Source organism: Perognathus longimembris, chromosome 16 (assembly GCF_023159225.1).
Source record: "Perognathus longimembris pacificus isolate PPM17 chromosome 16, ASM2315922v1, whole genome shotgun sequence".
NCBI classification, from domain to species: domain Eukaryota; kingdom Metazoa; phylum Chordata; class Mammalia; order Rodentia; family Heteromyidae; genus Perognathus; species Perognathus longimembris.
This window is the reverse complement of record NC_063176.1, coordinates 12,439,105-12,711,668: the sequence shown is the minus strand read 5'-3', so window position 1 is coordinate 12,711,668 and position 272,564 is coordinate 12,439,105. Positions and strand designations below refer to the sequence as shown.

At 39.9% G+C, this 272,564-nt stretch overlaps 1 protein-coding gene across 13 annotated transcripts; it reads left to right on the top strand.

The window, feature by feature from the left end:
• Window positions 1-52,907: 52,907 nt before the first annotated feature.
• Rapgef2 (Rap guanine nucleotide exchange factor 2) lies at window positions 52,908-260,067 on the top strand. 13 transcript variants are annotated; one of them, XM_048364249.1, is made up of 31 exons: window positions 52,908-53,126; window positions 109,370-109,440; window positions 114,234-114,290; window positions 120,855-120,938; window positions 146,792-146,867; window positions 148,753-148,920; window positions 150,877-150,894; window positions 207,504-207,635; window positions 214,055-214,232; window positions 218,381-218,517; window positions 220,682-220,840; window positions 228,634-228,786; window positions 229,085-229,249; window positions 229,991-230,098; window positions 230,188-230,391; window positions 230,479-230,587; window positions 232,919-233,165; window positions 236,870-237,027; window positions 237,530-237,770; window positions 239,641-240,024; window positions 241,751-241,962; window positions 242,051-242,174; window positions 243,031-243,054; window positions 243,960-244,183; window positions 245,336-245,542; window positions 249,683-249,835; window positions 250,734-250,808; window positions 252,462-252,687; window positions 253,214-253,773; window positions 255,325-255,630; window positions 258,076-260,067. In XM_048364249.1, the coding sequence occupies exons 1-31, from the start codon at window positions 53,058-53,060 to the stop codon at window positions 258,099-258,101; spliced, it is 5,055 nt and encodes a 1,684-aa protein (XP_048220206.1). In that variant the 5' UTR covers window positions 52,908-53,057; the 3' UTR covers window positions 258,102-260,067. The 13 variants fall into 13 exon arrangements, with proteins under 13 accessions (XP_048220206.1, XP_048220203.1, XP_048220200.1 ...); XM_048364246.1 differs by having other exon boundaries at window positions 250,734-250,856; XM_048364243.1 differs by lacking the exon at window positions 258,076-260,067 and adding an exon at window positions 255,722-256,198 and having other exon boundaries at window positions 250,734-250,856; window positions 255,325-255,666.
• Window positions 260,068-272,564: the final 12,497 nt, after the last annotated feature.

Sequence of the window (272,564 nt, the reverse complement as noted above, 5' to 3'; positions counted from 1 at the left end):
ACATATGGAGTGCTTTACTGGAAATATGATTAATACCCTTTTTGTTGAGAATTAAAATTAAAATCCTAAAGTTGGCCATAATAGCTTATACCTCTAATCCAGCTTTTCAGGAGGTGGAAATCAAGAAGACTGACATTTGAGGCCATTCTCAGCAAAAAGTTGAGACTTGTGTCCCAACCAACAGGTGTGGTGGTGTTGTGTTCATCTGTAATTTGGGCTACTAGGAGGTGGAAGTAAGCAGATGGCTGGCTGAGGTCCACCTGGACAAAGCATAAGACCATATCTGAAAACCTGACCCCACAGCAGCCAGGGACTGGTGGCTCATGCCTCTCATCCTACTTCCCAAAAGGCTGAGATTGGGACAATCGAGGGAAACTAGAGGATCAGGCTGGCCTGGGAGCAAAGGTCGTTGAGACTCTGTCTTAATGAAAGAAGCGGCTGTGGTGGTGCATGCCTGTCATCCCAACTGCGATGAGAAACAAACAAACGAAAAAATGGGATCACAGTCCAGGCATTTGCCCGGACAAACAGTGAGGCCCTGTCTAAAAAATAACCAGTGCAGACTAGTGCTGGAAGTGTGGCCGGTGGGAGAACACTTGCCTTGTAAGTGCAAGGCTCTGATTTGTAAGCTCAGCCGTATAGTTTACCAGGATGGCACACAGAAGCTCACTATTGACATCCTCTTCAAAGGAAGGGGCCATAGCTCAGCTGTTCCTTCAGATCACTTGTGGAACGCAGCCTCTATCACATACATCCTAGGCAGGCCACCGGTGACATGAGACAGCTTGCCCTGAGACTTTCTTACCCCATAGGCTGAGGTTCTGTTGAGACCCCATCAAGTAACCCACCCTATTCCTGTGCTCCATCCTGCTTCCTCTCCTTTCCCATCAGCCTCTGCTTTGGTTGCTAGTACAAGGTGGGAAATTCCCCCTTGTTGTTATGGCTGTTTTGATTCTGTTAATCCTCCCCCAGCCTCCCTGGTGACAGGATTGGCCATGCACCAACGCACCCAGCTCCTCTGTGGTTTCAGGGATGCTGGAAAGAGAAAGAAAAGGGATACCCAAATCGCGGAAGGTCATTTGGTAATTGAAGCAGAAGAAAACGAGCCAACAAACAAGTCTCTACAGATCTTGACTTTTGCCAAGGGAAATGAAGATTGTTGTGTTGTCTTGAGAGGTTGCAACCTTCACCATGGAACAGGTTTAGTGTCAGCCACTGTGATGGCAAGATGTTAGGACAGGAAAGCTGAGGAGAGAAACCAGAGCTAGATCATCCCTATGGATTAGTTCACCAGCCCAACACCTATCCAAGTACATTTTTTGTTTCTTTTTTTTTTTTTTAGAAATTGAAAATACAATCTTATAATAAAGGAAAATATTTACATGATTCATGTAAATATCCTCAAAATAAAAACATTCAAAGATGTTTGTCTTTTATCCTTGTTAATTCCATTTTGTTCTCTCCTTTTCTTTACATGAAAGTCTAAGTTTTCTAAAATTGTAACTATACATGTCATCATAATCATAGTCCTGACTTTCTTAAAGAAACAGTAGCATACTAAACTTAACTTTTTCTCTTAGCTATACATCTAGAGATCACCCGATAGCATTATATATTCATAGTGCTCTCTCCCCACCCTTTCTTAACAACTGCAAAATATTCAATTGTTAACATTTAGCATAACTTATTCCATCAGTTCAATAAAAATAGAATCATATTCATGAGATCATTTGAGCTATTTCTATTATTTTGCTGTTATAAACAGGGCTACAAAACAGTTTTCTGCCTGTAACTATTTATTTTAAAAATTTGCAGGCATCTTTGGGACAGAGTCATAGCAGTGATCTTGTTGAGTCAAAGGGGAAAGGCATACATAATTTCACTGAATGGCTATGCCATTTTGGATTCCTACCCATAGTACCTGAGAATGCATGTTTTCTTATTTGCACACAATTTTACCCATTGGATGTACTGTCCTTGTGACAGGCAAGGAATATTTGTCATAGTAATTTACATTTTGCTTGTTATTTATATGGTTAAACATTTTTTTCATAGGTTTAAGGACAACATGTATTCTTTTCCTTTTTCATTTTCTCAGTGTTGAGAATGGAACCCAGAGCCTTGCACATGTTAGGCAAGTACCCTACCACCAAGCTACACCCTCAGCCCATTATTTCCTATAAACCATCGAATAGACCTCTCTTTCTCTCTCTCACACTCTATCCATCCACCCATCTATCTTTCTATCTGTGACTACAAATTGATTTTGTTATATCCTACCAAAGTAAAGCAGAGAGACTTACCATAAAATGTAATGAGAGTAAGTGATGGTTATGGGAATCTATCAGTAAATACATAATCTGTTCCCTGGGTCCTGGGAACAGAAAGATCACTTGCCTCAGTCTAGTATGGAGGAGAGGCCTTCCATGTACTAAGCTGTAGCTTTCTTGAGGAGGTGATATCTGAAATGTTTTCAGGATGTAGGGAAGTGACAAAGCAAGAGTGTGTGCTTGTGGCAGAGCATTTGAGGTAAAGCAGACAGAGCAAAAGGTTAGGAGGAAGAAATAGCCAACAGGACTGTGCATGGCAGAACAATTTCAGCACTGCTGGTGCCATGATCCAAAGGCTGTGTCTGTCGGCTTTCTGTACTGTGACAAATACCTGAGATACATTAACTTATAAGGAGGAAAAGTTTATTCTGGCTCACAATTTCAGAGGTTACTTTCACAGTTTTTGACCTATGGCGATGCAGTACATTGTGACAGGGAGCACATCATGGCGAAAAGCTGCTCACTTTGTGGCTGAGAGGAAGCCAAAGGAGAAAGAGGAGAGACCAAGGTACCAATACCCCTTCCAAAGATGCACTCCCAGTAGTCAAATTGTCTCCTATTTGGCCCCATCTCCTAAAGTTTCTAGCCCCTGCCAATAACCTGCAGGCTAGCAACTGGGCCTCAGGAGAGAGCGAGGTAGGCAGTGGGCTAGTGAGACTCATTAAGCAATGTGAGGAGCTTGGGCTTTTTTCTGTAGGTAATGAATACCCTTGAAAGGTGTTATCAGAACACTAGCCAGTCTTAGGTTTCTATTAAAAACACTCTGTGTGGAGGTAAAGTTTGCGGAGGAACTCCTGGAATTCCAGTGCCCTGACAGGAGATGTTGACATGCTCCAAGGTCCAGGAGGAGTACCTGGAAAAAATCAGACAGGAAGCAGAGAGACATATGTATGTACGTATGTATGTATGTATGCATGTATGTATGCACGTGTCTATGTATCTATCTATCTGTGTATCTATGTATATGTCTGTCTGTCTGTCTTTCTGTCTATTTTTTTTTTTTTTTTTTTTGGCCATTCCTGGGCCTTGGACTCAGGGCCTGAGCACTGTCCCTGGCTTCTCTTTGCTCAAGGCTAGCGCTCTGCCACCTGAGCCACAGCGCCCCTTCTGGCCGTTTTCCATATATGTGGTGCTGGGGAATCGAACCGAGAGCTTCATGTGTAGGAGGCAAGCGCTCTTGTCACTAGGCCATATTGCCCTCTGTCTATTTTTGTGCCAGTTCTAGGCCTTAAACTCAGAGCCTCAAGCTCTCAATTAACTTTATTACCCAAGGCTGGCTTTCTACCATTTGAGTTACATTTCCACTTCTAGCTGTTGGCTGCTTTAGTTGGAGATAAGTGCCTCTCAGATTTGTCTGTTCAGGCTGGCTTCAAATCTTGATCCTCAGATCTCAGCCTCCTGAGTAGCTGCAATTATTGGCGGGAGCTACTTGCACCCAGCCCAAAAGACAGAGTAAATAGGGGTCATATAAATGTCCCCATCTTTCTAGCTTAGTCTACTGGCAGACATTAGTACCTCAAAGTAAGATACAGAAAACAAAAGAAAGGAAGAAAGCTGAGGTCATTAACTAGGTGTGGGGTTGTATATGCTTCACTCACAAGCTCAGTTAAAATTCACCCCCAAATTGTCATAAAATATGGTGACAGCTACTGAACTTATTTATTATATTATAGGAATAAAAGTCCCCTTGGCCACCAGATGCATTGCTCTTAGAAAAAGTTGCTATCATACAAGAATCAATAATGGATTCTTCTGATGAATTCCAGAGCTTACTGATCAACATGATTGAAATTTTGCTGTTAACTGGCTTGGATAATTGAATAGATACTTCAGAGGTGCTAATTGATTTCAATCATGCCATCTATGAAAGCTAAGGCTCTTCCCTGCTAGCCAATCAACATCTTAACCTAGTTTTACGTCTTGTCTACCCTTTGTAAAATGGCAAATCAACCTTTTCCAAATTGTTTCTTCCCCATCCATCAACACAAATCTCTAGAAGTCTCAAATGCCATTCTTCCTTCTCTGCTCTCTCTTTAGCTTTTAGTGCTGGGGATGGAGCACAGGGCCCTATATACAGTAAGCCCTGCTCAAAGTGGCAAAACACCTCTCCACGCTGACCATTAGCCAAGGTAAAATTCAGATCACCTCTAGTCCCAGCTCACTTAACTCCAGCTGAGCTCCTACATACCATACTAGTCTGCACACCACATTCTCGGGCTCTTCAGCTCAACAGGGAAGCAAGTTATCTCTTCTTTGAGAGAGTTTCTTGTAGGCAGGTTTGCTTGGGCAACCCAATTTTGGGTGATAGCTTTTTGAGATATTTAAAAAAGAATACTGCTGATTAGATGGGGAATATGGCTTTGGAAACCTCTACATAGTATTGGCAAGTGTTTTGTGAAATTAACTGCATCCTGTCATGCTTATTTTTCATTTCTATCTCATCTTTCTGCTTGTGGACCTTTCTTTCTCCCTCACAGGCTCCTCTTTATCAGTTCACCAGACATAGTTCAAATTATTTTCCTTGGAAGCAATAGATGCCGTCAAGAGGGAATGTTTCTCAAGTGAAAACGCAAAAATCACTCCTTTTAACCTTAAATCAAGTGTCCTCTAGAATTTACATATATTCTTTCAAAAGCTCTTCTGACGTGCTTCCTTAGAGCTGAAGTCTGAAGTTGAGGGTCTAATCTTCATTCAGATTCCAGAGAGTAAGCGTGTTGTGCTGCAATCTGTACTTATGTCAGAGTCAGACCTATGGTGTTGAAAGAGAAGATACAACTTTCCAGAATTTGTAAGGCTGTGACATGATAATTGAGGTATGTGGAAACTTAGTTCCAAAGACAGTCTAATCATTACAAGCAATTACAAAAGTAGCTGTTACTTTTTACTTGAAAAATATGATTAATTTGTTTATAATATGGGTGTTTGGTCTGATCTTAAGAAAACACTCCGCTTTGGGCTGTGTCTAATCCCAGCACTTGAGAAGATGGAGTTTGAAACCATCTTGGGCAACATATTAAGACCCTGTTTGGATATAATTTGTTAAAGCAAATTTAGGGGCATTTAAATAGGAAAGTAAGGTTTTTTCTCCTACCTTTTATTGGGATTTTTAAAGGATTTTTTAGCCTTTTTATTTAAACTGTAATTTGACCTGCTATTGTCAAGTGGTTGAGAACAATTTGTGTAGAGGAGCCTGGTGGAATCTGGGAAGAAAGCATGACGAGTTTATGACTCCTTAAAGGCAGAAGCTGGGACTCTTTCCCTCCCTCTTCAGCATACAAGCTAGATGGCAGGAGTTTAAATAAAACCAAGTCTAAATGTCCTGTTTGAAGGAAAAATAAGTTTGTGGTAGGGAATGGATTGGAGGGATCTGGTTCTAGAAGACAAAGCAAACTAGAAGAGAAAGGATTGGCAGAACAAGGGATGGGCAGAAGAAAAGAAACTAGACACCTATCACATATTGTGAGACTATCCCCAGAAACTGGAGAGAAAGCCTAACTTTAGGAACTGCTGATTTCTAATTTTTTTTTTTTTTTTTTTTGGCCAGTCCTGGGCCTTGGACTCAGGGCCTGAGCACTGTCCCTGGCTTCTTCCTGCTCAAGGCTAGCACTCTGCCACCTGAGCCACAGCGCCCCTTCTGGCCGCTTTCCATATATGTGGTGCTGGGGAATCAAACCGAGAGCTTCATGTGTAGGAGGCAAGCACTCTTGCCACTAGGCCATATTCCCAGCCCCGATTTCTAATTTTAAATTATTGGTTATCTAGATATTTTTTATTATCTCCTCATCAATTGGTTTACTGATTGATTTAATCATATCATGGCACTGGGGATAGAACCCAGAGCCTTAATGCATGTTAGGTACTACCTTACCATTGAGCTACCTCTTCAGTTCTAAGGTAACACTTTTAATATAATAAATAGGGTTGAGAGAGCAGAAGGTCTTTGATTTAGGGTATTAAAACAGTACTTGAATCCAGAAGTCTGGATCAATGTTTCTCAATTATTTAAAAAAATTACTATTATATTACTATAACAAGTTCAAGTTCTCAGAGAACTGATTATTTAATCACCCAGATTTTTTATTCCAACTTTGCCAAGTGTACTAGTGCTGAAGTATTTTTAAGTTGGTGAAATCATAGATTTATTATTTATTTTGGATGACTCACATTCCTAATATAAGTTGAAAAACTGTTCTTATAACAGCTGGCACTGAAGATTCTCCTAGGCTAAAAGATTTCTTATCATTTTTAGGCCATTTAAGATGAAGAAGGAGAGGCCCTTAGGGCCTGGCCTGGAGCAGGGTTACAGAACCTGAACCAGGTTTGAATCAGGTCTGAACCAGGGTTACAGAAAGGAAGTAGAAAGCTTATGTGGGGGTGGGGAAAGTGCCAGAGGGAGGAAAGGTAAAGCAGGCCAGCACTGAGAGGAAATGGGGAAGTTATTATGTATTGCTGCCATGAAATTACTCCAAATTGTAAGGGCCGGAGACAATGGTGCATTCAGAACATAGCCTCACTGGCTGCCTCTCGTCCAAGTCCCTCATGAGGTTACAGCCAAGCTATTAACTGGGGCTCAGCTGGGTGCTTGTTGACAGGATTCCATTCTTTGGGGGATATTGGACTGTCTTACATGTCTGTACACAAAACAGCTCAAGAAAAAGATGGCTGGCTTCCGTCGGTGGCACAAATCGAAAGAGAATGCAAGATTAAAGCCACTAATCGGATAGGTGATATGACATCACCCCTGCTTACTCTATTTGCTGCAAAGTGTCACAAAACCCCAACACCCCACACTGGAGGGAAGGAAGTTATACAATACAAGAATAATATTGGTTCATGAATCACACAAGGGCATGAATACTAGAAGGGACTCATTGGGCCTCATGGATTTCTGGCCATCCATGGAGCGTGTGCTTCAGGAGCAGAGACGTTGCGTATTTACATTTCAGTTCTGAATAGAGCTGCTTCATCCTCGGAAACAGCAAAATTGGCTTTTAACCACCCATCAAGTTCTAGCAGAATGCCTGCTAGGAGTTGGTTGTTAGAGGGTTGGAAATTATCAAGCTGCATCTTTGGCATATGGGAGCCTCATTCCTGCAGTCTCTGAGGTCTTTCTAGAGTATTCCACATTCAACGATGCTGAGTCCTATTAAGTTGCTTATGCTTTGCAACCTAGCATTAGCAAATGTTAAAAATAAGCTTTTCAAACCAAACATCTTACCTTCTACATTATGAAGTTGTTTTACAGAACTATAAGAAAAGTAGGTAATTGGTGAACCCATAAAGTTAGTCTACAAGTTCCTTGATGCTAAGAGAAGAAAAAGAACCCACATGCACATACACACAGTTGTTTATTTATGTCTGTACTCATGGAGTTAAGTGATAAGTGTGAGTATGTGTGTGTGTTGCTACAGAGAGACCCAGGGCCTCACACATGCTAGCTGAGCACGCTACCATTGAGTTCTATACCTATAGTACTTTCCTTACGCAATTTTGTATTTTTAAGAGTGTCTTTTAATGATATTTCCCATTGTCTCTGATTTTGTTCAACTTTAACATTGGGCATTTAACACGAGGCATTCTGCTCCTTCGGCCCGGTTCCAGTACTTGGTTGATTACGTGTTTTAATCTACTAATGTTTATCATCCATACTCGGGACAACAGTCGGGCGTGAGCAAGCCATCCTGCTCTTATCTACTGGGTCACAAGTCCCATGACAGCAGATCCTTGGCGATCTGAAAACCATCAAGCTGCTCTTAGATAACGACCACCCCCTGCGAGCAGAATGGTCAGCCAAAGAAGGCTGCAGGGACCCCGCCGCGAGGCTGTCGGGAACCCCAGTTCTTTGGGGGCGCACTGGGTGAATACAGAGATGAAGGCCAGCCTGCGGGGGGGGGGGGGAAGAGGGGGGAATCTTGGTGTTCCCAAGTTCTGTCCTCAGTCACCCGAGGCCCTTGAGATCAGAAATAAACGGCAGCAAATAGGAAGAGGAGGTTTCAGCCGCGAGAAACAGCAGATTGCGCGCCCGGAACGCGCTGCTTTCCGTCGGGGGAAATCCTCGCGCCTCCTGCGCCTGGCCAGGCCAGCCCTGGGGGAGGAGGGCTTCGGGAGCTACTGACATCCATCCCCGAGCCGCCGCCCCGTGGGGTCCCCCCGTCCCCCGTCCCCAGGGGCTCAGCTCCCTGGAAACCGTTCCAAAGCGATTTCCTTGTGTTTGGCTTTGTCTTCTCGGCCTGCACTGAGCCAGCGGCCCTGCGCTCACAGGGGTCCCCATTCCTGCCCGGAGCCCCGAGAACCAGGGGGACCCACCGAGGCGGGCTGGGGGCGAGCTTTGCCCGGAGCAAGGGGAAGGGACCCCCCCCCCACACACACAGTCAGAGGGATGGGGAGCAGGGAGGGGGTCCCCCCTCTCCACGGTCAGATCCCGAACTAAAAAGGACCCAAGTTGCAGAAATGCTGACAGATGAAGGTGTTTACAGTGCTGACTACTAACCTCTCTTGAAAGCCTGAGGTCACTTACTGAATGATAAAATTATTTAAAAATCAGGCAGGGCACCAGCGATTCAAACCTGCAATCCTAGCTACTCACGAGACTGAGATATGCGGATGGGGGTTTGAAGCCAGCCCAATCAAGAAAGGGATTCTTATCTTCAGAAAAGAAAAAAACTAGAAATGGAAGTGTAACTCAACCGGGCGAGTGTCAGTCAGCCTTTAGAACACGAGGCCCTGTTTCCAAGCCCCAGTACCAGCTCGCGCTCTCTCTCTCTCTCTCTCTCTCTCTCTCTCTCTCTCTCTCTCTCTCTCTCTCTCTCTCTCTCTCTCATCAGAAAGGGAGGAGGATGACTTGCCCAGTGTGCTTGTGTCTGAGTTCCATCTCCATCCTTTTGAAAATAAGTACATACACACACATATACACACAATATGCATGCACAGTACTTAGATACACAAATATATACAGTCACACACAATAGATATATATAAGATTGTTAAGGTTTATCAGATCTGTTTATTATATTGATTTTAAAAGTTACCATCCACTGATTACCACAGAAAAATTTTTTTTAAGGATTTCCTGGTTATTGTAAGTTTATTCCTCCTAGAGACTGAGATTTCAGAGAAATCACTGTTGAGAAAAAGACAAAATAACATCCATTTGTCACATTTAAGTGAATTTTACATTTAGCACAGATGAGGTTTTTAAAAATCTAAATAAATAAGAAAGCCAGCTGAACCAATTAAGGTTTTTCCATTTTCCTTTTTTTTTTTTTTAACTTAAAGGTTATCTACAGAGGAGTTATAGTGGTATAAGTCAGGGAAAGAGTGCATTTCTTGTTGGACAATGTCACCCCTTCCCCCACTTTCTTTTCTTCTCACTTTGTTTCTCTCTTTCTCTCTCTCTCTTCCTTTTCAAATACGTTTTTATTGATTACCTAATGGTGGCATAACAGCTTGAGAAATGGTTGAGACTATGCAGTAATGGCAAGGTTCACAGACACTGGGGGAGGACAGGATGCCAATCACCCATTGTGGTTTGGAGCTTGGGTGGTGCTGAGGATCCAACCCAGGGCCTCACACGGGTTAAACATGCTCAGCTTCCCCGCCATCCTAACCAGGGGACTTTAAACACTGCCGCTTGTTCCATCTCCACTTGGGAGTTTCAACCAACTGTTTCTGAAAGTATTCTCGAAATTCATGCTCTGAATTTTAATAATTCTTTAAGAACACTGGCCACCTGTTCTCAATTTTTTTTAATATACATACTCGGTTAGAATCTACTTGAGAAGAAGTAAAAACATAAGAATTTTGATCTGTCTGGAAGACATGTTCCAACCACCACAAAAGTCTCACAGTCCAAATACACACTGCATCACGTTGATGACATTGTGACTATCACAGGAGGGTGAATTTGATATTGAAGTTTTGGTAGAAAATGGCTTCACATGACTCTAGAGCTACAAGGCAATCCTTTGATAATACAACAAAAAGTTACACATTACTGATTAAATTAAATTTCCAAATGCATTGCTAAAAAGACACTCCTCCATGCCAACAGATCATTCTGGTCTTGTGCTGCTTTTTGACCCTGATGGGGAAGCAGTGAACGACATTCATCAAACTTGTATTATTAATTCATGTCTTGTTGTGTCAGTCCTGGGGCTTGAACTTAGGGCCTCATGATCTTATTTGGCTTTTTGCTCAAGGATGGTGGGCTACCCCTTGACCACACCTTTACTTCCAGTTTTTTTTTTGCTGGTTAATTGGAGATAAGAGGCTCACGGACTTTTCTGCCTGGGCTGTCTTGGGAGAGTAATCCTCAGATCTCAGCCTCCTGGGGAGTGAGGGTTACAAGCATGAGCCACCAATAAGAGGCAAGCTTGCTTCATTTTGACAGCATTTGGAATTCATTCTTCTCCCTGGGGAGTACCACCACGGGTCTGTTTAATTTTTTGCCCCTCTGTGCTTATCAATAACACCAATCAGCCTTGAAAAGTAAAAAGTTAAACACTACCCTTACATTTAATACTGAACGGGGAGAGGTGAGAAGAGAGGTGTGACAGCATTTTTAACAATTCTGTATGAAATTTCTGATGGTATGAATAGATGACTCAAAAAAGAGAGAGAAAAAGATCAGATAAAAAGAGGTTGGGACAGGAGAAAAGATGATTGTATATAATAATTGCAACCTCTATCCTACTACATTCAGATAGGTGAAGATTAAATATTAACACCACTCTATGGCTTAGAGACTTCCAAGTGTTCCGAAGATACTTTGCCTTTTCTTATGGAAACATAAAAACAAAGTGGCTCAACAGTGCAGCCCAATTATAGTAAATGTGGTTTGAATGATGTTTGGATGAATGCAGAGTGGTATGTTTTCTGGGAGAGGTGTCTAGCACATCGCTTTTTATTGCCTGAAACTGTTTAAGATTTGACATGGTCTTTTGTAGGGAGCTTCATCCTTTTTTGAAAATCTAACACTACCGGACTGGGAAGAAAGGATTACATCCATGAGGATTACATCCTCTTTCCACAGTGCTGAGAGATCGAGTATCAGAATCGCCAAAGCACTGCCTTTAAAACTTACCAAATGTGGGGGGGGGGGGTGTAATTTATCCTACAGTTATTTCCAAAAATCACTTACTGCTGCTGAATGCAATCTTACCTGCCTTGAGACAAAACATCTATTTAGAACTATAAAAATGACTTCCTTTTGTTTATTCTTTCATCGTCATCCTATCGTTTATTTGTTTAACAGGAGAAAATGCGCTTTATTCACTACTCATATGTTTGCTCCTTAAGTCAGCAAGACCATCTGCCATGTAAGTCAGAAGGAATGTGTTAGCTCTGGTACCCAGCTGGGGGCCAAAAGACAGTAAAGGGCTGGCGGCACATTTATTTTCTTTGTATCCAATTACTCTCTCGTTCATCACTAGTTCATATTTCCTAAGAGTGCTGTCACCTCCCATCCTTTTGCTTCCTCTTCTTCACAGGCAGCTCCTGGGTATAGTATCTCCATTTTTACTTCTCTTAACCTTAGCTCCATTCCCTTGCACCTTCTACCTAGCTCACCCCAATGCTGGGTGCAAAAAAATAAAAGCAAAGTCAAAGATTCCCTTACCCAAATTACATGTCCAACCCCGACCCTATCACTGAAGAGGGAAATTGACAAAAGAGATGAGGACTTCAGAGACTGCACTTGTCAGTTGGAGAGACCCTGTGAGCAATGGCACATGACATTCCTGCACAGTAAAAGATTTGTCTAGGCAGGTGCCAGTTGCTCAAGTCTGTATTAGCTACTCAGGAAGCCGAGATCTAAGAATCATGCTTTAAATCCAGCCTGTGCAGAAAAGTCCCTGAAACTCTGAACTCCAATTAATCAGCAAAAAGCCAAAAGTAGAGTTGTGTCTTCAGTGCCAGCCTTGACTAAAAAGCTCAGGGACGAGGCCCTCACCCTGTGAATGGTTCGGTTCCATAGGAAGTTCCTCACAGCCTCGGTCCCAGTCTGTGGTGCTGGTAAGAGGCAGTAGAACCTTTAGGAGGTGAGGCCTAGTGAGAAGAAGTAAGGTCACTGGAAGTGTGTGTGTGTGTGTGTGTGTGTGGTGTGTGTGGTGTGTGTGGTGTGTGTATGTGTCAGGTGGTGTATGCGTGTCAGGATTTGCCCCTGACGGGGATGGGGTGGGATATCGGTTTCTTCCAGGTCCACTCTTTTGCTTCCTGCACAGGAAGTGAGTGTTTTCCCTCCACCTTGCGCTCCCATCAAGATGTGCTGCCTAACCACAGGCCCCAAACAGCTATATCTGCACCTGAAATGGGGATATTAAAAGGGGAGGAAGGGTAAGAACCAATTATCCACTTATCTAACTCAGAAATTTACAATAATAATAAACAAATCCTACAGGAAGGAGGAAGTAGATAAATACATGAAATAGGATATATGATAAGCAGTAAAGCCAGAAGTTGGTATATTCCATTGGCCACTAAACTTAACAAACTGTTGATGATACCAATTAAGGAAAATAACCAAATAATAAGAGAAAGAAGACACAAGTACAGATTCGAAAAAATATTTTCTCAATTTAAAGTTTAGATAAAATAAACCATCTTTTTTTGGGGGGGGGTATTGGGGGTTTGAACTCAGGGCCTCAAGCTTCCTAAGATTGCTTGCATTCTGTGGTTGGCACTCTCCACTAGAGCACAACCTCTACCCTGGCTTTTTGCTGCTTATTTTAGATATAAGAGCCCATGGACTTTGCTGCCTGGGCTGTCTTCAAACCTCTATTTGCTGTATCTGCTGTAGCTAGGATTATAGGCATGAGCTACCAGTATCCAGCTAAAATAGAACATCTTTAAAACACAAAATGTAAAGAAAATCTGGTTTCAAAGCTATTAAAATTCCTAATTTCAAAATCTCCCCAATGAAAAAGAACCTAGGCCTAGGTAACTTCAATGGGAGATTCTAGGAAACCTTTTTTCATGGGTTTCTCATTAGCATAATACAATCCTGCAAAGGATTTCAATGATATTTACAACAGGCACATAATGTAGCTCAAGCAAATACATCTGTATTATTCCTCCCTAAGCTCCCTCTCTCTCCAGCCCACCTCTGTAACAGTTTTTAATGGGTTTTATTACCTAATTTTCAAACAAATATATAATGTAACTTCTATTGTATTTACCCCACTACCCATTCCTTTCTTCTTTCTCACAGTAAGCCTGTAAGGAAGAAAGAGCCCTGATTATTACACAGATTATCACCGAGGATTTCTGACTCTTAATCTGGAAAAAGCACATCCCTAAACCCTGGAGGGCCGTATGAGGGACGCACCCCTAACACTGAGCTCTGCAGTGGTCACAGATACCAACTCCCCAACTTAGTGACAAACCAAGCGCAGCACTGCACACAAAGGACAGGGCTAGGCCTCCTGGGCTTATTTATGCCTGGAATGCAAGTTTAGTCTGTCATTTTAAAAATTACTAATTTAATTCCCATTAACAGGATAAATAAAACCATATGATTACCTCCATATTTGCAGGAAAAAATCCATTTGATTAAAATTCATTATGTATTCATGATGAAAATAATACCACAAAAAATCCTCTTAGCAAATGAAGACTAGAGCGCTATCAATCTGATAACTTTCCTATGGACACCATGACCTCTCCTATATTTTTGATATTTATATTTATGTGTATTATTTTATATTTATATGTGTTGTTTTATATACATATATATAACAAAATAATCTATACTTCAACAGAATTTATCATCTCAGTTCCACCCTTCTTTTTAGATTCAAACTATAATGGCCATTGCTCTTACTCCCACTCTTTCCTGTCTTACTTGGATGCAAGAAATGCAGTCTGTCCCTAATGCTGCTGAGAATCCTAGGTCCTATCTACACAATGTGGCTAGCACTATCCTACCTCTCTGTGGACCACACTGCTCAGAGCCTCTGACTGGTCATCTTTGAGCTAACGTTTATCCTGCTCTGTGTCCCTTCAGGCTTCTCTTGCATCCTTCCTGGCCTGCGTTTGTTTACCTTTTTTCTATGCAGTCTGGACTTCCCTCAAACTCTCAGTCCTCCTGCCTCGGCTATCTGGGCACTGACATTACAGGGATGTAGTACTGTAGCCTACTTGTGTTTCACATTCTTTAACGAAAAAGTAGGCAGTTAAAGAAACACCCACAATGGAAAACAACATGAGACTTAAGTTTTATAAGTGCTGTTGCTACATGAGGGTGGCCATCTTCTGTCTCTGCCTTTCCCTAGGGGGTTACTGACTCCCCGTGACCTCCTCATTGCACGAGCTGGGCTCTCTCTTGGTCTTATCCCTAGCCTTTCCGTGACCCACGCTCACTGTGCTTACAGAAAAGGCTTCATGCCTTAGGAACCTCTGCTCTGCTTTGCTCCCACCGTATCATCTTTAAAGACTGGATTGCACATCCCAGGTTGAAACTGCTGTATTTAATTCTCTCCAGATTGATCTAAGGCTTCTACAAGGAAATGTGCATGATCAAAGCCCGTCCCACGTGCTCTCTAGAAAAGAAGAGTTCACTCAAAGATCATCTTTAGCAGGATGTGGTTTGAATAAGTCGAGTATCCGTCTCGCAAGCACAAAATCCTGAGCTCGAACCCCAGATCAGCATTCAAGCCACCAGACATTTTGTAGTGTCCTTTCAAATGTGGATGCTTTTTGTGTTTAAAAGCAACCTGAGGCTCTGGAGGCAGAGTGTGGGCTGCACCCCAGATGCAAGTGTGCGCTGAGCCCCCAAGTTCTTGTTGGGTGCACATGTAGACACAGGTGTTCTTCAGCACCCAGCGTGGGCCTAGGGGGCTTCAAGATGACACCACCAGGCTCTTCCCCTTTGCCCTGAGTAATGTGAACAAAACACAGACTCACCACGTACTGGTGGCTCCTGTCTGTAATCCTAGCTACTCAGGAGGCTGAGATTTCAGGATCAAATACAGCCTGGACAGGAAAGTCTTTGAAACTCTTATTTCCAGTTAACCAGCACAAAAGCCAAAACTAGAAATGTGGCTCAAATGGTGGCATGGCAGCTTTGAGAGGAAAAAAAAAGTCCAAGGGGCGGGGCTGGGGATATAGCCTAGTGGCAAGAGTGCCTGCCTCGGATACACGAGGCCCTAGGTTCCATTCCCCAGCACCACATGTACAGAAAACGGCCAGAAGCAGCGCTGTGGCTCAAGTGGCAGAGTGCTAGCCTTGAGCGGGAAGAAGCCAGGGACAGTGCTCAGGCCCTGAGTCCAAGGCCCAGGACTGGCAAAAAAAAAAAAAAAAGTCCAAGGGGCAGCACCCAGGCCCTGAGTTCAAGCCCAGCACAAAACAAATAAACTAAACCCCTCAGATTCTTCAAGCTTTATTTCATATTTATTTGCCTTCTATTAGTTCTCTTAGTTACCCAGAAACAGAAAACAACATATATCTGCACACACACACACACGCACACTCACACATGCACACACTCACAACTTGAAGGATGAGGTTTACATGGTAATCTTTGACATCAGTTATGTTCTGGTCAGGTTGTGAATTTCAGGTGGAAATGAAAGACAAGAAGTCTGTGACCCCAAGGCTGCATATTTCCAACAAAGGAGGAGAAGAAAGCTTATGGGGAGGCTGGGCTTCCAGCTCTCGGTGTAAATGTCTGCCACTGATAGAGTACAATACATTATTCACCCCGCCATGAGACAGGGGAGGAGCCCCTGGCTGAGACTCAGCCCTTACCAGCTCCCAAGATCATCAGTGTTCCCAAAGCCACCTCCCCTCCTCCCTCTCATTTCCTTCTTCCTTTCCAAAGGTATGTTATATGTTGTATTTCATTGGAAAGTGCTCAGAGGCTGCAGCAATATGTACTATATAAATAATAAATGGAATGCAATAGTCTTGGAATCTTGATTTTGGCCTACATCCCAAAAGAGACAGATTTAAACATGCAAAGGCTGCTGCAGTCACAAGCTGGTTTTCCCTTTCTCTTTCTTTAAAACCTGTTTCATTTACTTGCTGGGATTTTTGTGCATCTGTTTGGAGGTTAGAGGAGGGCCACAGACTTCCATCTCTAGTGTTCAATGTGGAAGGTCACTCCATATGAAGCAGAAAGAGTAAAGGCAGCCATGCTCCAGTGGCTCACAGTTGTTATCCTAGCTACTCAGAAGGCTGAGATCTGAGAATCAAAGTTTGGAGCTAGTTGAGACAGAAAAGTCTACTAGATTCCATCTTTAATTCATCAAGAAAAAGCTAGACTAGGAGTGTATCTCAAGTGGTAGAGCACCAGTGGAGAAAGAAAGCTAAGCAAAGACAAGGAAGGCCCTGAGTTCAAGCCCTGGTACCATCAAAAAATAAAACTAGAATAGTGAGCTACAGAAGCAGAAAGAGAATGAGTGCATCTGAGACCCATGGCTGGTGGGGTAGCAAGGCTAACCAAAATACAAGAAAACAGGCAAGAATTCGCACTAACAAGGCCTCTAGGTCTGGACCTGGCCCTTTCGAATAAATCTTTAGCTAATCTTTGAAACTGCCTTGAAAAGAAACTCTCATGCATAAATGGATAAGGAAGTTGCAAGGTGAGTATTAACACAAGGAGAGATTTAAATATGGTGTGTGTGTGTGTGTGTGTGTGTATACACATGTTTGTGTCTTGTATCCCTTCTCAGGTGCTGTTGTCCCATGCATCTTCTCTATTGTTTGGGACCCAGGACTTAAGATTTGGCATTTATGTATGTACCTACAGACAAATCAAATCAGAAGAGAGAGAATCATGGAAATGGGCATCTTTTACTTCAATTAGAGTGCTTCTGATAAGGATGGGCTGGGGTCTTTAGCAAGCTAAGGACAATAGCTCTCGTTTCCTGACTGTCCTTTTAATATATCTCTAACTGGCCATCTGATAAAGGATCTTACACGTTCTCTAATAATCTGAAAGCAATCTGAGTATTTTGCAGTCTAATGTAAGCAGCAGGTAAGATAGTATTTCCCCTTTGATTTCTAAACAATTATTTTATGAAAGACAACTCTCCTGTTTTGACTGCAAATTAAAATCACTCCAGCTGGGGATGTAGCTTAGTGCTAGCTTAGTGCTTACCAAGTACTAGGCTCTACGTTCAAACCCTGGCACACACAAAAATTAACCCCCTGAAACTTCAGAGTTCAAGCCTCATGCATACTTGATGATAGAAAATTAGGAGAACTAGAAGAATAATTTGATTTTTTGACATTGATTAGAACACTACTTGTTCTCATTATCTAACAATAACAAATGAACCATAATAGGACTTCCATTTAATGATGTTGCTAATTCATAAAAATCAATGGTATCAACCCAATGACAGAATATGAGAATATTTATGATGTAATGATAAAAGAACTCCATGTATATGATTATAATTTAAAATAACTGTATGTATTGGTAACTATAGGAGAAAATAGTGGAAATTGACATTTACATGGCTTAGGCTTTTAAATTTTAATTATTAAGCTGATGTATAACAATACAGAAATTATACAAACTATTGGGGTAATTTCATGTTTTGACACATGTATACATTGTGCAATGTTTATACCAGGGTAAACATTTCTTTCCTCAAATATTTATTATTTCCTTATGATGAAAATTTTTATAACCCTTTCTTCTAAGTTTTTGAAATACACCATACATTATTGTACCTAAACTTACTTTATTGTGCAGTGGACTACAGAACTTCTTGATATTATCTGACAACAACACTTTTTTCTTTCTTTTCTTGGGCACATGTGTGTATGTGTGTGTGTGTGCGCGCACAAGTACAGGAGTGCTAGTACTAGGACTTGAAGTCAGGGCCTGGACAGTGCCCCTTAGCTTTTCACTCAGGATTGGTGTTATACTCCTTGAGCCACATTTTCACTTCAAGCTTTTTGCTAGTTAATTGGAGATAAGAGTTTCAATCACTTTTCTGCCCAGGCTGGTTTCAAACCACAATCCTCAGGTCTCAGCCTCCTAATTGCTGAGATTGTAGGTGTGAGACACTAGCATCAGCCCATTTGGGCTTAAAAACCATTTTTTTGTTCATTTTCTTTGAACATTTCTAACAGTGAGATTGCAAGCAGGAGCAAGGAGGGGACAGAAACTAATCACAAAGAAAGAACACTCAGTCCACTTCAATCCACTCGTGTGTGTGTGTGTGTGTGTGTGTGTGTGTGTGCCAGTCCTGGAGTTTGGACTCAAGGTCTGGCCGCTGTCCCTGTGCTTTTTTGCCCAAGGCTAGCACTGAAAAACTTGAGCCACAGTTCCACTTTGGGGTTTTTTTGATAGTTAATTGGAGATAGGAGTCTTACATGCTTTCCTGACCAAGCTGGCTTTGCACTAAGAGGCTCAAATCTCAGCCTCCTGAGTAGCTAAGGTTCTAGGTGTGAGCGTGGCTCCAATCTGCTCTTTTTATGCTAAGTACTACAAAAGAACACAGCTTTTGTGTGTTGCTTTGTTTTGCCCTTGATCACTGAGTTTTGATTGTTGAACCAGATGCACTTGATATCAAATGAAGAGAGGATGTGGGATTCTTTAAAAAAATCTATAAGTGACATTTACAATCAGAAAACATTTGCTTTATATTTTTTCAGTTATGTATGACTTCATCCATCTAAATACATTTAAGAGCAGCTCTACCTAAACACAAAGTAAAGGGTCAGAGCTACAAGTTCTGGTATAGAATCTGTGACAATTGCTCCAGAAATGAATGGCTACTACAGGAGAAAGAAAATAACAGCTTCAGAGGACATAATGGAAGCATGGTTTAGAGGGGCTTATTTCTACTTAAGAGCATAATTATAGTACAGCGAACAATATGCCTTTCTTATTTTGACTGGCACATTTATAAAAATGCAATAATACACAAATGACTGAAAGAATAACTTGGATCATATTTTACAAAGCACTTTCATAGCCATTATCTTTACAGATTTATCCACAGGAAAATACTTGTCTACAGGTGGTTACTAATACCTTTAATTTGCCTTTTCATTTTAATTTTGGGTAGTAATTACCGCAAAAATACAATTTTTGTTTGAAAAAAATGAAGTCGAAAACATTTTTACATGAAAAAAAAATGAAGTCAAATGTCACTGGGACAGGTACTTCAAGGAATAATGACTATATACCCGGTCTGTGTTTATGGTCTGAAATGGCTGGTGTGAATGTTGATACATATCGCAGAGCAGATCGGTCAGTAGGGTGAGAGGTGAGGGAAGAGCAAAGCATGGACTGATTCTTCCCCCTGCAATGAAATCCTACAAAGGCTGGGGATTGAAGCCTACTCTTTACCACAAATTCCCCAAAGCAAGTTTCCTGAGATACCATATCTTAAAACACAAATGTAGACCTAGGAGTGCTAAAACATTGGTGTAGGTGTGGCTAGAAGTCAGCGTTTCCTGTATGAGTACCACTACTGGGGTTTGAACTTAGGGCTTCTTGCTCTGGCTTGGTTTTTTCACTCAAGGCTGGCATTCTACCGCTTGAGTCATACCTCTACTTCTGCTTTTTGGTAGTTAATTGATTACTTTTCTGCCCAGGCTGGCTTTGAACTGTTATCCTTAGATGTCAGTCTTCTGAGCAGCTAGGATTATAGGTATGAGCCACCGGCACCTGTATTAGGAATCCATTTTAAACTGCAGGTGAGTTTTGAGAAGCTATTTGTGAGGTACTAGAAAGAAAGTTAAGATCATGGGGACAAATTGATGAGACATAGTAGTCTGGCTCCCCAAAGATGAAATGGGGATTGGGTAGCTTCTTTTCTCCCTGCCAGAAGTAGAGAGGTGCTAAGGGGCTGTAGTTGGATGTAGAACCAATTCTTTGGGGTGAAAGAAGGCATCAGCCCACGTGTGAGAGTGAGGCTCAGGGCTCCTACCAGGTACCCAGGGCAAGACATAGTGAGTCCTGGCTAGGCAGACCATCCAGACTTCTGGCAGGCTTTGCTGTGGGGAGCTCAGAGCTACAGCCTTAGGGGGTGATGGTGGATTAATATCTACCCCCTAAGAATGTAGCTACTATATTCTGCGGTTTCCAGAACATGGACAGAGACAGATCTCCAGTGTTTATCAGCCAGGTCAAATCAGAAAATGGATTCAAGAGTTGAGGATCACAAGCACTGGGACACAGACAGGAGAAAAGAACCGCTCCCTGACCCATCCAATGAGGAGAGTTCGCACCGAGTGCCAAATGGGAATCCTTTTGTACTTGCTGCCAGTGTTGGAAAGTAAAGCGCAGCTAAGCTAAGAGGGCACCTGTGGACTAACTGCTGTAGCCAAGGCCCCTGTCAGGGGCTGGAACAGGAGGCCTGAAGTTAGAACTTGGAGCAAGTGGCTGCAGGTTATGGCTCAGTAGCAGAATGCCTCATCAGCATGTGTGAGGGCCTCAGAACACTAAGCAAGAGCAAAGAACTTGGGAGCATTGGAAAGAAGCCAGGGCCTCTCCCTCCTAGAGTTTGAGGGACTGGGGTGTCCCTCAAAGGTCCATGGGTTAAAGCTCTATTCCGCAGCGTGGCTTTAGTGGAAGGTCTCAGGTCATTGACGGTGATTGTGGGACGCTGCTCTCTTTTGCTCTTTCTTTCACTTCCTGGTCACAGTTTGCTTTACTAGATGCTCCCACTGTGATGTGCTACTTCATCGCAGGCCAGAATCAACAAAGCCAATTAATCATGGGCCTCCAGAACTATGAGCGATATAAACCCTTTCTCTTTTTAGGATGATTATTTCAGGTATGGTATACTAAAACATAAGCCAGAAATATAGTTATTTATGATCGCTACCAAGTTTTATATAACTCTTCCTACTGGTTTGTGCTTTATTTATTTATTCGGGCATTAGTGTGGTTTGAACTTAGACCCTTGATCTTGTTAGGATGACACTGTGTTATTTGATTATTTTGGAAATGGAATCTATCCGCCTTTCCTTCTTATGCTAGTCTTCAGCTGAGATCTTCCATATCTCTGCCTCCCAAGTGGCTAGGATTATGGACTTGAGCCATCAGCACCAGGCTTGGGCATGCTCTATTTTTACATGAGTGATAGTTTGGTCAATGTGTATATAACCAGACTCAGCACAAACATGTGAGTAATGCATTATTCTAAGACAATTATGACAGACCTATCATGTCGCTAGGGGCAAGAATTTTCCAGCCTATTAGGTTATGTGGTCCACCATTGATGCAAATGTTATGCAGCACATAACTAGTTATCCCTCCTTCTGTCTCCCGCTCAAGCTTACTTCGGTGGCACTGGGGGGGGGGGGGATGCTGGGGATTGAACCCAAGGCCTTACATATGATACGCATGTGCACTACCACTGAGCGACTCCTCAGCCCTGTGGTTGTCTCTTGCTTGTTCCCTGGCAGGTAGTTTCAGCCTAGAAAGCAAGATTTACATGGATTTCAGAGATACTTGGCTTTAGTTTTCATATTGATTTAGTATTTTTCCTGTGTGACTAATTAAAACATGTATCATGTTGTAGGCCTCATGATAAGTTGGGACATTTATATATATATATATAAATGAAAATGTAACCACTTCCCTTTCCAAAGTAATGGATTTGACACAAACATAGGCCTGATACCTCGTTCGAAAACCCAGGCTTCCCTGATGGTCCACCCTCTTTCTTTCCACTGTTACCAAGAAAATAAAAGGCCGTCTCTGAACTCTTGTCACTTACCTGACTATCTTCATTTTGTCTTTCTGGCTGCTTGGTCACTAAATTCCAAATGGCAATCTCTTTGTACTTGCTGCCAACATCAGAAACTAAATACTTGTTATTTAGATACTAGATACTTGCTATCTAGATTGTTGTTCCATTTGTCCTTAGTTCATTCAGGCTAATTGCATTTCTAAGAGATTTATCCCTCCTGAAAGTTGATCAAATGTACCAAGATATTAGTATCTGGTTTAAGCTTAGCTCTGTGACTCAACCCCACACAGATAATTATAGAATAAGATGTTAGGGTGGCTTTTCAGTTCAAAGTTTCAATACTTTCATTTGGGAGAGAAACAAAAGAGAGGATACAGAGCAAAAATAAGAGGCATATAAGGGGCTGGGGATATAGCCTAGTGGCAAGAGTGCCTGCCTCGGATACACGAGGCCCTAGGTTCGATTCCCCAGCACCACATATACAGAAACCGGCCAGAAGCGGCGCTGTGGCTCAAGTGGCAGAGTGCTAGCCTTGAGCGGGAAGAAGCCAGGGACAGTGCTCAGGCCCTGAGTCCAAGGCCCAGGACTGGCCAAAAAAAAAAAAAAAAACCAAAAGAGGCATATAAGACATAATGAAAGCTTTACTGTTTCATAGTGTTCTAAAAATAAATAAACTATCTTGGAGTGAGTGGTATTTTCCATGTCTTTTTTCCATTTAAGTTTATTCCATAAGCCTTAGTTTTCATTTATTTATTTAGGTATTACAGGGATAATATCAAAAGACAGACATAAGAAGGTTAACTTCAATAGGCATAATTTATCCATATGTTTTATTAATAAGTTGATGAATAAGTAATGAATAGCAAGATGAACAATGGATATTTTTGAATCAATAAAATTGGTTTGAGTGATGGTTAAATGCAATGATTAACACTCAGTGGCCACAGATTTGAATTCTCCATGTCTTATGGGGTAAAAGGAAGACGTACAACCAGGAACATTTAAAATATTTCAAATGAATTTTCCATGAGATATTTCTAAAAAAGTAAGCCCTGGTGTGCGTGCCTGTATCCCAGTACTTCGGAGGCGAGGCTGGAAGATCACAGGTTGTATGTCAGCCTGGGGTACATAACCAGACCTGGTATCAAATATACTAAGGAAACAATAAAAATAAAGAGGATGGGCTGGGAATATGGCTCAGTGATAGAGTGCTTGCCTTGCATACATGAAGTCCGGGGTTCAATTCCCCAGCACGACATATATAGAAAAAGCTAGAAGTGGCATTGTGGTTTAAGATCTAGAGTACTGGCCTTGAGCAAAAAGAAGCCAGGGACAGTGCTTAGGCCCTGAGTCCCAAGACCCAGGACTGGCAAAGAAAAATAATTAATTAATTAATTAATTAATAAAGAGGAAAGACAAGAAGAAAAGGAATGAACTTGAAAGGAAATAAAGGCAATGTATTAGTAGCGTCACTGCAGTTCTCTCTCATGATGCATCTTAGTGTTTAAAAGAAGTCTCCCAGGCCGGCCCGGGTGGCTCAAGCCTGCAAACCTAGCTCCTCAATAGGCTGCAATCTGCGGATGGCAGTTCAAAGCCAGCTCCGAGACTCTTATCTTCAACTAACCACTCAAAAACAGAAGTGGCACTGTGGCTCAAAGTGGTAGAGCACTAGCCTTGAACAAAAGAGCTCAGGGACAGCACCTAGGCCCTAAGTTCAAGCCCCATGATTGGGGGGGGGGGGGAAGGAATTTTACAAAGGAAAAGTACACTAAGGTGTCAGTGATTTTTTAAACTACTCTTCATGGTTTCTGTCCAAGCAAAAACTACAGATGAATATTATCTGTATTGTCTTACTCAAAAATGGTGATTATAATGGAGGCCAATGACTCATACTGGTAATCCCAGCTCTTCAGGATCCGGAGGTGTGAGCATCCTGAGTCAAAGCCAGCCTGTGCAGACATATCTGAAAAAATCTTCTCTCCAACTAACTAGCAAAGAGTGGAAGTGGAGGTGTTATTTCAGCTGTGAAAAAAGCAGAGCCAGAGCTCAAGGTTCAGATACACACACACTGACTCATAAGAGAGTTTAAAATGAGAATCATCTGGGTATTGGAACTAGTATGAGGGTGGAAAGTAAAAGGAGAGGGTAAAGGGCAGTGAATATGAACTAAATACTTTATGCTTTATATTATATGAAAATAGAATCATGAACCTGATTTATGGAATTGTAACTCCTTTGTACAGCTCCTTAATTATAACAATAAATGAAAAGAAAATAGAATCATGAAAACTGCTTAAAGATAAAAAGTACCACTGACTTTTCACTTAAATATTTTCCTTCATATAAAAATGTTTAGGGTTTCTTCTCATACAATATTTAAAAATACTAAATGTCCCCAAATGTATGAAACTGCATTAATCATTTATATATAGCATTGTACATGTGTATGTGTGAAAAGGGTTTTAAAGACTATGTTGTAGGTAAATACACATACATAGGTTATCTTTGTACTAAAATGTCTTGCTTAGTCTAATTCTAGTGTAGCAACACTAACTACTCTCTTCCATGAGACTACTCCCTTCCGCCTGTTCATTTGTGTAGCTTTTTGAGTCAAGTTTCACAGGTGGTAAGGACATGCATGTGTATTGAGCCGAGAAAAGGAGAGCATTGGTCAGCTCTCAAATCATATGAACGTGACACAGCCGTGAGTTCTATTTGATTGCTCACAGCTGCATACAGCTGGTTGTAAAATGAATTTCACATTCCTGGGCAGAGCAGCTCTCAGGCAAGAAGATGCCTTTGGTCTGGGAACCTTTGAGAGGGTTTCATATTATACCTAGTCACCGAAATGTACATACATTTGTGCCTTTATTCTAGAATGTCCCTGAGAAAAATTGCATTGTTCGATTCTCACTAAGCAGATTTCCTTGTGTAATTCACAGCTGCTTTTGAGTAGTTTGACAATGAAAAGGAACCAATGACAGCTCTTATTTTGGACATCTCTAGCAAAAATCTTCATGACTCAAGTCTCAGAAAAAGTGTCTCCTCATCAGTCTTGTAGATAAAGTTGAGATTTTTGCATGTTTGTGTGTATGTGTGCGTGTGTGTGCACACACCAGTATTAAACTCAGGGCCTTGTGCTCTTGCTTGGCTTTTTTGTTTTTTGCTCAAGGTTGACGCTCTACCCCTTGAGCCACACCTCCACTTCTGGATTTTTGCTGGTTAGTTGAAGATAAGAGTCTGCAATCTTCAGATCTCAGCCTCTTGAGAAGCTAGAATTACAAGTCTGAAAGTTGGGGCTGGGAATATGGCCTAGTGGTAGAATGCTCGCCTTGTATACATGAAGCCCTGGGTTCGATTCCTCAGGACCACATATATAGAAAAAAGCCAGAAGTGGCGCTGTGGCTCAAGAGATAGAGTGCTAGCCTTGAGCAAAAAGAAGCCAGGGACAGTGCTTAGGCCCTGAGTTCAAGCCCCAGGACTGGCAAAAAAAAAAAAAAAAAAAAAAAAAAAAAGGGGCTGGGAATATGGCCTAGTGGCAAGAGTGCTTGCCTCCTACACATGAAGCTATCGGTTCGATTCCCCAGCACCACATATACAGAAAATGGCCAGAAGGGGCGCTGTGGCTCAGGTGGCAGAGTGCTAGCCTTGAGTGGGAAGAAGCCAGGGACAGTGCTCAGGCCCTGAGTCCAAGCCCCAGGACTGGCCAAAAACAAACAAACAAAAACAAAAAACAAAAAACAAAAAAGTCTGAAAGTTGAGATTTTTGACATATTTATTCATTTATTCAATTCTTTCCAAAACAATTACTTCTCTCTATAAAACACAGGCTTCATAATTATCAAGAGTATTTTAATTTTAGAAACTAAGGCCATCCAAACACTATATTGCTTTCCTTTCTCCTTTCATTCTTGTTGGAAGCTAAAAGTAAGACATGTGGACATGGTGTTTAGAAATAATGTGAAAGTCTTAACCAAAGAGGATTAATATTCTTACATTCATTATAATTACTAAACAACAGAACGACCGGCTATTTAAAGCATATGAAACAGAAAACTCACTGGGGAAACTGGTTTGTATTATCTTCTGTGAATTCCATCAGATGGAGAAAATTCCTATCAGCTTGGTAGAGTACCTAGCATGTATGCTACCCCAAAGGGGAGGGCTACAGGGAAGAGACGAGGAGGAGGAAACAAAGAAGATAATGGATTTGAAAACTAAGTTGATCTTAAATTTTGTTGAAGAAATGAGTCTTCTCTTTAGTGGGAGAAGAGGCAGGAAGAATTGTTATATGCTAACTAAATAAAATGCAAACAATCACGACAACTATGATCTGCATTTTCCCCACAGTTCCAGGCTGTACCATGTCTCATTCCCACAATCCGAAGCAGCATCCTGCCTACTTTTCCTTTCATACCATGTTTCTGTCCTCTGGCTAAATTTCTGGGCAGATTTTTCTCTTCATAATGTCCACCTAATTAGCAGTCTCAGACAAACTCCTTATATCAGCCTGCTCGTCCCAGGCTTCTAGAAGAGTTACTGCAGGCCTGGTTGAAAGACCAGATTATTAAACAATGAAAAATTACTCAATAAGGAATTCCTTGATAAACACTCTAGGTTTTTTAGGCCACATGTTTGGGATAATTCCTTCCCTTGTAACCCATGCAGATTATCTCAAACAAGTGACCATAAATCTTTTATAGCATTTTTGTGTATTCTGTCCCTCAGAACAAGGTGTTTCCATGGAAACAATGACAATGGCTATATTTGCCTAGATTTAGTTGCTGTTATATGTACCACATGTTAAATACAGTTCTTTCCTTCTTTCAAAGTAGTAGCGGTAATCTGAAGAGTAACATTCTTGTGTTTGTGCATCTGTGTGTTAATTGTTTGCTAGTTTTGTAACCCATGCTGGCTCAAAGAGACAATCCTCCGACCTCTGCCTCCTGAATTGGTAGGGTTACAGACATTCACCATTATGCTTGATTTCATTCCTAAGATTGTATTTTACACTCACATTAGTTGCAAGTCTTATACTGAATTTTTGCTATATAATGAAAACATTGTTATCTCCTCTTTACAGATAAGGAAACTAAGATTTTGAGAAGTAAAGTAACTTTTTGAAGGGCCACTTGGTTTGGTTGTGGTTTGAATAGATCCCGTAGGGTTCAAGTAGCTAGGATAGCAGGTTTGAGCCTCCAGTGCATGGCAAGTTTCACATGCACAAAAAAAAAAACCCACCTAATCTTTGTAGTTCTCCAAGATTCCAGTTATATTTTATGTGATTTCCAGTTCCCAGAAATTTAACATGTGCCATTACCTGAGAAACATTTTGCTATAATGTATCTACAAATACTGGAATGATAAGTACTGTAGAACAGCAGATTTATCAAAGATGTCTACAGGAGGCAAATGTACCAAGTGATGGGTAGGCATTGTGGGGTGTCGCCTTGTGGAGGAGGAGCTGGTACAGAAGAGATGCTCTTTCCTAGACCTAAGGGTGTGAATCTAAATGTTCCCAGGATGGAAGATCTTCAGTGCTGGCCTCAGTCCTCTGCTGGAATTGAGAAGTTTCAAAATACAATGGCCTTCAGATGGAAGCTGGTGGCTCATGCCCGTAATCCTAGCTACTGAGGAGGATGAGCTCTGCGGATCACAGTTCAAAGCCATCTTGAGAAGGAAAGTCTGAGAGACTCTTACCTCCAGTGAACAACAAAAAGCCAGAAGCGGAGCCAGAAGTGGCAGAGCACTAGCCTTGAGTAAAAGTGCTCAGGGACAGTGCTCAGCCCTTGGGTCAAGCCTGGCACATACACACACATACATGCACACACACACACACACACACACACGCAGCACATTGTTACTTAGAGTAGACCCCCTGAGTGACCTTTCAGCATCATAGGTCACTATGCCTGAGAGCCAAGCCATGGAGGGTATTAGCTTTCCCAAAGCCTTAAGATATACAACTTTTAAGTAAAAACTATAAAATAAGTGTCAATGTGTAAAACAAAGACCCTAAAATGGAATATAGAATGCATCTAGGAAGCGGGACACTGGTGAGTGGCTCATTCCTGGAAGCTATACAAGAACTGAGGCCTGGAAAGTCACAGCACAGTCAACTCAGCAAGAAAAGTCTGTGAGGCTGCTGAGAGTTGAATCAACTTTATCAGTCTCATAGTTTTCCATTTCCCTTACCTACATTCCTCAGCTTACTCTAGATATCTTACTCCTCTTGCCCACCTGTACTGTTTCATGTCTTGTCACTCACTATTGTAGAACTTTGTTTTGCATTGTAATAAAACTGAGAGATAATGTTTGCTGACTTATGAGCCCTCTTCGAAACCAAGAGCTCCCTAGAAACTGCTGAGCGTGCATGTTCCCTTTACCTTAATACAAAAAGTGGCCACAAAGGTTGGCTCTAATCAGAAAGGTTTCAGAGTAGACTAAGGGAAGGAATAGAGAAAATGGAGTCTTTGTAGCCCCTCAAATCATAACAGCAGAGGCTGCCTGTAGTTATTCCTTTCTTGTCCTGAGTTTGCGGCTGACTTTCCTAACTAGATGAAATGTCCCCAATGATAAAATAATCTCCCACTTTTACATCCTCTTACCCTTCTCTTAATGCCATTACAGGCACATAGAAGGTCATCGCTATGTGCTGGTTGGTTGAATAATTAAGTGGGCAGCCCTTTCATTATGGTGGTTCATCCCTAATCAGCCCTTTCCTCTCCTTTGTCTTCTCCCACACTTGTTCCTTCTGCATTAAAACTAAAACCCTAGCCTGGTATTGATGGCTCACACCTATAACCCTAGCTACTCAAGAAGTAGACAGCTAAGAATCACAGTTCAAAGACAGCCTGGACAGGAAAGTCTATGAGATTCTTCATCTCCAATTAACCACCAAAAAGCCAGAAGTAGAGCTGTGGCTCAAGTGGTAGAGCACTAGCCTTGAACACTAAAGCTCAGAGACAGTACCCAGGCCCCAGGGCAGGCACAGGAAAGAAAGAAAGGAAGAAAGGAAGAAAGAAAGAAAGGAAGGAAGGAAGGAAGGAAGGAAGGGAGGGAGGGAGGGAGGGAGGGAGGGAGGGAGGGAGGGAGGGAGGGAGGGAGGGAGGGAGGGAGGGAGGGAGGGAAAAGAAAAGATTAAAATCCTGCCAGGTGCCAGTCTCTCAATCCTGTAATTCCTGACTATCCAAGAGGCTGGAATCTGAGGATCAAGGTTCTAAACCAGCCTAGGCAAAGAAATATGAGATACTCTTTTCTCTAATTAACTGACAAAATGCCAGGAGCAGAGATTTGGCTCAAGTCATAGAGCCAGCCTTGAATAAAAAAGCAAGCAAGAACACAAAGTCTTGAATTCAAGTCCCAATATTGGCACCAAAAACAAACAAGCAAGCAAACAAACAAATGAATAGAAATCCCACCTTGGTCTTTGAGTTTCTCTTGAAATCCTTTTCACATTAGCATTGACAGAGGTATCTTTCTTTTTTTAATTTTTATTGTCAAACTGATGTACAGAGAGGTTACAGTTTCATACGTTAGGCCTTGGCTACATTTCTTTTACTGTTTGTTACCTCCTCTCTCATTCCCCCTCTGCCCTCCCCCTTTCCCTCTCCCCCCATGAGTTGTTCAGTTCATTTACACCAAACGGTTTTGCAAGTATTGCTTTTGTAGCCGTTTGTCTTTTTACCCTGTGTCTTTTGATTTTGGTATTCCCTTTCAGTTTCATAGTTCTAATACCAGTATACACGGTTTCCAATGCACTCAGATAAGATACAGAGATAGAGATAGTGCAGGTACAACCACAGGAAGGGGATACAAGAAGATCATCAATAATAGAAGCTACGGTTACACATGGCACGTTGAAAGTAGTTACAACAGTGATATAACAATCGTTTCCATAACATGGAGTTTATTTCACTTAGCATCATCTTATGTGTTGATAAGGGCATAACTATTGGGCTCTTGTGATCCTCTGCTGTGACTAGCCTAAACCTATGCTAATTATTCCCTATGAGGGAGACCATAGAGTCCATGTTTCTTTGGGTCTGGCTCACTTTACTTAGTATAATTTTTTCCAAGTCCTTCCATTTCCTTAAGAAAGGGGCAATGCTATTCTTTCTGATAGAGGCATAAAATTCTATGTATATGTACCACATTTTCCTGATCCATTTGTCTACTGCGGGGCATCTGGGTTGGTTCCATATCTTGAAAATGTGAATCTATGCTTCTAATTTGTTTTCTATCCAACATGAATAATACACCCTAATAAAATGTCTACTTTTTCTCAGACCCTTTAGATGCTCAGTTCTTTTTGTGTAAACACTATATGTATATTTTGTTTGTTATTCTTTAATATGCAGATATCTGAGATACTTAGTATCAACCATAGTGTTCTTAACTAGACATTTAGATGTGGTGTCCATCTCATTAGGCATAGATATGAACAGAATGGCCTTACCTGTGTCTCTAAGGCTTTGCATCTTTGTCAGCTTAGGCTAAATATTCGCAGCCACAGAGAGCTGACTGAGCATGTCATGTTTTGCACCTGCTATTCTAAGAGAAGGCATTGACTGGTAGCAAAGAATCATCCAGGTGTATACCGTGTGTGTGCCTGACAAGCACGCCAGAAGGACTCGGATGGGGAAGGGACAGATGGTTCTTGTCACACTATGCCCCTTACTTAGAACTGCCATTCCCTACCATAAATAGAATGTGATACCAAAATGTGTGTGTGAGAGAGAAAATCAGGAGTTAAAAATCCACATATGTTATGTTATCAAATTGTTTAAATCCACACTGTTAACGATGAGATATTTGGAAAGGAGTATATATAGTGGGCTACAATGGTGACTTAGATGGTGACAGTATGTGAATCAGAGGCAATCCAGACACTAACAAGTGGCTGTATGTATAATTGTATATCATTATTTAAGGTTATTTTTTTAATGTATATACTAATATTATCCCTTATTTCTGGCTATAATCTTGATGATTCTACTCCAAGATGTTGTTGCTGTCATAGCTCATGAATCTGACCTACAGAGTTTTCTAAATGATGATTAAGCTTTTTTTTGTATTTTATTCATCTATTATTCTTAGTGGTTGACTTTTTTGTTTATATTTGTTCTATGGGGACAGGGATTTCATGGTTACACCTCTACATATATATATATATATATATATATGCTATATTCCAATCAATTTCACCTCTATCACACTTCTGTCCTTCCCCTAAGAATTAACATCCCCAACACATTTTCTTGTTCTGTTTTCATAGTTGCAAATATTCAACCTCCTTTATCCTCCCCACCAAGGATTAAGCTTTAATGGCACATGACCCTAGATGTTTACAAGTGTAGAAACAGAAGTATGATTTGGAAAAATGATACATTATTAATGTTGATGAGGAGGCAGGAAGATAAGGTGAATAGTTTCCTAATTCTAATTCCTAATTTCTTTCTTTTTAAATATACTAGTCCTTATAAATTTTTATTGTTTTTTTTTTTCAAATGACACAAAAGATTGTAGACATGGTAAGGGGAGAACATCACATTTTGTTCACAGGGGTTTAAAGTGGCTGCTTGCTCTGCATCACTGAGCTATGCACTTCATCCTGCTTTGCTCGTGTTGTTTTTCAGGGAGTGTCTCACGCTTTTTGCTTGAGAATAGCCTTGGATGTAGGTCTTCCTATTTATATTTTACCCCCCCCCCTTTTTTTAAAGTCTGAGACTGGGACTTGAACTCAGTACTTGATGCTTTCACTCATGGGCTAGTGCTCTACCAACTGAGCCATGCCTGCAGCCCACCCTCGCCTCCATCTGTTTTATGGGTAGACTTGAGCCACCACAACTAACTTGTTTGTTGAGATGGGATCTCAATAAGTTTGAGCTTCAAACTGTGTTCCTCACAATATCCTCTTCCAGGATAGCTAGGATTGCAGGCAGGCGCCACCAGGCCTTAGCTTACCATGTGAACTTTGATATATGAGCATACTATATTACGCATATACTTTTCATGCATTTATTGTTTCTCTGTGTCAAATCTTAAAATGTTTTTTCTCCTAGCTTTTACAAACGTACTGTGAACAGCGGCTATCTACAGTCACGCTGCTGTACAATCACATCCAAATCTTCTTGCTCCTATCTACCTGCAGCTACAGAATTTTATTAGATTATATTTTATGGGCTCTATGCAATGAAATATAGTATATAAGCTAGGAAAAATGGAAACAGGTCTTTATCACTTAAATGTGTGCATACTTGTATACTCAAAGTGCTAAAGGTAAGAACAGCACTTGTGTGGAAGAGAACATAGATGTATGTGACAATTGTTTTCTTAATTTTTATTGTTTTTCTGGTACTAGGGCATGCTCCATTGGTGCTCTACTAATTGAGCCACATCTCCAACTCAGCTTTTTTGCTAGTTATTTTGGAGATGGAGTATAGTAAAGTCTTCTGTCTGGAGTTAGCTTTAAGCCCCAGTCTATCGGATCTCATTGAATAGTTGGGGTTACAGGTGTGAGCTACCAGTGCAGAGCGTGATTATTTGTTTTTATGAATGTTTCTTGGAAGGAAAATTACCAAGAAAGGAATAATCTTCTAAGAAGGGCATGATAAAGCTGGGTTGGTAGCTCATGTCTCAAATCCTAGCTACTCAGGAGACTGAGATATGAGGATTGTGGTTTGAAACCAGCCCAGGTAGGAAAGTCCATGAGACTCTTATCTCTAATAAGCTACTCAGAAAAAAGCCCCAAAATGGCACTGTAGCTCAAGTAGAAGACCACTAGCCTTGAGCAAAAGAAGCTCAGGGACAGGCCCCCCACTTCTGGCCCTGAGTTCAAGCCCTGGCACAAAAAATAAGATAAGGAAGGAAGGAAGGGAGAGAGGGAGGGAGGGAGGGAGGGAGGGGGAAAAGGAAAGTAGAAGAAGGCATGGTAACATGTGGAATCATTCATTCTGTGCCCATGCTGGACCTCTATCACAGAGGTCAGCAACCATGATGAGCTGTTCACTGGCACCATGGTTTTCAGAAAGAACAATCAAAACAGACTCCATTTGTGGCCCTATGAATTGTTTCCAAGGAACATTTTTTGTCTTTGGATGATCAAAGCATAGTCTGATAGGCTAAGAATGCAATGATTGTTGTAATTAGCCAATAATTTTGAAGATAAAAAGCTATTTTCATTTGCTAATGCTTTTGCATGCTAATAGAGTTTTTAGAGAGGACCTTTGAAGTTGAACCTCTTTGTGGTGTGTGTGTGTGTGTGTGTGTGTGTGTGTGTGTGTGTGTGTGTGTGTGTGTGTGTGTGTCCCCTACTAGTAAGAGGGTTGGAACTGTCATATTTTGGAAAGATGAATGGGGAATAGATGCAAAAGCTGGGAACAGGACATTAGATGTTGGGAAAGACATCTGATGACGAGTTGGGAGTATTGTAATATCATCTTCACATAAGTTTGGGGAAGTTTTGTTTTCGTTTTTGTTTGCTTGTTTTAGAGACGGAATCTCACTTTGTTGTCTCAGCTGGCCTTCGTCTTGTGATCCTGCTGCCTTAGCTTCCTAAGTGCTGGGGTTACAGGTATCTGCCAAAACACTTACCTGATTTTTAGAAAAAAAGATGTTATGTCACATTAATCACATGGTCAGAGATGTAATGAATCAGACTATAAGTACAAGTCTGACTATACATTGGTAGCTAAACAATGGATTTGGTTCAATATCTAAAACAATTACTGTGTGTGAGATTCAACTTTTGTATCACTTACTCCTTTAGTATGTCTTACTTCCTGACAGCATGATTGGAGTCTTAATTTCTTGATTGCTAGCATTTTAGGTTAGATTTATGTTTAAATGTGTTTTTGATGTTTACTAATAATTTGGGACATAGTATCACAATAGTGCAATTTTCTCCTTTAAATTGGGTGCTTAACTCTTGTCACAGTTAACATATCTTATTTGTACTTCAAAGTAAGATGAACAATAGGCCATGGTTTGGGAGATGAAGTGCTACAGATTTCTAACTCCTAGAGATGGCCTCTTTTCTTTCATATTTCATTCGTGCAGCTGAGTTCCATATGTAGCCTAAGTATAAATTATTATGTAATTTTGAGGCAAAATCATCTTTTCTGAAGAATCATTAGACTCTGTTTAAAGGGATAGCAGCAGCACAGCCAGTCATATTTTGAAAAAAATATGTCAATTTTGCCATCATTATCATGTATCTCAATTCTGTGAAAACTAGGACATGTCTCTTTTAATTAATATTCTTGTAATTCTCTCCAGGGTACATTGTAATTTTCATTAGTTTAAAAGTGTTTCTGGAATCACAGGGGACAACATTCCCCAGTAACTACAAGTTACAAGAAGTACAATGAATATTAGTATGATATTGTAATTTAAGGATATTGGTATAGCTGGGTGCCAATATTTGTAGCTCATGCCTGTAATCCTAGCTACTCAGGAGGCTGAGATCTGAGGATCATGGTTTGAAGTCAGTCCCAGCAAGAAAGTCTGTGAGGGGCTGGGGATGTGGCCTAGTGGCAAGAGCGCTTGCCTCGTATACTTGAAGCCCTGGGTTCGATTCCCCAGCACCACATATACAGAAAATGGCCAGAAGTGGCGCTGTGACTCAAGTGGCAGAGTGCTAGCCTTGAGCAAGAAGAAGCCAGGGACAGTGCTCAGGGCCTGAGTCCAAGGCCCAGGACTGGCAAAAAAAAAAAAAAAAAAAGAAAGTCTGTGAGACTCTTATCTCCAATAAACTACTCAGAAAAGGATGCAAGTGGCACTGTGGCTCAAGTGGTAGAGTGCTAGCCTTGAGCCAAAAAAGCTCAGGGATTGAGCCCAAACCCAGAGGTCAAGTCCCAGGACCAGCAAAAGAAAAAACAAACAAAAAAAAAAACAGGCTAGAAGTGCGGCTCATGTAGTAGAACACCATAAATGAGCAAAAAAAGTAGAGCAAGAGCAGAAAGCCTTGAGTTCAAGTACTAGTTCTCTCTCTCTCTTTCTCTCTCTCTCTCTCTCTCTCACACACACACACACACACACACACACAATATTGGTACAACCAATCAAAGATACTTGGTCGGAAAAACTCACAGTTTGGTTCTTTTGGTTCTTTTTATATGTTAGGTTTTAGTTATCTACAAATTTAAGAATACAATTAGGATGATGTACGCTTTTCTACAGAGTAAGGAAGTGCATGTTCTCCTTGAGTTACCCTTGATGGCCGGAGTCCCTCATCGCCATTGCCCTGGGCCAACGGATGAGGAGAGTCCAGGGCTAGGGGTTGTAGGGACAGATGTGTGAGTGAGCTGCAGCTGAGGAGACAGAGGGAAGGAGAAAGGAAGGGGAAGGACTGGGTCCCCCCACCCCCTCTGAGGCCACACCCCCAATGACCTAACTTCCTTCCACTAGGCCCCACCCCTATGTTCCCCCCCTTTTCAGTAATACTGTGAGATTAGGAACCCAGCCTTCAACATGAGGGCTTTTGAGGGTCACTCCACATCCCATGGAAGGACCCAGCTAGGAGAAGGGTCATGGGAAAGAACCATCTCTGGAGAAGGGAAGCTGCCAGGTGGCAGGGCCCTGGGGCAGGTGAAAGGATTTTCATGTTTATGGACAGAGAAATAACCACCAAAGGCATCTTCAGGCTGTTATTCAAGAGTTGAGTTTAGGACATGCCCATAATCCCAGCTATCAGGAGGCTGAACTCAGGGCCTTACATTCTTGCTTAGCTTTTTCACTCAAGGCTGGTACTCTACCTCTTTTTTTTTTAATTTAATTTATTTATTAATTGAACACAAATTTTTTGACAAGGTGTTATGCAAAAAGGGTATAGTTACATAGTGGGGCAGTGTGTACATTTCTTGTGATATCTTACGCCCTGTTTTCCTATCCCTTCTCTAGGTCAGGTAGACATATATACAATATACAATGTATCAAGAACATATACAGTATCCACGTGGCCACGCCCAAGAAAGTTCACCTAGGGCTTTAAATGTAATGTCGATATATATGTCGACCATATGTCGACAGTAGACTTATATGAACGTACATATATAGCTTTTGAGCTATTGTATTCCCCTGAGAGGTCAATTTTTGACCTTTATATGTTGAGTAATTGTTTGGTTTTAGTTACATACTGTTGGGTCGCTGCCCCAATCCTGTGGGGAATACTATTTGACAAGCAGTTTTTGGTTTCACAGACTTGGTCTCTACTGTCTGCCGGGCTCGGGTCACCTCCCCTGGCACGGGGATCAAGGCTCTGCAATGCTTCTAACCACTCCCTTTCTCACCCTCTCCCCTGGTCACCCGACCTGCAGGTAAGGCCAGGGTGGAGTGGGAGGCTCAGGAAAGACCTCAGGTGCACGGGGCCGTACGAGATCGCATTACCTCCCTCCTTACCCGTGAAGAAAGCCAGGCGTGCGCAGATCTCGGAGACGCTTTGTGAGCAATCTGATTTATTAGGGCGGGGCAAAGACTAATATGGTAGGAGGGGACAAGAGAAGGTGATCGGCCAGGACGCTGATGATAGGCTACGAGCTTGCCATATGACCCCCTCATGAGCTAACGTCACTTGGAAAGCGCCACGCCAGGGGTGAAAACCCACGAGACTGGGGGGCACATGGGCTGGCGAGAAAGTTTGGGGGCTGTTCGCAAAGCTGGTTCTTCTGGTTCCGGACCCAGAGAATTGTGGCCTGCTTCCGCATTCCCCAGGGCTGGGGGAAGGGCGGCATCTCGGGCGCGCTCTCCATTGCCCTTCCCCCTCCAGGCCAAGGGTGAATGAACCCCAACAACTGTCTCTCCGTCTCCCTTTGTTAACAGTCATATATCAGGGAGATCATGCCCCTTTGTTTTCTGTGTTCTAGGCTTGTCTCGCTCAACATTATTTGTTCGAGTTCTGACCATTTCCCTGTGAATAACAATATTTGATCATTCCTAATCGCTATGTAGTATTCCATTGTGTATAGGTACCATATTTTTTGGATCCATTCGTCTGTGGAGGGGCATCTGGGTTGTTTCCATATTTTGGCTATTGTGAATTGTGCCGCGATACACATGGAAGTACAAATGTCTTTTTGATATCTTGGGTTTTGCTGTTTAGGATAGATGCCTAGGAGTGGTATGGCTGGGTCACAGGGTAGGTCTATATTGAGCTTTTTGAGAAACCTCCATACTGTTCTCCATAGTGGTTGTACTAATTTGCACTCCCACCAACAATGGAGAAGGGTTCCTCTTTCCCCGCACCCCCTCCAGCATTTGTTGTTGCCTGAGTTCAGAGTATAGGCCATTCTAACTGGGGTGAGGTGGTATCTCAGGGTTGTTTTTATTTGCATTTCCTTTACTAGCAGGGATGTTGAGCATTTCCTCATATGTTTCTTTGCCATTTTTATATCTTCTCTTGTGAAGTCTCTCTTTAGCTCTTTTGCCCATTTCCTAATAGGTTTATTGGGCTTGGAGGGGCTTAGTTTTTTGAGTTCTCTGTAGATGACCGATATCAGGCCTTTGTCTGTTGCTGTGCTGGTGAATATCCTTTCCCATATCGTTGGCTGTCTTTCTATTTTGGTGGCTATGTCCTTAGCTGTGCAGAAACTTTTTAATTTGTAGTAGTCCCATTTGTTGAGTCTTTCCCCTATTTGTTGTGCCCCTGGGACTATATTCAGGAATTTCCTTCCTGTGCCTATAAGTTCTAGCGTCTTTCCTACTCTGTCCTTCAGTAGTTTCAAGGATTCGGGTCTGATATTGAGGTCCTTGATCCATTTTGAGTTGATCTTGGTGCATGGTGATAGGCTTGGGTCTACTTTGAGTTTTCTGCATATGGCTGCCCAGTTCTCCCAGCACCAGTAGTTGAAGAGGCTATGTTTATCCCATTGTATGTCTTTAGCTCCTTTGTCGAATATCAGCTCCTAACTATTTTCTTATAGGAAACTCCCAGCCATCACAGAACGAGAGCCATGCATGGTGTTGGGTTGTTAAGTAGCTTGCAATCACCCTAAATGCACTATAGACAATCTACACCCACTGTGTTATGGAAGGAATCGTTGTTGGCTTTCTCCTTAGCTAAAACACACATGTAAACACTGTTTTGGCTGGTAACACTTCCCATGTTGTCTTTTGAGGAGAAGTGTACCTCCTATGGCAGTTACAGAGAAGAGCTCATCCAGCTTCATAGGTTGGTCCTGATTGGATCAGCCGGCTTGCTGGGTGTTTTCCTCAAGGTTTCTGTCACAGACTCGAGACTTGGATGCAGACAGAAATCTTAAACACTGGAAAACTGGGGTTCCCTTACCATTTAATTCACAGTAACAATATTAACTTCTAAGGAGAGCCCAACAACTTCTGATTTTTTATTTAATAAGTCCTTTGATGATGTTTTTGTCTTTCTTTACTCTGCTCCTTTCCTCTCTCTCTCTTTATATTTTTTTTTGTTTCTTTTTCTTCCCTACCTTCCTGTGGAATCCTTTCAAAAATCAGGGCTTGAACTCAAGACCTTGTGTTCCTTGGCTTGCTTACTCAGCCGGTGTGCTATCACTTAAGCCACACCTCCAGCCCAGGATTTTGCTGGTTTTTTTTCTTTTTGGAAGAGAGTTACCAGACATTCTGCCCAGGCTCACTGGGAATCTTGATCCTCTGAATCACAGGTTCCTAAAATGCTAGGATTACAGACATGAGCTACTGGCACTAGGCCTTTCAAAAATCTTAAAACAACCCCCCCCACACACAAACAAATAAACCCCAAGAAAACAAAAATCCTAAATACCTGTTTAGTCCATTCTGAGAGCTACAGCTAATATTAGTCCTGATAAAATTGTCTAAGGCTTGTTTGTGTGCTTAATTCAGGAAGATAATTCCCCTTCCTTTAAAAAGAAAAATATGAAATGCTTAAACCCTGGGTAGAATCATTGATAGCAATTAAAATAGACAATTGAGTGACCCTGACTAAACCTTAGATATTGCTTAATTGGTTAAATTTCATAGGAATTCTACTAATACTGAGAATACAGGAAATGGTCTCCTCAAGAGGAGGTATACACTGAAATGTGTAGAAGTTTAGTGTCACAATATTTGTAATAATTGTATGCATATATAGTATTGTCATGCACTGTGTTTTAAAGTATATATTGTGCTTGTACATATGTACTGTATAATCATATACTGTGTACATATGTATGGTTTAAGTATTCATTGTGTTTATACACAAAAATGTGTTTGTGCTACAGAGTTTGTACATATACCCTGTGTAATCAGATACTGTGTTTGTACAGATGCACTGTGTTGTATGTATACATCGTGTAAGCATACATTGTGTTTGTACATATGAGAAGCAGGTACAGAGAGAAGTTCCAGAACCCAAGTAATCACAAATGTTACCATTACTGAAGATAAGGATGGATGACAAAAATATAGAATATATAGTACTTTATCAGCTTTCTGCAGGGGAGTAAAATCTCACTAAAGCTAGAATGTGAAATATCAGGAGAAATATAGTTGATACATTAATGTAACTCTTTTTCAAAATCTGTAAGATATTTGGAAAACTATAGCTTAACTTTTTAGATCTATCAAAGAAACTTTATGTTTTTGAATAATTTTAATGGTGGAATTAGGGTTTGAACTCCTAGCCTCACACATGCTAAACAGGCCCTCTACCACTGAGCCACTCACACATTCTTCTTGTGTTGGTCATTTTTAAGATAGGATCCGCTTTAATGCCAGGGTGTGCTTAGATCTCCATTCTCACATCACTGGGATGGTAAGTGTGTGTTACCATGCCTAGCCTTCATTTCCGTTGTTTGGCAGGAATGTGCCACTGCATCCAGCTATTGTCAAGATGGAGTCTTTTGAGCTCTTTGTTTTTCCCAGGCTTGCCTGGAATCAACTTATCTGCCTCTCAAGTAGCTAGGATTACATGCTTGGACCACTATGTTGGGTTTGTTGTTGTTGTTGTTTTTGGTCGGTTGTGGGGCTTGACCTCGGGACCTGGGTGCTGTCCCTGGGCTCTTCAGCTCAAGGCTAGAGCTCTAGCACTTTGACCCACAGTGCCACTTCTGGGTTTCTGGTGGTTAATTGCAGATAAGATTCTAGTAGACTTTCCTGCCCAAGTTGGCTTTGAACCATGATCCTCAGATCTCAGTCTCCTGAGTAGCTAGGAATACAGGCATGAGCCACCTGCACTTGGCTTGGACTGTACACGTTTTAATGAGTTTTACTACATGATTTACGTTCCCTTTTTTTTTCTTTTTTCTTTCTATTTCCCTCCCTCCCTCCCTCCCTCCCTCCCTCTCTCCCTCCCTCCCTCCCTCCCTCCCTCCTTTCCACACTCCCTTTCTCTCTTCCTTCCTTCCTTTGAAAAACACTTTTGGCTGGGTACTGGTAGCTCACACCTGTAAGTCTAGCTATTCAGGAGGCAGAGGTCTGAGGACCACAGTTTGAAGCCAGCCCGGGCAGAAAAGTCTCCATGAGATTTTTTTTTTTTTTTTTTTTTTTGGCCAGTCCTGGGGCTTGGACTCAGGGCCTGAGCACTGTCCCTGGCTTCTTTTTGCTCAAGGCTAGCACTCTGCCACTTGAGCCACAGCGCCACCTCTGGCCATTTTCTATATATGCGGTGCTGGGGAATCGAACCCAGGGCCTCATGTATACGAGGCAAGCACTCTTGCCACTAGGCCATATCCCCAGCCCCCTCCATGAGGGTTTTTATCTACAATTAACCACTCAAAAACTGGAAATAGTGCTATGGCTCAAAGTAGTAAAGCACTATCCTTGAGCAAAAGTACTGGAACCCCAGTACTGACAAAATAATAATAATAAATAACTAAAAACATTGTTTGGTACTCCTAAGATTTGAACCTTATGTTGGGTAGGCAGGTGGTCTACTACTTGAGCCAGTCCTCCAACCCATTTTGCTTTAGCTGTTTTTTCAGATAGAATCTTTTGCTTTTGTTTGGGGCTGGCCTTAGATGTAATCCTCATTCTTATACCTCCCATATAGCTAGGATTACAGGCACACGCTCCAAGCTTGGCCTCTCATTTTGCTAGATGCATATTATATATGTATCATACATGCATATAATGTACTTCAATCACCACTTCCTTTTCAATTTTCCCTCCTGCTGCTATCCCCCTAAACAGTTTTTCTTTTGTGCACACATGCACACAAATAGATTCTGCATATGAGAGAAAATGTGATATGTCTTTATGAGTCTGGCTTATTTCATTTACCATGACAGTTTCAAGTTCTAGTTATTTTCCTACCAAAAAAAACCCAAGCCCCCAAACCTATTATTTTGTTTTTCATTATGAATATTATTCCATTATGTTTCTGGGTACCTAGGCTGATTCCACAGCCTGGTTATTGAGAATAATGCTGCAATAAACATGGGTATGCCAATATCTGTGTTGTGTGCTGACTTTGATTCTGTTAAATATATGGCCAAGAGAGGAATAGTGGAATCATTTGGTGGTTTTGCTATTAGTTTGTTAAAGTGACTTCATAGTAACTTTCAAAGTGGCTTTACTAGTTTACATTCCCACCAAGAGTATATGAGTTACCCCCTCCCCCACCTTGTGATATTGAGGGAGGGGTTTGAATTCAGAACCTTGTGCCTGATAGGCAGCCAATCTGCCACTTGAGCCACGCTCCCAGGCCTGAATGCCATTTTGATTTGCATTTACTTTATCAATTGCTTTCTAAGCAAACCCAGCCTGGTAAGAGCAACTAATTTCTTTCATTGATAGAATTTTTCTTCCACAATATTAGCTTTTTCAAGTCAGAATTTGTTAAAAAAACAATATAAACCACATTTCTTCTAATCTCTGAACCAAAGAATATATTTTCTCCCCTTATTTATCCAATTGGTACAAATTTAGTAATTATCTGTTCTATTCAGGACCTGGGTTAAGTTCTCAACAAATCACAGTCCAAAAACGTACGTATTTGCCACCTGATAGTTGCTATAGAAGGTTATAATATAAGCTACCTTGGGGAACTCTGATAAGGTGGAGGAAAGAGGTGAGGAATGAGGTAATAACGATTCAATAATGTGTTAATGACAACAACAGTGACAGTGGGCATGCATCAGTGAACCTTTCATGGAAGTTATGCTTCCAGGGAAGGTTGGTGGAAGCCAATACAATTTACCAGGAAGGGAGGAGACTCAGGATATGACTAAAGAATAGAGCAAGTCTGCACAGTCTGCCTATAACCCTACCTTCTCAGGAGGCTGAATGCTGAGGATCTCAGTTCAAATCTAGCCTAGGCAGGAAAGTCTGTGAAACTCTTTTCTCCAATTAAACACTGAAAAGCTGGAAGTTGTGGCTCATGTGGTAAAGAGTTAGCCTTGCACAAGAAAGCTCAGGAACACTACCTAGGATCTGAGTTCAAAGCCCAGTACTGGTACAAATGAAAAAGTAAAAACAAAAGTGAAAAACCCAGGCCATTGAAAAGAAGCTGGCGGGGCTGGGGATATGGCCTAGTGGCAAGAGTGCTTGTCTCGTGTACATGAAGCCCTTGGTTCAATTCCCCAGCACCACATATACAGAAAATGGCCAGAAGTGGCGCTGTGGCTCAAGTGGCAGAGTGCTAGCCTTGAGCAAAAAGAAGCCAGGGACAGTGCTCAGACCCTGAGTCCAAGGCCTAGGACTGCCTCCCACCCACACACACACCAAAAAAAAAAAAAAAAAAAAAAAAGAAAAAAGAAAGAAAGAAAACAAGCTGGAGAACCACAGAAAATATGTGATTTTTGTCTCTGGTCAAGCAGCCAGTATCTGACAACAACAATACCAATACCAAAACAATAACAATAACAACTAGATTAGAACTTCAGTGTCTCAGAGTCTTGCTTTATCTAGCACATACCTATCCACCTACAGTACCTATCCACAGACCTTTTCTTAGGAGTATAGAATACTCGGAATTTTACAGTTGAACCAGGGAGAAAAGAGATTTGCAGGCCAATGTTGTGTATGAAAAGCATTTAGGACTCAGAGCCTGGCATATTCTCAGAGGCCCAATTATTTGCAATAATTGGAGTAGAAATTGTGTGGGTGGAAAATGCCAAGAGAGAAAACTAGCTAGGGCTCCCTGGGTCAGAGCACATCAGGTCTTGAATATTGTGCAAAGGGGCTTGGGTTTTAATGAGTCAGTGGTATGAGGCCATTGAAGGACTTTAAACTTTAGAAGTATGGGATCAGATTTGCTCTTTTAGGAAGATAGCCCTATGCAAAGAGAGGTTCTAAGAAGATTGTGCTCAGCCAGAGTGTAACAAGAGTGTAGCCAGCTAAGGGTGAAGGCCAATCAGAGGTGGAGTCTATTCTTTGGCTGCAGGAACGTGACAGAATAGAAAGGTCTTACCTTTTGCGTGTATGCTATACACAATTTATGGATAAAATGTAACATCGTTTCATCATAATTAGAAGACCACCATGTCAGTGTTCTTTTTTTGGAGGGGGGAGGAACTGAGGTTTGACGTCAAGACCTTGGACTTATCTAGGCAGGTGCTCTACCACTTGAAGCAACACCTCCCCCTACCCACACCCCAGCTAGGGCCATGGCCATGGCCTTCTAAAGAAGGTTAGAAAGGTACCACTTTTGTAAATGGTGCTCTGTCAAGCAGCAGTCCCTCTGATAATTTCAGCCATGCTTCTCCTCAGGAAGTGTTTTGAGTGGATGGGAGACCGGAAAGAAAGGACCAGAGGGAGAATACTGAACTAGGTCAATGGCCACAGGCGTGGTGGTGGGAAGCATTGGCTCTGCTAGTCAACATCATATAACTGATTGATCTCAGGGACTGAAAGTGAGAAAGTGAGTCAGAGATGACTTCTGGTTTTACATCAGCAAATGAGTGGATGATGGTGTCATTCTCCAGGACATAGCAATTTTTAGAGATAAGACGGTAGAGCAGAGTCATGTAATTTAAATTGGAGCATGTTGTCAAAATAGTTCCAACACCATTTGTTGGAAAGATTATCCTTATTGCATGGCAACTTCGCCACAAATTAGTTCACTATATTTTTGTGAGTTTGCCATATCTTTTACTTGCCTTTCTATTCTGTTCCATTAGACCTTTACCTCTTTGCCAATCTCCACTGTCTTGATGAAGATAGCCTGACAGACAGTCTTGAGATAGGAAAATGTGTGTGTGTGTGTGCGTGCGTGTGTGCCAGTACTGGGGCTTAAACTGAGGGTCTGGGCATTGTCCCCAGCTTTTACACTCAAAGCTGGTGCTCTTCACTTGAGCTATAGCTTTTTGCTGGTTGAGAGTTTCATACACTTTCCTGCTTGAGCTGCCTTTAAATCAGGATCCTCAGATCTCAGCCTGGCGAATAGTTAGGATGACAGGCATGAGTCACCAGCCAGTGGCCATAGGAGGCTTTTACATTCAGGTCTGTGTTAGGTCACATTCCAAGGGTTTTCACTATCTGACCTTCACATCAGCGGTGTCCGTGCAAGGCTGAATGCGTGGGCTACAGTGGTAATGCGCTTCTCTCCCAGTACCAGTGGAATTAAATTCTGTTACTCCAGTACTTCATTGTTATTCTTATGTGCCAGTAGAGCTGTCTGTGGTATCTAGCCAAGTTGGGGTGGAGTGCTATGAGCTTTTATTGTTCTGTAACTGGGTTTAATTATCTCTGGATTCTTATAGACAAGCTATGATGACACAGACTCATTGCTTATAGGTGAGATAAGCATTAGGTGAAACTGAGCAGGTTGCCAGTGCTTATCACCACTGATATTTATTTTAAATGGTAAGTGGCATGTTAGTAAATGAAAAATATTGAAGGCAGCCAGGACCAATCTTTTTTTTTACTGCTAGAGTTGGAGCCTTGGACACTGTCTCTCAAGGCTAGTGCTCTATCACTTGAGCTACAGCTCTACTTCCAGCTTTTTACGTTGGTTTATTGAATGTAAGAGTCACATAGACTTTTCTGTAAGGCTTCAAACTGAAATTCTCCTATCTCAGCCCCCTCAGCTAGGATTACAGGTGGGAGCTACTGGCACCCTGCCCAGGACCAATCTTGATGGCCTAGCTAAGCTCCAACTTACATATTAGCCTTAACTAGACCCTGTTCTGCATATTGTCCTATGTTCTGAGTTTCTACTTTTGCTTTTTGCTCACACGTTCTTCCTTTCAGCGTCTAACTTGACACATTTTGTCATGCCACCTATAAGGCTTCCTATTTCAACTTCCCAAAAGGCAACTTGAGGCTTTTTCTCCTTTGACTACTCTCCTTTACATTTTTGTGTTCTGACATAATGGACCTTCTGATAGTCAAAGCTAAAATAACAATACAAATAAGCTTCATTTTCTAAGCAGGCTCAGTGCTCATTTCCCACGCCCTTGTTTGCCCTTGACTTCCTTTGCCTAATTTAGATTTGTAAACTCCATGCATAGGCACTCTTTGTTTATGTACATAGAGTGTCTCACACCAGTCTTGGGTTATACAAATATTAAATATTAAATCATGACTTCAAAATGAATATTAGCACTGGCATCTATAAAAAGTTGGCCAAGAGTACTGTCTTTTTTTTTTTTTTTTACATTGCAGTTGTTCAAATGACCTTGTCTGGTTTTGCATCTACCTTTGAACACCATCTGGAGACCAGAGATGGCAATTCAGCTGATCTTCTTTGGAATGCTTACACATTTTGCCCTGCATATCAGGTTTTGGTGAGGTAGTTTCAGTTGTATATAATCACCTTCTATGAAGGCTCCATTATGATCGAATTATCTCACAGAGTTAACTTTGCATGTTTGAAATGGTGAGTTACTAAGTTCAAGTTATCCACTGTGGGCTTAAAAAAAAAAATTGTGCAGCCAAGCACTGGTGGCTCATGTCTGTAATCCTAGCTACTCAGGAGGCTGAGATCTGAGGACTGTGGTTCAAAGCCAAGGCTGGCTTGTCCAAGGCTGGCAGGAAAGTCCATTAAACTCTTATCTCTGATTAATCACCAAAAAGCTGAAAGGAGCTTGTGGCTCAAGTGAGCACAAAAACTCAGGGATCTCTGACTTCAAGCCCCAGGACTTGCACACAGACACACACACACACAGACACACACACACACACACACACACACACACAATCTACATAGAGTGCTCTTATAGATCATGTAATAATATTTATATTATTAGAATTTACCATCATGAAGCCCTTAAATTTACATATTTTCTGGATCAATAAGAAGCCAGGTGATAGTGACTTATACTTAAAATCCTAGCTACTCAGGAGATTGAGATCTGAGGATCTCTGTTCAAAGCCAGAAAGTTGTCATACTCTTACCTCCAATTAACCAGCAAAAAGCTGGAAGTGGAGCTGTGGCTCAGTGGTAGAGCACCAGCCTTGAATGGAAAAAATGAAGGGATAAATCCTAGGACTCTAGTTCAAGCTTCTATACAGGCGTGCGTGCGCGCACGCGCGCACACACACACACACAAACTATATTTAAATATCTTAGCTAAACCAATTGACAAGTTCCCTTGAAATTGGCAGACTGATTTGGGACCTCAGCTCCACAGGGCAGTTTAGAAAAAGAAATGGTAAACATTTAGGCAACAGTAGAAGGAACTGAAGTGGTTAAAAAAATTTAACAATGCATTTCCTTTCAGAAATGTCCGTTCTGGCTTTCTCACAGAAAAATCAAGATAGTTATTTTTCCCAAGGCCCTATTATTTCCAATGCAAACTGGTTAATGGAAGAAAGTACTTATGTTGGTGCGAGGTATATGCATACTATTATAACTGAGTCGAATGGTTTTTATTAGTTTCTATAGTCTGGTTTAATTTTATTGATAGAAGTTTGATTTTACTAATATTTGATTTACATTTTTATTTAACTTTATGTTCAGGATGGAACCAAGGTAATAGTACTGATAAATCAGAAGGAAAACTTTTTCTTTTTCCTAGAATCAGTTCCGAAATACTTAAGCATCTATTTGATATCAGCAGCAATCTAAACTCCGAATCAATTATATCTATAAATTCAAGTCTAACATTCTATTCTGATTTTTGCTTTTGAAACACTTTATTTCTTGTTTCCTGAGCTCTAGCTTATGACCACATCGTGCCTTTCCATGGCTATCTGTAATTGTACTCTCCACTCTGGACTTTCTGGAATGTTGTTTGCAGGTAAACGCAATATTTCCTAGTGGAGTATGCTCAACTGAGAATGGCAAAGATTCCTACCCTCCTGAGATCTTTACTGCCTGTAGTACAAGGGCAAGAGAAACTAAAAAACAATGTTGAAACTTGTTTTTTTGAGGAGGAGAAATATGGGAGGAATGAATGTCCTTAGTAGAATTCAACCTCTCAGCAGGAAATCATGCTTTGAGAGGTTATACAGCTGAAAAAAGTGGTAACCCGAGGACGCCCTCGTCCTAGCAGGACGTCCTGGATCCTCTCTCTCACCCTTCTAGGAGAGGTGAGTAATTTGAAACAGTGCTTGGCATGCGACAAGCTCCCATTCAGCTAGGGAAAGGACTACATTTGTCTCCTGGTATTCTGTGCAGTGAGATCAGTGTCTAGCCTATCATAAGTATACAATAATTATTTATTGACTGAATAGTGAGTACTCAAGTGTTTTCAAAATAGCATCTCTGTTCCTGATCCTGTGTTGTAACTGCACTCACAGAATTTGCTTAGAAAAAAATGATGCTGAACACCTAACCTACATGATATATTTAGGCTTTTTTTTTAACTGTATTTTTTGTGTGTGTGTTTTCTTCTTTGGTACTGAGGATTGAACCCAGGATGTTGCACTTGCTAGGCAAGCGCTTTGCCACTGAGCTACATCCCAGCCCTACATGATATATTTAGGACTGTGTTAGATTTTCCAGGTAGAAAGGTCAAGTCCTTTAAAACTACAACTAGAATGTTATTAAGGTCAGAACTTGAAATTAATTTAAACTCAGTGATTTGTTTCTTCATCTATCCTCTAATAACCTCCCTCCCTTCCTTCCTTCCTTCCTTCCTTCCTTCCTTCCTTCCTTCCTTCCTTCCTTCCTTCCTTCCTTCCTTCTTTCCTTCCTTCCTTCCTCTCACCAGCTAGGATTACAGGCATCAGCCACGGGTGCCTGGCTATCCTCTAATAATATTACCTGCCTTTGAGGGCAGCATAGTACATGGCTATATCAACAAAACATAAAGTTTGGCTTAGACTAGCTGGCAGATCTGTATCTAACTCTATCACCCATGTTGTACTTGGTACACTGTCATGAAATGCTAATAAAACAACAATGCAAACCAAGTGTCAGTGTCCTAGATTCTGAGTGGCAATAGCATTTGTTGACATATGTAAATAAGACTATAAATAGTGAGAAAATTAGCTTTAATTGACGTTAAATGATAACTTAGAAGTTAGTCATTTTGTTGGTGGGTAAGATATATTATTAGGCTTCACCCAAGGTTACTGGGGTAATTCAGTATCTTACTAAGAGTACTCACAGGGAAAAGAGTGGAATTTGCACTACAATTCACAATTTTCTCCCTGCACTTGATTCTTGTCCAGTTCCCAAGTTTGGAAGCCCTCCTACAGCTTCACCCCTTTCCATGAAGCAAGGATTTCCAGATCTGAGCACCAGAACTCTGGACTTGACTGCGTGCCACTTTTAAATCTCACTAAACCGAGGCTTCCACTGGCAGACGAATGGCCTAATAAGGGGTCTAGTTTGTATAGTTTAGATATGCAGGTCAGTTGTCCTCCTATACATGAGTCTTTTGGTGGGATAAGACAAGAAGATGGGTGCAACTGGTTGGCCTGAAGTAAATATTGCCTGTAGCAGTACTTGCCCAGATAAAGTGTGGCCTTTAGTATTGATCATAGGGCATCGTATATGAGTCTCCATTGGCTGGCATGTTCCACATCTTTCCAAAGTTAAAGGTAGAGTGGAATTAGTACAAGTCACATGAATTTATTTTATTGTTGGTTTGCCCGCTTGTAAACAAGAATAATAACTGTCCCACTAACCTGAAAGGTGGGGATGGTGAGGATGATCTTAAAAATTACCACTGTCTATTGAGTACATACTATGGTTCAAGCACTATCTTTGCAATACATTTTACATGCACTATATTTGATGCTCACAGATCTTCCGGATATGAATGTTTATTCTCCTCATGGAACTGGAAACAAAGAGGCTAAGTTTCTTTTTCCAGCATGTTCTCCATCACACAAGATAAGTATGTAACAATCTCCCACAAATGCACAGAAACACAAGTTATTTATTTATTTATTGAAAACACAGCAGTGAATGAAAGGAACAAAAATGATGGGTTTGGCCAAGCCCCTGTGGCTATTCTGGAGGGAAAAATCTGAGAACTGAAGTTTGAAGCCAGCCCAGGAAGAAAAGTCCATTAGATTCTCCCTTCCCATTAACCAGCAGGAAGCTGGAAGTGGAGGTGTGCCTCAAGAGGTAAACCAGCCTTGAGTGACAAAGCCAAGCAAGAGCACAAGGCCCTAAGTTCAAGGCCCAGTACTAATACACACACATACATATACACACACACACACACACACACACACAATCATAGACTACCTTACAGTGGAGGGAGATAAACAATAAAACAAGTAAAGGCTGGGCACCTACAACCCTAGCTACTCAGGAAGCTGAGATCTGAGGATCACGGTTTGAAGCTAGTCCAGGCCGGAAAGTCCACTAGCCTCATCTCCAATTAACCAAAAAGCCAGAAGTGGAACTGTGGCTCAAGTGGTAGCTTGCTAGCCTTGAGTAATACTAAGGGATAATGCCAAGGTCCCGAGTTCAAGCCCTAAGGCAGACACATATACACAAAAGTAAAATATATAGGATGGTAGCTATCGAAAAGAACTGGAGTGCACAGTTACAACAACTATGACATTTGAATAGAGGTGAGAAACGTTCTATATTTTGGCTACTGTTGTGTGAGTTTTTCTTTTTCTTTTGGTGGATGTGAGAAAGTGGAGAAAGGCAGAGGGAGAAACTGGCAGTAGAAGGAACAGAAGAAGGAAAGGCAGTGAGACTAGAATCTGTTTACCATTCCAGAAGCATCAAGGAGATTGATGTGCCCAGAGAAATGGCTGAGAATAGAGAAGAGGTAGACGAGGTTAGAGAACAGTGTATGTCTATAAGGGACACAGGACAGGACAGGACCATGTCCAAATGTCATTCAGGCTCTGGGTGGATTTTGCAGAGTGACATGGGTAGCAAAGGAGAATAGAAGTGTGGATGAGGGTGAAGAGGGTAACCCTGGCTGCTGGGTTAAAAATGAAGTGTTAGAGGTAAGGGAAGAAAAAGGAGGACCAGGAGGTAGTTATTGCAGAGAAGAAGAAAAGATGATGAACCAAAGACAGGGAGGTACAGGAGGTAGCTAGACATTGGAAGGTTGAGCTGGTACTTTCTTTTCTTTGTCTCTTCTTTTTACTCTCCTCTCTTCTCCCCTCCATTTTTTTTTTCTGGTGTTGGGTATCAAACCCAAGGCTTTGTGAATGAATGCCAGGCAAGCACTCTACTACTGAGTCACAAACCCTTGGGCTAAGCAGGCAGGTTTTACTGAACCTTGTTGGGCATATGGGAAAGAACAAAATGAAAACTCCAAGTATTAAAAAAAATTAAATTTAGATAATGATCATAATGTAGGTTGTATTAGTGGGATAGTGAAGGCATGGAATGGAGACACTGAATCTGGCTCTAACATGTTAAATCTGAGATGTCTCTAAGACACCAGATGGAGTTGTCAGGGTGTATTTCATTAGGTTTGCATTCTCTCTCTCTCTCTCTCTCTCTCTCTCACACACACACACACACTGAGCTGGTGTCTCATGTATGGCTATTTAGGAGGAGGCTGAGATCTGGAGGATTGTAGCTCTAGGCCAGCTCAGACAGAAAAGTCTGAGACTCTATCTCCAACTAATTAGCAAAAAGAAGGGGTGGGATGCGGATCAGGCGTGGTAGAGCACAAGCCTGGGCAAGAAAATCGAGAGAGCGAGGCCCTTGACTTCAAGAAACCTAATGGTAACCATTCATTACTTGGACTAAGTTTTCCAAGGTGGGACAGGGCCAATCCCTTCTCTGAGAAGTCATGCCAGGGCCACATAGGTTGTTTACCTACGCCACGCTGATACCTGACCAAGTTTACAAGCAAACGAGGTGCTGAAAAAGCCTGTTTAAAAAAAACACGAAGATTTTAGCTCACAAGTAAACACAGCAATCATCCTTTTACTGTCCATCCAGTCACCAAAAAGGCACGAGGTAAGCTCGTCCCGAAGTGTAAGAGTGAGCCAGTGGAAGTTGCACGTCCAGGCTGGCTGTGGAGGGAGATGAATCTTGGACGGCTGGTCCCCGTCTCCTCCGTGGAGAAGGCGCTTTGCTCTGCCCTGGGCAAAGCCGGATCCACGGGTACCTGTTTCTGAGGCCACACGACTGGCCACGCCGGGCTCTCGCTAGTGACCGAGGACTCTGACACCCGTGTGCGTGTCTGCGGACGGTGCAGGGTCTGGGTTGACCTTGGCGATGTCTTCTCCTCGGCGCACTTTCGCGGTGACTTTAATGATCCGGAGGTGCCCGGGCGGGCTGGAGAGGCCGGGGGACGCTTTCCCCGCAGTCAATTACAAGCAGCAGCATTTGCATTCTGGGTTTGGTCGTCGCGCTCACCGCCAGAGCCGTTGCCCGGGGTTCGGAAGGACGCCCGGTGCGGCCCAAGCCCGCAGGCCGGGTTTCAGGTCTGGGCAGCGCTCGGCCCCGGGCGCCGCGCCGGTCGGCGAGACGCGGGACCCGGCGCCGAGGGCGGGGAGGGGGCTCACCGGGAGCCAGGGGGTTGGGACAGCAGGTAGTGCTCGCACGTGAGCACCGCCGGGACGAGGTAGTGCCGGGAGCCGTGGGCTCCGCTCAGGCCACAGCGCCGCCCCGTTGGCGGAGTGCGGGTGTCACCTGGCCGGCGCCAAAGGTGCCGCTCGGCGGGGGAGGGCGCGGCCGCCGGGAGGGCGGGGGAGCGCGAGGGGGCGGGGCCGGCGCCCCGCGATGCCCCGCCCCCCGATGATGCGGCCTCCGCCCATTGGCTCCCGGCCTGTCACTCACTGCTCACCATGGTTGCAGCACAAAGCAACAAGCCCGGGAGGCCGCTTCCTCCCTGAGGAGCGGCTCGGCGGCCGGAGCCGGCGCTGGCGGAGGAAGAGGCGGGGGAAGAGGAGGGGAATCGCCGCTTCCCAAACACTCCTCTGGGGCTGGGCGCCGCGCTCGGCCCTCGGACGCTCGCCCGCCCGCCCACCGCCGGGAGTCGGGACTGGGCTGCTCGCAGCTCCTCTTCTCCTCCCGCCGCGCGCACCGAGGAACAAAGTTGCCGGGAGCGGCTGGGCCGAGGCGGCGGCGGCGCTCCGGGCGCGCGGATGGGCGGCGGCGGCGGCGGAGCCCGCGGCGGCGGCCGGAGCGGCGGCGGCGGCGGCGGCGGGGCGGCCCGCGGGGATGCAGCAGCAGTCCGGAGGGACGGCCGAGCCCTGTAGACGGAGAGCGGGCGCAGCGGCGTCGGCGGCCGAGGCCGGCGGGTTCCACAGCGTCGGCGTCTGAGCCAGACCCGGCCGGTCCGTCGTCCTCCACGGCGGAGTCGGGGCGCGGGAGTCCCGAGCGCCTCCCGGAGACCCCCCGGGCGTCGGCGCGAGCTCCGAGAGGCGGGGACGATCCTCCGCGCGGGGAGAGGCTCCGCCCGCCCGCCCGCGGCCTCCCCGCCCGCCGCCACTCGCACCTCCCTAAAAATAACTCGGCCCGCCGGGGCCCGGAGCAGCCGTCGCGGTCCCCGGAGCCGGGCTCCGGAGGAGGAGGAGGAGGACTTGGCCGGCCGAGCGGCGCGGGAGCGGAGGCAGAGGAAGAGCGAGGCGAGCGGCCGATCGCGGCGCGCTGCGGGCGTCGGGAGCCGGGCTCCGGGAGCTGCCGGTCCCTCCCGCGCCCCGGGCCGCAGGGCCCGGCCGGCCGGCGCCCGGACCCCCGTCGCCGCCGTGCTCTGGCTCCTTGGCCTCGGGCGGGCCGCGCCGGGCGGCGGCGGCGGCGGCACTGGGCCGGGAGGAGGCCGGCGGGATTACCGAGCGGCTCCGGCCCGGCCCGAGGGGGGAGATGGCGTCCTACGTGGATAACAGCTTCCGCCAAGCGGTGATGAAGAACCCGGCGGAGAGGACCCCCCAGGTGAGACGCGTCCCGCCGCCCGCCCTCGGTCGACTGGGTGCCGGGGAGGCTGCGCCCTTCCCCGCCCCGCCACTCCTGCCCTCCACCACCCCGGCCTGCTCCGGCGCGGTTCTCCCCGGATCGCGGCTTCAGAGGGCATTCATTCACCTCCAGGTCCTCCTCCAGGCGGTCCTGGGCTTGTTTTTCCCTCCCTTGAGCTGTTTTTGCCTCCTCTCGGCTCGAGGCCGATCGCACCCCAGGCGTTGCCCGCGGAGGCTGCGCTGCGAGCCCCGGGCGCTTCTCACTCCGGGTCCCACGGGAAGGGGCTCACCCCTGCCACGCAGACTGCAGACTCGGGGCCTCCCCCTCGCGTGTGGCACCTCTCCCACCCGAGTTCACTGGCGTGTGATGAGGTAGAGGAGGGAACTTCTAGGGTTCTTTGCTAAAGACGGATCTGTCGGGCGTTGCATAGTAAGACGTTGAGATGTTTGCATATTTATTTACTACTTTTACGTTCTTGAAAAAGCGGGGGGCTTGCTTTCCATTGTAGGGGGGGAAAGTTGAGTAGGCAGAATAGTGTTATTAGTTTCAGTCGCAGACATCACTGCAGAGCAGGCGAATTCTCCACACTCCCGGGAAAGGCGCCCTGCGGGTTCTTTTGGTGTTGCACAACCTTGTCAGAATTAGATAAGTTTGTTAACGTTTATCCAGGCTTCTTTTGCTTTAAGTGGAGGTATTGCTGCTGGTGGTTGGGTTTGATTCACCTCAGGTTTAGATGGGGAAATTTTAGGGAAGAGTGATGGTAGTTGGATTTTCTTTGCTTTTAGTTGCTGAATAGATAATATATGCCCAAGCATTGGGGGAAGCTTCTGCTTGCCCACACTCTTTAAGTCCTTCAGATCACACACCTTGAGCTGAATCTTGAAAGAGTTGCTTCTCTTGTTAGGTGTTGAATTCCATGTGCCAAATCTAAATGCTGTTGGACTCTAGTGTTGATAGTTGAGGTGAGGTGAATGGAATTGGCTGCCTTTGGATAAGCCCCCCAAATGGAACCTGGTATCATTTCTTTATTTTTTTGGTTTTTCATTTTGCCCAATAGAACCATCACAACTGGGGGATCCTGGATAGAAAAGATTGCACATAGTCATCTAACTCGTGGAAGATGGACAGTAATTTTACAAGAATATGTATTTCAGCAGCTCCAGGATGTCTGTTTTTATTAGAGTATTCTGCTTTTTGTGTTGTGACCCCTCCCCCACTTCTGTGTCTTCCCTCATCTAGCATTTGTTTTTAAACTGTCAGATGGATCAGTTTTCTGCATCTGCAAGTGGACTTTTCCAGTCTCAGTGTGAAGGAAAAACAAATTCCAGTGACATCTTTCAGTTCAAGAATGGTGTGTGAGGGTTTGGAGGCATGGCGCAATTGATAGAGGGCTAGCTAATGAGTGAAAGTGGCAGGTACTAAGTTTGAGTCCTAGTCTCTGATCTTAAAAAAAAAAATGGTGCTTGAAGTGCTAAATGAAATCACTCAAGCTGTGACTATTTGAACCTATCTAGGTTGGTCAGAAAATGATGTCAGAAGCCATAGCAGAAGTTAGAGGGGGAAGTGGTACCTGAGTTGGTTAGAAGAATAACCATGACTGAAGCCTACTATGGGAGGGGGGATTCCCCAAGCAAGACTGGAAGAGACAAAACCTTCACTGTGACAATCTATGGATTCTGCCAGCTAAATGAATTGCTAAGCTTTGCTGTCCCCCTTGGGTGGAATAGAGTAAAAATTGACCCAGCACAGAAGTTGGCTTGATTCAAGAGAAAATGGGCAGGTTTTTACCCATACAGGATGCAAGCTCCATTGATTATCTGGAAGCTCCGCTCCCCCTCCCCAAGTTAACCTAGAGCAACCCATTGAACATTTTGAGCATTCTCAATATAAGCCTTCATGTTTACTATTGTTTTAAAGAGAAAGTAGTTGGAAATGTGAATGTCTTCCATCTTTACCTGATTTATCAAAAGTAATTCATCTACTAAAACTTCGCACTTTTCTTGAGTTAAAAAAAAAAGTGCTGTTTCATTAATGCAGCCCTGGAAGTTTTTCTGTATGGAATGTCCATTCTCAGGAATGCTTGAGAGGGTTAGGGCTGTATAGTGTGTTAAATAAGCTAGATAAAAGGAAAAGGAGCAGAAGAACATTAGGGAACTTTGGCTGTGGTGCTTTTTTCTTCTCCTTCTGATAAGAGACTCAGTAGTCTGTGATATTCTCATTACAGGCAAAAGAAGGATTCTTTAAAAGAGAAGAGTAGATCTTTATTAACTTCACTTTTATAAAGGGGACAGCTTTGTTTCTCTTCCAGACCCTGAAGACATAGCTCTGTACTTAGGCCAATCAATTACCTATGTCACTACCTATCTTGATGTCACTAAAGTAACCTAAGAAGTGGGCAAGAGGAGACTCTATGGTGGGGGAGTTTTAGGGCGTTGGAGTGGTAAAGTGATGCTATATCCACCTAGAAAGCGAGACTCAACTCTAAGCATGTCATTGGAAAGGGCAAATAATGAGGAAAAGTGAAAAAATATTGCCATCTGTGTTCAGATTGAACTGTTACGTCACCTGGGTATAGTATTCTAAGAGGAGCAAAACACTGTCTCTACTTCACTGTTTGTCCCATATTATGTGTCTGGAAACCTGGCCCTAGTCTACTCAATGGGACATTATATTCTAAAATAACATACTCTCTTGGAATAATGGGCACTGTATATTTTTATTGATGTATTTATAAATGTACCTCTGTTGAAAAAGAGGACTTTAAAATAATTGCTTTATTCAACTATTTGGATTTGTGTTTGTAATCACTTAGTTGAGAGTTGTGGTTACCAGAGCAGTTTAATGATGTAAATTATGTAAATAGATTACAAACAGCTTTATCACCCCCCCTCCAGGCTTTATACAGTCAAATGAGTCTTCTAAACTATACTTTATTAACTTGTTGGGGTTTGGCTCTTTGAAATTGCTTCTATGGAGTGCTTAAATGTCTTATGTTTTTAATTTTCTAGGTGAAAATCAATTGCAAAATTGTTTACTTAAGACCTAATTCAGTGTGTTTTTGGCTAGCCGTAAAAGTTACTTTTTAAAATGCTGTGTGTGAAATAACTTCATTATCTCCTTCTGGTTAATCTTTATCTTTTATTACTGAAATGTTTTGAGGCTATTACACCTTTTAATTTAGTTACTAATGCCCAGATTTGTCAGTTGAGCATTCCTAGCAGAGTACAGGACACAATTATTTGCAAATTCATTCGGTAAAATTTATCTTCAGTTATAATGAGAGCCGGTAGGGGTGACCTTTAGCCCACAGAACTTCAAATGATGGGAATTTACAGAGTATCTCTGACAAATATTTAACTTTCAAATCTAGAGCAAGAAATATATCAGTTCCAGACATTTCCACTTTTTTGCTATCTTTGTGAGTAGACTTTTCTTCCTCCCTTCCTCCCTTCCTCCCCTCCCCTCCCCTCCCCTCCCCTCCCCTCCCCTCCCCTCCCCTCCCCTCCCCTCCCCTCCCTTCCCCTCCCCTCCCCTCCCCTCCTCCTTCCTTCCTTCCTTCCTTCCTTCCTTCCTTCCTTCCTTCCTTCCTTCCTTCCTTCCCTCCTTCCTTCCTTCCCTCTGTCTGTCTGGTCATGAGGCTTGAACTCGGGACCTGGGCACTATCTCTGAACTCTTTTGCTCAAGGCTAGTGCTCTGCCACTTTGAGCCACAGCTCCACTACTGGTTTTTTGGTGGTTAATTGGAGATAAGAGTCTCATGGACTTTCCTGCCCAGGCTGGTTTTTGGACCTCGATTCTCAGGTCTCAGCCTCCTGAGTAGCCTGGATTACAGGCGTGAGCCACCAGTGCCTGGCCCTAGACTTATAGTTTCACCTGACAGTTTATACTTTGTATATTAGGTCATTTTTGGGCTAGCAATACTTGTCTCTTAAATAGTTTTTGGTTATAAAACACAGCTAAACTCTGCAGTGTGAAAAGTATATCTTGCAAGAAATGATTGACCATATGCACTAAATTTCATAGCAACACAATGTTGATTAAAATACATTTGGACTAAGATTCATTTTAAACAGTATAAGCACATGACTGAACAAGTGAGAACTTAAATTTATGGCAGAAATTATTGACATTCTTTTGCAGTATTGGTGGAAGCTTTGAAGCCTTCATATAACCTGTTGAACATTTAGTAATTAACAGTTTCCTAATTAGCGTTGCATATCTTGGCTGGTGATCACAGTGAGCGCAAGTGCGCTGCTGCATGTAGGGACTGGGTTAACTGTAGTTAGCTCTGAACCCTAGCATTTCATGGAGCAGGGAAAGAGGAAGAAGGGCTGTCTACTGCCAGTTGTTTTGGTTTCCCTGCACCTCCTTCCCCTTCTAAGAAGGGACATAAAATAAAAATGAAATCATTACCTCCTCTCACTCTCATTTTACTAATGAATGCAGTGTAATAAGAAAAAGAATCCATTGTCAAGTCAAGTTCTTGAAATAGCCTTTGTTTCATAAGAGAAAACACACTGTATCAATGACATTTGTCTTAAACTGTGAAGCTACAAAAGACTTCATTTGGGTAGATTTGGCGGAATCACAGCAAGGTCTTCCTTTTGGTGATATCTGAAATTTGCGTCTCATTAAATAACCATGAGATATGTCCCAGGTACCTTGTAGAAACCTAGAATGACTATTCCCACTTGACACATACCAGTATTTTACAAAAGTGTTGCTACTTATTTTGTAAATTTTATATCCAAGAAACTTTGGAAATGTGCCAGGTAATGGGACCTTCATACCTGCACTGCATAAGAAATTTCTTCTCTTCACTTTGGTTTTGGTGACAGTTTTCTCATCGGTGTAATGATCATTGCATCCTAAGGTGAAAGTACATGAACTATTCATTGCCTAGTGATAGCTATTATTTTACTGTAGCCCATTTTAATGAAATGCTATTATTTTATAAGGTCTAGGGAATGTAAAGATGAAGTAAGAAATGTGTGTCCCTCAAGTAGCTCATCAATCTTCGATATTCTATGAGTGGGCTGTGGTTCATCAGTGGACTTAGTAGTGTGCATTGAGCGTTAGCACTTCACCCCCAAGCGCCGTGAAGGATGTCTTATGTGCTATATGAACACATGGGTAGACCTTTGCTGTGTGTGCTGGGATGTAAGGGAGTAAGTAGGGGTTTGAGGAGTATAGACATTTTGCAGGGACTGAGAAAAGAGGCCAAGAATTCTTTCAAAGACTGATGTCCAGTGTAAAGGCTGAGAACAAGGTCAGGAGCTGGGATTGTGCAGTGGAGATGGATTAGGCATTGTTAGAGTCTGCTTGACCAGCCAACTGAATGTGCACTTGTCTCATTGTCTTAAACTATGCTTGCATTATGCTATTAGAGCCTAAGCGTAGCAGCTTATAATGATAGACATTTCATAGGGAAAAAAATTCATGCTGTTGAATATAACTTCACTGGTTTGGCTCTTTAAACCACATTGTCTTCTACATGCACAATCTGGGAATCTAAATGTGAAATACAGGTGTCTTTGATTTAGGATAAGGTTATATGCTTGATAAACACGCTGTATGGTAATAGATTGTAAGTTGAAAATGCACTGAACACACCTAACCTAATGAATACCCTCTGTTTGGAAACACACAGTAAGTGCATTGTAGACTATGCCTTGTGTATACGCACTATTGTGATGATGACACAGTGATCTGAGAGTAATACCACATATTGCTAGCCCAGGAAAAGATCACAATTCAAAATTTGTCAGATGGTATCCACTTAGCACTTTTGCACCAACATAAAATGAAAAAAAAAAAAAAGGTCAAAACCTAAGTGGGGAACGATCTGCATCTAATTGATCTATGGTTTTCCCCAAGACAAGTTTAACTCTATAATAAAAATATGATATCTAAACATTCTTTCCTTTGAAAAACTAGTTACTAGATTTCACAGTATGATCGCTCAAGGTAATGATTGGAGTCAGTATTTGAGACTATTTCTTTACTCCCTGGGCCAGTCATCTTTTTGAACAAATACCTGAAATACTTACTAAAAGGTTCATTGTGTCTTAAAGGTTCTAGTCCAAGCCTTGCCAGGCTTGCGTCACTTTTAGGGATGGTGGGGATAGGTGGGGGGGTACTCAGGGGAGTGGGGGAGGGAGGTCCCTTATGGCAGTGTCTGGAGTTTGTGTCCAAACAAAGCCACTCACCTTTTGGCCAGAGAAAGAGAGTTGGGACTGGAATCCCACAGGCCCTTCAATGGTGCACCCCCAGTGACTAGACCCCATCTCCTAGTTTCTAGCACCTTCCAATAATTCCACTAAGGGAATCAAGCCGTTATTTGCGTCTTGGTGTCAATTATCCAGACCAGTGTTCCCTTTTGTGTGTTGCTTGGATTAAGAATGGCAAATTAGGCAGGCAGAGTAGAAATTTGTAGTACATATAACTGATCTTTTGTAGCTTTGTCAGAGCTAGAACATATATAGTAAAAATTATGTTCATTAGGGTTATATCTTTTTGTAAGGAAAAACATTGCTACTTTTCACTGTTAAGATTTTCTATTTCTTCATGACCCTCCCCCCACATGCTAGTCAACCACCACCTCTTACTGAATAATATGAAGTTTTTTTTTTTTTTTTATGCAGTTAGGTTTTTTTTTTCCCCTCCAGTCTCAAAGGAACTAACTTTGACGCAGTGTTGGTAAGGTTAGGTTATATAGAGAAGAGTTTGGTCTTTGTGTTAAGTTGTCTGGGCTCCTCCATTTCTGCCCTTTCATATCTGTTGTGCATAAGTCATGGTATGGAGGAGCTAGTATTGGGAACTTGAAGAGGAGGAGCCTTTTTTTGTCATTGTAAATAAGCTCTGCTCTTGCTGAACTGTCTCATTACTTCTCATAAATTGAAAATTATAGATTTGGAGCTTCAGAATTTTTTTGGTATTTAATATAAGTGAAAGTAAAATAATAATCAATCTGTTTGCTCCTGTCGACTGCTTAGTTGATAAACAGATTCATCATAATATCTGGCTCCTGGTACCTTTTCTTTTTTTCTAACCATGGAATTGATTCTGATTCAACATAAAGGTAGAAAAGACACCTTAGATAAGAATTTGTCATTAGCTGGTCACTGGGGAAGCCTCATTGTAACTTTCTAGAAGACTAACAATAATTAATGTACCTAAAGGTTAGGGCATTGTGGTGATTATCATATTTCCTCTGAGAGTTCATAATAGAGTGAACTTAATAGTAATAATAATAATAATAATGATGATGCTGGTCATAGAGTCTTACTATATACCCAAGGCTAAGTCTGTCACTCTTGTTTTTTCTGCCTCAGCCTCTCAAATGCTGGAATTACAGGTGTGCATGTACCAGCACCACACCTAGAAGATTCATTCTTTTGCATTGACTGTATTCCTTTGAGATGATTGTAGATTAATCTTCCATATAAGAAGCAATGAGTGGATTCTTGTCCCCTTTTAGTTTCTTTGATCGGTAGTCACCACTAGAATATGCAGAACAGTTCCTCCATCAAGGATCCTCCTTTGGCTCTTTCTAGTCACAGTTTCTTCCCCTGCCTCTGGCAACCATTAATCATTTCTCTGTTTCTATAATTTTGTCATTTAGCTGTCACATAAATGGAATCATGAAGTATGTGACCTTTGGGAGATTGGCTTTTCTTTTTCCTGTGCTCTAAAACAAGTTTCTACTATTACCACAGAGTGGTTTGGCTCCAGGTTCCTAAAATAAGTACCAGGGGATTGAAAGGGCAAGATGAGATGTATTTAAACAGTGGTGCTGAAGAGAGAATTCTAAAATAAGGCATATAAGATACAGACTAAAGGTCATAGGTTTTGGATGAATAAGAATCACAATGGGACAAACATTTGGGATAGAACTAGATGCAGTAAAACTAGCTATATTTGTCATAATCTCAAATAAATCACTCTAATGGAAATGTTTAATTTTTATTTATTTTAACCAGAAAGAAGTCTAATGGATGTACAAATAGCCTTATTTGTGTTGGGGAGATGTTCCAGGACCTCCATTGTATGCTGGGAATTGGGATAATAATGGAATCTATATGTGTTTTTCTTATACATTCACACTTGTGATACAGTTTACATTATAAGCTAGTAAGAGATTAGCAATGATAAGCAATATGCTATAATAAAATTGCCAGCGTGCCTTCTTTGGGTTCAAGGATTTGGTGAATACATTCAACTCCCAGGCCCGCACCTACAGAATTTGTAGCCTACATAAGGTAGACAAAGTGAGCAAAAGTGTGATTCACATGGCCACTTTTGGTGATCAAAGACAACGTCAATAATCAGACATCATTTGTCTCTGGAAAAGCTGCATGGAAAATAATTGTGCTATTCTTTTTGTTTGGTGGTGCTGGGAATTGAACCCAGAGTCTCAGTTGTGCTCGTCCTAGTGCTTTACCACTAAGCAATAACCCCAGCTTAGTAGTCTTATCCTTGCTACTACTTAAATCAATTTAAGTAGTGGCAAAATAACTGGCTAGTATTCTCCAGAAAGATTGAAGGTGGAGGGTGGAGCAATGTGGATGAACTGTTGTGAGTTGGAAGGAATGTAATTAAATCCTATTACCAAGTGCCACAGTTCTGGGATGGACTCTAGACCTGAAAAATATTTAGCATAATGGGTGAAATTGAAATACTCAGATAATTTTATATGCTTATTTTAGTTGTTAAAAGAGACATGGGATGTTTGAACTATTTTTGAAACTTTAAAAAATGAATTTATTTCAAAATTAAACCTTTCTAAAAAAAAGAGGGCTGGAGGTATAGCTCAAGTAGAGCTATGCACGTGGCATAGAGACACTAAAACAAAACAAAACTTGGAAGCATAACTTTGGAGCTATTTTGTGACCCTGGAAAGAAGTTACTGAATGATTATTTTTAAAAATGATTTAATTTCATGATCAATAATTTCATCTTAATAAGCTAGTCTAGCTATGTAACCAGGACTTATCCTAAAACTCAAATCCTTCTGTCTCATCCTCTCAAGTACTGGGATTTCAGCAGGCCAGGTTAAAACCATTTGCTTCCTTTATTTTGGAAGATTTTTTTGTTTGTTTGATAGTTTGGGTGATAAAATTGTATTTGAGGTCATACACACACAAATTTGGTTAGATACTTAAAATCTTATGAGAAAATAGATTGAAAATGATGTGCATTTTTATGTAGACCTAATATTTAACTTTCCTCAATTTTTTTACATAATTAACTGTTTGAATTCTGCATGGCAAAAGATTTCTTTTTTTTTTTTTTTTTTTCCCAGTCCTGGGGCTTGGACTCAGGGCCTGAGCACTGTCCCTGGCTTCTTTTTGCTCAAGGCTAGCACTCTGCCACTTGAGTCACAGCGCCACTTCTGGCCATTTTCTATATATGTGGTGCTGGGGAATTGAACCCAGGGCCTCATGTATACGGGGCAAGTACTCTTGCCACTAGGCCATATCCCCAGCCCATGGCAAAAGATTTCTGACCTTTTTTTTCCCCTGTAAGCTACTTTATATAATCCTGCAAATTCTGTTTTGTTTGTTTGCTTGTTTTGCCCTGAGACAGGGTCTCGCTGTGTAGCCTAGACTGGCCTTTAAGTCCAGAATGCTGGATCTCAAGCATATACCACCACAAATAGCTCTAATTTATTTTTTAACCACCTTTATTAGAAAATGTTTGGTCGTAATGTGAAAAAGTATTTCTCCACCGATCTGAAGTTAAATCTTTTAGTTTATATTGAGAAAATGCTTTATTAAGTTTATACCAGACATGTAGAAATGAACATTAAAAACTGCGGAGTTAAAAAATTGAAATACGTATGCTATTGTAGACTGCAAAGAATTGAGGTAAGGAAGAATTTACAGTAATCTCAGTTCCTTTTTAATCTTCCACTAATATCTGCTTCCTCCTAGGCCCCTCTTCGTGGAGCTGAAAGCAATGGAAGGGAAAGCCTTTTGTTGCGTGCTCCCTTCTGGGACTTGGGATACCACAATCAGCTTTTAGACATAGATTCCAGAACTCTTTTTTCCCAGATGTGAACCTCCAGACCTAGTCCTCCTCTGAGACTTAAGTTGGAATGGGTGGGAATTCCTGCCTTGATTCCATCTTCTCTGGTATGCTTTACATCTGCATCGCACTTACAGAAAACTCTTGGCAAAGCCTTTTCACTTTAAAAGTCCTTCCTTCCACTTTCTCTGATCAGCCTGTTTTCCTTTGTAATTACAAGTTTCTATCTTTAGTTTTGTTTGTGTTCACCGAATTTTGAGTGTATGTAGTATATTTCCTTCATGTAACTGATTTATTTCATGTAACTGAATCCTGTACTTTGGAGTCAAGCAGCACAACTGGGTAGACACCTAACCTAGCAGTCTTAGGCTTTTGAGTTTATGTTTTAGGTGGTAGAAACCTGTTTTGCCAGGTAAGCATGTTAAAAATAATTAAACTTGATATCTTCTTTTCTCGCTTAAGACAGGCTATATTACTATCACAAGAACTGGAAGGTGATAATCTCACAATAAATAATGTTAGCTTTGTTTACCCCTTTATTCTGATTTTGTCAAAGTTTGATGAAAATTTTACCACAGTTAGACATGACAGTATTGATAGACACATTGTTGTGAAGAATAAGTACATTATTTTACAATGTATTAAATATACAAATGTAACATTAAAGACTTTAATGTACTGCTTTTTAGTATTTGCTATTTTGTACTCTCATCTTTACATATGTCTCAGTACATCATGATAACCTCAGTGAAGTGAGTTATAATGTAAGTTGATTCAGGTAGACTCAATTGTGTTAGTCTGCAGTTATACTTTAAACTACACATTGTGTGGCCAAGTTAGAAACTTCAGTCAGTAGTGTTCTGAGGTTAGCCTTTTCCTTAGCAAGGGATGTTAGCTTTTGAAGTTGTAAGATGTGGTTGTCATCAAGCTGGGAAGAAGGAGGAAGTTTGAAAATCTTTTCTTTTCTGGGGCCTCTTGAGTGCTAGACAAGTGCCCACCTCTGAACTACATCCTCAGCCCTCCCTCCCAGTCTCCCTCTTTCTTTCCTTTCTTCCCTCCCTCATTCCCCCCATTTCTTCCTTTCTCATTCTCTCTTCTCCCCTCCCCCTTTTGTATCAGTACTGGGGCTTGAACTCAGGGCCTCAATCTCTTACTTGAATTTTTCCACTCAAGGTTGGTGGCTTTACTATGCCTCTAACCCTGCCTTTTTATTTGAAAAGAAAGCCCTTGTCTAGGTATCATTGGCCAGAGCTTTGTCACATGCTATTCTTGGCTGTAGTGGAGGTTGGAAATTTGAGTATTTTACTTTTATGCCTCAGTCAGTAGCATATATAGAAAGACAGGAAAGGAAGAGATTAAGATTAATGGGTGCTATGGGCTGATAACATCTTTGTCCACTTTACTTGCTTAGGAAATAGATGATTAATAAGTTTATGCAGTAATTTTCAAGAGACTACTTTGAAAGTCTTATTTGCTCAGTTATGGAATCTTACAGATACTCAGCTTTTTGGCTCACTTCTGTGTTTGATTATTAATTATCAGAACCTCAGTCACTCATAAAAATAGGGATAAAATACCAGTGGATGTACAAATATCACAAGTACAATTTTTATGGTAACTGGGTTCTAAACACCTTATCTATTGATTCAAAAACTTAAAACAGAAGTTGATAACCTTAGAAATCAGCCTTTTGTTTCAAGTTTATTTTTAAAATTCAAAACTTTGTACTCAGTTTTTGGCTTTTTAAGCTAGCCTCGGATGCCCATAAACTCTTGCTTCCACATCTGAAGTGCTGGGATTACAGGTATGTGCCAGTATACCTGGCTCATTTGACATTTTTGTGTTACTTGATATTTCTGCTTGTAGCCACACTTGTTTCATTTTTATGGGATATTAAGATTTCTGTTTATCATTCCTCTGGGAGGTGAACCAATACTGTTTTGGTTTATTTTTATTTATTTATTTTGGTGGCAGTGGGATTTGAATTCAAGGTTAGGTGATCAATGAATTGAGCCACACACCTGGGCAGTTTTGGTTTTAGTATTTGTCTGATTTTAGCCAGGGCAAGCCCTTAGACTAGGATCCCCCCTCTCCTGATCTTTGCTTCTTCAGTACTTACATGGGTTTCACCAACTTTTTATCCAGGCCATCCTCTAATCTTGATCCTTGGGCTCTCTGTCTTCCAAGAAGCTAGGATTACAAGTGTAGTTTTTATAAATTTATTTTTTGATAGGACTGGGGTTTGAACTCAGCTTGTTAGACTGGTTTGTTACCACGGAGCCACAACTCCAGTCCTTATTTGCCTTTTAAAAATACTTTGTTTTCAAAAATAATTTGTTTTGGTGGGGTTATGGCAAGTTGAAATTTAGAGTCTATGTAAGGATTTAAAAAAAAAATAGCATATGTTAGTTCTGGGAACAGGATTTTATTGTGACATTTCCACTCCTATATACAGTTATTCCAATCAGTCTCAACCATATGTCATTCCCCCTCTCCCTCTTTTCTAATATAACAGGTTTCATCACTCTGTTTTCATACATGCACAAACCACCTACTTGTACTAAATTCATAAAACTTGTTTTTAGGTACATATTAAACTCCCAAGGAAACAGTTTATGAAAACAGCATATTTAAAGATGACAAGTGGCCTCTATGCTTACCAGTAACAAAATGGTTAGCTAAAATTCAATCTTGTTTTCATTTAAAATGGATTAACTTGAACTATGTCAATTAGCCCCACCAGACTGAGAATTTATTGGGCAAGGACTTACTATTCATCTTGAAATCTCAGTGTTTGGCATTTCTCTTATTAGAGAATAGTAGCTGATAATAAATGTTTAATGACTTGATCTTGCTTTCTTGAGAGTTGATGGATACAAGGAAAAAAGTAATTACGTACTTGTGGATTGGTAGGAAATTGAATAAAAGCTAGTACTTCCTTATAGAAATAAGTAACTGTGACATGAAGTTATTTTTATTTGATAGGCAGTTGTTGCCTTCTAAGTTTAATCACTTAGGGGCTGATATTTTGAATGGATCTTCCTGTGGTATTTCCCTTGGCATTTAATGATGTAAGTTCTTTCTCTTGCTCTTATGATATGGTTGTTCTGTAATACAGGTTTTAAAAATTATTATTTTGAGATTTTTGTCAAAGTAATGTAAATTAATGACAAACCTACATTATAAAATTCAGATCTTATATTTAGGCATGATTTGCTCATTGTTAGCTTTTGTAGAGAGCAGAGCCTTGATGCATTTTTTAAAAACGACTTTTTATTTAGTAGTTGTACAAAGGGGTTTTAATTCCAGCACCCAGGTTATGAGTGCAATGCATCTCGATCAGTGTTACTCCTCCTCCTCTGTTTTTCCTCATCCCATCCCTGCCTTCAAGTTGCTGAGTTCAGTTTTTACATAATGTACATTCATTATGAAGATTGTATTTGCTCACTTTCCTCCCTTAATGTCACTCCTTTCCCATGGGTTGGGGCATGTGTTTCAGCTTCCTAGTATTCATTTTGTTAGACGGTTCTTAGTCCTCTAGATGAGTTACACCATTGGATTTCTCTCCTAAGTATACCATCCTGTAGTAGTAACTTTGTTAATATGTGTGTGTGTGTGTGTATGTGTGTGTATATGCATATAACCCTGTATATGTTTCCATGTATGTTTGTATTTTAGATTTAACTTCCACCATTCGAGAACGTGTCATTTGTCTCACTGAGCCTGACTTACTTGACTTGTCATAATTTTTTCTAGGTCCATCCATTTTTCTGCATTCTTTCTGATAATATTCTTTCATTAGATATCTCATATTTTTTTTTGATCCACTCATCCCTTGTAGGACATCCAGGCTGTTTGCATAGTTGGGCTGATGTGAATAGTGCAACAATGAATGAGCATGGATGTTCAAGTGTCTTTACTGTATCCTGACTTAGAACATTCTGGATAGATGCCCAAGAGTGCTGTTGCTGAATCATAGGGTAGTTCTACGTTTAATTTTTGAGGAATCTCCAAACTGCCTTTCAGAGTGGTTATACTAGTTTACATAGTGTTTCTTCCCATGTCCCTGGCAGCATTTGTTTTTGTTGTTTGTATACTTGATGATAGCCAGTCTTACAAGAAATCTCAGTGTTGTTTTGATTTGTATTTCCCTTATGGCCAGGGATGTTGGGCATCTTCTCATGTGTTTATTGGCCTTTCTTTATCAAGAGGTATTTCCAAAACTAACTTTTAGTGAGAGACAACTTGGAATAACATTTAACTTGTACCCTTACTTGTGTTTTAAATTGTGACCTGTGCTCTTCCTCATAGAAGGAGATACAGGCAGGGTATGCCTTTCCAAAAGTGTTAAGACCAAATGTACTTGGATTTCCTTTTTTTGCCCCCTTCCTGGATTTGGGAACATTTGTATATACAAAATGAGATATCCTGGGGATAGGACCCAAGTCTAAGCATGAAATTCCTTTTTATGTCTTATATATCCTTCTGGCCATAAGCTACTGATAATTTTTAAATGATATTTTAAATAATTTAGTGCATAAAACAAAAGGTTTCATTCATAGTGTGGGATTCACAAAGGTTTGGGTTTTGGAGCATTTCTGATTTTAGATGTTCAGATTAGGGCTTGCCAGGTGCTGGTCATTTATGCTTGTAATCCCTAGCTATTTAGGAAGTTAATATCTGAGATCATGATTTGAAGCCGGTTTTGCAGACAAATTCGAGATTCCTATCTCCAGTTAACCAGCAAAATAGGCCAGAAGTGGAGCTATGGCTCAAGTGGTAGAGCACCAGCCTTTAGCAAAAAAAAAGCAAGAGTGCAAATCCCTGCGTTCACATTCCCCATGTAAGCGCGCACACACACACACACACACACACACACACACACACACACACACACACACACACGATGCTTCCTTCTGTAATACTTCTGGCATATATGAAAGGCCTGAAATCTATGGAATACTTCCCAATCCTGTGAGCAAGCCTGATATAGCACCAAAGTAGACCTGGTTGTCTCTGTTATTGCTTGGTATTAAACACCTTTCAATATGTCTTACATACTTGCTGATGATCTGGAGGGCTCTTCAGTGACTTTAGGGAAGGAAGACTGAGAAATCTGATGTGTTAGTGACCATATTTTAACTTTTATTAGAAAAAAAGGAGATTGGCCATTCAAAATGTTAGAAAATTTCTCGTCTAACTGGGGCTTATGGGGAAAGGAAATACCAAGGGGAGATGAGCTCACTGAGGCACAGGGACAGAACTAATAGACTTGAAGATTTAACTCCTCCATTGTGGTGAGCAAATTATGGCTCCTCAGCTGAACTCAGCAGCCTGCTTTGTATGTGGTTTTATTAGAAGAGTTTAGCCTTGTTTTTTTTTTTTTTTTTTTTTTTTTTTTTTTTTTTGCTGTTTTCACACTGCAGAGGTCTACTGTGGAGTAGCAGAGCCTAAACCTGTTACAGAGGTTGTTGCCTCTGAGATGTTTCTTGCTTTTATAACACAATGTTTGGGGGAGCTTGGGTTGGAGGGCAGAAAGGGAGGGAAGCCCCAAGTGCTGATATTTGATGGGAGAGCACATGTTGTTCTGAAAGCCAATTTCATAAATTTGGCTGGCTGATACTGTTAATGTCTCAGTATCATGAGCAATTATCTTTACCTTGATTTTTGATTACAGTCTTGAAATTTAAGTGGTCGTTCCCCCCCACCCCGCATAGTGGGGCTTGAACACTGGGCCTACGTGCTGTCCTGGCTCTTTTGCTCAATCCTGACCATTTTGAGGGGATGGGTGAGGTTCGGACAGATCAGGGAGAAGGATGGAAAGGGGTGACATTGATCAAGGTGAATTCCACTCATAAATGGACATATTGAGTTGAAACCCCTTTGTACAACTACTTAAAGGTAGTAAAAATAAATAAAAAACGAAAGCTTTAGGAAATATTTAAATTGATTATGTAGGAAGTTACCTAGTTGGTAACTACTTACTGGGTTTTATCAAGATTGTTGTTACCTTTTGTGATAAACATTTAGGTCTGCTCTTGGGTTTGTTATGCTGAAAATGTGAATTTCAGCATATAGTCTATAAAAAGTACTTCCTGCCTTGGTTATTATAGAGATTTGTTTCTCTGCTTCCTGTTTGGCTAGTAGACTTGAAAGCTTTATCGCACCTCATTAAAGTATTTCTGGGCCTGTCTGGTGTGCAGTGTCCATGTATGTAGTGGAAGTCCAGGGAGTGCTGGGTGGCAAGTAGTTAGGCGTAAGAGGATGAGGAAGAAAGTCATGCTGTACAGCCAGCCATGGCCCCTGTCACGCCCTCCAGCTAGACCAGGCGTGCGGGACTGGAAACCACATAGAACTGAAACAGACAAGTTTGGGAGAAGCAGGGCCAGCAGTGGCTCAGGATGATACCTTGAAATTAATGACTTTGGATTATAATTTTTTTTTTGTTATTCTGAATGAACCTGTGTGATGGGAGGGCAGGATGTATAACCACTATTTTTTTCCATTTTTGTTGCAAGTGTTACAATACCTTGAAAATCAGTTATTGATTGTGGAAGCTGATAAAAGGACATTTCCTTTTTCAGGAAGATCAAATGGAAGGGGATTTGAAGTGTGTGTTTGTGTGTTTTGGGGTGGGGATGGGGAAGAATACAGATTTGTGCTATTTTAATTTTGCCTCTTTTCTTTTTGGCCAGTTTCATTAAGTCTCCCTCCCTTGGGATTTTTTTTGAGCCCCAGATGAGAAATTGGACTGATTTCAGGGCTCAAGGATAGATCTAATAGGTCTTCTATAATTACAAACTTGTAATTTATGCTGAAGAACTGTCTTAATCCAAAGAAGAACGAATAAGAAGGGACTCCAGATGAATATCATGGTTATTTAAAATCAGTAAAAACAAAACTTACTCATCTCTGTTACTATTGCTTCTTAAATATAGCCAAGGAAGGACCAGGACTTTAGTAACTGATAAATATTTCTTAGTGATGTTGGCAAATACATTCAGAGGGAAGGAAAGATATATATATATATATACACACACACACACACATATACATATATATTTGCCACAAATAGCATTATTAAGACAACTATAAAATGTCTTAATGATACTAGTTATAATGTGTTTCGTTTCTTGTTCACTTACTTATCTTCATCCAAGGAAGTATTCCCCCAAACTGCAACTTGGTTCGCATAGTTTTTTTCTAGATTGTCTTTAGTTTTCTATTCTGACTTTCTTAAAACTTTGTCTAGGTTTTCCAGAAGTCAAATGATAGGTGAGTCGTTTCTGTAAAATGATTTCCTGAATTAGGTTTTTCCATTATTAAAAAGCAAGCACACAATCAAGAATTCTTTTCCTTTTTTTTTTGGCCAGTCCTGGGGCTTGAAATCAGGGCCTGAGCACTGTCCCTGGCTTCTTTTTGCTCAAGGCTCACATTCTACTACTTAAGCCACAGCACCACTTCCAGCTTTTTCTGTAAATGTGGTGATGAGGAATTGAACCCAGGGCTTCATGTATGCTAGGCAAGCACTCTACTATTAAGCTACATTCCCAGCCCCAATTAAAAATTCTTTAAGCCCAACATCTGAAAAATGTGAGGTGCATGGCTTGATAAACCAACATTGTGTGAGAGAGTCTCCAATTTTCATTTAGTGTGCAGTTCATATTTTACCTTTGTTGTTGTTGTTTTTTTTTTTTTTTTTGGCCTGTCCTGGGCCTTGGACTCAGGGACTGAGCACTGTCCCTGGCTTCTTCCCGCTCAAGGCTAGCACTCTGCCACTTGAGCCACAGTGCCGCTTCTGGCCGTTTTCTGTATATGTGGTGCTGGGGAATCGAACCTAGGGCCTCGTGTATCCGAGGCAGGCACTCTTGCCACTAGGCTATATCCCCAGCCCCATATTTTACCTTTGAAATGACTGCAAATGTTTTATCTAAACCTTGAAATTGGATTGAGAGGTAAAGTTGTTTACTTTTTATTAAATTGTTTATGTTTCTCTACCTTGTATTTTAGTATGCTATGGAGCTGGTGCTTCTGACCACCACAGAGATAATTTTAAAATACTTACCATTATAATTTGTTCATCTGTGGTAGTTCTATCAGTGGATGTCAGGGAAATAGGTCCAATGGGACTTGGGGTAGAAGTGAAGTTGCATAGCTGAGAAACTGCTTTGGTCATGGCTGTGGAGAGATGCTGACGGATTTTGACAGTAGCTTCTTGAGCCATGGTGACAAAGGAGAAATTTGCTATGGTGTGTGTAATATCCTAGCAGCATTTACAAAGAGAAGTGTTTTAGCGTTTACTTTTTCCAGCTACTTGTTTTACCTTGGGCTAATGAATTTCTTATTTGTATTACTCCAGTTATTTATGAAAGCACAGTTGATAAGCATAGTCATATGGAAAGGATTGAAACCTGTTTCCATTTTAAATCTTGCTTCAAGCATGTTGTATCATATTTTGTGCAGTTTTGTTTGTTAATTTTTTTTAAGGAAGGGAGTAAATGTTAAACATATGAATCAATTTCCAGGTAACAATGATGTTCAAATTGGCTAAAAGTACAAAATAGCATGAGGGAGAGAAAAACAACAACAACAGACGTTAGAATGTTCTATACATTTTTGAAAGTGTTCTATAAAACAATCTATCATTCTTACTAAGCTGGGCGAAAATTTTCCACAGAAAATACCTTGCTTCGGCATTTTATTTTATTTTTGCAATTCTGGGGATCAAATTCCAGGCCTCAGTTATGCTAGGCAAGCACTCTACCTCTGAGCTATATCCCTAGCCCCAAATCTGTCCCTTAAAAACAAACAAAAAGTTCTTTTAGTTTCCTTTAAATGTGAACTCAGCTTTTATCTTCTGTCCAGGGTTAGAGGAGAGGGGAATGATCCCTTCCTATCATCTGATTCTAAACATTGCAAGACGTTCTGAGTTTTCATTTTAACTCATTGGATGGATATTCCTGTATGTTGGTTGTGAAAATGTTCATCTCCTCTGCTTTTAGGCTAGGTTCTAATTTCCTTCCCTCTTCTGCTTTTCTCAGTTGATTATAAGATCATAGCTTCCAGAAGGGGAAGAAAATGTTTTTGTGGACCTGTTTAGAATGGTTTCTTAGAGACAAACCCCCAAAGCCTCATTTTTCATTGTCAAGCAAACCCATTCATGTGGATGGTAATTGTCAAGAATCTTACTGGCAACCACAGAGAATAATCTTCCTTCTTCCATACTAAGTGCCACCGCATCCAGGGCTTCTAATCTTGTGTAACATCTTACGATTGTCTTCCTTTTTTTTTTTTTTTTTGGCCAGAGCAAGGCCTGAACGTTGTCCCCTTTTTGCTCAAGGCTAGCACTCTACCACTTGAGCCACTTCTGGCTTTTTCTGTTTGTGTGGTGCTGAGGAGTCAAAGGCAGGGCTTCCTGCATGCTAAGCAAGCATTCTATCACTAAGCCACATTCCCAGCCCCCGTTTTAACTTTTTGTAAAATGCAGTTCTCCTTACTTCAGCCTGTGTAAATCAGTTTTTTTAAGACGAGCTTAATGTTTCTACGTAAAGTTTTTTTTTTTTCTGGTTATTTGGCCTGGAGGCTGAATTTTATTTATGAGAGTCTTACTGTTTTAGCTTTTGTGTAAATCCTGGGGCTTCAACTCAGGGCCTGGGCTTTTTTACTCAAGACTAGTGTTCTACCACTTGAGCCAAAACTCCACTTGTGGCAGTTTGATGATTAATCAGAGAGTCTGAACATTTTGTTTTATATATTTATTTGTGTAAAAAATTATCCTTAGATTGTACAAAGAGGTTTCAATTCCATTCATTATGTCTGTTTATAAGTACAATGCATCTTGATCAATGTCACCCTTCCATTGCTGAATTTTCTGTTTTATATATCTACTTAATAACCTTTACATTAGATATAAAGTTTGGAGATACAAAATTTCATGTTCACTCTCTTATAAGATCCTGGGGAGAAGTGTTGAAATTAGTAATGCTTTTATTTTGCATTAGCTTTAATAGTTAAATTTGAAGGCTGTGGTAGTGAAGAAGAGGAGCTGAGAGAGAGAGGAGAGAGGAGAGAGAGAGAGCCGTGACCGTGTCCTATTTGGTGTTCTGAATGAGTGATAATTTTCATTGTATCTCAGTTTTCTTATCTGCAAAATGGGACGCACTTCTTGCTGTACCCGTTTTTTTAGGGTAGTTGTGAGGGTCAAATAAATCTAATGTACGAGGAAGTACTTGGCAAATGAAAAAGTTTTTATCACCACAAAGCTTTACTGTTACTGATGTAATAAAAGCATTAGTGCCAGTAGGAATTGTGCGAGATTTATTAAAATGATAGCTTAAGATTGTTCTGATATTTGGCTGGTAGCATTTAGAGAAGAATTCTTCTTTGGGACATATACAAAGCAGCAAGGCCATGTTTTAAAATTATCTCTTAATTTCGTTGTCCAGGTTAATAGTTCTCTGGATCATTTTAGAAGCACAGTCATGCTCTTTACTTCTGTAAAGAACTTTTCTTGGGAAAGCATTTTTAAACTTCAAAGAACTGTTTCATAAAAAGTCATCTTTACCAGGGTATCTCAAATAGTTTTGATTGGTTTACTTAAGAAGTTCTGAACTTTCTAAAGAAGAAAAGTCTTTCCATATGTGTACATGTCTATTTGTGTTCTGTTCCAAGTGGGCTTATTGGAATGCATGTTTTTAAGAGTAAAAAGATGTGTAATTTTATCATAGGAAAGCATACAAGTGTAATAGGAGTAAGCTTGTGGGATAGGGATCTCATGGCTCTGTTCAGAAGAGTTATTTTGTATTTTTATATTCTTTGAGGTACTGATGATGGAACCAGAGCCTCATGCATGCTAGGCAAATATGCTATCTCTTTGCTACACCTCCAGTCATTATTATTATTATTGTAGTAAAAAAACCCTACATCATATTGAATTTATAGTTTTTGAGCCTTTTTGAACTTATGTACAGTTGTAATAATATACATGACATTATTGTCTAACATCACTGCCTAGTTCTTGTTCATTGTGAAGGCTGAACTTCTGTGGTGACTGTTGACTTGAAATCATAGCATGGATGGTGGGAGGGGCAGGACAGTGGCATATAACCAGGTTTTACTCTCATTCACACCTCAGTTCAAGCAGTAAAAATAATTGGTAAAAATTTGTAGATTGACATACTAAGTGAAGTGAGCCAGACCCAAAGAAACATAGACTCTATTGTTTCCCTCATTGGGAATAATTAGTACACATCTAAGATAGAAGATCACAATAGCTCAATAGCTATGTGCATATGAACACACAAGATGATGCTAAGCAAACTAAAGTGCCAAGTTTTGGAAACAAGTGCTTTATCATTAGTGTTGTTATTTTCAACATACCATGTGAAATTATGCCTTTTTCTTTTGTCTTTATTTCCCGTGGTTTTACCCCTGATATCACTGTAACTGATTTTTGTACCTTGGATTTTGTTTATATGTGTATTGGAACTAGTGGCGGCAAGAGGAATATCAAAATGGAGAGACAAAAGATAAAAGACAAACCAGTGCAACAGCAATACTTACATAACTGTGTACTGTAAATCAACTGTATAACTCATGGAGGGAAATGGGGAGGGGGAACGTGGGGGAAAATGAGGGAGGAGGTAACAAGTTGGATAAGAAATGTACTCACTGCCTTACAAATGAAGCTGTACTTCACTTTGACAATAAACAAAAAAAATTAAAAAAAATTGTAGATTGAGTCTGTTCTAGGCAAATGGTACAGTGCTTTAATATAGCACTTGATTTACTAATCCCATCAGCAGCCTATGATGGCTGATTTTTTTTTTTTTTTTTTTTGTGGGTGGTAGGGATTTAACTCAACCTAAGTCCTTTACCACTCTAAAAGAGTCCTTTTTGAAAGTGCTATATTAGCTGCCTCAGGTCACCTGCGAGTGATACTTGGGAGTTGTGTTGTTTCTCTGTAATTTTATATTTAGGGAGTACATAGTTAAGAAAGAAAAGCCCAGGAATGATATGGAGAGTCAGATGATATTTTAATGTCATGGCTTCACCGTTGCTTATGTGTTTTTACATAGGTTTTTTTTTTTTAAAACATGTTTTATGTAGTTCTTCAGCTCAGTAAAATAGGGGATGCTATTTTTTGCAAATGACCAATTGCTTAGGGATACATAAATGTCTGATTTCAAAGTCCTTCCTCTTCCTTCTTAGTAAGGACTTTTACAAAGTAAAGGTTGTTTTTCTTTATTTAGAATATTAACTGTCCTTGGTTACTTATACTTTGGAAATGAATTTCAAGTCTATAAAGTGTTAATATGATTAAAAATATTTTTAAGGCTGGGGATATGGCCTAGTGGCAAGAGTGTTTGCCTTGTATACATGAGGCCCTGGGTTCAATTCCCCAGCATCACATATACAGAAAACGGCCAGAAGTGGCGCTGTGGCTCAGGTGGCAGAGTGCTAGCCTTGAGCAAAAAGAAGCCAGGGACAGTGCTCAGGCTCTGAGTCCAACACCCAGGACTGGCCAAAAAGAAACAATTAGAGTTATATGTATAGTAGGGCTGGAAGTTCTGTTTTAAAATTAGATTCAGGCCTAAATAGATTACTATCACTGTGTATTACTAGTTAATATTTTATTTATTTTTTGGAGACAGGTTCTTGCTGTGTGGCCCAAACTGGCCTTGAACTCACAAACCTCCTCCCTCTGTCTCCTGAATTCAGAGATTATAGGAGTGTACTACCACAACTGGCTTTACTATTTTAATTTAGTTTACTCTTACAGTATTTTGAATTTGAAAAATTTATAAAACAAGTTATTTCTGTTACTAAGGTATGTGTCATTGATACCTAGCAGGTTTCATTATTTTTAACTATACCTGTTTAAGTAACCTGTTTTACTTTAGGTTATCTGAAAGTAATACGGAGTTTCATATGGTAGTTTTAATAACATCTAAGTTTATTGATGGCTTATTTTGTCACCAGACACCATATTAAGGACTTTAATTTGCTATCTTGATAGCTTCTGATTAGTTGCTATTTGTATTTTGTCTTATTCTCCCCCCCTCCCCAACCCCCCTTGTTATCACAAAGGGTCAGTCTTTGTGGAGCTTTAGGAATTTTGGCAAGTTGAGAAATTGAAGTGCTAAGTTCATTTGAGTTCTTTGGGTACCTTGGGCTAGAGAACCTTGGACTACATTGATGTCTTTCTACTTTGCTTTCTTGAAAGAGTGACCGCTGTTTCTCAGCACAGCTAGGCATCTGCTGGCTTGTCAGGAATATAGTATTGGTATATCTCTTATTTCAATGGAATTACTTGGTTAATGTCAGCTTTTCTGTGTGGGGATGTAGGTTTGATTCTAGGTTTTTAGTGTTGACTGAAAAAGTCAGAGGAAAAGTTTGGTAGATCGTAATCTCTCATCAAAAGGATCCAGATTATGTGGATTGTAGCAGCAGAATTCTTGTGATTTCAGTAGGTGTAGTTTAGCAAGTTAGAGAGCTGGAGATTCAAGCATTGTAGTGTTTTCTCTAATTGTCGCCGTGGGGGTGGTGGTTTAGCTTGCAAGTGAACTTTGGTGTCTGGCTATACTGTTCATCCAGAGAGGGGAATTAGTTGAACTGGCATTTGACCAGAATTGAGAAACATTTATTCAAATATACTGAGTTAATTGACAAGCTTGTATCTTATATAGAAATACACTTGAGGTTGTCTGAAATTGGGTAGCTTTGATACCACACAGTCTTCAGTACATAATGAAAGGCAGGATGAACTTGCTGGATTTTGGCATTTAAGATGCCAGGGAGTCCTAAGTGATTTGGAGGCTTGGGGCGTGCTGGGTATGTGGATGTGTGCGTAAGTGATGGTGGAGATGCTTGGCAGGGCAGGAAGGTGTTTGTAGCCAAAGGTCTTGCTTGTATGTCTGGCAAGTACAAGATGAGCAGTGCTGTTCTTCAAGGACAGAAGGACATGGCACTGTAGGACAGAAAGCTTCTTGAAGGTAAAACAGGTTCTCATTTTTAAAAAATTGTATCTGAGTTTCTTAAGATGTGCCACTTTTTTTGTAATTATCATTTTTCCTTCCAAACCATTCCTTGTTCTCTTATTTTATACTCCTCTATTCTCTCTCTCTCTATATATATATACACACACACACATATATATGCAAATATATTTTGGTGGGATGCTGGGTTCCAGAAGTCAGGGTTAATTAAATACAGAGTCCTCTTGATGGATAGCTCATTTGCTTCTGGCAGTGAAAATTAACTTGATTATAAATGTATATGGTAAATGTTTTCTGTTCCTGTAGTGTTTTCAGTGTTTCAAAAAATGGATATAACCTGTCCTTCAACTATATGTTTTAAAAATCAATGTTTAAAAAATTTTAAATGTGCTTGTATGTGTATGTTACATGGTTCACAAAAATATAAAAAAGTGTATTATAGGGGCTGGGATATGGCCTAGTGGGAAGAGTGCTTGCCTCATATACATGAAGCCCTGGTTTGATTCCTAAGCACCACATATATAGAAAGTGGCCAGAAGTGGTGCTGTAGCTCAAGCAGAGTGCTAGCCTTGAGCAAAAAGAAGCCAGGGACAGTGCTCAGGCTCTGAGTTCAAGCCCCAGGCCTGGCCAAAAAGAAAAATATTATATTTTAGCTGTCAGTACAGGGTGACTTTGTGAGAAATTAGCAGAAAAACCTACAAGAATTTAAACTTACTAGGAAGGACAGCTTAAATTCCAGACATACCCTACATTGTAGAGTACTAGAAAAATTCATTACCTGTCAGTACAAAGAGTAACTGTAATTCTTTATCCTGATAAAACTGATTCAGTGAATTAAGAAATTGTTTTTGTAATTAGCATTTGTGTTATGAATTTTTTCTAAAGTAGAGCAAATGTGCCCATAAACATTTAATTGCATTATTAATTTGCTTAGCATTTTCATGTATTATTGGAGACTAAATTACTAATTAGTATAATGTTAATGAGTGTGGTAATCACGTGTTAACCTGATAGAGAACAAGTTTCTTTTTCCTCCCTAGAAAGGAAAAAGATGAAGAAGAGGAGGATGCTTTTTTCTTGTTGTTAGTCATGGGGGTTGAACTCTGTGCCTGGGCACTATCCCTGAGCTCTTCAGCTCAAGGCTAGCGCTATACCACTTGAGCCACAGAGGTCACTCCCGGTTTTCTGGTGGTTAATTGCCTGGGCTGGCTTTCAACCGTGATCCTCAGATCTCAGCCTCCTTAGCAGCTAGGATTACAGGCACAAGCCACTGGTGCCCAGCCCTCTAAAGCTTTTGTTCATTTGTCTTCTGTCCCTTTCCCTGTTGTTGAAAAGAACTGGGACCTGGTCTGGATGGAGACAACACACACACACACACACACACACACACACACACACACACACACACACACTGCATCAGAAGAAGCACTGAGACACTGTAATCCCTTTTTGATAGAAACTAGAAAGGCAGACTTCATATATTAGTGTCTGCATGGTCAAGCTAAAAACTTCAAGTTAGAAGTGCTGCTACAGTTTGGTTATAGTTTTCACTGCCATACTGAATACAGGTTTATTTTTCACCTTTAGAAATTTGGGCAGGTATGAGGAGGGAAATTATTTCATACTTTAATATGTAGGCTAAACCTCAAAAATCCATGCTGTTCAATCTATTTGATGTAAGTATATAAATTCCACTGGCGATATCAGTAAGAATGAAGTGTTTTCTGGTGGTAAGTTAATTGGCTTAAATAGAAAGCTTAATGTGTAGGAGTTTATCTATATTGATAAAATTCTGAAGATAGAATTTTGAATATTATAGCTTTATATTTTGCATTCCTATCTTGACTTTGGATGATTAAAAGGACTGAAAAAAAACAGTGTAATACCTTATATCCTGTTTTTGTACTATTTGTTATACCTTACTAGCGCATAAAGCCTTTCTGAGACCATTTGAACCAAAAACAATAGGACCAGTCATATTGTCCTATATTCAAGTTAGCTCATATTTATTGAAAGGACACACCATTTACTTAACACATGAAGAATTCTCTGATAATAACAAATTCAAATAGGTTGGGCTGGACAATATTATAAATTCCCCATGAAGTAGAATCTCAAGCAATTGTTGCAGCTGGATTGTGGTATTTGTGGTCTGGGTAAATCACCCATGTCATGCTGTGAGTTTCTAGGAAGGGCAACCCTGAACACCTGAGACCCTCTGTGTCCTGGCAGATATATGGGGCCCTGTGCTGTGAGGAGTATTGGAGTACCAGATGAGAAGTCATAGTGCTGGGAACTCAGCCCTCTGAGGGTGGCGTACACAGAAGAAAAGAATGCATGGGACATTGTGGGTGCAGTGAGAGGCTGTGCCCAGGAAGAGAGAATTTGAGAAAGCAATGTCAAATGATAGATTCGTTCTTCTTTACTACACTTCCCCCCCCCAAAAAAAAAGTTGCTTTCCCAGAAGGCTCTTCTGCAGTCTCATTCCAGAGTATAATTCTTTAACATTTAGTGTTTGGAGAAGGGCATCCTCTAAAGTGGGGACATAATTTTGACAGCAAAGGAAAATACTGCTCAAAATGTTCACGTAGGTTGTGAACATTTTGAGCAGTATTTTCCTTTGCTGTCAAAATTATATGAAACCTTTCTTTTGGTGGTGGTTGAGAAACAAACTGAATCAAGGTGTGTGCTGTGTGAATCTGAACTAAACATTTATTTTTCTTAAAGGTTATTCTTATAATTCTAAATCCTGAAAATGACTGTTGGACTCAAAATTATTTGGTAAATAAGAGTTAAGAGGTTTCTCTTATTCACTATTAGTAAGTGGACAGTGAACAAAAGCAGGCAGGTTTTTGCCAGGCATATACAACTTTGCATCCTGTTTATTAAATAGAAAATGGCTCAGTGAATGTTTGTGCTAAAAATAGATTCCTCCAGGTTTTTTTTTTTTTTTTTTTTTTTTTTGTCTGAATCCGGTGGAGTTGTGGAACAGGAAGAAAGAGATTTGGTAAACAGGAATTGTATGCTGAGAGATTTTGAAAGGGAAATGGCCTATGCTTATAATTTAGACCTTAATAAGAATGCTAGATCTAGTGCCACTGGGTCTTACCTTCGAATAGCAGTCATGAGTAAGAATTATATTTACTACGATTTTCTCTGACAAAACCAATAAATAAGGACTAGGAATGTGGCTTAGTGGTAGAGTCCTTGCCTAGTATGCGTGAAGCTTTAGGTTAAATTCCTGAGTACCACATATAAAGCCGGGCTGTGGCTCAAGTGGTAGAGTGCTAGCCTTGAGCACAGAGAGGCTTGGGGTCAGATCCTAGGCGTCAGGACTGGCAAAAAAAAAATCCCCCAAACAAAACAAAAAAAACCCCCAAATCAATAAGTAATTTATTTGGAGTATTTGAAAACAAATTATGGGATGGAAAAATCCCACTGATATGTAGGCAACTGGATGGAACCAGATGATCCAATATTTCAGTTCTCCATCTGCATTTCATGAGTCAGTTTCACAGGACATCTGCTGTGGGGGAAGGGCTGGCTTACCAGAAGAATATTTCTGACTTATTAAAAACAAAAAAGAAATGTCTTTGGGCATGAAGAGGTAAAGTTTATTTTAATAAATGAAAAAGATAATTTAGAACATAATTCCATAAAAACCTTTGTTTTAGGGTTCAGTGTTCCGTGTTATAGAAAGCACTGATTTATTTAGAACAACCTTCCAGCTTGTAAGTAGCAGTAGTTAGCAGCAAAAAGCAGATTCCTACCTCGTACCAGGCCTCTCTTAGGCACCCTACCTGACTGCGTGGAAGTGCAAGGCTTCTCAGGCTGGAACACATGGCTAGTGGGCCATCCAGGGACAAGCTCTAGATCTGGCTCAGGAGCCCCTCTTTTTGGGTGCTGTATGAGAATGATTCCAAGTCATACATAGTAAATGTAATTTAGGATTGAACCTATGTCATTAAAATAAATGCCTGTCTGCTGGTGTGACTCTAGTGGAAGAGATTCTGAGTTTAAACTCTAGTACTATTAAAAAAAACCCTATTTATTGAAAAATATTAAAATGCCGTAATTACTTCTCAAAGATTAAGGAGTTTGCTTATTTCTCCTATAAATAACCATTTTCTCTAATTTTGTTGATGAAAAAGTCTGCCTTTGATTCAGCTCTTTCTTTGTGTTTTGGTTTTGAGACTGGAACCTAGCACCTGTATCGGCTAGGCCAGCAGCTACAGCTAAGCTACTGCCTAACCCTTTGGGTTGAGCCATAATCTGTAATTGACTGTCAAAGATTCCTGAGACTCGTATATATACTAGATGGAAACCTACAAAAGTTAGAAGCACATAAAAACATTTGTTTGTCTGTTTTCTTAGTCTTTAAGGTATATTTTCAGAGGTGTGTTTTTTGACACAGATTATTCTGGATCCATAATCATTAATAAAAATAAAATTTGGGGGACTTGACATGGGGATACCTGTAATTCCAGCTACTTAAGAGTTAAGAGGATGGGTCCTAGGCTGGCTTGGGCTATCTCAAAAAACAAATGGAAAGCAAAGGGATTGAGAATATAGCTCAAATGATAGACTGTTAGGCAATCTGTACTAGACCTCTGAATTCAGTTCTTTGTACTTGCAAGTGTGGTTGGGAATGATTTAACTATATGATACAGTTTTGACCAAAAGTTTGTACCCAGTTACTAAGTTCTAGGTAATAGCTAGATAAAGCTTACATGGTGGCTTTAAACTTGGTATTTGATATGGAGTGAGTTGGATGAAATGAGTGTTTTGATTACTTTTTTGAAGACAGGGTGCTGGTGGGGGGAGGGTGAAGGGGCGGGAGGAACATTTTCAGCAAGTCTGAACAAACATCTGTTTTGACAGACCATGTTACCATGGTGATCTGTATAGTCCCTAAAGGGTTATTTATTTATTTATTTGAGACAGAGTCTTACTATCCCAGGCTGTCCTCCAATTTCCTACAGGTTTGCCCTACCACACTGGCTTTTGATAGTATTTTGATTTGGCTAAAGCAGGTCACAAAATACTAAGCTAACCTTTCTGTTCCCCAAGTTCTTTCAGATTGTTACCTTTTAACAGGTTATTAAAAAAATGTTTTAGTTGCCTGCCTGACAGTATTTTCTTTACATACTTAACCCACTGAAAAAGTGATTCAAGTAACTAGTAATGCGTTTGTAACCTAATGAGGTTACAAACCCCAGGATATTCTTGATTATCAGTTCAGGTCAATTGTGTTAGAAGACAGTAAGAGCATTATTCTTGCAAGAGTCTCTTGTACCATTTTTTGGAGGATCAGTCTAGGAATTACAGAGAACACACAGATAAAACCTTCCAGATTCTTTGGTCAAGATCTGTTGATGGCTTTGCTTAGTAATTAAACAGTTTTCTTATTTAGGTTCTATTTCTATATTGCCTTAATGCCATTCAGGAAGGACTGTGAAGGATACTGTCTAGTACCAAAATAACAGGTTGTGTTAATGCTGTTTGACAGCGCTGCCTGATGGATATATAAGGAATAGAAGTCACACATGGAAGCTTATGTTGTTATGTGGTAAATTATCTGAGAAGCCACGAAGTGAAGGATTGAATCTTTGGAGTCTTTATTAGAGCATTAGCAGTCTGCAGGCAGCCAATTGTTAGAAAGGCCTGCAGCCCACAAATATTCTTAAAACTGTCAGGAAACAGGCCAGAGAAGAAAGAAAGAACAAAAACAATACCAACAAACCAATTAATTCAGCTCCAATAGAGAGCTGAATAGGGATGCCATGGTGATTGGAGACAGGAGACAGGATGCAGGACAAGAATAGGGAGACATGTGGTTTGGTGTAATGGTGCCTGAGCTGGTCTGACCCTAAATAGGGCCAGGTCAGGGGGCAGAGTCACAGAAAGCTCCCAGGCACTTGACTGACAGGTTCAGTAACCTATAGGCTAAGTGCCCACCCCTGTCTCCAGGGATTCAGGAGCACCCATTACCTGGGGATTGGACTTCCCTTTTTCTCTAGGAATTCAGACACACCCATCAAACAAAACAAGATGCCAGATAGTACAACTCACCAGTGATGAGGCTGGCTGGAACTGACCTCCTTACTACAATGTTTCCTAATAGCTACACACCCAAAAAAGTAAAAAGAAAAACCAGTAAAAGTTAAAATGTGTTTAAAAATATTGTCCTTTGAACATGTAATTATGTAAAAAACCAATTGAAATGTCTTATATTCTTCATTTCATATCAAGTCTCCATAATCTAGGGTGTGTTTTATAGTACAACATTTCAAGCCAGACCAGTTTCATTTCAAGCATTCCATAGTCACATGTGGCTGTTGGATTGCACAGGTAGAGAAAGAATATGTTGGTGAGGTAATTGTTTCCTAAAGGCTAGGAACATTGAGGCCTGGTGTCTGGGAACTCGAAATACTAAGTAGGTGGGAGGCATTGGAAGTCATGTGGTATGGTCAGGAGTGACCTGTAATGGGCATGGGCAGCAGAGGTGTAGTAATGGAAGTTTCTTGCTCATCTCAGCAGCAGTAAGTAGAAGGCCTGCCATGGCACCTCACATCTAGAGGAGCAGGGAAGAGGAAATGATGGGAGATAAACTGTCACCTGCACTGTTGGCAGTCTATCTCTGTCTCTTATGGGCAAAAGATAAGGAAAAAAGATTGTCAAGATTATGAAACTATTCTGTATCTTTCCCCATAATTCTATACTTCACGATTGTCTTAGCAGTATGAATTATGGTTCTGATATGAGGTGCTAGTATATAATTCCAGCATGTGTGTTATCTCACTGTAAGAATGACTGTGAGGGATGAAATGAGTTTACAATGTTGTTAGGTACATTTTGAGTGGTAGAATCTTGTGTCTTTATTAGAGCATTAGCAGTCTGCAGGCAGCCACTTGTTACAAAGGCCTACAGCCCACAAATACACTTAACACTGTCAGGAAACTGACCAGAGCGGAAAGATAGAACAAAAACAATACCAACAAATCAAGTCAGCTCCAATAGAGAGCTGACTTGGGATGTCATGGTGACCAGAGACAAGACAGAGGACAGGACACGAGGACAGGACACAGGACTTGAACACGGAGACGTGGTGTGGCGTAATGGCTCCTGAGCTGGTCTGCGTTTAAATAGGGTTAGGTCAGGTTCACAGGAAGTTCCCTGTCCCAGGCACTGGACTGACAGGTTCAGTAGCCTATAGGTTACTGCCCACCCCGGTCTCCAAGGATTCAGGCACACCTGGGGGTGGGACTTCCCTTTAGGAATTTGAATTAGGCACATCCATGAAGACAAGATGCCAGATCCTACAATTCACCTGTGGCCAAGATGGTGCCAGCCAGAACTGAGATGGAATTTTAGTTGTATTGTGTCCCTTTAACACTACAGGTCTAATAAACTACGGGACTGAAAAATTGAAATTTTCACTTTGACTACGTTCAGAATAAGGTTTTATTTAGATTTTTCCCCAAGTGTAGGGTTTATTAGGGTAGTTTTGGTAGGTTGTAAAATGTAAAGGTTTGAAGTACTCAGTAGCTATGGAGGGAACAAAAATCATGTAATGATTACTGGCAGTGTGCCTGTATTTTTAACCATATGCTGTGCTTTAACCCCTGGACCATCGTGAGGCATTCACCAGTCAAGTTGTATGTAGACTCTCTCTAGTCATGTATCTGATACTTGAGCTATACATAAACCTTGTTTTGTGTGTCCTTCTGTTCATTGATGCCTTATTGAGTCTTAAGTTGGTTCATCAACATTGAAATCGTGGCCAGCCTCATTATAGCTCATATTTGAAGGAAACTTGCTTATCCATTATACTTAGTGACACCAGACACAAAACTGTGATTGCAGGTCATTTTAAACAATGAAATCAGTAAAGAAGCACAAACACAGGAAAAATGGGTACCAAATATACCTTGAAAAGATACCAAATATACCTCGAAAATATACTTTGAAAAGAATACTGCTTTACACACAAAAGTAAGGAGGCAGAGTATGTCTTTTCAGTGTTCGCCCATTCACGTGCATGTCAGATGACTTTGATTTTTTTCTTCTTTGGGTATGGCCTTGAATGCCTGTGGAAATGCCAGGGTTTTGAATGTTGGAGTTACAAATAAATTGTAACAAGTAGGTGAATTCCCAACATGGAATCCATGAATAGTGATAATGGACTATAAGGATTATTTCTGGTAGGCAGTGTTGTCCTCACAGTGCAGGTTTCAGGTAACTCAGGCTCCTTCCTATTTAGCTAAATCTGTCCACCACTTTTTCCTTCTTCTGATCTTGCCTGCTATTCTTGGTCCAGCTTCAGTGTGACATGTGTAGGATGCTGTTGATCTAGGTATTGAGAAAATAGGACGCAATCAGATAATACAGTCTGAATGCTGAGTGGAGCTAGATCTCAGTTATAGGAACTGAAACTGAAAAGATGATGTCAATGCATTTGACCAGTTTTGATTACTCACATCTGTAAGTAATACTAGCTACTCAGGAAACTGAGATTTGATAATTGTGGTTTAAAGCCAGCCTGGGCAGCAAAAGTCCATGAGACTCTATTCTCCAAAAAAAAACCCGAAATGGAGCTATGGTTCAAGTGATAGAACACACTAGTCGAGCAGGAAAAGCTTAGGGACAGTTCTCAGGCCCAACCCCCCCTCTCCCCCCCAAAAAAGAAAAAGAAATAATATGTAAGCTTAATTTTAGAATTAAGCGCACATATTAATTTTGTTAGAATTGACATTAAATTACATTTATATTTTCTTGGAGGTATTAATTAAAAGTTGGCTCTTCTATGCCTAGTGTCTGACAGGTGATGCTGTCATTTTAATGTTGTTGTTTTTGTCATTGTTCAGAAAACATTAATGCATTAGTACAGAAAATTCTGTATTTCCTTTGACCTATTACTTCAGAGTCAGTGATAATGCCTATGAACCATATCATGATTTATTGCTTTTTAAAAAGAAATTGCTGTTGTTTATCTAGGGTGGGGAGGAAACTACAGAGCAACATGAACTAACAGTGAAAGTACACTAGAAAGGTGTTCTACATTCCCACATGGCTTTCATGCTTCTAAAAGGCATAGCATAAAGGCTTTTGAAGGCCTTGGGTTCTAGTATCTATCAGATAGGAGAGATTGTTTAGAGAAAAGTGAGAGTATTGACTAGAAAAAGATAAAGAAATTACCATGTGAATTCATGTATTAGAATTTATTTTGTAAGGGCTGTATATCTTAGGTGTGTTCTTGGCTCAAATTATTTTCTGTTTTTGGTTTTCTGATTTTATGTTTCATTGTCTTGTTCTTAATAAATATTCACACATTTGCTATGTGCCTTGGATTGTTCACATGTTTATATTGGCCAACTACTACATTTTTTAATTCTTTTTGTTTTTTTTTTATTAGCATTCATAAATTGTACATTATGACATTTTCATGTTATTTAAAACAGTAACTTTCAGGTGTGAATCAGTAATATATATATAATGGCCAGTCCTGGGCCTTGAACTCAGGGCCTGAGCACTGTCCCTGGCTTCCTTTTGCTCAAGGCTAGCACTCTGCCACTTGAGCCACAGTGCCACTTCTGGCCGTTTTCTGTATATGTGGTGCTGGGGAATTGAACCCAGGGCCTCATGTATACGAGGCAAGCTCTCTTGCCACTAGGCCATGTCCCCAGCCCATCAGTAATATTTTTTAAGAACTGAAATTTAGAGCATGTAACTTCCATGATGTAAGCTGTGGGATAAACAATATGACATTTAACTGGTATGGAGGGTTACTGTCATTCTCAAATTGGAAATAGGGACAGTCTTAAATTATAATGAGAACACAATAGGATTTGAAGTTTACTGACAGTGCCTATAGGAAAGAAAGTTAAGAAACTTAGCATTTAAAGCCAATATATAATTCTATTTAGCAGTGGGAATTTCCACTTTGATTGGTAATTGTAGATTTCTTTTTCCTTATTTTGACAAGCTCTAAGAGGATTAGAGAACTGAATGTTTTGGCTTCTTCTCTTGGCCTTAAACAAAGAAATTAATTACAATTGGGTCTTGAGAAGAAATTGGGTTGTTAATACAATTGAGTCTTGAGAAGAAATACAGTTAATGGAAAGGAGATAATGGGAACGTGAGTGGTTATGTTTCTCCAGTAAGACCACTTCTCGCACTGTTTTACTGTTCCCTACCTGAATCAGCTATCTGCTAGGGTTACGAGAAATTCCTGGAATTACTTTGGCATTAATGCAGGAGATCTGACAGTTATGTAGTGAGTCTTTTGATTCCTTCCCAGGAAAGGAACTGCTCTGCTTTGTCTCTTGGCAGACTTTTGCCACATTTAATGAGCATCCTTATGCTTCATGGTGGTCGCATTTACATTTTTAAATTTAAATTTTATTGTAAAGGTCATATGCAGAGGAGTTAGGGTTACATAAGTCAAAATGAGTACATATCTTTTTGTTTTGTTTTGTTTTTTGCCAGTCCTGAGGCTTGAACTCAGGGCCCAGCACTGTCCCTGGCTTCCTTTTGCTAGCACTCTACCACTTGAACCATAGCACCACTTCTGGCTTTTTCTATATATGTGGTGCTGAGGAATCGAACCCAGGACTTCATGTGTGTGTACGAGGCAAGCACTCTTGCCACTAGGCCATATTCCCAGCCCCCAGTACATTTCTTTTTGAACATTGTTACCCTTTTCTCATTTTCTCCCAGTTTTTCCACTCCTGGTCCCCTTCCCCTTAAGTTATACAGTTCATTCCCAACATAGTGTCTAGTGATTATCAGTGCTGAATTGGTAGAAAAATGTGTGATCATGAAAAACAGTACATTTTATTTGTCATATATCAAGCAGTTCCTTATTGCTTTCAAAATGATCCTTTTAAAACCTTCCTTTCTTTGAAAACTTTGAAAAAAAATCCTTTGTTAAAAGTCAAGGATTCATATTTCTTAGGCTATCAGTAATTTATGCCATCGTTATTATTTTTTTTTTACATAATTTCTTCCTTACCTTCTGTTTCTAACCTAAAATATAGCCATCATCACAATTCAGTTACTGGATTCAGTAGTGTCAAATTTATAAGATTTACATGAATTTCTGCCTTTTAAAGGACCATGAAGGATTCAGGGGTGGGAGGGGTTGGGGTAGATGGTGGGGATTGTGGCTCTTATTGAATACTTGTGTGAGAGGCTCTCAGTTGAATCTCTAGAACTTCAGAAGTGGAGCAGGGAGGAGAAAACCAAACAAAAGACCATCAAAATAAAAAGGCACTAAATCCAGCTTAAGTAATAGATACTAAGTTCAAACAGTAATTGTATTTAATGTAAATGTAAATTACAATTACTTTGAAAATTGGGCTTGTAAAAACATACCTTGACAAGATAGACCAGGGCGTCCTTGAAGGATCAGATAGGGTAGATGAGTGGTTTAGAGAGACTTCTCCCATCTACAGCAAGACCCGAGGCAAAACAAACCTCACGGTTTTACCACCTAGGATACTGAATCCTAAGCATTCAGGAGCAAAGAACTAACATGTATTCTGGATTGTGTGGTTAAAAATTCTAGATTATAGCCAGTCACTGGTGGCTTATGCCTGTAATCCTAGCTACTCAGGAAGCTGAGATTGAAGGATCATGGTTCAAAGCCAACCCATACAGGAACAGTATGTGAGAGTCTTAGGTCCAAATTACCTACATCCCCCCCCCCCCAAAAAAAAAAACACACCCCAAAACAGAAAACAAAACGGTGTGATTCTGTAGCTCAAGTAAAGCTCTAGCCTTGACCAAAAAAGCTCAGGGACTGAGCTCAAGCTTCAGGATCCCCCCCCCCCATTCCTAGATTACCTCCTCTTATTTGCAAGCCATGTTGCCGTGCATCGTAAGGAACAATGTGTCTGACCTCACTTTTCCATCTACAAAAAAGAGAAGGCAGTGAAAAAAATCTCCCCCATAAGATTCCTGCAAGGATCTTTTTCAGGTAGGTGACATTTTTAAAAATTTGACACCGATGATTGAATTTAGTTTGAGTCTGAATTTATTAAACACGCTGACATTTAGATTAGAATCATAGGAAGAGCTCAAGGGAAGTAGAGAAATTAGAAACAAAAAGTAAAAGAAAAATTTTTGATAAAAAGGAAAGTATTAAGGGCTGGGGATATAGCCTAGTGGCAAGAGTGCCTGCCTCGGATACACGAGGCCCTAGGTTCGATTCCCCAGCACCACATATACAGAAAACGGCCAGAAGCGGCGCTGTGGCTCAAGTGGCAGAGTGCTAGCCTTGAGCGGGAAGAAGCCAGGGACAGTGCTCAGGCCCTGAGTCCAAGGCCCAGGACTGGCAAAAAAAAAAAAAAAAAAAAAAAAAAAAAGGAAAGTATTAAAATGTGTAACTTTTTTTTGCTACACCCTTTATGTGTGTGTATGTGGTAGTGCGAGGGATAGAACCTAGGGCTTTGTACGCTAGTCAAAAGTGTTATGCCACTGTGCTACACCCCCAGCCTATTTGTCCTTTTAACTGTAATGAGGAAACCATGAAATCATTAAGTTCTCGGGTTTTTTTTTTCTTTTTAGTAAGTGAGGTCTAAGGGTATTTTGTAAGAAAGCTGAGATTTACATTCAAGTTTTCAGATTCCCAAAACAGACTACTACTACATGCCCTGTGTAACTTTTATCTGGCTCCCTAAAGTGAATAACAAATATTTTTGTGCATTTATTCTGAAAATTCAATTAGGAGCTTGCTGTAATCATTGAGATGCCCTAACACTTTCCCTTTGACTGACCTGGGAGTTCTCTGAAAGTAACTTTGTAATAAAATTATGATTTTTATTCCTGGTCTGAGAAATAAAAATTCTGGTATTCCAATGCCACTTAACATCCTATTAGCAAAGTACAGTGGAGGTGAACTAAGAATCCCGATTACATATAATAGGAATTCAGTGGTTCTTTCACTATATTCAGTGTTCTCTTATTTATTTATTTATTTATTTTTTCAGCTTAGGACCATGTGGTGTGTAGTTTGGCTCATTGGCTGTCTATTTAGCTGATTGAGTCGTGTATGTTCATGCAGAGTGAAGAAAGATAATGCTCAACTGTAACTTATTCACAAGGCATCTAATGGTCTATAAGTGACAATAAAATTGCAGATGCCACTAGCCATGAGTTAGGACTGAGTTTTGCCTTTTCTTGTAAGGATCCAGCTGATTACAGACAAGTGAACTTGAGTGAAACTATTCTGTGGTAGAGTGAAACAGCTGGCCTGGAGGTGTGTTTCTCATTGGCAGTTTAAAAAAAAAAGCTGAAAAGCAAACTGACTGGGCTGTTACTAAACAAATGGGAAAAGAAGTATAATATTTTCATCTGTCATTGTGCATCTTCCTTAATCATTTTTTCATTGGGGTCATGATTTCCTAGTTTAGGAATCATAGATCTATGATTGTTTTCAGTGGTTTCTAGAGTTTCAGAGTTATGCGTTTGACTTGACTGTGTCTTCTAGCCAAGGCAAATTAGTGGTGTTTTAAAAAGGTATTTTTATGCCACATGGAGGTTTGTTTTTGTGAAAAGGAATATTTTGCTAGTCTATTCTCCAGGATGGAGAGGAAACTTACAAGATAAGCACTTGAAATTTTCTGTGGCCATGATTTCCCTTGTCCATCAAAATGCCAACTTTCTTAGAATTTCATCATATCTCTGCACCTATTGTTTCTTGTTAAATTCTGTGACAGTCTTTTGGGCAAATGAAGTGGTTTTGTCTCTCTCACTTTTCTCTCAAGACAGTGGCAACAGCAGGCAGATTGGGACAGGTGACAGTGGCGACTGTCCATGTGTTTCTGTAGCAAATGGTCTTGGGTGGCAAGCCCCTCTTAGTTCGTTCTTTCAGTCTTGTATTTGCTAGTTCTGAGAGTAAACATTTGTTATTTTTAAAGAAGACATTCTAACTGGAATGTTTTTAATAATTTCTAATCTAATCTTTTAATAATTTCTAATCACTTGAGCACCTGAGTCTGGAGCAATGTGGCTCAAGTGAGTTCAGTGCTCAGTACTGCTTTTACCCCTCACCCCTTCCCCAAATTTACATTGCATTTTTTGTCAGAAGTGGGAAGAGAGAACATTCCTGCTTATTTTCCTCCAGCTCTGGAGCAATAAATTCCAGGAATTGCAGTTCCGTGGTTCTTCATTTTCCATTGTTCTCCTTATGTGGGAAAACATTATTTGGGTATAATTTTAGATGCTGGATATATTGGAACAAAAATCAAAGGCAGGTAGATCTGTTTCTTTCCTTTGTGTCCTGGACTGGAAGGACTTCAAGATAAGTCCGTGAATCTCCCATCTTGTATGGGACACCACCTAACCCAGACTGGTGAGAGTACTTTAGGGGTTATCACAAAACATTCAACGTTTTCCTATCTATATTTCTTTTCAGTGACTGATACCATTTACAAGGGTTTTTTTTTTTTTTTTTTTTTTGGCCAGTCCTGGGCCTTGGACTCAGGGCCTGAGCACTGTCCCTAGCTTCTTCCCGCCCAAGGCTAGCTACTCTGCCACTTGAGCCACACAGCGCCACTTCTGGCCGTTTTCTGTATATGTGGTGCTGGGGAATCGAACCCAGGGCCTCATGTATATGAGGCAAGCTCTCTTGCCACTAGGCCATATCCCCACCCGCAAGGTTCATTTTTTAAATGTTTTCTTTGAGGGGAGCAAGAGCTACGTGATTGCTAATAACAATCCCTGGTAGATAACAGACAGATCAAAACAAAAAATCCAGAGACAGTTAACTAATAGTCGCTTATTTTGGAGAACAAAGTATCTTAAAAAGCAGAGCTGAGGCCTGGCTTAAGCCTTTTCTATTTTCTTTTTACAAACTGTGGCTCAGGGTTCCAACCCAGGGTCTCCTGCATTCTACATAAGCGCAGTACAACTGAGATTCACCCCTATGTCTTTTAATTTGCTCAATTTGAGAGGCATGACAATTTTAGCAGTGTCTGCTGAATTAGACCATGGAACTTGAAGGAACAAAAAATTACTATTTTTTTAGGGATTAGGTCTTTTTGCCTAAATTCAAAAAAGCGCTAGTGCCTACTAAAGTGTTTAAGTGCTCTCAATACTTTATTTTATTGTGTCTTCACAGAGACACTGTGTACATATGTACATATGGTGAAATCTAAGTTTGGAAATGTGAAGTAATTATCCTGGTGTCTTACTGTCATGATGATGATTTTACTTTGTTTCTCATGCTAATCCTGCTACTACCACCCTTGGTCATTTTTGCTATGTTGCTGTTGAAAATCAAGGCCTTGAGCTATATATACTTGTAGCCCACTCCAAGAGTTCTATTAAAGAAAGATACTTCTTGCTGCCTGTTGAGCTGATGGCTCCTGCCTGTAATTCTAGTTACCCAAGAGGCTGAGATCTGAAGATCACACACTTCGAAGCCAGCTGGCCCAGGAAAGTCCTTGAGACTCTCATCTCCAGTTAACCACCAAAAAGCCAGAAGTGGAGCTATGGCATAAGTAGTAGGGTGCTAGTCTTGAGTAGCAAAGCTCAGGGACAGCACCCAGACCTTGAGTTCAAGCCCCAGGACTAGCACAAAAAGAAAAAAAAAAGATACTTCTTAATCAAGTTTGACCCCTGAAAAATTATTCATGCAAGTATCACGACATGTTAAATTTCTATTCTGCTATGTTTTCCAGCCTTCAGAATTACAATGACCTGTGACTTCAGAAGGATTATATACATAATCCTTGGAATCAATTCTTTATCAACCCATTCATTCTTCACTTTCTGTATTTTTTCTTTCTTTCTTTTTTTTTTTTGCTAGTCCTGGGCCTTAGACTCAGGGCCTGAGCACTGTCTCTTGGCTTCTTTTTGCTCAAGGCTAGCTAGCACTCTGCCACTTGAGCCACAGCGCCACTTCTGGCCATTTTCTGTATATGTGGTGCTGGGGAATCGAACCCAGGGTTTCAAGTATACGAGGCAAGCGCTCTTGCCACTAGGCCATATCCCCAGCCCCCACTTTCTGTATTTTATTTTGCCCTCTGTCCAGTTTTTTTTTCTAGTTTAGAGAACAAATATTATGTAACTTCATTGAAAGTGAAGTAATTTTAATTGATGGTATGAATGAATAGCCTCATTTTCTCAACTGGCAGCATTCTATTAATAGATGGAAGCAGCTGCTTCTTTTTTTTTTGCTTAGGAGAAACACTATTGTTCAGAGCTACCAGGTGAATGTTCCTGTGGGAAAGGATGAGACTTTTGTAGTGCTATGTTTATCTTTCTCCAACCAAGCTGTTTTCTTATGTTAGGAAGGACCCTTCCTTTTACCTTTAATACCTAAATATGAAATGTGATAACTTATTAATTGATCAATGAACAAACAACACAGTTAATAAATGGGCAAATGAACACAGTTTTTAGAGAAGTATAAATGGCTAATAAATAAATGAATTTGGCAAGGATGAGAAGGTAGAAGAAGGGGAAGGACCATTATATACTGTTGGTGGAAATGGGAAGGTAAACTGATTCAACTACTATGAAAATCAGTGTGGAGATTCATAAAAAAAAACTAAAAATAAACCTACAGAACCTTGTGATCCTGTTAGCCAGTTTTCCCAAGTAAATCAATAGACAGTAGAGGTACTTAAAGTCCATGTTTATTGCAAAACTATTCTAAATATTCTAAATAGCTAAGCTGTAGAATCAGCTTATGCACCAATAAGTGACATATGGATAAAGAAAAAACACACACATACCCATACACAGAACAGAGCATGATAACAACAATTATTACAATGGGACATACATGTAAAAGGGAGCATGTTCAAGAAGGAATTAATGGGAAGGAGGAGGGGAAAGGAGAGAATGGGTAGAAGATAGAATAATAATTATCAAATACTGCTTGAAAAGGGAAAGGAGACTAGGGGAGGGGGTGAACTTGTTCCACATTGCACACATCGATGGAGTTTTCATGATGAAACTCCCTTGTACTATTAAGGTATGCTAATACAAAAAGGAGGGGAAAAACTTTATTGTATGTAATATGTAGTTCCCTTGTTTTTCTTTCTGTGAAACTGTCATTTGAATCTGGGAAATAATTTTAGTCTGTGATGGCAATTTTGATAATTTAATTGTAGGCATGCAAAATTGCTTATCTTCCTGTGCATTAAATTTGACCTCTGATGAGTTTAGCCCTTGATGAATGAATCAAGAATGGTGATACTGGGGCTGGGAATATGGCCTAGTGGCAAGAGTACTTGCCTTGTATACATGAAGCCCGGGGTTCGATTCCCCAGCACCACATATATAGAAAATGGCCAGAAGTGGCACTGAAACTGTCTTTTAAAACTAGTGTTTTAGTTAGTATAGCCTGATGCTGGTGGCTCATGCCTGCGATCCTATCTACTCAGGAAGTTGAGATCAGACTATCAAGGTTGGAAAGACTGAAAGAGAGAAAAAAGACTATAAGTGATTTTGAATGAATGAGAAGTAAATATGAGGCTCATTTGAAAATTGTACTGTAGCAGATGTACAACAGCTTTGCTTATTCTAGTTTTTTATGTGTGTAATAATTTTTAAAAGTTTGATATTTTTCCCTGTGGTGTTATTAGATATAAATTATGTACATGTTATTAAATATAAATTATGTACACTAGAGATAATGGATGGAGAACAGATAGCACAGTGCTTGGCAATTAATATGTAACTGTTGCTGTGTATAAATAATTACCTTATATAAAATTTGAACATGGCCACACTGTAAAATGTTTCTCTAATAATTTGAAGTGATAGTTTTGAAACCACTATTTCAGTTTGATAGGTTACTAAACTTGTGAGGCATGATGTCTGTCTACAAGAATAACAAATTAAGCCCAATATTGGAATAGTAAACAGTGCTAGAATCATAAAAATATGGATGTCCAGTGTATTTTGTCAGGACAGTTAGCATTGTTAATATTAAAAAGCAAGCTCTCACATGCTGTGAACACATACAATGCTAAACAATAAACTCTAAACAAAATATTCCTGTTGAAAATCTTTATGTAATTCTCTAAATTATTAATATTATAATATATTTGGCAAACTTTAAAAAAACACAGGAAGAGCGTCTTTCTTTGAGGAGTCTGTTTTCACCCACTTGTGGAGGAAAGGGCAAGGGTCACTGGGATAAGCTTGTTTAGTGTGACATCAGTTGAATAAACCAGCTGTGAATAATTGTCTCATTTTATTTCCAGCTGTTTTGTTGAGCTGTTATTTGCTCTCAAGGTATTTGGGTATTAATTAAGTGGTGACTCATTACAAAGGAGTTCTATGTAAATAAAGTTACCCAAAATAAGACATTAAAATGGGTGGTGTGGTACATACTTTTTTTTTCTAGTATAACTGTTAAAGTTAGAACATTCTTTAACTTAGAGGAAAACACAAAAGTGTGTGCTCATGATTTTCTGTTTTATACATAAATAGAAATAAGTACATCCTTTTTTGGCCTAAATATTGTTCATTTTTAATTTTTTAATTGCCGTTATAATATAAGACCTTTTTGTTTATGTTTCTGGTGGTACTGGGTTTTGAACTCAGGGCCTCACACTTGCTAGACGGGTACTTTACTACATATTTATTAGTCTTTAGTCCTGTCACAGAATAATTTTAATATTTATGGTTATGCCTAAAGGCATTTGAAGTGAGGTTACTATTCATGAGTATTTAATAGCAGATTGACTATAGCAGGTGTTTTATTTTAGTTTGGTAGTATTTGTGAGTTTTTTAAGGAGTGAATACTTTGGAAAATTTGAAAAAAATTATAAAAGATAAATAAAAAAGGGAGGGAAGAATGAAGGTAGCAGCAGGAAGTGTTAAGTGTGGACCAGTGTTCTTAAGATATGAAAGAGGCAGAGGCTCAACCAAACAAAATCCTGCGAGTCTCTGGCAGTAGCAGGGAGGTAGTAGCTGCTGGGTGGACCATAGAGCACTTCTGGATGGAAAATGCATTTGTTTTATAACAAACACTGGCCCCAAGTGCATCTTTCCCTCTTCCTTGGGATTGCAGTGTCATCTTTTTTCTAGACCTTAGGATCACTCTAGCTAGGTAAGTTAGTCAACCTAGTAGTTTGCTATAGAGCTTTGGTGCCACTGAAGTTCTACAATTCAGTAATCAGGCATTTCCTAGTGGTTACGGGGAATAGAGACCCCACATATGTTTCTTTTTTGGGAGCATATGACTTTTACTCAATAATGTCTGTATTGTGTTGTTCCACAGATACTAGTAGATACATTAAAAAAAATGCCAGGGAAAACTTGAACGAATGATAAAGTCCTTATGAATGGCACTTGAATACATGCTATGAAGATGGAGAAGGAACTCATGACTGAGTGAGCTGCAGGGCTTCTCAGTTTGTTAAGATACCCATCAGGACAGAGTGGGTGAGGATGCCACAAGGCAGTGGCAGCTGCTTCACCAGGGTGGTGGGGAGGTGGAAGAGCAGAGCTACCCTGGGAAAGCCTGGAGAAGCCTGGCTGTCACAGTTGAGGTTGGTGATCAGTGGGAGTATTTCCGTGGGGGGTGAGGGGAGCAGCCAGAATGCTGCTTCAGGTCACTTGATATTACTTACACAAGACGAAAAGGAGGAATGTGCTGGGACTGTTCACACCACTGAAAACAGAATGGAAAGGATAGCAAGGGACAACAGGACTGAAACTAATTAAATTGAGGAAAAACATTTAAAGAGCAACTTGGAAAAGATAACTTCTAGGGAGGTTACATTGGAGTAGCTAGGATTGGGGCCAGCAGCAGGAGAGAAGTCTGGAGGGTATGGCTATGCTTGGAAAGACTTGGAGGAGGAAATAGCTGGACCCTGTACTTACTGGCTGTCTTCTAAAGTAGCCCTTTCCTTTTAAACATTCCCAGTAGACTGTCTCATCCACAAGGAACCATTTTTGTCTGCATGCTAGTATATTCTTAGCATGTAGAATAGTGCTATAATTCTTGACACAGGGAGGAAAAGAAAATAATTTTTTTCTGAAGAGACTATTAGTGATGTTGAAGGGACTTTCAGTAAATTTAAGGGCAGAAATTAGATTCCCAAAGGTTACACAGTAACTGGGTAGTGGAAAAAGTGATCAAAGAATGCTGACAGAAAAGCAGAACTGCAACTCCAGGGCGGGGGGGGGGGGGGGGGGGGGGGATGGGGGGGATGGGAGTGTCCTCTGGTAGCTTTCCAAGGTGGGAAACCTGTGCATTTGTGAGAACTGAACAGAGAACGCAGTGTTAATAGATTAAAATTGAGCTATGTGCTGCTATTTCATGTTCAATTCTACATGCTTGAGTGACAAGTTTCAGGAAAAACACACAAAAAAAAGTGATATAGGGAAAAGTACTCATACCAGAATTAAAAAAAATTATTTGTAAGAAAATATTTTTTGATCAGGGCAATAACAGTGAGGACAGAATCAACCTGAGTATTTTGAGGGGAGGAGTAAAGAAAGAGGAGAGTACTGGTTATTCAGACAGATACTTTGCAGTTAGGCCTTTTTCACTGAATCTTTACAAGGTTAGTCTGTCTTCTTGGTCAGTATCTGTATATTTGGTGATATCTCCCCTGGCATGATAAAGCAAGGGTTGTAAAGGTTGTAAAAATGTATGACATTTTAATATGTGTATTATTTTCTTCCATAAAAGATAGACAAGGGCTGAGGGTTTGGCTCCTGTGTGAGGCTTTGAGTTTAAATCCCAATACTGCCTAAAACAAACCAACAGCCAGATAAATAAACCAATAAATAAACTAATACCATATAAATATCCTCATTCTAGAGGATTGAGAACTGTAATAGTTATTAGTCTCATTTGTTGAATTTAGGCAGATAGGAAATGATACATTAGCACAGGTAGTTTAATGTGCTGTATTTTTGTAATAATTGATTACTAGGTTTAATTTACTAACATTAAAAAAATAAAGATTAGGTATAATGGAATGAAGTCTAAAATAAGGTATGTTAGTGTTCCTTAAAATTGGCCATGTTGACAGGTAATTTTGTGACATGAGGGTGCCAGTGCCTCAAAATATTTTTAGAATTGAATTTAGGGTTTCTATCAGAATTGCTTGGTGAGTTCCACCAAGAAGTGACTGACTTCTTTATACTATTACATGCTGTTTTTGACCCTGATCATGTTTCAGTAACCTAACTCTTTCTCCAAGCCTAGTTCTGGGGAGCACCGAATGTTTTCTGAAGCTAAAAAAAAGTAAAATAATGGTTAATTGTAATATCCAAAGACTGTGCTTTGTATTACTCATCCCTCTGCATACTTCAACACCAGGGCACTACTGTGAATGGCCAGCAAGCCCAGAACACTTTGAGTTTATACTCAGCCTGGCCTTTTCCTTCTCTGTTTGCCCCAGTTGACCATATGGTTAGTGGTGGGCTCTGGAGGCAGGGCGGGAGGCCAGGCCTTCACACACAGTCTTAAGTACAGAGTGATTCTGCTAATCTGGGTTTTGTATCCAGGGATTTAGCGTACTTATTAGTACTTTTTTTGCAGAAGGCATCATGATAATATATTACTATTGAGCTGTAGTAATTATAATAATTCAATAAAATATGTTTTGGAAATGACAACACTTTATTCTTAAAAGACCTGGCTCAGACAGATAGGATCTAATGCCATTTCATGATGTGTAGTAGGTACATTTTGTCAAGTGAAAGAGTGCGGGGCTATAGACGGTCGATTTTTTTTTTTAATATAGTAATTTATTTGGTAGGCAGCTTGAGTATGCAAGGCTAGAAGAGAAGAATACATAGACAGGACATAGACATTTGGAATTTCGGTGGTTAGAAAGCATTTGCTGGGTTTGGGAGTAAGTAAACTAATAATGCTGTGATTCATAATTAGATCTCTGTCTTGCATTTGTGAAGATCTCTTATTCTAATAGATTCTGATTCTGCTAATCTGGGTTTTGTATCCAGGGATTTAGCGTACTTATTAGTACTTTTTTTGCAGAAGGCATCATGATAATATATTACTATTGAGCTGTAGTAATTATAATAATTCAATAAAATATGTTTTGGAAATGACAACACTTTATTCTTAAAAGACCTGGCTCAGACAGATAGGATCTAATGCCATTTCATGATGTGTAGTAGGTACATTTTGTCAAGTGAAAGAGTGCGGGGCTATAGACGTTCGATTTTTTTTTTAATATAGTAATTTATTTGGTAGGCAGCTTGAGTATGCAAGGCTAGAAGAGAAGAATACATAGACAGGACATAGACATTTGGAATTTCGGTGGTTAGAAAGCATTTGCTGGGTTTGGGAGTAAGTAAACTAATAATGCTGTGATTCATAATTAGATCTCTGTCTTGCATTTGTGAAGATCTCTTATTCTAATAGATTCTTTTCTCGTCTTTTCTTTCTTTCTCCTTTTCTATTTTTCTTTCTCTCTCTCCCTATCTCTTTCCTTTTCTCTATTTTTTTTTTAGTTTTTAGTTAATTTGTTTCTTTGAGAGGCAAATGTCATGTTCTAATTTATTTATTTATTTATTTATTTATTTATTTATTTATTTATTTATTTATTTATTTTTGCCAGTCCTGGGCCTTGGACTCAGGGCCTGAGCACTGTCCCTGGCTTCTTCCCGCTCAAGGCTAGCACTCTGCCTCTTGAGCCACAGCGCCGCTTCTGGCCGTTTTCTGTATATGTGGTGCTGGGGAATCGAACCTAGGGCCTCGTGTATCCGAGGCAGGCACTCTTGCCACTAGGCTATATCCCCAGCCCAAAATGTTCTAATTTTTGTAATGCCAATTAGCACTGGGCTTTTCACAGTGAGGAATCAGTAATTTTGAGTCTAGCAGTGAGCTGTGAATTAAGACAAGAGAAAAAAAATCTGAACAGATTTTGAATGTTCCCAACTTACAGTCTCTTGAAATTTTAAACTAGAAGTTATTTGTAATAGTAAAAAATGCATATTGTGCTTAAGTTTTTCTTTTAATTTCAAATTTAGTTTTCTACTTAAACTTATAAATTGCCTAGCAAAACTTGGCTATGAAAAAAAACCAACTTGGCTATGGAATAGCTCAGTGAAAACACTAGTGCTTACTCTCAGCAATATTAACTGTATGTCACCATGTTTTGTACAATAGATGTATTGAATATTCTTCCTATCTAACTGAAATCTGGTATCTTCTGACTAACATCTCTTCATTACTTGTCCCCTTAAACCACCCTTTCCTTCTGTTTTCGTGAGTTTAGACTCTCCATATCAATGAGATCACTCAGCTTTTGGCTTAATACTCTCCAAGTTTATCTTGCTGTTTTGTGTGCTTACCACTTCTTCGATATCTATTCATTCACATTCAAGTTGCCTCCATCTCTCTTCCATTGTGAATAGTGCCGCCGTGAACATGGGAGTGTAGTTTTCAGGATACTTATTCACTTCCTTTGGAATACTCTGGTGAGATTGTTGGGTCATATGGTAATTATGGGTTTTGTTTTTTTCAAGAACCTCCATAAGTTTTCTCTCTAATGGCCGCACTAATTTTAATTTACACTTCCAATACTTCCTCCATCAGTACAAGTGCCTTTTTTTCCCCTTTATATCTTTGTCATTGCCAACTTTTTAATGCATCTTGACTGGTTTGAGCTAGTATCTACTACGGTGAAGTTGAATTTCCCTACTGATTACTGATGGGAACACACATTAGTTATATCTTAGCTGTGGTGTCTTGAGGAATATCTGTTCAGATTTTTTATACTTTTTTTTTTAGTATTGAAATTTGAACTCAGGAACTTGTGCTTGATTTCTCCAGCCTCTTTTTATGACATTTTTTGGGTGTGTGTGTTACTGTACCTGAGGCTTGAAATCAGGGTCTGAGTACTGTTCCTGAAGCTTGAAATCAGGGCCTGAGTACTGTTCCTGAGCTTTTTCATTCAGTGCTAGTACTCTACCATTTGAGTCATAGCTGTATTTCTGGATTTTTTTTTTTTTTGAGATAAAAGTCTCATGGACTTTGTTGCCCCCACTGGCTTCGAACCAGGACCTGCAGATCTCAGTCTTCTGAGTAGCTAGGATTACAGGCATGAGCCACCTGAACTCAGTTATATGTTGATTATTTTAAAAGTAGGGTCTTTTTTTTTTAAACTTTTTTTTTAATCTTTTCTTTTTTGGTACTGGGGATCGAACCCAGGACGTTGCACTTGCTAGACAAGTGCTTGCCACTGAGCTACATCCCAGCCTGTTAAAAGTAGGGTCTTGCTTTATTTCTCCTGGCCCTGCTTGGCAGCAGTCCTACTGTGCTTTCCTTATCAAATACATGATTAGCAAATATTTTCTCCCTCCTCTCTATATTGCCTGTTCACTCTTTTCTTTGGTATAAAGAAGCATTTTGGTATACTATAATTCCTTCTGTCTACTCTTGCTTCTGTTACCTGTATTTTAGGAGTCCTATCCAAACCATCTTTGATGAGACCAGTATCATGAAGCTTTTTTCCAATGTTTTTTCTTCTAGGAATTTTTACAGTTTCAGATCTTATTTGGCAGTCATTTACGCATTTGGGGACTTCCCCCCCACCCTTCTATATGTTGTAAGATAAAGGTTTCTCTGCATGTGAATGTGTAATTTTTCTAGTACCATTTATCAAAGATCTTGTCCACTATTGTGTGTTCTTGGTATGTTTGTCATAAATCAATTCACCATAGACATACAAAGTGAATTCTAGGCTCTTTTCTCTTTATCTCTTCTTAAGCTGTTACAGTGTTGCAGCAAGTGTATTTGACTTTAAAGAAACAGAAGTTTATCTAACAATAATAAAAACTAAAATCCTTCGCCAAGTATGTTGTAGAGGTTCTCTGCAGCCTGACACATTTTATCCAGTGGATTTTGTCCTGGAGTTAATTCCTCTTCCACTCTGTGGTGCCCCCTTGCTTTTCCTAAGTACTTAAAAAAATTGCAGCAGTAAGAACTGTAGCCAAGCTCAGGAAAAGACAGTGCTACTGTGCTCCAAGGTTCTGTTGTGAAACACTTTGCAAATCCTAAACCTTGGTCTTGCCCCCACATGCAGAGACTGAAAGGAGCTGGTTGAAGGCTGGCAGGTAAAGGACTTGATTGCCTACTTTCTGTGATTTGTGTGCTCTTCCTTCAGCTACTGGCAGCACACAGAGCCGGGATTGCCTGTCCCCGCCTGAATATTTTCCCACGTTTTCTGCAGATTTTCCATTCTGTTCCAAACCTAAGGTTCAGCTGTTAGGCTTAATTGATTCATGCTTTACAAACTTACAAGGAAGGGGCATTTTATCACTACATTAAACACCTAGAATGCCTTTTCTTTGGAGAGTTTTGATATAAAATGAGCTGGAAGTAAGTAGTAGGACCGTGTAGGCCAGTGTCAGTGGCACCAGTGCCCCAAGGATTAGGATTTTATTGAACAAGAGGTAACATTACCCACCCTCACCTACCATTAAAGAATTAAGATACCAACAAAAGGTTGACAATAACAAATTTAAAGAAAACTCAAGAACTTGTTTCTTTGAGTAGTAAGTGAAGCAATGACGTACTGACCAGGGCATTATAAGCAAAGAACAGAAAAAGGGGACGGTTATGATTCCCCAATAAAGGTGAGCTCTTTCAGGTGAATATGGGATCATCAAGGATGTGACCAGTGTCCTTACTTACTTATCTTCCCACTGTGTTGGAGATTTGCAGATGGACTTCAGTTGAAACTTGTGCTCTAGCCTTCTCTGAAATTTGTACTTTGCTAGGAAGACTTTGCGGCTTCCTCTTCCTTCTTCCTGTATGGATCTGCGGTTCCAGGACCTAGCAGCAGATGTTCAGAGCCAGCCACCTTTCTACCACAGCTCTGAAGCCACACAAGTCTTCGCCATGGGATGAGAAGGGAGGACTAGCAGACTTCTCCTTTCCCTCTCAGTTCTGATGATCACGGCCTGTGATTACATCAGGGACTCTTGTTTTCTTTTGACTCCTGGAGAATCTAGGTAATGGTTACTTGAGGGCTTCAGGTGTGCACAGTGGCGTTGCAGCGAAGGCGTTCACCAGGGTCCATTGGTAGGTAAATTTCACAGTCTTTGGAGTTTGTTACATAAATGCACACAAGTTACCTGTGACACTCGCATATTCTCTCCTCTACACACGTGGAGGAGGAAAGAACAGTTGCTGGTACAGTAAATAACAGTGTTCGATTTTTTACCTTCAAAGAAGAGTTCCAAACCATGATTTGGGAGGCTGATAGGTACTTTAGAAACTGCTAACCTGTGATTCTAGTGATGCATTTGATTAAAAACTGTGAGCATATAATACCTGGTTTAAAAGTCCCTGTTTGTTTCCATAATTGAGAACTGTTTTTCTGTGACTGCCCAATCTCTTCACCACATGTTGAACTAGCTCCATGGCTAAGCTGCTCCTTTTCTGCCCCCTACCTTTCTTAAATAGTTCTGACTGAGACCAGTTCAGAGAAGTACCTAGCATTTCTAGCATCCTAACTCATTTCTGACTAGCGAAAGGGAAGGATTTAATTACATATGTGGAATTTTTCATTTGCTTCTCCTGTCCTCTTGAGATATAAAAACTTGGAGACTAAGTAACACTATTGGTGGTGGAGTCCTTGGTAAAACATTTCAAGATGGACAAAACAGATGTCAAATTATTTTTGTCTTTTGTCCTAGAAAAATGGCAGCAATGAAGTTTTCTCTGTCTGAAAATCCCTTCCATTCTGAGAGCACTTCCTTTTATTTCTTAAGAGGCAATACAGAGCCTATGTGTCCTCAGTGACCTGTTCAGCTTGGCCCCTGTTAGGTCGGCCTTAGCTCTGCCTCTTTAGGACCATTGAGTTAAAAAATAAGATGTTGACTGAGCCCAGGAATTGGGTTGACGTTAGAGACACTTGAGGCTTCCTGAGGGGGTGTGTACATGTGTGTATGTGCATGCGTGTGTGTGTGCATGTGCGTGTGTGTGTGCGCGCGCATGCGTGGGTCTGCACAGGCTTCAAGGCTTCTTTTGGCACGGTGGAGATTCAGTGCAGTGATGCATGGTAGCGCCTGCTTCTCCATTCTGAGCGGTCTCCACTTAAGTACAGCCAGACCATCCATAGGAAATGAGTTAAATGTCAAGCCCAAAGCTTGTTATTGAATTGTTAGAGGAGAATTTAAAGGGTTGTATTTAGTCGATTAAAAAAAAATTAGAATTAAAAGTAGTCTAGGAATAATTTTATTAGAGTGAAATGTGTGTGTCAGTGTGTCTCAGCATATACACAGCTGATTGTCCCTTTTTGATGGTTTCACTTGATCAGATACTTAAATGTAAGTTTAAAATAACATTCATTGCCTAACTTAATGATAGAGATCAAAACCAGAGCAAATGATCTTCATATGCATTAATCAGTACACCTGCCAGTAAAATTTGACTGAATTCAGTCTGAGAGATGAAAATAAGCTAGTTACTTTAAAATGAGAGTGTGTTTTGTTAAGTGTAGTCTCTTTGTTGCCTAAGCCATGAGGGTTCCTGGAAGCCCCAGACCTGCCTCAGATCCTGGAAGCCTGGGAGAGTCCATGAAATTGATTTGTCAGCAAGGGCTGGTTTTGAACCACAATCCTCAGATCTCTACCTACCTCCTGAGAAGCAATTACTGATTTTTCTAATGAGAAGTTTTAATCTACACAAATGACGCTCACTTGTTTATATGGTGATTCTCCCCAAGGATATGACAGCAAACATAGGATGTCATAGGTCTCGTGGGTTGCCAAATAGAGCATTGCACGTTGGTGATCAGAACCATATCATTTATCTCTTGTATTTTCACCCTAAGAATTAAAAGTGACACTAAATCTGTATCCCTTGGAATCTGTTACCTCCTCTCTCTTGACCTGGAACTGCTCTGCTCTCCAGGCTGCCTGGCACCAACTTGAAGTCACTGTAGGGTGGGACAAGGATGTGTTTTGTTGTAATCCATTAATCTGTTTTGCAATTTTCCTGTTAAGGAGGTATTTTATTACTTTATAATTCTATCCGTGTAGAATTGTTCAAAGCCTCATTTTTTTTTTTTTTAAAGAAACAAACTAGAGTGGCTTTCGGAGTGGAAAATTCCCTGGGAACTTTCGGGCAGCTCTAGGGAGCAGCTTGAGTCTTTCTCTTCCCTAAAGCAGTATGTCTCAGAAAGAACAGGTTTCAGAGCCTCTGCATGGGGGAATCAGTAACAGGAGTGCTGCCAGCTGCCTTGTGTGTCTCGATAAAGTCACACTTCTACCTTTCTTATATGATGCAATAGCTATTTAAGAATTTTATCGAGAAGTATACCTGTGCCGTGGGCCATTTTTCCTTTGGTTTTTAAAAAGCATGTGGTAATGTAACTCAGGGTGTGAGTGTGGGGATGTACAAAATGCCACCCAGTGATGGCAGTCCTGTGACCTGCCCTTTTCCAGGACCGTGATGCGAGGCCAGTTTATAGTAACATTCTGTCCTTAGATGCCCCTGGCAGGGGCTGTAAGAAGGAACCCACTGTTAATAGGAGTGCTCGTGATATATCATGTCTCTGGTTTGAGGAGAAAGGAATTATCATGTCCCTTGAGGTGATCCTTAAAGACTAAGTTTGTGTTTGTGCACTTACCTGTGCTTATTTTTGTTTGTGCAACTTACACGTGCTTCCTAGACCTATTTCTAGTTTTGGTTCCAAAAAAGGCTATTGGATTGTTCTGCCACCATGTGGCCATTTGCAGAATTGGCGTTTTGTAAAGCTCTGAACTTGAAAATGGAAAGCCTTGCTCCCTCTCTTCTTTCACTGTTCTTGTCGCTCTCAGACGGTGCCTGCTGCCACACAGTAAGGGTTCCCTCACCCAGAACACCCAGTCTGTTGATAGATTGAATGATGAGATGGGAGGGGAAGAGCACCTTTATTCAAACATTTTCTCTGTTGGATGAGATAAATAATAGTCCACAGCAAGTAAAGTGACCACACAACGTGCATATAGAGAGCCTCATGTGAGTGACAAAAAGCAGTAGAAACTTGAATGACCCCCCCAAAGCAGGCTACCATTGGCTACTATAATCTTAGCTATGTGTAATCTTAGCTACTCAGGAGGCTGAGACTTGAGAACCAGTCTTTGAAGCCACCTGGAACAGGAAAGTCTATGAGACTCTTATCTCTAATTAATGATACCCACCTCTTACCCTACTCCCCCCTCAAAAAACAAAAATACAAAAACCTTCAGTGATCCAGGAAGGAAGGAAGTGGCAAGTGGGACCTTGGAGAAGAGATTTACACTGGGGAGAGAGAGAAGATTGTGGTATTTGACTTTATTGGACAGCCAGCCCGTGTGGTTTGAACATAATGTGCTTGACACAGAGCCAAGGATTCTATGCCTGCAGTGTAGGCAGCCTCCCTCCACCCACTCAGGAAGCCCGTGCTGCCTCTCTGAACACATTAGAAGCACATGCTATACAGTGCTATGCTAGGCGCTGTGGGACCCACCGGGGAAATACTGCAGTCAAGAGCTCCTTCCAGAGGATGTAGCCTGACAATCTGCTATTCATCTGTTGTATTGAATTGCTCCAGTGTGATGGTTTTTCTTCAGATGATGCTTTTACAACTGTACTTCAGTTGAAACATGGATATTTTAGAAGAAAGCATAATACAACCCTTTAATTTGTTTTCTAATTTCACCCTTGATCAAAATATAAATTAAGACTTGGAAGATAATTTTGATAACCTGATGTGACTTGAACCTATGGGAAACTTTTTGTAATTGTAAATATTTAAAAGATTGAAATGTAATTACTTAACCCTGATGCAGTGTCTCATGCCTATAATTATAGTTACTTGGAAAGCAGAATAGGAGGATTGACAGTTGGAAGCCAGCTCGGGCAAAATGCAAGATCCTATCTCAGTCCACAGGCCAAATCCAGGATGGTCCAATCAAGAAACAAAAATATTTAAGACCCATTCTGAAAAATAAAGCAAGAAGGGCTGGGAGTGTGGGTCAAGAAGTAATATGCTTTCACAGAAAGGCCCTGGGTTCAACCTCTAGTACTTACTCCCCTGCCCCAGAAGAAATGTAATTATCTAAAGGAATTTTTAGAATTTAGAAAGTCTGGGATAAATGCAAATTAATGGAATACATGTAGGGGTTTTTTAAAGAAGAATTTTTTTGGATTCTTGATTGGAAGAAAGGGTCTCCCAGGCATTCTGTCACTGAATTACTTAGTCCCAAAACATCATTAAAAACACTATAAAACAGTTTTGAAGAAGTGGAACTGTGGTTCAAGTGGTAGAATGCCAGCCTTCAGGAAAATAAAAAGCCAAGTGAAAGCATGAGGCTCAGAGTTCAAGTTCCAGTACTGGCAAAAATAAATAAATAAAAAACATGTGACAACAGGGGGAAAAAACACCCCCAAAACAAAAAAGCAGTTTTGATCTATGGAAGGTAGTAAACTTGTATCAAAGAGGAAAATATTTGTTCTATGTTGTCACCCTTATATTTGGCCTTAGTTGATCCTTCTTGGAGGAAGAAATAATGGTTGTTTAAAATAGAATATTTGTCCTGCTCTTTACTTCCTCGTTCTAAAGTATATGAGATTTCAAGCCAGTGCCATTTGGCAAGTATATTAACAACAGATGTGATAAACCACATTTTGGTTGTGTTTCTTTTTAAGCCTAGAATTAGAGGTGCACTTCTACCCCACCTGGATTGTTTGTTGAGATAAAAGCTCTCATTAACATTTTGCCAATGTCCTCAAACCACAATCCTCTCAATCTCTGCCTCCAAAGTAATTGGGATTATAAGGTATGTACTGCCACATCTAGCAAAGCATAGAAATTATTCTGCTATAAAGAAGACTAAAGCACTGTCATTTGTAGGTGAACAGATGGAACTGTGTAGATAACTATGTTACGTGAAATAAGCCAATCTCAGAAAGACAAGTATTATATACATTCTCTACCTGTCTAAAATTTTAAAAAACAGTTTAAAAAGGGGGTGTGGGGTGGATGATCAGAGACTAGGAGGGTACTAAAGGATGGGAAAGAAGAGGGAAGGAGACAACAGAAAGAAAGAAAGTGAATATGATCCATGTACAACATATGTATGCATGGTAATGTGAAAGTTAGATCCATTAATTAGTATAATCAACTTATTAAATAAATGTCACAAATATCCAAGATGGTGCTAATGCGAACTGCATTTTAGGTCGGATCCACATAGAATAAATAACAACCCCATGGTGGATCTTGGAGATAGGGAACTATGAATGGCTGCTACTTGGTGGGGACTTGGGTTGTTAGTGGTGGTAAAAATGTTGTGAAATCAGCGATTATGATTGTACTAAATCAGTGACTTTTATATCTTAAAAGGTTATATTTTATGCAATGCAAATTATGAATCAATAAAGCTGTTGGTTTAAAAAGGTGAGGTTTATTTTACAAATATTATCAGATACATTTGTTGTGGAATTTTCCTGGGATTTGGGGAGAAGAAATATCCATTCATTCATCATTCATTCATTCTTTTCATATCCCTGAATTTCACAGACTATAGTCCTGTGTGTGCATTGAAGTCCTAAAATGCGAATTCCTAGCTGGCTTATCTTATAGGAGTGTAATCAGCATCTTGTATTTTTATCTATTCTGAACTGTCAGGAATATATCTGAATCTTTTTTTTCTTCCTATTTTCTCCATTGTGATCTAGAAAACAAAACAGGTACATTTATATTTTAAAAAAATTTAAATATTTCTAGAAATTTCATTTAGGTAAAAAGTGAAAAAAGGAATTTGTCTTCAAAATTTTTGTGATGAAATAACATGTATTTGATTTATATCATAGAAATAATTTGATTAATCATGGTGTTAACATGTATGCTTTGAAATGAAAACTTCGTACTTTCGTTGGGAGTGGCAGAGAACAACTTCTGAGGAATTTGTTTTTCTTAGTAAGCCAGTTTGTTTTATATTTTAGTAATGTTTATGTTATTTTGTTTTTAACATTTTAGCAAGGATTTATTTTAGTCTAACAGGATAAAGGAGGGAGAGATGGAAAGGGAAAAACATTTCCTGTTCCCCATGCAGGAAATAGGAGTAAGGACTCTTGGTAGTGTTTATTTTTAGTATTTCTGAAAATATGTATTTTTAAAAGCCAAACGTCTTTTAATTTGTAACTTGTTTGAGAAAACATTTTCCCCCTCTGACAGCTCTAATAAGTTCTCTCCTTTCTTTGAAACAGGATCTGGAAATAGTCTACTCCTATTTACATGGCATGGAAGCCTTATCGAACCTGAGGGAGCACCAACTTAGGTTTGTCACTTTAATATTACTTTAATGATAGAATGCTAGGATTTTATGTGCTTACCTATTTAGAAGTAGATTTAAAGAAAGCATATAAAAACTATTTCATCTAGCCTCCTATACATGCTTTGTAAGTTTTATAAAATTGAATTCAGCTGTGTTTATATAATACTTTTTTTTTTTTTGCCAGTTGTGGGCCTTGGACTCAGGGCCTGAGCACTGTCCCTGGCTTCTTTTTGCTCAAGGCTAGCATTCTGCCACTTGAGCCACAGCGCCACTTCTGGCCATTTTCTATATATGTGGTGCTGGGGAATCGAACCCAGGGCTTCATGTATAGGAGGCAGGCACTCTTGCCACTAGGCCATATTCCCAGCCCCATATAATACTTTATACTATAATACTATAATAATTGTATAATAATGAATTTCATTATACTTTGTACATAAATATATATAATGTACTTTGATATTATCCCCCCTCACCCTATCCTCTTCCTTTTTAATAGTCTCCCTCATTTAATACTTTTTTGACCTTTCTGTCATAGTAATAATTTTTCACTCCCACCCCATTTGTCTATATTCTTCTCCATGAAGTAAGTAACCAAATGGTCATATGCCATTTGGTAAATATACTGAATGGGGCGTTATTTGCTACTCCTGGCAAATTAAAATGTACTATTTAGCACTCAGACACATTAGAAAGCATGACTTTCTAGAAAGAATGGCTGTTCACTATTATATATGAATGGTATTGGAAAGAATGGTTGTTCTTCCACACTGTAGATAGCATACTTGCTCCTGTGTGCAGTCTGCTTATAGGAAAACTGCCATATCTGGAGAAGAGTAATTACAGTAGCATCATTTGTAGTTACCCGAGGTTCAGAAGAAAGAAATTATTTTTGTCTTAGGTGTAAATAGGTAGTAAATTAGGACACAATGTCTTGTTTCCTTCTACTCTGGCTAGTTTTGTGGCAGTTTTTAATTATGAAAGGCATACTTTTCCTATGTATTTACCCTTTACTCTTTAAACACTAATTAATTTGTGAGTATGCCAATTTTATATTTGGTTGTTAATTGAAAAAAGTATCAAGAGAATTGTTAAAACATAAGGAGTGCTTCTAAAATTAAAAATTTAATGAAAATCATTTAAATTAAAGTTGATTGCAGATTAAATGTATAAAAATTCAGTCAGACTTTGTAAGAAAAGGCAAAGCCATTAGGACTTTAGAAGATGGCTCAAATTAAAGCTAGAGTAATTTTTTTTTTTTTTTTGCCAGTCCTGGGGCTTGGACTCGGCCTGAGCACTGTACCTGGCTTCTTTTTGCTCAAGGCTAGCACTCTGCCATTTGAGCCACAGCGCCACTTCTAGCCGTTTTCTATATATGTGGTGCTGGGGAATTGAACCCAGGGCCTCATGTATACAAGGCAAGCACTCTTGCCACTAGGCCATATCCCCAGCCCACTAGAGTAATTTTTAAAGTGGGTAGTTTTCATTTGATATTTTGTGATGTTTTCTTAAGACAAAAGTTGTAGTATTCGTTTAAATGAATGCAGTTAATTTTCAAGTACAAGAAAAATGAATGTGAAAGTGAATGTGAAAAATGAATGTGAAATCATATCCCAATGTACATATAGAACCGTGCATGTGAAATTAGATATGTTGAACATATGATGTGTTTATAGTATATCTGGTTATAAAATTCTTTAGTTGCTAGAATTTTATATGATCAATTAATGGAAAAGTTGATAACTACCAAAGTGAACTTAACCCAGTGCATTTCTGTGCACACATCAGCCAAAATGGAAAATTTCAAAATTGCCAAAGTAGACATAATACAATGCATTTCTGTGGACACATTGACTTTCTGCTATTTGAAAGGTAATTTTTGGTTAGAAATTCAAAAACGTACCTTTGTGTACTTAAAACTTAAGTTTGTCTTGAAGCATGTACAGATTTAGTTTTTTGGCCTGAATTTATAGGGAGAAATCTCTCAGATGTGTCCCTTATTCAACATATGTTGAAAAGTCATGTTTATGGAAACCATCAGCTCATGTCATGACTGAGACACAGGGACCTTTGTTCATTCAGATGTTAGCATTTAGACATGGTAAGAGTGGGTGGTAGCTGCCCTGACTTTGGATTGAAAAGAGGAGGCAAGATTTGAATAGGGCAACGGTGCGGAGGTTTCTAAAGAGGAGAGTGCTCCAGCTATTCTTGTGTTGGAAACACCCTTGGGACAGGAGCCAGCCAGGCCATATAGCAGGTATGGTAGAGTCTGTTTGCAGTGGAGGAGTTTGCATCTTCTAAGGGCAGAAGTGTTGGACAACAGGTTGAAGCAGGATCACATTGTGGTCATGATAAGGGAAAATGGTGGGCGGAGAATGGCTCAGATCAAGTCATTCCATGGGAGATGGTGAACTTGGCAGTTTTAGAGGGTGGATTTTAGAAGCAGGTGCTGGTAGACAGACAGATGTGAAGAAAACACAGGAGACAAAGGTGATGGCTCTCTCCAAAGTTGTGAGCTTAAATGTTTGAGCACTGATTTTGGGAAAACAGATTTTGGGGAGAGATTCAAGTTCTGTTTGAGCTGGTGGGTAAAATTACTTAAGTATTACTGAAGAGGGCCAAGGACCTGCCCAGAGGAGCAGGGAGGGGAGAATCTCAAGGAGGTAGAAAGTGTGATCAAGTAAGCTCAGCGACAAAGCAGGAAGCCGAGGACTGGAAGCCTTAGGATGATGCTGTGGAGAAGCACTTGCCAGATGCTCCAAGTTGCTGAAGGGAGTTAGTGAAGGACCAAAAGTAATTGGAACTAGGGAAGGGTAGGGGAATATCAAAATCGAGAGACAAAGGTTGAAAAGACAAACCAAAGCAACAGCAATACTTGTAAAAAAAACAAAACAAAACAAAACTATATGCTGTAATCCAACTGTACAACTCATGGCGGGGGAGGGAAATGGGGAGGGCGGAAGGTGAGGGGGAATGAGGGAGGAGGTTACAAGTTGGATAAGAAATGTACTCACTGCCGTATGTATGTGTATCACATTGACAATAAAGAAATAAATAAGTTAAAAAATAATTAGGTAATAAGGAGGTTCCTGCTTGCTCTAGAGCTTTTTCTTTGTAGTTTTGGGACCAAATGATGGAGAGAGGGAAGAAGGTAAGAAAAATATGGAGATACAGTACACACACAAACACACGTGTATGCATGCACATACATGTGCCACACTCCCGTGTGCGTGCACTGAAAAAAGATTTTCTGTACTAGAAAAAGCAAAATGTAGATAATAACAAGAAGATACATGGGGTTCAAGAGGAGTGTCACCCAACACTGGAGGTGATGCAGGCATGCACTGCATGTTAATGGATGTATATTAATAGAGAGAAATGGGCAGAATGTAGGTGAAGGTGCTAAGTTGGTGGGAACACAGAGGTCCAGGAATGAGGTCCCGGGCTCCGGAGCAGCTGGGGTGAGGACAGGAAGCAAGGCAGAGATTGTTACTTCTTGAAGGTCATTTTTTTACCCCCTCACTCTTTTTTTTTGTTGTTGTTTTTTTTTTTTTTTTGGCCAGTCCTGGGCCTTGGACTCAGGGCCTGAGCACTGTCCCTGGCTTCTTCCCGCTCAAGGCTAGCACTCTGCCACTTGAGCCACAGCGCCGCTTCTGGCCGTTTTCTGTATATGTGGTGCTGGGGAATGGAACCTAGGGCCTCGTGTATCCGAGGCAGGCACTCTTGCCACTAGGCTATATCCCCAGCCCCTACCCCCTCACTCTTGACTGCCATCCTTCCCATGAAGAGTTGTGATTGTGCCCATTAAAAAAGTCTGTGTATTTAGTGATGTGTATACAAGCTTTGCTTTTGTGATATTCAGTTAGAATGTTTTGAGGAAGAGCTTGAGAATGAGGACCTGGTACCAGTGTATAAGGAGTGGCCCCAAGTCCTGTAAATCTGAAAAAAGTGGCAGGCAGACCCAGGATGGCACAGAGTACTTTACTGGGGACTTACTGACAACGCATGGTCCTAGTTGACAGCAGAATCAATGTGAGGACTTAGAAAGTTGTCGGGATAATAGTGAATGCCTTTAAGCTAAGATGCACTGGCTTGTCTTAAGCTAGTATCAAGGACATGAGGACATTGCTGGCATTTCCGGCACCATGCTCTGGGTGCTCCATGTAGACACTCAGTGTGGAAGAAGGGGCAGACTAGGGTGGTCACTGCTGAAGATGGCTATGGTAGTTGCGTATTGAATCCCTGGAGCACCTAAGACACTCGTGCACTCGCTATAACCTCGCTATAACACCCAGGAAAGATGGTTGTGGCTTTCCGGGTTTTATACCGCTTGTAGCATGGCTGCCCGGGTCCAAGGTGAGGGTGGTGTTGAGAGGTCCACTTCAGAGCTGCCTTTCTCCACTGTTTTCATTCTGATTTGAACTTATGTATGTATATGTTAGACAATTTTTTCACACTTTCATATGTCATAATTCTTTGCTCAGGATAAATCAACTGAGATAACAAATCATTAAGCCTCTGTGGTCCCCAGGTAGTTATTGGTTGTAAATACTGAAGTTCTACACTGCTGAGAAATGCTGCTGCTGAGAGGATGAAGCTGGCATCTTACTAGATGCTTTTCTTTACCAGATTTGATTTCAGGTTTGTTACTGCAACTGCCAGTAATCATTTTGGGGCTAGTCAATAATTGTCACGAGTCATGTACAATAATCTTAATCACCCAGAATTTGTTTTTTAGATTTGCTGGTATACTTGGAATGACAGATGTTGAACTCAAACTTTCTCTTCTTTCACAGGTTAATGTGTGAGACTGTGCGCTATGAACGGCATGAAGCAAATGAAGTCCTGTACTAGTAGGTGTCACTTTCCCTCTGTTTCCTTCATTGTTTTGGCTTGCTCCCTCCTGACGGCTGCCTAGTTTAGAGATGGGAAAAACCTTCCCACTGCTTCCTGTTGTAAAACAAGTATACCATCCTTTTCTGATAAATTCACATTTGTATGTTTCTCTCTCACATATGGGTTAGAGGTACTAGTTCATATGATCAGGTGTTTTGACATTTTGTCATTATGAAACATGATGTAGTATACACTCTTTTTAACAGAACAATAACAACAACAACCCGCAGCCACATGAGCTGACAGGTGAGAAAGCCTGAGTGTGGTGGCTCAGTTTATGCTTCTCTTAATAGCAGGAAAATGAGCTGTCTGCACCTCCTTATCTCCTTAGGTATAATTTCTTTTAAAAATAGCATTGGCATCTGTTTCAAGATGAGTTAACTTGGTGGTTTTTGTTTTTGGTGCCAGTACTGGTACTTGAACTTAAGGCTTTGCACTATCTTTTTTGCTTAAGTCTAGCTCTCTACACTTGAGTCATAAGCTCCACTTCTGGTAGTTAATTGGAGATGAGTCTCATGACTTCACCGCCCAGGCTGGTTTTGAACTGTAGGTCTCTGATTTCAGCATTTTGAGCAGCTAGGAATTATAAGCTTGAGCCACTGGTGCCTGGCACAGTTGACATATTTCCTTAAAAATGACAGTTCACTTGTTTGTTTGCTTGGTGGTTCTGGGGATTGCTAGGCAAGTGTCCTGCCACTTAAGCCACGTCTCCAGCTCTTTTTGCTTCAGTTTGATTTTTAGGTAAGGTCTAGAGCTTTTGTCCAGGGTCCAGGGTCTGACGGCAATCCTCTTGGGTAACTGAGATTATAGGCATGAGCCACTGTCTCAGTCTTGTCTCTGCATAACATTCTCCTGCTGTCATTTGTTCTTAATTTCCACACTATGTCAGTTTAATGCTCAGCAACATTTAAAGTGCTCAGAATTTTTGTATCAGAAATCGAGCCCCTGGACAGAGTACTGAATACCTTGTTAACTGTAACCCTGTACTGTGCCTACTTCCACATGTCTGGCTGGACACTCTGCTTTCAAGAGCACTGTGTTTAAGGGCTGTATGCCTGTTACAAAGGAGGAAATTGCTCTTCCTAAATGATGCACAGAGGACTACTTAGTTGCTTAAGGCATTTTCACTGAAGTCTTTATAACTGTTTTCACTATTGTTGGGTTTTGTGTTCTCAGGGCAGCCACCTCACTTCTCTCTTTGTGCTCACTGCCCCTGCCCTTCCGCGCCTTGCTGGAGCTCTGCCATTTGCCTGCTGCTTGTACTCCAGTTGCTTCCTGGTGCCCCTTGCACAGGGTACTTTGGACTGTATGTCCCATCACAGAAATCCTGCCTTGGTCTCTCACCAGTCTGCAGTGGTTTCACTAGTTGTTTCTTTTCTAGGCATGGTGGCAAGCTTTTACTTTATTTTGCATTATAGTTTAGATTTGAATATTAAAAAGTACCTCATCAGTTCAAGTCCCAGCATTGACCCCCCCCAAAAAAGTATCTCATCTAGTGCTTACATTGTTTTATTACTTTTCCCCCCTGCAAAATACTGTGTTACCTTCCCTTCCTTAATCAGAAAGATGCACCCATGAGTTGGAAGTCTCACTCCTATTCATGTTTTAGTAAGCTTGCATGTATGTGAAAAGAAAATGGTGAAACTAAGGCTTTCATTTATTTGAAAAAAATTATCTTTAAAGAAGTACCCTTTGCATAGAATTGTAGAAGGGTTATTCAATCACGAGACCTGGCCTGCATGTGAAAATTTAGGCCCCTAGACGTGCAAAACCTCCCCCCCCTTCAAGAATGGTTATATGTATGTGTGGTGGTGCCTAAAGCATTTGTTAGATTTACTGTTTTTATTAACTTTTAATTTGGGGGGGGAGCAGCATACTGGGATTTCATCTTCCTGTAATTGAATTGCTGCCTAATGAACATAGGATTTTCTGAAAAACTTTAATGCTGAATTAGTGCTTTTTCCCTTTAAAAACTTCAATGCTGAAATAGCGTGTTTTTTTTCTTACTGGTAGAATTCTTGGTGACTTTAATTTTCTTTATATATTTGTCTATTTAAATAAACTCCGACAGTAGTTAAGTACATTTTCATTGCTAGAAGAAGGGTGGTGCAGTTATGACAACCACCATATGCAATGAAATAGTACTTTTTCCATTCAATGTCTAATTCTAAATGTGAAGTCATTTCCTTACAACATAGAACTTTTGGGAAGCAGGACAAAACCCTCCATCTTTTATGTCTTTAGTTACTTTGTAGTTCAGTATTGCTCTTCTACAGGTGGAAATGTAAACAAATGGCAGAGCCTGTAGCTCCTGGTAGAATTCTTTTTGAGACCTGCTTCAGTGGCAACCCTGTGTGTACTCTTGTTTCTTTTGGAGTGGAAGGACCAATATACTTCCTGGTACCTTAGGTTGTTAATGAGCTTACCTTGTGTGATTGATTAGCCATAAAAATGAATAAGACATGTTTAACTTTGACCTTATAGCTTAGAACCCCATTGGAAGAGGATCAAAACAAATGTAAATACTTATCAAACTCCCTCCTTGGTGTGGTAATAGAAGTGATGTCATGTGTTTGTGAAAGGACCAGAGTTACTGTGTATCTGGAAAGCCATCTGCAGATTGGCTGGCAGCCATGGTCAGAGCTTCCTTTTTCATCCTGGAACAATTGAGGAAGTTGTCTCCAGCTCCTGAGAGCAGGATAGCCTTCAGGCTAGCATGCTGTGGGCTCTCTTGCTACAGGCCTCTGTGTCATTGCATTCCTACTATGCAATCTCGGAGTACCAGGGATTGCAAATAACTATTTTCCCTGGGGCCTTTGATATGGTTGTGTGTATTGAAGAAAGTCCAAGCTGTTCAGAGGACTGAAATCACAGAATAAGAGAGCAAAACGAAGGCCCTGACCTCGGCCGGCCCCGGAAGACTTTTGAGGGAACCTGCAGTATGGCTATAGCAGTGGAGGGTGGGCAATGGGGCTTTTGTGTTCTGGCTCTGCTCTGGGATGGAGGTGGTGTTTCCTAGTCCTGTGTGGGGACACAGGTGTTTGGTGGTTTAGCTTGCTGGATGTGGCCTCTGGGGCTTCCTGTTGCTTGGGTCCACTTGGCTATTGGAGCCTTTCTGAGTTTTCTTCTCTTTCATAGTGTGAGATGGTCAGCCTAGATAGTAAGATTCCTGTCTGCTCTTATCCATAGGCTAGCAGCTAGCTGTGTGACGTACATATCACAGAGCTTTCTTTTTACTGTCCCCCACTCTACTATGTGAGTTGCTTTTGTGTCTTTCCCCTGGGTGATGGCTGGTCCTTGGAGGCCTCATGCGACTTCGGTCCCTGCCTGCTGTCCTCATAAAGTAAGTATGGCTTCTTCTTTTGTGTTTGGTGCCTGCTTGTGTTTCCCACATGGAGTGTGGAGAGCTTCCTCACATGAGGTTGTCTGGTTGGTGTAAGACTTGGTGGTCAGTTTGCCTTCCTCATAGCCCAGTGGACCCACTCCCCCCTCTAACTTCTCTGGTCCCAGATTGTGTGGTTTTGTGGGCATGGGTAGTCCATTGTCTCTTCCTAGCCTGAAGACTTAGATGTGGGTATCTGTGGCTGGCATTGGTGAGCTAGGTTACCCACAGCCATCTTCCTGCCCCTGCCAACCCTGTACTGCCGCAGCTCTTTTTTTTTTTTTTTAACTGTCATTGGCAATTAGGCAAACTTTGGCTGATGGGGCTCAATTCTTTTCATCCTTGTCACTTCAGCTTGATCAGCTCTCAGATTCCTGCTTTGTAACCCAACAAGAAGTACATGCTCCTTTGTGTGGGGACATTGCCACCTTGTGTTCTGCTGTAGTATTGCTAAGAAAGTTTTTTATACTCTAGACTTATCTTAGTGGGAAGTTTAACTTAAATATTTGGTTGGTTGGCTGATTCACTGTCTGTTGAGTTTATTATGAAAATATCTGAGCAAGAGATAGGTGTTAAGCAGTGTATATTTGGGGGGTACTGAGGAATTAGGAGTTTTAAAGCTAACAGGAAGTTCAGATAATTGTGACATTCACAGCTGCTCCGTGTACAAAGTGTACTGGGGAAGCAGGAGGAAATGGTTCACTTTACCTGGACAATAATTAGCCACTAAGGGCTGCTGGTTGTCAGTCTGGAACTTGAAGGATGTGCAGTAAGTTTACTAAGAGCAGGAAGAGCAGATTCTCATGTTGCCAAGGCTCTAAAGCTTGTATCGAAAAGTGTTTTATGGCTAAGTGTTGCATTGCACATAGAGCATGGAAGTAAAGCTGGAGGCTGGCCCCTTCTGAGACTCTTGAAAGAGATAAGATGAAGAAAATAAATCCTTTTCGTTTTCAATTTTTATTGTTATTATAAAGGTCATATACAGAGGGGTTACAGTTGCATAAGCTAGGTAAAGAGAACATTTCTTCCCTCACTCCTACTTTTTCCCTCCTGTCCCCACCCAAAAAAAAAATCCCTCCTAATTTGAGGTACTTCTGGCACACATGGTGTTTCTCTGAAATCAGAGTAACATTTCAAGTAAGGGGTTGTTATTCTATTCTACAGTTCTAGACTTAGAACCTCAGAATTTGACTTCACTATGATTTCCCAGCTAGCAAGGAAGGAGGATAGCTCCAAACCCCGAGCTTCAGGCTTGCCAGCACACATCGGTATGCTGGTGTCCTAGTAGAGACAGCCCTGGGCTGCAAGCACAAGGATGATTTACTCGAGCAAGTTGTAGATAAACTACTACTGGACTGCCAGGCCTAGCACATGGTGGCTGCCTGAAAGGAGAGGCAGTGGAGGTGGAGGAAGATTCTGTAAGAATAAGAAACTATAGAGCAAACACAATGTGGTTAGATGGACGAAGTGTTCTTGAGTTTGCAAAACAAGAGGTGAGAAATCCTTGAGCCTTCCTTAAGGTATGGTGTGAAGTGGGAGTGGGAGATAAGTCCTCCTGGCACCATCTTCAGAGTGTCTTATCAGGCACCTGGGATTTTTATGGCATTGTTTTGTCCTCATAGCATGGGACAGATTAGAGCCGAATCAGTTGGCCATTGTAGTTGTTTAATTTGGTAATTGTGGTTCTACTCTAGGTGTGCACTTGGCTCGTCAGTGTTATCCTTCCCTACCTATCACTGGTTGTGTCCCACTTAGATACATTGGAAATACTCATTAAGATTCTTTATGATCCAACATTGTTTCAACAGCACTTGAAGGGGCTCCTTAGGTTATCATTTTTAAACCTGAAGCAGTTATTTGAGAAAATAAAATGGCACTGATAGAGTTGTAGGATTGGTTTTCTGCCATTTGTTTCTTTTGAGATATTTCTTGAATGGTTTTCTTTTAAAAAATTGTTATTATAACTTTTATGGGTTATGTATAGAGAGGTTACTAGTTCATAAGTCAGGGTTCTTCACACTCTCCCAGTTTTTCCCTCCTGATTTTGCCCACGAGTTATATAGTTCATTTTCACACAGTATATACTGAGTACCACTGCTGGCATTTGTTTCTTGAAAGATTTTCAATGTTGGCAAAGTCCCACACATCTTGGATGTTTGTTTAAAGGTCACTACCCCTGTAGTGATCAGATCCAAGGAATTGAGTGTGAAAGTTGAGGGTCTGAGAACATGTCTTTATCAGCATACCAGTGATTCAAACATCATAAAAGCTTGAGAACCATTGGACAGGGTACAGTCTCGGTGTTAGTCTTCAATAATGATAGTGTAGTTGCTACTACCAATATACCATCTTTAGTTAACCTGCCTTACTGCCAGTAAGTGTATGGGCACGAGAGAGGTCAATTTTATATACCTCTTAAGGTTGCTGCTACTGCTATAATGCTGAGCACGATTCTTCATATTTATCTTAAGGGAAAAAAAACCATTATTTAGTTTCAGTAAAACACCTTTAGTAATACCAGCACAGCGGAAGGCAAGGTATATTTCGAAGCCACTGAAACATCACCTGCCTCAAGGCACAGCCTCCAGTGAAAGAAGTGGGTGTGGTCAGCAAACTCAGTCTCTTAGTGAGGAATTTGTATGGTGGTATCTCTCTACCATGGATTTTATTTTCAAAGCAGAAGTTAAACTTAGTTCTGTAGGATATTGATGGGAAGAGTGAACTGTTTGTCTAGTTTATAGCTGTTTCAGAAACACCTTTAAAATAGGGTTCCCCGTTTTTATTTATATTCTTAGAATTAGTTTGCTATTATAAAGCTTGACTTAAAAGTAACATGGAATCAGGTTTGGTGGTGCTCTCCTGTAAACAGGAGGATCATGAGTTCAAGGTTAGCTCTGTAAAAGTTAGTGAGACAAAAGGGCTAGGGGGTGGCTCAGCTGGTAAAATACTTGCCATTTATGTGTGAGGCCGTGGGTTCAGAATTCAGCAAACCACCCCTCATCCCCATCTCATCCCCATCTTCCCCCCCCCCCCCAACAAAGGAGCTGGAGTGCGGCAGCTTAAAATATGCATACTATACTTTGGTGTTTGTTGTTGTTGTAGATAACCTTCTGATTTCTGTTCTCCTTTTTTCCCCCAGTCCTGACGATATTGGGACCTGCTGGTATATCCTCCTCTCTGGTTCCGTGTTCATTAAGGAATCCATGTTTCTTCCAAGAAGCAGGTATTGTATGGCCTTTTCTGTAAATCATACATGAAATGGGAAGTTCTGTTGCAGAGTTGTTTTGCAAAAGTCTCCTGATACAAAAGCAAGGTAGTACTTGGGGGCTATTACATATAAATCTAAATTCCCTGGAAGGAAAGACAAGAGCAAAGGCCTCGTTGGTGGCATGTGTGTTCATTACATAACTATATCAGCTGTGTTTTAGGGCACTATATTAGCTGTGTTTTAGCTGTGTTAATGAGATTGGCCTCAAGATGGCTTATGTAAGGAAGACTTCAATAAAGTTGTAGCAGGCAGTCTCAAAAATAATCTGAAGAGGCAAAAATCACTTGTCAAGACCACAGGGAACTAGAAATGAAAGCCAGGAACTGTCTTTGACTTCTTGGTTTCTCAGGACCATAATATGATCTTTCATTTTTGCATGTCTTTAGATTGGTTACCTACTCTTTTTTTTGGCCAGTCCTGGGCCTTGGACTCAGGGCCTGAGCACTGTCCCTGGCTTCTTCCAGCTCAAGGCTAGCACTCTGCCACTTGAGCCACAGCGCCGCTTCTGGCCGTTTTCTGTATATGTGGTGCTGGGGAATCAAACCTAGGGCCTCGTGTATCCGAGGCAGGCACTCTTGCCACTAGGCTATATCCCCAGCCCACTGGTTACCTACTCTTGAAGGCTTTAATTCCTCCCTCTTAGTGATTGCTGCATGAATGTGCTGACTGTTGATTTATGACCATGTGTCCTTAATAGTTTTACTATTTTATTACAGTGTTGTGTATTTTTGTTGATTTCTTCAGGTTACAATCTGATAGACTCAGGCAAGTTAATACCTTTGTTCCAGTCAGCTGTGGTCAAACAGGGCTCATCAATTAAAATGTGACTACCTAGGTTCATACTGACTAGAGTATGATTAACTGTGTTTTCTTCCTATGTATTTTTCACAGATAACTAAGATTTAAAAAATTTTAAGTGTTCTCATTTTATATCGGTAATTATTTTAATAACTAAATATATTAAGGTATATTTATCACCTCTTTCTGCCATGTAACTGCTCCTCTATAAAAATATTAACTACTAACATGAATAGGCAATTTTGAATGTATTGAGTCATGTGAAAAATCTACTTTATAATGTTTTGAAGAATTTTATTAAAAAAATCAGGAAGATACCTGGAGGTAGACGTTCACACTTGTTATTCTATCTACTTAGAAGGCTGAGATCTGAGGATGCAGGTTTGAAGCTATCCCAGGTAGGAAAGTCCATGGAGCTGTGGCTCAAGTGATAGAAGCTTTAGAGAAAAGCTCAGGAACAGTATCTAGGTCCTGAGTTCAAGCCCAGCTCCAGCAACTCCCCTCCCCCCCCATTAGTGAGTTATAAGAGGTGGTTTTTCAGGGTGGACTGAGGTTGGCCTCAGCATGGTCACAGGGTGTGAGATGGGTCTTGGGGAAAGGAAAGGGAAAGCATGTGTACCTCCTTTACCCTCTGCTTCTCCAAGCTCAGACTGGCTTGGACTCACAGGGAGAAAAGCTCTGTTGGCTGTTTGCTGTCCCCATACCAGCAGTGGTCTAATAATAATAATAGCATTGGGAGTAGTAATCATAGGAATAGTTGTAAATCAGAATGAAACAGCTAAGGCCTCTACACTTCTGATTTTTTTCTAGGAAACATTTATTTTCCTTGGTTATGTTAAGAAAAAATATTTATCTATGTATTTAATTTATTTGTTCTGCACTTCAAAAAGGTTGCATGGGGATTTACAAATTTTTTTGGGGGGCCGGTCCTGGGCCTTGGACTCAGGGCCTGAGCACCTTCCCTGGCTTCTTCCTGCTCAAGGCTAGCACTCTGCCACCTGAGCCACAGCGCCCCTTCTGGCCGTTTTCCATATATGTGGTGCTGGGGAATCGAACCCAGAGCTTCATGTGTAGGAGGCAAGCACTCTTGCCACTAGGGCATATTCCCAGCCCCGGGGATTTACAATTTAACATGTCCATGTGAACATGTGCCAGGAACCATTTTAAATGTTTTGTGAATATTAAGCTATTTAATTCCATTATTCTTTGAGGTAGATAAAATAATTTCATATATTTTGTAGATAAGGAAAATGAGGTTGGCAGGGTCCTTATATAATCCAGCTTCCTATAATGCTAGGAATTCAGTTTCTCAGAGGAATGTAAAGTTGAATAGAAATACTCTTCTCTCTTAAACCCAGGACCTATCATTTTGTCCCTTCAGGTGTCTATCTGACATATATTTCTAAATGTGGAAGGTATAGTTAAACAGTGTTTAGACATTGTAATATTAAAACCATTGTATGGAATTTCATTAGTAGTAACAAATAAACTATGTATATGTTAAAAGGAAAATCACCTTGAAATCTCTTATCCAAGACAGTCATTCTTTAATACTTTTTCCTCTGTAGGCTACTTTATATAAGTGTGTCCTACACACATATATAAGAACATAATTAATATGCATATATAGGTATTACCTTATTTATATTAAGGAATATGTGTATATTATTACTTCAAAATATTAAATAAACATTTCATAAAAAGTATACTCTTGATAAGCTTTAATACCCATTCAGTAATCCGTTAGTTGAACTTGGTCCAGGGTAGTCAATAATCACCAAGGGTAAGTTTTAATTCTTTTTGTTGTAAATCCTGCTGTCATGAATGCAGTTTAGAGCTTCTGTTTCTTGGAGAGGGCACTGGTTAGTGATCCCATCGTAATTGTGGTGCAGAGTGGGCAGCAAGTCTGTCCTCTGAACCCTGGAGCAGGGACGGTGCCGGGGAGTCCTACCAGCCGTCTTCAGCATGGCAAGTAACAGCTTGTTCTGACTTCTGGAGAGGAACCCAGTGTTCAGGAAACTGCTGTTCTAGAAGGAAGAGGACTTGCAGTTCAGACCTATTTCATGAGCACATTGGATGGCATGTCTCATTATTTTAAAAAGTGACATAAGTTACTCTTTCCCTGGATGAATGTCAAATGCTTGCCCGTTAGGACTTTAATGGGGCCAGGGAACAGTATTTCAGAATGATGACAAGCCAGTGCTATATATAGTTTATTCCTTCATGTTGCACTTGTACCTGGTGACATGTTCAGTGTCTGAATTGTTTGTTTCCTTTGTGGGTGTTGCCGTAGGAATAGTTCTGAGATTGTTTTGGTAAGAGTTGGTTTTACCAGGCACCAGTGGCTCATGCCTATAATCTTGCTATTCTGGAGGCTGAGATCTGGAGGACCATGGTTTGAAGACAGCTCACACAGAAAATTCCAGGAAATTCTATCTTCAAAATAACCAGCAAAAAGCAGGGCTGGAGACATGGCTCAGGTGGTAGAACCACTAGCAAGCCAAGTGAATATGAGTGTGTATTCAACCCTTGGTACTGGCATCAATAAAAGAAGAAAAAAAAAATCATTCTCTACTATGCTAAAGGTTGACAAGGTTGTTCATATGTTCCTCTCTAAATAATATTGAGGTTTGATATGAACTATTTTTGTAAAAACAATTAGTTTACACAATTCCAAACAACTATGTTTTTATTCTAGAAGACTGAAAATGAGTTGTCAGTCTGTCATAGTAAGTACACTGAGTGTCCCCTTAGTAGAGACTGTTACTCATTTTCTCTTGAACCATTGTTCATATTTGAACAGTTAATTTTGGTTTAAGTATCTTCATCAACATTTCTATCTTTTAAACTATTACTAATTCAATTACTTTGACACCTGATTGCATCAGGTAAGAAGGCTGTTATAAACTAGCACATCTGACATTTGATTTCCAGATTACATTAGCTCTTGAAATTATTTTGACATCTGATTGCATCAAGTAAGAAGGATGATATAAACTAGCACATCTGACATTTGATTTCTAGATTACATTAGCTTTTGAAGTCCTTAGTTGACACCGAAGTCAGTACTTTGTGTTTTTCTGTTATTTTTCTAGATAGATGAGCGTTGTTTTGGGTACATATCTTTGTGATGGTTGTTCAGATGGTAATAGTGTTCCTCACTAAGGTATATGGCATTTGTAGAGCCTGTAGATTCCCTTTGACTGTCAGCGACAGCTTATTCCCTTCCCTACTTAAAGTAGTTTTAGTGATATAAATGTTTGTGAACTTTTTAAATTGGAAATTGCTTAGAAATTTGCCAAGTTTTGAGCCATTAATATTTGTAGAAGTAGCTACCATTGTGTTTTCTGTTACTACATATAATATCGTCCTAAGATTGATCCTAAACTACATGGAATATAATTTTTATTTGTATTTTTAAAAAATTTTGGCCCGTTGTGGGGCTTGGCTTAGGGCCTGGGCACTGTTCTGGAGCTATTTTGCTCAAGGCTAGTGCGCTGCCACTTTTCAGCCACAGCTCCACTTCCAGTTTTCTGGTGCTTAATTGGAAATAAGAATCTCACAGACTTTGTTGCCCTGTCTGGCTTTGAACTGCAATCCTCACTTCTCAGCCTCCTGAGTAGCTAGGATTATAGGCACGAGCTAATGGCAAGATACAATTCAAAATAGTTTTTTTTTTCAAAATAGTTTTCTTAAAGTCTTATTTAAAGTGAGTTCAATTTTTTGTATCCATAGAAAGATTGGAGCAAAGTTAATTTAGAAATAGAGTGTGTCAGGTTAGAGGGCATGTTTGCCATGGATCAGGATAAAAACTCTGTAAATTGCATTTGTTTTTCAAGCCTAGAAGTGAAGCAGGTTGGGTTCTGCTAGGTTTTATGAGGGACTGCGCCTATCTACTGTTATTTATGGTTGATGTATTAAAATAATTGACAGTGAGGTGAAGAAGGACTTTTTCCCCTTCCTAAACTTTTCAAGAACACCATTTGTATCAAGTGAAAATGTAAAGTTTTAGCTTAGAAATGATTTTGTTATGTATCTTTAGTTTCTGTTATATAATGTGTATGGAAATATTAATGCTAATTACCCATATTTACCCTATGTCATTTACACTATGTAATAGTGATTATGTCTTTTCACAAACAACTTACTACATATTTTATGAAGAACTAGATGGTAAAGAGCTGAAGGTGCTAATTGCTCCGAATTAATGCACATTGTGTATCACTATGATTCAGTATATTGAATTATCAAGATGAACCCCATAAATATGTATAATTATTATATCCACTAAAAGGAGAATTTGCCTAGGAAATTGCTCTAGTATGAATTCTGGAGTTTTAAGTACCTGCCTAATTGCTGACTTCTTTGAAAAATCTTACAATTCTAATTTAGATACTGAAAATGGCCCAGACTCTGGATCTAAACTTGTCAGAATTGTTTGTTAAACACAGAGACACTTTCCTCAAGCTTTATGTTAACTTATAGAATTAGAATATTTTTCTAGTAATGTTTCAGTGATTTGAAAACCTTATTTGCCTAATGAAAGAATAAATGAAGTGCTACATTTGTAAGACATGAACTGTTAATGCAGTTCAAACAAAACTTTCTTTGGGCTTAAGTTTGTAATAACCCTGGGGAAAAGTGTCAAAATTCTGAATATGATTCATTTTGCTGCACTTATAGTTTAAAACCTTCTATCTTCTCTATAGGACAATAAGTAAGCAATCTCTTCATTTCCTGTTTAGGCAGTGGGCAGGATAGAGGCTATAAAGTTGAAAGAAGCCCAGGCTAGTTGTAAGCATGAGCCCTGGAAGGGGCCAAGAGAAGGCTTGTAATGAAGGCTAGGATCCAGTGGGATTAGCAAAAAGATCTTATACAGATGATAGAGTCTTCCAATCTAATCTCACAGTCTAATTTATTTGGTTATATCATGCAGCAGATCTGGTAGCCAAAGTCACCTGCTTATTTCAAGTCCCTTAAGAAATTGTATGTTACAGTAATGATGCACTATTACTGATGTGCCATCAAAACTGAGGGGTCAGGGATTGGGTCATGAGAGTTCACACCCTGGGAACCCCTTGCTCCCTTCCAAAGTAAGTAACCTTCTGAGCGGCCTTGATCCTCAGATCTCAGCCTCTTGAGTAACTAGGATTACAGGCATGAACCACCGGCACCCAGTCATTTAGTACTTTTTTACTGATACCAAATGTGTCCACAATTTAGAAATTATAATTGTGCTCTGGTCTTTTTAATAATCTCATTTTAAATTAGAGTTGGCAGCTATAATGGGGATAAGTGGGGAAATGACATTTAATGAATCAATTCTGAGAGGCTGAAATCCAGTTCTCATTATGGTTTATGTGGGAGACATTGAGCTACTTTGATGAAAAGAATTAGAGGCCCACTTTGTGTTGCCAGGGCTACTAGGGTGACATTTGATTGCTATAACGGCTTGCTAGTTTTTTTTTTTTTTTTTTTTTTTTTTTGGCCAGTCCTGGGCCTTGGACTCAGGGCCTGAGCACCTTCCCTGGCTTCTTCCTGCTCAAGGCTAGCACTCTGCCACCTGAGCCACAGCGCCCCTTCTGGCCGTTTTCCATATATGTGGTGCTGGGGAATCGAACCCAGAGCTTCATGTGTAGGAGGCAAGCATTCTTGCCACTAGGCCATATTCCCAGCCCTCTTGCTAGTTTTTAGTAATGAAAGGGTAAAACAGTGGATGAGTGATAGTGTTTTTCTTGGAAGGGAGTGAAGGCAAATTTAAGTGTTCTGTATTCCATATAAAGTACTATAGGATTCAAAAATCATGTTCTTGAAATTACAGATTGGCTACAGGTCATATAATGTCTTATTAGAGATGGAACATGGCCTCTGAAGCAGTGAATTATTACAGAGGGGTGGCCAGTTAAAGGTGTCCAAAAAGTGGAATGGAGTTTGGACAGCTGTATGTTACGTAAGATTTGCTTTAAAGCATTGGTAAAATCACAACAGTTTGTGTGCAGATTAGCATGGAAGGGAAAGACAGGATCTTGAAGTAATGGGGAAAACCCTGCACATCATCTTGAAACTGCCCTCATTGAGTTATAGAAAGAGTACATGGATTCAACATACCTTTCCTTCCACCATGGGAAGATAGCACTGACTTAGGACATTCCACAAGGTAAATTTACTTCTCAGCACTCTTGAAGTAGGTTGCATTATTCAAAGTCGTTTGTTTAAAGGAGAAATAAATGTATGACTTAAAAGAATGGATAGGCTGGGAATTAGTGACTCTAGCTACTGAAGAGCTTGAGATCTGAGGATCACGGTTCAAAATTAGCCCTGTCAGACAAATCCAGGAGACCCTTATTTCCAGTTAACTAGCAAAAAGCTAGAGGAAGTAGAAGTGTGGCTCAAGTGATAGAGCGGCATATATCATGGAAAACTCTAAGCAAGAGTGTGAGGTCATGAGGTCTAGCACCCACTACCAGTGAGGGGAAATTATATTTTGAATTGCTTAATTATTATTATTACAGAATTAGTAGTTGGTTATTAATGACAATATTCAGGTAGGATCTTATAAAACTTCCACTAAAAAATACTCAATTTGATTTATATATGTGAACATATATGTATAACTGAATATGTACTAGCATTAAAGTGCCTAGATTCCTGTGTGTGTATGAGTGTATGTGTGTGTATGTGTATGTGTATGTGTGTGTATCCTCCAGCATTTGACTGTTTTGCCCTTATTATTCTCCCGTTACTTACCCCACCCATCACAGGAATAGTTCCAAATGACTGATCTGAATTGCATTTACAGAGTATCCTATTTCAAAGCTTAAGTATTAGCAGACAGTTATCAAGAATGAGGGCAAAAGGTGGTAGGCAGTGGAGGTCCTGGGAGTTTCACTAGAATTCCTCAGCCCCTCGGATCTTCCTCTGGGCCAAGAGATTGCCACACCATCAGGCAGCCTTGTGGGTCATTTGCCAATCACCTCTCTTTCCACAGCCTAGAAGGTATTTTCAGTCCTGACTGAACCCTTTTCACCCAGGAAGCTGAAACCTGAACAAATGTGGGTGGAGTCAATCAGGAGATGCTGCTTGGGCCCTTTGTGGGGAGGTGCACCCATATGAGGGTCCCTGGGGAGGGATTTTCTCTCTTCTACCACCTTCAGTGGATTGGTAGTCTACACTGCCAACCAGATCCCTATGGAGAAAGACTGCAGTGATTACTCTGCCATGGACAGGAGTATGGGTTTGGGCAGGACAGAGAATGTCTGAACTATATCTTTCTGACACTCCTGATAATTGAGTGCTTAATGTTTGGAGTCAAATTTGAGTCTAGATCTTTTAAACTACAGTGTGTTGTACTGTGACTATAGGCAAATTTCCTCATTTGTACAGTAAAGATGAGTGTAGCTCATGTCTGAAAGAGTTTCTGGAAGATATGTGGGATGAAGCACTTAGCACAGTGCCTGTTTACAGAAAGCTGTGTGTATGCTGTACTCATTATATCACTGTCACATGGTTCCGGTGTTCATTCTGCTTGGGTTGATTGGGTGTCTGCCAATCAGGCAAGGATATCCAGGCCCTGTGCCATTTGCTTCTTGTTTTAGGTCCTCCCAGTAACACTGGTGGTGGGTGGTGAGGGTCTTCACCTCCACCTTGCAGAGGAAGAAATTGAAGGCTCAGAGGAAAGAAGTGGCTTGCCAATATCATACAGGAGACATTGTGAAGCTAGCTTGAATTTGAAGTAACAGAACAGCCAAGATATATATATGTACACAAAGACCTCTGAAGGTCCAGATTGAGGACACAGATAACTGGACCTGCACCTGGGGTGTGTGGGTATGTGTTTGAGGACGGAGTAGCCAGATAGCTGGCATTGCCACAGACTTGAAGGTAGAGGTCTATCCCTGCGTGCGTGCGTGCGTGCGTGCGTGCGTGTGTGTTTGTGTGTGTGTGAGTGAGTGAATTCTATGTGAGAACTCCTTGGTCAAGGCCTATGAAAACCAATCCCACCTGTGGCAGATGGGCATCACCCATTGGCTCACCCATTGACAAACTGCAGGGGATCCTGAAAGTGTCCACAATGCTCAGCATCCAGAAGGAGCTACCAGCTCCCTGTGCATTCCCCACTGCCATGCTTGCACTGGCCTGCCAGGCAAGCCAGGAGCAGACCCAACCCGGGTTCCTTGGGAGCTCAGCTAAGGGACCCTGGATGGAGGATTGCCTCCTCCCAGCAGAGGCCAGGCCAAGACTGACATCCAGACTGAACTTCCCTTCAAGGCAAAGACCCCACCCTGACCCCATGTTCCTCCACAAGGCACTGTGAGCTCTGTGACCTTTACTTGGGAAACCTCAAAGCCCTGGGAAGCCACGCCTGGTTTCGGCAGTTGATTGGAGTGTTGTGTCAGCCACTCACCCATTGAGTGGCTTAACCACTGGCTTACAAGGCAGAGGAGTACGGCAGTAAGAGCCAGGGCATTCCTTCCTTCCAAAAAGTTCTGCAGTGCCAGCTCAGGTCATAGCTGTCACAGTGATCAACGGCCACCCCTGGAGCAGCCCTGGGGGCATCTGAGGTTAGTGTGAGACCCTAGCAACTACCACACCAAGCAGAATGTCAACAAATTTGAGGGCACCCCCCTCCCCCCCAGTGTCACTGCAGCTGGAGAAGAGGAAGCCAATGAGCTTTAGCAGAAGCAGGAAGGGTGTGGCAACCACCACCCCAGGGTGAGCCAGCCCTTTCCCTTTCCCCCCTCTAGGATATCACTAGATCAGTGTGGGGGCATCTGCACTCTCAACTGCAGGTTCTGTGAAGTGGAATTCCAGAACCCTCTGGAGTGGCCCTCTCCATCCAGGAAGAGTGGGCACGGCATTTACAGGGGCATATCCGAATGATGAATCCCCCACCCCCCAACAGCACCAATACAAGAATACTCCATATTCCTTCTTGTGCTGTTTCTGTCTACTGCTCCTCCTCTGTGCCCTATTCCCTCTCTTCCCACAGAGGAGAATCCCAAATCTCAAAAACTTGTGCCCTTCGTGGGCAGGGACCCTTCCCCAAGTCTAAGGACTCTGGAGCCACAAGGTATCTTTTGAGTCTTCTTCACCCATCTGGTTGGTCCAAGGTGGCAGTCAAGCCGCTGGTGGCAGCCGATCTGCTCACTGGGAATAATGGTGTTTCCTCATGTTGAGCAGCTTAGAAGGGCTTCGTGCGCCATCCAGAGACACTTGTTCTGTTTCCTTCTGAATAACCTCTCACACACACGTGAATATATTCAGTGTACTTACTGAATCTGCCCTAGCCCCCGAGTGCTGATTGAACATCAAACTCCTCCTCACAGTCTCTGAGTGAGCTCACTCAAGATCCTGTTGGCTGCTCCCCAAGGGGACCTTCCCTTAATAGGAAGAGCTCAGAGCTCACAGCAGTCTCCTTTCAAGTCAAGCAGTCTCTGGGGCTCCAGAGCCAGGAGGATAGGGTGAGCGCTCCTCCTTCAACCCTGCCTCCTCTCCCTTTTTACTCTTCCTTTCCTTGGACCTTTTTACTTTTTAAAAGATACATTTTTCTGTAGAGAATAAATACAGATCTTTTTATTTTGCAGTCCTGAGCCAGCTAGATAGGAGGAGGTTGGTTGACCTTAATTTTTTTTTTTTAGTTGCTACCTTTGGGTTATTGATATACCTAGAATTACATAATTTAGGTTAAAATTTTCTTGACTCTCAGGTGCACACAGCACACATACACATATCCTAAATGTGCCATTGTCTTAATCACAGCCCAGGGAGAGTGTTCCAGCCCCCTTATGCTTTAGAAGAGTTGTGCCATAAGGATCATCAAAGTGAGGATTAAAGCACCAGAACAAGCTTGTGTTGTTAACACTGCCCTTGGTTATTACAGCTTTGTAGGAGTTTGCTCAGCTTGCTCACTGAACCAGTATTAAGTACCCTCCTCTTCTGACTGGCCCTGAGCTGTTCATCTGTACTATGTCGTGCTCCTGCTCCTGGTTCATGTATTCATCCCCTGAGCATTACTGAGTTAGCATTACGTATTGGTGCTTTAAGTACAGTGCAGAACTAAAAAGAAGGAAGCTGAGAAATACAAATGATTCCAGAAGGAAGAGGTTGCTCTAGTGCTGCAGGTAGACTTAGTAAACTGAGCAGACAGGAGTCTGTATGTAGCTAACAAAAAAAGGAAAAGATGTAGTAGATAATGTAGCTACCTGGATGTAGTCACTTGGTGAAGGACACAATGGGAAGATAAGAATTGGTAAAAGAAAATTTGATCTTGTCAAGAAATCTCATGTGAAGAGGAGCAGGAAAATAGGAGTGGCTAGGAGTTATAAAGCTAAGCGTGTTGCTTCTATTTAGAAAATAGGTGTTTGATGATGTTGGAGACAGTCCAGGAGAAAAGGGTAAATGGAGGAAACAAGAAAGAAGGGAAATGGGTGCAGAAGCCGGTAGAAAGAAACAGGGAGGGAGAGAGACAATACACATTTTTGAAAGAGTAGAAAAGGTTCACATTGTTTAGTAGGCTTAAAGACATGAGGCATACATACAGTTGGTAGATACGGGAGTTTGAAGAGGTGGCTGTTGAGAAGTTTGAAAAGAGGTTGTGAAGGAAGTAGCTATTTGTTATTTATGGTTACAGATGTATGCCTTCTCCCTCCCCCTGCTCTTATAACTACCTAAATCTTTGTAGGGGTAGTCATGGAAAGAAGGAAGAAGGTGGTTGGGTTTCATTGGAATTCGTGTATGACCAATGTGTATAGTAAGGGCTAGTGAGGTGCTGGGTGTGTGGGGAATACCCATAGCTTCTTGTGACTTTTCTTCAAGTTCTTCACCTCCATGGCCACGGACACTCCAAGTTTTGTCTCCATTTTGGCCTGCTTTCTTTTCAGACTTTTAAGAATAAATAACACTCCAGAGCTGGAAATGATAGCATCAAGAGCTGAAGGTATGGTAGAACATTTACCTAGCATGCCCGAGGTCCTGGGTTCTATTCCCAGCATTACAAAACAAGCAAGCAAACAAGCCAAATGGAACAAAGTGAAAAGCCCCCTTGATGGGTGGGTATCTATCAAATCAAATGCCTTCTGCCACTGCCACTGCCTTTGTTCATATGTACTGGCTGTATTAAAACAGTCCCCATGTCCTCAGTCATTCCTCTGCCACCATAATAAAAAAGGTCAGCATTTTTCTTGTTGTTGATCCCTTAAATAATTAGCTTAAATGACTTCCTACTGCCAAACAAAACCCAGACAGTTAGTGAGTATAGGACAGTTCAGAAATTTGTATTCCACTTCCCTTCTCCTTCCACAATCAGCAGCTACACCCGGCCAATGACTGTGGTCTGGACACAACTGAGCTGAGCCTGTGCACATGGAAACCTTGTGGGAAAGCCCACCTTGCTGTTCCTCTTGGGAGTTACCGTGCATGTGCACACAAAACTGTAAGGTTTTCCAGGGCACAAGCTCTGTTACTCCTTTTTGGTTTCTCCCAAGTAAAAAATACTTGTTGGAATGCTGTTGGTTTAGGATTATATTTTTAAAGCATATTTTTTTAAAAAATCAATTAAAATATTTAACAATATTAAGATAAGACATCTGCTTTTAGGAAAACCTTTTTAGTCACTTAGGATTTTATTTCATTGTTAAATAACTTGATATGCCATGTGCAGTCATATCCATTCTCATACTACAATGGCATAAAATAATAAATTGGAATATATATTAAAAGGAGAAAACAAAAGTTAACTCATCTTTGATAATTTAATGGGTCTGCAGGATTTGTTTAATGTCTGGTTAATGAAGGATAAAAATGAGATGCCAAGGTAATGGAAGAGCTTTGGGAAACTCATAGGAAGTTTATGGTTTGTCCTGTGTAGGTGGAGGAAGGGGGGGGGAAAGCAAATGGTATCTTGCTGGCTATCCATTTGTTCACCTTGTTAATTATGGCTAACTTTGGTTGTACAAAACAATTGCATACACACAGCAGTGGGTAACAGCTCTTCACGAAGGAAGTCTGGGGTAGCCGGTCCAGGATAGGGTGGTGGGGCTGGTGGGGCTGGGGAGGGACGGAAGATTTGTCTTCAGTTTGAGCTCATACCTAGCTTCCTATATATATGTATGGCACAGAGTTGCCTGGCTTCAGCTGCCGTGTTTGCACTGGAACCTGGAAGCAGGAGGAAAGGAAGAACAAGAACGTTCCTTTTTCCATCCAAGTCAGATGCCTTGAACCAACATTTCTATTTATAGGTCCTTGTTCAGAGTGGAGGCATCTGGCCACTTCAGGCCACCCAGGATCCTGGAACATGGATTCTCCTCTGCAATATCATGTTCCCTGCTTTTCAAAAGTATATTTAAAAATAGGTATCTACAGAGAAAGAAGCATGGACAGTGAAGTAGGCAACCAGCCCTCTGCACAACTGCTCTTTGGGTTTCTCTCCCATTCTGTGGTGCCTAATTATCTTCTCTGCTAGCTCATCCTTCTCCTTAGTCCCTGGTCACGTTCCTGTCATCTTCTTTACACTCCCTCTGGTCTTACATCATCTGCAATTCCTATTTGTCCTAACTCAAGGTCTGACTCAAGTTCTGATAATCCCATGGAACATATAAGACAAAAGTTTATGCTAAAGGTTTTAAGGAAGTGCTTGGAGAGCATCCCAAATAAGACAAAGTAAGATGGACAATTGTGAGTATGGCTTAACTGAAGCTGAGTTGATAAGGAACAGAAATTGGTGTACCCAGTGCGACTAATCCTGTTTTAAATTAGAAACAAGATCATCAATAAAGAAGGCAAGTAGAATATGTACATAGAAGACAGTAATATATATTAAGCCTTTTGAGCATTAGTTGTGCTTCTGCTTTAGTGTGAAATTGTTTGTCCTGGAAAGCTCACATAATTTTCAGCATTGTTGAGACTACTTTTTCCTCTTTGAAATCATGTACATACATGAGGCGAGCGAAAGTATTCCCTAGAGAAGAGAGTTCAAGAGCAGGATCAAGTTGGGAATTGGGTTGCTATAACTACAGCATCATAGATGTGCTGTACATAGTTATATGGGGGCTATTTATATGGGTCTTTTATGGTCTTTGGAATACTTGCACTGATAGTATTTTAACAAAGTAAGTATTCTTAAAGGGAAGGACTCTTAAGTTTTTGTGTGTATAGATAATGCCAGTTACCTGTCACCTGAGGCATGAAGCCCTCAGTCAGAGAATTGTCATTGATAATTCTAGGTGCAAATCTGGTAGATAATTTACTCTTGACTGCTTGGATTTTTCTTGCAGATTTTTTTTTTCATAAGGTTTTTAAAAAAGTCTGACATGGATATTAGTGAAATACTGTTTTTCTCAGTTAAGATCATGAATTGTTTGGTGTTACAAAGGAACTTATAACTCTTATTTATGGCATGGTTATTTTCAGATGTGGGATAGAAGAATAGCAAGTTGCTGATTTACCTGTATGAATTCAGGGTGTGTCTTAAGATAGGTTTATGGCAACTGTGTTTTGTTTAAGGGTAGACTTCTGTATTGGGGAGACTGAGAGAATAGCACAAGAAGTAACATTGTAAAGAATATGTGATACATAAACCAACTATCTACTGTGAATTTGGACCATTTTTATTGAAATAAAAATGTCTAATTCTATAATTCTGAGACAGTACATCTTTTAAAATGAATAGAATTCCACATATATTTTAAAGGTAAAATTGTATTTAAATGTCAAAAAATTGGCTACAATGTATGTTAAGCTTAATTTTTCTTTTCTTTTTTTGGTATCAGTCCAGGCTTATATCCAGGGCCTGTCTGGATACATTGTCCTAGAGCTTTTGTGCTTAAAAGGTTAGTGCTCTACCTCTTGAACCACAGCTTTGCTTCTGGTTTCTCAGTGGATTTTTTTTAAATGGAGATAGAGTCTCATAGATTTTTCTGCCCAGGCTGGCGATGTTCAGATCTGTCTCCTGAGTAGCTAAGATTACTATTGTGAGCCACCAGCACCTGGCTTAATTTTTTTTTAAAATAACGGTGTAAATTACTTAAAAGCACTAGTTGAAACAATAACTTAGGTATGTAAATCAATACTTTTTTGTAAGAATTTAAATACTACATATTACTACCAGTTAATATTTTGAATTATAGTTCAGTTGAAATGTTAAACTAAAAACATTGTTTTCTTAGTAACACCTAACATTTTCTTTAGTAACACCTAACATATTTATGACTTTTTTGCAATTAAATATAAAATAGAATTTTGGGTATTGAATGATCATTCAGTTGTAGAGCTATCTAAGCATTAGGTGACTCTTTAACATCCCACTTTAAAATCACTTGAGTCAGATCAGAAAACCTTTTTATCTTTATTGATGACGTGTCTTATTATATTTTATAGCTGTAAATTAGTGTGTTAATGTGTATCTTCATTAAAATAACTTTGCTTTAGTTCTTTAGCATTTTTGGATATTTTAAAAAAAACCTAGAAGCTGGAGCTATGTGCCCATGGCTCACAACTATAATCCTAGCTCCTCAGCCAGCTGAGATCTGAGGACTGCCATTCAAAGCCAGCCTGAGCAGGAAAGTCTTTATCTCCAGTAAACTTTATCTCCAGTAAACTACTCAGAAAAAGCTGGAACTGGTGCTGTGGCTCAAGTGGTAGAGCATTAGCCTGAGCTCAGGGACAGCACCCAGGACTGGCAAAAAGAAAAAGAAACTTAGTATTTTCAGACCTTCTATTTTTGTCTGAGTTCCATTTTTACTTAAATTTTCTGAATGGTATGAGGTAAATATTAAGGTTTCCCATTTTTATAACTGGACATTCAGTACTTCTCATAGCTTGGATTGCCTCAACATACTTGTTGAAAATCAATAATCTAATTGTAATATTTACAATTATTTAGATAAAATATTTAGCCATAAAATTATTTTTTCTGGAACCTCTCCTATTATTCTGTGAATTCTTATATTAAAACCATCCTGTCTTTGTGTAGCCTCATAGTAACTTTTGGCAGTGCATACTATAATATGTATATATTATAATCCAAAATTTGTTTATTTATCTAACCTTTTTAAATAATTCAGATGTGTAGTTAGTTGCCTCTCAGGTAATTTATGTTCTTAATGTTGGGGAGCCACTCTGCATTACTCTTTAATTCACTTTAATGTTTTTCTCATTAATTAACTATATAGAATGATTTATGTCTTATCAGTGCCATTGTTTATTTTGCTGTTTTAGTGAGTTTTGTAAACACTGGGTCTTTCGTAGATAAAATATTAAGAACTAAGCTTCCTTCTCTGTTCAACTCACAGCAGCTAGGTTTGCTCCTTGAAATGGGGGACAGTTCATGGAGGCAGGTGTCTACATGTTAAAGGGAAAATCTGTTATGGTTAGCAGCCCTCTGTGTCCCTGAAGCACTGTGATCAGCAGACCTGTTGGTGCCACTGTGTAGACGGATAGCAGCAGATCAGTTTAGCTGAGCTGTCCTCTAGCACTTTGGTCACGAGGACATAGACACTACCAAAGTGTAATTGTTCCTGTTGGCTTTTTGCTGGTTTAGCTTGTGGCAGGAGAGAAAAACTGTTTACTCTCTTCATTCACTCCAGTACAGCTGAGGTAAGAGCCTCCTTTTTTCTCTTGAAGGGGAAAAGCAAGAGCAAACAGCCTCTTTCAACTTTTCCTGTACTGTGTGGATTTAAATTTACACTTGTCTGCTACAGTAATCCCCCAGGCAAGGTATACAACTCAGCATTTTTTTGGTGGAGAGCAACTAACTAGTTCTTAGCACAGCTTTAGTAAATTTAAATAAGAAAAATAGCATTGCAAGCTCATCTAAGCATTTGACCTTGAAGACTCAGCGCCTACTGCAGAGTTCCCTGGACTCAGAGAGGAAAGGAAGAATTAATAGAAATTGATAAAGAGGGTCTGTCACAGGGCTGCTGAGGTCATGAGGCTGGTATGCGGAAAGAGTGCCCATACAACATACGTCACATGTCCTGCAGCTTGGAGAGGTGGGTGGGTCAGCCGAGCAGGAAATGAGCCTTCAGAAGGAATGTTGGCTATGCACGAGAGCTGCCGGCCCTAGAAGCTGCATGGGCTCCCCGGGAGAAAGCACACAGGGAAATGGAAGGGCTTGGGGCTGCGGAAAAACCAGCTCCTATAGGAGGTGGCGGCGGCACTATTGCACAATTGCTGTTGCTGGCGCTTCAAAGATACTGAAGATAGAGCAGGTTAGCGGCTTGTTTTTATGAAATTAAAATGTTGGTAGTGTAAATACAAATGTTAACACTTCTCTGTCAGTTACATAGGCAACAAACTACGGAGGAATGAGCAGGGTGAGGGGAGATACAGGGAGGAGGCTCTGGCTTGTAATTTTTTGTGTTCTGTTCTTTTAAGTAAAGGTCAAATATAGGTTTCCCTGTGGTAGACCCCAGCAAAGTATACTTGGTGATATTTATTGTTGGAGTGTTTATAAATGAACCATGGAAGACATTTGGTGGTTCTTTAAGTGTGTGTTAGTTTTTCAAATACTTCTGGAAGATTAGCAAGTTAAAGTCTATTCGTTAGAAACAGTTTGTAATGTATGCACATAGGTATATTTGTTGTGTATGGTTTTGTTTTGTAAATAGCTGTTAAATGTTAGCATTTGTTACAGTGAGTGAAACCAAAATATTTTTACATGCATTTTTATGGCAAGTCTTTCAGTCTACTTTGTACTTCTGTTAAGATTTAACCTATATATTATACTGATTTTGAGAATGAAATTTAGGCGTCTTGCTGTTGTTACTTTCTTTTTTAAATCCCAACGCGATTGCTGCTGTGTAATCTAAAGGTTAGTGGTATGTACATCTCTTTTTTAAGTCCCCAGTGAACAAGTAGGATTTTTGTTTAGGACTGTCAGACTAGTCTGGAGATTTTTTTTTTAAGAAGAGTAAAATTAGTAACTGTCATTTTCTAGAAATGAAGGTGTGGAAAATGATAACCGGTAGTGCCACATTTTAAAGGAATGATTTGGATTGCCTACCCCAGTATAATCTCAGTGACTGCTGTGAGTGCTTTTGCTGCCTATAGCCTGAGGTGAATACATTTACATTCCGGTACTGAGAAATTAAATTCCTCCCAGCAGTTCTGACAAGCAGTTCTGACTCACGGAGAATGGAGAGGCCCATACAAAGGGCAGGGTTAGAGACACTGAGGCTTCTGTGCCAGGCCCTGCCTCTCCTGGAAAATGCACACTGTTAGAAGTGTTCTTGACTTCCCTTGGGTGGGAAAAATGTGATCACTGAAATTTAGGACCAGTTGGCCTTAAGTACCCTGTCCACTGCCTTATGTCCGGTGGGAATTTACAAAACTAGGTAAGACATTTGTGCTTTCTGGTTTTCAGTCTTGAACTTGAAGGAAAGTATAGCAGGCTCTTCTTCTGGTTTACAATATGGGGGTGATGGGTTAGTAAAATATTTTTTTATTAAGATTTTTACCTATGAAATATTTTCCTTAGTTTATTTCAGTTTTAAGAACTGATTTATTTGTGGTACTTAATTTTTAAATTACTCTGTACAAATATCTTAGGAAAAAGCTTTAACGAGAGAGCAGAGTTAGGGGTGTGGACTGCTTTTTGGAGCAGTGGTTCTCTCCAGTTCTGTTAAGGAGAGCACAAACAAACAATAGGAATAATCTACCTGTGATTTTTTTTTTCCACCCATCATTTGATGGTGGCCTTAATTTTTGTTGTTGTTTTAATATGGCAGAGAACTACTAGATTAAGAGATATGGACCTGCTTGAACAGTGAGTTGTCATCTTATAGTTAAGATTATAAGGATGTTTCAGAATTGCATAGAGACTATTAGTTGAAAGTCAAGCTGTGTAGTGTGTGAACAGAACAATGTAGGAGGGCTGAAAGTAGACAGTGATTACATTCCCATGCTGTGTGGAACAAGAAGTATATCAGTATTTATAAAAACATAACATGCCAGATTTTTTCCTCTTTACTATTTATCTCCTAACTTTCCATCCTCTTATTAAAGGAGTACAGGAGGAGCTAGTAGATTTTTAAATGGTTGGGTTGAGTTTGAGACACCTGTTACCTGCCTTTGTTGCTTTTGAAAGACAGTTGTTTACATGTATGTTTCAATATACATGTACAGATGGATATATCACTGTTCTACACACACGCATACACACGCACACACAATGAATGAAATTACTTAGATGACTTTAAAAGTATTTTAATTTGGAGTTAAAAAATAAACTCTTTAAAAATCAAGGAGCAGGGGCTGGGAATATGGCCTGGTGGCAAGAGTGCTTGCCTCGTATACATGAAGCCCTGGGTTCAGTTCCCCAGCACCATATATATAAAAAATGGCCAGAAGTGGTGCTGTGGCTCAAGTGGTAGAGTGCTAGCCTTGAGCAAAAAAGAAGTCAGGGACAGTGCTCAGGCCCTGAGTCCAAGGCCCACGACTGGGGAAAAAAAAAAAAAATCAAGGAGCCACAGACATATAAATATCTTTGTTTATCTCATTATATGTGGTATTTGAGTGCCATTTCAAAGAAGCAGATATCTAAGTAGTTGAAGTTCAGGCAGTAGCTGCCTGAAGACACATGGGACATTCAGATCTTTCACTCTTACAGGATAACTTTACAGGTCTTGATGGTTGCTGTATTTGAATTGAGTTTGAATTGCTTTCTGTTTTCTAAGTGCTGATTTGTCTTTTTCAGTCCACTAGCTAGTAAGTAGGCCTCGCCACTGAGAATCTACCTCAATGGGAAGAATTCACTTCTGTCATCTTTCATTGCATTATGCTGTTTGTGTTCTGATCTACAGAACATAAACTGCTTAAGAATTGGGACATATCTTGTCATTTTTTTTTTAGTTTTTAATTTTTATTTATTTATTTATTTAACTTTTATTTATTTATTTAGGCCAGTCCTGGGCCTTGAACTCATGGCCTGAGCACTGTCCTTGGCTTCTTTTTGCTCAAAGCTAGCACTCTGCCACTTGAGCCACAGCGTCACTTCTGGCCATTTTCTGTATATGTGGTGCTGGGGAATCGAACCCAGGGCTTTCATGTATATGAGTCAAGCACTCTTGCCACTAGGCCATGTTCCCAGCCCTCATTTCTTTTTAATCAACTCTGCATTGAAGCTTATTTTTGATGTTGGTATAATTCATTGTATTTATTATATGTGTAGTGAACATTTTAAAAAGGAAGTTGGAAAAATAATATGAAATAACATGAGAGAGACTGGGAACCTTAAATATTTGATCCTAAGATTGATGATGGGTTAAAGAAATATTTAAGTATAGTTGATTCTTGCAGAGTACTCATTTAAAGTCTCTGTCATGTTTGTTTACTTTCTTGTCGCTACTTCTTTTACTCATGACCTCTGTCACATCATTTCTGAATACTCATAGAAATAAGCTTGTTTCTGGGTTTATCAGTAGCATATTTCAGTCATCCAACTGGAACTTTTTCCTTTGACTTCATTGGTCAAAGTACAGCTCCTACTTTTAGTACTCAAATCCAGCGTGTGTGTGTGTGTGTGTCTGTGTGTGTCTGTGTGTGTGAGTGAAAATCTAAAGCCATAACACAAGTATCTTTTCAATAGTTTCTGTGATGAGATTTGTTTTATTGTGTTACAAATATATCAGCAATGTCACTTTAACCCTTTATAAATGTAAAATTACCTATGAATCGGTGTCATTAGTTACATTCATACTATAGCACATCCAAAGAACATTGCATGTTTCCAAAACTTTTCTAAATTGCCAAACAACCTGACCATGAAGCTCTCTGCTGTCCCCAGACTTGGGTAACCTTTACCTACTTTCTTTTGGTATGTATTTGCTTCTTCTGAACATTTCACATAAGTGGGAGCATAAGATACTTATACTTTTGTGACTGGCTTTGTAGTCTTAGTGTAGTGTTCTCAAGGTTCATCTATATTTTAGCATAATCTTAATTGTGTAGGTCTACTCATTTTTCTGCCCTAAACTATATTGATTGTGTTCCTCACATCTTGTGTATTCACTTGTGGTTTGTGAATGATGTTGTAGCAGTAATTTTGATGCATGGCCATGTGAGTATCTGCTTTTCAGTAGTTAGAGAAGGAACTGCTAGGTAGTTCTGAGTTTAACATTTTATATCTTCACCAGCAGTGTACATGTTCACAGTTCTCCACAGCCCCTTTCTCTTTCTTCCTCTAAATTATAAACTATAGCCATCTTGATATTTCTGTCTTTTTCGTATTTAGTTTCAAGTATGAAATAGAAAGTTGTGCAACTTTCAACATTTTTACGTCTTGAGTACTCATGTATCTTCTTTGAAGAGATGTCTGTTTTAATGCTGTGTGTGTGTGTGTGTGTGTGTGTGTGTGTGTGTGTGTGTGTGTGTGTGTGTTGTTGGAGATTGAACTTTTGGCTTCCTGAATTCTGGGTAGCCATTCTGCTCTTGAGTGCTTACTTCCCCATCCCACCCCACCCTCCATCCCCTGGTCTCCTTTACCACTTTCTCGTTTTGCTCACTTTTTATTTCTTGAGACAGGGGCTAGCCCATGCTGGCCTTGAACCCTCAGTTCTCTGCCTCTATTTTCTGAATGCTGAGATTATAGGCATCATATGATGCTCAGCACCCTTTGACACTTTTAAGTTGTATTAGCTTTTTGTTGTTCAGTTTAGGAATTCTCCATATATTTTAGGGGTGATTTGCCATCGTTTTCTTCTAGTATAGAGATTGTCAAGCATTTTCCTCTTAATGTCTTTTGGTACAGTTTTTGGTGAAGTCCAATTTATCCATTTCTTTTGCTATCCTGTGTAGGAATCCATTGCCAAGTTACTGGTTTTTGTTGTTAAGAATTTCATGGTTTGGGTTCAAAATTTAGGTTCCTGATCCATTTTTTACTTAATCTTTGCATACGGGATGAGGGAGATGTCCAGCTTCATCCTTTTTTAAGAAGTTCAGGCATCTCGACACCATTTTTGCAAGATGCTGTGGAAGGATAGTCTAGATTAGTAACTATCAGCAATCAATTTACCATAGGTTTATAGATTATTTCTGCACTCGCAACTCTGTTCTCTTGGCCTGAAGGTCTACCTTGTGCTAAATCCATAGTGCTTTGATTGCTGTAGTTTTATAGTAAGTTTAAGAACCAAGAAGTGAAACCATTACTTCATTCTTTTTTCAAGACTTGTTTGGCTAATTAAAAATGCTCTATGAATTCCATAGGAACCTGATGGTCTGGCTTTTCTGTTTCTGTAAAAAAAAAAAAAGTTGGAGTTTTGATAAGGATTTTGTTGATTCTTAGGTGACATTATATAGTCTATTACAAGATTTAAAAACAATAGAGAAAGGTGCATTTGATAGGACTAGTAGTTGTTCATTGGTGACAGTGGCATCAGTGATTTATCCCTACATAGTCACATTTGGAGCAGAATATAGTCAAATGCTTTGGAGTAAACTTCTGCTTATTTCTGATTTTTCTTAAAACCTTCAAGGATTGGAGGTATATTTTTTACTTACCCAAGATATTCTTTCATTGTATAATTTCTGAACTTCCTTAAATAATTGTTTTAGAAATTTAAGTGATAACAACTTTCAGCTGCTGTTAGTAAAGTGGAGTGAAATGTTATTTTAATTTAGTTAAGTGCCTTTTGTTCTTCCAGAAAGGCCGTTGGGTTCCCTTAATTTTCTTTGTGGGAATCATTTCAGTTCTGTGTTTTTCCCTTGGAAAATTATTCTGGTGTAGTGCCCTATCAGATGCTACATGGCTTCTACAAGGGGGTATACATAATAATTTTTGTCCCTGATTTCTGCATCAGGAAATTTATTATTGTCATTTAATTATTGTATAAGTAGTGGTTTGCTCTGCTATTGCCTATGAAAACTTGTAGTTTGCGTGTGTGTGTGTGTGGACTGTTACTGGGGCTTGAACTCAGGAACTCATACTCTTATTTGGCTTTTTTGCTCAAGGCTGGCACTCTACCAGTTGAGCCACATCTTCCCCTTTGGCTTGCTTGGCTAGAGATATTGTCTCACAGATTTTTTTTCCCCCAGGCTTACTTTGAACCTCCATCCTCAGATCTCAGCCTCTTGAATCTCAGCTAGGATTACAGTCATGAGCCACCAGCACCTGGCTTCTTTGTGACTTTTCACTAAAAGATGAGAAACTATTACTTCATGTAGAGCATTTCATGTGCACTTGGGATTCCCTTCTCCTTCCCCTCCATTACCTACTTAGAGCTTCATGAAATTTTTGATCATTATTCTTGCTAGTTTTGTTTTGTGGTTTATGATGTCATTACTTACTTAGAACTTCATGAAATGTCTGAACATTATTCTTGCTAGTTTTGTTTTGTTTTGTTTACTATGAGAATGTGTAAATGCCATTTCCAATCTGAAGATTTCGCTTTATTCCTCCCTACTAAATCACCTAAAATATCAAATAGGATTGATCCTCAGGCACCTTTATTTTCTTTGACTCTGACCTTTAAAATACCAAGAATTGTACTCATTTCCTTACTTATATAACTGTAGCCCCTCTGTATATAACATATACAATCAAATAAAGAATATATTGTCATCAAAAATAATAAAATATCTCTATTTATTTTTCAGGTTATTTTTAGTTATATACAACTGGTCAAAGACTTTTTAATAATACATAATTTAAATACTTTATGTATTTATACTTTCAAAGAATTAGTAGAAACTAAGTATTGTGTGGACTTCATGGGTTTCCAGCTGATGCTTTCTTGCTTCGGCTGTCTCTTCATACTGTACAGCTCCTGAAGATGACTATAAGTCACCTCTGCTAGAGCCCTTACACCTGGCTGTGTACTTAGCCAACACTGCCTCCTCTGTGACTATTCTTTCTAGGTTCCTGGCTGTGTTTGAAAAAAGATTTTTGTCTCAGTAACATGCATTGTGAGTGCATTTGCCTTCCCTACTCAGTGTATTCAAGAAATCAGTCCAACAGACAGACAAGACAGGCTGCATTTTCCTCTGTGCTCTGGTGGTGATCTAAATAAGCTTGAGAGATTTTCGTGGCCACAAAATCTGCTTCTGCTGTAGCTTCCTTACCAAAATATACTCAAGGGAATACTTTTATATCTCATCTTAGGAAATGTAATCAGCCCCAAAGTAACAGTGTTAATGTAGTACAAAACATGACTTACTAAGTTCTGTTGAATAATGATTAATTGGTAAAAGGAATTATGGGAGTTGGTACAATATTAAAATATAAAAGAAATGGCTAGCATATAGTTTATGTATGTGGTTAACATTTGTTATTTACTTGGCTGTCAAAATTTATGAAAAACTGTCTTAAAACATATTTTTAAGTTTTGATCAAGTATAGGATTATTGTATACAGAACCAATATTCGTAATTTTTTAAATTATATTGCATGTTGAAAATACAGCCATTCAGTTACTGTGTTCATAAACTTATCAAGGCACATAATTAAAGTAAGACAGGACTTAGTCTCCTGGATGTGTATGTGTCTCGCAGTGTTGAAGATTAAACCAGGATTTGGTACATCGTAAACATCAGAGGTTTACTCTATTTCCATTGTACAGTTTTAGATTTTAGTGTAAATTTTTTTTGTAATGAAACTTCAATGTACAATATATATTTTAAATATGTGGTAAGAGCACGAAACCTGTTGGCTTTACAAACACATTGAGATTGCTTTTAAATGTGTAGTTTATCATTACAAGCTTCACTCTATAAAAACTAAACCGCAGCTAAGTAGGCCAGAAACAAATTTTCACATATATATCAGAGTTGTGGAATGTAGTTGAACTTAATTGTAAACTAAAAAATATATTTAAAAGTTCAGATCATAGGTTGGATTGTGGTTCAGTTGGCAGAACACCTACCCAACGAGTATAAAACTCTTGAGTCCTAACCTAAGCACTACCAAGAATTCAGATCACTTTATTGTACGAGAAAGAATATGAGCAAGAAGATAGGTTTATTTTGCCATTCTGGGCAGATTTTTCCACTTTTTATATATTATTCCTATGCTAATATGTGCATTTGTGTGAATATGTGTGTCTGAATGTGTATATGTGTTTTTGAAAGGAATAAAGATTAGCACATGAAGTGGTCAGGGTGGTTTGTTAGACAATTGATAAGATGAGAGAATGTTGGCTTTCTGTTTACTTTCTCTTACATGGCTCCTCTTTTTAAAATTATTGCTTGGTTCCTCCTGCCTGTGGAACACTATTTACTACAAGACAATAGGGCTATAAAAAGGGTATGAACTTCCATAGAAGGAGCTGAAAACACATAATGAACTTGGGAAAATGATTCTCCATAAAAGTAGTGAAATATAGTGCCTTAGAAGATTTTTGAAGAAGATATCTGAAATGGTTACTAAAATTTATTCATGAAACATTATACTAGGTAATAGCAATTCATCAAAAAATTTTTTCTTTTTCTTTTCCTGTAAATTGTTAGGCTGCTTTCCTGGTGGGAAAGGAGACCTTGGGAGTAGTGAATGAATTAAGGATAATCTGTGGAACAGGAAAAGGAAAAGCAGTTCTAAGTTGGAGGCCTGTTTTTAAAATGTACTTTTTTAATTAAAATACATACACTTAACCTGAGGAAGTTAATTTAGAAAAGAGAATTACTTGACTATTGTACATTTTTGGATCACTTTAATAGTTTTAGATTGAGACATTTTGCATCCTTGGAATATTCTGGAACTCGCCTGAGAAGGATTTAAACAACCCAATAGAAAACATAATTGTACTAGTTGTTCTTCACTTACATTATTAATTTTGAAAACATTCTTGTCAGAATCCTCCAGAAAAACACTTGATGAAACTGAAGAATTTGAATACTTCCTTACTATCTTGTGTTAGAATAAGTAAAAGCAGTTCTTTCTGTCCATGGCATATTGCTCATAATTGTGGTTACTATTTTTTTTTTTAAATCTGAAGGGTTGGCTTATATTCAGTGTTGATATTTCTTAAATTTCTAGGATATCCCCAGCTGAGGTTTGTTTTTGTTTTTTTTTCCCCCCTTTCTAGTTTTGGCAAGCGTTCTGCTGGAAGCTTCAGGCGTGCCTGTGAGTGCATTGTTCTAGAGCCATCTGAAATGATTGTGGTAAGAATATTTTATGAGAACCTTTCCTTCCTAAAAAAGTTTTGTGAAATAGTACTTCCACAAACTACTTATCATGATATATTTTTATATAATGGATTTTAAAAATATTACTGTGAATTTTAGTTTATATTTAAAACTGTTTACAGGATTCAATTAAATGTAAAAGTTGGAAAAGGGACAACTGTATAGTATTTGAACTTTGTAATCCAGTCTGTAGTAATGCTGTTTAGTTGATGTTTGGGAAAGAGTTTTTAATCGCAAGTTGATTGGGATGAATGAGTTACTTTAAATAAAACACAGAGGTGAACTACAAGGAACAATTATCATGAGAAAAATCACATAAATTCCTTTAATGATTGAGAGAAAATAAAGTGACTACTGTGCTAATAATTAAACATTTTTGACATCTTTGTTTCTCAGTTGTGTGACTTAATACATAAAGTGAAGGAAAGACACACATTATACAATGTCAAAATAGACAAAGGGTAAGCTTTAGTAGCCTTGCCATGTTTCTTTCTTACTGTGTAACAATGGATTTTAAGGGAGGGTAATAGATATCCTTTAAAAAACAAAGCAAGCTGGTGCCTGTCATCTGCTAATCAGGAGGCTGAGATTTGACGATTGCAGTTAGAAGCCAGCCTAGGTCTTAAAGTCTGTGAGACTCTTATCTCCAGTTAACTACCAAAAGTGGAACTGTAGTTCAAATGGTACTTTACCATCAGCCTTGAGCAAAAAAGCTTAGGGACTGCAACCAGGCCCTGAGTTCAAACCCCAGTACCAGCACAAAAAGGGGGGAAAAAGTCATTAACAAAAACGAGATGGGAGGGGACTCCCTGCCAAGACATTCAGTTGTTACTGACACCCAGGATCCTGTGTGTGAAGGAAAACCCCTAAAATCAATGAGGGCCTAAATGAGTTGATGACAGAGCTTTTCAATTCATATTTGATAAGTGTTTGGTAGGCAACTCTGAGTCTGTTTTACAAGATCTTGGATTTTCCCTATGATGTAGATGGGAGAGGAATTCTACCAGCAGCATTCATCCAATGCTGATGAAAACTCGCAGCCAAATTTCCCAAAATTTACTTTTTAACTGAAAGCAAGCAATGAATAAGATTTGCAGATGGGAAATATGGGTAGATGAACAGAATTTCCAGTGGTGTGGTTTGTAAAGCACATATTTCCTTGAGATTCTCTGGGGGATTTTGGATCTTTGAAATTGCTTGATTCTCTCAATGAATGGTCTTGGAGCGCAAACATACTTCTGTTTGAGCAGTCACCTTTGCCTTGGGTGCCTATGATAACAACGATGAGTGAATGGGCATGACTTTTGTTCCCTGTTAATCTCATCAGACTTTCTAAAATGTTAAAGTGAGAACAACACTATAACAAAAAGAAAGTGAAGTCACATAATGAAAGCAGTCAGAGAAGCTTACACCCATGGACACGGCTCTGTGGCAGTACTGCTTGACTTACCAGATTTGGGGGTATTTTTTCTTTTTTTTACTGACTTTTTAGTGTTTTTGGTTAAGACAATGTGGCAATTACTTTTGTAATACATCATAGTATATCCTGTATGATCTTTCACTAACAAATCTAAAGACTACTGAAAATATCCTTCCATTTGAAACAACAGGAAATTCAAGAGTAACCTGTATTATCCTAAGGAGAGTTGAAAATACTTCTTCACAAAAGAAAAGTGACTCAAAGCCAGTCCAGTTAGTTTCAGTGAAATTCAAACACACTTAAAAGAGTATCTCCATAGTTTGTTTACAAATGTCTATGGAAAATGAATGAATGGGAGCTCTCTGTAAGTTTCTTTTTTTATCTAATATTGGAATGAATGCTACCTTTGTAGACTTGACATGCTTGGGGGTTGTATTTCAGGTGGACTATATGGATGAAAATGAAGAATACTTTCAGAGGCAAGCCTCCCACAGACAGTCCCGAAGAAGATTTAGAAAAATCAACCAGAAAGGCGAACGACAAACAATTATTGATACAGTGGATCCTTACCCTGTGGGCAAACCACCTTTGCCTAGGGGCTATCACACGGTAAGTTACACAATCAAAACATACTGTTTTTATTTGTCTTCTCTGTTTGTGAAAATACATTTAAGTTTTCCATTTTGAGAAAGAATTGCTTTCTATGGTACATTGATTCAAAATACAGATCTCCCCCCCCCCCCCCAACATACCTGATAGGGAGTATTTAGAAAGCATTGAAATAATATGTCTACGGGCTTACAAACCATGAGAATTCCTTGTGACCAGTTCATTCACACTGAAAGTTCACATGTGACAAGCATCTAACAGTTTAGTTGCTGTATCATAAGTTCTATTACTGTGATCCAATGTTTTTGCCACCTCCATGTATCCCCTCCCTCATAGCTGGTTATTATTTTGAAAGTATATATTTTTATTACATTTAAATTTTTGTTTTTCCTCTTCTTTCTGCAGCTACAAATTTGAGAGTTCATGGAAAATGTATATAGACTTATTTGCTCAAATTTTAGTAGCATTAACTAATATACTTCATATATACTTCAAATATTCTATTTATCAGAGAGCTCTTTGTATTTGAATTAATGTGGTTTTTGACCACTTCCACCCACCCCACTCCTTCTACTACCCATGTACTATTTTAATTTCATACAAATTTCATTCTTGAATCATTTCATTGAGCTCATTTGGGAAGGCTTGGTTTTGGTTCATCTCAAAGACTGCTTTGTTGGTCTCTGGAGAGACTTGGTATAAAAAAAAAAGAAAAATGTAAGATTTTTGTTACAATTGTCAATAAGGGAAGTAATACTCTTATCATTATGAAAGAAAAATATTAAAAATACTTGTTCATATGAATAGTATAGTATACAGACTATAATATTTTTTATTTGCTACTAATAGTGATAATGTTCTTTCTGCTCTGGAATTCTTTTTCTAGATTAGTTTCTAAACTTAGATGAGGTGTGGGTTATCCAAACCCTAGTGTGAGAGTTGATTGTTTTATGTTAGGTACCTCTTAAATTGAGAGGTATTTCTTTTTTTTCTTTATGGAGTTCATTTACTCTCTTTCTCTAATGACTTCTCTTTCATGGTGTGTTTTTAACAATAGATAGTTTTTGTATTGCTGCAAAATATTTTTAGTAACTTGGGCAAATTGCCTCATTTTAGACATATAATCTTAACTATTTAGGATGCTGAGATATAAGGACTGAAGTTCAAAGCCAGCCTGGGCAGGCAAATCTGAGAGACTCCTATCTCTAACAAGCAAAAAGCTAGAAGTGGAGCAGTGGCTCAAGTGGTAGAGCGGCAGCATTGTGAGAGGGTGAGGCCCTGAGTTCAAGCCCCAGTGCTGGCACCAAAAAACAAAATTGTTAGTATTTTTAAGAGTATATTATCTTGTCAACAGGCACTTTTAAGACTAATTCAACACTAAGGAAAAACATTTAATCTGACTTCTAATGGATCATGTGATAATACTAACATGGTATTAGTATTAATTTTACTAAATAAGTTAAACATAGTCATAATTCAGAGTATTGCATCCGTTTTTGGGGTATAAATTGTATTTTAATTATTTGTGTCTTATTTGCTTTACCTAACTCTATAAATATAGAAAAACAATCAAACTTTTATAATTATTTGATTCAATGTGTGAAAAAGAATTAAATGAAAATTATTATGCTTTCTTAGCACCCCACCTCATATCCTCTCTCATTCTTAACAGAACGATGTCCCTTTGAAGGGCATTGGCGAACAGGATGGGGCTGTGGGGTGAAAGCTCACAGAAAGAATTGCATGAGCAAACTTGAGATGCAGTAGGATATTTGCCAGGCGTTTCAAGTGCATGGCTAAAGACCACAGATGTTGCACATTGCAGCCAAGTCTATATTGTCATTCTTTAATCTACGTTTAACATTATCTTCATTTTGGCAGATGTAATATAGCATGTCTGATAATGTTCCTCTTTTCCTTTCCTCCTTTATGGCACTCATTCATTCTGGCTCAAAGGAATGCACTAAACCTCAGGTATTGTAATATGTTGTAGTCTCCTAACCTAACCTGATTTGTGAATTTGCAATATATCTAATAACTTCATACTATTGGGATGTTTTGCTTTGTCTTGTCTTTTTGTTCTGAGTTCTGACTTGTTCTGGTTTGATGAGATCTCTGAAGGTTGGGATTCCAGTGGTTTAGGAGGTGTCATGGGCTGCTCTGTTTTTATTGAACTGTTTTTACTGATGTATGCTTTGTCTCCATGCAAGCTGTTTTATTTTTAAGAAAGAGTGATGCTTTGTTCTTCACTACTGCTTTCCATGTAGAGAAATAAAAAAGACTGACAGACACTTAGACAGGAACTCTACTGCTCACTGTGTGAAAGGAAATTCATTAGTAAGTTATATTGGGTAAACAAGTTACATTTTAGGAATTCCAATGTGAGGACATTTTGAGAGTCAGATTTTAAAAAGTCTTGGTCAAAAAAGAAACAAAAAGTCCTGAGATCTCAGCCTCCCGAGTAGCTAGGAGTATGAGCCACCAATGCCAGGGGAGAGTAAGAATTTTTAAATACAGTGAGCAAGATGGGGAGGTGGTCTTGATTAGCATTTCTTTCCATTTTGGCAGGTGGAGGTTGGGGTTGAATTGCAGATGAGTTGGGTGGGAGATGATACAAGGTTTCAGTCCTTGTAGGTCACAGAAGCCAAGTTTCTAGCGGAGAATGGAAGATGCCTGCTTAGAGCCCAGGGAGGCTGACTTGGGACTTACACAGACAACGCTTTATCTCATCTCTAGTTCAGAGAAGGGTAGGAAAGACATCTTTGTTATTTCATTCTTTCCATACCAGAGCCTCTCTGCTTTTGGGAGTAATTTTCTGTAGAAGTTGATGTGAGAGCAAGATAATAGTTCCAAGACAGAAATGGAGACAACGGACATAGAACAGAAAGGGAGAAGAGAACCTCTTAGCTTGACGTTCTTGGAGCTCATACTCACTTTGTCTTTTTTAACTCTCCCTTTTTATTTTTTTTCGGTCATGGGGCTTGAACTGGGCACTGTCCCTGAGCTCTTTTCCTCAAGGCTAGCACTTTACCACTTTGAGCTATATATAGCACTACTTCTGGTTTTCTGGTGGTTCATTGGATATGAGTCTCGCAGATTTTCCTTCCCAGGCTGTCTTAGGCTGTCTTTGAACCGCAATCCCCAGAACTCAGCCTCCTGAGTAGCTAGAATTATAGGCGTGAGCCACTCTTCCTCTGAAGAAAACAACTCTTCTCTCTTTAGAAATGCAAAAACTGCACAGAGAAATATTAGATTGGAGACTGAAGAAGATTTTCCCTGTCCCACCTGTTGAGGTTATGTGTCAGAAATGTTACTACGGAGGCTGAAATTGAGAAGAGTGTGGTTTGTAGCCAATGCAAGCAAAAAGTTCATGAGAGGGGCTGGGGATATGGCCTAGTGGCAAGAGTGCTTGCCTCGTATATATACATGAGGCCCTGGGTTCGATTCCCCAGCACCACATATACAGAAAATGGCCAGAATTGGTGCTGTGGCTCAAGTGGCAGAGTGCTAGCCTTGAGCAAAAAGAAGCCAGGGACAGTGCTCAGGCCCTGAGACCAAGCCCCAGGGCTGGCAAAAAAAAAAAAAAAAAAAAGTTCATGAGAGACCATCTCAACCAATAAAACTCTGGGTACTGCTGGGTACTGGTTGTTTACACCTGAATCCTAGCTACTCAAGAGGCTGATACCTGAAGACTAAGGTTCAAAGCTAGCCTGGGCAGGAAAAATCTGTGAGACTTTTCTCTCCAATTAATACAAAATGCTAGAAATGGAGCTGTGGCTCAAGTGGTAGAGCATTAGCCTGGAGCAGAAAAGCTTAGGAACAATGCCCAGGTCCTGAGTTCAAGCCTTGAGACTACCATATACACGCACGTACACGCACATGTACACACTCGCACAGAGTTGGGTACAATGGTGCACACCTGCCATCCCAGCTACATGGGAGGCAGATATAGGAGATTGCAGGCTACTTAAAAATAATGAAAGCCAAAAGGACTAGGGCTATTGCTCAAGTGTCAAAAGAGTCCCTGCCTAGCAAGCACAAGGCTCCGAGTTCAAAACCCCAGTGCAAGCAAAGTAGATAAATAATTGTAGTATAAATTGAATATAATGTGGTATTATAGTAACAATTTTTTATTGTTAGTATGCATAAAATGTGGCATCAATGTATTAAGGATGATTTGTGTGTAAGCAGGTCATGGTGGCAAACTCCTGCAATCTCTCCTGCAATGCCAGCACGCAGGAAACTAGGGCAGGAAAAGTATAATGAGCTCAAGGCCAGCCTAGCTACAGAGTAAGTTGAAGGCCAGCTGGGATGTGTAGTGAAACCTACCCTAAGAATGAATGAATGAGTATGCAAATAAATGAACATGCAAGCTGTTGACGATAGGTCTATTTTGTAAAATGTGAAACATTCAATTTCCTACAATAGCTATTTTATTATTCCTAGGACATATCTTAAATATCTCTGAGGTAGATTTTTAAAAATAGGTTTTCCATATTTTAGATTCCCTCCCTCCCTCCCTCCCTCCCTCCCTCCCTCCCTCCCTCCCTCCTTTTTGTCTCTGTCTCTGTCTATCCTGGGGCTTGAACTCAGTGCCTGAGCACTGCTTAAGGCTAGCACTGTGTACCACTTGAGCCACCGTGCCACTTCTGGCCTTCTCTGTTTATGTGTCACTGAGGAATCAAATGTAGGGCTTCATGCATGGGAGGCAAGCACTCTACCACTAAGCCACATTCCCAGCCCTTTATGTATCATTCCTTATGAGTTGTTTTTTTTTAAAAGATGGATTTGACTTAAGTTATTTTTGTTCAATTAAAGATTTCTGGGTAGATTTGGTTAGTATAAAAATTGTTTAGTTGTTGAACTAATTGAATAAATTTATGATGTTCAGTTTCTGTGATATTTATTTGACATTAGACTTTTTTACTTGAGCTTAAATAGGCCTTACTTTCATTCATATCATGACTTTGCTTTGTCACTTACTATTTACTTTGTCTCTTTATTATAATTTGGCATTTGTTACTTAGCAGTAAGATGTATTAACATTATGTATTAATGATTTATATGTCCACCGACTTTCCTAGACTAAGGAGCTCATTTGTGTCCTGCCTAACTATTCATATTTGACTTTTAAATGTTTTCGTGCATGTAAGAAATGATTCAAATACAGAATTTTTTATCTGCATTCTCTTGGAATTTAAGCTCATCAGGCACAAGTGCTTAGTTGAATCTAAGGTATTTGTCTGTAATGCTGTCATCAGTGCTTCTGTGAATTATGGTTGATGGAGATTGAGAAAATACTTCTTGTGTCTTATATTGCTTAGGGAAAGCTCAATGTTTTAATTTATATATTTTAAATCATTTAACAAGTATTTATTGAATACCCACCATTTTTTCAGGTCTGTGCCATACTCTAGTAAAATAAAGTAGAATCTTGCCTCTGTTAACTGCTAGTTCCACAGGGAGAGCACATGAAGTTCCACTGCGCACTGGGCACCTTGGGAAATAGGGATGGCTCCTCAATGACCTTAATATTTGAGCTCCAGGAGGACATTTGGGACAGAAAGAACTCTAGTTTTTAAAGGTGTAGCGGATGAGGGGTAATAGGACAAACTATGTTGAAAGCCATAAGGAGCATATGGAACATCAGTGAGAATGGAGCAGAGTTGTGATGTGCTGAGGTCCACGATAGACGTATGGGGCTCTAAGGTAGACTAGCTCTCTGGGTGGGAGTGTCAAGGTGGAACTTAGGCCTGTGTACAAATAATGGAGATGGCAACCAGAACTTGAGAGAGGGTACGAATGAAGGGCAGAGGATTTATGTGATATACCAGGAAGAAGAAAGTAGAAGTGATTATGTGGCTGGCCAGGCATCAGTCTCATGCCTGTAATCCTAGCTGCTCAGGAGGCTGAAATCTGAGAATCTCTGTTTGATATCCTCTCTTTTCTACTTGGGCAGAAAAGTCTATACTACTCTTTCCTCAGTTAACCAGCAAAAAGCCACAAGTGGAGATATACCTCATGTTGTAGAGTGCTAGCCTTGAGTGAAAAAGCTCAGGGACGGTGCCCTGGCCTGGATTTTAAACCCCAGCACTGGCACAACAACAACAAGTGAGTAACTAACAGATTCATTTCTGGTGCTATACCCTATGTCAGTGCTTTCTGTCCCAGTAGTGTTACGTACCTTATTATACTACTATCCATGAACACTAATGCGGAACAAGAGTTGGAAGCATGTGATTGTTTAATCCAGAAATGCTCAATGGAAATGTGAAAGCAAATTTAGGAATGGGAATGGGAAGAAGGGAGTGTGGAGAGAGTGTTAGGAGTAGTAATGTGTACAACTCCTCCCCAGATATTGTTATGTGCCATGTGTGTATCTACAGCCTGATCATTTATATTCGCATCAGGCAGCCTTTTGAGGAAGGTGTCAAAAGTATGTCTTGCTGTCTAGGCTCAGTATCAGCTGGTTCACTGGTTCCTGTTTTCCTAGGTTATTTACACTTTAAAGTCCTGCCGACAGCCTCTTGTGGAAAGGTCTCTGAACAATAGGCCAAGGGAACAATAGAGGTGATGGCATTGTTGGCAAAATGGAGGTGGTGCAGGTACTTCAGAAGTCACAACCTCCTTGCTGTAGGGGGAACTCTTTTTTTTCTTGCTGTTAGGATCAGGTATTATGATGATTTTACTTACATGGATTGGGAAATGACACTATGGAGAGACATGGAAGTAATTTAGAGAGAGCATAAGATGAACTTCTCTCACTCTATTAGCAGCACACATTGCAAATTCATGCAAAGCATTTGAGAGTGGTGAGCAGTGTGCTGTTTACCCAAGTTTCACCTTCTGGTGGAGGGTGTCTATTTTTATATATTACATCATCCCTGCTACAGAAACACTGGAGCCCACTGGGATTTACTGTTCTTTCATTCAGTTTTCAAAGAAAGCTTATATTGATATCATAATTGGCCCTATCTTTTGGTTGCACTTGGAAATGGAAAGTAATAAGGGTGTTGTGTAGCAGCAGGTCATGCAATATCTCAAGCAATTTGTGTGTCCAAAAGATGACTGTCACTTTGTCTTGTCTCTCATTGTGAACACAGACTGCTCTCTGTGCATATATGTGTTTTAAATATACTTGGCTAAAATTTAGCTTTTAATTACAAGAGCAAAGATCCTATTCATCTTCAACCATTCCACCCTTATCATGTAATAGTTTCCTCATTCCTTCCCTCCCTTTATTTTCTGTCATATAAGATTTTTCCAAAGCTCTGTGCTGATTTGAGAAGTGTCTGTCTTCTTTGGAAAAATCTACTTTGATATTCAGTTATATTTTTCCCAGTCTTTTTTTTACAATTAATATCAGTAGTAAGTTCTCTGTTTGCAGTGTTTGAAATATTGGGTGAGTTCAATGCTAAAAATATTAGTAATAGGGCTTGCAATATGGCTTAGTGGCAAGAGTGCTTGCCTTGTATACATGAAGTCCTGGGTTCGATTCCCCAGCACCACCTATATAGAAAATGGCCAGAAGTGGCACTGTGGCTCAGGTGGTAGAGTGCTAGCCTTGAGCAAAAAGAAACCAGGGACAGTGCTCAGGCCCTGAGTCCAAGGCCCAGGAATGGCAAATAAATAAAACAGTAATAGCTAGAGTTAAAATTGTATACAGGTTAGGGCAAAATTATTTTTTGAGAAAATATATTTTAATTATTTATATTAACAATTTTAAAATATCAGATGTTCTATATATATAAAAATTTTGGGGGGGGCAGTCCTAGGCCTTGAACTCAGGGCCTGAGCACTGTCCCTGGCTTCTTTTTTGCTCAAGGCTAGCACTCTGCCACTTGAGCCACAGCGCCACTTCTGGCCATTTTCTGTATATGTGGTGCTGAGGAATCAAACCCAGGGCCTTATGTATACGAGGCAAGCACTCTTACCACTAGGCCATATTCCCAGCCCCTATATAAAATTTTTATTTTCTCAAAAACTTTACTAATATAATTCAGTAGCAAGCTGTCATTTTCTTTCTTTTTATTCTTCTTTTTTGTGCTGGTACTGGAGCTTGAACTCAGCTTTGCATTCTTGCTTTGCTTTTTTGCTCAAAGCTGGCTTTCAAGTACTTGAGCCACAGCTCCCCTTTGGCTTTTTGCTGGTTAATTGGAAATCTGCCTGGGCTTGCTTTGAACTTGGATCCTTAGATCTTAGTGTCTTGGGTAGCAAAGATTATATAGGCAGGAACAACCAGTGCCACCTGTTTTTTTGTTTCTAATTATTCAGAAGCAAACCGCTGCTGTAGTAATATTTTTTAATAATGGTTTTAATTAAGGTACATTTGTGCACCATGTTATTAACCTGTTTAAAGTATATTATTCGGTGATCTTTAATAAACCAACCCAACATAATATGAAATTTACTATGTTTACCATTTTCAGTTGTGTAGCTTAATGTTAAGTATATCATTAATGAGGTATTTTTTGTTTGTTTTTTACTAGAGATTGAACTCAAGGTCTCAAACTTTCTAGCCAATTGCCTACCATTTGCGCCATATTCCTAGTCCTTTTGTGTTTGGTTTGTTTTTCAGATAGTACCTTGAGCTTTTCTGTCCAGGCAAGTCTGGGACCTATGATCCTTGTATCTTTGTCTTCTATGTATCTAGGATTATAAGTATCACCACTACATCTGGCTTGGGAGATACAGTCTCCCTAACTTGTGCTGGCACTGATCTTTTGAAGCTTGATACTCCCATTTCCAACTCCAGTGTAAATAGGATTATAAGTATACATCTGGCACAATGATGAACTTTTTGACTGACTTGAACATAGTCATTTCCCATATGTATCTAACATAGGCTAAAAAATAACCTTAAAGGTATCTTGGAAAGAATAATTACAGAATCTGTGGAGGGAATGAGTCTTACTGAATAATTGTTTTTATTATAGCAGTTTTGTTTAGGATCAGGGTATGCTTGAGTAGTTGTCCCTCTCATATCTTTTCTTTCCAGAGTAAGAGAAGAAATAGTTGGGTATGATAAAGTGTTTGGAATATTTAGCTGAGAGGAGAAATGAACGACAAGGACTCAGTGGACTAAATCTACAGTATGAATTTTAGGCTTCAGTAGTGATGAGTTAATTCCAATAGGAAAGATTTGTGAATAAAAGATTGTCTTGCATTTTTATGTGTGTGTCTGAGGACACTAACAATAATCTGCCACTTGAGGTTTTGGTACAATCCAGAAGTGATTGTAAGAAATACAGCCAAACCTTAAAATGTAACATTACCATTTTAGTAGTTATTAATACCCTTGTACTTCCTGCCCATCTCTTTGTAAAATGTGTAAAGCTGAGCCGTGGCTCACACCTATCTACTCATGAGGCTGAGCTCTGAGGATTGCAATTTGAAGCCAGCCCAATCAGGAAAGTTTAGTGTAACTCTCATCACCAACCAACCACCAAAAAGCAGAAGTGAAGTTTTGGCTCGAGTGGTAGAGCACCAACCTTGAACAAAAAAGCCAAGTGAGAACTGAAGGCTTTGACTTCAAGCCCCAACACCAGCATAAACACAAAACAATTCTAAGAAAGACAAATATAATGCTTTCCACTTCTGAAAACACGTGTATTGCTTGCCCTGATAGAAGGTAGGAAGGCTTACTCACCTCAAGTTTTGTATTCAATCTTTTGTCAAGATTGTGAAGTATTGGAAGCTGTTTGTTTTTTTTTCTGATATGCCACACCAAACTAAGACAAGTTGAGGTTTCATAAAGATTAGTTGCAATGAAGAATTTAAAATAATGTCAGTCAACATTTCTTCTTTTATTAAAACTCATTGATCTTCCTTGCATATTGAGTGGACATTTCTACTCAGGTATGGCTTTACAATGTCATGCTTCCATCACTGAGTTAGCAGGTGTACTATTCAAAACCGTATTTGTTAATACCACCATGGTGTTACTCAGAAAAACCAGGTTTTTTCTAGTTAATTGGAGATAGAGTGTTGTAAACTCTTCTGCCCAGACTGGCTTCAAACCTCCGTTCTCCAGGTCTTAGTCTTCTGAGTAACTTGGAAGATGAGGTGTGAGCCACAGACACTCAGCTTTGTTTGATTGAATACATGAATGCAAATGCTAACATAGTGAAAAGGGCAAAGCTTAATACAATGAAAACTGGTCTCTCCTGTACTCCTCTAATAGTCTTAAAGGTTCTCAAACCACACTTGAGACTCATGCTCTTTAGACCTTTGATCACAGGTTCTCCAGAGGAGTAGAACCATAGACAGGGAGGAGAGGGAAGGAAAGAGTGAGGAAGAAGGAGGTTTTGATTGGTTTTAGAATATTACCTCATGCCGTTGTGAAGTCTGGTAAGTCTAAAACCTGTACCTAATCGAATCAAGACTTTTAAAATGACTTTACCATATGTTCATGTGTCTATGTCAATGCATCTGTTTAACCTATATCTATTTTTATATTATATAAAGTTGTAATAATTTGTGAGCACTGATGAAAACAAAAGCATTGTTCAAAATTATTATAGATTTACTGGGTGCAGTGGCTTATACCTGTAAATTTTAGCTACTCAGAAAGTAGACATCAGAGGATCATAGTTCAAGGCCAATCCAGACAAAAAGTCTTCTATCTCCACCAACAATTCAGGGAGGTCTGGTACACTTTATAATCCCAGGTATGCAGAGGGCTGCAGAAATAATGATTGTGGTCTGAGGCTGTCCCAGGCAAAACTATGAAACTTTACTTGTAAAAACAAACTTAAAACTTAAACAAACTTAAAACAAAAATGGGTAGAAAACAAATGGGTAGAGATATAGCTAATGGAATTGAGTGCCTGCCTACCAACGTTCTTAGTGCCACTGAATAACAACAGAAACACATGTAAAGAAGAAAATTACAGGCTTCAAGATGGTGAGACAGTGTCAGTAGAGCATTAGAATAGGCAGAGTGCCTTCTTGACTGCTGGGCACAGATATGTATCTCTGTGTGTGTGTGTGTGTGTGTGTGTGTGTGTGTGTGTGTAGATAGATAGATAGATATATCCTGTAACCCTGACCCTAATCTTTTGCTTCACCATTTTGTTGCTTATTTCCTCTCATCACCTTAAGATCTCAAGCTAAATTTGGATAGGATCAGAATTTTAAGATGTTTAACATTAAAGAATTCTATTTTAATGCCATAGAGCTACTAATAATTTTAATAATACCTTATTTAGCATTTCTTAGAACATATTGTTTAAGGATTTTAGTCCCTTTCCATTCTGGAAAGTTCTTTGTCTACCGTTCCTGTTGATTTAATTGTGAGCTATTATGTGGGCCTATATTTTACATTTTAATGCAAAATTTGATTTAATATGATGTGTATTATATTCTTCTGAACTATGAAGTATAGTCCATCTCCCCCCCCAAAACAAACAAACAAACAAAGACTACTATCATAAATAACTTTTTGTTGTTGTTGGTTCTGGGGCTTGAACTCAGGGCTTGGGCTTTGTCTTTGAGATTCTTTTGGCTCAGAACTAGCACTCTACCACTTGAGCCACAGCACCACTTCCAGATTTTTCTGAGTGGTTTATTGGAGATGACTGTTCTGGACTTTTCCTGCCCAGACTAGTTTTGAACCACAATGCTCAGATCTCAGCCTCCTGAATAGCTAGGATTACAGGCATGAGCCACTGGCACCTGGCTACCATAAATAATTTTAACAACCCTCTGATGTCTAGCATAATTTATTACAAATTGTTTCACTTATAATAATAAAACAACCCCAGAAGGTTCTACAACTTGAGCCATAGCTCCACTTTTGGCTTTTTGGTCATGGACTTTCCTGCCCAGACTGACTTCAAAACATGTTCCTCAGATCTTAGCCTCCCTAAATAGCTAGGAGTTCAGGTATGAGCCACTGACACTTAACTATCCAGTGGCTCCGGTATGAGCCACTGACTCTTGAGTGCCCTGCTTGATATTCCTGCTGCCTTCTTGCTTGTTTTAGTGTCCAAGCGAAGATGCTTTTTGAGTATTTTTAAGTCTAGTTGTTCTTCCTGAGTTAAAACATTGGTGGCCAGCTGCCTTTGTCATCGCCAAGTGACTGACTACTTTTGCTGTGCTCTGCAGTTCAGGGGATGCAATGATCAGCTGTTCAGGAAAAAAAAATCTGAAAGATTACCTTATCTTTGGAGTGGTGGTCCTCCTTGGGGAACTTGAAATACCCATGGGAAACGGATCCTTCATCTTCTTTGCATACTGTATTTTCTTCCAGATTCTATTTTTACTTCATTGTAAATGCTGTTTTCTAGGAGTTTGAGTTTAGTATTAATAATCTCAGTTTTTTTTTTAATATTAAAAGTCAACTGGAGCTAGGTGCTGTTTGCTCACGCTTGTAATCCTAGCTACTCAGGTGGCTAAGATCTGAGGATCGTGGTTCAACGCCAGCCCAGGCAGGAAAGGCTGTGAGACTCTTATCTGCAATTAACCACCAGAAAACTAGAAGTGGTGCTGTGGCTCAAGTAGTAGAATGCTAGTTTTGAGCTGAAGAGTTCAGGGATGTGCCCGGGCCCAGAGTTCAAGCGCCACAACTGACCCCCCCCCCCCAAAAAAAAAAAAAAAGCCAACTGGATTGAGTTGTAAATATTTTTAAATTTTGATACAGCCACTTTTTATTTTGCTTTATTTCCTGAAGAAACACATTTGTAAGCACAAATTATCAAGAAAATAGGTTTTGTTATGTTTTTCCTCTAGGTTATCTTTCAGTAAGTATTTTGTATGGTAACCAAGGAGATTTGCTTTTGTCTAGCAGACTATTATTGAACTGGCCAGGATGATTTCAGAAATTCATCTGTGATCTCTTGTTTCTTGTTCTATTCCACTTCAAGTTTTGGGGGTCAATTGTGGAATGAATGTATGAGTGCCTTACTTTCCAGTGTCTAATTAGAGAATTGATGGCTGTGTGTTAATGCCTTGAAATGCTACATGGGAGATACATTTGACCAGTTGTTAGCAATTTTAATAATTGCAATTGCCTGACATATGCAATTAAATATTTTAATATTATCCATGGTTTTAAATACCCAGCATGGTAGTAACAGTTTCTAAATGTAACTGAACCATGTACAAGCACTCATACTAATTTAAATAGTTAAGATGTCCATTTGCCTTCTTATAGTCTTCAAAGAGAAGGTGAAATAAAATGTGAATTTGGGCTTTGTTTATGCATTTATTTATGAGAAGGAAGATTGAATGTTGTCATCTTAAACTCACACAGCTATATTAGTAGACTGACTTCTCTTTTAAGAGAATATTAAAAAATTCAATGACATTTTCAGTATTTTTATGTAGGTATAGTCTTCTATTTTTAATTATTTTTCAAGTAAGTTTGCTTGAAAGCATTTCCTGTCTGGAGTATGTTTTAGTGATGACAGAAAGGTAGTTACAGCTCTACTACTGGTAGAGGAGTCCACTGATTAATGTTTCCATTTAGTTAATGTCATTGTGTTTTAGAATGAACACGAACCCTTTTGAAAGCATACATATTTTGATCTATTTCCTAGGATTGTTTAGGAATGAAAAATATGTTTACAAATAGTCAATTTTCAGGCTGAGAGTTTAGACCAGTGGTGGAGCTTGGTGCGCACAAAGCCCTGGTTCCAAATCCCAGCATCAAAAATAACTCAAGGAAAAAATAAGACATCTAAAGACCGAGTATGCAAAGAAATTAAATAAAATTCCTGAATAACCAATAGAGTCTTTGAAAGTAGTTAGTGTTGAGTGTTGGTTTTGTTTTTTTAATAGCTTTTGTACAGCATGGAGTAGGTTGGATCAGTGTCATTCATGGTCACATGCTACTGTGTTTGGAGCAGACTCTCAGAACAGGCATGAAGACTTCTATGTCCTCCAAATTAATGATTGTCTATGAGGGTATCAGCACAAGGAAAACAATAGTCCCAGCTGTTTTCATATTAGTCAATAGGTTGGCCAAACGTTGAGTACATAGGATTGTGTAGAATATTTTGGAAGGAGTAAAGTTGACCCAAATCTTTGAATATTTTCTTAGTTAAGACACCCCATAGTTTTGAATACTAGGCAAAAATGTCTCCTCATAGTAGATAAGCTCACAAAGGTTGAAGACATGAAGTTATGTGTTCATGGTCACTCACCTAGTAAAATGTTAGGAATCGAGTCAGACTCAGACATAAATCGTTTCCACTCCCAATCCCTGCAATTACTTATTTTAAAATTTTAACTTACGTTGCTTCTTGCTGGGTGTCAGTGGCTCCTACTTATAATCTTAGCTCCTAAGGAGGCTAAGATCTGAAGATCAAGTTTGGAAGACAAATCGGTGAGAGTTGTCCTAATTAGCTAGAAACGGAGATGTGGCTCAAGTGGTAGCATACGAGCATTGAGTGAAAATCAAGGGGACTGTGCCCAGGCCATGAGTTTAAGGTCCAGTACTGGCACACAAAGCATACGTTACTTCATCTACTATATAACCTTGACATCTGACTTAAGGGAGATAATGATTAACCACTTGAGATACTTACATGCCTTTTAAAGAGAGAAGAGAGATGTAGCACAGAGTGTAGGGGAATACAGCAGTTCTGTGTAATGCAGTAAGAGGCTTGGCTCTCTCAGTCAGTCTTTTATGTCATGGCTAACTTTCCCTTGAAGGGCCATCAGGAGAGCACAGCTATTTTTACTATTTTCTTTTTCCCTTTTTAGCCTTTGTAGTTTCATTCCAGTACAGGAGTAAGTTTTCACAGGTAGGTGGTACCATTTTACAACAAAGGCATGACTGAATTTAGAATGTTTTTAAATGTAGGCAACTAAATTAAATAAGTAAAGCCAAAAATTCAGTTTCATAACATTACTCCCCCCACTGCCAAAAGAGAAAGACAAAAAATCTCAAAATGAAGGACAGTTACCATGAAGTCTTATCTAAAGATAGCTTCATTTCCATTTGTGTGACCTCTTTCCCTCCCCAACTGGAGATGGAATGGCAAACCCCTGTAGTGCTGAGCAGCACCCCAGCCATGGTCTCTCCTACATTCTTAGCACCCCTTTGCCTCCACTTTTCTCACAGCTGAAAGAATCTCCTAGTGGAACCACTTAATACAGTTGAGGATTTTTTTTTGGTCAGTGATGGGCTTGAACTCTGGGCCTGGGCACTTGTCCTCTTTGCTCTTTTGTTCAAGGCTAGCTAGCACTAGTGAGCCACTGTGCCACTTTGGGTTTTCTGGTGGTTAATTGGAGATAGGAGTCTCATGAACTCCTGCCCTGGATGGCTTAGAACGCAATCCTCAGAATTTAGCTTCCTGAGTAGCTAGAATCATAGGCATGAGCCAGCCACCTGTGCCCAGCTAGCTTATGAGTTCTTTTCTTTGAGAGCCCTGCTATTCAGCCTCTGTTTTAAGACCATTGGTTGCAGTATGTGTTGGTATCTGACTTTTTGCCTAGCTTGTGTTAAACTTGTACTTCAGTGCCATGATACAAAGTAATAACTTAGTTACAACACTTATTTAAAAGACAAGGCAATTTTTAGTCCTTTCCTAAACTGGGTGTGTGGTGTAGTCCCAGCTACTCAGGAAAATCATTTGAACTTGAGCTTAAACCTAGCCTGAGCAACATAGGGAGATGTCATCTTAAAAAAAAAAGAAAGCAAAAAGAAAACTCGCCATATGTTTAGCTGATCTTCCTCTTCATAATTTAGCTCATGACTCTAGATCTCTTTTAAAGCAATACAAATGAATATTCATATTCTGCTTGAATATAAAACTGATTCTGATATTTAAAAAGCTCCTACCCTCTAAGCCTGTTCTCTTCATTACAGTTTCCTAAACAGCTTATCATCCAGGCTTTCTACCATCAGAATTCAACATTTACTCATTGTTTATCCTAAGGTACAGTGTCCACAGTGGCTTGCTGTAATTTACATATGATCCTGTAAAAACCCACACTGCTGATGGTACCATAACTACCTGTCTTTTTTGCTGTGGACATCATATGGCTGATAATATAACCTGTTTATAGTAAAGCTTTAAGAACTATACATTGGCTCAGCAGGGCTATGGCTAGCCCAGTTTTATAGAAGGCTCCATCTACCTCCTATTCCTCTACAAATGGTCTCTCAGATCATCCTGTGGTTGTACAGAGGACACTGGTGTACATGTAGACCCTTAGAACTATTGCCTAATTTAAATTTGCTAATTGTAAAATAATAAAAAGTCAAAAGAGAAAAAAATCGAGAAGAGTTGGTTATACCCTGAATTCTAGCCCTAAAACCAACAGCATAAAACAAGACCAAACAAATACCACCCCCCCCCCATAACAGAAAAAATATCAGCCAGAAATTGACCTGTGGCTAAAGTTGTAGAGCCAGCTAGCCTTGAGCAAAATAAAAAATACAGAGAGAGGGGGGCTTAGCTCTGAGTTTAAGCCAATACCCAAATTTAAAAAAAAAAAAAAAAGTTGAGCTTTGGCTCAAATTGTAAAGCCTGCTAGTGTTGAGCAGAGCTCTCCACAAAACTCAGGGACAGAAGCCAGTCTCTGAGTTCAAGATCTAGGATGAGAAACTCGGCCCCATCTCCTCCCAGGCCAGTAGTTGAGCTGTGGCTTAAGTTGTAGAGCCTGCTAGTTTTGAGCTTACAAATAAAATGAAAGAAAAACTGAGGGAACTTAGGGTGAGTGCCTAGGCCCTAAGAATAAGCCAGAGGACATGAAAAGGAAGGGAGGGCAGGAGGAAAGTAAAAATAAATGAAAAGGAAGGCAAAAGAAGAGCCAGTTAATGATTTTAAAATCATGGCTCACCTCTGTAATCCTTTGTGCTCACGTTGCTGAAATCTGAGGAAGCCAGACTGGGCAGGAGTATGTATGCGACTTGTTTTAAAGAGTGCTGAAAAAAAATTTTTTTTTTGGCGGGGGTGTTAATTGTAGCCTACACTTTTTACCTGCCAGGTTAAAGTCTATGATTTTGTCCAAAAAAACTAATTAGACATTAAAAAAAATCACAATTCATTGATATACAAGGAGGCATCATGTGAGGATTCCAAATATATATAGTGTGTGTTTTGAGCAAATTTACTCCTTTAGTGTATTCCTTTAAACCTCCCTCTATCTTCTCTCCCTTTTAAAAACAGTGTTTGGGTTGCTTTGTGCTGTCTCTCTCTATATACATGTAATGTATCTGGATGCTCTTCACCCTAAGTACCCTCTCCATTTTTCCTCCTCCTTTATGCTTATCCTCCACCTACAACAGTGCCTTTTTGCATTCAACTTATTATAACTGTTACTTTCATCATTTTCGACATAGATTCTGCATAAGAGTGAAAGCCTGCAATGTTTGGCACTAGCTCAGTGTAGTTTCCAGTTCAATCTATCTTTCTACTAATGGCATAATTTCATTCTTCTTTATAGCTAATTAATATCCCATTGTGTACATATGCCACATTTTCTTTATCTACTCATCACTTGTTGGGTACCTAGGCTAGTTCCACAGCTTAGTGTGAATAGTGTTGCTGTAAACATGGGTGTGCTGGTATTTTGCTTGTATGTTGATTTTTTTTATATCCTTTCAGTCATTTGCTCATGAGTGGTAGAGCAAGATCATAAGGTAGCTCTACTTTCAGCTTTTTTCGTGAAGGTCCATATCGATGTTCATAGTTATTATACTAGTTTACATTCCCACCAACAGTGTAATGAGGATGTCACCTGTCTTCCATCCTCACCAATGTTTCTTGTTGTTTTCTGACTGGGTGAGGTGGTATTTCAATGTAGTTTGGATTTATGGCTAGAGATGTTGAACATTTCTTCATGTGTATATTAGTCATTTGTACCTCTTCTGTACCTCTATTTAAGTCTGCCCATTTATTAATTGGATTATTTGTTCTTTTGGTGATTCTGGATATTAGCTTTTTTTATCCAGTGAATTGCTGGTAAAGATTTTCTCCCTCTGTATGAATTATCTCTTATTCTGGTAATTGTTTCCTTTGAAAATTAGACATCCTAATAGTTACCCAACCATCTAGTTTGTTTTTTCATCTTAAAGACTGTGTGATAATATTCCACAGATTATTTTTGAAGTACAAGTGCAATTACTCTTACATTTGTTGTTTGAACAATTACTGTGTGCCAGTAATAGGGGAAAAGTACAAAATCTCATTGATAATACCAAACAAAATATGGGATAGCCCCTTGCCTCAGTTAACATGTTCAAATTTATGATGCAGTATTTCCTATTCTTGATATGTAACAAGGATAATTAAGAGTTCATTCATTGTGCTTGTGCAAATGAATTAATTAAAGGGAACATAGTACATGGAAAATTAGTAAATTAAGGTAATAATTCTTTACATTTGGATTATTGCTTTGTCAGCTCAGTAGAGAGCCATTGCTTCTAGAAAAGGCACAGAAGTGTTTTGTGGCCATTGTCAAGGACTCTACCACTGAAACCTTGAACATTGCAGAATGAGGTCCGGCCCTGTTCTTAAAATAGGAAATGAAGTAAGCTTTGTTTAATATCCTATTAAAGTCTGCTTACTTTTCTTACAGGTGCATTAATAACCCAATGTTGATGTTTCTCACTGACTTCCCAGCTTCTTTATTCTACTATTCTATTTTTTCTTATTCTATTCTTTATTCTATTAAGTTTCTGTATCTTTCTATACCATGATATCTTTTAAGTTTTTTTTCTTCTCAGTACCTTGTATGAATGTTGTTATGAATACATTGCCGTGTAAATTTTCCACATGAATCAGATGCAACATAAACAGGTTGCTGTGAGGAGTTATTATTTATTAAGGAGAGAAATAGCCTAAAGATTTCGTTGTACCCTATCTCTGATAGTATCTGCTGATTTTTATTTGGACTCTGTTAGATCTTTCTCACATTGTTCATAGATTCCAATATTTCTAAAGCCTGCATTTAGATTCAACTCCCATTCGTCATTTCTAGATATCAGGCAGTGTTTCTCTCATATTTTATCTCAAATTAAATTATTAATTAATTAATTAATTAATTAATTTTTGCCAGCCCTGGGCCTCAGACTCAGGGGCTGAGCACTGTCTCTGGCTTCTTTTTGCTCAAGACTAGCATTCTGCCACTTGAGCCACAGCACCACTTCTGGCTGTTTTCTGTATATGTGGTGCTGAGGAATCGAACCCAGGTTTCATGTATGCGAGGCAAGCACTCTTGCCACTAGGCCATATTCCCAGCCCCTAAGTCATTTTAAATAATGAACATAGTAGTAGTATTTGATAGATTTTCCAGATGAGTGTAAGGAGGAAATAAATTGTGGGAAAATGTAGGATTGAGTTATGATTAGTTTGTCAGACACCCCAGTACCACAAAAAAAGAGAAACATAGTTTATCAGATAATCAACTTTTCTTTCTGAAAGGAATGGAGCTATGACTGGCTTTGGGGAAAGGCTTTATGTAAAATTTATTCATCTTTTTTTTTGTTTTTTTGTTTTTTACTATTGGTTTTGTGCTTAATTGGTTTGGTATATTTATATAAAATAGCATTTTAGAATGCTGTTTCCTTGGAGATCATTAAAATATTGGGAATCAAATTTACAAGATTTCTTATGACTAGGTTACAGATGACAACTTTTGTCTTATCCATGAGTTTCCTCCATTTGTAATTTTTTCAGTTGGCTAAGAGGAAAGAGAATAAATCAGTATATAACTATTAAATGAAGTAAAATGAGACTAGAAAATGAGATCTATTGCTTTTTTCTCAACTACTAATATTATAGTCTTACACACTTTTTCTTATTTAGAAATTCTTGCATATGTTACTTGTGTAAACCATGAGTTTGTTACTCCTTTTCCTGTCGTGGGATTTCAACACAGGGCTCTGTGCTGGCAGTCAGCGTGCTCACTCAGCTGGTGCTCTACTACTCGAGTCATTTCTCTAGCTTGACTTCTTGCTAGTTATTTAGACATAGAGTTTTACAGACTTGACTGCCTGAACTAGCTTTGAACCACTATCCTTCAAATCTCAGCCTCCTGAGTAGCTAGGATTACATGCCTGAGCCATCAGTGGCTGACTGGGGTTTCTTATGGCATTTTTATGCATGACTGTATAGTACTGTGATCATTTTTACTGTGTCTTGCTCTCCATTGTCCTTCCTCCCCCCTCTCAATATACACTGTTTTTCTAATGATAAGTAAATACATTGTTTTCATGTATCCCTTGGGTATAGGTGAAGCTTAATTCAGAGATGTAAAACATACTGAAATATGTTGGATTTGTGCCACACAAGTTCTAAATCTGATTAGTAATTACTAGGAGTAAGATACTACCAGTTTGGTTTTTTTTGTTTGTTTGTTTTAGTTTCACAATAATTAGTAAGTGAACACTTCACAGGAAAATCTAGAAAGGAAACAGTAGCATTACATTTACAATGGAAAGCCTTAAGTAGTTTCTTGAAATATGTAACCTCTCTCTTTTGGAGTTTTGTTAATGAGAATTTAGAAGTCTTTGGGTATTTTTGTCTGAGAGCAGAGTTGTTATACTTTCATTGTTGTTTGAGTTGGATCTATTTACTATTTGTCAAATTTAGGTGGTTCAAGAATAATAAGGTGATTATTCTTGGTTATGTAAAAGGAGTCTAATAAGCCTTGATTTTATCTTATTTCTTAAATAGTGTTTGGCCTACTATAATCTGGTAGGCTTATGTTTGACTGTAGAAGTGTTTAATGTGGTTTCTGTATTCTAGCTCTGAGATCAGGTATGCAGATAGTAGGCAAAGAGCCATGCTATGAAGAGTTACACCATCTCAGCACAGGGAAGCATGAGTGCCTGAGGATGTATGATTTTTCTGACTATATTTCCCCATTAGGTTGCTTTCCTTCCAAGAAGGTCAGGCACATGGAGCTTCTCTGTCTTAGATGCTTGAGAATTGTTGGCATGTGGATACCTTGGGGTGGGTTAGGTAGAAACTGTGGAAGCTGATTATCTAATCCTTGAGTTGCCAGAACTACTTATAACATTATAATATATACCACTGTAAGTATTTTAAGTTCAGTGGCAATCCCCATTGTTATGCAGTCGTAGCCACCATCCATCTCCAGAACTTTTTTCATCTTGTCAAGTGAAATGTGGAGCCCAGTAATCAGTCTCTCCTCTCAGCACATGGCAGCCACACATTCTAGCATTCTCTAAGAATTTGAATAATTTACAGCCTTTGTTCTTCTGTGATTGACTATTTTAGTTAGCCTCATGTCTTCCATCTTTTAACATTTAACAGAATTTTAGTTTTTAAGGCTGAAGAATGTCCATATATATGTATATGTGTATGTATGTATGTACCACATTTTATTTGTATGTTAATACCTCCTTTTTGATTGGGTTACTTCTTATTGTTGGTACCGTTTACTTTTATAGTATTCATTATGTCTATTATAGAAAAATATTTGAGATTTTGACCAGAACCAATCTAGAAGATCCTATAAGGTCTTACCATTGTCCAACTCACAGTTAGTGGAGATTTTATTCATGCAACAAAATATGAGTGCTCACAGTGAGCACCCTGCTTGGTGTTCCAAGTACAGTGTGTACTTAAATAAAGTTGGTATCAGCCATCATGGATGTTGGAGTGTGTGGGGGAAGCAGAAGGTAGGAGCTTCGGTGAAAAGATGGACACTGTTGTGATAACCTTGAGGACATCTCACCAGTACATTTTGAGAACCTAGAGCAGACAAGGAAAGGGAGGAAGAAGGATCATTTCAGGCAGAGAAAGTAACATGTGCAGGGCTTCTTTTGCTCATCAAGGACGGAAAAGCAGCTCCAGAGCTCTTGAGTGTAAAGAGAGAATGTGAACTTGGTGTGAGCCTAGAAAGTGTATAAACCTTGCATATCGTAACAGGTATTCTGGTCTTTATGCTACACACAATGGGAAGCCATTGAAATGCTTTAACTTGTAAAAGGAGCAACATAGATGAAGGTGGAATGACCAGACTTCCATTAGGAAGTAGTATGATAAATGAGTTGAGTGTATGCAGTTAGAATGGAATCAGTTGACTAAGGGGCTTTTTGTCATTCTCAAGACAAAACACAATGATTTGAGTGGGACGATAACAGCAGAGATGTTAACATCTAACCCAGAGAAAAAATAGAGAATTTAGTAACAGTTGTTTTTGATAGGGGGGATAGAGAGACTTATAGAAGTGTAAATTGTATTCTGGATCACAGTTGCCCTTCATTTGCATAACCCAGGGGTGGGGGCTCAGGGGGAACAGTGAGAGCCAGATCTGATAATTCTTGAGATTTGCTTGTGAAGTAGGGTAAGAAAGTGAGACTGTCACAGGGAAGCATAGATGTAACTTTTTTTTTTTTTTTAAAGCAGTAATGGTTCTAGAGATTGAAATCAAGGCCTCATACTTGCTAGGCATGTGACCCACCAGTCAAGCCATACCTCCAGCCCCTGTTTGCATTGGTTCTTTTCAACATAGGATCTTTCTTTGTTCCCAGTCCAGTCTGGGCTTCCATTCTCCTACTTACGCTTTCCTAGGTTGCTGGGAATGACAGGCATGCCTTCGCATCCAGCCGATCACTGAGATGGCGTTTCCTTGAACTTATTTTGCCTAGCTGGCCTCAAACCTTGATCCCCTGATCTCTGCCTCTCAGGTAGCTGGGATTAAAGGCTTGAACCAATAAGCCTAGCTTCTGGTTATGTTTTTGAGATGGGAAGAGACATGGGCATTTAAAAATGGAAGGAAGGCCCTTTGGTTGTGGAGAAGATGGTTAATAAGTACATGTGGAACAGAGGAATACTGGATTATAGGATCTGAAGAAAGAGGGTGGGGATGAGTAGGGAGAAGGATCTTGACAGCTGTATTAGAATGGTTGCTTTTAGATTGGAAGAGGAAGGAAGAAGGGATGGAAACAGTCATAAGATAGAAAAGAAGCACAAGTTATCAAACACTGATAATCCAGAATCCATCACTAAAGATTTTAGATTTTTTTAGATCTACTTTCTGTTCTATGTACCATTTATAGATGATCTGATTGTGAGACCCATGTTGCAAAAAATACTTAACTTTCTTTCTTGTCAACCTTATGTAGTCTTTCAAACAAACCTATATACCTAAGTGAAATTAAGAATTTACAGTAAAATAGAATATCACATCCTTCCTACCTCCAAAAGTTTGATTTGCTTCAGAAAAAGTAGAGTGAGGGGAGAGGCTCAAGTAGGTTTATCTTACTGTTGGCAAGACAAAACAGTGTGTGTGTGTGTGTGTGTGTGTGTGTGTGTGTGTGAATAGCTGTTTGTGAAAATCAGTCGAGATTTGCACAACACCTGTGTGTATTTTACACATTTTTGGTACATACTTATTTATGGTAATACAATGATAATTGAAGTGAGGTAGGCACCCATTTATTCATCCCCACCTTGGTGAAAATTTGTATTTTAGTTGAAAGCTGTTCAAGGAAGTCCTTACTGTGTTTTCCCACCCTGTCTTCAGTGATAGTATTTGGAGTCAGCATTCAATGGATTCCACCCCTCTGAGACTTGCTTAACCTACAGCCGCTGATATAATACAGGCAAGAGCTCATTATTTTATCTAAATTGTCCATCGCTACCTTAATGAGTGAAATAGTTAAGTAGAGGAGGGGGCGAGTCTTAAGGAATGTGTGTACCATTTGAGCTGAATATTTCCGTGTATATAGGGAGAGGGAGGGTGAGCGAGAAATCCACTTACATCACTAGAACCGCATCGAGTGTGAGCCTTGCAGGTTAAGAGACAGACTACAGTGTCTTGCTTTCTGCAGGAAGCAGCAATGCCGTTTGCTTCCTAAGAGGAATTTTTTATTTAGAAAAAGGAAGCTTTCTCTCTACCCAGGAAATGGCTTTCCTTGTGCGTTGCTATGCCAACTGCCTGCAGCCATGGTCCTCCAAAGTAAGCACAATAATGTAATTATATTGGTGTATTGCATTCAGACTCATGGTTCTGGAGACTTGTGTGTGCATGTGCTGTGTTTCTGTTAGTGCCTCTCTTGCTAGCAGGCGTGCTTGTGTTGAGTGTGAGGGACAGACATCATTAAATTAAATGTCCATCAGTGTCATGCTGCTAAGATTAATTGTGCAGACTTGGTTAGTGGATTGGGGCAGAGATCACTGGTCGCCACGGTCAGCATCATTAGCAGCTAGGGAGGAGATCCCCGATTCACATGCTCTGCCCTGATTTTTTTTTTTCACTTTCTTTTTCTCTTTTTCTTTTCTTGGTTGGAGGGGTCTTGTGTGTGATTGCAAATGAAACAAGAGTGTTATCAATGCTTGGCTGAATGCTAGGGGCCAGCTCTTATACCACCCTGGCTAATATAATTCTGTATTAAGCCTTTTTGAGGGAGCCTGTGTGCAGTCAGCCATTTTAGGATTTTTTTTTCCTCCTTTTCTTTTGCCTCTTGTTCTTCAGCCTCAGAAATGGTCTTGTTCTCTAAGAAGACTGCAGACCATGTGAGGTTTTTCCAGTTTTGTCATAACCTCAGAGGGTTAGAGTTTCAGTGTTATAAAAATGGAGACGAGCTGTTTGTTCAGATTCCTTTTCTGGTCTACAAGTGTGAAGGGTTTTTAAGCTTACAGTAGTGACACTTCCAGCCTGCAGCCTGCTTTTCCTTCCTCTCTTTTTTTTCCTCCTTTTTTTCTTTTAATTTCATGCTATAGAGGGGGACTTGCTGTCGTGAGAGATTGGTACATGATGTGTAAATTCAGTTCAACCTATGTTTCTTCATTATGAAACCCCTGGCAGTCCCTGCTCACCATGGAGTTGTGGGCCAGCAGGAGAAGCTCTCTGTAAGTATCACATCACATCGCTGCCGCTGCCCTTGCCGGGGAGCACGCCAGAGAGCCTCTTTACAATAGGGGTTGTAGTTCTGTCTCTTTAGGGAAAACAGTGGTTTAGAGGGTGTGATCGCCTGCTCAGAGGAGGGGGTGGGGTAGGGGGAGTTACTGGCTTGCTCTCTCAATTTGACTGTAATTTTAAAAAATCTTGAGGATTAGCAATAATTTGTTTAAATCAAAACCACTAATGGAGAGATATTGGACAGCTGATTTTTATTATTAGAAACTAATACTTGAACAGTTTGGCTCTAACATAATACCTCAATAGTTTTTGAAGCATTTTTGTAGTTGAATTTAGTGGAAGAGCATGAGATAGATTATTGCCAATAGGAATTTGTGGTGAAGAATTGATATGTCAATTGGAGGGAGGAGGGAGAGGGAGAGCTTTGGTTATTGATTTGGTAATAAAATGATCAGGGGGACTCATCTGACATCTTAACATGGTAATCGGCAGTGACAGCACACTATGTTTTTTAATGCCACACAAAAGAATGACTGCTTCTTTATAATTGATCCCATGAGTCAGCTGTGCGATTAGCTTGCTGGGATCCCACAGGCAGATACTGCTGTTTGGAAGAAACACTTTCCTGTGCCTAGCATCAGATCAGAGCTGCCTGCTCCAGGAATTTGAGCTCACATGTGCTACTTTATATCTCCAAGCTGTAGGTTCTTCGACAATGCTTTACTTCACGACATTGACAGCCAACATGAAAATGACTAAATCTAGGCAGCTTACATAGAATTTTCGGTCCTTTAGAAGTGTCGGCTCATGCATTCTAGATCCAGTAGGTTATTGCATTAAGGTTCAATAATTATCTTTTATGCATTATTAAACAAAATTGAGATGATAAACTTCAACTATGACTATAAATTGCTCAGGCTTTGAAAATTTGTAACTAGGCATGTATGAATTTAGAATATTTAGTTGCTTATGTTTATGAGTGCAGTTTAATTTTGTTCACGATGCGAACAGCATTAACTAAGTACAAGAGCTTTTATTAAGGTAAATTATTGCTAAGGCAGCACCTCATTCGTGAGTGGACCTTGAGGTGTTCTTAGGTGGGAGCTTTGTTTGTGGCAGGTTGGGGTGTGGTTTTAGTCTTTAATGGGCTCCTCGTCTTGCTAAATCTCTTAGGATCTGGTGGACAGATTGAGCAGCCTTCTGCTTTAAGGATGATTGTAGAGGAATTCCATTCTAGGCTGGATTCAGTAGCCTGTCTTTGGAGCTAAGCACCTCTGGGTTATGAAAATGAGCATTTGGGATCATAGCACCAAATAGTGCATACACTCAAATGACTGTTGACATAGTCTTTAAGATTTTTTTCCTGTTTTGTTTCTAGCTAAAACCTAATACAATACAAAACTAGCACTGTCCATAAAATACTTTGGTTTAAGCAAGTTGTAGAAAACGTGAATGATATTTCACATGATGCTTTTGTGCAAAGTTGAAGTTCTTGAATTTTCCACTCCAAAGCACCAGGTGCACTGGAGCTGGCCATGTGTGAAGCTAGGAGTCGACTTGCCTGGTGCCTGTCTGTCCACTGCGGATCTTGACTTTGCTCTTTAATAATTTGACCTTTAAGTGTTAATGATGCACTAAAAAATTAATTGGGCTCTCACAGAAAATTTGACTTAGTCAACAGTGGCTGTGGCTCTTGAGTGAGTGAGAAGCTCTTCTATCTGTGAGCTTTGAGAAAAGATGGTCAAAGCTAATTTCAAATAAATCAGATTTGCCAAATTCACAAATGATTCTGTTTTACTTCTTCAAAATGGCTGTAGCTTTCTTTACTAAAAACAAAAATGGTAAATTTGGAAGGTTCTTTTTTTTCTGTAATGACACAAGTCTTAGATTCACTTATAGTATTTTATTGGGATCCTTCTGAGCTTACAGGCTCTTTATTCTCTAGTCACTTATGTTTCATCATGTAGTGCCTATATCAGTGCCTGCCACATAACAAGAATGTAATAAACATTGTTAATTTGCTTAACTGAGTTTTTTTGGTTTAATAAAGTCCCATTTAAATCTGTAAGACTCTTACCTCCAACTAACCAGAAAAGAGCCCAAAGTGGAGGTGTGGCTCAAATGGTAGAGCACCAGTCTTGAGAAAATCTACACAAGTGCATAACTTAATTAATTAAATCTTACTTAATCTGTAAATGATCGAATCTTACGCATTTTGTCATTATCTCCGCAAAGTTTTTCTTCTTTTTAGAGGTTTGAGACTGGGTCACCCTATGTATCCTAGTCTGTCTGGACCTCATCCTCTTGCCTACTGAATGCTGGGATTGCAGTCATGCACCACTGTACATGGCCCTGTCCTCTTTTTAGATAGTCTGTTGATAACACTGAGATGACCACCAGAATTACACACATACTGGTCTGTGTTTTTATAGGAATGTGGTGCTTTGCAAGAGGTCTTTAGAGGAATCATGTGATTTTGGAAATATGAAAGTCTTGTAAGTTTTGAAAATAAGAAACTGTTAACATGTTAGAGATGTACTATAAATCTACATTTTCCAAAAGACTGCTTTGTACCACTAATTGAACAGACTGTTCATCACTATTAAATGAAAAGTTTTATAGGCTACATGTGTTGGAAATGTTGAGGTCCTTTTTTATTCAATCAAGGAATGGCATTGTACAGCTATAATCTTAGTCCCCAGAAGAATGAGGCAGAAGGATTAAAACTTCTAGGCCAACCTGAGCTATATAGGGAGACTCTTAAAATTTTTTTTTATTTCCTCAAATCACCAATGTTTTGTTTTGAAAGTTCTATCATGTTATATCACATTGAAATATCATAAAAGTTAAAAATAAGCCACAATAAAGTAAATAAATTTGATTTTTTATCATACTGGTAATCTGTTTTCTAGTTTAAATTTTAAGTCATGATTTAAAATAGTAAGAAATGGAGGTATATGTAAGTGGAGGGAATAAGTGCATTCGTTACCATTTATTGAGCATTTATTGTGTGGTAGGCACTATATTATATTTTTATCAAATTTTTCATATATAATCATATTTATTTATGGCCGTCATTGGAGTTTAGTGTTGTTGGGATTTTGTGTCTCTTGCTTTAACACAGATCTATTGCTATCTTCCTTATGTGTCTGGCTTAGTCTGAATTATGTAATTAGAATGATTAGTACTAATTGATAAACTATACAACTTGAAACAAGTATTAACTTTTTCCCATTCTTTTTTTCTTGATATATACACATAAAAGAGAAATAGCATTGTGACCAAAATAATTATATAAAACCTTGTGTTGGATGGCTCATCCAATGAATTTATCGCTTTTGGAATTATCTTGAGTGTTGATTATCAGTACAGTATGTCATCAAGCACAAGTTCTTCCTCTTCTTTCTATCTTTCTATGTCTGGACCCTAATTTGTGGGCTCTCCTTTTCACTGCTTAGTTATTTAATACTCGACACGTATTTGGTTCAAGCTACAGATCTGTAGTCTTGGGCTTTCCTGCTTAGGCTGGCTTCAAACCATAATATAATCATTTTCATCTCAGCCCCCTTGTCACTAGCCATCCCTCCCCCTTCCCCTGCCCTTCCCACTTCCTTTTTATAAAAGTTGCCAGGCTAATCCTTAACTCCTGGGCTCGGGTGATCCTCCTGCCCCAGTCTTCAAGTATAGCTATGACTAGACACGAGCCATGGGGCCTGAGTTGCTAGTTAACTCTTTAAACATAAGTTTCAGGCCTCAACTTCTTTAGCTTATTCTATTGTGACTCTTGCTACCTAACCACAGCCACCTGGGCTCACTGGCCTTATTAATCCTTTCTGTTGGTGTCATGTGTCTGTCCTAGGGAAGCCTGCCTACCATATGAAGTGCAGCTTCAGCTCCTAAGTCCATGCTGGCGATGACTTGTGTGTTAGGCAAGAAGGAGGAGAGATCATGAGTCATGGTTTCTAAATTTCTGCTGCTCACTTAAGGCTCTCTAAAATCTCCATTCTTTATTTTATGGACATATTTTCTTTCAGGTGTGCTTTTGAAACTTAGGAGGTATTGATACAAATACTTGAGGTTCCTTTTCCTTTGCATTGCCATTTCTCAGTGTACCATGAATACTTTTTTTTTTTGCCAGACCTGGGGCTTGAGCTCAGGGCCTGAGCACTGTCCCTAGCTTCTTTTAGCTAAAGGCTAGCACTCTACCACTTGAGCCACAGCCCCACGTTTGGCTTTTTCTATATATGTGGTGCTGAAGAATGGAACCCAGGGATTCATGTATACAAGGCGAGCACTCTTAACACTAGGCCATATTCCTAGCCCCCTTGGGAATGCTTTTTGCTTGACTTTGACTTACTCGTTTCTCTTCACACTTGTTCTCTACCTCAGTAGTAATCACACTCAATATTCATTTAATTATCGTCTAACTGGTGTTTAGAAATTACTTGATCTTTACAGATGTAAGATTCTGGCTTGAATGAGTCCTCCTTCTATGTACTATGCATCAAGGGTATGGTTGGAGTTTGCAAAAATGTATCCATTTTAAGAGTTTAGAATAAAGACTTCATGGCTGGATAATGTGGAGGCTGTAGCAAGAAGATGTGAATGAAAGATCATGAAAGTTATGAGAAACATAAGACAACAGCAAAATTGCCACTATTTGAGAAATTCATCAATGGAGAGTAGTTCAGTCCAGGGGTGGGGTGTGTGCAAGTGCATGTGCATATGCACACATGAAGGATTTTAGTATACCTGATATATTCAGGGCTGTTATTTGAAGATTCAGCAAAGGAATACAACCTTCTTTTCACTTTTCCCATCCTATAATCTGTTAACTAGAGTAGACTTGAGGAAATTCAGTTTTTAAAAATTGCTTTGATCTTACAATGACAAATTTGCCCTTCTGTGTAAGCACTGGATAATGTTTCCTTTAGCACAACTTAATTGATGCATTTTCCTTAACATAGAAAAATAGCACCAACACTAGTTATAGACGCTAAATTGTGCCCCTTTTTAGAGGTTAAGACCTCTTTTCTTTCCTATCTGACCTGTGTTTTGTCTATTATGACAGATAGATTTCTTGAGATGAAATGAACTTTATCTCTTGAGGAGATTTTCCCTTGACCTTGCTCACAGAGAAGCCTGAAAGGAAGCAATATCTATTGTTTTATTCAAGGACAAGGTCATCTTGCCTTGGATTTGGGCCAAGATACCCGGGCAACAAATAATAGACCTTTTTAGTCCTGTTAGAAGTAATAAAATATATTTAGAAACTTCCTTTAGAAGCTTATATGTGTGTAAGACTGAATAGGCTCTACCTCAGTGTAACACACACTACAGTAAGCTTTGGTTAGAAAGAAGCAGGCTTTTTAAAATTTATTTTATTTTATTTTATTTTTTTGGCCAGTCCTGGGCCTTGGACTCAGGGCCTGAGCACTGTCCCTGGCTTCTTCCCGCTCCAGGCTAGCACTCTGCCACCTGAGCCACAGCGCCCCTTCTGGCCGTTTTCCATATATGTGGTGCGGGGGAACCGAACCCAGAGCATCATGTATAGGAGGCAAGCACTCTTGCCACTAGGCCATATTCCCAGCCCCTGTTTTTTAAATATTGTTTAGTAACATCCCATTGAAAAGTACACTTACCTGAAAATAATCACTTGGTTAGTGAAAAAGAAAATGCTCAAAATGTGACATGAGAAACTCTTTATTTTCTGAATTAGCTATCAGTATAATTATCCATTAAACATAACTTACCACTTAGTTTATCCCTTTAGTTTTACACATGACTATACTCAGTTTATTCATGTAATCTGTTAAGAATTTTTCCAGAGGTGGGCTATAGCTTAGTGATGGAGCATGGTGGGTATGATCCCTAGCATAAAATGATTGATTTATCAATTAATTTTTAAAAGAACATCTTATTACTATCATTGTCTGTGGTAATCTTTGTGAAGCTTTTGCCCATCCCATTTCTGTCATTAACCATTTTATCATCTGGATTTCATTTTGATTGTATACTTTTTCAAAAAGCAAGATGATTGTCTGCATATATGTATGTAGATAGAGATATATCTGTCAGTGTATGTATGTAAAATGCATATATAAATATCTCTTCAAAGTGTTCATTAATTTCTCTGTTCTATGATCTTTGCTCTCTGACTTTCCTCTCTTTGTTCACCATTTAGAAATGGTCTTTGTCTTGCAATTATTTCCATTTTTTTTTGTGTGTATGTGCATGTGTTTCTGCATGTCCTAGGGCTTGACCTCAGAGACTGGGGACTGTCACTGAGCTTTGTCGCTTGGGGCTAGCACTCTGCCACTTGACCACTTTCTTGGTGGTTAATTAGAGATAGAATCTTATGAACTTTCCTGCACTGGTTGACCTAAAACTAGTATTCTCAGATCTCAGCCTGCAGAGTAGCTAGGATTACAGCCACAAGCCAGCTGCTCCAGGCTGTTTTTTTCCTCTTTATAGCATTAAAATGCCTGTGCTTGTAATATTGTCTTAGGTGTTCTGTAGAATGAATTGAACGAATAGTGCCTAGTAATTATGAAGCTCAAGTAAAACTTTAGGAGAATATAAACCTACACTTGCTACTCAAAAGCACAAAAATAATGTAGCAGAGTTTAGTTAAATGACATAGAGTACCTCTGAGAACTGAGGAGGACTGTCCTGGTGACATGAGAACATACAGCATATATAGAAGTCATCACTTGTCACCCTCTGCCATGTCTTCCTATTCAGTGAGCCTCCAGCGTTAGGTCTTGCATATAGTCACGTCGTGTTCTTTCATGTACATATAGGTATATGTTATATGAATTATATCACCATCAAATGAGATTATAGTTGATCACACAATCTAGGGTAGGAGCCACTACTGTCCAACTTTTTAGTGAATATTGAGCACATGCTTCAGGTCCCCTCATTCCACAGCCTAACATTAAGTGACAAAGTGACAGCCTGAAATTTTTCTTTATAATAATTATTAATACTCTTCTGTAGAGAACACTAGAATAGTACATTATTGTTTATAATACTGCCTTGGTTTAAGGATATGGTGTAGCATACCCAGCTTCCCACTCTGTATTTATCGATATACAAGTGTGATTTCATATGTAGGTGTGTGTTTTGCAAATATTAAGTAGTTCTATCATCTCAATTCTAATTTGTATATGTGGAAAAAGCTAAAATAAAGATTGCAGTGAAACTCTTTGTTATACAGTACTCTGTTTTGAGACAGAGTTTTTACTGTATAGGACAAGGTTGCCAGAAACTTGAGATCTTCCTACTTTTAGCATCTTGATTACTGGGATTACAGGCATACTCCACGTTACCAAAATAAAGAAGATATTTTATTAGTTTAATATTTTACTGATTTTTTCTAAAATGCCAGAACACAATACTACACTTTTACAAAAAATAAAAGAGAAGAACAGACATTTTTAACTTACCTGTATTTTAAATAACTGGGGATGTAATTTTTTTTTTATTGTCAGCATGATGTACAGAGGAGTTACAGTTACATGCTTAAGGTAGTGAATACATATACATTTCTTGTCATACTTGTTATGGGATGTAATTTTTTAAAAAGTTTCCTGAGCAATTAAGAAGTATTTGGAATAAAGTTGGGAATATTGTGGTATACAGATTGTGGGGTCTATGGAACTGACAGTATTGTGCCTTGGTAATAATGAAACAGAAGGTTCTTTAGGGTTTCTCTTCATGAAGCTAGAAAACCTCCTCATCTTAGAGTTACTGGATTGGTGGAACTTGGAGGAAAGTTGCCAGAACTTGAATGACCCGTACAATTTATACCCCAGATTTCCAGTGATTGAAAATGTGAATATGATGAATTAAATTTATACCTTTTTTCCTTAAAAGAGGAACATTTATTTTATAACTATATATAAATTGAGTATATTGAATATATATATATATATATATATATATAATTCCTATTTCTAAGCTAGCACCAGTAGCTTACTCTTGTAATCCTAGCTACTCAGGAGGCTGAGATTTGTTGATTTCTGTGCAAAAGCCAGCCAAACAGTAAAGTCTGTGAGCCTTCTTATATCCAGTTAACCACCGGAAAGCCAGAAGTAGAGCTGTGGCTTAGTGGTAGAACAGAAAGCTCAGGTCTAGAGTTCAAGCCCCAGTACCAGCACCAAAAAGAACAGAAAAGAAAAGGCTCCTATTTCTTACTGATATTTAGTAACATTTATTAGTATCAAATGTCAAACAGTCAAATGTCAAAATCATAACACTTAAGGGATAACATTTGCCTATATATAAAAGTAATTTAAAATTAGTTACTTAGTTTGAGTAGCTGAGCTACCTTGCATTACTTATTTAAGCCTTGTGTTATGATTATTCAGGTACCAGTTTGGTCTGTGTATTGGTTTGATCTGTGCGTTGTCCACCGTTGTTTTATGCTGATACATAGCTATATGTTCTTTGGAGAAAAATAGAAAACAGGATTTTTTAAAATCCCATTTTTACTCTCTAAATAAAACCATCATTAACATTTTGGCATTTGTTCTTTTATCGTATATGCTTTTATATTATACTGTAGTATAAAATCTAGAAATGATATTTTTAGACTTTTATTGTAAAGGTGATGGGGAGGGGTGTTACAGTTACCTAAAGTAAGGTAATGAGTACATTTCTTTTTAAACAGTTTCCCCTCCCTCATTTTCTCCCGCTTACCCCTCCCTACTGTCCTCCCCCGAAAGTTGTATAGTTCATTTCCAACGTAACGCCTAGTGAGTATCATTGTTGCATTAGTTCATCCTTTGTCCTGTTATTTCTGTGATTCTCTTTCCTTTCCACAGATCAGATAAACTTATATACAAAACAAAGGGTACAGGAAACTAAAACAAAACAACTGCATACAGGACATAATAAGAACCTCTTGTTTCCAATTCTTGGAGCTCATTTTGATACACTTCATAGTAATGATATTTGTTTTGGACCTTTTCTGAAATAAAATATATAGAAGACATGTTTAAGAGCAATTAGTTTAATAGATACCTTATAACTGATGGGACTTCTGTCATAACCTTTGTCTTTCTTTTCTTTTTTTTTTTTTTTTTGGCCAGTCCTGGGCCTTGGACTCAGGGCCTGAGCACCTTCCCTGGCTTCTTCCCGCTCAAGGCTAGCACTCTGCCACCTGAGCCACAGCGCCCCTTCTGGCCGTTTTCCATATATGTGGTGCTGGGGAATCGAACCGAGAGCTTCATGTGTAGGAGGCAAGCACTCTTGCCACTAGGCCATATTCCCAGCCCACTGTCTTTATTTTTTAAAGTTTGATTATCTATAATATATATTACATATTAATATGTAACATGTGATGTTTGTATTATATGTCAAGCTTGGAGAACTTGATTTAGTGTTAAAATTCTACACTATCGTATTTATGCTGTTGTATTTTCCTTGAAGCTTAGAGTAATTTTGAAGATCTAGGAAATAAAAAAGAAAACAGAAATGATGTTTCATATGTCCTAGCTAAAGAAATTGTAGGCAGTGTAACAGCCTTCATTTCCCTGTATATCCTATGCCTTGTATGACAGATCCTTTACCATATTTGGGGCATATTACCTTTCATTCTTTTTAAAAAACTTCTTTCTCCCATGAAGTCTAAATTTATGGCTTGAAAGTTGGGCATGATAATGGCATGCCTGTAATCTGAGCTATGTTGAAGGCAGAATAGAAGGATTGCAGTCTGAGGCCAGCATGGCCCCAAGCAAGATCACCTGGCCTTACCTGAAAAATAACCAGTGCACCAAGGGCTGGGGGCGTGGTGATGGTGCATCTCCCTGACATTAAGCTCATATTCACCAACCCCAACCCCCCCAAATTAACAACTTGGTATGAATAATAATTAATTAAACGATGTCCCAGTTCAACAGTAAACTTTGAAGTGACAGCTATGATAGTAAATGGAAAGAAATGTAAGTCTTTTAAATGTCCTTTGTTTTTCAGAACAAGGCTACTTAAGCTTTTTCTTTAATGGAAGGAACATAGATTATAGTTGTTACTTTATAAAAATTGTCTGCAGTGTTAGCAAATGAAAATGTCAAATTTAACATGGGGGTGGTGTGTGTGTGTGTGTGTGTGTGTATGTATTAAAGCTATATGGTTTTAAGCCCAACACTCCAGAGGTAGAGACATCAGGATCTTCAGTTTGATATCAGCCTGGGCCATAGTGAAATCAAAATAAAAGTTAATGTTTTGGAGGTACTAATTAAACATGTGAATAATTAGAAAAGGAAGGAAATATATATTGATATTTAAAACATATTGGTTAAAAGGAATACGTTTTTAGAGCTAGGGATTTTGGCTCAAGTAGTAAAGTGCTTACAAACTACCAGTAAAAACCAAAAATACTAATAAAATACTAATACTAATATGTTTTTACATGAGAACATTTTTGACTAGCACAGCAGCATTCTGAAATGAACCAAATGACTGGGTGCCAGTGGCTCATGCCTGTAACCCTAGCTACTCAGGAAGTTGAGCTCTGATGATGGTTCAAAGCCAGCCCATGCAGGAATGTCATGACTCTAATCACAAAAGGCTGGAAATGGATCTGTGTTCAAGTGATAGAATGCTAGCCTTGAGCACAAAAGCTCAGAGACAGTACCCAAGTGCAGAGTTCAAGTCCCAGGACTGGCCAAACAACAACAACAACAACAACGACAACAAACCCTCAAAAACAAAAACAATGTGAAGGAAAATTACAACTTTGTATATTGTTGTTCTTAAAAGTTTTATTTGAAATAAACATTCTGCTTATTTGCTTTAAAGAATATTAATAATAAAGCACATGTGGTAGAGTTCCTTTGGAGTCATGTCAAGGAAATTAAGGAAACAAGATTTAGAAATTTTGCACCTGGTTGTGTGCTAGGTGAGTAGTAGGCAAGAATACGATGTATAATCTGAGTAAAACAAAGGAGAAAAGAAAGCTTGGGACAGAGCAGAAACAAGGCAGGGTGTAAGCTATATGTAAAGAGCATTGCAAGGTATAGTCAGGAAACAGTGAGTTTTCCCACCTATGGTAGAGGGGCGCCAGAGTGAAGTCAGCTGATGAGAGGGTCCGAGCCTATGTGTAAGAATTAGAAAGCCATTAACAGTCCTTTTGTGTGTGCCAGTGCCTGAGCTTGAACTCATAAGTTTACTCTGTCCTTTGGCTTTTTTTGCTAGCCACAGGTTTACTTTTGGGTTAGTTTTTTTTTTTGGTGGTTAATTGGAAACAAGAGTCCCATAGACTTTCCTGCCCAGGCTGGCTTTGAATTGAGATCCTTCGATCTCAGCCTCTTGAGTAGCTTGGTTGCAGGCAGCTGGATAACTATATAATATTTTTAGGTAAAATTGTATAGTGTAGAATTATAGTGTTCACCAATGTGGTTGTTAGGGTGCTAGTAGAGCCAGACCATCTTTGTTGATCTGAACATACTCTACCGTTTTTCGTTTTTGTACCAGGATTTGAACTGAGGGGTAGGCAAATGCTCTTTACCACTTTAGCCACAAACCCCGTTCCTGTGCTCTGATTTGTTTTTCAGATAGGTTCTTGTGCTTTTTCCCAACCATCTCCTGAGTAGCTGGGATTTCAAGCATGTACCACCATGTCTGAAATAAATGCTCATCTCTTATAATAGCTGGCTTTTGCCTGTGATGGCCTGGAAATGTGATTGTTCTATCTCCACTTCCTGTGGCAAGAGCCACCACCATACCTGGGCTGTCATTCCTCACTTGCAACTGTAGTATGTGAGTAGGTGGAGGATCAGGAATTGGTATTGTTGTCCTTAAAGTTTTGTTTATATGTATTTTAGTGAAAATGTCCTATCTTAAAATCAAACCTATGACCTCATTTATTGATGTCTGTCTGTTTGCACTGGAGATTGAACCCAAGGCCTCTGTTGCACCAAGCTCTTTAGTTTGTATTTTGTTTTTGAGACAGGATCTTGCTATCTTTTCTCAAACTGACCTCAAACTTTTATGATACTCTTGTCTTTGCCTTTTAAGAGGCTTGGGTTGTAGGCACACATCATTTACTTCCCCTGACTTTATTTTATTTGTTGGTTGGTTTGAACATTTGTTTATTATAAATATTACCTTTGGGCTGGGGATATAGCCTAGTGGCAAGAGTGCCTGCCTCGGATACACGAGGCCCTAGGTTCGATTCCCCAGCACCACATATACAGAAAACGGCCAGAAGCGGTGCTGTGGCTCAAGTGGCAGAGTGCTAGCCTTGAGCGGGAAGAAGCCAGGGACAGTGCTCAGGCCCTGAGTCCAAGGCCCAGGACTGGCCAAAAAAAAAAAATAATAATAAAAAAAAAATATTACCTTTACGTAGTTGTACATGGGGTTTTAGCTTATCATGTCAGTTTATGAGTACAGTGCATCCCCCTGACTTTAAATGACCCAATAGTACTTTTTTTTCCATTGCTTTGAAAGTGGATTCTAATTTCAGAGATAGCACAAAATCTTAAAGTCAATTGTGATGTTTTATTATTAATATAATTTGTGTTTTGTGTAATAACATTTGTGTGTCACAATAATAGTAGTGTTAATGATGGTTGTGGAAAGTACTGCTGCTAGTCTTGACAGATTTACTTTACAAGTCTGTCGGGATTCACTTGTCTTGGTTATCTGTTGTGACTGCTTAGCCCGTGTCTAGGCCTGCTGATTTCCTCTGATCTCTCCTGTGCAGTGCAGCTGAAGAGCATGCGGTGCATCTGGGGCTCACCAGGTAGATATGGAATGGGGTGGCGATGAAGGGCACTGAAGCAGATGGAACAGCTAGAATGTAGGGTTTGAAGAAATCCCAAGATGAGGAGGAATTGAAGATTGTCTTCAGTATTTGTTAAATATTTTACTCTACAATACTATCATTCATTCCTGCTCTACCTACCTAGTATCCCACAGCAGTTCTCAGAACTCAGCTTGGGTTAGGAGGAAGATCTCACTTAGAAATAAAAAGATAGATTGGCTGAGCATTAGTAGCTCAGGCTTTAATCCTAGCTACTCAGGAGGCTGAGATCTGAGGATCAGAGTTTGAAGCCAGCCTGGGCAGGAAAGTCTGTGAGACTCTTATCTTTAGCCACCAGAAAATTGGAAATGGCGCTGAGGTTGAAATGGTAAAATGCTAGCCTCAAGGGAAAGAGCTCTGAGACAGCACCTAGACGTTCCTCAGTTCAAGCCCCCCAGACAGTGTGGTGGCAATCACCTGTATTCCAGGCTAGGTGGGAGGAAGATGGCTATCCAAGGCCTTCCCAAGTAGGAATTTGACATCTTGCTTAAAATGTAATGAAAGCATAAAAGGGAGTGTAGTTTAAGTGACAGAGCAACTGCTCAGCAAATTCAAGGCCCTTAGTGCAAACCTCAGTATTGTACAGACACACACACCCCACCCACAGGCGTTCCAAAGGTCCTCTCCATTACATCGTTTTTAGACTTGAATTTAGAACAGAACCTTGCGTTGACTTACTGCTTGGATGATACAATTGTTGTCTTAATTTGTTTACAGTTAGATAAGTAATGTAATTTTAGCATGTGATGAGAGAAAGCAGTTTTCAAACCAGACAGACCTTACCCACTTTGCCCATGACATTTAAAATTCAGAGAAATAAACGATTTGGTCCATCATAAAGAAAATTGTGATATTTATTAGTTCCACCAATAACACATTTTCTGGACCACTATTAAAATACATTTTTTATTTGGCTATAGAAGGGTGACCTAAAATCCAGTGATAATAATCCCTTTTGCATTAAGTACAGCCCTTGCTTGGCATTGCTAAAAACCTCCTGGCTCAGCCTCCTTTCTCTGAAGGGTTCAGTAGGTTGGTGGTGTGTGGTGTATTGTAGTAGGCAGTGGAGTGTACCTCCCGCAAGGAGCAAGTGCTGGCTTTGTGTGCATTATCTGTTCTCTGATGTTACCATTTGTAAGTGGCATCCAAAGCTGCCAAGAAGAAAACAACACACTTTGTCTTCTATTATGGTTTGCATATGAAGTATTCCCCCAAAAGGTTCATATGCTAAAGGTTTGGTGTCATTATTTAGGTGATTGGATAATGAGGGTACTAGCCTTGTCAGTGGTTAATCCACTGCCTAATCATGGTAGAGACACATCTAGTATCTGTTGGAGGAACTCCATGACTGGGAGCTTGCCCTTGAAGGATGTATCTTTGTCTCTGGGCTCTTCCTCTGTCATGTCCTTCCTCCAGGGTGTTCTGTCTTACCACACACAAGCACAGAAGTGAGGGGGCAAATGACATGGACTGAAGACTCTGAAACCATGAGTCAAAATAAATTCTTCCTTCCTTAAGCTGTTTGCTAGGGTATTGGATCACAACAAAAACTAGCGAATCTTCAGTTGGTTTATAATAAAGTTTGAGTGGTTTTCAAGTGTTACGGACACCTGAGAACAAATGGGATGTTTAATGAAGGGCATAGTATGGTGAAACCCATGAGCAGCTCCCCTTGCTTGTCACCTCTAGTCAAGTCAATAGGGATAATCAAAGCCAAGTGATCTGCAGTTGTCTGCATTGTGAGTGTTTCCATACAGTAGTAGGAAGTTACCAGTCTAATTAAAGATGTATGTGTGTGTAAAACAAATATATACTATAAAGTATATCTATACAAATAGGTCTTGCTTAGGACTTGGGGCCTAGCTCAGTGGTAGAATACTTACAGTTCCTGTCCATAGTGCTGCAAAAACTAAACTAAACAAAAAACTAAACAAAAATCTTGTTTATAGCCATTATTCTGATATTGACCACTTGTGCAAGATTAAGCAAATGATGTAATGGCTTGAAGTTTCATTTTGTTACTTCAAAATAGGGATCATGGTTGTATTAGGAGTACCTCACATTGTTTTGAAGATTTGTTATTATGTAGTATAATTATTTTGCTAAGTGCTTTCTATAACTGATTTTTTAAAATTTCTTTCTTTTTTGGGGGAGGGGGGTTGGGCATTATTGGAGCTTTTTCTCAGCCTGCTTTCCCGCTCAAGGCCATCTGCTGCTTGAGACATGCACCACTTCCAGCTTTTTGGTGGTTAATTAGAGATAAAAGTAACATGGAATTTGCTGCTGGCTTCCATCCTCTGTCCTCAGATTTCAGCCTCTTGAGTAGCTAGGATTACAGTTGCAAGCTTCCACCACTCGTGTGTGTGTGTGTGTGTGTGTGTGTGTGTGTGTGTGTGTGTGTGTGTATCAGACAATATTAGGGGCAAAGTTTTGTTCTTCCTATTTCACAGATGAAAAGATGAGGTTCGAATAAGAAAAAATATAAAAATAGGTCATGTTTTCAGAATCTTTTGCAAACTGTAAAAGGTCTTTGTAAATACCAGTTCTCATTTGTATATGGACTAGAATCTTTTCTTCTTTGGAGTTTAGGGACACTAAGCAGATACTTTAAATGGTCTGCACTGTTTTTTGGTCTTTGAAATGCTGTTGATGATGCATGTGTTATAAATGGTTCAGAGTCTACATATGCACCACAGGGTCTCATGCATTGTCAGCTATTCAGCTCGAAAATGCTCTGTTTCTTGATGTAAAAAAAAATGTTGAGAGTGATTCAGGTATTTATCTGATTTTAAGTTCATGGGATGCAATTTTCTGTTGGATGTCTTAGATCAATCACAACTGGCTCTTAAGATCCTTCATTAAATATGATTTTTTTACAAGTTGAAACTGGTTTGCAAAATAGCTCATAAAACATGGCAGTTGATATGAAAAAAATCCTGATAATTTTTTCCCTAAGTACTTCAACATTTCCCCCCACTTATTAAGTGATTTTGTGCAAGTAGAGCTGCTTAGTAAGACCTGTCTTTGTAGTCATTTCATGTGTGTGTGTTTGCAAGGAGGTATTTTTAGATAGTTTCTCCGAGCAGCAATCTGACGTCTTTAGAGGAGACATCAGTTCATTATGTGGATACAAATTCTATGCTTTCAGCTTTTATACACCAAGTCTTAATTTAAATCTGTTCTTCTTTGCTTTTTCTATCGAAAGAGACTATATCATGGTATGTATTCTATTTCTTCCTTCGGCTGGCCTTTCAAATTAACCTTTGCTTATAGAAATGATCAAGGTAGAAATGTCTGTATTTGCTCTCAACTTACTATAGATTATAGAAGCAGAGAATTTGGGATCATATTTAAATTTACCATTATATATTATGCTATGCAGTGTTTTGCTGTTGCGATGTGATTCAGGGATTTAAAATAGTTATTATGGGGCTCAGAAATGCTGTTTTCTGCAGAGAAGAAAAATGCAAAGGCCAGGATGTAGGAGTTGTATACTTCTTAACTATACATACTGCTTTATGGGTAAAATAAAATTAAAAGCCTTTTGCCTTGGGAAGCATAATTTAATGCCAAGCATGTATGGTTGTTTGTTGTTTGAAACAGTGTTTCTGTGAAGTTATAACCAGATAGAAGTTACCCTCTGTCTCTTTCTCCTTTTCTCTTTCAAGTACTAGGAAAGAAGCTCTTTAGGGTTTTAAGTATACTGATGTTTGTTTGTGTCACCTGTTCTCACAAACCTCAGCCCTTGATTAATAGTGAGCATAGAAATTATTTTTTTCTAATTTTGTTGCATCTAATTTTTTGAAACTTCCTATCAAAGCTTTAATTTTACATTAATTTCAGATATATATTTTATCAAAATGTCAGAGCCTGAATGAAGACTTTTATTGTTGTTTAGACATGAAGACTGCATGCTATGAAGCACCTAGGGTTTAAAGAATTTTAAAACAATTTAGTTGTTTACTGTTCCATGAATCTACTGTGATTTTATTGGTAGTTTAATTATACAGTGGAAGTCCTCATACTTTACCTTATTGCACATTTCCATAAAGAAATAAATGTTACTTAACACTGAAGAAAGATGTATCTTGGGGATTCAGGTTAATAAAGGACATCTTTCTGAAGGTCTGGAGATGGTTTATCTTTCGAGAAAAAAAAATAAGTTTTGTGTATAATAAATACATAAACAGATAGATCCCTATAAGGAAGGATTAGACAAGATGGTTTGATAGTATGAGAAACCGAAAGGAAATTCTAAAGCCATGACATTTTTTAAAAAACCCTTTCTTCTTAAAAATTAGTGATGTTATGTAACCATTTAAGAATTTATCTGAAGCCTGATATTAAGTGAGTCAGATTCCTAGCTTCTTAATGATGCTTCTTTACAGTGAAATTTAAGCATTGCCAGATTCTTCAGCCATGAGTTCATTCTCCACCCCCCTCCCCAAAGCTGGATGCAATAAAAACTGAGAATCCATGCCAGAGGTGTTAGCACTGAAATCTTCATGTGCTAAGTGGAACGCATTTGGTTTCAGTCTGTTTCATGGTGAAATCATCTATATTTCTGTTAAAGGAGACTGACCAACTTCAGGCTCAAGTTTCTTAGCTAAAAAGTAGAGTAAGAACTCCAAAAGCTGGCTTCATCGCTCCTCCTCTAGCCTGCCATTGTGGTGACATGAGAGAACATCGTTTCTTCTTTTCTCTACATTTTCCCCTACTGCCCCCTCCCCTGTGGACACCAACTGAGAAAGACATGTGCAGTCCAGCACCGTCACACAGTGTACACTAACCCTGTCCTCTAAGTGCGCTTCTGGGCAGGCAAGGACTTGGAATTGCAGTACTGACTTAGCTGTTTGTTTACATGTGCTGCTTCTCACGCAAAACCATGGATGCTTGCAGGTATTATGAAGTTGAATACCTCCAAAAGATTGTCGAGGACTTGAATTGAACTCTTGCTACCTAGAAAGATGTCAGGTTGGGGGAAACTAAGAATACTGTAGGCATGCACACAGCCTTCTCATTACACAGAGGTAAATGACGGTGACCTGGGAGAACATGTAGGTATCCATTCTAATCGACACCCTGCCACTTTTTCCTGAGTCCATTGGATGTACATGTTTGATTTTTGTTTTTTTCTACTCACTTCAAAATATCTCATATACTTGAGCTATTATCCCTGGAATATATGACATATGTAGGATTTTTAGCAGTGGTATAATTTATCTCCTCCTCTCTCCATGTAAGTCAACCATTCATCTTGTAATTACAGATACCTTTCCTTAAATAACTTTTTTGTATTCACTAGAGATGGTTTTCTGCTTTCAGATATCAGAAAATATTGGAGCAGTCTTTTGTGTCATAGGTGTGTTACTTTTAGTTTTTCTTTAGTCTAATCTCTAAGTGGGTTCTCTGAGTTGAGATTTAAAAGGAAGAATTTCTCTGGATTTTTTTTTTTTTTTTTTTTTTTTTTTTTTGCCAGTCCTGGACCTTGGACTCAGGGCCTGAGCACTGTCCCTGGCTTCTTTTTGCTCAAGGCTAGCACTCTACCTCTTGAGCCACAGCGCCACTTCTGGCCATTTTCTGTATATGTGGTGCTGGGGAATCGAACCTAGGGCTTCATGTATACGAGGCAAGCACTCTTGCCACTAGGCCATATTCCCAGCCCTGGATTTCTTATCTACTGATAAAATTTAAAGGATTAAAGAACATAACAGCATTAAAGAACACGATTTATTGATAATAGTACAGTGATTTAAATGACAAATATTTTGCAAAGTTCCTGTTTCACCTGGACTATTATTAGGGTCCTATATTTGCAGGAGACACTAGATATGTCTCAAATTCTTCAAAAGATTATGTGAGCAAAAATATAGATGTTTCAGCAAAGTTTTCCCTAAAATATAAGTTAATTCCTGTTTGATTTTTCCCATGTCCTACTTTAATTTGTTAGTAAGAATGTAACTTGTAAATAGTGGCTTACCTCAAAGGAAGAGCAACTTGGGCTTTTTAATCCCTATTAGTTATGTTTGCTGGGGGGAGGGAGGGTGGTCATGTGTTGCTACTGGAGTTTGTACTCCAGGTTTCCTGCTTGGTTTTTTGCTTAAGGCTGGCACTTTTAGCACTTGAGGCACACACAGTTGCACTTTGGCCTTTTTCTAGTTAATTGGACTTTGAACAGTGATCCTCAGATCTCAGCCTTCTGAGTAGTTTGGATTACAGGTGTGAGCCATGAGCACCTGGCTATTTACTCATTTTTAAGATTCATTGTCCTATGACAGAATGAATCAGAATATCTTTTTGCTCATTATAGTCATCTCAGTCATTTATTGTTAAATATGTTCACATATGAATTGGTGAAAAGTTTTAGAGTTTTACTGAAAACAGGCATTCACTGATTAATTACAGTGAAATTGAAGACTATTTGGTTTACAACTATCTTGCGATGAATGCTTTCACCTTCGATTTAAATTGGCCAAAATATTGCTTCCCTCAAGCAGAATCAAGCAAGCCAAACAAGCTATCCAGTCGAGTAAATTACATAGTTCCTCACTTTTCCTTAGCTCATCATCATTGGCATTATTCAGATTTAAAATCCTCAACCATGAATCACTGTGCTTCTTTCTACATGCTACCTAGAATTCCCTGTTCTTTAGCAAATCTTATCCATTCTCCCTTCTGTCATGAAATGATGCTTTCCTTTTCATTTTCATCACTACTGTCCTAGTCCTATCTATCATCTGTTCTTACTGGACTCTTCCCCATTCTTAATATTTCCTTCATGTCTAACCTTGCCATTTTTCTTAGTGCCATACTTCACACAGTGGTCTTACAAAATAGAAATCAGAGCATGACATTTCTCTGTCTTTAGAAGTCTGAAGTCACTTGCTGCTTTCTACACTGGTGCAACGCTGGTGAACTAGCCTTGGATCACTCTTCTCACCTCTTGCGTGCTGATCTCTTCTGATCTTTGGTCTCCTCAATCCTGAGTTGAGCCATAGGGACCTTCCCCCTAGTTGTTTCTTTTGTCCAGAACTCAAGCTGTGGTCTTTATTGGCTGTTCCTTAAGCTCTTATTCTAGGAGAATTTCCTTGTGGGAAAATCCTAAGTAGCCACCAGACTTTTTTGTAAAATTACATTGTTATTTTAGTTCTTTGCCACATATTTTTTGTTAATACATAGTTTTAATTGTTGTTCATGTTTTTGTTGTTTATGCATTATTCCTCTGTTCATGGCAGTGGATATAAAGTGTCATCAGGGTCAAGAGTTCATCTCTTAGGTTCATCCTACCATCTGGGATGTCTAAGCCACTTAATACATACGAATGGAAAATGTGAGAAGTTGATTAGTTTAAGTATAAGAAGCAGGTATAAGCCAACATGCCATTAAATGCAGAACTAGTAGATGTGAATTTCACCTTGACAGGATTCTTTTTCCTTGTGGCTAAACTTAGAGGGAAGTGAATGGAAGATAAAGGCTAAAGACAGTAAGCCAAAAGGCCTCAACCATAGGCCACTCACATTAGCAACACTTTTTAAAAATTATCTTTAGTTATACAAAAAAGTTTCAATTTAATGTGTCAATGAGTACAATTCATCTTGATTGATCCCATCTCTTCCATTGTTCTTCCCCATCTCTCCCAATCACACCCACCCCTTCAGGTTACTTAGTTCCACTTTCATATATGTACATAACTGTATACCCGTAACTTTCCTCTCTACGTGCGTCTGTCCTCTTCCCCCTAGCCTCCCCATCTCCCAACAACACATTCCAGCTTACTAGTATTCATTTTATTAAACTATAAGTTAATTGTTTAGAGGAGTTATGTATATAATTTTATTTGTGTCCTGCATATGCCTTACTTTAGTCAGAGTATAGATATATATTATTGATAAATCAGGGATTTTTGATAAATCAAGTTTAACCTTGTTAGTGTCATTTTGTAAGTCCTAAGATACCTTGCCATTTACATAAAATATGAGCATAAATATTGGTGACCTAAGTGGCAAAAATTTTCTTGTAGTAGCTACTTTAGGAATTTTAGATGATGTGATATTTTAGAAATGCAGACGTTATACCTAGGAAGAATGTAAATATGGATTAAATTGAAGGTCAAACTTTGAAAGTCTTCAATATAATTCAATGCCAAAAACTGAATAAAGTCATTTGCTGTCTCCTGCAGTGTTAGGGCCTTGTTATTGCAATGCTGTAAAAGCTCTGCTTTGCTTCAGGAGCCATCATTATTTAGATGCCCCTGTGTCATAAAACAGATTAAAATACTGTTCTGGGGATTGTTGGGAGAGAGGTTGCTGGTTCTGTGGCTTGAACTCAGAGCCTGGGCACTGTCTAGGCTAGCATTCTAATCCACTTGATCCACAGATCTACTTCTGGTTTTTGGTGGTTAGAGATAATAGTCTCACAGACTATCTTGCCCAGGCTGGCTTCAAACTTCCATCTTCAGATCTTGGCCCCCTCAGTAGCTAGGATTACAGACTTGAACCACCATGGCCCTGATCAGCTGTGTTAATTTTTGTATATACAACGTAACAAGTCGTGAGTGATTAATATCGTTACTTTGCTAGCATTTTCTTTTAAGAAAATCCTCACTTAAAAAGCAATCATCTGTCTTTGAGAGAGTAAGGGAAGGCACAGAAATGAGGGACAAAGGGTGAACAAATGCAGCAGTGGTACTCACTAGTCACTATGTTGAAAATCAGCTACACAACTTGTGGGTGAGGATGGGAGGGGAAAACTGGGAGAGAGTGAGGGAAGGGGTGACACTAGCAAAAAAGAAATGTACTCATTACCTGACTTAAGTAGCTGTAACCCCACTGTGTATATTACTTCTATTATAACAATAACAAATTTAAAGAGGAAAAAAATAAATAATTGAACTTAGAAAAGTTGGGTGCTATTCTGTCAACTAAAAGACAGGTCTGGATTCTAGTTTTAGAGCACCACAACTAGTTGACCTCTCCATAAGTGACTCCTTCAACCTTGGTAGGTCTACCTTGTGCTCTCTAAGGGAGCCTGCCCTCCAGCTACCTAGGCTTTCTAGCTCTTGGACTCTTCTAGGTTCTCACCATCCTGGGCCTTTGCTTTGCATATCCCCTGGCTATGAGGCTTTCCTTGAAAGATTTGTTGGCTGGATCCTTTGCATTTACCCTTCCTCACTTCAAGTGGCCATTTCTCAGAACCTCTTTCCCAACGTCACACATTCCTCCCAATCACTGCTGTCTACCACATCCCCTTTTTAGTCAGATCTTTATTTCTGTGCTAGTATCTGGAGGTGTTTGTTTAATGTCATATAGTCTACCTTTTTCTTTCTTCCTTGTAGCCCCTCCTGGATCCCAGTACAATGTCTAGGAAGGAATGACTTTAGCAGTCCCAACCATTAACATGGCACTCATCCCTGTAGCAGTGGCTGCTGTTGGGGTGATGTTGCAAGAACCTATTGAAGAATTCAGGATGAGTCCATTTTACAGACTGAATAGAGTTGTGCCCTCCACTTCTGCAAGGCTTCTCTGTCCAATCTGTAGAGTTAGAAAGTTATTTTTGATTTCAGAAGTTTTGTCCTTAACTCTTCTGCCCCATCTTCCAGGAAATATGAACTAAACTTACCACTTCTCTTTGTTTGTTAAATAAAATGATGAGAATTTAATTTCTAGTCATTGTTTAATTTTCTTCTGATAGTTGAATAGTTGCTGTTAAATGAAGCAGTAATGGGGTTGGTTAGGGAGAGAGAACTAGGATCAGTCTGTCCTTCTTCAGTTTCTCTTGGCCTTAGTATTAACTACTATAATTTACTGTTTGAAGCTAGGAAAGAGAAATAGAAGAGATAGACATATTCCTTTTAGACATCTCTGTAGAATGTATTGAGCTATGCAGTCAGCAGCTACCCTGAAGGGTGTGGAACTTCTGTAACAGGCCACATTTTTTTTGTGTGTGTGTCACTGGACCCTCTTTTCTTACATCATTTTTAACTCTAGGTGGGCTAGAATAATCAACCCAGGACCAAGAGTGTCCTTCCAGGAGGACAGAACAAGGAAGACGCAGGAAAGACACATAATGAAACAAACAATTGCCTTATGTATGTTGAGTGTGGAGGCTAAGGGGAGAGATTAGTGCCAAGATTAAGATGGGTGCCCAGGTGAACCGTGTCAGCCTTTCCAAAGGGAAGATTGTGAACAGGGGAGACAGGACCAGGTAAAGAATTCCTGTCCCATTTGTCATGTCACAGCATGGAGAAGAGATTGGAAGGGAAGTAGAGGTTATTTTATGTCAAGAAGCCAGTTAGGACAGCAGCAGTACACTGGCCCTAGAACTGTGTGCGTCAGCATTTGAAAATCCTCTATCAGAGCACATTTAGGTGGAGAATTTTAACCAGTCATAGGATTTTCTATGTGTCTTTATTCTGTTCCATTTCCCTGATTTACACATCAGGTAATAAACTCATATGCATATACACACACAGAACAGGTAAATTCAGGACAAGTAATTGAAGCTGAGGAAAGTCAACACGTAGAACAATAGAACATTAAAAGTGGCTGTTAATTTAGGAAGAATGTTCTTTCCAGTAGAGCTGCTCAGTTGGTTATGTAAGTAAATCTAGGGGATGTTAGGGTGAAGAGAAATGCTAGATCATTGACAAGAGGTGAGAGTGCAGAACAGTGCTGGACAGAGCCTTGTATGAGGTAGTGTTCTTGTAGTGTACTCCCCTGTATCTTAGTGTTGCACACTGGTTGTTGGCTATGTGTCTAAGGGATACAGGTCTGAGAAGAGCAGAGACTTCTGCTTGGCTATTCCTGCTGGTTCTTGCGGGTGTCGGGGTCTTTGCAGCGCCCCCCCCCCCGCCCCTGCGCGCTCCCCTGACCCGCGGGAGAGACAGGGAAGGCACAACCGGTTGGGACAAGCCAAGAAAGGAGAAGGGTCGGCAGGCCGCCAGCACCCAGCCCTCCCTCACCGGAGGACAATCAGACGGCCTGGGAAACAAGTCAGCCCAAGATCTCGTTTATTGGGGAAGTACGGGCCACTAATATAAGGCACAGGAGCCAATCAGGTCTAAGATCGGAAGGAAGGGAGGGGTGAGCTGTCCATCAAGGGCGGAAGAGCCGGGGCGTCACAGCCCACAGAACCGCCTCCGGGTTATAACCAAAGACACTTGGAGCAGCTGCGCGTTGTTGTTAGGCGTCGCCATCTTAGCCACACGTGTCCCCAAGACTGAGAAACAGGCGGGGCCAGCTAGTTGACTTCTAGGTGTGCCCCACACTTATCCAACTTGTTACCTCCTCCCTCATTTTTCCCATCTCCCCTCTCCCCAGTTCCCTCCCTCCCATGAGTTGTATGGTTGGCTTATACCAATTGGTTTTTGTAAGTATCACTATTGCAATGGTTTGTCTTTTTATCCTTTGTCTCTCAATTTTGGTATACCCTTCCCTTTCCCTAGTTCCAGTACACATCTATACAGTACTCAGGGTATTAAGACCAGTTACAGTAATAGCAGAAGTAAAACCACAGGAAGGGAATACGAGAGGAGGAAAAAGATATGGTTCACATGGCATGTTGAAAATAATTACAACAGTGGTATACCACTTATTTCCATAACATGGTGTTCATTTCGCTTGGCATTATCTTATGTGATCATATGGGTGTAGCTATTGGGGTATTTTGATCTTCTACCATGACTAATCGTTTACTAGCTATTCCCTATGAGGGACACCATAGGGTTTATGTTTCTTTGGGTCTGGGTCACTTCACTTAATACGATTTTTACCAAGTCCTTCCATTTCCTTATGAATGGGGCAGTATCATTCCTTCTGATGGAGGCATAGAATTCTATTGTGTATATGTACCACATTTTCTTGATCCACTTGTCTACACTGAGGCACCTCAGTATTTTAGCAATGACAAATTGTGCTGTGATGAACATAGTTGTGCTGGTGGCTTTAGTGTGGTCTTGCTTGTAATCTTTTGGGCAAAAGTGGGTCTGCTGGGTCATGGGGGAGCTCTATGTTTAGCCTGCTGAGGAACCACACTGCTTTCCACAGTGGTTGAACAAGTTTACATTCATACCAACAATGTAGTAGGGTTCCCTTTTGGCCACATCTCCTCTAGCATTTGTTATTATTAGTTTTCCTGTCCAAAAATTTTTGAGCAGTGCTTCTGGCTTAAATTCAGTGCCTCCCACTTGTTTCTACTACTTGAGCTACATATCTAGCCCTTTTTTGCTTTGTTTTTAGGGTAAGGTCTTGAGGTTTTCCAATCTTTTTACATATGCCTTCTACACATCTGGAATTGTTGGTGTTTAGTACCGTGCCTAGTTTATTGGTTGAGATAGGGAGGTCTTGACCCACCACCCTTGGGTCTCTGCTTCTCAAGTAGCTCCAACAACAGGTATGAGCCACCATGACTGGCCAAAGTGTTTTAAATTCTTTTAAAAATATTTTCACTGGCATATACCATACTAGTTATTCTCATACACATACCAATAATTCTCAGCTATATAATAAATTGTATAAGTTATGTTGTATACTACTGTGTTGTATTCTACTATAACTTTTTCCTCTACTAGTATCTTACATCTATCTACTCCCCCCTCCCCTTTCCTGGTCCCTGGGTATCACTGCTCTCTGCTTCAATGAGGTTAGCATTTGTCTTAGCTCTACATTGTAAAAAACTTGGAAATTGTTGATGGATGCCTCATAAGTGCTTCGACTCAGACTTCCATGTCATTCACAATTAAACACAAACTTTGCCACAGCTTCTCTAGACAATCTCAGCATAGAATCTCCCTACCCCAGTCCATGTAGCTACTGCTCAAACATTCCAGGGGCACCCTGGCTTTGCTTTTCTCTCTCTGTTCATGTAAGTGATATGCGTCTTGCTTTGTGCATTCTCAGGCTCAAGTCTTTCTCCATTCAGACTTTGTCCTCAGCCAACTCCTGAGTACTGAGACTTTCCACCCTTTAGTTCCTGTCTTCTGCAAGAAGACATGCTTCTTTCTTCCTAGGGAAATCAAGTGTCAAGCATGCTGGAGATATAGCTCAGTGGTAGAACATTTGTCTGACATGTACAAGGCCTTGAGTTTAATCCTCAGCACCTCAAAAGAGGGAGGAGAGAGAACAAGCAGCATAAACTTCAGTAGAAGTATATATTTGCAGTCAGCCTAGTCAGTAAATTTTGAGTAATCAAATCAGTCAACTGAATAGGTGACTTCTGGACAATTTCTTGTTTAACCTGTTAAAGTGATACTGCCTGAGGACAAATGATTATCTGTAAGCTTGATGTTTCCATCATGTTGACATTTGATTAGATGTCATTGCTGTCCAACTCCCAACTCAGTGTACTTCATTGCTTGTGCTTGGTGCTTTGTTACCTCTGGTAACAGTATGACACTTTTGCATTTAAGTTGGTTAAATGGGACAAGAATTTTCATGAACTATTTAGTAAATTATATTCCTATGACTTAATGATGTGCTTGATTTATCTCAGCTTTGTACAAAAACAAATAGGAAATATAATTTGTAAAAAGTGTATATTAAATGTACAAATGGCCTCAGTTTTTCAGTTTTTTCCACTTGCTTCTGGCATTCTCGTATTTGAGCCATGACTCCAGTTCAGCTTGCTCTTTAATTGGCAATAGAATCTTTTTTAAAATTCAGTTTTATTGTCAAGTTGATGCACAGAGGGCTTACAGTTACACACATAAAGTAGTGAGTACATTTCTTGTCATACTTGTTACACCCACCCTCATTTTTCTCCCACCCCCCGCCTTCTTCCCCAGTTGTATAGTTAATTTCCAACATATTATCTTATGAGTATTGCTGTTACATTGGTTCACCTTTTATTCTTTGTCTCACTATTTTGATATTCCCCTCCCCTAATTCAGATAAACGTATATGCAATACTCAGGGTACCAAAATCAAATACAATGATGAGGGGATAAACCATAGGAAAGAAAAAAAAATAATTTCACATAGTACATTCAAAATAACAACAATAAAAACTTCTTGTTTCCATATCTGGGAGTTCATTTCTTTTAGCATCATCTTATATGATCATACATGCATAGCAATTGAGCTATTGTGATCCTCTGCTAGGACTATCCTAGACATATACTAATTATTACCAGTGAGGGGAAACCATGGAGCCTATGTTTCCTTGGGTCTGGCTCACTTAGTATGATTTTTTTTATCTAAGTCTTTCCATTTCCTTACAAATGGGATGATGTCATTCTTTCTGATGGAAGCATAGAATTCCATTGTGTAGATATACCACATTTAATTGGCAATAAAATCTTCTTGATATTCAGATTTCAGCTAGGATTACAGACATGAGCCACTGGTGCCCAGCTGAGTGCATCTTTTTGCTATGCCAGCTATCTTTTTTAGTGGAAGTAGTTGGCTCCCTTGTGTGATAATACTACTAAAGGATTCTACTTTTCCCTTTTGAATTGAACTTTATGTATATCTCCTTGAACTTAGTGCTTTCTCTTAATACCCAAAAGAAATCCAACAGAAAAGGTTTTCTAAAAATATTTACTTAATGAAGTTGAGAACAACTTGGTCTTACTTTAAAAGAAAAGAAAAAAAATTGCTTTAAAACATCAATGTTCATGTAACTTAATATCTTTTTTATCAGCTTCCTAATTTTGATTATCTTCCTTATCGGGAACATTGTATGTCCTATTTGTGTTCAATATCCCTATTTCACAAAAGCAGGAATTAAAGTATGCCCAATGAAGTATGGCCCTGAGAGCAGATTAGGGTTCTCAAGGTAAAGTGTACCTTCCCCCGAATGCAGAAGTAAGTTAGGTTTTAGATTTGGTGGATTTTTAGAATGCTGTTTATATATGCACGATACCATCCTTTGGGATAGGATCTAGGTCTAAATATGAAACTCATTCAGCTCTCATATGCACACCCCAAAGGTAATTGTATACATTATTTTTAGTGCTCCTGCATTTTGGTCACAATTCATCATGTGCCATCAGGTGTGGAATTTCCCACATGTCAGTGTGCTCAGTTTCAGGTCTTAAGGCATTTTCGATTTCAGATTTTTCAAATTGGGAATGGTCATCTCATACATTTTTCAGTAGCTTTCAGGACTTAAAGGTTTACATTTGGACAGAAAGCATATAAGACATTCATGAATATATAAGCATATTTTAATATCAGCTGTGTCAGTTTCCAACCCCATCTGAAACATTGTTATATGGGAGAAAGGTACGAGGAACTATTGAAGTAAAACAGAGTCCCTATCCACCCTCTGTTGTGCTGCCCCACAAGTAGTGTTTGTACTGAATCTGTCCTAAAGGCATTGAAACCTAGTAAAACTACTTGTTTGAAAGCACCAACTTATCCTAAGTGTTATCACTTTGAGAGTATTATTAAGCAATGGAAATTTGAAAGTTGATAAAGGAAAACAATTAGACTATATAATGACAAGGAGGTTTGCTTGCCATTATATTTGAAGCCAAGAACACCTCTCCAGATAAATCATATGATATATTTAAAATGTAACATATAGACTTTGAGGAAATACATACTAAATAAGCTTTTGTAATATAGTGTTAGGTAGGAGAGTGTCAGAGGTGAGTTTTTGAGGACCTTGATTGGAGAAATAACAGAATATAGATCTGAGGTTATTATATATTATATTGAATTTATTTCATAAAACAAACAAATATGAAGAAGTTAACTTGCCCGAGATCACTAAGACTAGACTGGTGATCGAATAGCAGATAAATTTCTGTATGTCTAGCAGGAGGCTTATGTCTTAGCCTGCTAGGAAGCTAAAAGGATGTTGTTCTGGCACATAATTAATTTTTGGCAGGTCCCTTTAGAGTTATACAGCAAACAAGTTTTTATGAGCTATACTTATAAACGCATAATCATGTCAGTACTTGAAAAAGTGTATAATTTAATGTCTATAATTTAATCAGAAAAAGTATTATTTAATATTTCATGGCACATTTAGAGAACTTTTACGTCCTGCCATTGTATAAATTATGAGCAAAACAATTTTTTTTGCTGCACAGCAATCTTCCTCTTGGCTTTGTGGAGTGTGCTAACAGATGACGTCTGTTAGTAGGCTTGTATATTGGACATGGGTTAAGGATGGCACAAGTAAAACTTGCAGTGAATAACTAACTTGCAGTGAATAAAATTAGGAAGTCCAAAAGGTTGTTGTTGGTTTTTTTCTGGTATTCTTCAAGAAATGTGATCTTAAAGAAGTAATATTGATCATATTATAAACCAGTCTCTACAATGGACTACTAAATAATCCATAATCAGACTTTATAATAACAAGGCAGAGGGTATCCAAACCAAGTAATATAAAGGCGAGCACACATGTGCAAGTAAAGGAGGATTATGAGTTGCTCTTAAAACTTGTTTCAGAATGAAAGGATTCTGTTCATAGCTGTGTGACTGTGGCTACCCAACCCCTCTAATAGCTCAATCACCCCCAGTGTCTTAGATTCCAGCCACAAAAACTGTGGAGTTGACAACGTGGACCTGTTAGTCTGACTCATGGTCACCTATAATTAACAAATACAGGCTTGAGAGAGTCTGGTAGGGTCATTTCTAGTTAACACACTCAGTGATATCTTGCTGCCACACACTTCTCTATCAATTTGTTGTTGTTGTTTTCTGAGTAGACGTCCAAAGGAGTGCAATTCCACAAATCAGATTATGAGTGTAAGGTGTCTTTATCTATGTCCCCCCTTCTACCCTTCTCCTCCATCCCTCCTCCATTTTATCCTCATCCAGACCGTCAGGCTGTTGTGGCAGGACCAAGACCGTGTATCTCACATCATGCCCTCCCTCCACCACTCTCCAACTCTCCCTTCCCATAACCTTGGGTAATGTGCACTGTCGATATAATTTGCTATAGTAGTATTGTAGGATTAATGGGAAAGCATCTTTAAGAATTCTTGAACAAGGCATATCTGCTTATAATATAAAGAGATATTTAATGCTAAATTACATATACATATACTCAAAAAAGTTTCTTAATTAGTTCATGGGCACAAAGAACACAGATGATGAAGATGGGATAAAACTTAGCCGTGTTAAAAAGTAGATTTATTTTCCAATTGCTCATTCACATTTATTGCAGTGACTTTAGGTAACAGAAGTTACATTTGGAATTATTCTCCTGTATATTCCTTGACCCTGGTTTAGTGCCTCACATGTCAGGCACTCAGTATTTGTTAACTAGAAACAAATATTTTAGAGAAAAAATATTTGTCTTTTGTCATTTTAATAGTTATAGACCCGACATTAACCATTTAGTTCTGACAAATGAAAGTTCTGAACCAGGTTTCCTCTGGGAAGTATGGCCCTCCCATCCTGCCAGTATTTTTTGCTCTACATGGTGAATTCCTAGTCAGAAAAGATGACCAAGCAATGGATGGTGGAGAGCGAGTAAATAATCATTTGGCCAGTAAAGACTTAGTGGATACATATCTGTTCATTACCATATAAAAGTAATTTGAAATAATCAGACAGCGTGGCACATGTATGATCAGTTTATTCTGTAATTATAGAGATTGATTGATCCCTGAGTTCTAGACTAATGTGCCACAGTTGCTTTCTGTGGTGACTAAGATGGAAATGCCTTCAGTCTCCATTTCCAGGGCGTCTTTCCCGGGCTACAAACACCTGGTTTTAACACTGCATATGCATCACTTCACTCCATGTGAAATTATAGCTAGTAGAGCATACCTCAGAAAATCCTGCATATAGTTCACTAGCCTACCTAGTGAATAAAACATACCAATTCTGAGTAGTGGTGCTTGTCTGTTCTTTATAGAGAAATTGATATTCTCCTAAACTTCAGATATTTTTCAGCATCTCAGTTCTCTTGAGTTCTGCCAGCATGTGGCTGTTTATTTATTTGGCATCTAATCAAATACTTCTTAATAAATTTATTTTTAAATCTCTGTATCTTGTGTTCTATAAAGTTAAAATATTATTTCTACATAGATTATATGTAAATATTGCTAAATATTATATACTTAGGATAGGGACTTGTGTTCTGTATTCACAGAGATGGGTCTCAAGAACTATGAGTATGAATATAGTTTGCCTGCTAGATCATTTCCCTCCCTCCCTCCCTCCCTCCCTCCCTCCTTCCCTCCTTCCCTCCTTCCCTCCCTCCCTCCCTCCCTCCCTCCCTCCCTCCCTCCCTCCCTCCCTCCACTTTTCTTTGTTTCTTCCTTTCTTTCTGTCTCTCCCCTCCATTTTCCTTCCCCCCCTCCTGCATCCCAGTTCTGGAGCTTGAACTCAGGACCTAGATGCTGTCTCAGAGTGTTGGTGCTCAAGGTTTGTGTTCTACCACATGAGCCACAGTTGTGCTTCTAGATTTTTTGGTGGTTAATTTGAAATAAGAGTCTCACAGACTTTTCTGTCTGGGCTGGCTTCAAACCTTGAACCTTAGATCTCAGGCTCCCCTGAATAGCTAGGATTACAGGCATGAGCTGCCAATATCCAGCTTTTTGATCATTTTCATAGACCTGAATCATCTCCCTTAGGAGGATTGTTGTAAATTACAGGCCAGCGTCACATGGCTGTTTTTAGAGGGAAGAGAGGTGGAAATGTTTCTAGGGTAAACCATTGTTAGATTTTTAAATAAGGCTTTGTACTACCAACATAATAAGCATGTTCATTGCAGCATTCTTTACTATAACCAAGATATAGATTCAACCCAGGTGCCCCTCAGTGGACCAAGAAAATGTGGTATATACACACAATTGAATTCTGCTCTTCCAGCAGAAACAATGATTATTGTATCATTTGTAAGGAAATGGAAAGACTTGGAAAAAGTTTTATTAAGCAAGATAAGCCAGACCCAGAGAAACATAGGTTGCATGTTTTCCCTCATTTGTACTATCTAGAATGGGCCTATAAATCTACAAGTAAACATACTGGATGAGATAAAGACCAAAAAAATACACTTGGACGTGACAAATTTTATGGGTTTCTAAACAGCCACACAGTGAGACCAAAGACTCAGTAGCTGTGTGCAGATGATATAAAATGAAGTTTATCAAAATGAACTCCAAGAAATGGAAACGAGTTTTTTTGTTACTTTTTTTTCAGGTTTGTTGCTGTTTTTGATTTCTGTATCTTTCATCCTGTATGTAAGCTATTGTTTTAGGGAGGATAAGTAAGGGAACACAGAAATGATAGGAGAAAGGGTGCACAAATGCAGCAGTGAACACTATGTTGAAAAAGAACTATACAATTGTGGGAGGGGGAAGGAGGGAAAAACTGGGAGAAAATGAAGGGAAGAGGGGAAAATAGGTAAGGTAGATGCCGGTAACTGATGACTATAATCCTTGCTACTCAGGATGTTGGAGGGTTATGGTTTGAAGCCAGCCCAGGCAATAAAGTTGAATAGACTTCATGTCCAAAATAAGTAAAAAACAGGGCTGGAAGCATGGCTTAAGTGGTCAAGCACCATCCAAATAAATACAAGGCCCTGAGTTCAAACCTTAATACTGCCAGGAAAAAAAAATTTTTTTATTTACTAGCCAAATAGGATCAGTATGCAGGCAGAAAACAGAATGCTAGTAGTATTTAAAACATACTAGTTATTATCTTTGAAATGTTGTGTATAATAATAGCCAGTAGCATTAGTATAATAGCATAAATAAATGTAATTTTCTTTACAAAAGAATTGAAAATAGCTGACACAATTCTTTGTTGTTGTTGTTGTTGTTGTTGTTGGTTGTGCAGCTTGGACGCCGGGCCTGGGCTCTAGCTGAACTCTTTTGCTCAAGGCTAGAGCTCTACCACTTGGAGCCACAGCCCCACTTCCTGTTTTTTGGTGGTTGGAGATAAAGAGTCTCATGGATTTTCCAGCCTGGGTTGGCTTAGCATTGTGATCCTCAGATCTTACCCTCCAGAGTAGCAAGGATTATAGGCATGAGCCACCAAGAGAGCCCAGCCAGCAGACAAGATTCTTAAGTGCAGTGTTTTCTTAGAGTCTGACTGATTGACTAATAGTATGAGAAAAAGGATCCTATAAATATTTGTTGATTGAGCAAATGTGTGAATGTTTATGTTTAACATGTGTTTTCTTTGATGTGGGAGGGATAATAAAAGCCTAAGAAGAATACTTAAGGAGTCTACTTATGTTAATTTATTAGGCTATTTTAATTTGCATGTGAACAAACAGAAAGTTGATACTTACATGTATATGCAGATGAATAAATGTCTATAACTTTCTCAATTCTGTGTTTGTGGGTGGCCGCCTTTTCTCTCTTTCCCCCAGAGAACTTAGCACAGCTACTGTGTGACAATATATTGTAGTGCTTCTAAGTTATTTTCTTTTTATCTTTTAAACATCACTTGAGCATAAAAGTCCTGACAATTTATTTTTGTATCTGAAGTGTTTTCTTGTCATAAGTTGAATTTATGATCACTAACAAATATTAATATACTAACTTTATGTGTTTGAAAATTGTACCTTAACTACATTAAATGTTCTCCCAATATCATCTGACGAAACCCGCTTATTTAAAAATCACTGAATTTAGTGTTACTAAGATTTATTTTGCATGCTCATAAACATTTAAGTTTGTGATTTGGGGCCAGTAGGATAGTATTCAGTAGTAATTCATTATATAAAAAATGACATTTGGGCTTAGTGCTCTGGACTAGAATATAGTCATAATTTGGGGGGAGTCTGCCAGAACTAGGGCCTGGGTGCTGTCCCTTAACATTTTCACTCAAGTCTGGTGCTTGAGCCACAGCTCTGCTTCTGGCTTAGTTGTAGTTATCTGGAGGTAGACATCTCTCAGGTTTGTCTTCCTTGGCTGGCTTCAAACTTGGATCCTCCAGTCTCAGCTTTCTGAGCAGCTAGGATTGCAGTCCTGAGCCACCAGTACTTGACAAGTGTTATCATTTTACAATAAGAATTAAGGAGTTCTTGTTTCACATTGTAATCCTAGTTCTTCCTGTTCTTCCCCTAGCTTCCTGCAGACTTCACAAAGCTCCACCTCACTGACAGTCTCCACCCACAGGTGACCCACGTGTCTTCCAGCCACTCAGGATGTAGCATCACAAGTGACTCTGGAAGCAGCAGTCTTTCTGATATTTACCAGGTAAGAAAGTTTTTTCCTTGTGGTTTGCCTCTTTCCATCTCTGCCAAGGAGTTTTAGGTTTCTAGTGATAGAAACTTTTAAATATGCGTGTGTGTGCCGTGCATGCATGTTAGGTGTAAAAATATCAATGTTTGTGTTTCACATGCATAGAGCATGTTGTATGTTTATGGTTGTATTGAATTATACTTGTCTCAGCTGTTAACACTTTTCAGAATTTTATTCTATTTGTTTCATGTACAGGTACTGAGGCTTGAAGTCAAGGTCTTAGCTTTTTTTCACATGAGACTAGTGTTCTACCACTTGAGCCACAGCTTTGCTGTTAGCTTATTGATGATGAACTGGAGATAAGAGTCTCATAGACTTTTCTACCCAGGCTGGCTTAGAATCAAGAGCCTTGTATTTTACTTTCTGAGTAGTTAGGATTACATAAATGCCTAGCAATTATGAGAATTTTAAGTAGAATGGTTTCATTGGAGATACAAATCTGTTGCCTCAAAATGTTTAATTTATTTGGATATAGATAAATTATGGGTTTATTACTCCTACTTGATGAGGAAACTTTGGAATTATGTTGCTTGTTTTTTGTTTTGGGTTTTTTTTGTCCATTGTGGGGCTTGAATTCAGGGCCAGGGCACTGTCCCTGAGCCTCTTTGTGCTCAAAACTAGTACTCTACCACTTGAGCCACAGCACCACTTCTGGTTTTCTGGTGGCTAATTGGAGATAAGAGTCTCACAGAAGCGGGCTTTGAACTATGATCCTCAAATTTCAGCCTCCTGAGTAGCTAGGACAGGTATGAGCCACCAGCACATAGCAAGGGTTTTGTTTGTTTGTTTCGTTTCTTAAAGTCCTTATTGTTTCAAAAGTATTACTGTGATCATGTCATTGAATTTTATATTTTGTGTTTAAAAATTATATATAGATTTGACTAAATATCATATGAACAGAAAAAAACTGGTGGGCTGGAGATGTGTTCAAGTAGTAGAGCACCTAACTAGCAAGCTTAAGGCCCCAAGTAAGTACTAGTTCCAACTCCAGTACTGTGCGAAGGAAAGAAAAGAAAAGACCACAAAAAGTGTAGACCTTTGCGAGGCAACAATATTTTTAAAATGAATTAATTATAATTGTTAAAGGATCATTTGTTGGCTAAGAACATGTGAATTCAGAAAAAGTACCCCAAATGCACGCATGTGCACGCGTGCGCGTGCGCGCGCACACACACAGTCATTTTGATAGCCTTCAAGTACATCCTATTATTAGTGAATTTTAGTTGGTTTGAAACAGGAGAATTACTCACTTGCAGAGTTTTTCACTGCTTAGGAATCGCCACATTGAGATGACCACAGAAAATACATTTGACACAATGGTGTATGCCTCTAATCCTAACTACTTGAGAGGCAGAGATTGGGAGGAATATGATTCCAGGCCAGCCTAGGCAATCACTAATCTTGATGTGGTGGTGTGAAGCTGTAAATATGAGCTGTTCTCATAAGCCACACCCAGAAAACAGAGACCCTATCTAAAAAATAATGTAGCCTGGCACCAGTGACTCATATCTGTAACCCAAACTACTCAAGAGGCTGAAATCTGAGAATCTGAGTTTGAAGCCAGCCTGGGCAGGCAAGTCCAAGAGTCTTAACTCCAATTAACCACCCAAAATAAGCCACAGATGGAATGGTGGCTCAGGCTGTAGAGCATTAACTTTCCAAAAGAAAGCTCAGGGACAGCACCCAGCCCTGTGTTCAACCCCAGAACTGGTCAAAAACAAAGCAAAAGAGGCTAGAGGTATGGCTCAAGTGGCAGAGAGCCTACCTAGCAATTTTAAGATCCTGAGCCCAAACTTGGGAGGGAGAAAATGGAGGGGATAAAAAAGGAAAGGAACATTATGGTTGTTCAGCATAATTGAATATTCAGGCAGTGCTAGGTTTCTTTATTACTTAAAGTAAATGATCAAAATACTGTGAATAGGACATATTTAGGGTGTGTGTGTGTGTATGTATGTTATGGGTCTTGAATCTCAGGTCTTTGTTGCTCAAGGCTAGCACTTTATCACTGGAGCCACAGCTCTACTTCTGGTTTTGTTTTGTTTTTGTTTGTTTTGTTGATGAACTGGAAGTAAGAGACTTGCTTGTTGACCAGGTGACTTCAAACCATAACCCTTGTATCTAAGCCTCCTGAGTAGCTAGGATTATAGGTATGAGCAACCAGTGCCCAGCTATTTTAAATTTAGTAGATCTTAGAAAATAAATTTTCTCGCTAAGAGCTAGTTTAATAGTATGTGTATACTTGGTAGAAAACTTTACTGACTAGAAATTTAATTTAATTTAATTTTATTTTTGGTCAATCGTGGGGCTTCACCTCAAGCAAGGCCTGGGCACTGTCCCTTGAGCTCTTCTAGCTCAAGGTTAGCACTCTACCATTTGGTACCACAGCTCCACTTCTGGTGTTACTGGTGGTTAATTGGAGATAGAGTTTCACAGACTTTCCTGCCTGGGCTGGCAGGAACTGTTTTCCTCAGATCTCAGCCTCCTGAGTAGCTAGGATTACAAGGCATGAGTCACCTGTACCACGCTGGTCTTTCACCTTTTAAAACAACCCCAAGGATATTGTGTGTGTGTGTATGTGTGTGTGTGCGTGCAGGCACTGTGCTTGAATTCAGGAACTTGAGCTCTTGTTTGGCTTATTTATTTATTTATTTTTTTTTTGGTGTTTTTCCTGCTGAAGGCTGTCACTTGAGCCACACCTCTAGTCTGGCTTTTTGCTTGCAGTTCCCCCCCACCCCCCAGGCTGGCCTGAGATTCTCAGCCTTCTGAGTAGCAGAAGCACTTGGCCTCAAATATATTTTTAAAAAATACTTTGTTAGACACAAATGTGAACATTTGTAAATTCCTGGCTGATTGAAGTTTTTTTCTTTTTGGCTTCTATAAAATGATTGCAGATTTCTTCTTAGTTCTGTAAAGTGTTAACTTGTAATTAAGTTCTTTAGGAAGTAATTTTAAATGTTAGTAAGGTGACAGTAAATTTGATACATACGCCACTTGTTTCAGAAAGAGGAGTTAAAAAAAAACACTTATTGAAAAGTTAATTGGAGGTAAAAGTGTCTTGGATTTATCTGCCTAGGCTTAGTTGGCATTGACTGAGATCCTCAAATCTCAGCCTCCCAAGTAGCTAGTATTGTAGTTATGAACCACTGTGCCTAGCTTTCAATGGATTCTCTTATTCTATCAGCTGTTTCTTATGGTGATGAAAGTAGCTGGCTAGTGTTTGGGTATGTATACACACACACATTTCTTTTTCTCATTTTCAAATGTTGGAGAAATTACATACAAGGCAAGGTTTTGTTTCTGCCACAATTAACTGAGAAAAAGAAATGCCTTACTCTCAGAAGGTCTTTTAAGCCTTAAATGATGAAGATCCTGCTTGAGGTAAGAAAGGGTTACCGTAGAAATAGATAGGAGTATGTGAAAGAATAAGAGCTTGTGGGAGAAAAATGAGGGAGGAGGTAACAAGTTTGGTAAGAACTATACTCATTGCCTCATGTATGAAACTGTAACCCCTCTGTACATCACCTTGACAATAAATTAAATAATTAATTTTTTAAAAAGAATAAGAGCTTGGTGATGGAAAGCTAATGCTTGTTAGTGATACAAGACATGTTACTTTCAACTATGATGGAATGGTTAATGGGATCAACTGTTCATGAGTGCCTTGGATAGACCAAAAACAGTTGTACAAAAACAGATCAAACCCAGGTGCTGATGGCGCTCACACCTGTAATTCTAGCTACTCAGAAGGCTGAGATTTGAGGATCACAGTTTGAATCCAGCCTGGGCAGAAAACCTCATGAGACCTTGGCATCTCCAATTTACCACCAAAAATCCTGAACTGGAGTTGTGGCTCAAGTAATATATCACTTACCTTGTGCAAAAAAGCTCAGGGACAGTGCCCATACTCTAAATTGATGCCCCAGCATATGGAAGGACAGACAGACAGACTGACAGACACACACACACACAAACACACACACACACACACACACACACACCAAAAAATGAAAATACCAGATCAATAGAACAATGAGTTCAAGTAAAATGAAACGTGTAAATAGTACAATATGAGGTAGTACAGGAAACTTCACAAACCAATGAAATAATTTAATAAATGATCATTGGGGCCATGCTCTTTTGACTCATGCCCATAATCCTAACTACTTAGGAGGCTGAGATCTGAGGATCATGATTTGAAGCCAGCCAGGACAGGACTTTCATTTCCAGCTAACTACCAAAAAGCTGTAGTAGAGCTGTGGCTCGAGTGATAGAATGCTAGCTTTAAGTTTAAAAAAAAAAAAAAAAAAAAAGCCCAGGGATAGTTCACAGGTCCTGAGTTCAAGCCCCATGACCAGCAAAAAAAAAAGGAAAAAGATCATTGGAGTAGGAGTAATTATTCTCACCTGTGTCATAATATAAATTCTAGATAAAGACTTACCAAAGTCTGTGTTATCATTAATTAAGAGATCAACTGGAACAGAGATTGAGTCGGAATAGAGCTTATTTATTTAATTAATAAGAAGGATGCTCACAATATAAAAATAAATGTTCAAAGGAAAAAAGAAAATGTTCAAAAAGAAAATACAAATATGTTTCATACGTTAGGCATTGGATACATTTCTTGTACTGTTTGTTACCTTGTCCCTCATTTCCCCCTGCCTCCCAATGCCTAACGTATGAAACTGTAACCTCTCTGTACATCAGTTTGATAATAAAAAAATTGAAAAAAAAGAAAATACAAATATGTATATCTTAAAATAGTTAAAACATATTGGTGGTTGAGTGTAGAAGGGTTAAAATATGACACTATTTTGCCTATTACCTTAGCACAGATTTTCTTAGTAAAAATGAGTAGACATTTTTATTCACTCCTAATATGATTGTAGATATTTGGAATGAATCTCACAGTTTACATTAAGAGCTTTATGAAAGAGTTGTTTTTGTTTTAGAGATATCTGTCTCGTGTGTGTGTGTGTGTGTGTGTGTGTGTGTGTGCGCGCGCGCATGCATGCATGCATGCCGGTCCTGGGGCATCAACTCAGGTCCTGGGCCCTGTCCCCTAAGTTTTTTTGCTTAAGGATAGCACTCTACCACTTGAGCCACAACTCAATTTCTGACTTTTTGGTAGATAATTGGAGATGAGTCTCATGGACTTTCTTGTCCAGGCTGGCTTCAAACATCTGTGATCCTCAGGTCTCAGCTTTCTGAATCATTAGGATTTACAGGCCTGAGCCACCAGCACTCAGATGGGTGTATATGTATTTTTAAAAGCCAAAACACTGGTAGAATAAAATTCCAAACTACATAAATTCAGATAAGCACACTAGACTTAGTGAAATCATTGTTTATATCTAAGTATATTTTCGTATTTTCCACGTCTGATTTTATGAGATATTCCTTCTCTGTTGTCTCAGCATCAGCATTAGCATTCTGTGTGACTTTGTATTTTAACTTTATGTCAGGAGCTGGCTTAGGTGCTGTTTGGGTTTAATAAGTACATTAGAAATTCTGCCCAAAATTTATTTACACTAACAGCACTCACTAACTATTCTAATCACTTAAATATGGCAGTAGTCTGGACACTTAGTGAGAAAAAAATTTATTCTTTGTGAATTACTTTGTTTCTTTTTTCTTTGTGAATGATTTTGAATTGCTCAATGATTGAATATCTTGATATGAGTGGTGTCTATGTTGAGATTAGTGCTATCAGTGACTAAGAAAATATGCTTGTGTATAACATAAATATGATTGATAGGTAAATGCAGTCAGTCATGTGATAAATGGGAGGTTCAAGCTTTGCTTGCAGTCATGTATGTGGTCCCTGTACTGTTTATAGAGTTATAGTTCAAGAGTGGCCATTGGAGCCATGCAACCAAGTCTACATTTGCATTTATTAAATAGCCTTGAATTTGGGTTCATGTTCTCATGAAGACTGTCTGGAAGGGGAATGCAGTTTGATTTACTTGAAGTTAGAAACTCAACCAGTTCTTCTAAAAGAAGGGCTGCCTAACAAATTTTGCTATAAGCAAAGTGAAATTAATACAAATACATCTTTCTGCTTTTTTATTCTGCTGTGCTTCTTATGCGATGTGATGGCTCAGGTAAGATATCAGAATTACTGAGGTAAAAAAAAAAATTCTGAATCCTGATGAGAGTTATAACAGAAGCAGAATCGCTAATGTTGTAGATGTAATTCTTTTATACAGAGTCTGCTTTGGAAAAATGGCTGTTCGGTGCTGCATCCAAGTTCAGAGAAATAAGTAGAACAAAATCACTTTGAAGTCATAACCACAATTATTCTTATCCCTTTGGAATCCCAAAGGTTGATTTCCTTAAAATAATTCTTAAAGGTTGTGGATTTTATCTGTTTTAAGGCCACAGAGAGTGAGGCTGGTGACATGGACCTCAGTGGGCTTCCAGAAACGGCTGTGGACTCCGAGGACGACGACGACGAGGAGGACATTGAGAGGGCGTCAGACCCCCTGATGAGCAGGGACATAGTGAGAGACTGCCTGGAGAAGGACCCCATCGACAGGACCGATGACGACATTGGTGAGCTGGGACGCTGAGGAGAACACTAGAACTTTAGCAAGCCCCGTGTTTATAAATGCCCTGCGTCTACATGATAGTGTTGAAAGCTCTTCCTTTTTTATCAACTGTAGTAGTTCTCTGAGGGAAAAAACAAGTTGAAAATCAGTACCTTCTAGAACGTACAAATAATGATTGTAACATCCTATGAAACCTTTCCACAGATCTTCCTTTTTAGCTTAATTTATGTCCCCCAAAGTTCTATTAATTTTCTTGGAAGCACTGTTACTTATTGAGTTTATTCCCATTGAACAGATTCATTTGCCTGTTTGTAAATGAAGTGCTTTTTGTTGAATGGAGTGCTGATTATTAAAATATAGTCAGCATATCTGTTGTTCCTGCACTTTCATTTTCTATCTGAGAAGTTTATCTCCCAGAATTTCTGGAAAGCAGGAACTATGCTTATTCCTACAGATGAATTTGGAACTGGCTGACTTGCTAATGTGCTGTAAACACATTCTCTCCTGGGAATCCCACTTGACTTGGACCAAAAATAATCTTAATGCTTATTGTACACATTCCAGTTTAGTCAGATGAAATTGTTAATGTTTAATCATCTTTTTAACAGATTAGGAAGAAATCAATTTCCCTACTAGTTCCGGTAGATTCCTTAGACATATACTTGTCGCAGCTCTTTAAAGAGTGCGGTATTCACGCTTGCTTTATTACGCCCTATCTTTTCATGTTCAAATATTGGTTACAACTTTTTGTTACAAGGACATGATAGTTTGATAGTTTGAGGTAGACTCTAGGAACTTTGCTATCTTCCAATAATTTCCTCCTTCATGTGCAAAAAAAAAAAAAAAAAACCCCAAAGAACAACAACTCCAGAGATTTAAAAAGTATTAGTATTAAGCATTTTTAAAAATATGATGTTAACCTAAGGAAACCAAGATAAGCTAATTTTCATAATTGACTTCTGGTTTATCAAAGTTTATTATTCTTGTTGCTATATTGGCTAGAAATGGTCTTTTACAGATGAATTTTTTTTTGTAATCAGTAATGTTCCTTTCCTGACAGAACAGAAAGTATGATGATAATAACTCATCAGTGTATAACTGTAACAGCTTCTAAGAGATGGAAAAGAAGGCCCCAGGTGGGGTACAAGTGCTCAGTACCACCAAAAAAAGAAAATAGAGAAGTCCATGGCTTTCCCTTTCCATGTGTCCTAAGGATTGCCCTAGTCCCCAGACAAGCCCCAAATTCTTAACCCCAGTCCCTGTAATGCTACTCAACACCTGTGGCACTTTCAGGTTAAGCATTGAGCCTCTGAAAGCCAAATTCTGTTTTATATTGATATTTTTTAAAGATTGGTAGTAGGAAATTGTTGATGTTTTCAGTCACTGCAATCCACTGTAGTAAGCAGGTCATATTAGAAGTTACCACATAACCAGTTAATTGGATGACTATCCTTGAGAGTTAAAAACTTGGAGATGCTCTGGCTCAGCCTTTATGTAATCTTATATAAGTTTTTCATGTGAGCCTAGAGAACCATGAACATTTACTTTTGCTAGATCCAGATCCTTTTTTTCTCTTTTATACCTTATTCTTACCTCATACAAAGTTTTTCGACCTAGTTGCATTTTAATGGTAGTCACTGCTCATATATCATAAATTGATTTCATGCCATACAAATAGAAAAGGAATCTGTTGGAAGCAAAGTACATGCCTATCAAAGGCATTTAAAAATGATTCCAGCAAATATTACTAAAGATATTTTTCCTGCCTTTTCTGTCTCATCATGTTTGTGGCAAATATTAGACTTTTATTATTGTCTAAACATAATACCGAAAGCATTTTTGACAAATTATTAAGTTATGGTCTCTCATTTTCTTTAAACTCATGAATCTCTGAATGTGAAAGAAATTGATGGAGGGGGAAGAAGTAAAATGTGTGTTCTATAGGGTCAGAGCGAGGGAGGTAAAAGGAAATACAGGCTGGACACAACTCACTGACAGAGGACCATGATTTGTTCATTTGTTGCTGCATTTCTTATCATTTATACATTAGTGACTCCTACCTGTCACATGAGTAGTTAGGAGTGGATTACCTCTTAGAGCAATGTACACAGTCTTGTACTCCTGCCCTGGAACTGTGTATATGTGGCACTATACAGACACAGCTGCTCATGCCACAGATAAAAGTTGCACTAAAGAGAACTTACTCCTTCTGTAAGTGATGCATTGATACCTTCTTTTTTTTCAAAACTGCTGGTGGCAACTGTAAATTGATTTCTTGACTATAAAATCTGGGCCTGCTGAATGAAGAACGTGGTGCCATTGGACAGACTCCTAGGTGCCACTCGACATCCTCATCTCCCTGCTTACTAGAGGTGCCCCATGTACAGGAGGATGAGGGTACAGACTGCCCTAAACATGTTGCTGCCCAGCCAGGTCAGGAAGACACTCAGTCTGTCCTTCAGGAAACATGATGTTTTCATATTCCTGGTGTGCATTTGATTTGTTTTGGTTTTGTTTGTAGCAATGAACAAAGTACATCCAAAAATGTGCTGTTCAGGTAGGGATTTGGTGGTAATACTGAGATTTGAACTCGGAGCCTCATGCTTGCTAGGCAAGTACTCTATTACTTGAGTCATACCTCCTTGTAAGCCTCAGACCACAATCTTCTTACCTATACTTCTCATGTACCACACCTGGCTTGTTCTTTTGAGATTTGGTTTTGCTAATTTTTGGCCCAGACTGGCCTTGAGCCATCATCTGCTGATCTTCACTTGCTAGGTAATTTCCAGCCTTGTTACTGAATCTTTTTTTTTTTTTTTTGGCCAGTCCTGGGCCTTGGACTCAGGGCCTGAGCACTGTCCCTGGCTGGCTTCTTCCCGCTCAAGGCTAGCACTCTGCCACTTGAGCCACAGCGCCGCTTCTGGCCGTTTTCTGTATATGTGGTGATGGGGAATCGAACCTAGGGCCTCGGGTATACCGAGGCAGGCACTCTTGCCACTAGGCTATATCCCCAGCCCCTTGTTACTGAATCTTAACAAAAGCAAAATACATAGGGACAATTTGATTATGTGGGTGACAAGAAAAAAGTGAAGCGAGATTTAGTGGTATCATGAGCCTAAAATGACAGCAGTAGCATTCATTTATTTACCCTGTGATAAATATTTACCATTACTGTGTTGATTTTCATAGCTGTCTGATGAAGGCAGATATTATGTTATTTTGCAAATGAGAAAACTATTCCTTGGGGAAGTAATGAATCAACTTGTCTGAAGTAAAGTGTAACTGTGCAGATTCTGACATATACCCTGTGCTTTTTAAAACACTCCCTGTAATGTCCAGTGTTTGAGTTCAGGAGGCCAGTGGTCCTGAATTTTGTCAGGAGTTCCTCCTGGTTGTGCTTCTTTGCCCTTAGTGTCCTTCTAGGAAAACATACCATACATAGAGCCGCTGTGGAGGAAGGAGGAGAGGAGAACCTAGCCGGTGATTAGTGAAAGTATTTGAAAGAGGAAAGCTAGGACTACAGAAGAGAGCAGAGTTCTCAAGAGTCTGAAGCCATCTGTCTTTCAAACAGCTGAGACAAAATGAAAGTGTAAACTGTTGCTCTACAACATCCTTGATACGAAGTAATCATACTTCGTCTACTCTGTCTCTTTGAGACAGGGTCTCACTGTGTAGCCTGGGCTGGCCTCAAAGTTGCAATCCTCCTATCTCTGCCTCTCAAGTGCTGTAATTACAGGCATCAGCTAATGCACATGACTTCCTTTGGAATATTTCTGAATTAATCTTACTGTTTCTATTACTTCAGGTATTGCCTGCTCCAGAGGCAGTGGTAATGGACACATCAACTTAATGGGAACATCTCAGAGCTCCATTTTTAGTTGCAATTCCTAAAGTTTAGTAATTTTTTGTGTCATTATGTGATTTATGGTGTAATATTTTCTTGTTTCTGGATCAACAAGGAAATGTCACCAGTCCCACAATAGTAGAAATCTTTGTGTACACGCAAGAAATTCAACTTACACTAAGATATTTAAAACATATAGACATATAGGCAACATTGTATAGTTTTTGCAAAGAAAGCCCTAAAGCACTCCTTCTGGAGATGTGTTTCCAATGGCTGCTGTAGTTCTGACAAGGACTGTTGCTTTTCAGAACAACTCTTGGAGTTTATGCACCAGCTGCCTGCCTTTGCCAATATGACTATGTCTGTGCGGCGGGAACTGTGTGCAGTGATGGTGTTTGCGGTGGTGGAGAGAGCAGGGACCATCGTGCTCAATGATGGAGAAGAGGTCAGTGAACATTTTCTGCTCTCAAGATGCTTAGAGAGGATTCCAGACAAAAGCCAGGGGCAGTACATTTGAATAAGTGAAAAATTGTGGTACTCCAGAATTGTAAATGAAATGTTTTCTTTTCTATTACTCACAGCATTGCATGCAATACTGATAGAGGTTCTTAGGACTGAGGTTTTTGCCGTGCTTAGGATTGAATACAGTGCGTGCTAGGCAAGCACTCCATCACTGAGCTACATTCCTAGCCCTGGGGTTTTATTTTATTTTATTGTGCCAGTAGTAGGGCTTGAACTCTGGGACTGGGCACCGCCCCACCTTTTTTTTTTTTTTTGTCTCAAAGCTTGTGTTCTACCACTTGAGCCACATCTCCACTTCCACCTTTTTGGTGGTTAATTGGAGATAAGACTTCCATGGACTTGCCTGCCGAGGCTGGCCTCAAACTAGGATCCTCCAAACACAGCTTCCTGAGTAGCTGGGATTGCAGGTGTGAGCCACTAACATTTATCTGCCAAGATTTTTTGATATATTAACTTTTCAGTTTTTGCAATTTATCTCTTTTAAGTGTACAGTTGACTCTTGATAGCAGCAGGTATTTGGTTCCAAGGAGACGGCCAGTGCTGAAAAACTATTTGTGTGCCAGTCCTGGGACTTTTAACTCAGAGCCTGGGCACTGTCAATGAGCTTCTTTTGTTCAAGGCTTGCACTCTACCACTTGAGTCACATTCCCAGCCCCAAGGAAAATCTTCTTAATACTCAGGATGTACAGAGTTCAGTACTGTAAAATTACTCAAATTTATCTATGCTGTATGTACAAGTGTTCTGAGCCTCTATAACTTGAAAGTGCATGGAGTGGCTACATTGCTGTTACAAAATCACTGTTGTTCACATTAATACTACTTACCAAATCCCAGTTCTTCGTGCTTTTTTTCTTGTAAACTACCCCAACTTCTGCTGAAAATATGCCATCTCTCTCCAAGTCTCAGAAGTTCATTTAATTACTTCAGTTAAGCAACTTCACTTTTACTTTGCTCTTTGGACACCATTTGATTTTTGGAGGCAGATTTTCACAGAAGGGCCGGAAAACACTCAGCAGATTGCACAATGATTTAAACACAACTGACAGTAACAGACTAATTGAGCATCTCTGCTTGAGCTGAATTTTTTTTAACTTCTTAAAAATTTTCTTAGTTGGCTGATGGATTGATTTTTACCACATTTGATCAAAACTGTATAATATGGTCAGCAAATAGGCAAATCTACTGAAATGCCTTTTTTCTTTCTTTCTTCTTTTTTTAACCAGTCCTGGGGATTATGCTTTGAGTCTGGGCACTGTCTCTGAACTTCTTTTGCTCAAGGCAAACACTACCAGTTGAGCCACAGCCTCACTTCTGGCTTTTCTGAATAGTTTATTGGAGATAAGAGTCTCAGAGGTCTCACAGAGTTTCCTGACCGGGCTAGCTTTATAAAAAATGCAGGCTGGCTTTAAAATGGGATCCTTAGATCTCAGTCTCCTGAGTAGCTAGGATTACAGGTATGAGCCACAGTGCCTGGCTGAAATGCTTTTCATCAGAACAAAATGTTTTCTTTTCTTTTTTTTTTGTGCTAGCACTGAGGCTTGAATAGGGGTTTGGGCCCTGTCTGTCTCTTAGCTATTTTGCTCAAGGCTTAGTGTCTTTCACTGAGCCACAGCTCCACTTCTTGCTTTTTTTTGCAGTTAACTGTAGATAAGAGTCTGATGGAATTCCCTGCCCCCTCTAGCTTTGAACCATGCTACTCAAATCTCAGCCTTCTGATTAACTAGGAGTATGGGTGTGAGCCATCAGCCCTCCGCTCAAAATGATGCTCTTACTGAGGCAACAGTCACTATTTTATCTTGTTTATATACACGCTCTGGAGTATAAAAAACCTTTCCTTCAGTTTATTTTAGAGAAATATACACAGATGAAATTAGGAGGGCCAGATGATATTACTGGGCATGGTAAGATATGTAGATGCATTTATTTTGTTTTATTGTTTATGTGCTCTTGTTAACTGAGCGATATTTCTCAAGTTACTGTTTCCCTCTTTTATGTGGAAGACCTGCTAAGTTGTTTTGGGGGATTATTTTCACATAAACGCATATGATCATGAGATTCTTATCTTTGTCTCCTTTTTTGTTAACTAGCTGGACTCCTGGTCAGTGATTCTCAATGGCTCTGTGGAGGTGACTTACCCAGATGGAAAGGCAGAAATCCTGTGTATGGGAAACAGCTTTGGTGTCTCTCCCACCCTGGACAGAGAGTATATGAAAGGGGTTATGAGAACAAAGGTGGACGACTGCCAGGTAAAATGCCCTCTTATAAGATTATAACATAGAGCTTTTACTTTAATCTTATTCTCCAAGGAAATAAAAACAAATCTTCCCTGAAGTTACTTAGACTCTGCAGAACTAGGTTCTTTTTTAAAAAAAAAGAAAGGTTTTGCAAATATAATATTTTAAGATATCCACCAATTAAAATTAATAATTTGTTCTTCAAAATTGGAAGTCAAATAAAAAGAAATTACATGTAGGTTATAAGAAAGCTGACCTGATAGACCTATGCAATGTTTTTATTTAAATACATGAAAAAAAAAACAAAACCCTGACTTTGGAAGAGCCATGGAAATGAATCATAGTATATGAAACAGTAGGAAGATTTGCAAATTTTAAAAAATTACTAATAAAATATTTAAGCAAGGTGGCTGATGGCTTATGCCTCCAGCTACATAGGAGACTGAGATCTGAGGATTTCAGTTCGAAGCTAGTGTAGGCAGACAAATCCAAGAGATTCTATCTCTAATTAACCAGCAAAAAGCCTGGAGGCATGACTCAAGTGGCATTGTGCCAGTGTGAACAAAAATGTCACATAAGAATGTGAGGCCCTGAGTTAAAGCCCCCCTACTAGTATAAAAAAAGTTAATAGCAAAAAAAGAGATAGCACATTGATATTTCTTTTGGTATTCATTACTTAAAAGCACTTACTATTAGACTATTAAAAATGTATGACTAAATAGGTAAAATTATATTTATTGAATTAAAATACTCAATTTAACCAGTAACTTCTGTATTAGGGGAACAACTTTCAGATTCCTTTGTTATTGTTTAGTGTTTATAACTTATCTATTGTCCTCTAAAATACAGTTTTTGAAAGGTAAAATGTTTCGTAAATAAGCCAAAAACTTGACTCAGGTTAGTTGCTGTTAAATTGTATTTGTTAACCTGTATGTTAGCCTGTAGTCTGAAAAGCATCTGAATATAATTTATCCTAAAAGAATTTCATTGTTACATAAGTGTGAAGTAGTGTCACTCATTTAAATTTTCTTTTCTTTTTTTTTTCCCCCATGGGAAAGGGAGGAACCTGAGAACAGGTTTCTTTTTTTATTATTGTTGTTGTTGCTGCTGTTGGTTTTTTTTAAATTATTAAACTTTTTTCTTTATTGTCAAAGTTGGTACAGAGGGGTTACAGAATCATATATGAGGCAATGAGTACATTTTTTTTTTTTTTTTTTGGCCAGTCCTGGGGCTTGGGTTCAAGGCCTGAGCACTGTCCCTGGCTTCTTCTTGCTCAAGGCTAGCACTCTGCCACTTGAGCCACAGCGCCACTTCTGGCCATTTTCTGTATATGTGGTGCTGGGGAATCAAACCCAGGGCCTCATGTATATGAGGCAGGCACTCTTACCACTAGCCGTATCCCCAGCCCCATACGTTTTTTTAAAATTGTCAGTGATGTACAGAGGGGTTACAGTTTCATACGTTAGGCCTTGGGTACATATTTTGTACTGTTTGTTACTTCCTCCTTCACTTCCCCCTCCCCCCTCCCCTTTTCCCTTCCCCCCATGAGTTGTTCAGTTAAAGCTATGCCCCTATGGACACATAAAATGATGCTAAGTGAAATGAACTCCATGTTATGGAAACGAGTGATATATCACTTGTAATTACTTTCAATATACTATGTGAAACCATAGCTTCTTTTGTTGATGATCCTCTTGTATCCCTTCCTGTGGTTGTACCCACACTATCACTGTATCTCATCTGAATACACTGGATACTGTATATACTGGTATTAGATCTAGGGAAGTGAAAGGGAATATCAAAATCGAGAGACAAAGGATAAAAAAGACAAACAACTCCAAAAGCAATACTTGCAAAACCATTTTTTTGTTTGTTTGTTTATTTTTAGCCAGTCCTGGGCCTTGGACTCAGGGCCTGAGCACTGTCCCTGGCTTCTCTTTGCTCAAGGCTAGCACTCTGCCACTTGAGCCACAGTGCCACTTCTGGCCATTTTCTATATATGTGGTGCTGGGGAATTGAACCCAGGGCTTCATTTTGTGAGGCAAGCACTCTTGCCACTAGGCCATATTTCCAGCCCTCATTTAAATTTTCTAAGTACTAAAAGGAAAAAATGACTGAAGATGTGGCTCAAGAGGTCCTAAAACTCAGGTATTGCCAAAAAGAGAAATGGAGGTAGGGGATCATAATAACCCTTCTACAAGATCAATTGAATAAATGAATAATCCTTCTATGACTTTTCCAGATAATTCCTTCAGTGAGTGCAATACAGAAAAAAAAGACAATTCAATATTTTAAATCTGTAATGCCAAAAATTATTTATATAGTTAACTCTCAGGTATCTAGTATAATTTAGTATGTAGATAAATCCCAAAGTGATTACTGAGTATGGGAATATATATTCATTAAATGTTTATGTGTTATATTTTAATACTAAAATTCTATTACACAAAATAGTGAGCCCAAAGCTGAGTCAGAACAAGCTAGAAATTTGTTAGAGATCACTCTGTCCTGCTGTTTCTCAGCACTTCCTGAACGTCCTCTTCACCATGTTGAAATTACAGGAATATTTGAGTTTAAGTCTGTTCCTGAGAAACTGAGAAAGTTGTATTATTTTTGAGAGTCCAGCATTTACATTATTTACCCCTTAGTTGGCCAAACTACTTTGGTTAGAAATTCTCTTTAACTGTGGAACTGAAAGGATATAAGAAAGCTATAAATGTTCTAGGATAACTGATAAAAAAACATATTATTAACTAGGTATTAAGGGTGCTTAAGTTATGTCAAGTGTACCAGATAACATTAAATATTTATCTAGGAGATCTTAGAAAGGAAGAGAGGGGAAGTGTTGGATTAGGGAAGAGAACCTGACCTATTTACTTACAAAATGAAGAGGTAGTGAGAAGATCAGAGCTATAGAAGTAAGGCTAGACTAAAAAGCAAAACTAGTTAAGCTACAGAGGTCACTGTAACTTCTCAACTGAACTCCCTGAAGTATGGAGGATCAGAAGTGAGGTACCTGCTAGCAAAAGCTATCTTTCTTCCACTCTGCCAGGATTGACTTGATAAGATGCTCCCTACTTCTACTAACCCACCTGCTCAGACCCAATTTGTTTTATCCCTTAAGAGCACAACAGGGATGGACAGAATGAATTCACACATTTTAAGTGCTTATTTGGCATAGCATTTTAAGGTACTTTGTGTGTTCAATTAATTGTTCTATGTCTGCCACTCTTCAAAAGAGTGGAAAGCATAAACTGGCCACCACAGTTTGACGTTGTTCACCACATACAGTCATTAAATGTAAAAAACAAAAATGATTTTATCTTCCTAAGAAAAATAACCTTGTCTAATATTATATCACATCATCTTACATTCCAGAGTTGAGCTCATCATGTTAAGCCCAAGAACACATTTCTACTGGTGGACACCATGACATTCAGTCTTGGTTTAGTTCCAGAACCCTCCTATTCTGTGATCAGTGTCTGTTCTTATTTCTCTGTTTTGTGGGAAGAATGAAATTAAAGGCCTCGTATAGATGGCTTTCCTGGGTCATTTTCTTCCTACCATTCTCCTCTCTTTCTTTATTACTCTCCCATTGCCTAGGTCTTAGACCATCCTCCACTTCTCATTGCATTGTGAATGCTTCAGATACCTATGTGGACAGTAAGGTCTCTCTCCCCTACAGACTACCAAGTGCTACTTTCAATTGTCAGATCTTAAGATAAATCTACACTACACTCACTTTCACAGACTGTGGGAATTAATATCTCAGGATTAGGGCAGAGCCCAGGCCCTGAGGTCAAGTCCCACTACCGACCAAAACAACTACAAAAGCAATTAGGGAGCGATAAGTTGATAATAACCTATACAATATATATTGCTAATTGAATCTTAACTTTTATTGTCATCTGTAATTTTTCTATTTAAATATAAGTTATCATGGGCCCAAAGGTAATAAAATGTCATTCATGGGTCCAAAGAAAAACTATCCTATGACAAAAATGCAGTGGCTCTTTGCTTGTTTCTATCTTTCTCTTTTGTTCTTCCTTTCTCTCTTTCTCTCCTTCCTTCTCTCTCTTCTGTTTCTCTTTCTCTTTCTTTGTAGCACTGGAAATTAAAAGGGCCTTCCATGTTCTAGACAAGTGCTCTACTAATGAGCTAGACTTCTCTTTCAACTGATCTTTTATAAATAAAGTTGTTGGAATTTTTTTCTGTGTATCTATGTCTGTCTTTCTGTCTGTCTATAATCATCTGTCTTGGGGCTAGAACTCACAGCCTGGGCATTCATTGTCCCTGAGCTTTTTCACTCAAGGATGATGCCCTACCACTTGATAGTTAGGTGGACATAGTAGTCTCACAGATTTCCCTGGCCTGGTTGGCTTGAACTGCAGTCCTCAGATCTCAGCCTCCTGGGTAACTGGTGTTACAGAGATCAGCCAGTGGCCCCACCTTTTTTGAATTTTTATTTTTGTATCAGAATGCTAAGATTGTATAGGACTACCTTGTATCTGAATGGATAAAATAGCACTGATAATTCACAGATTTCTAGCTGAGTTTATCACACAGTTAAAATTTACCTGGGGATTTCATGGTAAATCTATAATTTTTTAAAAGCAAAAATAAGTTGCTAATAAAAGAAGATAAATGGTTTCAGTTAAAATCTATTCTTTTTAGATATCAGTTCTGTATGGGTACATTAGAAATTCATTTTGACTTTGCTTTTTGGATGATATTTCATTTTACCACAGGAGAAATGCCAAAATGTCTATCTAGACACTAAGAAGTCAGATTTATTCTAATTTCCTTAGATCTTGGGCGAAGAAGATTAATTTTAGCACATTTCTCTTCCAAAAGCATTTTCTTTCATACATCCATCTACTTACTCATTTTAATTCAAGAATATATTTTTTTAGAAGTTAAATGAGAAAATGATTATATAATTATGTTCTCTAAAAGTAAGTATAAAGAATACCTTAACTTAGTTGGAGATGAAACCTTTCTAAATCTAGAACACAATTTGGAAACTAATTTTACTGCTCTGTGAAAAGAAATAAACTGCAGGTGTTTTTGAGAAAAGAGACTAAGGACAATATAGTTTACAATACATACCTGTGGTCATTGTTGTAGAAATGGGATTTTTTTTTTTTTTTTTTGCCAGTCCTGAGATTTTGTTTTAGGGCCTGAGCACTGGCTGTGGCTTCTTTTTTTTGCTCAAAGCCAGCACTCTATCTCTTGAGCCACAGTACCACTTCTGGCTTTTTCTATATATGTGGTGCTGAGGAATTGAACTCAGGGCTTTGTGTATGCGAGGCAAGCACTCTACCACTAGGCCATATTATATTTCCAGCCCAAAATAGGATTTTTAAAAAAACTGTTTCAACAAATAAATAGGAATAAATATGGTATGGATACACTAAGTTTTTCATCTATATTAAGAACTACCATTTTCTATTGAGTTTTGGGTACAGTATGTTCACAATTCTGTAGTCATTGCTTCACATAGTTTCTGCGATAACCATGTAATTCCGAGTGTTGATATACCTGTAAGAGTATTTGCTTGTGCCACTCACACATCTGTTTCACTTCAGGCAAGAGAACTTTCTCATGCCAGAATGGTTTTCAGTGGATATAGGCAATCTGCTTTATGTTGAGCCTATGTAGTTCACAGATGCAAATGTTTAAAAAGCAGTGAGGTTAATGTGGTTATTTCTTCATCTGCAATGTCTCCAATAACTACTTTTGTTTCTCCCCCCCCCCAAAAAAAATCTTAATTGTGTTATAAATCCATTGTGAGAAAACCTTGTAAAAAAAAAAAAACTTTCAGTTAAACTTTTTTTCTTGTATGCAAAAAGCCTTTTTATTTTGCTTAAAAATTTTTTTTTGCTTCTAAATGCTTAATAGAAACATTAGTGAGCTAATGTTAGGCAACTCAGAGAGAAATGTGGTCCACAGCCCAGCCCTGGTAGCGCACATCTGTAATGCTAGCTACTTAAGAGGTTGGAATCTGAGGATCACAGTTGTAAACCAGGCCAGATAGAAGATTCCAAGAGACTCTTTGTTTGTTTGTTTTGCCAGTCCTGGGGCTTGGACTCAGGGCCTGAGCACTGTCCTTGGCTTCCTTTTGCTCAAGGCTAGCACTCTGCCACTTGAGCCACAGTGCCACTTCTGGGCGTTTTTGTATATGTGGTGCTGGGGAATTGAACCCAGGGCTTCATGTATATGAGGCAAGCACTCTTGCCACTAGGCCATATTCCTAGCCCTCCAAGAGACTCTTATCTGCAGTTAACTAGTAGGGAGGTGAGAGGAGAAAGCTGGAAGTATGGCTCAAGTGGTACTTGTGTCAGCCTTGAGCAAAGAGTCAAATGCAAGGCTCTTGAGTTCAAGTCTTAATTCCAGCACCAGATAAAATTAAATAAAATTTTTTTAAAAAGAAGTAACTGTAAAGTATTGAAAACACAGTAATGTATATTAAATAAAATGAAAATTATTTATAATTTGCACTGCTCAGAAGTAATCACTGTCAGTGTTTTATTATATTTTCCTCCAAGATTTTGATGTGTATTTTTGTCAGGGTCATATGCTAGCTTCCTCTTCATTTACATAATTTAGGAGGATGAATGAAGAGAGTCCCTGCGAGTCTGCTGTGACATGATAGTGCTGTTGCCGCCATTATTATTACTGGGATTATAATTATTATTGAAATAATACTTCATCATTTAAAAAATTCAATTAATGTCTTGGGCATTAGCCAGAATCCTAAGTCACCTATGAAAATACAGTTTTGGATGGTCACCTCATATTTCACCTTAATTTGATAATTTAACCACCTCTTATTTTCTCACCTTTTCATGTTAAAGAAGAAAAATAATTGCATTTTTTTCTGTTGCCAAATGATTTTGTAGAAGGGTGATTTTTATTTGCTGACTTATCTGCTCTTGTCTCTTTCCTGGTCTCTGGTCACATGGGGTAATTGACTTTCTAGAAAACTACTAAGAAAGTTCATTACTTTAAGTGAGCAGTCTTGAGTTCTGAAATGCTATTTGGAGCCATTTAGAAGTAATTACTGTTAATTTTTTTTCCTTCAAGAGCAGTAATTACCCAGACTGTGAGTTATAAGGAATAATGGTTTGAAGTATAACAAGGATGTGGCTTGTTATGTGACCTTCTATTGAAGGAAAAGTTTCTATAATGTATTAATCCATACGAGTTAGCAAATTTATATATCTAATCTAGTTTACATAGCTTTAGTTCTCTACATCTTTCATTAAGGCCATTATATTTTAAAATTGTTATTTGGTCTTCTGATTTTTGTTAGGATTTTGAATATAAAATAGGTATACAATTGTCCCTCGCTATATCGTGATTCAGTTATTGCAGGTTTACTGTATTTCTGTTTTTTAAAACAACGTGTAAATAGTGATCCCTCACCTTTCAAGGGAGCTACAATCCAGAGACCCCCATGAGAGGTGAAAACCCGTGAAGTGAACTGCAATATAGTGAGGGATGACTGTATAACTCTGCTGCTTCACAGATTTCCACCTGTGGTAGGGATCTCTGGAATGTAATTCCTGTGACAGGTGAGGGATCACGATAAATACTCTAAAAATGAAACTTCTTGACCAGAAGAAGAGATACATTAAAAATGGAGAACTCTAGATTAAGGCTCTTTGCTGCATTCATTTAGAAAGTATGAGGAAGGCAGGGGAAAATGTCAGTATTAAATAATTAAAACCCTAAATTATTCCTACATTGAGATCTTTTGCTAGCACTTTATCATTAACATATGACTTACTCTTTTACTCTAGTTTGTCTGTATCGCCCAGCAAGATTACTGCCGTATTCTCAACCAAGTAGAAAAGAACATGCAAAAAGTTGAAGAGGAAGGAGAGATAGTGATGGTGAAAGAACACCGAGAACTTGACAGGACAGGAACTCGGAAGGGCCACATCGTCATCAAGGTAGGCCGGAGAACCCATCCTCCTTCCTCAGGACAAGAAGTTTTGGATAACATGATAACGTTAAGGCAGCTTCCTTTTTTTTTTTCCTTTTTCTTTTTTTGGGGGGAAGGAGGCATAAATAACTCCTTAACCCTTCAGTTTAAACAATATCTTCACATTTCCTGATGAATAGTAGTTTATTGTTGTCTGTATTATACTATTTATTACCATTGGTTTTTTGTTGAGGGTTTGAAGTCAGCATACCACATACACATAGTTTAATATTCAAGGTAGTGGTCTAATTTTTAATTTGTTACAGGGCACTTCAGAAAGGCTAACCATGCATTTGGTTGAAGAACACTCTGTAGTAGACCCAACGTTCATAGAAGACTTCCTGTTGACCTACCGAACTTTTCTTTCTAGCCCAATGGAAGTGGGCAAGAAGTTATTGGAGTGGTTTAATGACCCGAGCCTCAGGGATAAGGTTGGAAATACATTCTGTCTTGTCTCTTGACATTACACCAGTTATATTTTGATTAATAAAAAAAAAGTTGACATTCTTTATCAGCAAAATAATGGAAAGAAAAATGATACAAATATAAGTTCCTGTTCTAGAAATACCTTTTTTGTTTAAATGCAAAAAAAAAGGGAAAAAAGCTAATCAGTGAGCTACCAACTGTTTAAACTTTTTGTTCCAGTAGGGAATACATTAAAACATAAGTAACCCTCTGTGGGACTTTACAATCTCTAGTTTATATGAAATTTAGAAATTTTTAATTGGCAGCATTTTGCTTGGAGGCCCAGTAATAGCACTGTAAGCGGAGCCTCTGCATCAAGTTCTGAGAGCTCTGTCAAGGACAGATTGGTTGACAAATGCCCACCTCTGGTCTCACCGACTTCCTTTTAGTACTATTTCCCTTCCAGATCCTTTTGAAAGTAACCTACATCTTTCTTATGCCTTTGCTTTTCTTTTACTTTTTTCAAATGTTTTGAAAGTAAAGTAAAATATAAGTTAAATAGTCCCACATATTCAAAGTCCCTCAGGGCAAAGCAACATGTAGTCTAAGTGTAAAGTATATCCTGTATTCCAAGCAGGTTACTTCTTCTATAAACGTAGGTAAAATTAGCTACATTTTTGAAAATTTGATACCTTCTTTGAAATGTAATCATTAGTGCTTAGGTAGCACTAAAATGGAAAACTTACTGAAATGAATTGCTCTTGCAGGTTACACGGGTAGTATTATTGTGGGTGAATAATCACTTCAATGACTTTGAAGGAGATCCTGCAATGACTCGATTTCTAGAAGAATTTGAAAATAATCTGGAAAGAGAGGTAATACTTGTAATTTTGCTAAGATCAGCTTTAAGTGGATTTTATTTTGCCTGTCTTCGATTGACACAGCTCTTCCTGAACTCTTGTAGAAAATGGGTGGACATCTTAGGCTGTTAAATATTGCGTGTGCAGCTAAAGCAAAGAGAAGACTGATGACCTTAACAAAACCGTCCCGAGAAGCTCCTCTGCCTTTTATCTTACTGGGAGGCTCTGAAAAGGGATTTGGAATCTTTGTTGACAGTGTGGATTCAGGTAGCAAAGCGACTGAAGCAGGCTTGAAACGTGGGGACCAGGTAGGATATTTCTAAATCCAGAGGTAGGATGACTTTTATGTTTAGTCAGTACTGATACTGACATTAATTTTATAACTTTGATTTTAGATATTAGAAGTAAATGGTCAAAACTTTGAAAATATCCAGCTGTCAAAAGCCATGGAAATTCTGAGAAATAATACACATCTATCTATCACTGTGAAAACCAATTTATTTGGTAAGCATTTTTATTTCTGCATAATTTTACCTCTCTCTCTCTCTGATAGTGCTGTAGGATTTTAACTCTTGCCATTACTAGGCAAGCACTCTGCCACTTGAATTATATGCCCAGCTCTTTTTACTTCAGTTTCCATTACCATGTATGGCCTTATTTGTTTGTAATACTTAGATCTTAATCATAAAACAAGTCAATTCTGTGAGGAATTTTTCTGACATAATTCAACCTGAACAAAGTTTTGGTCCCAGCTAATACATCAGAATGCTGTTTCTTCACCTTCCTTGCATTCTTTGGATATAGTTATGATGTGGATGAGCGTGGAAGTGATCTGAAGATACCTGGTGCTGGGTAGAGGAGCCTTATTTTCTATTATGGCAGTTTTTTTTATAATATGGTAATTGAATTGAACATAATCAATGAAAAGTATTAATTGATGTCCCCTTCCTGGATGAGTGAGCAAATGACTAAATATTAATGTCAGCATCCTAACATAATGAATATATCCAAATGTGCAGTGTCTGGCTACTTTGGCTACTCCTGTGGAGCTGTCACCATTCAATCATAACAGATTTGGTAAATATTATTTATTAGGCTGAGTGTTGCTTGCCTTTATTCAGTCATATTTGTATGAATCCAGTGGTTGTGGTGTATGGGTTTGTTTTGTTGTTTGGGTTTTTTTCCCCCCTTCCTCCTCCTACACTTCCATTTCAAATGGTTTGTAGCTGATGTTCATTAAGAGAGTTGAGTACATAGAACTGATGGCAGGAAATCCAATCTAAGAAAGTGCATTTGTTTTTGTTTTCTCTTTTTGTTGGTCATGGGGCTTGAACTCTGGGCCTAAGCACTGTCCCTGAGCTTTTTCGCTCAAGATTAGTGCCACTTTGAGCCACAGCACCGCTTTTGATTTTCTGGTGGTTGGTTAACTGGAGTTAAGAGTCTCACGGACTTTCCTGCCCAGGCTGGCTTTGAAACACGATCCTCAGATCTCAGCCTCCTAAATAGCTAGATTACAGATGGGGGCCACTGGTGCCTGGCCTAAAAGTACATTTCTTTATAGAGCTAAGTCATACCATCTTCTGGGCTCTCTGCTGGAAAAGTTGAATCAAGTCTCAATAATACATTTCTAATTGTATCCTCTAGTAGTATAAACGTAGAACAGTATTGCATCGTCCATTTTTTAATATAAAATACCTTGTACCTGCTTTATGATATGTAGTAGTGACTGTGTTTAATCAGAGCTGTTTTTTTTTTATCAGAGCTGTTTTAAATGATGTTACCCAAGAATGTTTTCTTTCTAGATGATGATTGAGAAGCTAATAAAAAAAATACGTTGCCAGGTACCACAGTAGTAACAGAACTTCACATTTTTCTGGGATTTTGTTTTTTCTTTTTTTTCTTTTTATTAATGGATTATGCTGGATGTCTAATTTTGTTCAAATGACTGCAGAACCTGGAAAAGCTGTTAGTGCTATTGATGCATAACATATTGCTATTATTAGTATGTGTATATATGTGTGTGTATGTATGTATACATATATACGCACATACATACATATACACACACATATATATATATAATTTGAATATTTTGAAACGTTAGCTGTGCTGTCAGTTTTGGAAAAAGAATCCCACCTTATCATGTTAAGTTGGCGTTGTACAGAAATTAATAGCCATATTGGTCTAGAAATGTTAAACTTAATTTTTTTCCATTTGTACAGGGATAAACATACTGCATTAAATATATAAAGTCTTATCCACGTGGATTTGATTACAGAAACTAAAAGTATTCTCTATATAAAAAAAAAAGGGGGGTCTGGGAATGTGGATTGCCTAGCATGCATGAAGCCCTGGGTTTGACTCCTCAGTACCACATTAACAGAAAAGGCCAGAAGTGGTACTGTGGCTCAAGAGGTAGAGTTGCTAGCTAGCCTTGAGCAAAAAGAAGCCAAGGACAGAGCTCGGGCCCTGAGTCCATGCCCCAGGACTGCCAAAAAGAAAAAGAAAAGAATGTTTATAGTAAAATGCATAAATACAGTATTATGTATGTAATTTGGTTTAAATCAAAGGCCAATAATACTATTTTATTTGATAAAAGAAACTATCTTCTGTTGCTGAATACTTACACCCACCCATGAAGGTCCTAGAATATGTTGCTCTTCCTGTACTTATCTTGACAGAGCAGCCTACTAAAAGTACTTTTGTGATACTTACTGGACAAGTTTTCTATAGAACTTTCATTTTCATAGCTGATGTCAATACTTCTCATTTACTTCCAGATTTCACATGGCTTGAGTATTTTTCAAATTTTGTGATTTTTTTAATGTATTTTAGTATTTAAAGAACTTCTAACAAGATTGTCAGAAGAAAAAAGAAACGGTGCACCTCACCTTCCTAAAATTGGAGACATCAAAAAGGCCAGTCGCTACTCCATCCCAGACCTCGCCGTAGATGTAGAACAAGTGATAGGACTTGAAAAAGTAAATAAGAAAAGTAAAGCCAACACTGTTGGAGGAAGGAATAAGCTAAAAAAGATACTTGATAAAACTCGGATCAGTATCTTGCCTCAGAAACCATATAAGTAAGTTCTGAACACATTATTTTATTGTGTTAAATAAGATGATATGCAAAGGTAGTAATGTAACTAATGTTGGCACATGTGTCTAATTAATGTCTCGCGCTTTTTATAGCTGGGCTACTGTTCAGCTTGTTTAGTTCAATTTTGGCCACTTAATTGCACATTGACAACTTTCACTAGAGGCAATTTAGCACGTCCTTACTTGAACTGTCTTTTTCTTATTTGAACTTTCTAGAAGGAAGTGCATGTATGTTTTCTTCCTGTCTCCCTACAGTTTAAAACGAGTCATTTTTGCCATTATATTTTTGTATTTTGCTATCACTTCCACAATATCTCTTCTCTACCCATCAAATCATCTGTTCTTCAGGGGCTTCTAATCATTCCTACCATTCTTTCCCCCCTTCTTTCTATTTTCACTTATTTAGCTGCATCAGGCCACCAATAAACAAGGATTTCCATCCTTATTAGCTCTCACTGATTGAACATGCCAGGTGTAGCCTTGAATTCTTATTGGAGACTTTTTTTAATATCAGGAACTCAGACTAGTCTGTTACAGGTATTCTGTTCTTGTTCTTTCTTTCTTTTTTTTTTTTTTGTTTAGCTTCTAGTTGTTTAGTTCTTTTTTTAAAAAAAGATTTTAATTCTTGAGTCTGGGGATATTTTAGAAAACTCATTTGCCATTGGTCATTTTTTTTTAACTGTTAAGTACTTAGATGTCATGTTCAGTTATATTTATCCTCTAACTACAATGATAATAAAAGATTGCAAATTGGAATATTTATTAATAGAAAAAGTTATTTCTTTGATAATTGAATGGGACTCAAGAGAAGCAGTAAAGATTCTATGGATTTAAGACATGGAACATTGCTTTTTAAATTACATTTCAGATAAAAATTGTCATCTAGAAGTCATAGAGATGTGATTTAACATGGCCTCTTGGCAGACTTCAATTTTTTCCCGTAGAGCAATAGACTGGTGTGTATGAATTCTGAGACAGTCATAAGGATAAGCAGTGGGTATGACTGTTGTATTTATAGCCTTCCGAGTGTTTGTCTTAAATTTCTAAGAGACAGTAGATGAGGACAGCTGGCATTTACAGAAAATAGGAATCACTTTTTAAAGTGACCCTTTTTGATGAACAAATTATTTTTAAATGGATGGAAGATAACTTTAATTGTTAATAGCATAACAAGAAAAGATCTTAAAGTCACATTTGACTGTGGGTTAAATATGTACTCCTTCCCTAGAAAAAACACCAGCCAGCAGAAGTCAGTTTGCCCCTGGCAGGTATTAATAGAAAGGTGACATGTAAGAACTGGGATGCAGTCCATTCCCAGTGCAGGACTTTGGCAAGGAATGGGATAGGAGAATATGTATAATATTTTTCTATATGTGTGTAGGAAGATGATCAAAAACTAAGCAAAAGGAAAGGGAAAAAAAGCTAGATTCCCCCCCCCCCCCCGAACTGGTATTTGAACTCATGGACTTCTGTTGTGCTAGGGAGACACACTGTCAATTAGCCATGCCTCCAGCTCTTTTTTACTCTTGATTATTTTTGAGATAGGGTTCTATTTGTGCTTCCCACATAAGGAGGATGAAAGATATAAGATATAAGATATAAGATATAAGATTGGGTCTCATGAGCTTTTCTAAAGGCCTGGCTGGTTTGTAACTGATTCTTCCAACCTCAACCTCCTGTGTAGCTGAGATGACAAATACATACCACTGTACCCAGTTATAACTAGATGTTTTTGATTTTTAAGACACTGAAGAACTATTTCCAGAACATGTGGCTCTTTTAAATATTTCTTGTGAAAGTTATTTGAAATAATTCATAATGAAATTGAACTATAAAAATAATACTTAAAATTAGACTCAACATGTCATAGCCTCTTATTGCAGTATAGTAGATGATATAACATTAGTTAGTACTTAAAAAAATTTCCGTACTCTAGAAATTAGCAGAGGCTTATGAAGCTTTTTGGTATTTTTAAATTTATGTTTATATTTTGTAGTGTTGGGATTGGAACTCAGAGTCTTTTTTTAAAAAATTATTTTTTGTCAAAGTTATCTACAGAGGGGTTACAGTTTCATACATAAGGCAGTGAGTACATTTCTTATCCAACTTGTTACCTTCTCCCTCATTTTTCTCCCACCTTCCCCAGCCCCATTCCCTTCTCCCATCCCATGAGTTGTACACTTGGTTTACATCATCTAGTTTTTAAAGTATTACTGTTGCATTGGTTCGTCTTTTATCTGTTGTCTCTCCATTTTGATATTCCCCTTCCCTTCCCTGTTTCCATTACACGTATATACAATATCCAGGGTACCAAATCAGTTACAGTGACATCAAGGATAAAACCATGGGAAATAAAGACAAAAGAAAAAGGCATAATTTCACATGGTATGTTGAAAATAACAACACTAATGATAAAGCACTTGTTTCCATAACTTGGAGTTCATTTCACTTAGCAGCATCATCTGTGTTCATATATACATAGCTATTGTGATCTTCTGCTAGGATTATCCTTGATGTGTACTGATTATTCCCAATGAGGGAAACCATAGAGTCTGTGTTTCTTTAGGTCTGGCTCACTTCACTTAGTATGATTTTTTTTTTCAAGTCCTTCCATTTCCTTATGAATGGGGCAGTGTCATTCTTTCTGATAGAGGCACAGAATTCCACTGTGTATCTGTACCACATTTTCTTGATCCAGTCATTTAGCTATGTCCTTTGCCATGCAGTTTGATGCAATCACATTTGTCCAACCTTTCTTTGAGTTGTTGTGTTTCTGGGCCTTTATTAAGAAAGTTTCATCTTGTGTGAAGGAACCCAAGTGTTTCTTCTACTCCTTCCTGCAATGTTTTCAGAGTATCTGCTTTTACCTTGAGGTCTTTGATCTATTTTGAGTTGATTCTGGTGCAGGGTGATATATAAGGATCTACTTTTACTTTGTTACAGGTGTCCCCTCAAAGTTAAACTGTCAGTTGTTCAGAGGAGTTATACCATTGTGTACCATACTCAGTCAGTTACCATACTTTAGTCATTTTCTTTGTATATATATGCATATTACTCTGTATATATCTTCATGTATATATCTAACTTCCACATCTGAGAGAAAACATGTATCCTTTGTCCTCTGAACCTGACTGACATCACTTAGCATAATTTTTCCCAGGTCTGTCCATTTCGCTGCAAATGACCTAATATTCTTCCTGATGGAAGAATATATTGTGTGTAAGTATGTGTATGTATATATATATATATGTATATATATGTTACATATGTATGTTTGTATACACATATGATCCACTCCTCTGTTGTAGGGCATCTAGGCTGTTTCTATAATTTGGCTATGGTGAATAGTGTCTACTCTGTACACGTATATCTAGGGGTTGTGGCTTTATTGTATCCTGACTTGTAATCTTCTGAATGAATACCCAAGACTAGTACTGTTGGATCAGGTTTAGTTTTCTGAGGAATCTCCAAACTGTGTTTCGTAGTAGTTGACCAGTTTGTATTTCTACCAGCAGTTTAGTAGGGTTCCATTTTCCTTATATACCTGCCAGCATTTGCTGATATTCTTGTTGATGGCCATTTTTACTGGGGTAGAGGGATTCCCAACATTGTTTTCAGTTTTTACAGTCCATAATGGCTTCTGTCTTTTTAACATTATAGTTTATCTTCTAACTTTGTTTTTGTCCAGTGACATTGGGATTGGTCAATCTCAGGATGACAGCATAGTCGGACTAAGGCAGACAAAACACATCCCAGCTGCTCTGCCTGTCAGCGGAACCTTGTCATCCAGCAACCCTGACTTGCTGCAGTCCCACCACCGTATTCTAGACTTCAGCGCTACTCCTGGTGAGCACCAGGGCTCCTCAATTTGCTAATAGTGCCTTTCCCCTTCTGACATAGGATCACATTACATGAAACAAACTTCCAGAGCATTTGAACCAGTTCTTGTCATGTTCTGAAGCCTGTTTTGATATTAATCTCGTTAGACCTGTTTCCTTTCTAACAAAGTGAAGATTAACATAGCATGCAGTTACTACCAAGTCAGAGCAAATAAAACAGAGTAGGAGGCATGTTTTAGGTTAACTTAATGGGCTAAAGATTATCTTTGGATTCGAATTTTTCCTTGACTGATTCCCTTTGACTATGTTGCTGTCATGCTGCCATGTATGGACATGCCCATAGATTGCTTAAGTACCTATGGGGGAGATTTGTTCTTGCAACATAGCTTGTTGATTGAGAGGTGAAGGTTCTATCCTCTTTTCAAGGGAAGTTTCCAGCAGATTATTTTGCAGTTACATTACCATATTTTGAATTCCCTTCTAATATGTGTGCCTTTTATTTCCCCTAGACTTGCCAGATCAAGTGCTACGGGTATTTAAGGCTGACCAGCAAAGCCGATACATCATGATCAGTAAGGACACCACAGCAAAGGAAGTGGTCATTCAGGCTATCCGGGAGTTTGCTGTGACTGCCACCCCAGATCAATATTCTCTGTGTGAGGTCTCCGTCACTCCTGAGGGGGTCATCAAGCAAAGACGACTTCCAGATCAGCTTTCCAAACTAGCTGATAGAATACAACTGAGTGGAAGGTATACATGGCCTACCTTATGGGACTTCTTCACCCCTCTTCAAACCCAGGTCCAAGCCTAAGAGATGAATAATTTAAGGGATTTTTTAGAGGACTAAAGCGCCCCTGCAGATTTAAACACAAGAGTACTTGGTTGATAGACCAAGAAATTTGACGCACAATTACTAACCTGGCTGCAATACTTCTCCTTGGATGTGTACAAACACATCTAATAATCTAGTGTCGTGTGTTACTGCATTCCTAACTTCCTAGGAGCTCTGTTAGTTCAGGCAGCTTGACTGGCTAGTACTATCTATCATTATACCTTTACTATATACACTACTCCACTAGACTCTGGTGGTTTACTCCTACAATCCTAGCTATTCAGGAGGCTGAGATCTGAGTGTCAAAGTTTGAAGCCAGCCTGGGCAGAAAAGTCCATAAGACTCTTATCTCCAGTTAACCAGCAAAAAGCCAGAAATGGATCAAATGGTGGAGCACCTGCCTTGAGCAAAAACGCCAAGCGAGAGCGAGAAGCTCAGAGTTAACAAGACAGTAGAAAAAAGAAGAAAACACTTAACTCTACAACTAAAGTTGCTACAGAGTTCATCTTGGTGGCAAAGGGGCATATATCAAGTTATTTGCAAGCCAATATTGCACCTAGGTTTTGCCATGCTCTTCAATGATACTTCCATTATAAATGAAAGTTGGAAAGTTGCCTCTCATATAAAGACTACATTTTACAGTGCTAAAAATAAAGTAGTTAAATAGCATTATTTTCCTAATGGAATGTTTCATCATTACTGCTTTTTTCTTGGTGTAGCTCTAAACTGTGATTTAACTCAGTACTGTTTTGTAACTCTTAGCTGTTACTTCCTTACTATTCACTTTTGGTTTCAACCCCATACTCTAGTATGTGGGCTTATTTTTAGGAGGTCAGGTGTTCTGAGTTATTTGAGTATATATTGATAGATCTGCAGTCATGATGGAGTTATATGAGCCTCCATTGAGCTGCAGAGATTTGTGATTCACATTTATTTTCAAGGAACTTACACACGGATCCCTGTTGTGAATATCACAAGTATCTCCAAAATGGAGAGCATTCAATTTGTGAATATCGGTGGCCCAAGGAATCTGTGTTCTCTAATTATTTTGTGAAATATGCAAAAGACCAGTTTAGTAGGACCTCCTAATTTCTTCAAAATTTTTCTTTGAGAAAGCATCTTCCTACCAAAGAGATAGAAAAATAGCACAAAGCTAACATCTGATGCTGTTTTCAGCAAGTTCCCTAGATCTTAATTTCTCGTCTCTGATGCATAACTAATCATTAGTGTTTAGAAGCCTCTTCCCTAATCTGACTAATCGGAGTAATGCCTGCCTACTTATGTATAGGGTTTTCGTGAAAATCTTTATATTTAAAAATTAACCTGTCTTAAGATGTTCTATTCATAGGATTCATAGGATCTAAAAGGATGGAATCATTTTTTAGGTTCCTCAACCATCTGAATAAACAAGTGAACTTGTTCTCATTTGGAACTGTCAGTTGTCAGATTCTCTTTTCTCTGGGAAAATAGAATGGTGACTTGACGTGGGTCTCATTCCTCCCTCTTTAGTGCTGACACTTCTATTTTAATGGAATAAAAAGAATTGTTCTTTTCTGTTATTAACAAACAAGGTGAAGTATTCATACTGTAGACTGGAGAAAAGGAAAAGAGAATAAGGAGCTGCAGCTTGTGCAACTAAAATTCCCTGTGATCTATTCATTCCACCCGCCTTCTGGGTGGGAGGTTTGGACCTAGCATCTGCACTGACCTCCGGGATAAAAAGAATCTCTGTCAATTTAGTGTTGTCCTGACCTTCCTGTACAAAGCCTCCCATTTCTGTCTTCCCAGGTATTATCTGAAAAACAACATGGAAACGGAAACACTGTGCTCGGATGAGGATGCTCAGGAGTTGTTACGAGAGAGTCAGATTTCCCTGCTTCAGCTCAGCACAGTGGAAGTTGCCACACAGCTCTCAATGCGGAATTTCGAGCTCTTCCGCAACATTGAACCTACTGAATACATTGATGATTTATTTAAGCTCAAGTCAAAAACCAGCTGTGCCAACCTGAAGAAGTTTGAAGAAGTCATTAATCAGGAAACGTTTTGGGTGGCCTCTGAGATTCTGAGAGAGACAAACCAGCTGAAGAGGATGAAGATTATTAAGCATTTCATCAAGATAGCACTGCATTGTCGTGAATGCAAGAATTTCAACTCCATGTTTGCAATCATCAGGTAAGAGAACAAGACCACTTTAGATACAGCCACTTTACATATGATAAAGAGCTTCTGTAAATGTAGTAGTTTACAATTGACTCCTTTTTTTGGTAGTCCTAAGAATGGAACCCATGGCCTTGTACATTCTAGGCTGTAATTTAACCATTCCTTTCCTTTGGTTCTTTTCTGTGGGGGAAGAGGCACGGAGCGCTGAGATTAGGGACTTGAACTCAGATTCTGGCCACTATCCCTTAGCATTTTTGCTCAAGGCTGGTGTTCTACCACTTGTGCCACAGCTCCTAGCTTTTTGGTGGTTAATTGGAGATTGGAGTCTCTTGGCTTGTCTGTCCAGTCTGGCTTTGAACCTTAATCCTCAGACCTCAGCCTGCTGAGTAGATAGATATTATTACTGGTGCAAACCACTGACGCTGTACTCCTCTGGTTCTTAATCTTTAATGTAAAATCTCTCAAATGCTGATTTGGAGACTGGAAAGTTTATATTCATTCCTGTTTTCATTTTTAACTCTGACTTTGGGAAAATTATTGAACATCTCTGAATATCATTTTCTTTGTGAAACAATACTCAGAGTTGCTAGCTATATTAAACAAATATGTATGTGGAGTGTCATCAGAAATCACAAAGTATCCAGTAAATGTTTTGAGTGTTTATACTTAAGGCTGGAAGCAAATGCAAATGGATATATAATTCTGTTGATGTTAAAGGTGATTATTCGGGGCTGGGGATGTAGCCTAGTGGCAAGAGTGCCTGCCTCGGATACACGAGGCCCTGGGTTCGATTCCCCAGCACCACATATACAGAAAACGGCCAGAAGCGGCGCTGTGGCTCAAGTGGCAGAGTGCTAGCCTTGAGCGGGAAGAAGCCAGGGACAGTGCTCAGGCCCTGAGTCCAAGGCCCAGGACTGGCCAAAAAAAAAAAAAAAAAAGGTGATTATTCATTATTATGTCTACTGTGACTTATTACTACAGGTTATTTGCTCATTTAAAGCCTGCTATGAATCAAGCATTGACCTAAATATGGAGGAAGGGCATCAATACTAATATTTGTGTTTTGCTGACAGTATGCAGTCCACTTTCTATTATTCTGTTGCAAAATGCTGGAAGTAATCATTTTTATAAAGAGGAAATGTTTGCTTTGGCTTAGTTTCGGAGGCTTCAGGCCTGCTGCTTTTAGGTTGATGGTGAGGCAGCACATCGTGATAGGAGCAAGTGGTTCAGCTAAGCTGTTCACCTTGTGGCTGGAGCATGAAAAAGACCAGGGCCCCACAATCCTCTTCAAGGTCATGCCCCCAGCAACTTAAGATCTTCCTCTGTTCAAAATGTCCCTCACAGCCTGACTTCTGGGAGGCGCTTCGGTGCTTCTACACAGAGCTGAACACATGGGCCTTTAGGCGACAATGCAGATCTTTTTTTTTTTCTTTTTTTTTAATTTTAAGTTTTTATTATCAAACTGGCAGATAGCAGAATAAGGGAAAACAGAGTAGCAGAAAGTAAAAGGAAGACCAGCAGAACCCTTTGGCTTGGTCCTGGCCCTGCTTCTGTCTTCCATCTTCCTTACCCTAGGACTGTCCTGAAGTTCTTACATAACCCTTTGTAATGTTTTACATACAGAGAGCACAGAGAGATGCGGTACAGTATGTCAGTAAATAAACTACATCATCTGCTTTCTCCACTTCAGACAGGATCATTTCATTATAATCCCCCTCATCTTCTTTTCCTCTGTTAGTGGCCTAAACCTGGCACCAGTGGCAAGACTGCGAACCACCTGGGAAAAACTTCCCAATAAATACGAAAAGCTATTCCAGGACCTCCAAGACCTCTTCGATCCTTCTAGAAACATGGCAAAATACCGTAATGTCCTCAGTGGCCAGAACCTGCAGCCTCCTGTCATCCCCCTGTTCCCCGTCATCAAGAAGGACCTCACATTCCTCCACGAAGGTGAGCACAGGTGCAAGTTCTGGCTTCTTGTCTTAGAAACACAGCTTGGAACACCATACGATTTCCTTTCCTCCTCTGCCAATCCCAGGAAATGACTCAAAGGTAGATGGACTGGTGAACTTTGAGAAGCTAAGGATGATTGCAAAGGAAATCCGTCACGTTGGCCGAATGGCTTCCGTCAACATGGACCCGGCCCTCATGTTCAGAACGCGGTGCGTGAGTTCTGCTTGGGAGCTCAAGTGGGGCTAGAGAGGTTGCCTTGAGACATCCCTGTGAAGGAGAAAGATAGCAGGAATTGTATTGGCATGTGCTGGTAATCCCTGATGAGCCTGCATTTGGAGAAAAATCTCATCCTACATCGGGCATTTCTGAAGATTAGGAAAAAATGGCTTGTTCCTTAGACATTTTGAATTTAACAGTCATAGAAGGATTTGCTTTTTGTTTTTCAGAACACTGATTTGTAGAGTTAGGACTTATAACTGGTAATATGAGTCAAAATATGTAAATAACCTCAAAACAATATTGTCTCAGTATCCACACAATGGATGTAGCTGTCAGCAAAGCAAAAAATAATGAATTGGTTTGGCACGAGTGGCTCACACCTGTACTCTAGCCAATCAGGAGGTGGAGATCTAAAGGATCATAGTGCAAATCTAACCTGAGCAGCAGAGTCCATGGGACTCTTCATCTCCAGTTAATCACCAAAAAGCCAGAAGAGGGGCTGTGGCACAAGTGGTAGAGCACCAGCCTTGAGGGAAATAGGTTAAAGAACAGTGTCCAGACCTGGAGTTCAAGCCCCAGTCCTGGCACACACACACAAAGAATTAGGTAAAGTAGATGAAAGAAGTCCTTCTAGACTAAAAAAAGAAATTAAATATTAACTTTGGAGCCAGAAAAATGTTTTCAGTAATGCAATATATGGTGAGGTGGTTGTGCAGTTTAATGTTTGTAGGCTTCTAGACCTGCATATCCAGAAGTGTAGGCCTTTCTTTCTGAGCTTGTGATCTTTCTGTCTCCCCCTCCCCCCTCTCTCCACCATGCTTCATTCTCCATGGCTCTCACTTACAGGAAGAAGAAGTGGCGGAGTCTGGGGTAAGTGCTGCACATCTTGCACACCCACGCTCAGTTCTCGTGCTGCCCATTGCATTGTTTTCTTCCCTGCTCTCTTCTGATGCTTTGCATTTTTTCTTAACCCTTTCACTCTAGTAGAATTGCAGATATCAAACTGACTCAATTATGGGGCTTTTGCTTTTGAAGTCATGACCCATGAGAGCTCTGGAAGGAGCCAGTAGGGAACATAGAGCGTGCTTCGAGATGGAAAAAGTTCAGAGTAAGGGACAGGAAATGATAATAGAAGGAAAAACCAGGCAGTGAAAACATTGTTGCATAGACACCTGGAGGTATATAGATAAAATAGAAAAGTGCCCCAAAGGTGGGCAAGCAAATTTTCTACAGCTCAACTAACTACTATTTTCATTCTGTATAAACCAATCCTTTAAAAAAAATAATTCTTAACAATTCATTGCTGAGTAATATTCATCCACATGTGTTTACATTTGCATGACTGTTGTATTAACAGATTGACCCTATTACTTTAAAAACTCACCACATTCAACCCAGGAGTAAGAAAAAGTTGCCAACATGGTAGACAAGTTTACTTAAAACATCTATATAAGACATCTTACCGAGGAGGAGTAAATTTAAAGTTTTGATGATAGCTATGTATTCTTGCATGAACTTTGATGTACAATTATCATTTGCTGGCCTCTTTGAGACAATGTCCTGAATACTTTATGTAGAGATGAAAAGTAGAATTTCTTAGTTGCTGGAGCAGGTGTATAACAGACATTTATGTAGAGATTATATCTAATTATTTTTTAACCCATGTCTTTTATGAGACCACAGTTTGCATAGGCGAGTGTAGAATAGTTCCATAAGTAGCTGAACTGATGCAGGAAAGGAATGGGCGAGTTAGTGAGTTGCATTTTGTCCTCCAGGTCGCTCAGCCAGGGCAGTGCGAACGCCACAGTACTGGATGTTGCTCAGACAGGCGGCCACAAAAAGCGTGTGCGCCGTAGCTCCTTCCTCAATGCCAAAAAGCTGTATGAAGATGCCCAAATGGCTCGGAAGGTGAAGCAATACCTGTGCAATTTGGAGCTGGAAATGGATGAGGAGAGTCTCCAGACCCTATCACTGCAGTGTGAGCCAGCCACCAACACATGTAAGTGTTGCTGCAGACGTGGGAATGCAGACGGTGCATGCAATGGCAGGAAGAGGTAGAGGCAGAATGGGCTTTAAGAAAAGGAGAATGCAGTTCTGAGCACAAACCTTTCTCTTGTGATAAACAGGCCTTTGTGTGCAGTTTAGTTGCTACGGGGGAGGACAGTAGACCCATTCAGGCTTGCCTTGCCTTCCTCCCACATAACTGGAGCACCTGCAGGGACATGTGGCTGCATGAATCTCCAGTGTCTGTGTTTTCTTACTAGGAACTTCTAAAGCTTTGAGCAACCTAGGGGAGTTAAGGGACAGACCAGGTCAGAGGAGCACAGAACCAGCCACTGTAGCTGCCCCAAGCCCAGATAGCACCCAGCAGCAAGTGCAGCTATAGCGTAAAGCAATTACTGTAGATGCACAGTGAGCCACAACTTACCTCGTTTGTAAGCCCTCGCCTTTAGAAGTCTGACCATGCTTGGTAGCAGCCTGCTACTCAAGTGGCTGAGACCTGAGAATCAGAGTTCAAAGCAAGCTGGGGCAGGAAAGCCTATGAGCCACTGAGTTAGCTAGCCCTTAGCCGAACTGAGAAGTGGAGAACACACTGTCATGCCATCCTAGTAGTAAGAGTCTACATAGACCTGTTTGTTGTCCTGTCCAATACATTTCCATCTGTCAAGGAGTTACATGCTCAGTATCAAGCAGCATTGACTGTTTGCTTAGAGTCAGTTCTTCCCCATAGGAAGCTTTGTTATCAGTAGGTGACAATACCATGTATTAAATAATAAGTTAAGTTGAATGTGTCAAAGAATTTTTATGCCATTTTACAAAAATAACTGCTAATCATCTCCCTATGGTAGCTTTTTCCCCCCACAAATTTGTGGGGCTTTTTTACACATGTCCACATTGCATCGAATTGTTTTTGTTTCTATTTTATTGTTGTTTGACAATATAATCACCTTTTGAGATTACTAGTAGCCTATGGTAAATGTCCTTGTCCTGCCATGCTTCTGGTATTTTTTGTGCTTAATTTTCCCTTTTTATGTTGATAAGGGTTCACACTGGTGTTCCAGCTGCAAAGAAGGCTTAAGTAGTTGTAAAGTCAGCATTCACATAGCTACCAACAAACTCTTTTTCTTTTTGCAAACCAAACTATTACCAGTACCCAAGAACCCTGGTGAGAAGAAGCCTGCCAAGTCTGAAACCTCCCCCGTGGCTCCACGAGCTGGGTCCCAGCCGAAGGCCCCGCCCCCGCAGCAGCCGCAGCCGCAGCCTCCGCCACAGAAAGCCAGCCAGGCCCTGCAGGTCCCTGCCGTGTCCCTGTACCCCTCTCGGAAGAAAGTGCCCGTGAAGGATCTCCCACCATTTGGTAAGTCCTCCTCCTCTTCACTGGTAGATTTTGCAGATTTGGAAAGTAATCTTTATCTTGGACAACTTTATCGAATACCCTTGAATATGATTACCATCTCCTAATCAAGCATAAGTAGTCAGCAAATTAACTTTTACTTTTTGTGCCAGCAGAAGGGGCTGTTTCTGTAAAACAGCATTTATTTTTAATTAGTGTATGTTAATTGCATGAAATAATGGTTTTCATAACATTTTCATACATGGACGCAATATACTTCAATCATATTCACCCTAATCACCCTCTTATTCCCCTCCCCTAATTAGCATCCCTTCTACTTCCATGTCTTTTTTTTTTTTTTTGGTCACAGGCCTTGAACTCAGACAGGGTCTGACCACTGTCCCTGAGCTTTTTTTTTTTTTTTTTTGCTCTACCACTTTGAGCCACAGCTCCACTCTGGTTTTCTGATGGTTAATTGGAGATAAGAGTTTCTTTCACAGACTTTCTTACCCAGGCTGGCTTCAAACCGTGATCCTCAGATCTCAGCCTCCTGAATAGTCAGGATAATAGGCATGAGTCACTAGTGCCTGGCTTTATGTCTTTTTTTTTTTTTTTAATGGAGAGTCTACATACAAGAGAAAATGTACAATATGTGTCTTCCTGAGTCTGGCTTATTTTAATTAACATGATAATCATCTCCATTTCTGCTCATTTCCCTACAGTAACATAATTTTACTTTTAATTGATGTAACTGGGCCATTGTCAATAGTACTGCAGTAAACATGGGAATTCAGGTGTTTCTGTTGTGTGTTGTCTTTGCTTCTTCCAGGTGATGCCTAGGTATGCTAAAGCAGGATATATGGTAGTTCTATTTTTACTTTTTGGGGAAACTCCATACTTCTTTTTGTAGTGGCTATACCAATTTACATTACACCAACCGTGTATTAGGATACTCTCCCTCTCTGAACCTTTGCCAGAATTTGTTTTTGTTTTCTGACCATTTTAACTAGGCTGAAATAGGATCTCAGTGTTTAGATTTGCATTTTCTTTATAGCTAAGGAAGGTGAACATTTTTTCACGCATTTATTGGCCATTTGTACTTCTTCATTTGAGAACTGTATGTTCAATTAACTACTTATTGACTGGATTATTTGTTCTTTTGGCAGCTAGTTTTTAAGTTCTTTGTGTATTCTACATATTAGTCTGTTACCAGATGATTGGCTAGCAAAGATTTTTCTCCCATTCTGTAGGCAGTAGTATGTCTCATTTAATTATGTTTGTCATGCATGGTAAGGCAAGTGAGAAAGAGAAGTTACACATTCACTGACTTAATTTTGTAAGTGCAGAAGTTGCTTAGTTTTGCCCTAAGATCAGTAAGTTGCAAAAATGTAGCGGTGATCTTTACTTTGGGGGCTGAATGCCAGGGCCTAATATGTATTAGAATGGAATTGAACTTATTTGTTAATTACTAACTCTGAAACATAGGAGCTGCAGGAGAAGAGCTAATTTTTCTTCTTTCCTACTAAAAGTAACTCACTGCTAGAAGCCCTTTATGTAAATAGACAAGCTAATTTTTCTTAAGACCTAATGGCTCTTTTTTCTATATATATGTAGAAGGAAACAGTGAAAATTTAAAACTAAATGCACAGCAGAGAGCTTCCTTAGGTTATTTGGGGGTTGGTACCTGAGTCCCTGTACACCGTGAATGGACAAAGCCCATGTAGAAGGTACCTGCATGTGGGGCACACCTGGAAGTCACCTAGCTGGCGCGGCCTGTTTCTCAGTCTTGGGGCCACGTGTGGCTAAGATGGCGACGCCTAACAACAACACACAGCTGCTACAAGTGTCTTTGGTTATAACCCGGAGGCGGTTCTGTGGGCGGTGACACCCGGGCTCTTCTGCCCTTGATGGACAGCTCACCCCTCCCCTTCCTGCCGATCTTAGATCTGATTGGCTCCTGTGCCTTATATTAGTGGCCCGTACTTCCCCAATAAATGAGATCTTGGGCTGACTTGACTCCCAGGCCGTCTGATTGTCCTCTGGTGAGGGAGGGCTGGGTGCGGGCGGTCTGCCGACCCTTTTCCTTTCTTGGCTCGTCCCAACCGGTCTTGCCTTCCCGTCTCTCCCGTGGGTCAGGGGAGCGTGGGGGGCCAAAGACCCCAACACCCGCACATGTTCTGTCCCTGCCCTCTTTCTCTTAAAATGCAGCTTGGGGGAAAATGTGTGAAAATGTACCCTTACATAGTATGTTTTATCTTTCAAATATTTGTGCTGTTCATTGTACCACAGCCAAGTTGAAGTTCATGTTCCTTTACTGCTGTGTTCTCAATTTGCATGTATCCCCTTCCCCCCAGGTCCCAGTCATGGGGCTTGAATTCGGCACTGTCTCTGGGCTCTTTTGCTCAAGGTCAGTGCTCTACCACCTTGAGCCACAACATCACTTCTGCTTTTCTGGTGGTTGATTGGTGATAAGAGTCTCAATGTCTTCCCTGTCCATGGCTGGCTTTGAACTTCGATCCTCATATCTCAGTCTCCTAAGTAGCTAGGATTACCGGTATAAGCCACCAGTGCCTGGTTCTGCATGTATTTCTAAATCCTCTGCAGCCTGACTCCCCTTCTATGCGGAACTTTTCTCATGAAAGATAGCCAGCCTTCTTTTGTCTAGAAATAGCCTACTAACTGTATTTAGCATAAATAGGATTGTCCAAATACAAAGCTAACTCCCATTTTCCCAAACTATTTTGAAGTCTATTTGAATCTGTGAGCTTTAGAAATGTGAATGAAAGAATGAGACATGGTGCTGCTATATGCCTGTAATACCAGCACTGTCACAAGTAGAAAGTGGAGGGGATAAAGTGTCATATATGTCTTCTTAAGGGATTAGTTTAACACATTTAGAATCCTGTTATATAAAATACTAATTTAATGGTACTGAGTTGTTTTCTTCCCCATTCAAATTTGTGAAATAACTTTACCCTAAACACTTTGTACATTTTACCTCAGTAAAAGTTACCACTAACCCCGTGTGGTGGTATAAACTTATGACCCCGGCACTGGAGGCTGAGGCAGAGGATTACCTGTCCCCGGCCAGCCTAGGCTTCATATACAAAATGTTTGTCTCCACAAACAAAATGATCACCAGAACCACATTTGGGTAGCTACCATGATTTTCTAAGGCATAGCAGTTTTACATATGTATATGTATATGGTGGGCTGGGATGTAGCTCAGTGGCGAAGTGCTTGCCTAGCAAGTGCAACATCGTGGGTTCAATCCTCAGTACCAAAAAAGAAAAGACATATGTGTATGGTGTTTGAAAGATAATATAGCTTTTTTAATGTGTGAGAATGCTGTCTGTTCCTATAGCTTTAGTGTAGTATTTTCATGCAAAGTATGTGTATTAATATTTCTACATAAAACAAAAAATAATTGGAGATTGTATTAACCACTCACATAAAGGTGGAAGGAAGAATGAAATCTTAGTTAAATGTGACTATCTCCTTTGTAGTGAGTGAATCTGCTAAGTCTGTCATCATTAAAAGTAATGCTGTGAGTTTCAGGCCCTCGGACCTTCCTCCCAAGAAAATTTCAAAAGTTGTTTAAAATCAGGTCATTGAGAGTCCTGTACCTCAAAATAATATAATATAATAATATTTTACACAAAATATTGCCATGTGACCTCATTTCTGAACAGTAACTGGGAGGGGATGCAGGCATCTTCCTCCGGGGTGCAGAACCTTTCTTCTGTTCACTCGCTCAAGGACCAAAGGCATGAAAATCCTCAGAGCTCATTTACCAACTTCTGTTAGCTTAGGACCCTTCACTTTTTCCTATCCTCACTTTCCCAGAATTCAGTTCCCATCCCTGATTTCAGTTCTGACAATTGGAGTTGAAATCAGTTTTGCTACTTTCGCATGTTTTCTAACGGTGTGGTTTTGGGCCTCCATCATTTCCCTGCATGCTGCTGAATGGTGACCATTGGCAGGAGCAATCTATTTCTAGTATTCTTGAATGCTGGCATATACCAGTAGAAGCCAGGCCAGAGGTATCCTGAGCCTGTTTAGTTTTAGAGAATATTTAGATTGGAAACTTGTTGAAAGCCACTCTTAACAAGGATTTTTTTTTTTTTTGGTCATTGATATGAAGTTTTGTCTTCTTTTTAATAGGCATAAACTCTCCACAAGCTTTAAAGAAAATTCTTTCTCTGTCTGAAGAAGGGAGTTTGGAGCGCCACAAGAGGCAAGCAGAAGACACCATCTCCAGCGCGTCTTCCCAGCTATCTTCGCCTCCCACTTCACCACAGAGTTCCCCAAGGAAAGGTAGTGTTCACTGACTCCCACTGAGGTCCAGTTCCACAGTTTTCAGTATAATGAACTCCTAAGTTAGGAATAACAAAATTTTTACTGTTAGACACATTTAAACTGATCTATTATGGGACATTCAAGAGGCATTTTCCCCTTATTTTATAAACATTAGAGAATTTTTAATAGTGCTACAAATTAACTGTACAAAAACCTTTTTTAAAAATCCCTGTAATTTGTGTATTAACCATAATTATAGGAAAAATTCTTATGTTAATTAGTTCTTACTAAATTTGAACATTAATCCAGGGAGAAAAAAGAGCTTTAAAAATATTTTATAAACACTGGTCCTGATTTATTTTTTTAATGTATTATCATGGGTCTTGATTACCTTTCTCTATTTTGTTTGTTTGTTTGCTTCTTTTTATACTGATACTGGGCTTGAACTGAAGGTCTGGCCACTGTCCCTTAGCTTTTTCACTCAAAGCTGGCTACCACTTGAAAGACAGCTCCACTTCTGGATTTTTTTGGTGGTTAATTAGAGTCTCATGAACTTTCTTGCCCCATCTGGCTTGGAACCATGATTCTCAGATCTCAGTTTCCTCAGTCAGTAGCTAGGATTACAGGTGGGAGTCACCAATGCCCAGCTTCCTTTCTCATACTTTTTCAGGCTGTGTCTTCTCCTTATACTAATACTTCCTCATATTAAAACACACAGGGTCTTCCAGGCTCCTCTTTCCCTCCTCTGAATGAGGAGTGAAAGGCTGAGGTTATTACATTTCAAGTTATTACATTTCACTGATAAGGCAAATTCCACCTTATTTTGTGCCTGTTTAGACACCTGTGCTTTTGTTTGGTGTCCACTCTAGCTCCTTGTTAAACGGATTTCTAAATTTGTTTCTCATCCCCTTGTTAGGTGGCAGTGGCAGTCTACTGAGATCTTTTGGCTCCGGGCAGTTGGACTTAACCAGTTCCTCCTCTTCTCTTGGAAGTGAGAACAATAACAAGAATAACAATGCACCACGGACCTATGGGATAGGTGGGGTTTTTAGAACCAAAACCAGGGTGGGAAAGAGGATTCATGTCATTAGTTGAAGAAAAATGTCCACCATATGTAAAGTGTAACATCTGAATGATTTTTTTAGATTTTTTTTTAGCAGATTTTTCAGGGAATGATCTAAATCTTGTCTGTCAGACCTTTAGAATCTTATCAAGACCTGTGTAACCTTAAAAAAAACAAACAGGAATCAGTAAGTGGAAGCACATTTAAATTGGTAGCACTTAACTACTATGTTTATTTTTATAGAAATTATTTTGAAAAAACATAGTCATATAATTATTTTGTATGAGATCATTAGTTACATTGTAAGATTTAAATTATTTTTGTTAAAAATACTAAAACACGGAAGTGGCTCAAAGTGGTAGAGTGCTAGCATTGAACAAAAAGAGCCCAGGGACAGTACCCAGGCCCTGAGTTCAAGGCCCATGACCAACAAAATAATAATGACAACAACAGTAAATAAAGTTTTGGGCTGGGAGTGTGGCTCAGTGGTAGAGTGCTTGCCTAGCATGCATGAAGTGCCCTGGGTGGAATTCCTCAGTACCACATAAACGGAAAAATCTGAAAGTGGTGCTGTGGCTCACATGGTGGAATGCTAGCCTTGAGCTAAAGAGGCTCAGGGACAGTGCCCAGTCCCTGAGTTCAAGCCCCTGTATTGGCAAAAAAAACCCAAATGCCAGAGCATCATGGTGCATCCCCTGTAATCCTACCTACTCTGAAAGCAGAGCTACAAGGATTGTTGTTTAAGGCCAGCAATGTCAGAAGCAAGGGGGCTGAGATCAACGCCTGGTAATAGTGGGAAAAGAAACAAACAAAAAACCTACCTTAAAGCAAGCCTCTTTCTTTGTGACTTTAAAAATTACTTGTAGTAAGAGAGAGTTAAGAGCTCCTTTCAAACTAGGATATGGACATGTTTAGACGATTTATAGTGCTGGTCTGAGGAAAATGTATATTGCATCTTTCAAAACGATGATGTCGCTTAACTAATATATTATTAATGTTGAAAAACTGGCAAAAATCCAAAGATAATTTTCTTCAACTCTTATTCTGTTTTAGATGTCAACTTTAAATGATAAGCGTATACAGATATTGTAGGTTGACTTGTTCTATGCTACACAAACAATTGCAAACAAGATTGCTGACTTTGTAATTAATTGGCAGGGACAGGGAATTCATGCTTTTAAGTCTGATGCTGCCTGGTTTTGTTTTTTTTTTTTTTTTTTTGTGGCTTGTTTTGGTGCTGCTCCGGGTGGAACCCCGGGCCTCATACATACTGAGCTGTACCCCCAGCTGGGTTTCTTTTATATAAACTTAATAGTACTATGATTTATAGGTAGGGAAGCTAAAAATAGTTAAGTTAGTGCCATGGCTTCAACCGCTCTCTCTAGCTCGTATGGCAATATATTATTTGCCCCCTCTAACCTTTGATAAGCAACTGAAGCTCTGTTAAGAGTGAAATTGTAATGTCCTGGTCACTTTGTCTCTACAAGTGAAAGTAAAATTTGCCACTTCAGTGGTGATACGCCTATGACTTACTACTATATCCTGGAGTCTAATTAACATGGTGGTGTGTTTCTCATGCAGGTTATTCTTTGGCTCCCAGTGGTACTGTGGATAATTTTTCAGATTCTGGTCACAGTGAAATTTCTTCGCGATCCAGTATTGTCAGCAATTCTTCCTTTGACGCAGTGCCAGTCCCGCCACATGAGGAGAGGCGCCAGAGGCATTCAGTCAGCATCGTGGAAACTAGCCTGGGTGTGGGCAGGATGGAGCGGCGCCCCCTGATAGAGCCTGATCAGTACAGCTTAGGGTAGGCAGCTGAGCTTGGCTGGTCTTACTCTGCCATTCCTTCTCTTCCATGTCTCTCTCTTTTTTTTTTTTTATTTAATAATGACTCCTTTCTAGAAGAAATGCCATGTTGTGTTTGCTGTGCTTCCTACTTTCTTGACCCAGGGCGACGTTTACACATATCCCAGGTCCTTTGTACTAACTGCTTTCCCTGGACCAGCAGATCAGATCCCACGCGGCCATCCTTCACCTTATAAGGAAAATGTTCCTTTCTCATAGCAACTTTTTTGTTCTATTCACTTTGTGTTTGTTTACTTTGTGAGAATGGCCAGATTAGAACTGGTTACTCAAATACCATTCGCTGGTACTTTTACACCCTTTCTGGGATGGTAGAAAGCTGCCTTTCTTAGGGAAATGAAAGATATTTCACTGGATGTGGTGGCATACACCTGTAATCCCAACACTTGGGAGGCTGAGGAAGATAGCAAGTTTTTAACTCCAACCTGAGCTACTTAGTGAGACCCTGTCTTCCTGTTTGTTTGACTTAGGTCCTATGCACCAATGTCTGAAAGCCGAGGCTTGTATGCCGCAGCTACGGTCATTTCTTCTCCAAGCACAGAGGAGCTTTCCCAAGACCAGGGGGACCGTGCTTCCCTAGATGCCGCGGACAGTGGCCGCGGGAGCTGGACTTCGTGTTCAAGCGGTTCCCACGATAACATCCAGACCATCCAGCACCAGAGGAGCTGGGAAACACTTCCATTTGGGCACACTCACTTTGACTATTCAGGGGATCCTGCAGGTTTATGGGCCTCAAGTAGCCATATGGACCAACTTATGTTTTCTGATCATAGCACAAAGTATAACAGGCAGAATCAAAGTAGAGAGAGTCTTGAACAAGCTCAGTCCCGAGCAAGCTGGGCATCTTCCACGGGGTACTGGGGAGAAGACTCAGAAGGAGACACGGGAACAATCAAACGCCGGGGTGGGAAGGATGTCTCCATTGAAGCTGAAAGCAGCAGTGTCACATCTGTCACCACAGAGGAAAGCAAACCTGTCCCTGTGCCTGCCCACATGGCTGTGACAGCCAGCACCGCCAAGGGACTCATCAGTAAGTGGAAATGGGACAGCTTCGCCCGGAGTGGTTGTGGCTCTCATTATTTTAAAAATCTAATGGTGTGGTTGCTCGCTTTGCCTTGCTATGTGCAGAGCTTTGGACTTAACAGTGCGGGTCAGGATTTTACGACGAGTAGTAATGAACAGGGTACGTAGTCAGGTACATACAGTAAGACGTTCAGCAAGCTTGGGGCAGACATCATCTAGTCTGGTGTATTCTGTCTTTTTTTCTTTTCTTTCAACCTGGAAATGATTAGGATGGATGTCCATTCTTTGTAAAGAGGGTTTTTCTTTCATTTGCTATTTTTAAAGAATTCTCTTTTTCCCTTGAGTTATGTATAGAACTTTTTCCTCTGCATGTTAATTACTTTTTGTTAGACATTTATTGTTTCTGTGAAAAGCATATGGTCTGTGCCCGCTATAAGAGAAGGAAGGGAGTGCTCAGGCTTGGGAGTTGGGAGGGAGGGAGGGAGGGAGGGAGGGAGGGGTCAGCATCCCCCATTTGTCTCTATGACACCAGACTGACAACGTGCTGCATTCTGCCTGTTTGCTCATCTGTCACATCATACTTCTACATAGTAAAAGTAGTGTGAGGATGAGAGGAAATGTCTTCAAGTCAGTGCCCGGTGGACACCTGTGCTTACAACACGTGAGAGCTGCCTCCACCTTCCTGATGGAAAGGCCCTGTGCCCCTCAAACCCACAGGGCGTACAAGATGTACATTCCTTTCTACAGTGTACTTATCATCTACATAATGGAAGTGCAGGAACAGATTCCAGGAGCCAGACATACTTGTTATGTGCATCACTTTTATTAACAGGGAAATTGTAAGGTTTTTTTTTTAACCCAGTAAGTAGTCTTGAGTGGATATTAGATTTAGATTTTTCTAAAATGAATTAGGCGGTCATAGCTACATAGACTCCTAGGTGGATCGTGTTCACATAGTTTCCCTTAATAAAGCTAATTCTCAGAATTTTCATTGCTAAGAAAGGAAAATTGTTAGTTCCTAACAGTTGCCTAGAAAGTTTGAGAAAATTATTGTGTTTTATTTGCTCACAAATTGCATGCTGCAGGTCACAAACCATGAACAAAAGGACTTGCAGGAAAACTGCTGGCACAGGTGTAGAGTTTCGTAGTTGGCATCCTTCCTTATTTTTCCCCTGTTTTCCTCCTTGAAGCCCATAGATGTTGGGGTGAGGCGGGATTGGTGCTGTCTCCTCCAGGGCAGGAGCAGCGGGGCCTGAAGCTGGTTCCTTGCTTTGCTCTCCCCCTCAGGTGAAATTCACCTCCTCACAGCGTGTGATAGTTTGGGGCACGCTTTGAAGTAGTCTGTTGAGGTGAGATGCTTATTAGATCACTTGTCTGCTGCTCCACCAAACCCATCTGGCCATGAGGAGCTTTTGCTTTAGTAACAGCACACCGGCCTTCCCGCGCAGGACCTTAGCCGAGTACCCTGGCCACTGCCGTCTGTGTGCCGTGTCAACCGATCGTATTTTGTGGGCATCCTTCCCCATGTCCTAACAGCAGCGTCTCGTTTCTGCCACAGCGCGCAAGGAGGGCCGGTACCGGGAGCCGCCGCCCACCCCTCCGGGCTACGTGGGCATCCCCATCACCGACTTCCCAGACGGACATTCCCACCCGGCCCGGAAGCCCCCCGACTACAGCGTGGCGCTGCAGAGATCGCGCATGGTGGCCCGGCCATCGGAGGCCGCCGGGCCCCCCTCTCCGGCACCGGGGCAGCCCCCCGCGGGCAGCGGCAGACCCTCCAGCAAGCCGCAGTGGCACAAGCCCAGCGACGCCGACCCCCGCCTGGCCGCCTACCAGCCGCAGGGGTTTCCCACCGAGGAGGACGGTACATGCGAGCAGAGCGCGCTGGGGGGGGGGGGGGGGGGTGTCCCCTGTGGCCGGGGAACGTGCTCTCACAGCAGCTAGTCCAGTTCTAGGGCCAGGGTGAAAAGTTTCCACCTGTTTCTGTGTCTGAGGGGTTTGTTGTCTTTCTTGTATTATCATTTTTTATGATACTAGGGATTGAATTAAGGAGCATCTCTTTCCCCCGCCCCCTTCCTACTGCTTCTTTAGGCAGCATCTCCAGCCCCTGCTTAAGGGCTCAGACCTGGCTCTTGCTCCCTGGCCACCAGCCTGGCTCTTTGGTTTTGTTGTTTCAAAGTGGCTTAATCAAAGCCAGCAGTTACAAGAAGAGTAACTGTAATACAGTACACAGGACTGCAACACAGAACCTTGAGCTTGCTAGGCAAGCAATTCACCCATTGCTGTGCCTCTGTTTTAAGGATAAGTTCACATGCTCTTAAATTTGTGCTGTTAACAAGCAGGAATGGTTAAATGTTGTTTACTTTCTTCACCTCTACCTGCTTGAGCTGCATGGAAGAGGGCAGAGATCAAGATCAGCCCTCCCTCCCCCTCCTGGTTAATAATTTTCCACTTGTAGAAAGCAGCTGTTAGCTTTTTTTGGAGGGGGGGGCAGTCCTGGGGCTTGTAACTTAAGGCCTTCTTTTTGTTCAAGACTAGCACTCTACCCCTTGAGCCACAGCTCCACTTCCAGCTTTTTATTTTCATGGTAGTTTAGTGGAGATAAGAGTCTCACAGACTTTCCTGCCCTGGCTAGCTTCCAACCACAGTCCTCTTATCTCAGCCTTCTATGTAGAGTAGCTACTTAGCATAATTTTAGCATTTTTCTATATCTTTCTAGACCTTATTTTTTTGGAGGGGTGGGATTGATTTCAGGGTCTCACAGATGCTAGACAAGCATTCTACCTTTTGAGCCATTTCCCCAACCCTTTTTTTTTTAATTTTTCAAATAGTGTCTCGACCAGCATAGATTACAATCCTCCTAGTTGTTTTTCCAAGTAGCTAGGATGACAGGTTCACACAACCACAATGAACTTTCTGAACTGTGATTCTCCTGAATCTCAGTCTCCAGAGTAATTAAAATACTAACTTTTTAATATATGTCACTATAACATGCACATATATACACACATGTACGTTTTATAACTTTTCATGAATTTATAACTAGTAACCTTCTAATTAATAAAAATACAATGTATATATTTTAATTTTTTTATTTTGAGGCAAAATCTCATGCAATCTATGCTGGCCTCAAACTTGTGTTCCTGTCTCTATCTCCTGGGTACTTAGATAATAGGTGTGCACTTCCACATCCACGCCTGTTTTTGTTCTTCAGGTTTTTGTAAGAAGTTATGATTGTATTCTCAGGCAGTAGTTAATACTTACCTTTGATAATTTGTAAAACACCACAATTGTTAGCTTGCTTTTAGGTGCATTTGTGGTATAGTGTTTAAAAGCACATATAATCAAGTTTTTATTTTATTTGTCGTTATTGTAAAGGTCACATACAAAGGGGTTATGGTTACCTAGGTCAGATAAAGACTTGCTTTTTGAACAGTGTCACCCCTTCCCTCGCTCCCAGTTTTCCCTCCCAGCCCCACACAGAAGTTGTAGAGTTCATTTTCAAAATAGTGTCTAGTGAGTATCACTGCTGCATTTATTCACCCTTTGTCCCACCACTTCTGTGTCTCCCCTTTCCCTCCCCAAGACAGATTAACGGACAAATACGACAAAAGGAAATGAAAACAAAAACAGTAACAAAGAAATAAAAACCTTTGTTTCCATTTCCTGGCATTTTGATAAATACCAATTTCTAAGATGCACATAAGCTATTGTTGACCCTACCCTATGGGATCCTTCCCTAAGAATGTTTTCCTTTGGTCTCATTCTGTGAATACCTAGAGAGCTGTGTAATTTATCATGTCCCCGTGTATCTTTTTTCTTTTGTTTATTTTAGATTTATTAGCAGAGGGTGTTTATTTGTAGATTTATACGCACATCCTGGTTCCCACAAATGAGGGAAACCATGCAGCCTTTGTTTCTTTGGATCTAGCTGACTTCACTTCATTTATTTCCTTGATCCATTCATCCCATCTGGGTTGATTCCATATCTTGGTTATGGCAAACAGTGCTGCAATGAACATAGTTATGCTAGTATGGAGAGTTCCTCACCCGTAGAGCTTCCCTATGGCCCAGCAATTTCGTTCCTGGGCATTTATCCAATTGAACGCAAAGCCATGGTCAAGCTACCCGCATAGCTCCATTCCTAAGCTTTTTACATTGTCAGTTGCGTAGGAGAAGATCCCAGTTTTAAATGAGTTGTATTAAATGTGAATAACTGATTCTTTTCAGTTTAGCACACTAGTGAATGCTCGTGCCATAGCAGAAGTGAGTGTTCTCTGACTGCCCTCTCTCTCCTCCGTGTCTACAGAAGAGGAGCAGGTGTCCGCAGTGTGAGCCGCCTGGAGGAGGAGAGCGCAAGAAGATGTCCCTAACAGTGGAGCCTGGGAACTCACATCCTAAGGATGGCAGACCAGTTTGCCTCCTTCCCTGCCTTAAAAGCAGCATGGGGCTTCTTCTCCCCTCTTCCTGTCCCCTTTGCATGTGAAATACTGTGAAGAAATTGCCCTGGCACTTTTCAGACTTCGTTGCTTGAAATGCACAGTGCAGCAGCCTCCGAGCGCCACTGTTGCTGCCCGCCTCACCCACAGTATCATTCCAGATTCCAAGATCATCCCAACATGGCGATTGCCTCTGGCTGCACTTCTCGACCCCCAGAAGGACCGCTGAAACCTGCCTTTCCATTTCAGTTCAGGCCTAGCACTTGCTCTCATTGGGATCATGAGAAAAGCTAGCCATTGAACTACTTGGGGCCTTTAACCCATCATGGACGACAAAGAAAAACAACAAAATCCTTTGAGTACAGTGCTTGGCCACTTGTTTACAGTCTTTTTTTTTTTTTAATGAATTCAAGATTTAATGAATTTAACCATTGTGCTCAGAGAATAGATGTTCTATCCATGTAATAATTACAGTGTTATTTTGAACGTTAAGTAGGGTTGCCAGCCTGAGTTTCTTTTTTAAAAAAACAAACATGCCCGACCTGGCTCTGCCCGGTCTTCTTGGCCTGCTGGCCTTGCCTCTTGCAAGTGCCCCATCCCAGAAGGATGAAGGGTTATTAGCCAGTTATTCCAGTACCGGGATTTCTTGCCCACTTCCTTAGTGGGTGAGTGGGTTCTCCGCACATCTGTTTGCACGTGACCGGGGACGGAATGGGCCCCTGGTGTGCTGTCTGAGCTGATTGCAGGCAGGACCGCGTCATGGGAGGATGTGTCCCGCTCCACCGAGATGGATGGCAAACCCTGTTTTTAAGTTATATTTCTTTGATTTTTTTGTTGTTGTTAATTTAGAGTTGTAGGGCTTTCTTATTTTTTTAAGGAAACATAACTGGATAGCATTGCAGTGACAGCAGCTTGGGATGTTGAAGCTATGCCAGCTGCAAAAATACTGCTCTTTCAAGACAGCCGCCCTTTGTTGAATTGGCATTAGGAAACAAGTCTTTAAATATGATCAACGATCAAAAACCTGGTTAATTATGCCAGCCTTTGCAAGGAGGGTCACAGTAACTAACCTGGAAGTGGCTTTAAGGACACTGCACAGAGAAGGCCTAAGTGTAGCAACCATCTGCTCACAGCTGCTATTAACCCTAGAATGACTGAAAATGATCCCTTTCCACTCTATTTTTGTGTTGTTTTTTGCACAGACTCCGGAAAAGTGAAGGCTGCCAATCTGAGTAGTACTCAAATGTGAGGAACTGCTGGTCTTGGATTTTTTTCCATTAAATTCAGCTGATCATATTGATCAGTAGATAAACGTAAATAGCTTCAAATTTTAAAAGTCAAATTGCAGTGTTTTTTCACTGTATCAAACAATGTCAGTGCTTTATTTAATAATTCTCTTCTGTATCATGGCATTTGTCTATCTACCTGCTTATATATTATTACATTGTCAATTATGCATTTGTAATTTTACATGTAATATGCATTATTTGCCAGTTTTATTATATAGGCTATGGACCTCATGTGCATATAGAAAGAGAAATCTAGCTCTACCACAAGTCGCACAAATGTTATCTAAACATTAAGTAATTGTAGAACATAGGACTGCTGATCTCAGTTCGCTGTGATGTCAAGTGCAGAATGTACAATTAACTGGTGATTTCCTCATACTTTTGATACTACTTGTACCTGTATGTCTTTTAGAAAGACATTGGTGGAGTCTGTATCCCTTTTGTATTTTTAATACAATAATTGTACATATTGGTTATATTTTTGTTGAAGATGGTAGAAATGTACTATGTTTATGCTTCTACATCCAGTTTGTATAAGCTGGAAAATAAATATAACATAAAGTCTTGCCTATATTCTTGATGAATTGTGCATGCTTTTTATTACTGTAACAGAGCAGAGGCCAGTGGCACTAGAGAATTGTGCCCTTGGGAGGCCAAAGAGTCGGCTCTTCCTAGGAATAAATTGCCTCGTAGTTTGTTTCTTTTAAGTGGTTTTCTATTTATTTAAAGAACTGTATATCACTCAGGTTACTATCAGTTAACTTTATTCATATTTTTACAGTTTCTTGAGGCTTGGCAAAATATGGAGATGTTATAATTGTATAATATTTATCTTTCAACCTTGTCACAATGAAAATCCCTGTGAGATTAAATATTTAGATTTCCTGGTTTACATACTGAAAAGTTCAGGCCTCAGAAAACCAAAAATGGCATTCAAGACCGTGGCCACTAAGAGGGCAATTTAACTCTTGATTGGAGACTGCCAGTATATAAATACGCTTTTGAAGAAGTTTTGTTTCCTTGTTTGGCTTTGTTTTGTTTTTGTTTTGTTTTTTGGTAGCATTGAGAATTGAACACAGGGATTTCTGCAAGCTTTCCACCATTCAGCAGTATCTCACCATCCCTCTATGTGCTCTAGTAGGTGGAAAGTCTGAATAATATTCCAGTCTATTGAAAAGATACTTTTTAAAGCTGGATACTCATCTAGAAGCTGGCTCTTATCTATAATCCTAGCTATTCAGGAGGCTGAGATCTGAGGATCATAGTTTAAAGCCAAACCCAGGCAGCAAAGTGACGTTCTTTTTTTATTGTTTTGTTTTCTTCTGTTAGTGGTGGGGCTTGAACTCAGGGCCTGGGCACTGTCCCTGAGTTCTTTTGCTCAAGGCTAGCACTCTACCACTTTGATTCACAGCAGCACTTCCGGTTTTTTGGTAGTTTATTGGAGATGAGGCTTTGAACTGTGACTCTCAGATCTTAGCCTCCTCCTGAGTTGCTAGATTACAGGTATCAGCCATGAACACCGACAACAATGAGATTATCTCTAGCTAAGCACCAAAAAGCCAGAAATGGAGCTGTGGCTTAAATGGTAGCCTGCTACCCTTGAGCAAAAAACTCAAGGACACACACACACACACACACACACACACACACACACACACCACTTACAGCTGGGTGCACCTGTAATCCTAGCTACTGAGGGGGCTGAAATCTGAGGATCATGGTTTGAAGCCAGGCCAGGCAGAAAAGTCCATGAGGTTCCTCTTAGCAAAACAATTTGGAGAAATGAAGGGGAGAAAAGTTTACCACACACACACACACACACACACACACACACACACACACACACACCCCACTTACAGCTGGGTGCACCTGTAATCCTAGCTACTGAGGGGGCTGAAATCTGAGGATCATGGTTTGAAGCCAGGCCAGGCAGAAAAGTCCATGAGGTTCCTCTTAGCAAAACAATTTGGAGAAATGAAGGGGAGAAAAGTTTACCAATCTGTGTTGAAGAGTAACTATCATTACCTTATTGTAATGAAAATAGGAGACAGCCATAATTTATCTCTTTGTTTATTATCCTGTGTGGGAGCTACCTTTGTGTAGCAATAGACCTGTGTCTGGCTATCAATTGCCCAGATGTGACCAGTGGCAGTGCTGGAGTTTATTAGCATTAGAACTTCACCATGTTTTGTTTTGATTGCTGCAGTGCTGGAGAGCAAACACGGGGTTTGGGGCATGCTAGGCGAGTGCCGCTATCATATCAGGGAGCCAGACCCCCGCCGCCAAGTTTAGGAACTTTGCCATAAGTGGAGCCCAAACTTGGGGTCATGAGGTCCTGTTAGCCTTTTTGCTCAAAGCTTTTCCCAGCTGAGCCACACCTCCACTTTCAGGTTTTTGCTGGTTATTTGAAGATGAGTACTTTCTGCATAGGCTGTTTTCAAACTGTGATCCTTAGATCTTAGCCTTCTAAGTACCTAGGATTACAGGCATGAGCCAGCAGCACCAGGCTTAAGTTTTAAGAACCCTGTAATAAGTTTTGGCTAGCATCTTCTTTAATGCGGACACCCCACTCTGTTTTTGTACATATACCAAGAGCTTTGGGACATTTACAATCTAGAAAATGGGTCAGTCATTTCAAAGAGTTGCCTTAAAAAGTCCCTTCCCAGAGAACCAGTAGAATGACTGTGGAGAGAATTCTGACTGGGCTTCCTTTGATACACACTTTCCTGACCAGGCTGGAGCCTGGAGTCCGGGGCCCTACTTCAAGCTCTCAAGCCACGAGCAGATGTCCAAGTCTGCGAACGTGGCCACATCCACAGGTGCAGGGCTCTGACGAAACAGCCTCGGAGCTCCTGGAAGTCTGACAACCGTATTAGCATTCCTCTTCAATGTGTATGTTTAGATCTGGAGTTGAAACTGCTTAGTTTTGATCTTTTACCTATATGACTAGGGAATGTCCTGAGTATTTTTTTCCCTCTTCTCCTTTTTCCTTCTTTCCCTTTCCTTCGAGTCCATTTACACATAAGGAAATTAGGCATATAAACTCAAATCTTAGCCCACTACAATGTCACACATCTGCAATTTCAACACTCAGGAGGCTGAGGTAGGACAATTGTGAGATCCTGTCTCTAAATTCTAAGGAAGAGGGGCTAGAAAACCAAATTGGAAGGAATTGGTGAGATAGGTGTGGGTAGACGGGGAAGCACAGGGTGGAGGAGAGTAAAGACACAGAACAAGCAAGCATAGAGTAGAAATATCCAAAACAGAACAAAGCACGGTGGTTTTCACAGGCTTCAAGAAAGACCAGATTCATTGCTAAGTATCTTGTGTGGAAGGCAAACTGCCCCTTAAGCCTTCTCTTTTTTAAAATGTTTTTATGTTTTTTTATTGTTAATATAAAGGTGATGTACAGAGAGGTCACAGTTACGGAAGTCAGGTAAAGAGGACGTTTCATTTTGGACCGTCACCCCTTCCCCTGCGCTCTCCAAGCTCCACCCGGAAGTTTGTATAGTTCATTTTCAACATGGTGCCCAGTGGTACCATTGCTGTATTTGTTCACCCTTGGACCCTCCATTTTTTTTGCCTCTCCTTATGAAATATGGATACTGGGTCTAACCAGTGCCAGCTTGGAATCTTAGTGGGTGACAGGAACTTTACAAAATCTCTGACAGGTGAATCTGCACCCCAACGCCTAGGTGATGGGCTGCCTGGATTCATAAAAGCAGGAGCAGCGACTTGGGCACTAGGTTCCCAGACCTGCCAGTCCTGTGCCATGAACTCGTGATTCTCAGGCTCCCTGGGACCCTCACCATGACCCTATTTACCCCACCCCACCCCCACCAGCTCAGCTGCCATTTGGCACCGTGCCTCTTGTCCCCTGACTCTGTTCAGCTCTTCAGCTCTCCATTAGAGTTGATCTGGTTTGTTGAGATTGTTTTTCTGCCTTTTCTTTACTCAATAGCCTCGTGGCTCAGTTTCCTAACAGGCTGCAAGTTTTGGGGGGGACATGGTTTTCTAATAAAGACTCTGGATTCAGTCTCTTTAAAATGTGGCTCTTCCATAATCTCATGATCAAATTCCACACATAACACACCTTCAAAGACTATAAACTACAACTATTTCTTGTCCAATAAATTAGTTATTCCTAAGGTGCCTGCTGGCTTTTGTTCTCCACAAAACGGTAATTAATAATAATGCATCGGTGGCCTAATTGTAATAGGAAGATTAAGGCATCTTTACCACCAAAGCTTTTTCTCCTCCGGTCTCCTGCCCCCCTGCACCCCGTCTTTCGTTAAGCACTGGCTCTGGCTCCAGCGTCATTTCACTGGTTTAGAACTTTCAAAAACTGAAGGGACCACCCCGTTCCTGTTCTGTTCCTGGGCTAAACACCCTGTTTGACTATGCCCTGGAAAGTGGGGGTGCTGGGGATGCAACCCAATACCTCCCACATGCAAAGCAGGTTCAACCATTAGAACAGCCTATCACAATCAAATAGTCTAAATGCCTGTCTCCCCCAGATGCACAAAGGGCCCCAGAACTTTCCACACCGTTTCATTAGCCTTGAATGTGGGGGTTAATCTCTCACAAATAAAAAGTTCTTTCTCTCTGAAGGCTCACTGGGAAGCAAGCTGCTGCTTTGCACTTGACATTGATGGAGGAGAGGGGCTCATGTTACCCCTGGAGTCTCGCAGAGCAGCCCTACCCGCGGCTGGGAAGGCCGACCCCACCCAGACAGCCCTCCACCCAGACAGGAAGCCCCTGCCCGGCCTCCGTCACAATGGGGGACTTGTGCTGCAGTGAGCTTGAGAATATTTTCCAAGGCAGCACCTTAACTGTGTTTTCGGAAATAAAGTAGGATATAAAAAAGAAATACATATCAACCATTGTGGTGCTTTTTTTTCTTCTCTTTAGGGATTTCAAGTTTATTTCTACCATAAAGCAGCTCTTTCTTTTCCTTTGCCCTCCCACCCACTGCCCTAGGAAAGCAGTTCCTTTGCTTTTCATCCTCTGCGAGGGCCTACGCCTCTCTGAAGAAAGAGTGCTTGCTGAACAGCCATTGCTAAATGTGGCGAGGGCTCCTTTTGAATGTTCTAGTGCCAAATCCTTAGGTCTTTTCAACGAAGCTGTACAACTTCCGGCAAGCTCCTGGGGAGGGTTTCGGGTCACATTCTCAGAATCCTTGGAGAAGCTCATTTCCATCTGAGCAACAAGACGAGCTTTGCTCCTTCCCTCGAGGCAATGGTCACTACCATGTCACCGAAATCAGGGAGGGTTCTTCCTCGGTCAGGCTGGTCAGCCCGTCTTCTGAGACGCTGGTGCATAATCACCAGCCAGCTTGTTCAGCATGACTAAGAAACGCGAAGGCAGCAAGCGAGCGCGTGTTTCTGTGTGAGCACAGCTGAGGAAGTATAAGTATAGTGGACACGGAATGAGAATGCAGATTAAAAGGAAAAAAACATGCATACAGTGAAGAGTTTTAAAACTAAAAAGCAAATACCAGATGCCAGTGGCTCACACATGTATGTAATCCTAGCTACTCAGTAGGCTGAGATCTGAGGATCAAGGTTCAAAGCCAACCCAGGCCAGAAGTGTCCATGAGATTCTTATCTCCAATTAACCATCAAAAAGCCAGAAGTGGAGCTGGAAGAGCTGGAGCTTGAGTGGTAGAGCACTAGCCTTGAGCATAAAAAAAGCTAAGGGACAGGCTTAGTCAAGAAGCTGAAGCCAACTTGCTAAACAGGTGCTTTACCATTTGAACCATGCCTCTAGCCCCTGTGTGTGTGTGTGTGTGTGTGTGTGTGTGTGTGTGGATGGTGGTGCTAATTCTGGAACTTGAACTCAGATATTAGGCTCCTGCACTCCCCTACCTCACTATTAATTGTGGTCGAGTCTCAAAAGCTTTCATGCCCAGGTTGGCCTCGGGGGCGGGGCTATTCTCCAGTCCTTGCCTCCTGAGGAACTGGGATTACAGCCTTGAGTCAATACACCTGCCCCTGCTCAACCCCTCCGATTGGCTTCCATGCACCTTAGCTCTTTATCTGGGACATCAAGAAGCCAGATGGTTTTACCTCTTAATGCCAACCATTTCTCCAGGCTATTTCTATCCAACAACAAACTTTTATCCCTAAAAATGAAATCAGTTGTCTGTGGAAATCCTGAAAAAGGATTATTTCTCTTCTGAGAGCTCTTCAGATATAAGAAAATGAATGATTAAAAGCCTTCAGTCCTTCCTTTACCAGGGGTTTGTGTCTATAAAGTAGGTCCTGGGGCTGGGGTGTGTGCTCCATGGTACAATGAGGGCTTAACATGTTCAAAGCCCTGGCCTCCGTCCTCAGCACCAGAAACAGCACAGAAACAAACAAGCACACAATAACAAAAATAAAAACTGCACGAACACTTGTCCAGACAGTCTACCGCAAGAGTACATTGGCTTTTATGCCTTTCAATGTGAAAGGAAATTTGCCTATGTTTGGGCTTTCCTCCCTCACCCCCAATGGAAACGAAGTTTGCTTTCAGCTGGCAGCATGTTCTAAGAGTGAAATAAGTGCACTAGGTCTGTCACCATCTTGGCAACGTGGTGGATGGTAGGGAATTGTGGCACCATCTTGGCTTCCTGGTGGATAAAAGTGAAGTCCCACTCCCAGGTGAAGGACATGCCTGAATTCCTAGAGACGGGCAGGGATGGGTCAGTAGGTTACTGGACCTGCAAGTCCTATGCCATGAACTCGCAAACCTCTCGAGCGCCCTGTGACCCAGCCCCCTTACCATTACTCCAGTTAGGTCCTGACCAACAGCTGCCATTTTGCACCCTGTGTTGTGTCATCTGACTCAGCTCAGGTCGCCATGGCGCTCGTCCTCAGCTCTCCATTAGAGCCGATCAGGTTTGTGGAGATTGTTTTTCTGCTCTTTACTCTGCTATCCTCATGGCTCAGGTTTCTAACAGTGTTAAGTGTATTCGAGGCTCCAAGTTTTCGGGGGACATGTGTCTGCCTGCAATTGTTGGCTTCCTACTAAAGACTCCTGGTTTGACCCCTCAAAATGTGGCTTCTCTGTGTTGTATGGCAACTCAGTCTTGAGAAATAGAGAAGCCACCACTGAAAGGGCCAAATTATTAGTCTTAATTGGAGAGCCAGAGATCTGCTGGTACAGCCCTGAATGCAGCTAGCAAAATGCTTATAGAGGCCAAAACCACATAAGGTGAGTGGAATTAAACCTAACGCAAGTTTTATAATAACATAAAGCAAACCAGGTAAGGACACTTAAACCTAATAGAAAAGCAAACCATGTAGGGAAACAATCAAGGGAAATCAAAGGCCAAGTATCTAGAGGAAGCATAGACCCAGTCTACTTACTTCATCCGTATCTTGCAATCGAATTCCCGTATAACATTTGGAGGCCCCATCGAGATCCCAGTGCCGGGGGCGGGGGGGGGCACTTGGATTCCTTGGAGCCACTGGCAGATGGCCTCAATGATCTGGGCTGCTTAGAAGATGAGAGACTTTTCTCAGGGTCCCATGGCTCTTCTGCCCCTCCCATAGCCAGGATTGTGGCTGTCATTAATGTTATGTTCTTGTGATGGAGTCAGTCTTTTTGGAGTCACTCAAGAGTCCTTTAGAGTTAAGTTTATGTTTTTCTTTCTTTTGTTTTCCATTTGTTTTGCTGTTTTCTGGAGATCAATCCATTTGGACTGTTGGGGCAGGGGATTGGAAGTGATCAGAAGCCCCTTTGTTCTGGCCCTCTAAGGCTTGTGATAATAGCAGAGGGCTTGGGGATTCTGTTGAGGAAGGAGATCATGGATCAGACCTCCCAGAACACTCTCAAACTGCAAGAACAGTAGAGAGTTTTAGTTACTGTTGTGATGAGGAGATCACAGATCAGGCCTCCCAGCAGATTTTGTGAGCACTAGAGAGTGTGGGTTGCTCTTGAAGTAGGCGATCATGGATCAGACCTCCCAGAAACCTTTGGTTTCTGTGTTGGTCTTGTCTCATTCTGTTTACTTAATAGTTGGTACCAGTTCATAATATGGATCCTTGTTTTCTGTGTTGTTATTCTTTAGACATCTCTTGGTGGGCCAGGGGGAGGCGGGTGTCAAAGTTCCGGTGTCTGCCTGGGGTCACAGGCCTTGGGCTGCATTCCTTTGGCACAGTGGCAGTCAGAGGCAGGGTGCCAGTGGCCCTGGTGCGGGTTGTGGTCCGCTGGGGGTGAAGGTTCAGAGAGGCCTGGTGTCCACTGGCTCTATCTGTCTTCATGCCCCACCAAGAGAAGCCAAAGTTTAAATTGGGATTTTCCATTGACTATGGGGTAAGCATTTCTAAATCTAAACTTAGGCGTTTATGTAGAGTAGATTGGCTTGCCTTTGGGGTTGGCTGGCCAAGCCAAGGCGTCTTTGGACCCTGGTTAACCTTGGCAGTTTGGAATTGATATGTAAAGCACTCTAGTCTAAACATGGGTGAAAAACAGCGTAAGGCCACATGGTAGGCTAAGCGTTTAGCTTCATGAGACTCCCATCCTTCTACTAAGCTTACTCCTTTTCCACCCATCTAGAAAATAGCCAAAGATCAGTTTGTATGCTAATGTGCCCTGCTAGTAAAAGTTGCCCTGGAGACTGAAGCCCAGTGAATGTGCTTTGCTAAAAAAATTGTCTAAAGGTATTACATAAGTCTTGGTTATTGCAAGAGTTAGAGATTTTGCTTGTTGGTGTTAGTATGTCCTCCTCCATTTTGACTTAACCTCCATCTTAGGTCCTCAGCCCTTTCCCTGAAATCAGGTGACCAGACCAAACCTGAGTGCAATGAACTCCCACCCCCATTCCCAAATGCAGCAGCAGAATGCCTTCTACCCAGCTCTAACCACAACCATTGCGATCGCTAAACCCTGCCCTGGCTATGTGTTATAAAGATACCTCCTTTACACAAAGACAAACATGGCGCCCAGCCCAAAAGGCACAGCCTTGTCAGCTTGCTGACAATAAACTTTGCTTTATGTCACTTGGTGGCTACATGGTCTTCTGAGATGGAGCTTTCAGTTGGCCAAAGTATTTGTTTAGGCCGGGCAGCAGTGGCTCATGCCTGTAATCCTGAAATGCTCGAGTTCGGATCCCCCGAAAGACCTCCAGAGACCAAGACCAATCAATGCAAGCAGCAAAAAGGGCGTTTATTTCAGGCTAGCTCGTCCTCTTCGAACTCAGTAAGCTGGTGACGCTAGAGGCCCTGAGCCTTGGGCTCCCAGCTGTTTTATCCATTCTTTGGGGAAGGCAGGGACTTGGCATACATCATAGCATCTTTTAACAAATCAACACACACTGCGGGAAAATTATAAAATAATTCTAAAGCATGTTTGGCGCATCTGGTGGTGGGAAGGAATCTGGAAAGGGTCATTGGTCAGATCAAGGGACTGACGCATTTAAAATTGATTGGTGAAGCCATAGGGGTGTAGCACGGGGGATACGTGCACAGCTGCAGGGTTTTAATTAGATACTGGAAACCACACCTGGGTGGGAGAGTTCTGGTAACTCCAAAACTTGTTTTTCTTCTCTGCCAGTCACTCTTATGGTTTTTCTGAGAATTCTGTCTTGGGGCATTTTATGGTCTTTATGGGTTACAGTAAGGTCAGTCAGGTACAGAATGGGGTCTTAGTACAATATGGAGTTACTCTGGTCCTTCACTCTGGCTCTACAATCCTAGCTACTCAGCAGGCTGAAGATTGTAGCTCAAAGCCAGCCTGGGCAGGAAAGTCTGTGAAACTCTTATCTCCAATTAACCACCAGGAAACCAGAAGTGGCTCTGTGGCCTAAGTGGTAAAGTGATAGCTGAAGAGCTCAGAGACAGTATCCAGGCCCAGAGTTCAAGCCCTACGATGGACAAAAAGTACTTGTTTATAAGTTTTTGCTTTTAAACACTGACCACATGGTTCTGTGGTACTTTGGGCAGAAGCATCTCTTGCCACTGGGATTCCAGTAAACTTACAGCCAGTATTCATTTTTGTGCACATTAAGACCTTTGTGCGTGTGTGTGTGCGTGTGTGTGTGTGCACACGCGTGTGTGTGTAAATGGGTTCAAAATCTGGTATTTTGATTCAAAAAACTGTCAGCATGGTGGGAAAAAAGCTCAATAGGAAGGTTTAAACTTAAACTGCAAAGGTAATCAGATTTAAGTGTTTCCAAATGTTTCAAAGGATTATTATACACATTAAAAAGAAGCTTTAGTTAAGAGGTTCTGTAAGGGTTGTTTTAAATGCAAATTAAAATCAAAGGGAGTATAAAGCAAGAAGGGGAAGTTAGTGAATAAAGGCTCTGGAAAGTGAATAAAAAATGGCTTCTTCTAGATAAAAAGAATTTGGGACAGTGGCTTTGGAAAGGGAATTAAAAATGGCTTCCTGAATGAACCAAGTTTGGAAAGTAAGAATTCTGCTGAATGTTTGTTTCAAAGTGGGGAAAAGGGGGGAATTAAGACCACCAAAGCTCACTTCAGTTAACTTGTTTATGTCAAGATCTTTCAAATGAACACCTGTTAAGTTGAATGCTTTGCTGTCTAAATGTCTGTCTCCCAAGGAGGTGAGCTGCCTAGGAAACAGAGCCATTTTTCGGCAATCCTCGTTGTAATCATAAAGGTTCAAGTTAGTAACAATGATTTCAAGTAGTGTCCTAAAGTACTATATCTACTTAAAAATGAAGAGAGTATGATTGTTTAATCAGTTGCTATTTCAAAACTCAATGGTAGACAGTTTTGCCTTTATGGGTTTGAACTCTTGTAGCAATTGGAGGCAGGCCCACCGAGAGGCAGGTCACTCTTACAACTTTGTTAAATTTAACTTTGATTCTTAATAAGTTCCAGGTAATCCCTGCTTAAAAACTATTTCTGGGGGCTGGGAATATGGCCTAGTGCTAGAGTTCTCACCTCGTATACATGAAGCCCTGGGTTTGATTCCTCAGCACCACATATATAGAAAAAAGCCAGAAGTAGCACTGTGGCTCAAGTGGCAGAGTGCTAGCCTTGAGCTAAAAGAAGCCAGGGACAGTGCTCAGGCCCTGAGTTCAAGCCCCAGAACTGGCAACAAACAAAACAAAACAAAAACTTTCTATTGATGTCCTTCTTGCTTCCATTGGGAATAAAGTGGCTATTGTCAAAGATTCATTTGATCTGTTATTCACTCCCTTCAACAGTGGAATTTGGCCAACTGGGACCTGTCATCCCAGGAACGAGCAAAAATGCCAACGGGCCAGGAGCTGGTGGCTCATGCCTATAATCCTAGTTATTCAGGAGGCTGAAATCTGAGGGTTGTGGTTCAAAGCCAGCCTGTGCAGAAAAGTCCCTTGAGACTCTCATCTCTAATTAGCCAGCAGAATGCCAGAAGTAATACTGTGGCTTATGTGGTAGAGTGCTAGCCTTGAGCCAAAAGGAAGCCAGGGACAGTGCTCAGGCCCTGAGTTCAAGCCCCATGACGGACAAAAGAAATGCCAACAAGAACGTTATCCTAGCAAGAAGAAGACACCCCAGACAAAGCTCATCGTAGCAACAAGGAGCACCAAAGGCACTTGGAAGAAACTGCTCAGATGAGGGGAAAGCATCAGATCCTGAGTGGACTCACTGTGCTTGTCCCTTCAAAAGTAATCAGAGCCAAAAAAGTCATCTGAAAGTAGTTCATAAGCATGACTATCTACTGCCCATACTTTGGTACTTTGTAACTGGGCAAGAACTTACAATCAATGGTTCTAGTGGGTAGTGATGCTAGGGTTGTGAAATGGGAGATAATTTAGAATTAAACAAAATTCCAATCCCTATTCTCAAGACCCTAATTGGCAGTACATTTTGATTTGATACCAACCACATGAATTCATCTGTTCAGGAAAGGAGGTTTGTACCCAGTGGAGCATATTCTCCAGATCATGTTCCTATTGGCTTCACAGGTAACTGTTAGGCATTGTGAGGGTCACCAGAGATCAGTCCCCCAGTCTGACAGGAAAATGCTTTTGCAAACCAGTGGCACTACTGTAGCCTAAGAAGCCTGAGCAGCGATACAAAGTTAAATGTTGTATATCTGTGCTTTTAGCTCAAATGAGCTCTTTACCTAGTGGTTTTTCTTTTGGGTACTAATATGTGGGTGACATTGATGTGTTGTTCCTTATATTGTTTCTGTGGCTTGTTATCCTCCTTAATTTCTCATATGGCTTTCTTCCTGTTTGGAGTAAAAAAAAAAATGTTGCTAGTGATATCTGATCCTGGCAAACCCAATTTCCCATGTCACCCATTGGTAAAATAGGATAAGACTTCAGGTCTCTGGCTAGGCAGGGACATGCCTCTACTTACAGAAGATGGATCCTTGCCCATCAGCTCCCCTTGAGATTGAGAGACTGAAGTCAAGTTTTGCAAAATGAGGCAGGATAGATAAAAATAGGCAAGGAAAAACAGTGGTAATAAGCACAGATGCCCTCGAGTGCGGGGACAGCACTTATGAGAGACGGTTACAGGCCCAACCCTTCTATGTCTGCCCAGAAAATCCTAGCCTGATTGGAGGAAATCTGATTACCAAAAGTTGTTGCTTTGGTACCTTGTCCCAGGCATCAAAGAAGGAATTCTGTAGGTGTAAAAGGCCACTATCACTGGTTGAGAACTGTTCCTAGCCTACCATCCAAGACAGCACACTCAGAGGAAGCACAACAGGAGAATATTGGGACATAGGTTTTACTGGAATCAGGGCCTTGCCTTAAGCTAAATTAAAAATGCTTCCTTAGGGCTGGGAATATGGCCTAGTGGCAAGAGTGCTTGCCTCCTATCCCTGGGTTCGATTCCCCAGCACCACATATATAGAAAACGGCCAGAAGTGGCGCTGTGGCTCAAGTGGCAGAGTGCTAGCCTTGAGCAAAAAGAATCCAGGGACAGTGCTCAGGCCTTGAGTCCAAGCCCAGGCCTGGCCGAAAAAAAAAATGCTTCCTTACTGCAGTCTCTACAGAACTTAACTGGCAACTCAGCAGGAGGTGCATGTACAGGGCAAGGAGCAAGGTACTGCCTAGCTCAGATCCAGCCCTTCCTACCTGGAGATTTCATTTCAGTTAAGAAGTTCATCGGGCTGGG

Bases quoted from the DNA above. Each gene is read 5' to 3' on its own strand.
- Rapgef2 (XM_048364243.1), top strand. From the start codon at position 53,058: ATGGCGTCCTACGTGGATAACAGCTTCCGCCAAGCGGTGATGAAGAAC. The intron at 207,636-214,054 runs GTAAGAAAGTTT...ATCTGTTTTAAG, and splicing joins GTCTTTCTGATATTTACCAG to GCCACAGAGAGTGAGGCTGG. The intron at 253,774-255,324 runs GTAAGTGGAAAT...TTTCTGCCACAG, and splicing joins CACCGCCAAGGGACTCATCA to CGCGCAAGGAGGGCCGGTAC.